At 39.8% G+C, this 215,642-nt stretch overlaps 1 protein-coding gene and 1 non-coding gene across 6 annotated transcripts; both read left to right on the top strand.

The window, feature by feature from the left end:
* Nucleotides 1-31,582: 31,582 nt before the first annotated feature.
* Nucleotides 31,583-176,921, top strand: LOC121877503 (fibrillin-3-like). Of its 5 annotated transcripts, none has more exons than XM_042383283.1 (39): nt 31,583-31,794; nt 74,779-74,878; nt 80,476-80,842; nt 82,866-83,108; nt 83,343-83,541; nt 83,654-84,494; nt 84,729-84,851; nt 85,003-85,151; nt 94,190-94,324; nt 98,021-98,143; nt 101,310-101,408; nt 103,365-103,523; nt 103,662-103,823; nt 107,911-108,033; nt 108,766-108,867; nt 111,323-111,442; nt 112,908-113,027; nt 117,606-117,725; nt 119,324-119,484; nt 122,376-122,577; nt 123,242-123,361; nt 126,607-126,770; nt 128,889-130,747; nt 130,921-131,049; nt 131,490-131,636; nt 133,613-133,755; nt 135,719-135,916; nt 137,695-137,892; nt 140,483-140,597; nt 144,720-144,776; nt 152,758-152,894; nt 153,103-153,242; nt 157,431-157,533; nt 162,043-162,065; nt 164,614-164,688; nt 166,606-166,693; nt 169,884-170,004; nt 171,459-171,509; nt 175,434-176,921. In XM_042383283.1, exons 3-39 carry the CDS (start codon nt 80,747-80,749, stop codon nt 175,630-175,632), a joined length of 7,344 nt encoding a protein of 2,447 aa, XP_042239217.1. In that variant the 5' UTR covers nt 31,583-31,794; nt 74,779-74,878; nt 80,476-80,746; the 3' UTR covers nt 175,633-176,921. The 5 variants fall into 5 exon arrangements, with proteins under 5 accessions (XP_042239217.1, XP_042239212.1, XP_042239227.1 ...); XM_042383278.1 differs by having other exon boundaries at nt 108,748-108,867; XM_042383293.1 differs by lacking the exon at nt 144,720-144,776 and having other exon boundaries at nt 108,748-108,867.
* On the top strand, nt 95,538-95,610 carry Trnar-ccu. The gene has a single exon. It is a non-coding gene; the product is annotated as a tRNA-Arg (tRNA).
* Nucleotides 176,922-215,642: the final 38,721 nt, after the last annotated feature.

Below are 215,642 nucleotides of genomic sequence, written 5' to 3'. Positions count from 1 at the left end.
GGTAAAAACAAGCCACGTAGATGAACCTCACCAACTGCTCCTGAATATGGTGGGAGGACTAGCCACGACCTATACGCTTAAGAATGTGTAACTATGAATCAACACCTCCTTCCTATAATAATAATAACTACAATAATCCCCAGCAGATTTGTGGTACACGATTCAGAATATTACAATCTTATTTCATAAGAACTTCTTTAACATAACAATCGTATTTGGGTATAAATTGAGGAAATCCAACACTTTTTAGTATTAAAAAGCTCACGAACAATGGGTAGCGTTGGCGGAGTTCCTGAATATGGCGAGGGAAGGTTGGTCCCGCGACCTTGGGAGTTCTGAATCATAGAGAGGTGCAAGATTCGCAGTGAAGATAACCTGATAATGTTCACAATTATACGTCTAAGGAGCTTGGGAATGTTCCATGTACCTTATAGGAGAATACAAGACAATTACATAATTAGATCCATAACTTTATCTCCACGCTATCTGCCACATAGTGAGAGCGAACCTCTAATTTGTGCCGTTTAGGCTTCGCGCCATTTCAAAGACGCGCAATAGTACAACCAGAAAAGGTATAAGCGACTATTGTTCTTATTTCGATTTGTCTGGTTTGCGTATCGTTGCTTCCATCTGTTTGTCCATCCGCTTATTACTTGCAAAATGCTTGTTTGGATAATGATGGCGGCGGTGCAGGACCACGTCTGGCGTAGCGAGTCCTAATTATGAAGCATCTTACGGGAGGGGGTGTCGACAGCCACCACTACCAATGCTACATTTGTCGTGGTCTCTTCATTAGGCTCGGATCCTTCATAATGGCCAAGACATCTTTATTACGGTTGCCCTTAAACTCTAATGAGTAGATTCTAACCTGCTATAAAGAATTCACAGCTTCACACTCGTAACGTATATACAGGTATATATATTTTTGGTTTTCCCGGTGCTGTATAAATCAGTCTTAAAGGAAGCAAAATCTCGATAAAGACCTTGCATCAGAAGGTTGGATTCTGTCACTGGTCACAGAATCGAATCATCGCTGAAACTGACCTCAGTCCTTTATTTATAATTTAGTTTGTGTATATTTACCTCTTCCTTTTTTTAATTATTTTCATTCAAAAAAAATTACATTGACAAACAAAACTAACGTAAAAGGATATGAAAGTTTTGTTGATAAAAGCAAGATAACTGTGGAACTAAAGATTTGCTTGAGACTCACCCAGGCTGTGTGTGTTAGAGATGTAGCCACGGAAATGTCTTGTACTTGGATGTGACACGTGAAGTGTGTGGCAGATGAGAGGAAGGTTGTCTCCTTAACACTGACACTTACCTTCATTAATTGTGTAAGTTATAAGTTTTGTCTTTACAGTTTAGAAATGAGTTACTGGACTTAAATATGATTCTTATTAACTAAATATTAGCGAATTATAGAAGCTGAATTATGCACAAAACGACTCGTGCAGTGTAATATAATATTTAACTTCGCGCACTTGACGAGCTGCCCAGGAGTAGAGGAGAAAATCATAATATATATTTATTATTTTACTCATATGAATACCTATAGTCATCTTACCCAGAACTCCAGATAATAACGTGTCTAGTTCTCCAGTGTCTGATAAGCGAATACTTGTGTCCTTGTAGGAATACAGTTGGAGGCTATGTTAACAGAAAAATAAATATATTTTATTTTTAAATATGCGTTTTAAAAATATAAATAGTTTTATTCGATACACGGAAAACTTAAGACTGCTACACAACCCAGGACACGGCCCGCATTCTCAAGAGGTTCAGGTTGCAGTATTTATTTGTTCTAACTGAAGACACGAGAGCGCATTAATTCACTCACGTCAAGTTACAACACGAAGACAGAAACGAAAATGACGTCGGAATTCAGTAGAGACGCTACCGTAATTAGAATGTTTTTCAGAGTGGATTACAGAAAGAGATTACTGAGTTCACAGTCGGGTGACGAGGCGGCCACGCTCGGGCAGACGGTTCGCTAATTACAGACAGGTGGGACAAGATGGCTGGCGTGAACCCAGTTTTCCCGCTGTTACTTATTGGTTCTGGATGGCGCCAAAGTTCCAAATTTGGCGGGAAACTATTCGATTGTTGGGATAAGATACAGGAACTCGTCGTCTTCAAGCTGGCCGGGTGTGTGTGTGTGTGTTTTCTCGGTCTTCTATGTTTTTATGTCATCTCACCTCCTGTTGGGCAGTTTTATCATGATACATTTACAATCGTCTTATAAAACACTGTCTGTAGCGCTCTTAGGATTATGACCCACAATAAAACTGTACACGGAGCACAAACAAGGGTGAATTAATAAAGCCTGTCTTCCTTTAGGCCGGTGGATCATGATCTGTTTGCTTCCTTGATGGAGGCGGGACGAGTGAGGGCTGGAGATCGGGTGCTGATATGCCATTTGTGACCCTGACCAGTGAATAGAATTGATTACCTACAGTGATCGCATGTTTTGAACAGCTGTGAGATAATCTGCCTGGGGTCCGTTGCTTGTAGTGTCCAGTAGATGTTTGTCAGTCTCGTGGTATTTATGGTTCAGCGATAAGCTACTCCAAGATACAAACCCCATGTGTTACTCTATCAACGCGATGCCTAACTTAAGTATGAGTCTTGAATGAGTGTAAATGATTTTGACGTGGTATAGCGAAGCTGAATTACACAAATCTTCTATATAATTACGTTTTTGCTTTAATCTAGTTTATTATAAATGTCACCAGATCTTGGCTGGATTACAAGTGATTAACTAACATAATTTATTGTTGGATTTTGTGTACATCAGGGTACTGTTAAGTTAATATTTATGGTGGAAACTGCGAGCTTTAAAATGATATACAAATCACACGAACGATTTTTTGTTAGAGTGGACGACCAGAAAAGTTTTAAAGTACTTGACTGAACTTAAAACTCGTCTGCTTGTGACCCAGAAGTAAACAAGAACAGGTTTTTGTGTCTTAAGTTTTTTTCTGGTTGACAGAATTGAGGTTATATCTGACGTCAGGTGTTTAACCCGCGTAAGGGATTCCCAGGGATTATTTACACCACCATAATAACCCCCTCCCCTCCTCTCCCATCTCCTCCACTCCCTTCCATCCTCTCCACTCCCCTCCTCTTCCCTCCTCTCCCTTCCCTTTCTCCTCCCTTCCTTTCCTCTCTCCCCCTTCTTCCCTTCCCTCCCCTTCCTCCTTCCCCCTTCCTCTCCCATACTTACCTTCCCTTCTCCATCCCTGTAAATGGTAAATCTAGTCAATGTTGGTAATTAAACTTTAATAGAGAAAAAATAAAGCTGTAGTGTTTTAATGTAAGTTTTCTGATGTATTTTAATAACCACAGTTAACATTACCAATATTTTGTTTTTAAGTATCTAATGCAGTATAAGGCTCAGCGCACCTCCACCTCCAGCCTAGTCTAGCAACCACTACCATCACCACCCTCACCCTACGTAAACACCCCCCCGCCCCCATACAGACTCCACTACTCCACTATCTCACCTTCCCCCCCTCCTTCCCCCTCTAACCCCACCCCCAGGTAAAAGAGGACCGTCCGTCTGAACATCTTATTTTATCCAGGATCTAGAAAGTTGTTGGTGTTAGTAAGAAGAGTCCGCGTGAGCCAGACCTTCACCACGATACACTGCTTACATACACTCTCTCTCCCCTCTCTCCTTCCTCCCCCTCTCCTTCCCTTCCCTTCTCTCCCTTCCCCTTTCTTCCCTTCCCCTTCTCTCTTCCCTTCCCCTTCTCTCTTCCCCTTCCCCCTCTCCTTCCCTTCCCCTCTCCTTCCCTTCCCCCTCTCTCTTCCCCTCCCCCAACAAATATCAACACTGTCAACACTTTTTATTCACTCATTGATGTTTTTTTTAGATGGAATTTTTAGTTTTTTCTTTCATCGTAAGAACTCAGATTTTCCGATTGGCGTTTGGGTATTATTTTCGTATTTTATTTATTTTTTATTTTTTTATGTAGGTGATGTGAGGTAACAGCTGATGTGTAATTATCTTGTTTCGTGTTCCTTGTGTCCTCATCACTGCCTCCTCTTGCCTCGCCCGGTTGTCCTGACGCATCACTCAGGAGAGGAATGGATGTACCGTAGAGTGTACAAGAGAATCACCTTGCTACTGTTACTTTTACACTGTATCCACCATGTCTTATTAACCACACACACACACACACACACACACACACACACACACACACACACACACACACACACACACACACACACACACCTTTCCACAGCTTCCAACAGCCTATCACATTAATATACAGTTCAATAACCATAATATATTACACAGTTTACATACTTTCAGTCATAATCTTTCCTAAAACAGTATACACTCTCTCTCTCCTTCCCAGACACGGAGCCAGGACGAGAGAGACGGGAGGGAGGGAGGAGGAGGAGGGCGGGCGGAGCGGAGGAGGCGGGCGGGCGGAGGAGAGGAAAAAAGTTATATTTTAAATTAGTATATTTATTGGTAAAGTGACTCTAGTCATAGGAATAAACAACGGAACACAACCCTTGCTGACCGGAAATATAATGGGATATACAGTCTGTCTACCTGCCAGTATAGTGCCAGGCTACGTAAACAGTACTACTCCTGGGACGACATCATCCTTCCACAGTGAGAGAGACGTACATACTAATAAAACATATATACAGCCTTGTTTAGCTATTAACTCTGATTACTGATAATTTACATCCATCCTTCAAAACATCGTCTAGTTTTGCCTCTCCAAAAGTTACTTACCTTCTAAACAAAACTGGCCCGCTCCCTACTGTCACCTCTGCCCCTCTGCTCCCACTGCCTGCCCTAGTGTCCCCTTGCCCCCCCCCTGCCCCCACTACCCGCCTTACTGTCCTCTCGCCCCCTCCAGTTCCCCTGTACCACTGCCTCCCCGCCCCCTCTGTTCTGCCCTTCCTCCTCTTCGCCCTCCCAGCCCCTGTCCCACTTCCCACTTGCCCATTTTGGTTATACTCCTCCAGTGATTTCGCCTGTAGGGAGGAAGGAGGTGGAGGTGGACGTGTCAACAGGTGAATTTATTAGGCGGGTAATGGCTCCACCGTGTTATCCCTAACTATTCAGACAACCCTCAGATACATTTATACATATGATACATTTCCTATATTTAGAACTCACCTGTTGTGCCCAAGAAAGTCAAGAGAGGAAAAAACAAAATAAAGTATTGGAAATATATAGAGAAACATTTGGGTGTCGTGGGCTGGTGTGTTAGCGGGTGACGCCTCTTTAACAATGTTTTTGAATCCTTATATAGTGTTCTCGTCTGAGTAATTCTGTAGTCCTGTTTTAGATGACGTACACTGAGCAGTATGTGATGGAGATGATACTGTGTTCTGTTTGGTTCACTTACTTGTGGTTAACCTGCTTCACTTATCCCCTCAGTTGCGAACCTAAGGGATATTATCGTAACTTAGTCTAACCTAACAACACTCAACAACAACCTAACCGTAACTCAACTCAACCTAACCTAACCTAACCTAACCTAACCGTAACCAACCTAACCTAACCTAACCGTAACTCAATCTAACCTAATCAACCTAACCTAACCTAACCGAACCGTAACTCAGTCTATGAATTTTCCTTAACTTTTTATCTCTAATTTCTCTTAAATGAAGACGCATCACCCAGACAGCCATATTATACAGCGTGTTCTAACCTCAAGATGTGTAGATGTCGGTCAGCTGGTGAAATAAGTATAAGGTGTTCTAATTTGTATAATTTATTTGTTTTACAGATACTGGTGCTTGGTGTGTCTGTCCTGAATGTTTATCTTCTTAAATGATTACACAAGTTATAGTTTAAATCATTAGATAACACCAAGAAACCACCATATTTTCTGTTCTTCTTAAATATTGTGTTCTCTTAATTCCTCTTCAATAGAGATAGAGAACCCAGGGAAACACTGACCGACACTTTGTGAATATGATACTGATAATAAATAATAAAGTGACCTAAAGCGCAGTTCATCACTCAACCGTAACGAGGTAAAGACAGGTTAGGTTAATACTGCACTCACGGTTAACTAGTTTATCAGTGAAGGTAACATTGTGTATATGTGCGTATTACTTACAATTAATCAGTTTGAAGTTAAAGTGAAATTTAATTTAGTAATAGATGAACCCGCTAGGAGGCACTTTTTGTGAGTAACATTGTCTGTCCTTCAGTTGACCCGGTCTTCGATAGACGGCTTTCACAAAGTTGACAATGAACCATAGACTAGAATCTTTATTGTTAACAGAAACATCAAGGCCAGGCTTGTGTGTGTGTGTAATAATAAATAAATAAATATAAACGGTTTATTAATAGAGTAGCAGCCGGTGGCTGAAAAATACAGACTTACATTTGATTTAGACATAATGATATAATATGCATTGAATACATTTACAGGGCTGTACAGTACATAAATCAGAGTTGTTTATTATTTTAACAATAGATGGGATGGTGCTGTTCTTATATCTATCGGTGCGGGCTCTTATGGGCTGAATTTTGTTGTAGTGGCGGACTGCGCCAGTTGGGTGGGGGCTGCAGGTGGCAGGAGGTTGGGTGGCAGGGAGGTGGTAGTAGTCCACGGCCAAACCTTTCCAGTGCTTGGTGGTGGAGGTCACTGAGGGATGGCATTTCCGGGTGGAGAGAGCGTTGGGCTGAGTATTCTGCGCCGAGCATCATTCTGCAGGCCCTTTTCTGTACCTTCTCTAGCTGACGTTGTTGGGTGGAGTTGAGAGAAGACGACCAGGCTGGTGACGCATACGTTAGTTTGGGGAGAATAGGCGTTGTAGATAGTCCTCAGCTCTGGCGTGTGTCCCAAGTGACCTAAGTCTTCGCATGTAGAGCCGGTACGAGGCTGCCTTGACTGTGTTATTTACATGGGCCTTCCAGTCAAGTTTGTTGTCTATAGTTACACCCAGGAGTTTGGCAGACTGCACCAGCTGGAGAGGATGGGCACCCACTGTGACTGCTGGGGCTTGCACTGGAGTGGTGGTGTGTCAGGTTAGAGTATACGTATAATGTTTTAGAGAGTCGGTGAACAAGTAGAGATCTCCATAATGGGTGAATAGCATTAGACGTAAAGATACTCTTAATTGCTCCTCCAAGAAACTTTTAAAGGTGGCGATAAAGTGTAGGTTAGGGTACCATCATTGTGCGTGTTGGGAACCAGTAGGTGACCGACGTGAGGGCAGTATCAAGGTCTCCAGCACCACGCACACACTACCTAACTATTACTCTTCTGAAATCAGCATAGTTACAGATGTTCATTGGGTGATCACTGTTCCAGCTTTCAGCAGTTTTTCATAATGTTGATGAAGGATTAGGGCTGACCGTGACTATATCTATCAGCTACCCGCCCACTGCATTATCATTTTTAGTGGTACCTTCATGTCAAATTTCAGCTCGATCTTAAAACTGTAGCCGGAGACCACGAACAAACATATAAAAAACCACACACACACACACACACACACACACACACACACACACACACACACACACACACACACACACGCGCGCGCGCTTCCTGTACTCTCTCTCTTCTCTCTCTATATATATATATATATATATATATATATATATATATATATATATATATATATATATATATATATATATATATAATGAGAGGAACTGTGTTAGGCGGGAGGATGGCTGTCCTGGCACCCAGACAGGCTGGACAGTCCTCACAGCTGCCGTTAACTCAAATCAACTAATTTATTTGCTCGTCTTCTCCCGCCAGGAATATTATGCCCAACATCTTTGGATACTATCGTGTTATTACCACACGACGTCTTGAAGTACAGGTTTGTCAAGACCCAGACCGCGGTGAGCTTGACCGTGTGTAATAAATTTCAGAGCGATGGAACGAGCCAAGATGCGCCGCCAAAGGCCTAGCTCATCTGGTAACAGTCCTCAAGACTACACAGTACAGTACAGTGTATTTGGTTCCGGTGACGACTCTCAAAGATCCTGACCCTTAAGTTATCTATAAATTTTCCCCTGTTGACGAAGGTACAAGTCCTACTACTCTGGTAGCGTCTTGTCAGATGTACTGTGCTATACAGCTGGGTGTGGGGCATCAGGGCACCAGATTACCATATTGCTTGCTCTCTTGTGCCACGACATGAAAGTTGGCGGCCAAATGTCGAAATTACAGAGTGTCTTTACCGTGATTAAAATGCGTTCTGTCATCGCCAGTTTGAAAGAAAAATTAACTTGAAGATACACGACTGTGAGGCTGGAGCAACACAAAGGAATTTCACGTTGCTCTTATATCTCTGCAAAAATAACGTTATCCATGAAATAGTGTTCTTAAGCTTACCATGGTATGCTCCACCTGAGAAAAAAATAATAATTTAAATGAGAAAAATACTTACAGTACTATTCGTGTCAGAGACCCTCTGAATGGAGGCGCCAATTAAAATAGCCCTGATCAACTGTACTTACCAGTAATGACTATAACTTATTCCTTGTTGCTATATTCACCAGGAAATATTGTAGTCAGAGGCCGTCACGCAGTGTGCTATCAATTAACCCCATGACGATTACCATGGACAGGCCGTCACTAATGCTTGACCCTTGTTAACCCTGTTTACCACGCTCCAGATGCCTGCGCACACCCTAGCCTCTTTGTATCTGTATATCATTTTCCCCACCCATCTTGAAACCAAATTAACCTTAAATTTTAACAGACGAAATGGGAGAAAAAGTAAGGCTTTATCTAGAGCGAGACTCACCCTCTGGGGACGGTCATAATGGCACTAACAAAAACAGTTTTTGTAATATAGTTGGCAGGTGTGGCGCGCACTCACCCGTGGCGGACGAGAAGTTGTCGTACCGGGACACGTAGGTGTGGCCAAACCCGGAGAGAAAGGCGCTGGAATGTGAGGATACCGACACAAAGAAATAAAAGAAATCTCAAGACGACAAATATGTAGTGAGGGCCACGAAGGGTCACGGTTGTACATTAAACAGTAGGTGTGATGGAAAGCAAACATTGTTCAAGCAATAAATGCCCGACGTATCGTATAAATCATCTAGTGCATGAACGAAAGTATATGTTAAAATCGTCAGGATACAAAAATCTACTTTACTGTATATATCCGTCATTAACCGAACGTAAACAAAGAAAGTAGTATTGTATTATGATTAAAAATCAGTGCAGCATACGAAAGAATCTTTGTACCATTTTAGTTACACATTACGTATAATTTAATTAATTATAAACCTGACTAAAATGAAAAATATTTATTGCCAACGAAAATTGTTTAAGATAGCTGTCCTAATGCGGTTGAAGGATTAACGCCCGATCACGAAGAAACCTGCACACTTGGTTACACCTGGGCTGAGAAAATCATGTTACTGCTATTGTATTTTAACCAATTATACGGTTATATTTTGAGAGCCACAGGTAGGAAGTGCAGAAAACATGAAAAAAATTGGTTCATATTTTGTGAGGGTAGACGGTAAGTCCGCAGTGCAGACGGGTTGAGGGAGAGGAAATACTGGTCCTCGAACCAGTCATTGGGATACTGCTCTCCACAATTAAAATTTGAACACTGTCCGTCTTGTAGCGTCAGCCAGCCTCCTTATTCTTATTACGCAGATATCTTACGTCTCACCTCAGCATACTTGTCACCTTAATACATGAAACAACTAGTTCTGGCCATTACACTGTCACCTTAACTGTATGGTTGGCTGTGTAAACTGGTGCCGCTGGGTAGAAGATGGTGAAACAGAAACGTAGACATCTTCCATAATTCACAGAAGAACAAATGACATGAACTGATTTTTTCTTTGTCTTGTACAGTAATATAATTCAATCCTCCGTGTTACCATGATCACTGCTTGATGCTTAGTCAGCACACAGCCGTAGGATCTCAGTATGCTAAAGGAAAAGTAATTTAGGAAATTATCAATATAAATAATATACTACTAATAGATTTATGTACTATATTACGTACTTAGAAATGTTTATATTATGACATCAACACCATATTTTGTCAGATATCACCGTTGGGTGCGTGCGACTGACAGCCAACCGGTGGAGGGACAAAATCCAACCAAAGCTGACCTAACAGGGTGTCAGGACTTACAACAACAAAAAATAGTGGTATTTGTCCGTTTTACCCCTCGTCCAGGGTGACGGAGTGTAGTGGTCGTCACCCAAGAGGTTGTTGTGGTGTGGACTTATTTAGTGTTTTCGAATCGTAACGTTATCGAGTTTCCTGGTCTATAAACTTGTTCCTGCGTGGAGGAGAACAAGTGTCTTACTGATTTTGCAGGAGTCTCCAGGTCAGATGTCAAGGTAATTCTACTGAAATTAGCATTTTATTGTCGTCCATGCACCGATGAATACAGTATAAGCCTTTGATGGATTTCTTGACCCAGGGGAGCACCTTTTATAGTGAATTTGAGATCGAAGGTTTTATAGGTAGCTAAGAGGTTTGATTTAATTGTGGTGTTAATTTGCCCAGTCAAACTCTGGTATGGGATTTTGTATTTATTACAGTGTGCCGCCACTTTGTTGACGTGCACTTATCTATGTTGTGAAGGTGTAAGGAACCGTAAGTCAGGGTGACCAAATTATTCTTGTTAATACAACGAGGAAGCGTGGGGTCTGGAGGAAGCTGTGCGTGCGTGTGTGTGTGTAGGAGGATGTTGGTCGCAGAAGTATATTTCCCAAGGGATAAAATTATACCTAATGAGAAGACCCTGCCAGGTGAATGTCTCTCTCTCTCTCTCTCTCTCTCTCTCTCTCTCTCTCTCTCTCTCTCTCTCTCTCTCTCTCTCTCTCTCTCTCTCTTTTCTCTCTCTCTCTCTCTCTCACTACAATGTATGATGTATAACAGTAATCAACAGACGTAGTACTCCCAACACAACACAGGCTGGTCAGCGATGTTCTTGCCTGAAAACATTACTCTTTGCCCTCATTTTACCATGACCTCAGCGTTTACAGTTTTCTTCAGATGTTTTTCCTCCCATAACCTAAGCATGACCTGCTGCCTCTGACCTCTTAACTTGTGCCACCATAAACATTCTAAAATTATATATTATAACTTACTATTTTACCGCTTTACGCTTCCTTGAATTTGTTTCTCGTTTACATCTGATAATGATACAAGTTTTCTCTTTCATACATTCGGTCGCCCAGATGACTATGATAGATTATTTCTGCTTGTTTTATATTGATTTTATTATACTCGGTACCTTAACTGTCTAGCCATCATCATACGTATAAGATCATGACCTCTTATGGAGATGACCATCACGTTGTTGTTATGGTCAGGTAGTGTATACCGGGCGGACAAAACTAACACTGTGGTTGTCGTACTGATGACTTGATTTTAGTTTAACACTTGTGTTCAGATTAAATTTGTCCCTTTATGATATTTAGATATTTATTGGTATACAGTCTAATATATATATATATATATATATATATATATATATATATATATATATATATATATATATATATATATATATATATATATATATATATTGATGAAAAGTTTGATAAATCACTTGTTCCATTTTTGTTTTATATATATATATATATATATATATATATATATATATATATATATATATATATATATATATATATACACCTTTACCACACCCCTACTATCACCACATCCTCCTCACCTTCCCCTCACCACACCCTCTACCCTCACCACATCCTCCCCTCACCCACCCTCCCTCACCACAACCCTCACAACCCTCCCCTCACCACAACCCCCTCCCCACCCTCACCACACCCTCCCCTCACCACACCCCTCCACCCCCTCACCACAACCCTCACCACACCCCTCACCACACCCCTCACCACACCCTCACCCACCCCTCACCACACCCTCCCCTCCACAGCTCTGAAAGCGTTCATCTCCCCACACTTACTTGAACGGACATTGTGTTGAGGCTCAGCAAACCTGATACAAGCGACCTTGAATATTTTGTTGTCGCTTCTCCTAGGGTACGTTTACTCCCTCTCTATTCCTTCTCCACGGTAAACAACACAACAGTACATTACTCTCTTGATACAGAAATTAACGCAAGATAATTTATATAAAAAATAAGATAAATAATTTCTGTCATTATTTCTTTGCTTAATAGATCAGTCGCCTTACAAGTTCATGACTTTTCTGTGTGTGTTTGTGGTATGAGCAAGTGTGAGAGCTGTGGTGTATGTGTAGGTGTATGTATGTGTGTGTGTAGGTGTATGTGTGTAGGTGTATGTGTGTGTGTGTAGGTGTATGTGTGTGTAGGTGTATAGTTGTATATATGTATATGTTAGTATTGTTTAACACATGCTCAAGTGAGTGTAGATGATAGTGTTAAATTTGAGTAATAATATAATAGATAGATAGATAGATAGATAGATAGATACGAACTAATAAGTGAAAGTATTTAAATAAAAGACGTCGACGGTTTTTTTCATAAATTGTCTTTTTTCAATTAAGATTTATGAGAATTACCCTTTTTTTGTCTGTTTGTTTTGTTTGTTTGCTTGTTTGTTGGTTGTTTGATTGTTTGTTTGTTTGTTTGTTTGTTAGTTTATTTGTTTGTTGGTTTGTTTTTGTTTGTTTGTTTGTTTGTTGGTTTGTTTGTTTGTTTGTTTATGTGTTGGTTTGTTTGTTGGTTTGTTTGTTTGTTGTGTGTTTGTTTATGTTGGTTTGTTTGTTGGTTTGTTTGTTGGTTTGTTTCACTGGTGATGGCTCTTCATTCACCACTAGATGGTCTGTTTGTTCATTCTTCTTCTTTCTTTTTTTACTTTATCGTGCCTTTCATTTTTCTATCATTTTTTTTCATTCATAGATTTCGTGCCTTTATTCACTCTTCATCGTCTCTTCATTCACCACTATACCGCCCCTTCATTCACCACTGTACCGCCCCATCATTCACCACTATACCGCCCTTCATTCACCACTGTACCGCCCCATCATTCACCACTATACCGCCCCTTCATTCACCACTATACCGCCCCTTCATTCACCACTATACCGCCCTTCATTCACCACTATACCGCCCCTTCATTCACCACTATACCGCCCCTTCATTCACCACTATACCGCCCTTCATTCACCACTATACCGCCCTTCATTCACCACTATACGCCCCTTCATTCACCACTATACCGCCCTTCATTCACCACTTCCCCTTCATTCACCACTATACGCCCCTTCATTCACCATTATACCGCCCCTTCATTCACCACTATACCGCCCTTCATTCACCACTATACCGCCCCTTCATTCACCACTTATACCGCCCCTTCATTCACCACTATACCGCCCTTCATTCACCACTTATACCGCCCTTCATTCACCACTATACCGCCCCTTCATTCACCACTATACCGCCCCTTCATTCACCACTATTACCGCCCCTTCATTCACCACTATACCGCCCTCATTCACCACTATACCGCCCCCATTCACCATATACCGCCCTTCATTCACCACTATACCGTCCTCATTCACCACTATACCGCCTTCATTCACCACTATACCGCCCCTTCATTCACCACTATACCGCCCCTTCATTCACCACTATACCGCCCTTCATTCACCACTATACCGCCCCTTCATTCACCACTATACTGCCCTTCATTCTATACCGCCCTCTCACTAGCCCCTTCATTCACCACTATACCGCCCTTCATTCACCACTATACCGCCCTTCATTCACCACTATACCACCCCTTCATTCACCACTATACCGCCCTTTCATTCACCACTATACAGCCCCCATTCACCACTATACCGCCCCTTCATTCACCACTATACAGCCCTTCATTCACCACTATACGCCCTTCATTCACCACGCTCTTGGGGACCTAAAGTGTTGCCACGACTCCTACCTTCCTGCCTACCAATATACCACCTACGCCAACACACCTCGCACCAACACCACCTGCACCTTTATATCATCTATACCACATGCACCACCTTCACCAGTATACTCCCTACACCAGTACACCAACGCAGGTCGCGCCAACACCTGAGTAACATTCACCGAGATGTTATCAGACGTGGTGAATGTTCTGTACAACTATTAAAATTATTATTTGTTTCATAAAAAAAGATGAGCTAAAGGCAGTCATTTGTGTACCTGTGTCCAAGTCTCTAGAATTTATTTAGTCCTCCACAACTACGAATGGATCATTGGAGTTGACAACATGACCACTGGGCTGAGACAACTCTAGTTGGTCAGGAACCAAATATACAGCAGTCATGATCCAATCAAAATTTTTCACCCGCTGTATACATTGATGGATCACGACTCTCCTCGCTAGTTATGGTCCCGGCTTTTGTACTCGTCATATATATATATATATATATATATATATATATATATATATATATATATATATATATATATATATATATATATATATATATATATATATATATATATCGATTGTCTTCAGAGTTGGGCTAAATATCTTTCCCTATGTACTGTACTGCTATTTTTAAAGGACCGAAATGCTTTTACGTTTCGGTGGTCTAATCTGTTGTGAAGAGGAGCTCCTTACTGTCCTGATATTGATCTTAAATGTTGTTATAAACCCCAATAGTCTGTACGTGTAAATATTTTACTCTAATGTAGGAACTTGTTGAGTCGTGAGTGAGGGACTCCTTTTTTTTTTTTTTTTTTTTTTTTTGTAGGAAAGGAGGAATGAAGGAAGATTAGAGGTAGGGGAAGAAGTTATAGTTCGGAAATTGAAGAAATTCAGGATGAGGTTAGAGGGCGGCTGACCGCCTAGCTGCTAATAGTGTGTTAGGGTTGTATCATGGGTTGTTATTGTCTGCCGGTACAGCACTAGACAGCCTACCCTGTCCCATTTATGGGTGATTTAAGGGCCTTTATTTCATATTCCGCCCCCCCAGTGATGACGGTGGAGGTGGCGGGGGGTGGGGTGTAAGGGCCTTCATTAAACAACGACAGTGTGAGCTGAAGGTTTCCCAGTGATCAGGTTCACACCACAGCCGCCGTAACTTACGTGATTAACATGTATTTAGGCCCCCACGATACACTAAGCCCCAAGTAAGCCACCACCCCCAGGTTACAGTAAATCTCCCAAGGTTACAGTAAGTCCCCAGGTTGTTACAGCGCCCTGTAGATTTTTTTAAATATTGTATATAACTTGCCGGGAGCTGCACTGTTGTCTAACCTAACCTAACTAATCCAATCAAAAGAAGACCTAGTACTGTAACCAACCCAACTTAAATGAACCTAACTTACCCTCATTTAACCTAACCGAATTAAATCACTTAACATGGTGGCTGGCTGATGCCTTCTTGTCCTCTCCCCCACCTGATCTGTCCCCAATTCTACCCCTTCCTTCCCTCATTCTTTATCCCCCTCCTTCCCTCACTCCCCTCTCTCCTTTCCCCTCACCCCGTTTATCCTCCTCTATCCCTTATCACCCTTTTTATCTTCCTCCCTCCTTCCCTGGTGTTATTGTAGGTTTAGTGTTTAATTCAGAGTGTTAGTGGGTGACATAGCCAGTGGGTAGGTATACAGACCCCCCTCCCACCTTCCATCTTACACCTTCACTGACTTCTTCATTCGTTGCTTCTTATTGTTCCTTCATTTCTTTCTTGTCTCTTATTCTCTTTTCGCTATCTCTTCATCATCTTCCTACTTTTTCTATTCTCCCTCCTCTCCCTCATTCCTCCCTCTTGCCTTCCTCTATCCCTCTTTTCCTGCATTACTTCCTTCCTGACTTCATCCCTCCCTTTCTCCCTGCTTGACACATCCTTGCTGTCTGCTTGCCACTTGCTTGACACCACGTGCAGGTTATTGGACCATACCTGCTGTCTGCTTACCGCTTGCTAGCTGTTACGCATGAGTGCACAGGTACAAGCTCCGGGAGGGGGGTGACGGAAGGGCAAGGTCACCATCACAGAACCAGTAGTGGAGGGGAGATAGGATGGATGGGAGGGGGAGGAAACAGAGGATGGGTGGAGGTTAGATGGAGGGGGAGGGTAGAGGATGGTGGAGCAAGGTGGAGGGAGGGCGGAGGATGGGTAGAGGGAAGGGCTGAGGATGAGGAGGTAGATAGAGAGAAGAGAGAGAGGGCAGAGGGTGTGAGGGGGGGGGATGAGGGCATATCTGGAGGGGTTGTATACAAGATGCATGACTGACGGTAGTATACACACACACACACACCACACACACACACTGAATTACCAAGAAGAGAACGAGTAATGTGGTGTGTCAGTGAAGATTTGACGGAAATATTTCTCAGTCAGTGAACCACTCAGTAAGTCATTCACCCAGTCACTCAATCACTTAAACATTCAGGTATTAGTCATTCAGTTCACGTATCAGTCAAGATTAACACCCATAGAGATCTCTGACACAACAAAAAGATGGACTTAGCGACAAGAGTAAGAACTAGGTACCAGGACGACTAGAGAAAGTGGTAGCAGGTGATAAGAGTTAATTGAAAGAAGGTGTACGGAGACCAAACTACAATAATGATGATGATAATAAAAGCTTGAAGTGGTAGGGCAGCACATCCTCAGTGCCGCCTTAAAGGAGAGTGAGTGATGGTCGGGTGTCAAGTACTGAGACGCCCACCCTGCCTACATCCTGCTCTGGTCGCTATATTAAAAAATTATATGTGATGGGTTCAGCTTACCGTGAGGGCCCCACCCTCCATGATGCTGTTGCTGGCTGGCATCCCCATACACACACACACACACACACACACCACACACACACTGCAACATTATTTACGGAACCCTAACCTAACCTAACTTAACCTAACCTTAACCTAACCTAACCTAACCTAACTCCTAACCTTAACCAACCTAACCTAACCTAACTAACTACTTAACCTAACCTGATACTCACCCCAATGTTATTTATGGTTTCCTGCACTTAACCTAACCTAGCCTTAACTTAACCTAGCAAGCCATACCAAACAAACCTAACCTATGCTAGCATGTGCAGGTGTGATTATGTCCATAGGGATTTTGTCCGGGTGTGATTATGTCCATAGATTTTGTCCGGGTGATTATGTCCATAGGGATTTTTGTCCGGGTGGATTATGCTTGGGGATTTCTTCTGGATGGGATTTTTTGGACGATTATGCCCTGTACACCGCCCAACATACCAACATCTCAATTATCCACTAATGGTCCTCCTCCTCCTCCTCCTTTCCCCCTCCCTCCCCCCCCGCCTACTACCTCAAATGATCATGACACCCCGAGTACAGCAGCCACACACGACCTTTCATAGAGGCGAGGAACAGGATCCCCTAGGCTGGGATTTCCACCCTGGCATGGGGAGGTATAGTGGTCTGTCGAGAAAGTTGGTTTTGATAATGCAAATATCAGGTTCCAGAAGTAGAGTTGGATGAGGACCGTGTGGGTGTGGGGAGTGGATGTGTGTGTGTGTGGGTGGGTGTGATTAAAAGTATCTTTCAGGATGGGTCCGATGAGTCTGTAACTGAACAATCCTGTTGTCTCGCTAGGGTTGGTAGGCGTGATTGTGAGCCAATTCCAGCCTATTATTGTATTATTTTAGTTATTTCATTTGATTTATAAAATTATTTCGTTGTAATATATGATTAGTGAATAACAGTATGACTCCTGAGCCTTTATAAAAAAATCTTTATTCGTGGTGTTATTTTGTATCGCACAAGAATTGTAAAGGTAGTTTTATTTACCGAGTGTACGAGTACATCTGTCAAACCGGTCCCCTCACACACACACACACAATATTGTCAGTACACGTTGTTAACTACAGTATATGAGTTGAGAAATAAATAGTCTGAAGAAAATCATACATGATACTATCAGAGTCTCTACTGTCCACACGGCAATATTTACTGCGGTAAATTGTATTTTTCCAGACTGTATATTAAGCTTCACCATCATCTTATATCTCTTTTACCCAACGATCGACTGACAGCTGAGGCTCACTGATGCACACAAACACTGCTTAATACTGAGAAGAAAAAATTAAAGTTACGAAGAAATATAACAGGTATGTGTGTATGTGTGAACGTGGGTGATGGAACATGTCGTGACGTGGGTGATAGGGACGAATGGTACCTCCCTCACCCTTACAGTGACGTGTGACTGAGGCATGTAGGAGATATGTTACACGGACGTTTAGGAATGGTATGGTATAACAAAGAGTGTGACATGACCAATGGCAGGGCGTGTGACAGGTATGCCATGTGACATTTAAGACGGGTATAATAATATATGATAGTAGCGAGAGACTTGACCTATGGCAGGGCGTGTGATATTTGGCATTGTCCGCATGTGAGATAGAATGCGGTGATCGTTGTGTGTGTGTGTGTGTGTGTGTGGCGTTAACTGTGAATGCGGGGAGACAAGACCACACCGACAAGAAGAATGATAGGGAACAAGAGACAGAATTTTTTTAATAAGAGCGAGGAGATGAGATACGAAAGAAAATGAAAGGAAACAGTGACGAATGCTGTAAAAAAAATAAAAAGTGTGCTTATAAATAGTTATGTTTCGTCCTGGCAGGTGTGGGTTTCTTCTGAGTGTGATAATTGGTATCACACTTGTCCTCCCTCACACTCCTTTACTGTAATATTTTCCCCTAACAGCATGAGGACATTTAGTTAAGGTCGAGTCTTGGTTTAATTTAAAGGGTATTTAGAAAGTTATATTCTTGTCATAACTGAGGTGAATCAGTTAGAAGCATTCTCACATCCTTAGCTATGGGGAGCAAGCGTTATCACGTTCTAATTTAAGGAGGGGCAGCGTTCTACATCCTCAGGTCAGGGGGCAGCGTTCTCACATCCTGAGTTAAGGGAGAGGAGAGGCAGTCTGAAGTCTCCACCGCCGCCATGTTAGCTGTCTTAGTCGTCACTGTGTAAACAAAGTAAAATATGTAAAAGTATAGCCCGTGCTGTACAACGCTGACTGATTCTTATAAATTAACAGCTGTCAGTGGTGCGATATCCATCTTAGTCACTGTTATACTGAACAATAGACCATGCTTGATAATGCTAATAAAATAGTATATAGATAAGTTGGTTCAGTTTGTTTTGTCAACGCCCTCCTGGCTTACACTGGAGGGCTCTGAGGCAGCAGTTTTATGTGACATTAAAAGTATTCGCTGTTCAAGTTTATGGCGGCACGAGAGAGAGATAGAGAGACTGTATAGAAGAGAATTGAAGAGTCTGGAGGTGTCACGGTAGATAATGCCTGAAGAGTTATTATGGGTCGTGAACAGTAGTGTATTGAGACCAAACAAGAAAAGTCAAATGAGAGTCTTTTTTTTGTTTCCTTTATTTGAGTTACGTTAGTTTTCTTATTCCTTGTTTATCTGTTGAAGCCTTGAGAATCTGGCGACTGGCTGATGTTGATGCGTGTCGTGTTACTGTTGCAGTCATAAGTTCACACACCCTTTGGCGCGCGTCTAGTGCACCCTAACCCTCTTGAACCTACAGGAGAGTTTGATTTTTACTCTATAAAAGTTCTGATCCTCATTTATGATCTGATTGTTCAATATTTAGGATTGGCTTTTATTGTTATTGTATTTATTTCTTACACTTTCTCCGTCTTTAAATTATTGCCTACACTTACTTGTTATGACCCCCTGGTGAAGACTGTGTTCCTCTCAATCATTATTTACTTCACTTTGTCTTATAACACAGAGGTGATGGTGGCGTGTGTTCTGGTGGCCTTCACTTCTTTTAATCTTATGAGTTTAATTATAGTGAATGTGTGATATTTTCCTCCATCATCACTTTACGGTTTATCACTCGACCACATCAACACTCGAGTTTACTGGATGATTTCCTTGTTCACGGTATAATGTTATTATTGTTCTGCGCTCTAACAACTATTAAGGTCTTTATGCGCGTAAATTGTTCAGTAATTACACTAGTTCATCGATAGTTAAAGACACTACGTAATATAACCGATAAACACTAATTCTTAGACATAAAAGCGATGATATAATATTTTAACAGCGAATGGACGCCTACGAGTTGTGGCTTCTGTGTAAAACATAAATATTGGTTAATACAAAATACACCAAAAATTAATTGATTTAAAATATTTTTGAGAAGAATCGTAAAATATTAAATACATTGTTCTAGGTTACGTGTACTAATTGACTTGGGTAAAAAATAATTCAAAGTAAACTGATTATTTTCATCAATTTTGTTGATATTAACATTTCTACTTTCCTCAAGTTAGTATTTATTACCACTATTGTTTTTGGGTTTTTTCAGTTTGTTTATTAACCTTCTCAAGCACCTTGTGTTCTACTGTTGCCAGACGAGACACTTACAGATGTTGTAACTCTTGAGCATCAGCGTTGCTTCATATAGGAACAAACTAATCATAGACCTTGTGAGATATTAATATACCACCAGATAATGCTGGTATCTGCTGCACCACGTGATAAAGCTGGTAACTGCTGCCCACGTGATATGCTGGTATCACAAATCGCTGCCCATCGGTGGCTCACTGGCTCCATCATCCTGGCCGGCACCAGATAGATGGCATCAGGCTCCCCGCGTTGTGTGTCCCGGTGGCGGTGTCCGATATCAATCAGCTTCTGTTCCAAAACCAATCACCGTCCCGCAGTTCTTACTTTGGTAACGTGTGGTAGGAACTAGTTTACTTTGCTAACTGCTTGAAGTTGCGATGAGAGCACGTACTCAGGCGCTCGATTCTGAAGACAAAAAACTTGACAGAAAGATTAGGAATCATGATTGGATTAAAATGAGTTGTATCACGATATGGAGTCGTGATGAGTCTATGGATTTTTTAAGATTATAATATTTGTCTTCATCAAACATGGTTCACGCCCCAAGTTCATACAGCGCCTGTGTTTACAATGGGTGGGTTATCAGTTAGGCATTATATGGGTGAACTACGTTGATTTGGAACCTGGTTCATCCCTCTATTACGTTGTCTATTTTTTTTTTTTTTTATAAAAACAGTTATCTCTTCCGTAGTTTGAAAAGCTGTTAAGGTAACTAGTTTCAAGTTCTCCCCAGCAGTATGTATCATCACAGTATATGTCAGGTTAATGTCAGTGATGCAGGTCAGAGGTCAAAACTTTCTCCAGAGATAAACTATTATGTAAAGTATTTTGATGAAAGTTTAGAATAATTTTCATCGCTTATCAGTGAAAGTAAAAGTTAGTCGTGTGTATGTAGATAGAGCACTGTACCAACCCTAGTTTACAGCTCAGTGAGGAGTGTCTCAGAATCAGCCAAGTGACCCATAGGACGGGATATAGGTGCTGTATCCACTCGGCAACACAACCAATACTAAACAAAATTGAACATTTCTGCTAAAGAGTTCTGGCTAACATACCAGCTGTTCTACTCTAATGCCTCAACCGTAATACCGTTAATTGCGGGTCGACCTGTTCTACCTCTGTTGAAATTACTACACCTACCTCTTTATCTCTGCTCCTGCTTACCTTATTTACCGTTTCTCCATCTGCTGTGCCTTCGTCTGTACTAGGTAGTAGGCAGCTATCAAACGGGGGGTACTACCACCTGGGAAGATATTGGAAGCATAATGTGTTGTCTAATAGGCAGTTCTTGCTATATGGCATCACAAATGGGACCAAGTCCCAGGTTGTTCATCTGTCTTTCTGCCTCATTTACACAATTATGGGGTCTCAATTGTTTTTTACTACTAACAACACAATACATACAGTATATCGTTTGACTATTAATCATTTTTATAGTTCTTTATTATAATTACTTTTTATTGAATCTGATTAAGTAATATTATTATTTATTATTTTTTTTTTTTTATTATTATTATTATTATTATTATTATTATTATTATTATATTATTATTATTATTATTATTATTATTATTATTATTATTATTATTATTATTATTAGTTATTATTATTATTATTATTATTATTATAGTAGTAGTAGTAGTAGTAGTAGTAGTAGTAGTAGTATAGTAGTAATAGTAGTAGTAGTAGTAAGTAGTAGTAGTAGTAGTAGTAGTAATAGTAGTAGTAGTAGTAGTGTTAGTAAGTGGATACCAGTGAAGTAAACAAGATTCGAAGGTCCATTTCGACAGAACGACCTTTGACCAAAGTGATAAGCTGCAGCAACTGCTGCTGCAAGTACCAATTTGAAGAAAAAAAGTAGCTATAGCGCAGGGTGGGCGCTTCAAACTGGTTAACTACGTTACCGATAAGAAATGGTTTCGGTCTCAATAAACAAGAATTTACAGATGTTCTAAGGTCACGGTAGGCCAGTAGGGTTCCCCAATGCGCGTGTGGCTCTTCCTATGACGTCGATCACTCCATGGGATGCAAGAAAGGGGCTTCATATGCATTAGGCATAGCAAAGTAAGGATCTCACAGCAAATATGAATGGAAAATCTGCCGATGATGTCATGGTAGAACCGACCCTTCTTCCATTGGACGGTGAGATCCTCCAACATAGGACTTCAAACACATCCGACAAAGCGTGTTGACGATGTGCTCGAAGGATTTGGACTCCGGGACAGCGAGCCTTCTTCGACATCAGGATCCATGGCCGCATGTCACTGTAACTTAGCTCTCGATGATGCACCAGGAGGAACGAGAACGATAAGACAGGGCATGGGGAGAGGCAGCTTTGTTCACCACCTCTGGTGGGATGGGATCAAGTGCAAGATGTTTTCGCCATACTCCTCAGACTCGCCAGACTCGCGGAGGTGATCTCCGAACAAACAGCCCAGAAGTTATGTTACAGCCTGGATGAGATGTCGATTATATCTTCTCTCTCTCCTTCGGTCGGGCGCCTCAGGGAACAGGCTTCGGCCCCAAGCCAACGGCAGATATTGACTTTGAGTACAGTCACTGAATCGCATAGACCTGCTGCTCAACTAATTCAACACAGCTAGGTTAGCTACTTATGTATTAAGATACTTAATATTATAAGGTAATAAAATGGCAGCGAAGGTGGCTATTGGGGGAGGCTGGACCACTTTTGAAAAAAAAGTAGTAGTAGTAGTTGTAGTAGTTATTTTGGGCTGAGGTGGGTCAGACCTGCTATGCCCCGCTAGGTAATCCGTAAAAAGGACATGCTCAACAGCCTCTTTCCCAACATCCACTTTATCTCTACTAAAAGGACTCCTTTTCCTCCTGCTGCGCACCTTACATGCTTACTTTCGGCACTGCTGCTGTGCCTTCTGCTGCTATCTTGCTGTTTCTCCTTCATCTGCTTTAGGTGCATCAGCAGGAGGGAGGATCTGGGGTGGAGGTCAAGTCTTTGACCTCTGACCTTTGGTGTGGTGACTCCTTGTAACATATATGTCTCTTGTCATTATAGTTCTAGGGACACTTGTCTTGTCACTGTCACAGTTTGTTGACATTTTTTACTTCCTCCTCCTCCTCCTCCTTCTTCCTCTTCCCTTTACTTCCCTTTCTTCTCTTAATCCCTCTTTTTCCTTCCTACTCCCTTCCCTTCCTCTTCTTTCCCTCACCTTCCTCACACTGTCCTCCTTCCTCTTTCTCTCCCTCCCTCCTCCCTCTGCCCTCCCTCCTTCTTCTACCTCCAGTCCCTTCCCTCTCTGCCCTCCCTTCCTTCCACCTCCTTTTCCCTCTTCCATCTCCCTCCATCCCTCTGCCTTCCTCCTCTCACCCCTCCTCCACCTCCCCTGCCCTCTCTTTCTTCCCTCCTCCTTCACCTACTCTCCTGCTCCTCCGCCCTCCTCCTTCCACATCCCCTCACCTCTACCTTCCCCACCCTCCCCCTCATCCCCAGCGTAGGTTAGGTTAGGTTATGAAGATGAATTATTTCCCTTTATCTCCTTTTGGATATATAGGCTATCTTGTTGGGACACTCGGTACACTATGTTTACTCCTTTGAGGACTTCAGATGAGAATACAAATACTACTACTACTATGTCCATCCTCCCCAATAGCCACACCTTCGCCGCCATTTTAATTGCTGTTGTTAATAATAATAATAACAATAAAAAATAGTAGTATAATAATAATAATAATAATAATAATAATAATAATAATAATAATAATAATAATGATAATGATGATAATGACACGCCAAACGCATTTTTTTCACGTCACTGATTCTCAAAAAACCTTCATTAAGAATTTACTTCTCACCCAACTTGGACTTAAAAACTCAGCCAAACAGCCGCTACAATAGAGCACTAACATAATATCGGCACCACAGTTGACATCATTCTTGAGTGGTAGCTAGGAACTGATGAATCTCGAGGTTTAGAGAGTACGGCAGGTTAGGTGTTATGAATCTCTGAAAGAATTCCTACTGATAATGGTCTTAGGAGCAGTCAAAATGACGTCGATCCTGCGCTGAGACTCGACCGTAACTAAATACTTTCTGTTGGTGTGACGGAAAAATAAAGGTACAAAGCCATGAGGATCGAGGTTCAAGTCTTAATGTAGGTGGAGGAGGCGGTGATGGGCGGTAAGTAAGGGGCGTGGTGGGTAATGGGCGTGACACGGTGACCTTAGTAGTTGTGCGCCACGCTAATGCCCTTTAATTAAGGTCTTATCTACTTCTGATGAGGTGGGTGGTAGTGAGGGGGGGGATGGTGTGTGTGTGTAGGTGGGGTACGTGTGTGTGAGGGGGGTGCTGTGTGTGTGTGTGGGGAGTGCTGGTGTGTGTGGGGAGTGTGTGTGTGGGAGGGTGCTGTTGTGTGTGTGTGTGTGTGTGTGTGGGAGGGTGTTGTCTGTGTTGTGTGTGTGTGGGGCTGTGTGTGTGTGGGTGGGTGCTGTGTGTGTGTGTGTGTGTGTGTGTGTGTGTGTGTGTGTGTGTGTGTGTGTGTGGGAGGGTGCTGTGTGTTTGTGTGTGGGAGGGTTGTGTGTGTGTGTGTGTGTGTGTGTGTGTGTGTGTGTGTGTGTGTGTGTGTGTGTGTGTGGGGGGTGCTGTGTGTGTGTGTGTGTGTGTGTGTGTGTGTGTGTGTGTGGGAGGGTGGGTGCTGTGTGTGTGTGTGTGTGTGTGTGTGTGTGTTTGTGTGTGTGTGGGAGGGTGCTGTGTGTGTTTGTTGTGGGAGGGTGCTTGTGTGTGGGGAGGTGTGTGTGTGTGTGTGGGGGGAGGGTGCTGTGTGTGTTTGTGTGTGGGAGGGTGCTGTGTGTGTGTGGGGGGGTGCTGTGTGTGTGTGTGTGTGTGGGGAGGTGCTGTGTGTGTGTGGGAGGAGGGTGCTGTGTGTGTTTGTGGAGGGGTGTGTGTGGGGGAGGTGTGTGTGTGTGTGTGTGTGGGGGAGGTGTTGTGTGTTGTGTGTGGGAGGGTGTGTGTGTGTGTGGGGGGAGGTGCTGTGTGTGTGTGTGTGTGTGGGGGGTGTGTGTGTGTGGGAGGAGGTGCTGTGTGTGTTTGTTTGTGGGAGGGAGGGTGCTGTGTGTGGGGGGAGGGTGCTGTGTGTGTGTGTGTGTGGAGGGTGCTGTGTGTGTGTGGGGGAGGTGCTGTGTGTGTGTGTGTGTGTGTGTGTGGGAGGGAGGGTGCTGTGTGTGGGGGGAGGGTGTGTGTGTGTGTGTGTGGGAGGGTGCTGTGTGTGTGGGGGGAGGGTGCTGTGTGTGTGTGTGTGTGTGGGAGGGTGCTGTGTGTGTGGGGAGGGTGCTGTGTGTGTGTGTGTGTGTGTGTGTGTGTGTGTGTGGGGGAGGGTGCTGTGTGTGTTTGTTTGTGGGAGGTGTGTGTGTGTGTGTGGGGAGGTGTGTGTGTGTGTGTGTGTGTGTGTGTGGGTGTGGGAGGGTGCTGTGTGTGTTTGTGTGTGGGAGGGTGCTGTGTGTGTGTGGGGGGGGTGATGTGTGTGTGTGTGTGGGGGGTGGTGTTTGTGTGTGTGGGAGGGTGTTGTGTGTGGGGGGTGCTGTGTGTGTTTGTTTGTGGGAGGGTGTGTGTGTGTGTGTGTGTGTGTGTGTGTGTGTGTGTGTGTGTGTGTGTGTGTGTGTGTGTGTGTGTGGGGTGCTGTGTGTGTGTTGTCTGTGGGAGGGTGCTGTGTGTGTGTTGTGGGAGGGTGTTGTGTGTGTGTGTGTGAGGTGTGTGGTTGTGTGGGAGGGTGCTGTGTGTGTGTGTCTGTGTGTTGGTCTGTGTGTGTGGTGTGTGTGGATTGTGCTGTGTGTGTGTGTGTGTGGAAGGTGCTGTGTGTGTGTGTGTGGGAGGGTGCTGTGTGTGTTTGTGTGGGTACTGTGTGGGTGCTGTGCGTATGGGTGCTGTGCGTGTGTGTGTGTGTGTGTGCTGTGTAGTGTACTGTAGTGTAACTGTGCGTATATATATATAGATATGTAGTGTGTGTGTGTGTGTGTGTTTGTGTGTATGTATGTGTGTGTGTGTGTGTGTGTGTGTGTGTGTGTGTGTGTGTGTGTGTGTGTGTGTGTGTGTAACTGTGTGGGGGGGTATGTGTGTTTGTGAGATAGGTGTAGGTTGTAGCATAAGTTGTAAGCGTAGGAGGGGTGTAGTGTGGTAGAAACAGCAGAAGTAGGTCGTGGATGTAGGTGTAAGAGCCGCAGAAGAACAGGGTATCGGTGTAGGAGGACAGGAGGGGGTGAAGGTCTGGGTGGTCGTGTGATGGTATCAGTAAGCAGGCAGCATCTTATTACTTTGCCCCAGCACCTGTCTCCCTCTCACTCACCTGATACAATAACTTATACATCTCTACTGAATGTATTAAAATACTCCACTGAAAGTTTGGACTTCAGTTACAGGGAAGTATTTAATAATTTGATCCGAGAACAAACTTAAGAATAAGAAGTGTGTCAAGGAAGACCTCCTCCACGTGACTACACCTTGGTGAGAGAAACAATCCCGTCAACAACAAACTGAGCAAAGTTATATGGCGGAAACTCACATAGTTGTCAGTGAAGAAGATGGGGATGATGATAAGAAAAAACTAAGGGGCGTCACCGAGGAGTTGTGTACAGGATGGTTGAGGACGACCTGACGACTAGGTGATGGTCGCCCACACGAGGCAGGTCATAAAAGATGAGAAGATGATCTTACAAGACGTATCGTGCAGTTATTCACCAAATGTATTAAAAGTAAACTTGTTCAGAACTGAGATTAATGTTACTGTTATACGTCCTGCTTAAAACAAGTGGTAATTCATAAAACTAAAGAACCTACACACTAATTATACTTCAACCAGTTGTGTGTAAAATGGTTACAAAAAACGCTGACCACCAGACTGCTGCAATATAAGGTTTCTGTCAACGGAGAGCCAGAACGGGTTAAGAAGTAGTTACTGTAATACACATCTTGTACAGAAAGTGTTCCTGCTGTGTAATGAAGCCAATTACCATTATGTTTATGGTGTATCGACTGTGAATATTTTTAATCTTCTCATCGACTGGAATATATTGATAAAGAATGAGAACATTATTTTCGAACCTTTGAGGGTGTTTACAAGTTATTGAATTGAGTTAAACTATATTAAGATCACACTATGTGCTCCTTCTGTTGATGACTTCTGGGATATGGTTCAAACTGTCTGAAAATACAAAGGTTAAATACGAGAACTGTAGGAAGTTAAGAAAATAGTGAGACTTAGTTAACTGGATTAATGTAATGGTTAACACAGTCTTACATTCCTCTTACAGATGGTCAACAATGTAAATATTTTAAATAATAATAAAATGTATCTATATAAAGAAATTATTTGGATCACCAGATGAAAACGTTGGAGAGATTTTCAGACTTACTCGATATACAAAAACAACTACTGTACTTCCTTTATTTAAATAGATAAGCATTTGACCAGTGACTAATGCCAACAATAATTTATGGATATCAGACAATGCGAGTCAATGAGAAAATACCAATAAAATCCCTTCTACTCAAATAAACTTAGAAATATGTTTATTCAACACTAAAGCAGAGTGAGACGATGCATCAAGCACGAGATGTTAATACTAATAAGTCGGAATTGAAATGGCGGAGGTCAAGTTACACGACAAGAACAGATCAACAAGGTATAAGAAGAGCCTCGAGTGTATTTCAAAAGATAATAAAAGACTCGGATAAGATCAGCTGTCAGATGGATAGATTAGGTCAGGAAACTTGGAGGTGACCAGCGTACAGGGGGAGGTCAGGAGGGTGGATGGTGGAGCATACCGGGAAGACCTTCCTCACCACTGGTTATATATACAGTCACCAGGGTGCTCCAGTGTGTGTGTGTGTCAGGGCCCGAAACACTTGAATGTTTGCCGACGTGGTTATGTTTTGTCCCGGAATGTTAGAAAATTCTATTACTTGAATCCATTATTTTAAAGCAATGCTCACCCAGCAGACATTGACCTTGAGAACATGTCTGTTGCTGGCAGCTTCGTAACTAAGAGTAAACTTTGCCACACACACACACACACACATATCTACAGTATACCTATATACAGTATATACAATGACATTACTTGTGGAATTGAGAAACAAATATTCTGTATCGTAACACACAAGTCTGTTTCCTGTAAGATTTTTGTAAAACCATATATTACAACATTTACCAAAGTAACCTACAACACCATGACTCTCCTGACCCAGCTGACGACATAAAGATGCTGTGGTAATTACATCAGAGCACAGTGATAGTTTGTGTTCAATGTTGACCTATTACCGGCCAGGTCAGTGTGTTATTACCTCGTGGCTACAGAACACAGACAGTGGGGTACTTTTGTGTCATAATAGAAAGCTGTGGATATTTTGGTGCTGTAATACAGGAAATGGGATTTTTTTTTGTTTTGATAGCGAACATTGGATACTTTTTGCTCATAAGAACAAATAGGATATATTAGTCCTACGATGGGGAATTGAACGTTTTTCTTGCTATAAATGTAAATATTGGATATTTCTTTGCTACTACAAAATGCTTTTCCCTCAAAAATGGAGGAAATTATTTTGTTTTTCTCTCAAACAGAAACAAAATTGCTCATAGAAAAAATATTGAATAACTTTTGGTCTTTCTGGATAAATGACTTTTTGACCCCAATTAAAAAAGAAGAAGAGTTTTCACATTTTGTTAAAGACAATGGGGCCAGTGGTCAGCTTGATACAAGAGGAGGAGGAGAAGAATACAGTGGGTGATACAGGAGGAGAGTACAGTGGGTGATATTGGGGGAGGAGGAGAGTACAGTGGGTGATACAGGGGGAGGAGGAGAGAGTACAGTGGGTGATATTGGGGAGGAGGAGGAGAGTACAGTGGGTGATACAGGAGGAGGAGGAGTGCAGTGGGTAAGTGCGATACAGGATGAAGAGGCGGAGGTACAGTGGGGTGGGTACATAAACAGGTCCCACATACTGGATAAGAAACTGGGAGGTGGTCAACAGGACCTTGTAAACCGGTAGTCGTAGATAAGTTGTTGAGGCAAACGACCTGCCCACTGTAAGCCTCGGTCGTTATTGTCGCGTACTGGTGAGTGAGGAACCTGTCGTGTGTTGGTGAGTGAGTGAATCTGTCGGTACTGGTGAGTGTGTGAACCTGTCGTGTGCCGGTGAGTGAGCGAACCTGTCGTGTACGTGAGTGAGTGAACCCTGTCACTGGGAGTGTGTGAACCTGTCGTATACTGTGAGTGAGTGAATGAATCTGTCGTGTACTGGTGAGTGAGTGAACCTGTCGAACTGGTGAGTGTGTGAACCTGTCGGTACTGGTGAGTGAGTGAACGAACCTGTTGTGTACTGGTGAGTGTGTGAACCTGTCGTGTACTAGTGAGTGAGTGAACCTGTCGTACTGATGAGCGTGAATCTGTCGTGTACTGGTGAGTGAGTGAGTGAAGTGAGTGTGTGAACCTGTCGTACTGGTGAGTGAGTGAACCTGTCGTGAACTGGTAAGTGTGAACCTGTCGGCAAGTCTGGTGTGTTGGTGAGGAGGAGTGAATCTGTCGGTACTGGTGAGTGAGTGAACCTGTCGTGTACTGGTGAGGAGTGAGTGAATCTGTCGTGTACTGGTGAGTGAGTGAGTGAATCTGTCGTGTACTGGTGAGTGTGTGAACCTGTCGTACTGGTGAGTGAGTGAACCTGTCGTGTGTTGGTGAGTGAGTGAGTGAATCTGTCGTGTACTGGTGGAGTGAGTGAACCTGTGTACTGATGAGTGTGTGAATCTGTCGTACTGGTGAGTGAGTGAGTGAACCTGTCGTGAACTGGTAAGTGTGTGAACCTGTCGTGTACTGGTGAGTGAGTGAGTGAATCTGTCGTGTACTGGTGAGTGAGTGAGTGAATCTGTCGTGTACTGGTGGGTGAGTGAACCTGTCTGTACTGGTCTAGTGTGTGTTGTAAGGTGACCTGTTACAAGTACTCTGACCTGTTACTAGTACTCTGACCTGTTACTAGTACTCTGACCTGTTACTAGTCCTCTGACCTCTTACCAGTACTCATATATATTTTATTAGTACCCTGACCTCTAATAATACTCTGACCTGTTACTAGTACTCTGTGACCTTTTACTAGTACTCAGATTTGTTTTTAGTACTCACTGACAATACATTATTCACTTTCTGCATTATCACTTCAGTTCACTTCAGGTTTAGGTGTACAAATTTCCCTTTAAAAATCACACTCTTCATTATTGTACGCCATTCTTGTCAGAGTCTTCGTTTCCCGCCACCTTGAACACTTTCTTGGCCAGTGAGACGTCGGTGGGCAGATCTGGAGCTACGAGTGACCATTGGAATCGAGATTTATTCGTTTGGAAAGATTCACCGTTATGTGGATCCTGAGAATGTAAACAAACCCCACACTGAAAAGATTCACTGGTATGAGGATCCTGAGAGTGTAAATAAACCCCACACTGGAAAGATTCACTGGTATGAGGATCCTGAGAGTGTAAATAAACCCCACACTGGAAAGATTCACTGGTATGAGGATCCTGAGAGTGTAAATAAACTCCACACTGAAAAGATTCACTGGTATGAGGATCCTGAGAGTGTAAATAAACCCCACACTGAAAAGATTCACTGGTATGAGGATCCTGAGAGTGTAAATAAACCCCACACTGGAAAATAATTCACTGCTTAATGGATTTCACGTATATAAGCAAATAATACATTGACGAACGTGGATCTGTCAGAGTTTTAACCAATAAATTCCTAAAACATTTTCCTTTTCACAATTTCTCAAAGGTGTATAATTTAAGGCCATAATGGAGTTTAAAGATCTATTAAGGTCATTATATCAGCTGGTAGGAACATTTACCCGGGCCACTGAGTAAGCTTAGTCACTCTTGTTGACGTAAGTTACCTTTTCTGAGTGTTTGCACCACCGTGTGTTGACTCCCGCCACAGTTGTTTCACTTATGTGTATTATTACGTCTTGTCAACCCTGAAATATTGAGAACTCTTTGGTTAGGTAAGTTTTGTTTTTCAAGATTTTCATTTTTTGAATGTCAGTTTACATACATACATTCATACATACATAGGTATACTAAATGTATCGCTGAATTCCTCATTACAAGTTTATTGTGTCTTTGAAGTAGATTCTCTTAATTATGATGTGTATTGTTGTTCTAACCCCGGGAGTGATTGTTGGCCATAGTTCACCTTAACACTGGAGAGAGAGAGAGAGAGAGAGAGAGAGAGAGAGAGAGAGAGCGCACCTCCACTAACACGTCTTGTATCTCCCACAGTGTTGACGGTGAGCCTGGTGGGGCTGAGTACTGGCCGTTGTATCCCGCCCTCAGCGATCTCCCAAGGGCGTGTCTCCCTGGGCAGGGGCGGTTTTGTGGTCTCCTACTCCTGCAACGACGGCTACACCTTGGAAGGCACGCCCATCGCTGTGTGTGTTGGCGGCAGGTGGTCTTCTGCATCACCCACTTGTCTCCCTGAAGGTAAGGCACTCAACCATTTGTAAAATAGGGCAATGATTCTCAGAAAATTTTTACTTAAATGTTTTTACTTACTTAGAGACGTGAGAATGCAATCTTAATGAATTGCACGAATTATGAGATGATGATGGTAGCTGAAATAACGTCGACATCGATGTGCCTCGCCAGTTGTGTTTCTTCAGTCTCTGTCGCGGGAGAAATATAAGTACAAGTCTTGGAAACCACCTGGCCTGGCCATGAGCATGATGGTGTATTATGTGTTTGTTATTTTTAAAATAAACGAGTTTCTAAGATACAATTCTTAATAATGAAGGAAGCAAAAATAACTTTATCTATACCGGGCCAGACGGAGGAGTGGCTGGCAGGGCAGCCGGGAGAGTTAACTTCATCCCCAACCCAATATGCAAACAATTTGGTGAATCAAGGTGTTCTGTGGAGACGCCCCGATCTCCTGGCGATATCTGTCTGAGTCGCGGATGTATGAGAGGCGCTGGGAGATACAGGGAGACGGGGTGAGTGTTAGGGTGGCCAGGAGGCCTAATGCTCCACAACCCCGAGCACGAATTGCTTAATTACGTGAATTGTACATAAATTAGGGAGCTTCTACTCCGGCAAGCGACGTCTACAAGGCTCAGGTCGACGGTGTGTTGGTGTACAACAGTGTATAGTGGTGGTGTGTGGGTGTACACCAGTTTGTGTTGTGGCAGTCGTAGCCTCACTCAGATCTGGTCAACCCTCCCCCCAATCCCCTCTCCTCCCCTCCCCTCCCCTCCCCTCTCTTCCCTCTCCAGTGTGTCAATTCTGGTTTATTATGTCTGATAAATACAGTACACCATCGTGACGCTGTGTACGGACAACATCTTCCTCGTATATAATTAACTCACCTTAAGTCTACTTGCGGTCCTAACAACTAAGAGAAAACCCGAGGAATTAGTCTTGTCTTGACCATATTGACGTCCTTAATCTTCGGCTGATAGCGAGGTAGCAGGTGTGTGGTGGAGGTTTGTGGAGGTAGCAGGTGTGTGGTGGAAGATTTGTGAAGGTAGCAGGTGTGTGGTGGAAGATTTGTGGAGGTAGCAGGTGTGTGGTGGAAGATTTGTGGAGGTAGCAGGTGTGTGGCGGAAGAGATTTGTGGAGGTAGCAGGTGTGTGGTGAAGAGTCAGGTATGTAATGGGTCATATTGTATGGCTGGACAGATGTGTAGCAGGGAGAAACAGGTCTGTCGTATCCTTGTGACAAGTGTGTGGCAGAGTAGATGTGAAGGAGGACAGGAATTAATTTGGTCGATTGCTCGGTAGAACAAGTGTGTTGAGGCAGGTGTGAAGGATATAAGTTTTACAGGACAGGTATGTAGCGAAGACCTTTAGTAGCGCAGGTGTTTTATGGGTGAGATTTTTAGTGGCACACGTGTATGGTGGAACAGGTGTGGGACGGGAATGTAGCGGAACAGGTGTGAGACGGGAGAGTAGCGGAACAGGTGTGGGACGGGCGTGTAGAAGAACAGGTGTGAGACGGGCGTGTAGCGGAACAGGTGTGGGACGGGCGTGTAGCGGAACAGGTGTGGGACGGGCGTGTAGCGGAACAGGTGTGGGGCGGGTGTGTAGCGGAACAGGTGTGGGACGGGCGTGTGTGTGAGACGGAACAGGTGTGGGACGGGCGTGTAGCGGAACAGGAGTGGGACGGGCGTGTAGCGGAACAGGTGTGGGGCGGGTGTGTAGCTGAACAGGTGTGGGACGGGCTTGTGGTGGGGAGGAATAGCGACGTGGGTGGGCACCGATAACTCTTGGCCTCAACCAGCCATTAACGCTGGAGGTGGACCTCACATGACACGACACACAGCTCACTCACCCACCACGAATATGTCACTTCTGATACCTGGGCCTCAAACGACGTATTTTCCTGATAACTAAACACAAGAGGAAAACTGTAGAATATGACGATTTACACAGTATTTTAAATTTGGTCATTATTGTATAGAAGAAAATACCAAATATAAAACAGTTAAAAGTGTGAAGGTATTTTTAAGTAAACATTTGTTGGGTATTTGTAAGGGAGTATTAATTATGGTCATGGTGTCTGGTAATGAAAGTGAGGCGAGGAGGGCCGCGTCTGTAGGGATGGTTACTGACCCTGGACAGATGTTCAATCTAACAAGGGGGTGGGAGGGAGGGGGTGGGGGAGGAAGATGGGGTCAGGGAGGGGTTGTGGGGAAGCGAGAGGGGGTGAGGTTGGCTACTTACACAACCTATGTTTTTTTTGTTTTTTGTTTTTTTACGGGATTAGCCCACCAGGGCACAGGTCAATGACCCACATCGGGGTCTGGGGGCGAAAATATAATAATAATAATAATAATAATAATAATAATAATAATAATAATAATAATAATAATAATAATAATAATAATAATAATAATTGATAAAAAATAATAAATGAAAATATATAATAAAAATATAATAATAATGATAATAATAATAATAACAGTAAATAATCATAAAAAAACAATAGTGAGAAACGATATATGTATGTTGAGTTGTCAAAGTAAGAGAAACAATTGAGACCCTGTACCAAGTTGAGGTCTACCTATCCTGACCACTAGCCGAGAGCATCGTTAATACTAAGAGTTCTCGGTAATTTCAAACTCTAATTTTAACAGACAAAGGTCACTTTACAATACCTGGACAAATAAAAATTATTATTATTCAAAAACTGGCTTTTACAGCAAACGGATGCTGCAAATTGGGTGTTGAGCATCACAAACACCCTCCGTTTGTATCCTGGGGCAGTGTTCTCTCGTTCAGACTTTTATTTAAGGGACAACAGAACAGGCAATGGTCCCTATACCACCAGAGACAGACGCCGCCACCTTAGTCCGTTCACTAATCCTGCCAAGACCTGGACGTCGCTCATCACAACCAGTCAGATCTGAAGGTGAAAATTACACTTCACTTGACACCAAAGGTTTATATGTAAAGTGATCCGTGCACAATCAAACAACTTGAACAAAGCTTTTCCCATATTCAGGGCTGTGTTTGGGTGAGTCCTCAGCTCACTCACCACAGCTTGGCCTACTCGATGGAGCAATAGCACGATGTGTTTTCCTGGACTTGACTAAAGAGACGACAGGCTTCCTGCATAAACATATAAACATGTAAACAACTGTGCACCTCGCCCCAGAAGCAGACAAAGGCATCTAGACAGACCTGAGCTGATATGCCAAGGGGGCCGTCGTCGTGAGCCGTTTGATGAGAGATTAAGGGTGGGTGTTTACAGGCTGGTCCTGCCACACATGGTCTCCGTCCTGGACACAGGTTTTAGGTATGGCAGATTTAGTACGACAGGCCCAGTGTGATAGAGCAAGTGTGACAGACCACATGCGACAGTGTAAGTACGACAGACGAGATGCAACAGATAGGTACTGTACAATAGGCCAGGTGCGACTGAGGAGGTGGGTTAGCAGGGTAAACACACTGACCCGGCCAACCTACCTCACACATCTTACCTAAGGTGTTTTCCCCTTATAACAGACAAGAGAACACAGTTACTGTACAGTCTGGGTGTAATGTCAACTTCATGTGGGAAAAACAAACAACGTGATAATCGAAACGTTTTATTGTAGTTATCATCGCCCATATATGGTAAAACAAAGTCCTAATATGGCTTTTGTTGAATTACATTAACTTAAAATGTTTACTTAATATAAATGGAAAATCATAGAATACAATGCTAAAATCTGGCAATGTTCCTCATATTTGTGGAATTGTTTAAGTGCGAGATATAAAATAATACTTCAACAGTATAAATAATTGTAGTGAAGTATCTGTGTGTGCTTCGTTTTATTCTTTATCAATTCTTATCCACATATGTATTGTCTTATAACAATATTTCTCCATTTTCTTAAGTTTGGGTAATTGCGTGAATCTTTTAACTGTCCAGGTATGTTAATCTTGTGCCTCTCCTCCCGTCTGTAGTCAAGTAACATCACCTGTGTTTGATAGACGTGAGGGCTGCCTGACACTTGTACAACCAGATCGATCTTTCCTTAACCCTTTAAGTACAATGACTTAACGTCTTGAGTACAATGTTTTAGTCCTTTGAATATGATGACTTTTTCCTTCGAATACGGTGACAATGTATTCATGGGTTGTCACCGTACTGAATGGGTTAAGTCACTGTTTGAGCCAGTCATGTGTACGTCAGAACCCTCACTCATGCTGTGTGGTGTGGCGAGGTACGGTAGGTGGTGTGGTGTGGCGTGGCGAGGTAGGTGGTGTGTTGTGACGATGTACAGGAGGTAGTTTAGTAACTAATTCCAATATTATAAATTAATTTTATTGTTATTAGTTAATTTTACCGCCACACCGCCCCGTTAAGTACTGTACTGTGGTGTCCCTCAGGACTCATTTAGTTTAAAACTTGGGTTGAAACACGACGATCCTCTTCAAGGGAAGATGTTGTTTAATAATACGGGCGTAAGGCTCCTGACCACCATCTCCTCCCATCCCCCCATCTCCCCCCACCCCATCTCCTACCCACCCTACCCACCATCACCCCCCTCTTCACCACCCACTGACCTACCGTCACCCCACCCCACCTCAAAACCCACCTTACCTTACCACCCACAGTCCTACTCAGCCAACAAGGACAGTGACAGTTGTCTTGCCTTATACAGAGACAAGGAGGACTAGGGCACAAGATGAGAGGGAAGAAGTTAGTGACACAAAATTCCACAAAACTAAATCCAGCAACCAAGAAATTTCAAATTGACCTTACCTTACCACCTACTAGGCTACACCTGTCAATTATATGCCGTCACCACTGTAAGTTAATACCTAACTGGATGGCTTATGATGTGTAGGGTACAGAAACCTTTAATTTATATTTCCAACGTTAATAATATCATTGTTGACGATTATAATTTTTCACGTTGATATTATCACTACTAATATTTATACCATTAAATGATTAATTAAACGTCCCTTGCTACCTGTAACTGTACCAACACTAATGCATTACTTCCTTTATAGTTGTTCCGGGTTAGTTATAAGAATCCTGAATTGTAAAACTCTTCGTGTCAGGTCGTGGCTGATCTTAAGATAGCCATAAACCCGCACCATACAACACTCCCCGCGGCGCCCCTGAACAGTAATTCCCCGCCTAACGTGTTCAAGTTCGGTGTATACAGGACCCCACAGTTATCGTCTATTGTCTCGAAAACTTGTAGTGTTTACCCATATTTATTCACTATTTCCTCTTCGGATTATAAGCAGAAATGTGTTAAAAGTTAGGTATAATGATAATGATGATAACATTGAACTACAAGTTTAAAAATGTTCACAAACTTCTATAGGTTCTCACCAAAATCAAAGGTATTGCCAGATGCCCATCAACCTTCAAGTCGTAAATGATTGTGGCTGGTAACTGCTGTACCCCGCTTGTTTTGGACGGCCAAGTGGTGTCGAAATTGAAATTAATTCCCTGGTTAAGTCATAAATAGTCCTTACGTGATAAGCGTTGAGATTAATACAATGGTCGCGTCGTATAAGGACATAAATGTCAGCTGCTATGTCACGCCCACATCGTTTTACGGTAATTCTCTTTCATGATTGGCTTAGAAACTTTACCTTTTGACGCCAGTAATGTTTGATGCGAGCGATGCTCTCTCGATGTTTCTGAGATACTGATATCTTCACGTTGATTGTAAGGTTCGGGACAACTGCAGATTATTTAAAGTTTTGTTGTTTCATTCTTTTATTAGTGGTTTATCTTCTTTGAACAACGTCTGTTTCGGAAAATGACAAAGTAATATATTTTTTCATTGTTTTCTTTATAAAAAAAGAATACAACTATTGTGTCTGTACATACAAAATAAGAGAGGCAGTTGAAAAAGATGAAATATCGACTTTGAACTCGGCAGGATCTCATGATTATTCTCCATGAAGAGCAAGCGGGTGGGTGTAAACACAAGACACAGCGTGAAAACGTGTCTAACGACCGAAGAGAATACAAGTACAGGCTGCTCTGTACAGCCATAACTAACCCAACCTTACACCCAGTTGCCTTGCAAGACCACGGCCAATGGGAGGGGGGAGGTATACCCGGGCTCCCGCTCAGTATAATAAGGCGTCGTCCGCAGCGTTTTCTGAGAAGTTTTTATTCAAAATTCGCTTTGTTTTACCAAATGGGATGGTCACTGTTGATATTAGCAAGTAGAGTGGCGGAGGAGGGTGGGTGTGGCTTTGACAGGTCACGTATGTCAGATCTTATTAGGTCTGTTTACGTTAAGTTAGTATGGATCATTCAAGGTTTTCTCCTCTCACTGTTAACATAACCTAACTTTCCCAACCTAACCTTGCCAAATTTACCCAATTTAATGTATGCTACTCATACCTAACCTATCACTTAAGGTACTGTACCTCAGTGATGATTTTTTGTCTATTTTTTTCAATGTTGTAAATTTGTCGATCGAGGTGGGAGGTGCGTGAGAGCCTCAGTACTGACGTGAACCTGAAGACACCCTCGATGTAACTGAGTTTCGTTATCAGTTCCTATTTATGTGTGTGTGTGTGTGTGTGTGTGTGTGCACTCAACCCTTCAAAAATATATCCTTGGATCCTTCCTCGTGCCTTCAGCAGAACCCATGTGTGTCTGACACGCTGTTTGGTCCACTTTTTCATAATGGTGTCCACAGCTAGTCTAGTATCATACCTAACTCACCACTTCAACCGACAGTTAGTTTGTTCTGTCCTAAACCGTAGCCAAAGCACACATAATTCTACTTAACTTAAGATATAGGCGAACGTCAGATTGCAAAGACTACAAATTTCATCTGTTAAAACTATGGACAAGAGCGCGGAAAAACTTGAAAACAGCACCCTTTTCCACTACCTCCTAAGATGTCCCCACACACAACGCTTCCGTGACGCCTGCTGGACCACCACTCCACGACCCCCTGACGGAGACACGATGATCCTCCCCATGCTGGCCAGATATTTTGTAAATAACATTGATTATGTGTTAAAGGAATATCCTTCCTTCCTTAGGCTTTAGTAAGCCCCTTTATAATATTTATACTGTATATACTTGTCACACTTGCCAGATGCTTCTGGTGTCATTGTACAGGGGTACCTAGTGACAGCACTAGGATCCCGCTTCCTCTATCAAGGAATAAACAATTGAAATTGAAATTGAACTGTCAGTCGAATATAAACTTCCTCAGTGTGGACCTTAAGCTTCCCGCTCCACTCCATCCACCACTATGGTATAATATCTGGCAGAAGGGGCGCCTATTTAGTGTAGAATTTCCATGTGGGGGAGTATCAGAGAGGCCGCTATCAGCTAGGGCCAGGTGGGGTGTGGGTCTGCGACTCGCCTTACCGTCCTCCACCGCCAGGTTTCTGACGGCGGCTGTAAGACGACGTTTAAGGCTGTTCTAGTTTTATTTTATATATTTTTTATTCACATTATTGATAAAGGTGTTTGTTGTGATTCTTATATTGAAAAGTGGTGTTGTAGGGTCGAATATTATCTTAATTTATTTAGCGTTTGTGTTTTGTTTGAAGTTCGTGTTAAAGATACGCATACTGTACTGTATACGAAAACGAAGACGTCAACAAACATACAGACTCATTCGCTATAGTATACAATAAACTTGATTCATTGAGGTTTTCTATCCGTTGATCTTGGAGACATCTTTAAGACATAGTATCGTCACTGGTCTGGATACCTTAACTACCAAATGTAGAAATATTTAGCAGACTGTCTAGATACCCATAGGTAGACCAGGATAGGAAGTATATACTGTATATGGAAAGGCTTACAGGACCTTAACCTTGTAACACCTGCCTTCAGTAACTCGTATTAACCGGACTTATATTAGATGGTGTCTTCGGTATTCTAAGACTTTAAGATTCATGTCATGTGTTCAAACGTGTCGAGGTGAATAATTATTTTAACTGGATAGGAAACATTAAAGTGTGACTACGTGACCTAAAAATAAGTATAAACTGATAAATTTGTATTTATTGTTTAGTATATAATTATGAGCCACGGGGGGGGGGGGCACTAAACGTTTTCTGTATACTCTTAGGTCCAAAAATTTATTGTATTATCTTCGAAATCCCGAAATACCCTAAATTTAGTTCATGGTGAAATTATTTTTGGAAAAGATACATTAATTTAAAATTTAGTTGTTTGTTCCCTATTAAAATCAATTCACTGGCTCCCGTGGAGTGAGCAGCTGGTGTCAGGAGTGTAGTCAACACAACAACAAACATTATTCTTTGTACTTAGACGATCATCAATATCCTGGGCTTAGCTGTTGGTAAATCATGGTAAGCAGACGTAAATAGCACCAACCATAAATCACAGGGAAATAGAAGAGACTTATAAATCAAACGGAAATAAAAGACTTAAGTTTATCCTATTACCAAACCTGTTCGGGCCTCTTATGATTTGAGGCGAGAATAGTCATATCATGGTCATTATCCGCGCGAGGCTACTTCAGCCCTTACCCACAGTTCTGAATTTTGTACAATGAATAAAAATGGCTGCTTCGTTTTAGTTAGTTTTAAATTGTCACAGGTGAAGATCCCGTATTCAGTAATATTTACTTGTAAAAGAAGTGAAATAAGTTCCTGTATGTCCGCAGAGTTTGGTATTTTATCGTAATTCAGTAGTTTTACTTACTGAAAGTTAACAGGGCAGGAAGGAGAGTTAGCAGGAGCGGTTCGGGTTAGTGTGGATAGCGCCTCGGTCGAGTGCAGTTAAGCCCTGCGTTCTGCATAAGCTTACGTACATATATAAACAGTGATTTATAGTTCATTACATGGCAACAGTTACATATATATATATATAGTTAGTTTTATTAAATACTTACAGATGATGCTCTTAAGAAATATGTTGAGTAAAGTGTATATGTAAATAAATGGCTTTCATAATAAAAGTGCCTTTAAAAGTCTTTCATATGTGCTCACAGGTGGCGGTCATGTTACTTAGTGTCTTCACCAGTTTTGTTTGTTTATAGTAATTATGTAAGATCTTGTATGTTAATTATCTTTGTACTGCTACACTGCCGTGCACTGTACACTACCGTGTACTGTACACTGTCGTACAGTATACACTACCTTGTACTGCTACACTGCCGTCCACTGTACACTGTCGTGCACTATACACAGCAGGAGGTATATGGACGCAATTCTTGGAAATAAACCGTGTACATTACTATATTTTATTAGGAGTAGTAGCAATAGTTTTAAATATTAAGAACACAATAATTTTATTTAAGCGAGGCGATAATTTATACGTCTATTTGCGCTTTATTAACACACCAGAATTAATTACAAATGTTACTCACAGTTTATGAGTTTATTGCCTTTATATATTGAATAATGCAAGCCCTCCACCAGATATAAGTGTGTTGCACTATACTGTCAAGACAACTTTCTCTTGTAAATATGCATTAACCACTTCTCCCCCCTCCTTGGCTCTTCACCAAGCGACCCATCAACACATTTCATAAGAAGAGATAAACCCACGAACGACCTAAGTACACGAGAGAGAGCAACAAGATAACACCAAAATACCACCACTTAGGACAATTATTATAATCCGTTCGTTAATTTATTTACGTTTCATTATTTATTTTGGTTTGTACTAAATAAATGAAAATGTCATATATTGTGAATGCTGACCAGGTAGAGAAAGGACACGTTTATATAGAGAAACACTGGAGGTGTCAACAGGCCACCCACCCACTTCCTACATAAAGATGCGCATCAGCTGGGCGACAAAAACACTTTACCTCGTGATAGAAGGCCGAATGATTGACGTAATGAACATGAGCTGTCAGCACTGTACAGTATGGCAGACAATTGTTGTAGAATTAAACAGGAGCTTCCTCCTTAAATTAAGGCCAACCTGCCCTTACTGTAGAGCAGTGGTCCCCAATCATTTGTAGGCTCTGGGCCACATTTATCATTGTAAATATAGTGGAGGGCGCCAAAACTTTGGGTCTACATTCAAGAAAAAAATTTCACATATACTGTACAGTCATTTGCAGTTTTACACGTCTAGCTGTTACCAGTTGCATAGTTTTTACATTTACTCTTGGACAGTGAGAAGGCTGGCTCTCTCTCTGGGCCCGGTCTGGGGTAAATACATACGCCCTGTACACGACAGTTGTATCAAGTTATTACATATTTTTATTAATTTCAGTCTGACAAAGAATCCCCAATATTTCAAAATTTTCTAATAAACCTTTGCGGGCTCCATAATATGGTTCCGCGGGCGCCATGGTGCCCTCGAACTACAGGTTGGGGACCACAGAGCACCAGGAGGAAGATGTATGAGATTAAAAGGCCACAGGTACCGTTTCCTCCCAGATGGGCTCAAACTCTTGTGTTCGTGAATGTCCTGCGATCCTAGCTAATTGAAATCACCAGAACGTCGAGGAGAGTTTGAGAGAGAGAGCTTTGTGTTTTTCTTGATATTTTTGTACATTAAAGAAAGTCTAACAAGAAACAAGTTAAAGGTAAAGTTGTTTTAGATTTCAGAAGTCAGGGTCGTCTAGGGTTAATAATGTGGTCGACAAATTTATGTGGTGAGTTACGTGAGTGGTGTGCTGCCGCGCCAGTACCTGTCACTCCCACGTGCTGAGTGAACAATGCTTGTTCCTATAACTGACCTTCAGCCCACCTCTGCCACAAACAATGGCTTTGAAAGAAGTATCATAGAAACTTGATATATGGATTTGGGAGTCATGACTTAAAACGTCTAACGGTTAGAGAGCCCCCACCCTCCCACACACACACACACACACACACACACACACTGAGGCATACACTCCCACACGAGAACAAACACAAACATACACAGGTACAAATACACACTAAAAAAATAGATGAGGGGGGGAATTTCCCCGGCAAGTAATCAAACAATAACCTTCAGTGGATGTATTGTGAGAGCATGACACTGTTCTTACCCTCACTCACCCCAGACGACCAACACAGACTGAAGAGTATCATGTAACAGTAAGGAACCTCTCAATCATCATGTCTTATAATTCATGCACACATCATCATTTGTTTACCCAAACTTTTTTCCACTTTTCATCACCTGTCAATGTTGTTTACACGGGAGTCAGCTGATGTGCTGCCCCGGGATGACAGCGGCCTCCTTGGGGTAAGTAATGGGCAGCAGCGTGGGGCAGTCGTTTATTTTGTCAGGGTTGGGTATAATGTGTACAGCCTCTGTCTTTGTCCCTAGGAGGGGGCTGGGGGGGAGGTAAGTGTGTATCGAACATAGATTTATAACAATCTTTCATATATCTTTCAGTCTTTCACAAGGAGACGCCTCGGAGAATAGATTAGTCAACGATTTTTTTATTGTACTTATAATTTGATAAAAGTAATAATAATAATAATAATAATAATAATAATAATAATAATAATAATAATAATAATAATAATAATAATAATAATAATAATAATAATAATAATAATAATAATAATAAGAAAAAGAAGAAATTAAAGAGTATTCAAGATTTCACTTCGTGTTTTCTCTTATTGAAGTTAGTTTTATAAATATTGTATGTAGATGTTTTCTTTCTGCATCCGCTAGCTTTAACAATGTCACTCCTGTTCCCTGACTCGCGCCTGAGTGACCAACCAGCCCCGCGCCCACACGTTGTATTATCCATCTTGGTCACTACTGTTATTATGTGGTTCGTATATTGATGCATAAATGTAGTCAAGTTTTTGTTAATGTTTCTTTGGGGACTGTGAGGATCAGTAGGAGGAGGAGGAGGAGGAGGGAGAGGAGGAAGAAAAGGAGGACGAGAAGGAGGTGGAGGGGGGAAAGGGAAGACGAGAAGGAAAAGGAGGAGGAAAGGAGGTTGAGGAAAAGGAGAACGAGAAGGAAGAGGAAAAGAAGGAGAAGAAGCTCTTCGATCTGAAAAAATGGTCGATGAAGACAGTATATCTAACTTAAATATGGAAAAATACCATTAAAGCCTTCAGTAAGAACATCAAAGAATTAGTTGTGTTGTCTCCACACACACACACACACACACACACACACGCGCTAAAAATATGTATCCCCGAAAAAACTAATCTGATAATAACTAAGAGCTACAGAGACAAGTTTATCATTAGTATTGCGACACAACCACCTGCCTGCCCTTCTTGTGTGGCGCCAGGTAACTATTGACTGAGCAGCCCACCACTACTAGCGTCATGGGTGGGCGTCTGACTGGTAAGGGGGGTGGTCAGGGGGTGGATGGAGAGGGTAGGTGGTCAGGGGGTGATGGAGAGGGAGGGGTCAGGGGTTTGATGGATGGTGAGGGAGGGTTCAGGGGGTGTTGGGGGGAGGAGGGAGGGAGGGATGGGTGATGAGGCAGGGTCAAGGGGGTGTGGGGAGAGGGAGGGAGGGGGGGTGATGGGTGGTGAGGGAGGGTCAGGGGGTGATGGGGAGGGGACGAGGGGTCAAGGGATGATGGGTGGGTAAGGGAGGGAGGGGTCAGGGGGGTGATCGTGGTGAGGAGGTCAGGAGAGGGGTGATGGGTGATGGTGGGAGGTCAGGGGGTGATCGGTGGTGAGGAGGGGTCAGGGGTGGTGGGTGGTGAGGAAGGTCAGGGGGGGGGGTGATGGGTGGTAAGGAAGTGAGGGTCAGTGATGGGTGGTGAGGGAGTGGTCAGGGGGGAGGGGGGAAGGGGAGGAGGGTCAGGGGTGATGGGTGGTGAGGGAGGGGTCAGGGGGGATGATGGGTGGTGAGGTAGAGGTCAGGGGTTGATGGGTGATGAGGGAGGGGTCAGGGGGTGATGGTTGGTAAGGAAGGGAGAGGTTAGGGGGTGATGGGTGGTGAGGGAGGGGTCAGAGTGGTGGTAAATCTTCCAATAATCATTTCTATAAACGCTTGAACTATATACAAGTACCTGGTGGTCCATGTAACCATAAAAAAAAATAAAGCAAAACAAAAGAGTAGAAATACACGTAACTTATTAACTGATCCCGTGTACAGTATTGAAGGTCTCCGCTTCACTTGGCCAACTTTTCAAAGTCATGGGTTTATTTTCACAGTAGTTCCGGGATATTAAGTCTGGGTAAATAATAATCTATCAGTAATATATCTTCATGTTCTCGTTTCTAATGGAGCAAATATTTTCACCCCCCCCCCCCGACACACTCACACACATTCAGATGTCACGATCACTAGGACCAGGTCATTGGATATTGTTTTCTTTTCATAAACCATCCTTGGATCTAGTAATCAGAGAAATGACAGTCCATCCACCATGATAACGCAGCCCATGTGTGTGTTGCATCAGGGTTGGGTTCCTGACAGGTTAATCCCTACGCCGACGTGGCTGCCAGACGCTCCCTAGTTGTCGGTTGTTGAAGACATGGGCGTGTTGTGTTGGAGGATCCAGTAACCAGAATCATAAAATGTCTCAGTTTGAATTTTTTCCCCCATTAGTTGAGGGTAATATAGTACTTCTAGTAACAGTTAGATTTAAATGTGAGTTTGACGCTCTCTGATACTACTAAAGTGAGTCAGTTTGATGGTGTCCTCACGTCACTCGCCACGGGGGGTGGGGGGGATTCAGCGTTCAAGTCTTTGAGGATGTGAGTCCGAGGCCCAACTCTGCATCACAATAGACTCGCAGTGTTTTGATTCGCCATTGTTTTGGTTGGTTGAATAGAGTTGGAATGTATTTACCGTCTGTTTTGGTTATCTCAATAGGCCGTTCTGCTGCTCTATCGTCTGTGGTAGTTGAAGAGGCTCTTAGTGACTTGATTATCAGCGTCTTGGATTGTCAGGCTACTCAATTTCGTTGCCTCTTGATCGTGTGGGCGTTTATCTGCCAGATCCTCTATTGTTAAGAGGATCGTGTGTTAAATTCCCTGTCTGTCCGGAGATGTGAGGAGTGAGGACGCTTCTAACAGGCTCACTCATACTAAGGCAGGATATGGCGTCGATGTTGCTCTAAAACTCAACCATAACTGTGTGGGTTTTGTCTTTGGGATGAAAAAATAACTCGCCTACCTTCGAGGATTCAGACCTACAGGTTGAGCCCCAAGATTGACGTTTGATTGTATATTCAGTTGGACTTTTTATTTATATATATATTTATTCCTTTTGTCACCATTTATCATATTTCTTCACTATTATGTTTTCATTGTATTCACTTAATGTTCCGTATTTTTTCATTATATTTAAATTTTGATTATTATTTTATTATATTGTTTTGTTTTTCGCTTAGTCTTCTTTCACTGATTTTCTCTTATGTTGTATTCATTATAATTTTTTTTTTCATTTTGTTTATCATTTGACCTAGAGGTTTACAAGGCACTACTACCTCGAGGAATATTACCGTTGAAGAAGACTTGTAACTATCTGCCGTATGTACTGTATATGTTGAAGAAGCGGAATTATTAGGTACACTGTACGTATTGCCTAACACACGTCCACACTCATGTTAAATACACACACACATACGTACACTCACATACACACGTACACTCACGTAGACATACACACACGTACACTCACGTAGGTATACACACATACACTCACGTAAACACAGACACACACACACACACACAAAGGTCATCGAGATAAGGGTCTTATGGGACAATGAGCGTGATGAACAACCTGGCTTCGCCCACCCCGGCGCAGTGTCGGGCGATCATCTGCCTGGCGATCACTCGAGGTCAACCCTTTATTGTTTACCTTATCCTTAGTGATCCATCCCTGGTTGATCCATCTCTGGTTGATCCATCCCTGGTTGATCCATCCCTGGTTGATCCATCTCTGGTTGATCCATCTCTGGTTGATCCATCCCTGGTTGATCCATCTCTGGTTGATCCATCCCTGGTTGATCCATCTCTAGTTGATGATCCATCTGGTTGATCTGGTTGATCCATCTCTGATCCATCCCTGGTTGATCCACATCCTGCTGATCCATCTCTGGTTGATCCATCTCTGGTTGATCCATCCCTGGTTGATCCATCCCTGGTTGATCCATCTCTGGTTGATCCATCTGGTTGATCCATCCTGGTTGATCCATCCCTGGTTGATCCATCTCTGGTTGATCCATCCCTGGTTGATCCATCTCTGGATTTGATCCATCTCTCGGTTGATCCATCTCTGTTTAGTCCATCCCTGGTTGATCCATCCTGGTTGATCCATCCTGGTTGATCCATCTCTGGTTGATCCATCTCTGGTTGATCCATCCTGGTTGATCCATCCCTGGTTGATCCATCTCGGATTTGATCCATCCTGGTTGATCCATCTCTGGTTGATCCATCTGGATTTGATCCATCTCTGTTTTGATCCATCCTGGTTGATCCATCCTGGTTGATCCATCCTGGTTGATCCATCTCCTGGTTGATCCATCTCTGGTTGATCCATCCCTGGTGATCCATCCCTGGTTGATCCATCCCTGGTTGATCCATCCTGGTTGATCCATCCCTGGTTGATCCATCTCTGGTTGATCCATCCCTGGTTGATCCATCCCTGGTTGATCCATCTCTGGTTGATCCATCCTGAAATTTGATCCATCCTGGTTGATCATCTCTGGTTGATCCATCCCTGGTTGATCCATCTCTGGTTGATCCATCCACAGTTGATCCATCTCTGGTTGATCCATCCTCTGGTTGATCCATCCCTGGTTGATCCATCTCTGTTGATCCATCCCTGGTTGATCCATCTCTGGAATCCATCCCTGGTTGATCCATCCCTGGTTGATCCATCCTGGTTGATCCATCCTGGTTGATCCATCCTGGTTGATCCATCTCTGGTTGATCAACCCTGGTTGATCCTCTGTTTGATCCATCCTGGTTGATCCATCTTAGTTGATCCATCCTGGTTGATCCATCCCTGGTTGATCCATCTCTGGTTGATCCATCCCTGGTTGATCCATCCCTGGTTGATCCATCTCTGGTTGATCCATCTCTGGTTGATCCATCCCTGGTTGATCCATCTCTGGTTGATCCATCCCTGGTTGATCCATCTCTAGTTGATCCATCCCGGACACTTACTTTAATTCCCTATTGCCGCATTCCTGACTGATGGATTCCCAGTTGAAGTTACTGCATTCCCATTCACCATAATAAAATTGACGCATTCCCACTTCATGCATTCCTGTTCGTCAACTTTGCTATCGACGTATTTCCGGCCGACACATTCTTTGGTACGCATTCCCAGTTGACACATTGCCAATTGACGCATTGCCAGTTGACGCATTCCCAGTTGACACATTCCCAGTTGACACATTGCCAGTTGACACATTGCCAGTTGACACATTGCCAGTTGACACATTGCCAGTTGACACATTCTCAGTCGACGCACAAACCATCGTTGATTTATTCAGTCTTGATCTACAGATAACAGATTGCCCCGGAGGGGGCTAGTTTATTGGGCACCCCCTTACATCCTGTGCTAGTCACTGTCGGTCTATTCATCCCGGTCTATCCAGCTGACCTTACTTATCCTCAACTTATCTATCCTCATCCCAGCCCTCCGTAACCTATCATGGTGTGGAAGGTGTGGAGCAACAGACCTCCACCTCACCCATTCCAGGAAAGACTGTACACCTCCTTCTTCTGAATCATCTCTTAGAAATAGATCTCATCTCCATGACGTAATTCTGACTGTGACTATGTTATTGTTTCTATTTAACATAACCCATAGAGGTTGTATTGCTCTACCCACTTCCTTCAGACAGGTGTGTGTGTGTGTGTGTGTGTGTGTGTGTGTGTGTGTGTGTGTGTGTGTGTGTGTGTGTGTGTGTGTGTGTGTGTGTGTGTGTGTAAATAGGCTGTATTTTCTCTTAGCTCATTTATACTGTCGCTGGCGTCGTCACTAGATGCCGTATAACAATACTCATAGTTGATAATAAATATGTTTTCAGCAACATGCACCACCACTTTTAATAACGACACCCCCAACACCTGGACACACACACACACACACACACACACACTGTATGGCAACACAGTAACATCACCAGTACAGCAGCAGTACACCTGGCCGCTCGACCCATCCTATAATGTGGTGGAATACCTCTTACGTCTCGCCCCGCCTCAGGTGTTGGCTCTTTATGGCCACCATCTCCACAAGACTCATTTGTGTAGCCTTGAGTGGACGTGACACACTGCCGCCAAGAGCTTCATGTCTTAAAGATACGCTTGTTAAGTTATTCCCCTTCACTAGAGTCGAGGAGGTTCAGACTTATGTAGTGTCAGCAAAGTTTTACACGTTATTTGGGTCACTTCCTGCGCGCCGAAAGTTAAATAACCCACCTAGAGGCTTTCTGAGATCTCCATTTAGGGAAAAATTAATGTACGAACCCCTGAGAATCTTCGCCAGTACTGTCGTGCCAAACATGTCTCATAGTAGCGAGACATTGGACGCTCCCGAGCCTCGGGCTGCAACACCAGTGAAGGTCCCTCATGGTGGCGATACAAAGAACAAGAAAAAATTATGTTCTTTACCCTGAAGATTTAAGTGTGTGTCCGCGGCGAGTGACTCTAGCCTTGTTAGTGGTGTGGGGCAGTTGACGGTCGACACGCTGTCTGCACGGGATGGGAACGAATGAGGTGGCTGCCTTTGTTGACAATAACGAATGCCAACCTGCCCTTGCTCGAGTTCACTATTTAACGTGAACATGTTGGTTAATATAAAATGCTTGTCTTCGTGTGTGTTTTATTAGTACTGCTTTGTCTGTTGTGAAGGACGGTCCGACTGTACACAGATGCAGACGGTTGATATGAAATTGTGGACCCTGTGAATGTTTCCAACTGATGCAGAACACTGGTGCATTTGGTATTAGTATTTCCTCAGCTATAATTCCATCCCACACAAAAATTATACACTATTTCTGTATGTAGTTCTCGCCGGTGACCATATGTGTTGTAGGTTGGTGTTTGTTACTCCGTGGGCCTGAGGTGTGTCAAGGTGCGTGAAGGTATGAAGACGCCCACACCTGTGATCTTCGCCCCCCTCCCCCAGAGAGAAAATGAACCCGGGAATAACTCTAGAGAGAACACAAAGAACATTCCACTTGGCCACCCGACAACTTTCTTTTCATATTGATATAGAGTGTCGGAGAGAATCTTGTAAGGTGTCTTGCCCTCTTTTCATTTGAACCAAGCTCACCAACATTTCATCCACAGACAAATGTCTCTTATACGTACGTTTGAATATTTATTGATTCTGAAGACATTGTCATGGGCAATTGAAGTGTCATGCGTACACTACAGTCAAACTCGCCGTAAGTTCTTTTAGTTCTAATCTTGAGGGCACTACTTGGTCAAGCGCACTCTTCTTTACAAGGTCTTCTCAACATATTTTTTAGTAAATACGCTCATTATACAGAAACTAGACTTAAATGAACACTGAATGTTTTAACGATTACTTTTATTGCATATAAACGCTGAATAAAAACAGTACTTAATCCTTTAACAATAAGATTTATGTAAGCACGAGGCTAAATGTGGAGAGTGAAGATTTGATGCTGACACCCGCCTCTTATCCCCTCCATATATGACCGCCGGCCCCGCCTCTCCTCTACTTCCCACAGTCAGGACACCAACTGTACCACGCAGAAGGTATAGATCTGGAGCACCACCAACATGTGTGCTGACGACCCTCTCCTCATTGTCCTTCATACAGATTGGGATTCCTGTTTTCTGTGATGTTGGTTAGAATTAACAAAGACCACTTGTCCACGTCACAGTGAGGCCCAACACATCAGTCTCCTGTTGGCCTGGTAGAGTAAATCTTCCGCCCCCATTCGATTTTACCCCAGTCCCGGCCCACCCCACCCCATCCACCCCACCCTATCCACCCCACACCATCCACCCCACACCATCCACCTTCCCCCGTCAAGCTTGCTGTTGTGTAAGACATGTTATCGCAATGTTGGTAAGTTATTTTTTCCGGCTAAGGAGATCCAACAGCACCACAACAACCCTCGCGTGATGTTCAGCCGACGCTTAAGGTTGTATCTGAAAAAGTGACCATCGTTTTCAGATGATATTAAGCACGTTCCATCACACCTGTCCCTTCTAATCATCATTTTTACTACAGTCTAAAATCACAGTGAAATATGAAACTTACGAACTAAATTACGATGAAATATGATTTGGGTTGTGAAGATCACATCTGTTTCACTTGATAGATCCTATTTTGCATCTTAAAACTGTTTATAATCGCTTACAACCTTTAGTCCTATTATGGGTTTCTCCTGCCAGCACTGCACCACCTTCCTCTCCTACACACACACACGAGGGGATCCAGGTGTACTTATATGGCTGTGTGGTAAGACCTCACACACTGACATTACCTGTAAGAAACAACACGTCGTGGCTTATGTAACATCTTATTACTTTCAATCATCCAAAGTGTATGTGTGTTGACTGCTGCCTCTCTATCTGTTGACCAATCACTTTGTCTGTCTGTCTGTCTGTCTGCCTGTCTGTCTGTTTTTTATGTTATGTTAAAGGTTACCTGTGTTAGTAGACCACATGAAAAAGTGTATGTACTGAACGTGAACAGAATTAAGGTGTAGGTTTAAGTCCACGAGCCGATTTAATTCACACACCTGAGTCGATAGTGTGTGTGTGAAGTAGTCGAAAATATGTGTGTGTGTGTGAACGAGTGACTCAAAACTACCTGTGTCTTGTTCGGATCAACTGAAGAATCTCCACCCTAGCTTATTTCACCTAAAGATTAACCACCCTAACGATATTTGGAAAGAAGGGTGAGGATAGGTTAGGATAGGTTGGGTTAGGTTAGGTTAGCATTACAATGGTTAATCTTGAGGTTAAATAAGCTGGGATGGAGATTTCTTCAGGTGATCCATTTGTTCTATTTCAGATTTTATCATTGGTGTTAATGATAATATTCCAACACGTATTTTACTTGAAGAAATTATAAATCTCCTCATTAACCCCACCTCACACCCCACCCTCACCCCCCACGCCCCACCCCCCATCCCCACGCCCCATCCCCACGCCCCATCCCCACGCCCCACCCCCCCCCCCCACGCCCCACCCCCACTTTCGTCCCCATTAAGCTAGCGCCTTCATTCTCAGACACTCCCAGGCCAAAGTTATGTCTCATCGTAACTAGAAACAAGAAAATCGATCCTGCTGTTACGATGGAATCTTAGTACTGTATAATATATTTTTCGAAGCCATATCGATAAACATCTTCAAGCTGTGCCCTAAGTTAACGAAGTAGCTGCTACGTCTTCATAGCTCCAGGCGAAAGAGAGAAAAAACTAAATATAACAGACGATTATTAGACATTCCGGACCCAGTACCATCCAGCACCTGTGTTTCCCTGACGAGGCTCACCACCCACCCTGTACTGCCTGGTGTCTGGGCGAATCAGGGCGCACATCTCTGACCACACACACAGACACATACGCACGCACATACACGCACACACATGCACACACACACTCTCTCTCTCTCTCTCTCTCTCTCACAAAAGCCAGGGGAAGATGTGGGGGCGATTATCATGCGGTGCGTGGAGAGGTGATAACATCAACACGGGTTATCATGGCAGCGTCCCGGATAATTATGTTATCTTGGTTCATCTGACGGAGTTAGGAGCCGTTTATGGCGACTGAAGTACCGTCTCTCCTCCTCCTCCTCCAGATGTTCACCTCCCTCTCCTACTCCTCCTCCTCCTCCTCCTCCTCCTCCTCCCATATGTTCACCTCCCTCTCCTCCTCCTCCTCCTCCTCCTCCTCCTCCTCCTATATGTCTCACTCCCTCTCCCTCCTCCTCCTCCATATTCACCTCCCTCTCCTCCTCCTCCTCCTCCTCTCCTTCCACCTCCCTCTCATATGTTCCCCCCCTCCCTCCTCCTCCTCCTCCTCCACTGTTCTCCCCTCTCCCTCCTCCTCCCTCCTCTCCTCCTCCTCCTCCTCCCTCCCTCCTCCTCCCCTCCTCCATGTTTCCTCCCTCTCTCCTCTCCTCCCCTCCTCCCTCCCTCCTCCTCCTCCTCCTCCTCCTCCTCCATATGTTCCCTCCCTCTCCTCCCTCCCTCCTCCTCCCTCCTCCTCCTCCTCCTCCTCCTCCTCCCTCCTCCCCTCCCCTCCTCCTCCCCTCTCCTCCTCCTCCTCCCATGTTCACCTCCCCTCTCTCCTCTCCTCCTCCAAATATTCCCCCTCTCCTCCTCTCCTCCTCCTCCCTCCTCCTCCCCTCCCTCCCCCTCCCTCCTCCTCCTCCTCCTCCTCTCCTCCTCCTCTCCCTCCTCCTCCTCCGCCTCCTCTCCCCTCCTCCTCCTCCCCTCCTCTTCCTCCCCTCCCTCCTCCCCTCCTCCTCCTCCTCCCTCCCTCTCCTCCTCCTCCTCCTCCACCTCCCGTCCCTCCTCTCCTCCTCCTCCTCCTCCTCCCCTCCCTCCTCCTCCCTCCTCCCTCCTCTCCTCCCCTCCTCCCCTCCATGTTCCCTCCCTCTCCCCTCCTCCTCCTCCTCCTCCTCTCTCCTCCCTCCTCCTCCTCCTCCTCCCTCCTCCTCCTCCCTTATGTTCACCTCCTCCTCCTCCCTCCCCCTCCTCCTCCTCCCTCCTCCTCCCCTCCATGTTCACCTCCCTCTCCTCCTCCCTCCTCCCTCCTCCTCCTCCTCCTCCCTCCTCCTCCTCCTCCTCCTCCTCCTCCTCTTCCCTCCTCCTCCAAATCTCCTCCTCCTCCTCCATATGTTCACCTCCCTCTCCTCCCCCTCCTCCTCCACCCGTTCACCTTTCGTCTCCTTCAACTCACCTTCACCATCCGTACTCCATCTTCCTTTTTTTCATCCTCCTCCTTTTGTCTACCTCCTCCTACTGTCTTCCTCCTCCTCCTCCTGTCTTCTTCCTCCTCCTCTTGTCTCCTTCCTCCTCCTCCCGTCTTCCTCCTCCTCCTTTTGTCTTCTTCCTTTAGTTCACTTCCGACAGTTAAGAATAACCTCCCTCACTGCTCCTCCTCCAACCCCTCATTACCTCCCTTACCCTCCCTTAACACCGCCCCTTCTCCCTTACCTTCCCTTCTAACTGTATGGAATTACCTAAAGCTGGATACATACATACATACATACATACATACATACATACATACACAGAACTCCTTTAGATCAACCTTGACGATTTTAATTAACGCTTCCCTCCCACAGCGTCTACCTGTACTGTACCTGGACGTCAGTGTACATGTTTGAGGGGGAGGGGGAGTGGGCGGACATGTCATCAGACCACCCGCAATATTGGTGTCGCGTTGCCTGATGGCGTGAGAGTGTGTGGGCGCAATGGATAAACTGAAATGGGTAAGTGTGGGCGTGGTGGGTGTATTGACGTAGGTGAGTGTAGGCGTGGTAGGTGTCCGAAAGAGGCAGGTGTGTTGACGTGGGTGAGTGTTAAAGCAGCAAATGCCCCTTATGTATGATTAAACAGCTATATTTATGTTATTTGAGGCAGTCGTACTCGAACTTATCTAGTAAACAAAATTCTAAAGAGTGTCTGAAGTTAATTTTGAATGTAATGTAATGTTGGTGTGGTATGACTCTCGCTGTGTTGGGCAGGACACCTGTAGCCCCGTGTGTACCTGTGTCTTGGGAAGGTGGGTTAGACACCACATGATCTGTTATTAAGTTTTTATTTACGTCGAAGCTGCTGGAGAGAGAGAGAGAGAGAGAGAGAGAGAGAGAGAGAGAGAGAGAGTATGGGTGTGTGGGGGGGGTCTGTCTGTTTGTAAGGTGGGCTGAGCTATTTTCCCCAAAACTAGACTCGGGGATAGAGAGAGGAAGGGGGTGGTAGGGGGAGGGAAAGGATGGTAGAGGTAGGGAGGCAATAGATGGTAATATGAGGGAGGGAGGAGATGGTAGTGGGATGGAACGAGGATCTGGAGATAGAAGTGGGAAGGAGGGAAGCAATAGAGGACAGTGTGAGGGAGGCGGAAGCGGCGCCAAGCCACGTCCCCACAGACCCCGTCAGGAGGCCCCCGCGGCTCACCTACTGATCCACCTCAACACTACCAGCACTCCTCCTGCCTCATTATCCTCTCCCCTTGGCTCTACACTCTCTCACAGGGCGCCATAAACATTGCCTTATAATAAAGGCGGGTTTAGTGACCGCTGGTATCAATCTATAGCCACAGTTGACTGCCAGAGCGTCCAGGTGGCTGATTCTGGCGTAGCTCCGTCAACATTACCTGCTGCCCGGGACTTACGCAGCGAAAACTGATCTTGTTTTTGTTCCTGCCATTGTCGAGTGGAGTCAGTGTTTCGTAAGGATTGTGCTAATTACGCTGATATATTATAATGATGTAGACTATAAACGTTTATTCAAATTCATTGTGTTGGTGTGGCAGAAAAAAACTATTTGTCTCCCTCCCTTCCTCCCTCCCCCCTCCCTTATTTAGACTCAGTTCCTTTCTAAATCATTCCCTCAGTCCCTTCCCTTATCATTCCCTCCACTTTACTCCTTCACTCCTGTACTGCCTCGGTCAGCCCCTCCATCCCACCCCTTCATCAAGTTACACTCCATCCTTTCCTTACTCCCTCACTCATTCAGTCCTCAGCCCTCCCTCCCTCCCTCTCTCCGATACCTCAACTCCCCTCTCCATACTCCCTCCTTCTCTCCACCACTTACCTCCCATCTTCACCACTTGCCTCCCAATCTACCTTCACCTGGTCTTACCCACAAATTCTTACCCCAACTTTCTCTCTCAATCCTCACCCTTTACTGTAACCTCACCCTTCACTCCAACCTCACCCTTCACTCCAACCTCACCCTTTACTTAGGCCTTTCCTTTCACTAGTTATGTGTATAAAATGAACGAAATTTTAGAGTAAATTCTCAAGGGATTGTAAACATAAACATCAAGGGACTTTAGAAACACCCTGTATTTGTTTTTATTTACCACCTTACCCGTGGCTTGTTTAACCCCCCATTGTTCCTGATGAGTTTATCCCTCATGGTCCAGTGTTAGTGCAGGAGGACACTGGACTACACCTGTGACTCTTCTCGCATCTGACTCGAGCTGGGAATCAAACCCAGGGCATCGGTAGGGATAGGTACGCACATTACCGCTGTACCACCACCATCTCTTATTTTATATGTGACCAAACTGATTGAAGACTTTAAATTTAACACTTTATAACGAGAGTGAGGACAGGTTCACACATACTGACAAAGATGGCTGCTATGTAGCGGTAGTTCCCGCGGACGATAATCACAGCAGAGGCAGTAGCTACCCACACTGGCCTTTAGAACTGGTTCATACAAATCAATGGAGGGCGCTGCCGTGTGGTCATCTCTGCCCCGGGTCATAGTGTAGTAACCTGACGAAGGTGGTGAACCCGGCCCGCCCAAGTAGGTATGTTAGAGGGGGAACAGAGGGTTCGTTCTCCAGGTAGTGAGTCGAGGACAAGTAACACACAAGAAGCAAGACGCCAGGAAGTGAGGTGTCCGTCGTCGACATCCTTTACATAGCAGACACCATTCCTTGTAACACGACACCGCTGGTTAACGAGGCAAACTCTATTTTTACGGCGGAGGCTGTCGTAGCGGCAGTTCTCACCACTATCACGCTTCATAATAAACTAAGCCAGAATTTTCAAGACTTGTACGTTGAAGTTTTCCCTGAACTGGTTATATGAGAACGTGTCTAACTAAAGCTCACGTCAGCAACAAAACCAATCATGTGGTCAGCTAACTATATGTCTTCCTTAGTCTTCAGAAGAAACTACTGTACGAAACTTTCGGAATCAGGAACCGAGACCCAGACACTGAAACATTTCACGGTGTTCTTTTATTCGTACAAAAAAAAAACTAGCGTGATGAACTAGTGCTTGCTTGTTTAGTAGACTTTCAGTGCTATTTCTCGCCAATTCCGCCTCAAGCGTTGTGTCATCATTTAAATGAGTCAGTCAGGATCGTTCTCACATTTCTATTTATGGGAAAAAATAATGTAAGAACCTTTGAACCACATGAACAATGAACACCCCCGCGCCGCTCCTCGGGTTGCCTGGGTGAGGCAAGGCGGAGGGCGAGCAACTTCTAGTGTTTCTGCCCACCCCCGCCACACTACAGTTTTACTGACTGATAAGGCGTGTGGGAGGTGCTGAGCCCCTGGGCTCCACTGCTATTACGGTCAGCTTCACGGTCACTCTGTGTTAGAAAGATCTCCATCATCCAGTGTTCAACACCGGCCATGTCACTGGTCCTAACACAATGAAGTTATCCTACGAGAATGTGTCTGGCGTCGTCCGGAAGTGTGGAACGTGTGGGTCTGTCTGTCAATGGACATATTATCTTTTATGTTTAGTTTTGATGAAACTTGCTAGGAATACTATCCTGGGTACTAAGGAAACTCTTCGGTAAGACTTCATATGAATTATCGGTAACCTTGAATGACTTCGGAATTACTTATTCTTTTTGCCAATTAGTGACTTAATAGTCGGTCAGGTGGCAAATGCTGCACTGTACAGTACTGTACGGGCTGTTGAATATAATAACCTGATCTAGCCCAGAGTTAAGGGAGCTCACCATTGCTGCCGTCACAACATTTTCTGGCAGGTTATTCCAAGATATCACCATTCTTACGCCAAAGTTAGCTCTGACAGTTTTTTTGTGTTGACTGCTTTAACTTGAGGCTGTGGCCTCGAGTGGGGCGGCCATCCACTGACTCCAGATATGTATTTTTTGATCGAGTAGCGCCCTTTGAGGTGCTTATACGCTTCGATTAATCACCTTTTGCGCTGCCTTAGTATAAACTGGGCAACTGTAAACATTCTATTCTCTTTTGGTACGAGTAAGTGAGGGGTGTGAGTGTCGGCACCAGTCGTGTAGCCCTTCTTTGGACCTCCTCAGTCAATTTGCAGGCATTGGCACAGCTCTAACACCCAAACATTATTACAACACTCCGAGTATGGTTGCACAACACCTTCAAAACTCATTATTAGAGACGGAAAATGTATAGGTACATATAAGACCATCGTGTTGAAGCAGCGAGTTTATTATCAGAGATCACCTTCTGTCAATGATCTGAGAACTTCAGTGTATTGTCGCCATAAACACCGAGTAATTTCTTACATCTAGTTCGAATTAAGACAATTTCTTCACTATACTGGGTGATGAGGTCCACTTCTTTACTATTAACCCCTTCATCACGATGACTTAACCCCTTCATCACGATGACTTAACCCCTTCAATACGATGACTTAACCCCTTCAATACGATGACTTAACCCCTTCAATACGATGACTTAACCCCTTCAATACGATGACTTAACCCCTTCAATACCATGACTTCTCCCCTTCAACACGATGACTTAACCCCTTCAATGATGACTTAACCCCTTCAATACGATGACTTAACCCCTTCAACACGATGACTTAACCCCTTCAATGACTTAACCCCTTCACGATGACTTAACCCCTTCAATACGATGACTTAACCCCTTCAATACGATGACTTAACCCTTCAATACGATGACTTAACCCTTCAATACGATGACTTAACCCCTTCAATACGATGACTTAACCCCTTCAATACCATGACTTCTCCCCTTCAACACGATGACTTAACCCCTTCAATACGATGACTTAACCCCTTCAATACGATGACTTAACCCCTTCAACACGATGACTTAACCCCTTCAATACGATGACTTAACCCCTTCAATACGATGACTTAACCCCTTCAATACGATGACTTAACCCCTTCAATACGATGACTTAACCCTTTCAATACGATGACTTAACCCCTTCAATACGATGACTTCTCCCCTTCAGCACGATGACTTAATCCCTTCAATACGATGACTTAACACCTACAGTACGATGACAAACCCTTAAGTACGATGATCCAATCCCATTTGAGTACAAGACTTATTCACATGAGTACGATGTCTCTAGCCTTAAAATTACCACGACCTCACCACTCAAATACGATGATATTGTATACCTAGGGGGTTAATTCATCGTACTCATGGGATCAAGTCATCGTACTCAAGGGGATAAACGATTGAGGTGCGTTCTCTTATATTTTTTTTTCTCAACGTCGAGTCATAACAGCCTGTGTAGCCAGTTAACTCGTTTCAATTAAATGAATAAAACTTGATAATTTACTCATGAGGCGCTATTACCATTTTACGGGACAACGAGTGTGAATCCTACAGACAATCATGCATTGTGGTTCCTGGTTGGCTAAGCACAGTGGAAGCCTCATTAAGGATAGCGTTTGGGGGGATTTTCATGAATCTCCACTTTAGAGGTTTCTCAGGTTTCTCTTAAGAGGTTTGCGTGATGGGTTGCCAGGGTCTCCTAAGCTTCTGCTACTCTTCACAGTTGTCCTCACCGTTACTCCTCACTGTTGTCCTCACCGTTACTCCTCATAGTTGTCCTCACCGTCATTCACTATAAAATTATATAAAAATGTTTTTGTGTGTGAAAGTGATACTTGGAGGCCAAAATCTTTTTATTAAGTTGGATCGCGTTGATCTTTTGAGCTCGTGTTTATTTGCTTCCATTAATCATCAGTTTTTTGTTTTCACCATCTACGTTATCGTCTTCTTTCTTCACCTTCTCTGTTTTCCCTTGTTTATGTTCTCTGCTGGTCCTCTCTCTCTCTCTCTCTCTCTCTCTCTCTCTCTCTCTCTCTCTCTCTCTCTCTCTCTCACTGATGATTGGGGAAGCGTTTGGGCGTGGTGATGAGGATGTTGGGAGCATGTGTGGGCGCGAGTAAAGTCGTGGGGGTCGTGTGTGGGCTTGGGTTAAAGGGGGGTCGTATTTGTGACTTGGGTAAAGGAAGGTCGTAGGGGTCGTGTGTAGTCGTGGGAGGTCGGAATCAACAAGGCCCACCTCCCCGCCGCCGCTTCCCCAACATTCTGCTACTACCCGCTGTACACCACGACTGTCTGGCGTTAAGTAAGGAGAACCCAGGCAGGAAGAGCTTGGTGGTGGTGGTATTTGAATTTTGTTAGTAGAGGTCACAAAAGGTATGTACAACAGACTCCAGTGGTCAGGATACTGTGGCATTAAATGTTTTAGAGTATTTCCAGGACATTGTTTGTTTAGTTCTGTACACAGAGGTTGACTTATTCACACCCGCGAAAGTGGCAGACTGCAGTGTGAGGCCATATGTTTGTTTGGCTGCACATCTGCACGAGAGGTATTAGGTACATTGTGTTTTTAGTTTTATACATAATAATTAGTGACGATGGTGGTGATGGTGGTGGTAGTGGTGATCATGATGGTGGTAGTGGTGGTGGACCAGCACTCAGACACAAGGGTCACTCTGTGTCGGTTCCTTTAATGTAAATGTCCCCGCTCACACCCCGTCGTGCATCTTGGCCGCCGTCATCCTGATCTTTAGTCTCGGCCAAATTAAGGTACATGTATATGGTATAGTAACTTATTGGCTTCCTGGATTGGTAAGATTTTTAACTATTGGAGGTCTGAGTAGATGTGTGTGGCATGAACCATTTTAAAATATTTAAAAAAATTTCAAAATAGAACAAAGTTGTACCTGCCAGATAAGTTAGGTCGTCAAGGGTCGCATTTTGGACATTTGTCGTTCACGACACAGATCTGCTCAAAACAGATTTGTGTCGTGAGCAAATAATTTACTTGTTTTCGAAGTCTTACGCTTAATTAATGGGTACATCAGTCAACCTTTTCACTTCTCCCCGATGTGCTACAAAAGTTTACCTCCAGTTGTCTTATCTCTGGCAGGTGTTTAATTCGGTACATCAGTTGCATCATGCTAAGAGATACAGTCTTGTGTAACGTAAAAAAATACTTATATTCCTTACCTTATTCTCTTCACTGCTTGACAGTTTATTAGCTAGTCAGTCAGTCGGTCGGTCGGTCTGTTCTCTGCTACACAATATTGGCAAGCGTTGGGCGTGTACGGTCTCTTAGATGTGTGTGAGCATGTGCCAGTGTTGGTCAAGCCTTAAGTTAACGAAGCTCACACTATATGTCACAACCTTCACTCGCACTTTATTACACGATTTCATAACTCTTTGCCCGAAGAAGTTAACTCTGACAGTTTTTGTCCTGACTATTTCTTTAACTTGAGGCTGTGACCTCTAGCGGGGCGGCCATCAGCTAAATCCAAATAAGCACATCTGACAGAGTAGTGACCATTGAGGTGTTTATATATTTCTATTAAATCACCTCTTGCTCATCTCTTGTATAAACTGGGCAACTATAAACGTTCTCGCCTCTCTTGGTAAGTGAGGTGTTGAAGGCCGGCATCAGTTTGGTGTTCCCTCTGTAGGTTCTCTATCAATTGACAATCATTGGCACATCTGAGAGACAAGCAGAAATACAGGATTCCAAGTGAGGTAACAAGACACCTTTTTGGACGGGTTTGATTAGAGACTGACCATCTGAGTACCTGTATGTATATTCTCACAGTGTCTGAGAACTTCAATTCGTTATCATCATAAACGCTCACATTTATCTCTCATTTAGTTTCAAAAAGGGAGAATATTTCCATTATGTTGGGAGATGTGGTATGCTTACTTACCATCATTATCACTAAGGTACAGTCCCCTCAAAATGTACAGGGTGGATTGTTACCCCATGCGGTGGATGTGGTTCTTGGGTTTGTAGTCCGCTATTTTCGGAACGGTTGGTACAGTCGATCACAGGTATTGGAATACACCATTATCTACTATGTTGAAAATGATCAGTTATATACGTTTTATTCCTGCACATGTTTTATAAATACATATTCTGTGTAATATTTGAATACTGTTGCCGATATGGGGAGCAGACATATCAACACCCAACAATGTACTGGCAAATATATCAATGCATTTCGTTCAACAATTCAAACTACAAAGACGGGAAAAATAACGATACTTTTGTTCCCCATCGTTGTCACTCAGCCTCCACTCTCATGAATACACCCGAGGCTGTCTGAGTCCACTCTGTGAGTCTTCATAGTCCATTAAATTTCCATCATATCTGAATAACTTTCCATCATCTATAAACATTGTTATGGATGAAAATGAATCAATATCGTTTTGTATGGATTTTGACACAACTGATCATTAGTGACTTTATATACTTTGGGTTAAATGACTAAAGTTCTCTGTTCTCGTGGATTGTTGTGTAACTAAAATATATTACGTATAAAGGTAAATATTGCCATTAGCAGAATGTGAACGCAGCGTGTAATAAACTATGCTTTATTTGGGCACTCCGGGTCATGGAATATCACCTGTTAAACGAATTCAAAACTCATTCGACTTACCCAACCAACCCGACTAACCCGACTAACCCGACCAACCCGACCAGCCCTATACCGATACGGATGAGTGATTACGTCTCTCCGATTTCAAATGATCCCTAAAATGTGAGAGTTCTAAAATTGTGAACGAAAATTGTACAGTATCAATTTTTAGAGCTCTTTGTGGGCGTGGAAGAGGGCAGCTTTAATTTGAGAGCTTGGAATTCACATGTAACGAACAATATTAAAACCACGAGTGATTGTAAAGACGTACTGTATGTTTTTACAGTTTAGAAATAGGAAGTGGTGATGGTGGCGGAGGAGGAGGATGATGTTGTAGTGGAGGATGTGGTTGTGGTGGAGGAGGCTGTGGTGAGAGTAGTGGTGATGATGGTAGTGATAGTGGTGGCAGCAGGTAGAACACCCCGGAGCGACAGCAATATGTAGACGTCTTCATCCTGAGATAGATCACCGTAAACAGCCCCCCCCACCCCCCGTATATGTCTCACGCCTTCACCTGTCTCACGCCCTCACCCCTCGCCTTCACCTGTCTCACCCCCTCGCCTTCACCTGTTCACCTGTCTCCCACGCCGTCGCCTTCACTCCGTCTCACGCCGTCGCCTTCACCCTCACGCCCTCACCTGCGCCTCACGCACCTGTCACGCCCCTCACCTGTGCCTCACGCCCTCACCTGTACTACCTCACGCCCTCACCTGTCTCACGCCTTCGCCTGTCCACGCCGTCGCCCACCACGCCCCCACCTGTCTCACGCCTTCACCTGTCTCACGCCGTCGCCCACCCACGCCCTCACCTGTCTCACGCCTTCGCCTGTCACGCGTCAACCTTACGCCTTCGCCTGTCTCACGCCTTCGCCTGTCCTCACGCCGTCGCCTACCTTACGCCCTCACCTGTCTCACGCCTTCACCTGTCCACGCCGTCGCCTACCCACGCCTTCACCTGTCTCACGCCTTCGCCTGTCACGCCGTCACCTACCTTACGCCCTCACCTGTCTCACGCCTTCGCCTGTCTCACGCCGTCGCCTACCCCACGCCCCTCACCTGTCTCACGCCTTCACCTGTCTCACGCCGTCGCCTGCCTTACGCCTCACCTGTCCCCACGCCTTCGCCTGTCACGCCGTCACCCACCTTACGCCCTCACCTGTCTCACGCCTTCGCCTGTCACGCCGTCACCTACCTTACGCCCTCACCTGCCCCACGCCTTCACCTATCTCACACCTTCACCTGTCTCACGCCCTCACCTTTCTCACGCTCTCACCTGTCTCACGCTCTCACCTGTCTCACGCCTTCACCTATCTCACACCTTCACCTGTCTCACGCCCTCACCTTTCTCACGCTCTCACCTGCCTCACGCCTTCACCTATCTCACACCTTCACCTGTCTCACGCCCTCACCTTTCTCACGCTCTCACCTGTCTCACGCCTTCGCCTGTCTCACGCCGTTGTCTACCTCACGCCTTCACCTACCTCACGCCTCCCGCCTCACGCTAGGTTAGTGTAGGTTAGGTTAATTAGGTTAAATAAGGGTATAAGTTAGGTTAGGTAAGGTTAAGTTGGGTTAGGTAAAATTAGGTTAGGTCAGGTCAGGTCAGGTCAGGTCAGGTCAGGTCAAGGTATCTGTGCCTCAATAGTTTAGATTCAGATTCGTTCACTAACTAATATTGTGAGAAGATGTGGGATATGTAGGTAGTCCACACACGACGGTGATAAAAGCTGACCTGAGACAGTACCGTAGCTATATTTCTTGTTTTATCAGTGAACAGAAAATAATAATATGTACATTTGAGAGAGAGAGAGAGAGAGAGAGAGAGAGAGAGAGAGATTTTAACCGCCACACTAAACACTGTCTCACTCCCCTTTTAGTATTCACTCGGCGTCCGCTGACTTACAATTTACTGTGTATTTAGTAGTGCTGTCAGGTTTATTAAAGAAATATCTTGAAAGTGTGTATGAGTCATTAGGTTTATTGATGTGTATGTGTGGGGGAGGGGAGGGGAGGGGGGGTGTGTATATAATCCTCAGGGAGATATTAAACTTTGACGTCTTATGAACTACAACAAGCACTTATGAATAATTCAGGAGATTGAGAAGGTTTAATTTTATTTAGAAGATGTACGGCGCGTTAGACACTTTTTATAGGTGATCGAGTGGTGCCTGATACATTATGCATGTAGTTAACTTTTTACCCACGTTCAGATCAGGCATAAGTTGGTGCTGTCTGGGTGTCTGTACTTCATCGCTGCTACCGTCAAAACTATTGTAGTACAAACTGAGATAATAGTTATATTTATTAGAAAACTCTCCTAAGTATTGAGTGGTGCTGTAAATTGTGTGAATACTGTATTCTTTTACCACTTTTTCTTGCGCCTCGAATGTTCAACAAAACAAGAGAGGCGCGCCACTCTGTCAGGCGTAAGACAATACATGATTGGAGAGGTTGAGTATTGCCCTTCTGCCACCATCAGTACAGTGTAAAGAACCCAAAGCAAAAAGTAGATTAGTTAAGCCATTAAAATACAGAATATCAATAGGCTTGACAGACCGACAGCATGAGCAAAAGCAAATGTTCTTACCACCAACCTTATTTTTGTTAGGTTGTTTGATGTATAAAGCTTTAAGGAAAACTCTTACTCCAAATACTGGTTTAACAATCGGAGAATACTGTGCAGTCTGTGTACAGTTGCAGCGTGTATTCATGTTCGTCTCATCTCGATTTCCATAAAAATTAAACAAAACGTTAAAGAACACCCAAAAAGACCTTAAGGTAAACGCGTTTAGAACCCTGATTAAAAATTTCTTGCATCCCACTGACTTTTCAAATGTACCTGGAGTTCGACTTAAAAAATCAGGTCTGTCATGTTTCCACTTTAAAATAAAGTTAATATTACTACACAGAACGTGATAATAATATTTTACAGTTATTCAGCTTCTAGTTAAATGGTCACCTGGCTGTATGTTGGTGCAACAGATCAAGATAATGGCAGACCATCAGGTGAAGCGGTGACAGGCTGTCACCCTCAGTGACAACCTCCTCCTCACACCATTTGTCTCGCACTTCACTTGAACTACTCGAGCCAAGTGTTCCATATTGAGCTGACATGACCTACCATACTGTGTGTGGTAGTGACCACTTTGCTGTCAAATAAATCGGCACTTTTGACACCTCTATTTTAAAATGACCTTAATTATAGTATTGTAGGGAAATTACCGAATTTGACCACTTTTGTTCCTCTCCTCGACGGTGAGGTTCATCATACTGAACGCTGGGACTCCAGTGTTCCGAGCCTCCCTCAGCAAAGTTTTAACTCATGTCAGACGCTCTGGGATTTCTACCATATTTCCCAGCTCAAATTTTGTCAGGTCCATTAAATCCATGAATCCTCAAGTTACCGAATACCCCGTATATATATATATATATATATATATATATATATATATATATATATATATATATATATATATATATATATATATATATATATATATATATATATATATATATATATATATATATATATATAATCCTAAGGCTTTTACTAGGTGTCTGAAGCTGTACTCAAATGAATTACTCAAAATAGGAAAATGGCCCATAAATTATTAATTATACTCAAATGAAAAACTTGTATAACAAAGAGAAATGATACTTGTAATGCTAGATTAACGTACAGTCCCTCAAGTTTAAAAAATATAGGTTCAGTAATACAAGTGTGACGCCCAACTGTACTTTGTGAGAGAAAAGAAACCTGCAACAAAATTCTACATCTCTTCCTGCATAAACAGGAATGAAAATACGAATACTGTATAAGGAATAATGATATACTCTTAGATAAAAAAAGAGAAAAAAGAAAACCGAGATAAGATTTTGGTGATAAGATAAACGATAAACTTTAAGATAAATTATATTATTCACTTATACCAGGGAGATAAACCAGAGATACACAGATAAAATAATAATAAAACATGTTTTTGTGAATCTTGTGACTTGGAGGAACCAGTTGGCAAGGAATTCAAGGGGAAATAAGAAACCAAAGGACAGTAAGACGAAACGTGAGGAAGAGAGGAAGAGGTCAGCTTGGCCACCTACACGACAAGTCTGGACTCCTCCACAGACTACGCGAGACAGCGTCTGAATGTCGAGAATGTGCCCCAGGATTTTACGACTGTTCCTTTCCTTCTTTCTTCCTATACGTGGTGTTAAATAGGCTTATATTTCACCACTTTAATCAGTCTCGTTAATTTAAATTGGCCTATTTATCGAGTATCTAATTGCAACAAAAAAGATTCGTTGCGTTTCTATCTTCTGTGTGGTGTTATGATGTTCCGTGGACCGTGGTGGGTGGGCAAGGATCTAGATGGCGCTGGCACAAATCATTTGCAAGTGACAGTATCTTAATGGTTCTGTTTTCATTAAGCCTTCTTCCAATTATGGCTTGATAGAATGGCCTTGTACTGACACTAGCAGTCTTTGGGCAAGACAATTAAGAATTCAGGGGCAGTTCTCGGAAAGGTTGAGAACCAATATCTCGTTCAGTGAGGTGGTCGAAGTGTTTGTACCAGAGTCCACCAACCAACATCTCTGGGAAGGTACAGTTTGTTCTTGGCGCCATATTCTTTTTTTTAGTGTTTTATTCATTTATGAGGTTTATTTCTATAAGAAGAAATAATTTATCACATTCTATAAGTAACACCTAATTATGTATATGTGATTTGAAGATATATAATATTAGTAATATCTAATATACTTTAGGACTAGGCGTGTGTCTGTCTGTCTGTCTGTTTGTGTGTGTGTGTGTGTGTGTCTGTTCTGGGCAGCCGAAACGGCACAATCGTTTTTCATCAAACTTGGTGGAAAAATCGCAAAAAATTCGTAGAGTGGAACAAACCTGGTGCCATATCGATGGTTTCTTTAGGAAGCCATTAATTAACCATTTTATTTAAGCTGGAAAACGATGCAAGCCTACGGACTTGGCTCACCCTCATTCGCTGTACGCGGTCAGCCCACGATTGCAGTTATCATACTGCCCTCCTTCCCCCCACTTTTTTCTTAGCCTACTTTTTTTTAATATTGTTTGGATTAGTAAAGGAAGGAAGATGAGTAAATAGAAGAATAAAGAAGGGGAAACAGAAAATAGTTAGAGATAACAGGTGGGGGGGAGCTGAGTTTCATCATGAGTCTGGATGCGCAGTTTCAACGTTACCAGACGACCTTACAGCTACAGTGTATACTTATTCCTGTGGCTCATGGAAAAGGAGAAGAGATAAAAAGATAATAACAGGAATGCATGGAGAAGATGACTACAATAGACACAGGGTGAATATAAACAGTGAAACAGACAGGAGGTTGACAAAAATAGACAGATTCATACATGCACAAATAGACAATATGGCAACTAACATGACAGACAGACAGACAGCTGACTGACTGGTTCACATTAGACAAACAGGCAGACACACGCCAACAACGGATAAGACAGACAGATTTGACGACACAAAGAGTACAGACGGGTTTACATTCAAACACCACGAAGACGAACAGACAGTTGTGATGGCAATCGACAGGACGGATAGACTTGAGACAGATTAGAAGGCATTTATAAACAAGAATAACACCAAATTGACCATAGCTGCGTCAGTGAGGGTAGGAGGTCTTACATCCACCAGCGTAAATAATAAGACGCATTGAAAACTAACACCCTCGCGTGGAAAGATCATCCATGGTCGGTCAGTCATGTGAGATGGGCCTAAAACTGACTAACGTAGATGATGACTATGATGACTTAACACAGGTGATGACTTAAGCAGATGGTGACTAATCTAACCCGAATCAAGGTCACTTCTCTTCATAATATAATTTATCTCGGAATGATCATCGGTGATTCATAATATATTTTTTTATGATTTTAACCTCTCCTTTTGGCGAATATTTCTTAAACTAATTATTCTAAACTTTATTTTATTCCTTCTTATAGTATATTAGATACTTTAAATATCACGGACACGACCATGATTATAACAACCACGACCATGATTATAACAACCACGACTATGATCATAGCAACCATGATCTTGATTATAACAACCACGACCATGATTATAACAACCACGACCATGATTATAACAACCACGACCATGATTATAACAACCACGACCATGATTATAACAACCACGACTATGATCATAACCACGACCATGATTATAACAACCAAGACCATGATCATAACCATGACCATGATTATAACAACCACAACCATGATTATAACAACCACGGCCATGATTATAACAACCGCGACCATGATTATAACAACCACGACCATGATTATAACAACCACGACCATGATTATAACAACCACGACCATGATTATAACAACCACGACTATGATTATAACAACCACGAACATGATTATAACAACCACGACCATGATTATAACAACCTCGGTAAACTGTACCACCGGACTCGCCACCGGGCACGAAGGGCCCACGATCACTTGTTATTATTTAATTATCATCCAGTAAGTCCACTGCTGGAAAATAGACCTTCTGCATACCCGAACTCTTCCACAAGTTACGTATGTTAGTGAATGATGCTGGAAGAGTGTGACTAAGAGAAAGATGATGTTGAAGTGATGAAAATAGATAAAATGAGTCAAGAAGAAAGAAATATAAGCTTGGATAGAGATAGAGTGGAGGGAGTAGAATATTTCAGAACTCTAGAAGTGAACGTGTCGGCAAACGGACCAATGAGTAACAAACGGGAAAGTATAGTAACAGGGAGAACCGAGACGTGTACAAGGAGAGAGATCTGTATGAAGAGAAGGGAAGCTGGGGACGTACAGGGGAAGTGTTCAGCTGATATGGGTGAGACGGGGACACTGGATGGAAGAGGAAGGAAGGAACGAACATAATGAGAGTGACGTGTTAGAGAACAGTGTGGGGAGTAAATAGGACGCAGTTAATGATAAATGTAGAAATAAAGAGAGGACGCCTGAGTGACAAAATAGAAAGTAGGAAACAGGTGATGGTTCCAAAGCCGGAGAAAATGGTGAGGGAATTGCACCTTCACTACTGTTATGAGATGGTTAAGAATTTACTCCTTGTATTTTATGTGCTGGACTTGCTTTCTGTTAGAAATCGGTAGTTTAAATATCTCAGCAGTAACAATTGGAGTTAGAATTTAACCGGTTATTTTGAAATGTATAAACATGCTTAGGTTGACCAACTTGGTTTAGGACCACAGGTTGGTGTCAAGACACAGGGCCTCCCCGGGTGATCACAGGTGCGTTCTACCTGTGTGAGTGTTATCTCCCAGCATGCTCGCCTCGCAACCGAGCGGACCCGTGATCGATCCCTGGCAGGGTGAAACTATGGGCAAGTTTCTTTACTCCATTTGTCTCTGTCTACCGAGCAATAAGTGGGAACCAGGATGTTAATCGATTTGCAGATCGTATTCCTGGGTAATGGTTAGCCAGTAGGCGAGTTGTTCGAGTTGTTCGGTCTTCTCGGACTATTCCTTGACACTGGGTCACTCAGCTCGTTAACTTAGGGTGTGGTTGTTGTGTTGGCGACAGCTTCTACACCTTAAACAAATTCACGCCTAGGTGGCCCTAAGGACGGCCATCCTCGTTACACGAAGGGCAACTATTATTATTATTTTTATACAAGCTTCGTCATGGTATGGTACGGGGGTGTCCTGACAGGTGCTGATTTCCTCATTCACATTATGCAGCACCAAGTGGTTGTTCCACCCTCAACAAAAACAGTAATTTATCACTGCGTGCAAGATCCTAGTGTATACGACCCAATCCACCATTCACGCCACTTTCCGTACATTTCATTCTAGAACACTGGATGAAATGTTTAGAAAACCCGGGTACGTCCACCCAACACATACCATGAGTGACGGGTATTTGCTCATTCCCAGTTCCAACGGACCCCAGGGGCGCGATGATTTTTTGGTTGACGGTACAAACAGAAACATGTATATAAAGTTAAATATAAACTTCTTCATGCCAGTAACAGAAACCAAGAATATACTATACACAGAAATATATATATATATATATATATATATATATATATATATATATATATATATATATATATATATATATATATATATATATATATATATATATATATAAAATTTACAGAAACGTTCACACAAGTACACACATGCAGTGATAATACATATTTTTTAATATAACATACCTTTACAATGTATACATGATGGCACATACAAACACCCGTCCTTTGTCGGTGGGGAATTATTACATGGTTCTGAGACAGTTATTGCACATACCCACATAGCACCTTATGACCGTCACCGTCTGAGTTTACAGCCTCCACCCCTCACTGAGCGTACTGGGGGTGAGAGCTTAACTCCTCACCCCTACCTGGTCCAAGCGACCGGTGATAGTACTTACTGCACCCCCTCACCCCACTAAGTCACAGCACAAACCCTCACCCCGCCCCCTACCACCTACCCTCACAACATCCCACTTTCTCCAGCGTCATGCCACCCAAACATACCCTATCGCTCTTCACTCCACCCTGACACCGTTTCGTATCCAACCACATCTATGCAACAGGTGTGTGGGTTTGAGCAGGTGTGTGGGCGTGAGTAGGTATTTGATTGAGCATGTGTGTGGGTCTGAGGATATATAGGTGTAAGCAGGTATGTAGGTATGAAGAGGTTTTTTTGTTGTATACAGATGTGTGGATGTGAGCATGTGTGTGAGGATGTGAACATGTGTGTGTGTGTGGATGTGAGTGTGTGGCTGTGAACAAGTGTGTAAGGATGAGCAGGTATAAGCGACTGGTTTAAAGGTCGCTGGATATCGAATCATTTAATTATACCGTGAGAGTGAGTGTGTTGGCAAGTGGCGGGGAACAGTGTACACTATCATTTGTTGTGGCTTCCTCTACTAGACGATATAAAGAACTACAGTGTTAAAGTTACCCATGAAAGTAGTTTAGTGAAATTCGTTTTCTTTCTTTTCCCTATTAAAGTAATAATATCGACCATTTGTAATGCAAAGGGGTTTTATAGTTGAGAGAGAGAGAGAGAAAGAGAGAGAGAGAGAGAGAGAGAGAGAGAGAGAGGGGGGGGGGCAGGTGTACCGTAGGTGTGAGTGACAGGTGGCGGAGTTGTCTTACCAAATCATACGAGACACTTTTTTTTCAGACTTTTGGGAATAATATTTAATACCAAAAACTAGTACCAAGGTCCTAATTGATACCAACTCGAGGGAGGTGTGACATAGTGCTTATTGGAGTCGTATTTGTACAAGAGCTTCAGTAACAAGGTAATGCTTTTTCTTTTTTTTCCTTCTTCACCACTGATCGGCTCGTTTGCCGCTTGGGCGGTCGGTCACGTCTCTGTTACGCACTGTTTGCAACTACTGGGCATGCACTGGCTCCTGAATGCATCTGAACCTACTCAAGTGTTGGTCAAGTCTGGTCTTGAAACAGCTCACACTCGGCGCTGGCTCAACACTCTCTGGCAGGTTTTTCCAAGAGTTCACAACTTTCACTCCGAAAAAGTTTGCCATCACAATTTTCTGGACTTGTCGCTTCTTCAACCTTGAGCTGTGACCCCTTGTGGGGCGGGTGTCCGCCAGCTCCAGGTATGGACACTTGACTGAGTAGTGCCCTTTGAGATGTTTATACACCTCAATTAGATCGCCCCTTGCCCGTCTGTAGTATAAGCTAGGCAGTTGCAAGCGCTCTAACCTCTGGTTAACTGAGGTGCCAAAGTGCAGGCACCGGTCTGGTGGCCCTCCTTTGGACATTTTCAATCAACTGACAGTCCCTAGCATATCTCGGGGACCAGCGGGGTGACAGTATTCCAAATGAGGAAGCACTTCACTCTTGAAGATCGTTACGAGGGACGGACCGTCTAGGCGTCTGAACAACCTTCTTATTTGACCTACTAGTTACTTTATTCACCTTTTTTCTCACAATGGTCCGAGAACTTCAGTTCATTGTCAACCTACACACCCAGATCCTTTTCGCTTTCGGTCTCTATTAATGCAGTTTCTTCATCCCGTTGGGACATAATATTATGATACGCCTCCTTACCGTTGGTGCGACCCAGGTGCATCCTCTTCCACTTCGTGACATCAAATATTAGCAGCCATTTCTTCGACCATTCTTGAAGCTCGCAGAGATCTTTCTGCAGCTCTCTGCAGTCTGTTTGGTTCTTAATTTCCCTAGATAAATTGGTATCGTTCGCAAACATTTGTATGAATCAGTTATATGTATTCTTGTATTTCCCTTTAGAAGGAAAATTGACGTAAGATTTTGAGACTCCTGACCCGTGTGTGTGTGTACACTGACAGACGACCGAGGGTTGAGTGGCACAAACACACACACACACACACACACACACACACACACACACACACACACACACACACACACATCATCCCTGACAGGTTCGTATCACCTAATGTGTTGACAGTCGCCGTTACGGAAGATAAATCAAGCATTATGTGTCGGCTGTGACGGTGAGGAGTGAGTGTTGGCTGGCAGGTGATAAGGTCCTATGAGGCCAGGTGCCCCCCGCCACCACCCATGGGCCAGGTTCTCAGTGATACTTAGGTCGATTTTTTCCCTCTTGGCAATCGAAAAACGCATCGAGTTGCGGTAGAAAGGGTGTTAATTATTTGTTTGTTTTATTTAGTTGCTGGTTTAATGTTATAAATTAAGTTGGCAAGTTGCGTGCGTTTTTCTATCTTTCCAGGGTAAAATTCACAAACGTGTACGCGTGTTTGAGAATCCAAGGTTAGACGTCTAAGCAATGGCCACTATCGCGCCCAACACGTCCAGCTGCCCTCATTATGATGTGGTGGTCGTGTGGGCCAAGATTTAACGCGTCGTTCTCTTGAGAACTTGACGCTGACTGATCCCAGCGACCACGACCACAGCTACTAGCACCTTATACATCTCGTGCCAGGTAGATGGCGGGTTGAAGCTCTTGTCTGGTCGACGATGCCTGGTTAGAGCTCGGCAAGACTGTCCCTGTACTAGATATATAGATAGACTGTTACCTACATACACTCCACCTACAGATTATATTAAATACAGCTTTGGGCTTGTAGGCTCTTAGTTATGGAATTCACTTTCTGGATGTTGTGTTGTAGTACTCACACACACACACACACATAAGAATTGTGTCGATAGCTTAAGAACTCTGCTTATTCCTTTCATCAGTTCTATGTGTCCATGTCCACTTCTTTGCTTATAATTTATTTTCTTGTTTCGTTCATTCAATGCACAACCGAGATGATGGTGCATATTAATTTACCGCTTACTCTATGACGTAAAGTTGAATTTCATCGAATTAAATTCCGCTTCATGATGTGAGGAGCAACAGAGCAAAAGAACACGCGAGATAGAGAGAGAGAGAGAGAGAGAGTTCGTGGCGTTGTCTGTGCCGACGGGGTACTGACTGATAGGCAAGATCAAATTTTGTAAGATCTATACATAATAATTCCTCCGTTACTGGTCTAGTGAGAACACATCTACCTTTTTAACTTAAAGGACACCTCCTCGGGAAAGTGACTATTCTAAATAACTCCTAAAATTTCAAGTTTTATATTAATGACAAGTTATCCGACTCCCAAATCAGGGAAAACGTACAGTAGATCAATGTTTCAAAATTAAATTGTAAACTTCAAAAAATCTGGCAACACACTTCACAACAGAAGATTGGAGTGACGTCAGCATAGGCATGATCAGTATTGATAATCATTGCCGAAATCATGGACAATCATCTCAGTATCACTTTTTAGGCGAGGTAGCAAAAAAATTTTGACACAATAGTGACCAAATACTTTGATAAGATAATTTTATACTTATGTTCCGTTTATGGCGAGGGGGGGGGGGTACATTGAAGGTACCACAACTTGTGTAGTGTTGATGCGAAAACACCTGATTGAAAAACAGAAAAGAATGAATAAATCAGTATTTTTTTTATATTACTTTCAGATGATAATGGAGGAAATGCTTATAACATCTGGTACAACATATGTAAAAAAAATGGCTTCAATATTATCTTATATCAAATAATTTTCAAGACAATGACAAAAGATATGTCGAAAACGCCCAAGAAATTTAGATAGTAGTATTCAGCAAGAACAAGATTGATTAATAATTATTAATCAATCTTGTTCTTGCTGAATGATAAATTATAATTTATCATAAACTACCTCATTGGGGCTGATCATAACGGTTTGTTAATAAATAAGTCACTCGGTCAGTCATCCAGTCAACCAGTATTGATATTCACAGTTAACTGACGCCACTAAAAATAGTCTGACTGGTAGGTGTTGTGACGCCCGACAGTGTAGACGACGCACTACAAAAACAATACTACCAAGTTTTTCTAAAATTCATGGGCCGCGATTCTCAGAGGTTCGTGTGTTAATGTTTCCTTTAAACTAGTGCAGTGAAAACCTGTCTAATACGACCACTTGAGCTACGACACAAATATGACGCACAAAATGATATAGTAATTTCACTGAGACTCAGCCATTAGAAGATACTGACCCTCAACACCAGTTAGTGAGCAATCCGGTTCGTGGACAGCATTAACCCCCGCGACAGACAAACACACCTGACAGATTAATGATACTCTGATGTGATGTAGCAACGATAAGATGCATTGAGATGTGATATGTGGATGTTGTATGAAGATGTGACAATTATGATGATTTGACCAGAGTTTATTCTTTTGCCAACAGAGACAGCGGAGCCGACCAGACCGCCCAGACGACAGCGAGGACGTGGCCGACCCCGTCCCGCCCACAAGCGTGGTCGATCCCGTGGGCGGCGACCTGACAGGTGAGGCAGTGTTTGGTCCCACTGAAGATAACGTTGTTTACTCTCAGTTGTGTCTGGTCCCTGTGAATATGGTGCTGTTTGCTCTCAGTTGTGTCTGGTCCCTGTGAAGATGGTGCTGTTTGCTCTCAGTTGTGTCTGGTCCCTGTGAAGATGGTGCTGTTTGCTCTCAGTTGTGTCTGGTCCCTGTGAAGATGGTGCTGTTTGCTCTCAGTTGTGTCTGGTCCCTGTGAAGATGGTGCTGTTTGCTCTCAGTTGTGTCTGGTCCCTGTGAAGATGGTGCTGTTTGCTCTCAGTTGTGTCTGGTCCCTGTGAAGATGGTGCTGTTTGCTCTCAGTTGTGTCTGGTCCCTGTGAAGATGGTGCTGTTTGCTCTCAGTTGTGTCTGGTCCTGTGAAGATAGTGTTGTTTGCTCTCAGTTGTGTCTGGTCCTGTGAAGATGGTGCTGATTGCTCTCAGTTGTGTCTGGTCCCTGTGAAGATGGTGCTGTTTGCTCTCAGTTGTGTCTGGTCCTGCTCAGTTGTGTCTGGTCCTGTATGTGCTGTTGCTCTCAGTTGTGTCTGGTGAAGATAGTGCTGTTTGCTCTCAGTTGTGTCTGGTCCTGTGAAGATAGTGCTGTTTGCTCTCAGTTGTGTCTGGTCCCTGTGAAGATGGTGCTGTTTGCTCTCAGTTGTGTCTGGTCCCTGTGAAGATGGTGCTGTTTGCTCTCAGTTGTGTCTGGTCCCTGTGAAGATAGTGCTGTTTGCTCTCAGTTGTGTCTGGTCCCTGTGAAGATAGTGCTGTTTGCTCTCAGTTGTGTCTGGTCCCTGTGAAGATAGTGCTGTTTGCTCTCAGTTGTGTCTGGTCCCTGTGAAGATGGTGCTGTTTGCTCTCAGTTGTGTCTGGTCCTGTGAAGATAGTGCTGTTTGCTCTCAGTTGTGTCTGGTCCCTGTGAAGATAGTGCTGTTTGCTCTCAGTTGTGTCTGGTCCCTGTGAAGATAGTGCTGTTTGCTCTCAGTTGTGTCTGGTCCTGTAGATGGTGCTGTTTGCTCTCAGTTGTGTCTGGTCCCTGTGAAGATAGTGCTGTTTGCTCTCAGTTGTGTCTGGTCCCTGTGAAGATAGTGCTGTTTGCTCTCAGTTGTGTCTGGTCCCTGTGAAGATGGTGCTGTTTGCTCTCAGTTGTGTCTGGTCCCTGTAAAGATAGTGCTGTTTGCTCTCAGTTGTGTCTGGTCCCTGTGAAGATAGTGCTGTTTGCTCTCAGTTGTGTCTGGTCCCTGTGAAGATGGTGCTGTTTGCTCTCAGTTGTGTCTGATCCCTGTGAAAATGGTGCTGTTTACTCTTAGATGTGTCTGGTCCCTGTGACGTAACTATTTTTTTTACTATAAACTTTGTCATATCCCTGTGAAGATAACATTCTATTCTCAGTTGTGTCTCGTCCCTTCAACTTAAGGCAGCGGTTTTCAGTGCCTGTAGTTTTCATCTCTCTCCATCTCATACACAATAGAGCCATTCCCTCTCCTCTCCCTCACGGCGCTCACGATACATTTACATGTTGATGGCTCTTACACCCACGACTGTAGCTACCTGCGATAAGCGGGTATTGTCCTGCCTCGACACTCTCATATCCCTGGTGTCTCCGGGATGCCCTTCACACACACAATATATGACGGACTAGAGGTTAAACATCTTCTAAGTTTTAGAAAGTTTATTACCTATCAGGAAGAGCTGGAACTATATTTACAGTGGGTGCGTATTGAAGGTGAAGCTGGATGGGTCGAGGCCACGACATCGCTGAGAGGTAATTTTACAAGTCAAATCTACATGAAATTTGAAAGTTAAGTGGCGTTTAGCGTCGCGGATCTGATGTTAAGAGAAGTTTGTGGAAGACTTCAAACTGGAAGTTGTGAAAGGCAATTCAAGGAATGTTATATTTTACATAATTTCTGATCCGTTATAACCAGTTTGAGGCTTTAACGTGAAAATATAACGTTGGTAATCTGTGGATATTAGGAATTTGATCTTAACTCACATAATCGAATTATTAAGGTGACTTAAAGGAAATACAGTACCCAGTGAAGATTTTGATGAGAATTCTCTTAAAGTAGTAATCCTGCTGTGATTTATTACCAGGTGAAGGTTATTGACTGGCTGGATATTACTATAAACGCCACCACCGGTAACATACGGCCGTTTCCACTTACATGTGTTCCTTGTTGGGGGTGTTGGCCGCCTGCCGCTGCTCTCCTGCCTCTTATATCGACGGCCAGTATGTGTTGTGATCACTGGCGGGGCCGAGCGTGTTTATAGCTTTTATTTTTATAATCTTTTTATGGGTCATTATCTTCTGGTTTCATTTTAACTGCTGCCCCGTGATTCTTAATATCTTGCAATGGTCAACAGTGAATCTTGTACACGTGTGTATGTGTGTGTGTGTGTGTGAGCGCTCTGTGTATGTGTGTGCGTGCATGTGTACGTGCTTGCTTGTGTGTGTACGTGTGTACGTGTGTGTGTGTACGTGTGTGTGTGTGTGTGTGTGTGTGCTACAAATGATATTCCTAATTATAAATACACAAAAGTCACAACTCCATCATATACAGTACATTCAGATTACCACCATATGTAAATGATCTTATTCCAATGAATATAGATGTGGGAGACTCTCAGTCCTGCCAGGCGTAGGGCGGAGGGCACTTGTTCAACCCTCGCCCTCAGGAGGTCTTCTGAGGGCTGTGGCGGCTCCTGGAAGATATCAAAAGGAGGCATAAAAAACTGGGAGGGGATGGGGGTGGCATATGGTAACTAGGAGGAAGAGAGGTGGTGGAGAGGCAGTGAGGGAGAGAGGTGGTAGAAAGGCAGTGAAGGAGAGAGGTGGTGGAGAGGTAATGAGGGAGAGAAGTGGTGGTGTGAGGGAAAAGTGGGGGAGCCGGTATTGTAGTTACGGCCTGAAACGCCCTTTGGTCAACATATGACTTTTATTAAAGATACTACAGTGCTTACGAGTTCTCACATCTGACCAAATACCTCCAGGGGCCGCACGTGACTCGGGAATCTGGGGCCAGAAATATTTTGTTACATTTGTAGTTTAGTGAATGAATTAGTCAGATTAGAATTTTTCCCAGAGAGAGGCCCAGGGCGAGTTGACTAAAGTGCCTCATCCCGGTCTTACAACACAAGAAGCTCCGGAAGACAGATCGTTACCACATGATATATAATTTATAAGAAAAGTCTGGCCACATGAACTATTGATATTAATGTAGTATATTTTTTAGTGTACGCTGAGGTAAGAAATATTAAGCTTCGGCTATTTAATACAGTGAGTGATAGGAGAATGATTCTTTTGAGTGGCTTCTAATATCTGCCTCTCACTCCTTCCCGAGGTCTCTTGGTGGCTCCTAACTGTCGTAGTCCCGGGTTTTAATTGATCCTTAACGTGAAAATCTAATTGGTAATGAGATGACGTCGAGAAAACTGCTTAGATTGTCTTGAAATCGCATTGAGTTCCTGTTGTAACTAAATGAAGTGTCTCATATCAGTTTACAGAGGAAAATTAATTTATATACCTTGAGACTCCGGGCTAGTGTACATAGGAGGAAGACTAGAGAGAGTAGGTGGTGGCGGCGGCACACGTCACCCTGTAATTTTGGCGGGGCCCACACCGCCCACCCCCACGCGCTAGACGCACTCATGGTCCTCACTCCCAAGGTTCATAAAATAATTTTTCCAAACAACACACGAGCTGTAGAACACATTGAACTGGGTCCCAAAAATGTCAACTCAAAGGTGGCGACCAAATTAACTGCGAATTTGCACCGAGACAGTACCGCACCTTAATGCTTTTATCTTTAGCGAAGGAAAAAAAATTAAATATTTATAAGTCTTGTGTAATTCACATCCCTAAATATTGTCTACCTCTTAAATATCGTTTACGGATCTTGACAAACAGATTCATAATCACTATTTATCCATCTACTTACGTAACCCTTTTCCTGCCTTACTTAATATTGAGGAGTATATCTGCCGTGTAATAGTGAAATGAACTGGGCCACTCAGTGCAGGTTGAGCGCCTCACTACCTCCAGCCTCCGTGTCCCCTTTACGTCAACTGTGTCGACCTTACAATATTATTCCTAGCTGATTAAGTGTTACTTTATTATGTTTAAAAATGTGTTCCACCTAAATTACTTTGTGTTTAAGAGGAATTAATTATATCATTATTTGATTACGAACTAAAACGAAGTGACACACTATATATATATATATATATATATATATATATATATATATATATATATATATATATATATATATATATATATATATATATATATATATATATATATATATATATATGTGTGTGTGTGTGTGTGTGTATGTGTGTGTGTCCCCATAAACCAATCATAACCTCTCTTTCTCGTCAGGCACACACGCTGCTTCCTCACTGCCCCGTCTCCTCTTATCGGCCTATCCAGTACTTCCTCTCATCCTTCATTCGACACACACTCTCTCTCTCTCTCTCTCTCTCTCTCTCTCTCTCTCTCTCTCTCTCTCTAAAGCTTGTTTACTTCCACATCATATTATTTCTATGTTCAGTATTCATTTATTTACAGCCTATTCATCCTTATTCACTTTACATGTCAATTTCAAGCACTCCTTCCTCAAGTCTGACAACCGCATAGTAATGTTACCACAATTGTTACCTTATACATCCTTGTCCTGGAGTCTTTCAACATAGTTCTCTCTCGTCATACAGTACAGTGTTTACATGCTGTTACTTTCTATCAGTAACTATATGTGTTTGTGTATCAGTGGCGACTTGAAGACACAATAGGCAAGTTCTTTACGTCATTTGTCTCTTTACCCATTGCTAATTAGGAACGTGGATGTTAATCGATAGTGGATCATATTCCAGAGTAATAGTTAAGCAGTGCAGTTGGTATTCCGGGGTTATGCCTTGACATTGGGTCATACAACTTTTAAGAAATTTACGCCTAGGTGGCCTTAGGCCACGTTTTCTTGCTACAACATAACTGTACATGGAAAGTGAGGAACATATTTTATTTATTTATTTATTTATTTTATTTATTTATGTATTTATTTATTTATTATTTTTGGCCAAAACCTAAAGCAATGTAGCATAACCAAAATTAAGAGGCTAACGCGGGTGTTTGGTTAAACTTTTGGTAGCTCCGGGTCGAGCAACGACACTCGTTTCATTTTACAGGCTTTTGTTTACACCAGTTTCTCGCATATACTTAGTTTGTGGTGTTTTGCCGTTTCATTACTGACCATTATTTCTTCCTTGACATTATTATAACATCTACAACATTGGTGTTTTTTTGCCAAAAAAAAAAATTTGATACGACTAAACTATCATCAATAACACAATATATATATATATATATATATATATATATATATATATATATATATATATATATATATATATATATATATATATATATATATATATATATATATATATATATATATATATATATATGGATCTAGAGTTGTTCTTCAGAAGTCTTTATTTTCTCTTTACCAATAATTACGTCCTCGGGGTCTCCACTTTCTGGGGGGTTTTTTCTCAAATTTTAGTAATTATTGGTTTATTTTTTTGCAGGGAGGAGAAGGCGCAGGAGAAGGAAGAGGTGCCAGTGGAGGAGGAAGAGGTGCCAGCGGAGGAGCAGGAGCAGCACGACCAACAGATCGTCACTGCCTACAACATTGTCGAGTCCTCCTCCACCATCATTGACAACCTCAAGGAAGCGAGGGTGAAGGGTGAGACTAAGAATCCCCAAAGAGAAGAAACTAAGGTTGAGGAAGAGACCAACAACACCCTGGAAGAGAACACCGAGGATGAGAGAGAAGAGGAAAGATTGAGGAGACTACAGATGATAAGAGAGAGAAAGAGAAGAAGACAGGCGAGGAAACAAAAGAAGAAGGATAAAAAGGGACGCAAAGGAAGAGGAAGAAAGTCGAAAAATCAGGTTAGTGTTTAAAAAAAATAGTTAAAAAAAATCATGACGACGATACTTATTACGGAACACTTACTGCCTATAACCCCTATTACCTACACATCCCTATTCTTAACTATAGGGGGTACTACAGTTGAGACTCTTAAGTTTCATTATCAATAGTGTAGTTGAATAATGTGTGGAAAGCTGTGCAGTTAATCATCTTCAGATATAAACACACACACATATCTCTCATAATATTCTCCAAGTTACTTAAGAAACCGATGTACTAGACCATTTATCCAGCAAGCTTGGGACCGGAGATGAGCCGGATTTCTGGTTTAGCAGATTTTTAGTTTGGGCAGATTTCTGGTGTTAGGTCTAGTATGTACCTAAGATATAAAGTAAACTATGAAAATTAAAGAATGAAAAGATGTTTAGTACTTACCTAATCATCGTTCATTAATTCACTCCCAAAGCAGATCTTGTTTGGTAATTATCCATCTACGAAATCTCATCTGAAGACGATACAGCATCTGAGGTGACAGGCACAGGCTGTGGAGGTCGAAGGTTGACTCTGGATGATGTTCACTGAAAATTTTCTTGTTGATCTTTTTAAACATGTCCTACAGATTCAGTTGTTTCATGTACTTGGCCTTTTTTTAATGAAAACCTTTTGTATTTTGTTCATTCACATAATTTGTTGCTCATTAATGAAGCTCTTTTGTTCCATCCTCCGAATTAGTTCCTCTTTCTCTGTTCTTTCAATATACAGACATCACCATTGTTATCATCATTCTCATTTGATCTGTTCTTTCCATCATTCATTACCATATCCACAAGTTCACTATCATTAGGTTGGAGCACAACTGTACAGCCTTTCCATCCAAAGACTGGGGCTACTACTTCACATGACATACTTTATGCATATTCCAATAAATTCTTCACTATTTCTCTATCTCCATTAGCAAGTGGACATCCTGCTAGTCTTTTGAACACGTTAATAATTTATACTGATAATAAATTGGGGTAAATAACCACAAACAGTAGAGAGAGACAAGTATACACAGATGCCATTTTGTTAAAACTGAGGCACAAGCCACGTGGCGCCACCACAAGTAAAACAAAGTGGCCAGCCAGCAAACTACAGAACCTGCTATTTGAAAAAATCTCCGGTTTTCTAGTAATTCTGGTTTCTGGAAGCCGGATAAATGATCTGGCACACGTATTTTCTTTCTCCTGTGTTACTCTAAATGCAGTCCTCACACCTGTATCGTGACATCCTTCCTTACCTCACACCTGTATCGTGACATCCTTCCTTCACCTCACACCTGTATCGTGACATCCTTCCTTACCTTACACCTGTATCGTGACATCCGTCCTTCACCTCACACCTGTATCGTGACATCCTTCCTTCACCACCAAATTATTCTCGCTTCATCACCACCACTACCACCACCACCTTATTTTCACATCACCAACAACACTACATCTTCGCTACCACCACACTTTGCTACCACCAAAATCACCACACTTTACCACCAAAATCACCATACCTCACCACCACCACACCTCACCACCACCACCACACCTCACCACCACCACACCCCACCACCACCACCACACCTCACCACCACCACCACACCTCACCACCACCACCACCACCTCACCACCACCACACCTCACCACCACACCTCACCATCACCCACCACACCCTCACCACCACACCTCCCACCACCACACCACCACACCTCACCACACCACCACCACACCTCACCACCACACCACCACCACACCACCACCACACCACACCCCACCACCACCACCACACCCCACCACCACCACCACCACACCCACCACCACCACCACACCACCTCACCACCACCACCACACCTCACCACCACCACCACACCTCACCACCACCACCACACCTCACCACCACCACCACCACACCTCACCACCACCACCACACCTCACCACCACCACCACCCACCACCACCACCACACCTCACCACCACCACCACACCTCACCACCACCCCTGCCCTCTACCTACAGCAAGAGTCACCAGGTTCAAGAGACGAGGACGGGGCTGACAACTCCACGTCCTCGACCACCCGGGAAGACGTGGACGGTGCCCCAGGCGAGACAGTCACTGTGACCACCAACGAGGATGACGATTCGGAGAGATTAGACAGAATCCAAAGAAGGAGAGAGAGGAAGAGGAGGAGGAAGGAGAGAAGACAAAGGAAAAAGGATCGGAATGGACATAGAGGAAGAAGAAGGAAGACAGAAGAAGAGGTATTGTGATTTGTGCCTTGACATTACTGATGGTTTTATTACAATTTTTTTCTAATTCTTTTCCAACTGTTTTTTTTTTTAGATGTACATTTTATTCTGCAGTCATCCAGTATCCATCTTAAAACTCGATCCTCCTATTAATGGCTTTTTTTATCTTATATTTTCTTCGTGCATTGGAAAAATAAATAAGTAGATATTACTCATTAATATTACCTGAGGCACTTTTCACTTCAGCAAGAGTCCACAAGTGTTGACAACTTGGACCGTTCAGTCAATGAGGTGAACCAGGGTGATGGTGCCACGGACATCGCTGTCACGGTGGAGGAGCGACGGGTAGAGTTGGCCAGGATCCTACAAGAGAGGAGGAAGAAGAGGAGAAGGAAGGATCGAGGAAACAGGGATCGTAAACAAGGAAGGAAAGGCGATCGACAAGGTTTATATAGAAGCTCTTTTTCGTAATCTAAATAAGCACAGTGTTTCTTGTTCACTTTACACTATTTTATCCTAATATTTTTTTGAGAAACTTTCATATTTTATCACCACAGGGAAAAAGAGAAGAAAGGGCAGAAAAGACAAGAAAAAGAATAACAGAAGTGAAGAAAACAGTCGCTTAGACAACGACCTGGATATATGGAGCAATAACACCGACAGGCCTGCCACTGTTGCCGATCAAGAAGACGATGATAATGAGATCGCCAACGAGGTCCTTCCAAACCTGCACGAGGGACAAAAGAAAAAGAGAAAAAGAAAAGGAGGAAGAAAGCGTAGGCCAACTAGCAGTTCTGGCGAGAATGAATTTGGGTCATCGGATAACAACGATGATGAAACAATTTCAGAGACCTCTTCTACATCACCACCTACAACCACCACCACCACCACCACCACCACCACCACCACCACCACTACGACAGACACACCTCAGGTATCTACCGGCTATCCCAAAGACTCGTCCTACAGCGCCGTCGAGTCTCGGTATACCATATATGGACGTGAAGCGGAAGACACAATTGTAAACTTCGTCCCTGAGTCACCGACTTCTGTTTACAGAGGAGGCGACCTCTTAAGCACTGCAGAAGAAGATTTCCTCACAGATTTCGAGAGGAGTGTAGAAGCCATGTCGAGCGAACGAAAGAAGAAAAAGAAAAGTAAGAAGAAAGATAAAGTTGTTAAAAATACTGTGGAGCGCAGGGAAGACGCGGCTACAGAATATCCTACCTCGGACGACGACTATACCTACCTGGACGAAGACACCTACATTGAGAACCCCGAAAGTTACTCGAACGAGATAAAAGACAAGAACGAGAAGGGTGAACTTCCCGAGGGCCTCCCTGAAGGTTATCCAACAGACAGGTTCTTGGGCGATGGAAAAATATCTCCGAATACCAGGTGAGACGCCAGTTTCCTTATGCCATTTCTCTTATCTTAAACCTTGCATGTTCTGTGCACCATTCCAAAGAATAAGGCCCACACATCTCGCTGTTAACTATCCTTATGTAGTCCAACACATTTCTCTGTCTCTTTCAGTATATCAAAACACTGCTTTTATAACCTTAAAACTCTCGACTGTTAAGATAGTATGTTGTCGTTGACCAGGTGAGCAATTCATATTCCACCCGCCAGGTTTATTGAGACGGAGGACATCAACTTCAACGAGCTGGACCAGTCCTGCGTTATCTCTGAGACTGATGCCCTCTATCTCCAGCCTCCTAGGGTCAAGAACGCCCGCGTCACGGCTTTCCACGCGTAAGTTCTTTGTCACGCCTGCATGTTATCCCGGACTTGACATTATCCAAATTAATAATAAACCCTTTCTCCATTTATCTATAATCGTTTATTATCTAATATCATCATCGCCAACATTTTCCTGAATTGTCTATTACGGGTTTCTCCACAGTGTTACCAACCCAGCGCCTCCAAACAACAAATATGTGGAGGCGGTGTATGAATGCGAGTTCGGCTACAGACTGGGCGAGGATTTCAGCAACAGAGTCTTCTGTAAGAGGGATAAATGGCTGGGAGTTCTCCCTACCTGTGTCGCTTACGGTAAGTCCTTGTCCCTCACACTTTCCACAGCCTTGTGTTTATTTCCTAGGACGAGTTCCAAAGTGTCCTCCTATATTATTTTGATGTAAATTTATTCTCATAAAAACGTACTTCAGAAGTATAGTTCCAAAATTCATACATTAAAAATATAATATCCTTTTCCCTGCTGTACAGTATAATTCATGGAAATAGCTATACAACAAATATTTTGTATATTATCCTAAAGAAAAGCATTATTATGTACTGTACATGGTCAAGCTAGGCTCTCCCACTAGCAATGACCCGTAAATGATTTGTTAACGTAAATTGATTCCTTCACTAATCAGCTCTTTTGCCGTATAAAAGTACCCCCAAGCCTCGCCCTAACCCAAGCTTATCATTTAGATACCTTCTTTAGTATATAAACATATAATTTAAACTGCAGGAGACTGGTTATTAAATTATCCTGACTGACAAGCGTCTAATCAGCCGTCAACTTGTAGCTCCAGACCTGCTCATATTTTAAGTAAATTTCGTGGAGGATGCCTATTAAATCTTTATGAATATTATTAACCCTTGAATTATCGTATTAACTCATTATCGACCTTATCTGATGGACGAAAAATTAAGGGATCCTGAAGGTGACCAGTTGGCAGCCTCGCACTCACGCCTCTGGGATATTTCACATATTTCATCAGAGACCCGCGGGATATTTCGATCTGTAATTATGGATAATAATGGCTCGTCATCTACATCAAATATGCTTTTATGCAGAATTCACCATAGAGGTTACATAGAGAATGTTTGGTTACCGACCAAATGCACAACAACTTTGGGAACATTTGCTGAAGACTTGTTTCTCCTCCCACGTGTGAGGAGTGGACCACTTACTGCCACTAAGAGATAAGATGGTGTAAATAAAACGCCTGTTGACTTGCCAAGTTTGCATAACATAAAATATTGAAGCGAGAAAATCTTTAATTTTATACAAGGAGTTAGCAAGAGACAACAATTATATTGCAGTTAGCATTTATTTTTCCTGAGTACTTGTGCTGCTATGGAATAAAGATGGTTAGTTGTGTTAGTACGTTCCTTACTTCTCCAGAAATTGATTTACTTGATAATATTTGATAAATACAGTATTTGAGTTTTATCACCATTGATGAACTCGGGCTAAAAAAAGTTTAAGCTGGTTTCGAGATGATCTTAACAGCATTAAGTTGTAGCAAATTTTATTACTCAGGTCATAAGGGTGACCCACAGATGGTGTACATTACAATGCTTTCCTGTAACTATATGGGAGTTTCTTAGTCGCTTACAGGAGGCGCGTAACCTCACTTTTGCCACTGTACTCCACATACAAATACTGTAATTGTATTTGCATTTCGGAAGATGAATATATTGTCAGTCACAAGTCGACATCATTTCTGGATATACTGTATACGTTTTGTCGTTCTAGACTTTGTAGGAGCATTTTTTTATTTTTTAAGATTAATATTTTAAATTTACTTCTCTGACTAGGTTAAGTTAATATTAGTGATGATTATTATCTTACTGTTCGTAGCAAATCAGGGCAATAATCTGAACCCACCCATGTTTTGACTTGGGGCCATTAATTATCTTGTTCCACCCTTGTTGTGCCACACAACTTTGACACAAGTGCCTGTTACCTTGATCTTCCTCGCCTCTAGCTTTCACATTTAAAAAAAATTCCCTTTTGACAGAGTGATTGTAGTTATTGGTTCTCTGTGACAATAAGATATTTTAATCATTTAAATACCACATGACGCCTGGTGCATTTACAAACACTGTATCCTATTTCATGTTACTTTTTCTAGGATTAATAATACCTGTACAGTGCATTTTATTAGTAACTAAATGATGTTGGTGGCTAAGACGACATAATTATAAGCAATTTGTGTTCCGAGCTCTTGTGTTTCCTGGCTGAGAAATTTGATAAGTTGTTTTTTCCACAATGAAAATGTATAGCAGGATATTGTCACGATTCAGATTATGAAGAGAACCATTATAAATTTCCTGCCAACTATTTTGTCAGTTTATTGTTGTGTTTTACTAATAGTGCACTTAAGATAAATAAAAATGATTTATTAGTTCGCTATATCTTTATTTTTTTATAATTCATAACAAGTGCGTAACGTAACAATCGGTACACTCTCGAATACTTTTGTTGATAAAGCGTGATGATACGTTATAACATCAGTAAGTTTTAAATTACTTACACATTTGCATATAAAAATGTCTTACACTTACAGTATGTGACGGTCAGTTTATCTTCAACATGGAGAGGCACCTACACGCTTTAACTCCACCTCCTTATGAAAAAAGGAAACTTGGTCACCACACTCCATAAACCACTCGTTGACTGTCTCTTTAATTCATCGCCGTTCTCTTTTACCTCTTCTGGGTATAATTATTGTTTTTCTCCCATACAAATTACACTTGACTCAATATACACCTGAAAAATACAGGTTAATCACAAATGTCCTCGAAGCTTCTGTTTAAAATCCCTTGAAAAATTTGCACATCTAAAACATCAATATGTACGCCATCAATTTATACTGTCTTATAATCACACCTGCTAGTCTGAGTCACTGCAAATGTGGCGAAGAATACAGTCCCGTGAAGAAAATAGGAATGTAAATACAAACATTGAGGGAGTTTGTACAGTGGTGGGTCCACATGCCCGGAACAATGTCCGATGATAAGGGAAGCTGACACTCTTTTTGTGATAGTATTCCAACACTGCAACAAAGTGATTAACATCTTTGTCTATTGAAAAAAAAGGTCGTTATTGCGAATGAACAAAACACCTCTAGAAACTCGTTAGTCCTAGTTTTTTGCAATGGATCCGCCCCTGTAGTATACTATAGTTTCATTTGCTTAATTTGGATTATAACGGCAGTAATTAGTGTAACTCGCAGAACTGAACGTGGTCCATGTTTTATATGTACTAGTTATATATGGTCAAAGTATGACGATTATTGAAAACACTAAAGTAAATAAGCGGAAAAGAAATACCTGTACACTCTTTCAAAGGACAGATTAACACACTCGTAAGAAACCATGATCAAAAGGTAACATGACCAGGTTGTTGTGATAAACGATAAAGACGCCCACTGGGCCATCGTCGCTCCCCTGGCACGGCCGCTGTGGTCAACAAGTTTGTATCTCCCAGCCGTGCTCAATATTTTTGTACCCTGTACTGTATTTGGCGCAGTCTTTTCTGAGAGGATTTTAAACCATTTGTACTACATATCCTGTGAAAATGTTCGTAACCTGCAATATGGCCATATTTTACCTGTGGGGTTTCATTTATAATTATACAAATCAGATTAACTATGACCACCTGATAGTGAGTGTGAAGCCATTGAGGTGGCTCAGAGCTTTACGAGATTTTTTATGTACGTTTTACGCCCGGTTTCCCTTAAAAGGCCTTGCCTCGAAACCTTCTCGAGTGAGTAACTTTATTTAAAAATAGCCGCAGTTGAGTCTCCCAAGGATGATTTATGTGTAGTTGGATAGGCAACGGTTCAGCTGTACTTATGAAGTTAAATAACGCCAGAATGACAACGGACATCTCACTTCACTTGGCGCAGGATCTAAAGCGTACTTTACGGTAGTAGCCATCTCAAAATTGAACCACTTCCATTTTATAATAAAATCACACAATAATGATTAGGATTTGTCAAAAGTGCATTATTAGTGGGAAGAGAGCGAGTGAGACTACTCTCAGGTGGATGTGAAATTTAATCCCATGAGTACGATAACATCCCCTCGAGTACGATGATTTAACCCCTCGAGGTCGATGATTAAACCCCTTGAGTACGGTTACTTAAGCCCTTGAGTACCATGAGTACAATGACTTAACCTCTTGATTTCGATGACTTAACCCCTCGAGCATGATAACTTGTTGACTTAAGAGATTATGTGATTGTACTCGAGGGGTTAAGGTGTTTCAGGTTACTAATGGAGAGAGAATCGGGAAGGACAGTAGCGAGGGATAGTTTAATGAGCATTACTACAGGAGTTTGGAGAAGTAATACAGGAAGGGAAATTAATGGGAAACCGAATGGATGAAAGTGCATTAGGGTGAAATGAACGAGAGGTGAGTTTAGTTAAAACAATATTTCTACCTGTTATCTTATCCCTTTTTATGTTATTTCCCCCCACAAGTTTTACATTTACTCTCCCAGTTATTTTCCCTCCTTTGAAGTTTCTGTAAGGGAGACCTGAAGATAGTGGAGAGACACCTATAGATGGATAAAGGAGAGAAAAAGAAATCTATAGAGAATATTTCATGAAGGACGAAAATTAGCTGCTTGAGTTAATGAGGATAGAGAAGAAGAACGTGAGAATAAAAGCTGACAGTAAATTGACGTTTCAAGATCATGTAAACGATAAAAGTTAATAAGACGAGACAGAAGATGGGGGTTTGACCCAGCCCAACCGGATGTAAATAAAACATATGATTGTGTGAGGTCCTGGTGAGAGCACATTGAGAGTTAAGTACTGCAGTATGGCATTACCACAAAGTAAAACACGTCTTCGTAATTGAGGATGTTCAGACGTGTACGAAGCCATTAATACCTGGTCTGAAAAAAAATGAGTTATGGAGATATTCTGAGGCTGAAGATTTCAACATCGTGCAGTAAGACACCCGGGGACATGATCGAGACCTTCAACATGTTATAGCGTGAGGCTGCCCTGTCCGCCACTGATACTAATAATTTTAATACCAGAGGTTTCGGTTTTAAACTTCACAAGACTCGTTCTCACACCAGGTTGAGACGAAACAACTTCTCAATGCTCATTATGGACACATATTCTGCTATCGTGCCTTATATATCAGCCATTCACTCGTCCAAAATACTACAGATAAACTGAGTACAGTTTATGTAGACAAATATAACCTCACTTACAGTGTATTGGCTCCTGTCATTAGCTTATACTTACTGTTATTTGTGTATCCTTATAAGCAACGTTCATATATCATTAGCTGACACCAACATGCCTTCCCCCTTAATGCCGTGACATAAGATTGTTTTTCTTGTAAGTCACTGGCCGTTTTCTTAACCTGGCAGGTAATTATCACCCCTGTTCAAGCCTAGCGACATTTTGCAGTTGAAAATCCATCATTTTATCCCTTAGTAATAATTTTGCGAATTGTGGTCTTTATTGGATAATTGTACACAAGTCCTCTCTCTCTCTCTCTCTCTCTCTCTCTCTCCGCACAAAATATAAAGGTTAAGTTGCACTGAGAAAATTCAGTAAAGTTAAACAATGTACAAAGGTCAGAGGAGAGCAGTGACACAGTACCGGGAGATGTGATCAACACATAAGTTGTCTGGTGGTATTAGTCGTAGTTATCTTAACAGTTGTCTCTGTCGTGGTAGCTCTTGTAATAATATGTCTATGTAGCAGTTGTTATTATACTTGTCGTAACTATCATCTCCGTGGTGGGAGTTGTCGTAACAGTTATTTCTGTAAGGTTGAAGCAGTGTGACAGATGAATCACCTTGGTACAGTAATTGTTTCGTATATTCCGGACGCCATAGGAGATACTAGAAATGACTTGTCTTTGTAACCGTATTTGCACTTGACTGGGTTTTTTTTTTTACAATAATTGGCCTATTTTCTCCATGAAGACTCTGTATTACGGTTTACCATAACAGTAGCATTAGAATAAAGTATGTATCTTACGATTATGAAGTATATCCTAAAATAAGACAAAACCGCAGAAAAATGTGAATATGTCTTAGTCCTACCCATTTCTCATTGACAAATCAAAGCTGGCTGGCGGGGTGAGGCGCCACCGGCTGACGTCACGCCTACATGTGATCTTTATATACCTTGGGCCAGACCAGCAGTGTTTGGTCAATACGAGACATGCCAACGTAAAGTTCACAGGATCCTGTTAACAAAGTATCTTTCCGTTCCATGTACAATTCTCCTGTTTTGTAGCCAACAGCCACCCACTGTGTTACGATCTGGGTCAGTTCAAGAGTCAACTTCAATTTGTTACACTCTTAAAATGACTTAGTTGTTTAAGTGCATTCTTTCTGGCAGTTAAAAATATAATTAATATTTTAAGTTTTGCTCATTCGAGGAGATGTGAGTTTTATGAGCAACACTGCTTGAATAATTTGTAACACTAAGAAGAGTTGTTACATCTGTGATAGTTTAATATTATCATGATGTCGTAATTAAGTAATGAAATGCAAATACAGTCAAGAAAATATTATCTCTCCAAATGTTAAAATGGCACCTTAAGTCGTCCAAAAATAGTTTCTAGCACTGTACATCAACTGAACAAATATTCATTTTCTTAGACACGCGAGGACTCAGTGGTTCCTAAACCTTTCTACCAACCCCCCCCCCCTTTTTTTAGATAAATTTAATGAACTTTCAATCACTTTTATACTTGTTCTCGTATTTATATTACTTTCAAAATCATCTAGCTCGTAATTAAAACTACCCATGTATCTCGTGTGGTTCCATGACAAAACCCCAACGGACAAAACCCCAACGGGGTTGTCATTTATCAACACTAATCTAACCTAACCTAACCTAATCTAACCTAACCTAACCTAGCCTAACCTAAACATAAAAGTGTTTTATTTTATATATGAGACTGGGGTTTTGTCCGTTGGGGTTTTATCCGGTCACCATCTCGTGCATATGGGGGAAGATTGAAATATACTAAAAAAAAAATAATGTTAAACAATTTTATTGAAAATTTCCTAATAAAGAAAAAAATCAATACAGAGTACGTATACAGGTACAGGTATATGTTTTTTTTCTCATGGCTTCACCCTCCCCCCCAACATTAACCATGCGCCATCCCCCTCGTGCAGATACAGGTGGGAGATGTACAGTACCCTAATATGAGTGGGAGGTGTACAGTACCCTAATATGAGTGGGAGGTGTACAGTACCCTAATATGAGTGGGAGGTGTACAGTACCCTAATATGAGTGGGAGATGTACAGTACCCTAATATGAGTGTGAGATGTACAGTACCCTAATATGAGTGGGAGGTGTACAGTACCCTAATATGAGTGGGAGGTGTACAGTACCCTAATATGAGTGGGAGATGTACAGTACCCTAATATGAGTGTGAGATGTACAGTACCATAATATGAGTGTGAGATGTACAGTACCCTAATATGAGTGTGAGATGTACAGTACCCTAATATGAGTGTGAGATGTACAGTACCATAATAGGAGTGTGAGAGAAGCGGTAACCCTGCCGTGCACACTGACCCCTCGTAAATCGTACGTGTGGCTATACAAGGTGTGATGGCGCCCAGTACTGATCTCCCCTTCTCGCCCCTCCTCTCCTGTCCTGCCTCCTCCCCTACCCACTCTGTATATGCGAATGAAAGCCAGGATAATATTTATGTTTCGAGATAAAATCGTCAGAGGCTTAGAAAATTCAGCTTTGTGTAGGCGATAGACTTATTATCTTTCTTTATAAATCATGCACCATAATAATATTTTTCACGAATTAAACTGAAGTGAAATGATTAGACTTGGCTTCAGACAGAACTCAGGTTGAATTATCAGGGATTAGTAGAGTTAAAGGGATGAAGTTACTTGGGTAGGCTTAACCTCTGTGTTTGTTTCTGAGTTGATAACGCGCCACAAACATGGCTCAACTCAACTATCACACACAATCTTAAATATCATATTAACCAAGGTAAATCACACAACATGACCCATAACAAACTTAGAATTAATTGTACATAAGTCGCTTAAGTTTATAGTCTTTTACACATATTCATAGTGAATAGAGCTGAGACGTAATTCCTTGATAATAACGTTGTTGTGGGTTTGAATCACTTTTGTACAGCCAGTCACATACGTAATAGATTGTTGTGATCGAGACCGCTGACAGACAGGCATGTATGGAACTGCGACTTAAGACAGGATGGAAGCAAAACATGTCATCTTACTTCTCATGGAACTTAACTCTTCCCCACAGTTACAACAAACCTAGTGTCACATGAGTAGGCATCGAGCATTAATCTACGGCCACAGCGGCTCCTGGCGTTCCGCAAACGTGTCCGTTCATACAATATTCATGATGCAATATGACTCACATCTCGTGGCTACCAATTCTTGGGATACATTTCTCACAAGACGACCGCGTTACCAATTTTGGTTAACTTCTCTTCTCACCTCAGGTTATGAATGGTTTTTGTTGTTGGTGTTACTGTTTATGTAAGATAGGTGTTCATATGGTTATCACTGTTGTTGAACATGTTATTAGAGCCACGAGTTCTACCGAGAGAACAAGAGTGAACACCACATGTAAGACACGGCGTTTGATGTTCTTTGTATCATACGCACAAACATATACTGTATATATATATATATATATTTATATATATATATATATATATATATATATATATATATATATATATATATATATATCCTAAATCACTGTAGGTGCGCGTGATCAGGTATACTGATAACCACAAGGAAAAAAGAAAAACACGAAGTTCTTTTTTCCTTAAGGGATTTATTCAGATAATGTTATAGACTATTTAATCTCAAGATATGTATATTATTCAACAGACTATATTATTAGTGTGTATAACTTACTCTGCTGCAGCCTACAGGACGTCTGAACAAGCTGATGTAGATTTTTTTTTTACCCTAAGGCACGTGGAAAATTATATTTTAGTTTAGCATTAAATGTAATTAATTAATTATAAAGTACCTATACCTATAAGTGAACAGATAATCTTGCTTTCCCTTTCCGTTGACAAATGAAAGGGAAAATGTATTCCACTGAGACCATACCTGTTATGTATCATGGGGACCAGTTTACTCTACGAGGCCTTTTAAGATTGATGTTGATTATATTCTATTGCATTTTATTTTAGTCTATAATCATTGGGTTGTTTTTTTCTCTGGCTTGGGTGTCTTTTAACCTCCCTCCATTATTCTTTCTTTTGTTTCTTCCCTCCCTCTTTTATCTTCCCTACCTTACCCTGTCCATCCACCACCACCAACTATCATCCCGCCACAGCTCACCAGGCGACCAGCGGGGAGTGTGGCGCCGACAACGGTGGCTGTCAACAGATCTGTGAGCCCACCAGCAACGGTAGTCAGTGCCTCTGTTACAAGGGCTTCACGCTCGCTGAAGACGGCTTTAACTGTCAAGGTAAGTCTCTTGAGCGAGAGAAATGCGTTTGTATGCTCTGCCAAATAAATAATGTAGAATTTAATAACCTGCTCAACATAGTCCAATTAGTGTCAGTTTAATGACTATACTTTATGACCCTCCACAAAAAGATAATCATTATTATTTTTAAAGGTTTTTTATTAAAATTTTTAGCAAACCGATATTGTAATTATTATACCATTATACCATACGTAGACAAGTTTGGAGCAAAGCGGTTCCAGGGGGTGTGGGGGGGGGGATCCTGGGGTCCGGACCCGTCCCCCTTTTTATAGGAAAAATTTCAATATTTTTTCTTTAATGCGATATTGTACTGAGGCGTTTTTTGTATAGTAAAATGTAATTACTTCAGAATATCTCCTAATATCAGGTGCATATGGCCACAAAATGGGCTTAAAATGCCCATGATATATTGGTCAGATTTCACAAAAATTCTGGGGAGCCAACAGTGACCCCCCCCGCCCCCCAAAAGAAAAACAGCAAGGTGGGCTCGCTGTGCTCTCCATGTTTCCTCACCCACAACTTCTTGGATACCCCCGCCCCCCTATCCCTACAACTTCCCGGACCACTCTCTTTTGATATTCCTGGATCAGCCCGTGAAGCCTTGATGAATAAGTGCAATCTGAAACTGTGTAGCGCTATTATGTAATCCAGGGGGTAATGTGTGGAATTTTTAATAAGTAAGCTTTGTAATACGTTTTTCCTATTTCTCACATACAATTCTTGGTTTGTGCCCAGTCTTTAGGTAAGACAAATTTGTTGTTGGGTTCTACCAGGAACACACTTCACCATTCATCAGCTCACTAGCCGGTTGGGCGGTCGGTCTGAAGAGTTCTGGTCCAAGATAATATTTTATCTTCCCTACGAAGCTATTGCCTAGTCCCAGTTAATCAGCTCCTATTATTAAGTTATAATTTTTTTCACAGTTTGGTTACATAGATTTTAAGAATAATAATAAATGTTATCCTTTAAGCCGGATGGTGCTAATGATCATGATGAGCACTAATACAGTACTGTACAGTCTTCCTTAAGTTAACCGTAGGTGCACGTGGAGGCTGAGTCCACGACCTCATAACATGTAATGCTGACTGCCAGGTTTGCCCACCACCAATCTAAATTACATCTTACTTAACTTTACCTATTACACGTTGTGTACGCCATACATATATTGAATAACACAATAAATCTAACATATGCCCCTGTGGCCCAATGGATAAGGCATTGGCCTCCTAAGCCAAGGATTGTGGGTTCGAGTCCCACCAGGGGTTGCTTAGTGTTTTATGGGGTGTTAATAATATAGACCGTAACAGCTGTCCAGTGAGTGGATGCAGTGCTCCTCACCTGTTACATGGGTCGGTGGTTTGATCCTCGGGAATTTCCAGCTTGCAACTAAAGTTTTGTATACAGTGTGCTGTATTCACACTGTCCCGAACGGGCAGTCATGCCTATGGGACACACTTTCACTTTTTCAGTGATACAGCGGGAGCACTTGCCTATCGACATTGCATCCCATGTTCAATCCCCGGGTCAGATGTGATAAGAGTTAGCCAGTGTGACACACAAGCATTGTTGGTTTCTCTTCGGGTACTCCGGTTTCCTATTGTACAGTTTCAGGGCTGAACTTATTATAAAAAAGGGCCTAGGGCAAGGGTTTATTTAATGGGCCCTTTTGATAGATTTTATACGTTTAGTATGCTACTACCCATTCGATCTACTTTGCCTAAACACCGTAATGGAGTCAGGAGAACATAAGAATATAAGAAAATAAGGAGTCTGCAATAGGCCGGTTGGCCTGTGCATGGCAGCTCCTGTCGAGAGCTACTACCACTCTCTATCATCCATGAATCTATCTAGCCTCCTTTTGAAACTTTCCAGAGTTCCCGCACTTACTACAAAGTTGCTAAGCTTGTTCCACTCGTCCACCACCCTATTTGTGAACCAGTTTCTTCCTATCTCCCTCCTAAACCTAAACTTATCCAACTTGAATCCGTGCTGCCTGCTTGTTGGAGCTCCTGTAACAATGTTGCTAATCGGACGACGTTGCCTAAAGGGCATCCATAATCCATCATTTAATACTTTTAGATTGAAAGAAAAAATGTTTTATTTTGTATTTTACTCTACCTCTTTATCAAATTTATATTTATGTAACATCTTAGAGACCCTGCCTGTACAAATTCATCAGGAACAATAGGGAAATTAAACAAGCCACCGGCTTCTTCCCTCGTTAAAAGTTAAACAAAATAAAACAGAGTTGATACTGTGGTGACCGTGTTTTTACCGTCTGTGAGCCTTACGGCTCTGCGAGCACTTGTGATTCAGGTTTCTTCCCTTAAAAGTACTGTCAACATTTCTTCGTTCAACTCGGGTGGATTTGTTTTTATTTTATGGCCAATTTAAAAGTTATTTCATTTCGTTTCTACTTTTTAGGATAAGAAAATGTTAGTTGCAATATATATATATATATATATATATATATATATATATATATATATATATATATATATATATATATATATATATATATATATATATATATATTGCAACTAACATTTTCTTATATATATATATACAGTATATGCAAGTAAATCACTGTAGGTGCGCATGATCCAGGTATATGCTGATAACCACAAGGAAAAAAGAAAACTGTATTTATAAAGTTCCTTGCAAGGAATGTAATATGTTTTACTTAGGCCAGACAGGTAAAGATCTTGTAACTAGACTTAAACAACATAAATATAGTGTTAGGACAGGCCAGGAAACTAATGCTCTGTTTGTTCATTTGAGGGATAATAAACATTGCATTGACTGGGATAATGCCTCCTCAATATTACCTTGTAATTCAATTGACAGTAGGAACATTATAGAATCTAGTCTCATTAAACATACCGAATCCGTCAACATGAATTTAAGCAATGGTATGTGCAAATTGGATAATTTCGTAATTAAGAAGATTTGTAACCAGGTAAGAACCAGGATCTAGAAGTAGGATAGTTATTTAGTGGGTCCCTTATTTGTGACCTGACCTGACTAGTCACGTCGCCCCCTTCTCTTAAGCTCCTCTACGTGTGTGTTGGTGTGGGGATTAGTGGATGACATCATTATGACCTGACCTCATGTTTTTAAGGTCACCCTGTATATTTAAGCCTCTCTCTGTCCATGTAATACAGTTACCTCTGAAGATGTCTTGAATAAAGACGAAAGCTAAGGTACTCCGTTGTTTCCGTTTTCCCGTGTGATTTTATCAAGATACATTGAATACAAACCAAACTCCATATTTTTCTTCATGCAAGTAAATCACTGTGGGTGCGCGTGATCTAGGTATATGCTGATAACCACAAGGAAAGAAGAAAACACGAAGTTCCCAAGCGCTTTCGTGTAATTCACATCTTCAGGGGTGAGTACAGACTAAGGGGAGGTACAAAACAAGGCGTATATATAGAGAGGAGGGTGAGATCAGGTCCACAATGGTCAGGTATTAGGTAATGACCCTACTAATCTTTGAAAAGCACAGCAACGGTCGGTAGTCAGGTCAGAAGGTAAGGTGACCCAACCTTCTTACCTGGTTACAAATCTTCTTAATTACAAAATTGTCCAGCTTGTACATGCCATTACTCAAATTCATGTTGACTGCTTTGGTATTTTTCTTCATATTCTTTACTGAATCTATATTGTGTGTAGACATAGACGAGTGTGAGGTGAACAATGGAGGCTGTGTGGGCACCTGCGTCAACAAGTTGGGTTCTCGCCAGTGCCGCTGCGGCAAGGGCTACAGCCTTGCTACTAATGGCAAGACCTGTATAGGTGAGTATTCACTTATGTTGTGAGCCATTTATTGTATTGTAATTATTCCCCCCCTGGAAATATCGCCATGAATGTTCTATTATTATTAACCATTGATGGTTAGAATTTGTAAATTGAATAAGAGCTTTTTAATTAACTTGTGTTTATTTACACCATATATCATTTTAAATTGTTTAGAAGTGAATGAATATTTAATTGTCAATCATATGTAATTGGAACCGCTTTTGTGGCAATTTTTCTATTAAATAAAAACAATTGAATTGAGTCATATTGTGCAACACGTGTTGGGCATTACAGTATTTTCCAACGTACCCTTTCTTATTTTGAGCTTGGAATGTGGTCGACGTCCATTATTTTGGGAATTATTCCATAAACGCTTGGTGTCAGGTTCACGATGGTAAATTTATAGTAGTTCACACAACTGTTAGAAAGTCAAAACTATGTTTTCTCGTGTGTATTTGTGTGTTTTGATTGGTTCTGACCTTGATTTCCGTCGGAAATTGCCTGTTTTTTTTTAGTTATCGCTCCTTTCTACCCCCAACAAGACAGGGGATCCTGTTGGGCAATGAGGTTTTGGGTGTGGCGTTTTCCGACAAAAATCATGGCCAGATAATTAAAAAAATAAAAAAAAAACAAGAAAAACACACAACCCAAACCTGACCTAACCTTACCTAACCTAACCTGACTTAACAACCTGTATTATTTTACTTTCGGACATGGGGCCCCGAAATTTATAAACTACTGAAACATTTAGATCTCGCAATTCTAAGCATTTTGAACCCCATATATACATAAGAACATAAGAAAATAAGGAGTCTGCAATAGGCCGGTTGGCCTGTGCATGGCAGCTCCTGTCTAGAGTTACTACCACTCTCTATCATCCATGGATCTATCCAGTCTCCTTTTGCAACTTTCCAGCGTTCCAGCACTTACTACATAGTTGCTAAGCTTGTTCCACTGGTCCACCACCCTATTTGTGAACCAGTTCCTTCCTATCTCCTTCCTAAACCTAAACTTTCCAACTTGAATCCGTTGCTCCGAGTTCTATCCTGCTCGGATATTATAAGAACTTTATCTATATCCCCTTTATTGATTCCTTTCACCCACTTGAATACTTCTATCATATCTCCCCGCACTCTTCGTCTTTCTAGGGAATGCAAGTTTAGTTTCTTTAACCTATCCTGATATGGAAGGTTTCTAAGTCCCGGAATCATTTTCGTCATTCTTCGCTGCACCGTCTCTAGTGAATTGATATCCATTCTATAATAGGGGCACCAGAGCTGAACCGCATTATCGAGGTGCGGCCTGACTAGCGCAAGATACAATTGCAATCAGACCTCTGCACTCTTATTACTTACACTTCTAGAGATAAAACCCAATACTCTGTTTGCCTTATTTCGAACATTAACGCACTGTTTTCTAAGCCGTAGGTCCGGGCTTACAAGTACCCCTAGGTCTCTTTCACAAGTCGACTTCTCTAGGTTGAAGTTGTTAAGGCTGTATACATTGACAGTATTTGTTCTTCCAATGGCGGAAATAGATAATAGCGACATCATTGAATTTAATTGATTTTAAGTAGTTTTCAGTCTTCACTGTGAGATGTTATCTGCGCCTCACTCATGCGCCCTGTTGACTGACGTCATCCAGTCGTGACATTTGATTTTTCTGAAAGGAAGCAGCCTGGGTATGATTTTAATTTCATTGACCTGTTTCACAATGACCGTGGTGGAGGTTGGTTGTCGTTTGTGATCCTACGATTATTTTAAGTTTATTTCCGAGTTTTACGAGAAAGACGATTATTCTATCCAATTCTTACGTATCCCTGCTCCTTCCACTTCTAATTAAGGTATTGTACTTTCGGACATGACGCCCAAAGTTTTCAACTACTGAAACATTTAGGTTAGTTTAAGCTAGGCTTACCGGGGGTCCGCCCCCGGCTAGGGGTCAGATTAGGCCTGCAGGGGGTCTGGGGTCAGAGCCCCATGCAAGGAGTTAGGTTAGTTAGGTTTTGTTAGGTCAGATGACTCGTCTTCTCCCCCACCCAAAAACCCCGATTTCCCAGGCTCTCCCCTCATTATTGTTGGGGGGGTGGGGTGAAACTAGCAATTTCCGCCAAAACTGAAGGTCAGATTCCTTTAAAACACACCAAAATACACTGGAAAAACATATTGGTCAACCCCTAGAGACTCGTGTCCTAACGTAAAAATTTACCACCTAACTCTCGTGGTGATTTTTTCTTAACCAAACTCTCACCGGTAAATTAACTCCATATAATTGAAGTGACACCCATCGCTGACTTCCATGGTCGGAAATGAATTTGAATTTCAAAATATGAGACCCAAAATCACAATCGAATCTGATTGGGCAAAAATTACTGCAAATTGTAAATGCAGAAACCACAATTCATTTTAAATTGTGGCAAAAAAAAATATCTTTTGATTGGCCGCATGACGTGTATGGGAAACGCATATGCATGGCGATTTATGAAGGGAACACGCTGAGTGGGAGGTCGGGTAGGCAGTAATGGCAGAAGATAAATGGAAGAAAATAGAGAATGATTTGGCATGCGTTATCTCCGTTATTAGGGTATACGTTTGCGACGGTAATGTAATAGAAGAAAATTATCTTAAAATTAGATGTCTTTTTTTTAATATGATAAAAGATTTGGGGTAGGAAAGTCGTGTGAACTACTATAAAAATGCCAAAAACATTTTTAATGCAGTTTTTCATGCTGGGCCTCTTATAGTACTCACCTACTGGGTAAATTATTCTGCAAACACTGGCATACGATTTAGGGCCCGCTCACACTGAGGCCGGAAGCGGACATATCCTGACGCAACTAATAATTTAGAAAATTCCAAGACACTTTCTTCAATGATGATTCCCTCGCAAACTACAGTATACCCTGTACTGTACATATATATGCCAGGGTTCCAGGGAGGTTAGGTCAGGTCGTTTGTGAGAGAAATGTTATAGAAGAAAAGTGTCTTGGAATTGTCTAAACTTTAACTGTTGATTGCAACCACAAAATTCTCAAAATTTTTGGAGTGAAAACAAGTGAAATTTTACTGATTTGTATTACAGGTAAACTTAAACAACACAATATTTTATCTTTTTTATTTCAAATACCCTGTACACCAATTTTACTGTGAATTTTGACTTTTAGATAAGAACGAGTGTCTGTTGAGGAATGGCCATGGACCCTGTCAAGACTCCTGCTATAATACAGACGGTGGTTACCTTTGCACCTGCGATAACTTACCAGGTAACTGACTGAGATACTGATGCTACTTGTTAAGGTGAAGTATGCCAGGTAAAAACAATAAAGTATCAAAGTACAGAGGTAATGATAAAAGTGTCCCATATAATACTTATTGACCTGTTTTGTTTGTCAAGATCATGTATGGCAGGTTGTGCAGATTAGCGGTGCCCGGCAGCCTAGGTGTACCCACACTAAGGGCTGGACAAGTGATTTTTCATGTCCTTGTGCCTGACTGACAAGTTAATATTTTGAGAGGGAATTTGGCAGGTGCTGTGTGACCCCACCTCCCCATACATATTTAATCAGAGGGTGTGTAGGGGGGAGGAGGGGGGGGTTGTATGTCTGTGCTTGACCTCATATGATATTGTGATGTCACAGTTGATACTTTTGATCCCTGACTTCTTGTGCCCACAATGACTTGACATGAAACCCCAGGTACACGTACAGCCTCAATGGTGTTGCAGCTTATCCCTTCTATTTCTGTTGACCTAAGGGTGGTTATTGTAAGGTGCTTCAGATGCACGGATTAGCTAATGTGTTAGCTATTATGTATGCACAGATGCTGTTTTTAACCTGTGCGCATGACACATTCAAAGGGAAAAGCTAACACCTCGATAAGGAGTTAGCCTTAAGCGGCCTAAATAACTAACAACCAATCAGTGATTTCTCCCACTCAGAATACGCGGATCATGGTCGCTTATGGAGAATATTTTGATTAATATTGAAGAGTTGGGGACATGTAAGGCAATAAAAAACTGTGATATAATAATAAAAGTAATTCTATATATGGTAGTATATTCGATAGGACTTAAAGCAAAGTGTATGGCATGAAAGAATTGAAAAGGATCGTGCCTAGTTGAAACTGTTTTGGCTCTGCCCATTTATAAGTGGGCGCTGTCCGATTTCATTAGCCGTTGGTGACTTTGGTGTAACAATATTGATAATCACTCAAAAGATGATTGAAACATTAATATCATTACTCATAAGATAGAGTACTTTAAATTAGGGTGAACAAGTTGATTACAGTTCTATAAGTGCAAAAATTAAGACTAAAACGAACCTGAAATTCTTCGTATTTCCTGTACAAATATGCGAACTTACCCATGAGAGAAGAAGTTTGGGCCCGATTATTTGTGTTATTCTTATTTATTGTTGATTGATGGAATTTTCCTTTTTTGTATTTCCATAATTTTATATACCAGTATATTTTCTTCAGTATTTCTTTCTGTATTGTGTCCAAATAACAGTTCTCCTATTTTTAATGTTTTCTGATGACTATGTTGTACAACAGTTATTCCCAAGACGCGGTACAGTGTCGAATTTTTAAACGACAGTCCGGGAAAGCTTAAAACACCTTACAATAAACGTCTCTATTCTTAACAGAATTGTTATTTTTGACTACACTTAACATAAACTACAGTATCTCCCTATTGATTTCCTCCCTCTTACATTTTGGATTATTGTATAAATAATATTGCCATAATACAAACTTATGAAAATTTACAGTCCTAATCATCTTTTAATTCCTCACGTAAATGATAACTATTGAACTTGAAAGTGTCAGCAGCAAATAATTGTACCTAATGTTAAGCAACTTGGTACAGTAGTTGAGTGAGAGATGCTCTAATTAAACCCAGTGTTTGTTACAAAATATTTTTCACCTGTCAAAAACACCTGGAGTTGGGTGAGAGATGCTCTAATTACACCCAGTGTTTGTTCCAAAATATTTTTCACCTGTCAAAAACACCTGGCAGGCTGTCATACATGATTTATCATAAATAAGTTCTCATATATAATCATGTACTGGTCATTATCTCACTCTAATAGGTAGCACAGTTACCACTTGTAAAGAACCCAAAAGGATACCACTTATGAAGCTGTTGTTTACATCAGTGACCAGCTTGACACTACTATTGCCTATGTTTGAGCCACCATCTCCTTAACTCTTGTCTGTTACAGGGACACACCTGGGTATTGACAACCACACCTGTGATGATGAAGATGAGTGTGCTATTAACAATGGAGGCTGCTCACACATCTGCCTCAACACCTTTGGTCAAATTTTCTGCACTTGTCCAGAAGGCTTCATGATGGCCATGGACTGGAAAACTTGTGATGGTGAGGTCTATTTCTGTCCATTCTGTATTGCTAAATACTGTACATTTTATTGAATTAGAATGAATGATCAATATCCTATTCTGTATACATGACCTTTGTAATGCATTAATGATATTCTAAATTCAATATTTGTGACAGACATCAATGAGTGCCATTATGAAAATGTGGCGAGCAAGTGTGAGTTCGGGTGCATCAACACACCAGGTAGCTACTACTGTGCTGCGGCTGAGGAGCTGGTCCAAACTCCCCTCGAGTGTATTTCTGGTTTCATGCCGACTGAGGATAACCTTAGCTGTAACGGTCTGTGTCCACTCACTGTACTGTTCATCCATCACCCTCCAACTTGACCCATCATCCTCTACTGTACCTTCACCCAGCATGCTTTGCCACTCACCTCTCATTCATCACTCGCATTCATCTACATTAATCTTATTAATAACTCACATTCATCTACATTAATATATTATTCATCACTCACATTCATCTACATTACATTAATATATTATTCATCACTCACATTCATCTACATTAATATATTCATCACTCACATTCATCTACATTAATCTATCATTCATCACTCACATTCATCTACATTAATCTATCATTCATCACCTACAGTGGTGTTGTGAAAGTGAAAGTAGGTTCCATTGGCATGGCTGTCCATTAGGGACAGTGTGAATGCAGCACAACTGTTTTTAAACCTTTGGTACACAAGGAGGTAGCATGGCTGGTACTGCACCCAGCCACAATCACTTCCCAAAGTTGGAAATTTAGGTACAGTACCCATTTACAGCCCGAGAATCGAACCATCGACTCCTGGAACATAGGCAAGCACTGTATCCACTCGACCACTGCACTCGGCGGTGTTGTAGATAATATTAAATACAGTACTAGTTTTTTAGTGATAATTTTGTTATGTTTTACTAATTTTATAATGATCATGCCATTTGATTTTGAGGCTTATCTGCAGTTATATAATGTACCTCAAACATATACAGTACAGGTAAACCTCGAGAAACGATGTCTCGAGGTGCGATATTCCGCTTTAACGATGGTCGTGGCCAACACGCGCACTACAGCCCTGCGTTTGGTTCTTTGTTAATCATAAACCTGCCATCGCATGGCTCCATGATTATCTGTTAACATTGTACTTATCATTGGTGTTTTTTTCTTATATAGTGAGAGGACAGCACTAACATTTAGATTGACCGGTGTTATGGTGACTGTGGTGATATCTTCTGTGTTTTTGTGACTGTAAGGTCCAATGACTGTTATTTTGAAAATGTGAGCAGTGTTGGCTGCTGTCACTGTTTTTGTTATCATCGTTTGCTCTGTTTTTGAGATTGAAGTGAGCAGTGTAATTTCGAAAATGTCTGGGATGGCCAAGGCATCAAGACAACCGTGTCTCGGAGGTGAAGCTTGACATAGTTAGGATAGTTAAGTAGCATGAGACTCTCCAGAGGCTGTGTGGGAGTCAGCGTGACATCACTCCACCTACAAGAGTCCCCTTAGCCTAGAAGGGGACATGTGATAATGACCAGGCTTATTCTTCAAAATGTGGCGAGTGTTGTTTAATTGTTTTGTACTGAGAGTAGTATTGTAGGAATTGTTTTGTTGATAATATGTGTGTGTTTGGGGACTGGCTGGGAACGTATCCCATTGGACCCCATGTTGTAATGCTCCCTATTTACTATAATTTACCAAGTGATGGATTTTTCAGGAACCTAACCCCATCATATCTCGAGGTTTACCTGTACTGTACTCAAGTTAAATGTACTGTCACTCATTATTACATTGAGAAAAAACTCACCAAGATGTATGGTACAGTAATTGGTTTCAATTCAGTGAAAAGAGTGAGACATCTTTTACAAAAAAAATCATGTCTTGTTAACAAAACCATGAATACGTTAATAATGTGCTCCGAGGAGCTGTTGTATTACTGAATTTCACTGTTTATGAAGTTTACCTTGACTGTTGAGCATATGATCAGCAGAGCCCCAAATTATGTGAATTTCCAGCAGAACATCACTATAGCACACTCCAGGGACTGACAGCAAAGCAAAGTTAACTACAGTATATACAAATGGTCAGGAGCTTTTTGCACTGCTAAATAGGACCCAAGTACTATCACCCCAAGATTAAAAGTTCATGTCACATACAGTACAATAAGCTAAAAATCACTTTAATCTGAACTTATTAACCCCAAGTATACAGAGTAGTTCAGAAAAGTTTATAAGTTAACCTGGCAGCAATATTCCTTTATAATCAAGCAGTTTTGCTCTAACCATGTAACAAGAGATTATTATTAATTAAGAACTATTACTGTATATCTCGGTCACTCATTGGACATGCTGAGGGATGATGATGAGTTGTGGGGCTTGTGTGTTGTTGATAATATACTACTTACTTTCAGTCCTTTGCCAGAAAGTGTTTACAGTGTTATTAGTTGGCTGAGAACTGTCATACACTGAGATCCTGTTGTTGTTTGACCAAGAACTTATTATTGTTACACCAAAAACTTGTCATAGGCTGAAAACTTGCTATACAGTTAGCCCAAAAATATGGTTTGTGCACTGTTAGTCATTATTCATGGCTCTGCAGCATAGGTTGTTAAGGAGTGTTCTCGACTGTCTTGTCTTAAATTAGACTCCGATCCATATCTGAGACTCTACCATCTAGTCCGGTTTGAGACAAAAATTTTATATGAGGGGTTTTAGTGTTTTAATTGATTGGTTGAATTATTTTTTGGGGAATTCGTGTCATGTATACAATAAAATACAATACCCTGTACTGTATAGGTGAGAAAAACAATCCCAGGTAAACAATAATCCAAGGACAACACAAAAAGTCTGAAGATATATTTTCTTTATGGTCTTTACTTATATTATTCATTTGCAGTATATTCTTGACTAAGGCCTCTGGCTTATGCATTAAAATCTTCATCCACTTAATAGACAAGAGCACTGGGCCCCTGGGGATGTTCTCATAAAAAAACAAGTGGAGGATTTGGATATATTAGCATAGAAAATTCATCTTTATTCTAAAAAATATACCTTTTTAATTAAAAATATTGTAATTGGTACTGAATGAAATTGACGCATGCATCGCGTATATGAGTACGGTACAGTACTTGGTATTCAATTGATGATGCTTTCCTTTATTCTTAAATCAGGTAAATGCCACATGTAGTCACAGAAAAAAGTCGTTATGTTCCGAATCCCATGACAAAGAATTAGGGTAAAGTAACAGCAAAGCTTCAAGGTTAGAATTTGAACGGGGAAGTTTACCCAAATTCCTATCAAGGGTTTCAGAACATAAGACACTTTGTAAATTAGACGATCTCCCACCAATTACATTTCAGGACGCAATCATCCTCCCAAATTCTGAAATAAATATGTTAGGCCGCACCATTTCCTCCAATATGTCCTGGAAATCACACATCCTTAATATACACTAAAGATACCTCCTGAAAGTTGGGAATGCTGTACAGATGCCGCAGCTACTTCACTCCTGAGCAGTTGCTCCAAGTATATAAGGGATTCATTCGTCCTAACTTGGAGTACTGCTCTCATATCTGGTGTGGCTCTTCTTCTGTCCAACTATTAGATAGGGTGGAATCAAAGGCATTTCGTCTTATTAACTCTCCTCCTTTAGTCGACAATCTCTCTTCCCTTTCTCTTCGCCGCAATGTTGCTTCACTCTCTCTCTTTTACAGGTACTTTAACGGGCAATGTTCGGTGGACTTGGCATCCTGTGTACCGCTGGCAAGGCCGTGAGTTCGCAACACACGTCTTGCCCGCGGTGCCCACTGTTTCTCTGTGGATGTCGATCACACAAGAATAACCCGTTTTAGTACCTCCTTCTTTCCTCACACAGCCAAACTGTGGAATGCTCTGCCTTCTTCTGTGTTTCCATGCTCTTACAATCTGTCTCACTTTAAAAAGCTGGTTTTCCGGCTTCTTTGTGGTGTAGATTAATACAGTACCATAACCTTTTTTTTTCTATATTTACAATTTCTTTCGTTCCTTTCCCCCCCGGCTCTGTTGTGGGTCGTTTGACCTGTGCCCGGGTGGGCTAATTCCCATAAAAAAAATTGATAACGTGACTTTTTCTTTGGTTATACATTTACATAAAGTCACTCACTTGGTCTGTTCCTGAACACTTATACAGTACTGTAATCCCCGGTTAACAAAAACAAACCTTTCCTGTTAAAAGAAAATCTTTCCTTTCTTTTAAAGTTATGATGCTCACATTATGATAAGTCATAGATGTGATAAGAGTGAACCTGCTATATGAAGTGGCATGAAGGAACCTAATGTAACTGTGTCTTTTAATCTTAATTTTGTATTTAATGGTACAATTAATATTTATCCTGTGATTCTATCAGATGTGAACGAATGTGAAAATGATAACTTCGGGTGTTCTGACATCTGTGTCAACACCCTTGGTAAAGCCTACTGTTCCTGCCCTCCTGGCTTTGACCTCGCCCAAGACAAGAAGACATGCAATGGTTAGTATTTAGTTCTAATGATCTCAGTCCTTTCCACAGTTTTTATCATTCAAAATACTGTAATTTAATATATAATTTTCTGTTCCTTTTCATCACAGCTTATTCATTTCCAAACAGTTTGTTGTAAGAGACAGCAGTGGTGTAGGAGTGCAATAAGTTTACTCGTACAAAGGAGTTCTTCTCAGTTTTATGGCAATTATTCATAAGGAACTGTTTCTCTAGTATGAAAGTTTTTTCTTCAACAGCTGAGGTAAACAAAAAAGGGAAAAGTAACAGTAAAAAGATGTAATAGCAAAAAAACTATGTAGATGCTGTACAGTATATGGTAATATACTGTACAGTAATTGGAACACTTTTGTATTTTAAAATATGACAATGTGAATTTATTTTTGTTCATTTATTCTAAACATACCTACAGTAATTCTGATTTGTGCCCATAGTTCAAGTAATTACTCTACCATTTACCACACCTTTTTACTCAATAAAAGTTTGACATATTCATTCACAATTTTTTCTTTAGCCCTTAAGCCCCTGTTATCATTTTTTTTATTGCATCATGGATTCCTTGTTTTCCATCTTCCATCATCTACCATCAACTTTCAAGAGTTTAAGCCAATCTTCATTTTAGCATTATTAAAATTTTCTTTGTATTCCAATGATCACCTGCTTCTAACCTTTTAACATTTGATATGCTCTTTACGATGTTGTATATAGATATTGATGAGTGTTCAGAGGACCACCAGTGCTCCCATGGCTGTGACAACACGGAGGGCTCCTTCATCTGTACCTGTCCTGGTGGTTTCAGCCTGGCATCTGATTTAATTACTTGTGTAGGTAAGCAACTTGCAATTTAATCCTAAAGCTTTGTAATTATTCCTTATCCTTTATAGTATATCAAAATAATTTTCATTCCTTCCTCCTTGTTACTCTGATACTGTATAAGTAAAATTATTAACCCTCTCAGCCTCGGAGCCTGAGACACATATGTGCATGAAAACTTATGCTTAGTCTCGGAGGTTTTTGTCGAAAATCGTTAAAAAAAAATAAAAAAAATTGGGGGCTCATTTCGCTGCCATAGAATTGTTTTATTAATTGTAATTGGGTCTAATCCAGCATTAATTTGAAAATATAGCCAATTGGACGCCACATTGGCGTCGCGAGGCTGAGCATAAGTTTCTTCGCCTTTTATGTTCGACACCACAATGGCGTCATGCGAGGCTGGGAGGGTTAAAGTACTGTATGAAACTCAGCACTTAATTAGCAATACCACAGTATGGTCTCTTAGGGGTTAATATGTCTTACAGCCTACCATCCTCAAGGAGTGACTCATGATATCTGAGCATGATGAATACCATGTGACAGAGCTTACTAGAGTCAAAACAAGATGCATTTTTCAGATGAACATCAAAATTGGTGCCGATGCAGCTTTTTACCCATACGTAGATTGTTTTATTGACACTGAGGTGTCTTAAATAAATTGCTGATTGCAGTCAACTAGTCAAGCTGACTCAGCCTCCTTGCTGAAAGCACAACCTTTCTAGACAAGTCAGTAGTGATATCCCCGTTAGCCGGAACAATTGGTGCAGAGCACTTCTGGGATTGAGAGATTTCCAGGTAACGAGACGACTCTTTCAAAGCCGGAAAAAAAATCCTTCGTCCCAGGAATTTTCCGGGTAACGGAAAAATTTTCACGGAAGTTCCAGAAATTGCCCATTACGTCATTTCTTGAACCCAGAAAAATATCCCTCGCCCCTTGAATTTTCCAGAATTTTCCGGGCAACAGAAAATTTTCTCAGAATTTCCAGAAAGTGCGCCTGATTTTCATTTCTAAAGCCCGGAAAAAAAACTCCCCCATCCCTGGAATTTTTTGGGCATCGGGAAAATTTTCTCAGAATTTTCTGGAAAGTGTGCCCCTCGGAAAATTATTCCCAAAGCCGGAATTTTCCAGAAAATTCCGGCTGTGGGCACGATTTTCTGAGAAAATTTCAATTCCGGCTATCGGAGAGTTCTGGGTTTGAGGGATTCCGGCTAACGGAGATTTTACTGTTACTCTATTGAATGTTGTTGAAATAAGAGACCGTGACTTAATAAATTAAAAAAAATTAGTGAGTTGGGATAAAGTCGTACTTGTGATTCCTTCATTTTGGTATTAGAAACATGCACATCCTTCAGGGGAACCCAAACTCACAGATATTGCTTAAGATTATCTTAAGAGCTACTCTGGCAGTCACTGGTAATGCAGTTACTCTCAAAGTCTGAGTTATTCTCCCAAATTAGAGAGCCAATTTAATTATTTCTGTCTTCATCTTGGGATTTCTAATTGTGCAATAAAAACAGGTAGCCCTCATAGTACAAGCTCTTGCTGGGGCTTTTCAGTTTCACATTACCTCCTATAGAGTGAAGCAGAAATTGAGTTATTAAGCAAAATGGGGAAGATTTGGTACAACATTTGTCCCCAAGTGGCAGAAAATTTAATAGACCTAAGTGTGTGACCAGCACTCTTGACACTTATGGTTATGTCCGCCATCTTCAAATTTCACATCCAACTCATCATTCACATCAGTTCCATGCTGACTGCCATTGAAAATGGAGCTTCAGACAACTCTTCCCCTGCACAATAAGTACAATATTTGCTGTGAACACTGCAATATGACTTATGGTTATTGGTTACAATAAACTTTGTTTGCTGGTATAGCAGTAGCACATTTACCTGTCACCACTGATTCCCAGGTACAGTCCCCAGGTTGGATGAGACCCTACCAAGTCTCAAATTTTTCTCCAGGTAATCCAGTTTCCTACTGTATTAACAGTGGACAGTGATGGTTATAACAGAGAACAGTGTGCTTAACAGAAAACGACTGACCACCTAACTTATAAGTGGTAAAAATTATCCAATGAAATTTTATTGTTTGAATTGAACAATTCTGTATAGCCAAAAGAAAAAAAAAAGAGCACATCATCTCTCTCTCTCTCTCTCTCTCTCTCTGATTCTTGAGAGTATGGTATCTTCTAACCATTTACAGTATCTTCTCTGGCTATATAAACCAATCACTACATTGCTGGATAAGCAAAAGTTTCTTGGTGTTACTTTGTAAATACTGTAGCTCTACTACAACTTATATGTTGTGCCTGAATACAATACATGTATATTCTACACACATTGTCTCTTTGCATGCATTATTTAATAGTCCTTCCTTCTCCTACTTTTATTGTATACATTATATTATTTTTTTTTACCAAATTCCATAACATTGCATTGAAATATTTGTTTGTGTATTCATTGGGCTAGACATTGACGAGTGTTCAGCAGACCATGATTGCACTCACGGATGTGAAAACACTCTGGGGTCCTTCGACTGTACCTGTCCTGATGGCCATATACTCGCCCCTGATATGATCACTTGTTTAGGTAAGCAGGAATGAAGTGTGTTGCCTTTCTCCCCTATCCAAAGTTAGAAGTAAGAGGTACTGTATAAGGATTTAAGTAAATAATGGTTACTGTATGCTGTAGTACAAGTTAGTGTAGGGAAGACAAGTCAAGAAGATAGTCAGTATACAACTAGATTCAATAAGTTAATTTTATAACCAAAATAGGCCATGACCAAAGAAAACATTTAAAACCTAACCCAACTCAACCCAATCCAACCTAACCTAACCTAACATTTTATCTGTGAATGTTTCGAGGCCAAAATTGTGATATTATTAATGTGCCTTTATTTCCGTTCATTGTACTGTACAAGCATCCCACACTGCAGATTTGTGTCAACAAAAAGCTTCACCCAGATTTCTTGTCAAATTCTGTGGTCATTATATTTCTCATTAGGTACAGGGTTGCCAAGGGCAAATTTCATGTGAGTGGGTGTGGACCCATATAAGGCTTATGTTGAGTAGCTACATACATGTAAGATTTAAAAAATAGCTGTGACTGTTCAGAGTTCCAAGACTGGGATGAAATGCAGTACTGTACAGTACTGTGCTAAGATTTATCCTCTTCGCTGGTATAATGTACCCTTTCCTTTTTCTTCCTCCTCTTCACGAATTGTAAATTTTTCTAGCTCGCCTCGCTCAGATGAAAGGTATCTTTTCTGCCTGACTGGTTTGTGCCAATTTCTGTGGTCAAGTCAAGATCTATACTCCACAATGAGGATACGGTATTTATATAAAATAAATATCAATCCACGTAAAATAACTCAATTTGATTTTAAAAGTATTCAATATCACATTTTTAATAAATTGCTTAAGTATAATTTTTTTATTGATTTTGATATTTGTAAATACATCTGATATGTTTGTTTGCATTGAGCCATGTGTTCAACTTCTTCACGACCTCTCTATCTATTCCTGTGTGGACACGCCTGTCCGAAGAGTACAGCCCCATCTTCTTTGTTTACAATTGTCAAACGCGGAAAGACTGGCGCGCTAGTTCTCTTTGCGTGTGTGACGGCGCGCTCAGAAAATTGATACAATAAAATGTCTAGTGCTCGTGTGACTCTGCCTTAAGTATATCCAACTTTCTTAATTTTTATCTTGTGACTTGTGCAGAAAACTTAAAATTTCATTAAGAAGACATTTGTTTAGCAGGCAGTTTGTGAGAAAATACTGCATGTACTTTGTAATATTTGTATATCCCTCCATAATGAGGTTATCTCTGTACTTCAACATTCTACTACCAGCTTCAGTTGCTTGTAACTGTTTTTTTGTTAATTTTTATCCCAAAGTACTCTACAATTGGTAGCAATAATTTTGAAAATCAATTATTTAATTCTGTACCTGTATTATCACTGTTCTTTGGCCTCCTTACATTAATTTATACTTATTACTTTATATCCATCCCCAAACCATTTAAAATACCTACTTCATCACCTTGTTTATAGATGCTGATGAGTGTTCAGAGGACCATGGGTGCTCCCATGGTTGTGTTAACACTGAAGGTTCCTTCATCTGTACCTGCCCTAAAGGCTTAATGCTGGCACCTGATCAAGTCTCCTGTGTTGGTAAGCAGATATAAGGTGTGCATTTTTACTTATAATTGCAGTAGGTTTGCACCATAAAATTTTTGGTTATTGTTTTGTTCATCATTCTATTGTCTTCTCTCTGTCTGAATCTCAAGCAACTTTACGTGATCTTTTAATTAAAGAAAACAATAAATGTTCTCTTTAATTGAGTTCGCTGCCACCAGACCACAGGACAGTATGTGTAGTGTCCTTTAGGTAGCTGGCAGAGCAATCCAGGCACTGTGAGTTCGTGTTTTTCATTAATTAAGTTGGGGTGGAAGGAAGGGTGAAACACCAACCAAGAATTTAACTACACTTTATTTCCAAATAAAAAAAAAATTGCATTCAGTCACAATACAAAAATAGTTGAACTTTCCCGAGCAATTATTAATGTCTCTCAACCACACAAAAATACCCGACCTTCTCCAAATAATTAATTAAGGTCATCTCTCTCCATACAAAATCATTGACTTCCTTACCAAGGTCATTCCTTCCCCAATATCACCTGGAATATTCAATAGCACCAACATCCTCAACATCACCTGAATAAGGAACATTCAATAATATACACAATGCAGACAGGCACTGCAGCTCATTCTTAGCACCAAGGTGCACACAGTAGGTACCTGTCTCACACTCTACTCTTATTAGGTAGATGAGATCCTTCCCAGGCATTCAGACCAGGACTATTTCTGCGTCCAGTATCATTAGGTCATTTAAAAAAGTGACCGTGAGCACCTCAAGTAGCACCAACATTTCTTCACATCCAGGGTGTTGAAAAGTGAGATGTCCATAGATCCATAGTAGAGGTTGCATAGCGGCCATAAGCATTACCCACAACACCAGTGGGTTCCTTAAAGTAGAACAGTGGTTGCTGGGCCAAGCATTCTCTCCGACCTCACTGATCTCCCTCCGCCCACAGGCGTGTACACCTGCGTGTATGAGATGTGGAGTGTCACTGAGGACGAGCCTCTGTATCTCACACTGAATAGGCCTAAGGGTGCCAATGCTTAAATTTCACCTTGTCTTTATTCGTTTCCACACATACACCTTCTTATATAGTGTGACTTTATGCCTTATACTGTAGTTACATACCTTAATTCTAAATTACATACTTCAGTAAGTGTCCGGTTCGTCATATTTGGGTAAATTACTTCATCCATCTTATTACCTAGAAACTGTAGCTGTAGGCAGTTTAGGTGCCAGGTGAACAAAAGCCTTGGTTCTTGGCTTGGGTATATCCACTTCACTTTATTCTGTATGTATGGTTCATTCCCCCACACTTTGCAATTGTTTAACACATTCATAAGATTCTCGAACCATTGCTCTGTTCGTGGCTATTCATCACATGGGGTAACGATGTGTATTAAGCTCACACCGAGGTACATGAGATGTTTTCCTTGGAGTATAGTATATGGGTCAATTCCAACACTTGACATATGTGTGATACATTTATCCTTTTCCCAGATCATTGTTCTCATATATTTTCATTTGATACCTGAGGTAGCTATGTTTACTAAGTGTACAAAGATGTAAATACCATAGCCTTCAGACACTGTCACACTTATTCACTATAGTACATTAGTCTGCATCAATTGGGCCTTCCCAATCATCATATAGGTATCTTGAGTTCTTCCTTAATACTATCAGTATACATACTTAAGATTATATACATGGACACTGGTACAATTCATATAAAATATATACAGCATACAAATTATCCCTTCCAAATGTTTGCTGTTTTCTGTGACACTTGTCTCTAGTGCAGTGAGTTTGAATGTTATGCAGCTGTAATATGATTCAGAAGAGGAGATAGAGACCAGTACTAATGTATGCAGTATACATCAGAACTTCTAAAATTGGTTGATCATTTGATCATTACTTCACAAAACACCTCAGTTTGTACTGACTTTATTTACAAATACTGTGTGTGTGTGCGTAGATGGGTGCGAGTGTATATTTTTGTATTCATTGTTCTGTATTTTGGGTTTTATCTTTTGCCAGTTATATACAGTACTGTAATTTGAATCTGAAAATTTTCAAATTAAATGATCTGAATAATTTGTTCCATTCTTGCATTCTTGTTTCTGTTGCATGAGAGATAAGCTCTGGGGATAAGTATCCATTTTTTATTGATCAATTAACTGCAGCGTGTATCAAAAAACAATGTTCATCAAGGTATATTTTCTTATGGGAAAGTTGAAATAAGGTTTGATGTTCAGATGTGAATCATATGTGATACCACAATTTATTGCTATTGCGACGTCTAGCTTTATACCTACATATGTATATGCCTTGCATTAACTCGCCAGGCCTACACACAGGCAATTAAAACATCTAATAATTATTTAAATACGTAATATTAGGAGGACACATTGCTACCGGGCATTTAATTGCAATATTCAAAACCCCCTCCCGCACCCTCCATCACACGCATTGCTACCTTCATCTTCTTGCCTGGCGAATCAGTTGTAAACGTGCACAATGAAACCATGTTGATGCAAAAAGGCCCATGTAAAAAGTCTTGAATTCCATTGTCTTATTGATGCCAATCACATTACCTCAAACCACATACAGTACAAAAGTAATGAAGGTTTACTCCATCATCAATCATGGTTCTAAAATGTGCCCCTAGAACATTATGTGCATTGGGGAAGCATTATTGAGTGTCAAGGGACACCATAGAAGCATCGGGCAAGATTTATTTTTCCCATAACCAGCAATCCTAAGCTGCCTGCCCCTCCTGTTCTCTGTCACAATTTTTTTTATCTTTGAGTTATTTCTAATGAGGGTCTACTGCATTACTATGCCTGTACTGTATAAACAGGAAACCTTTGTTGTTGTTATAATGTTATTACGGCCCCTCAACTAAGGTCTTTAAGTATGTAACAAGGTTTGTAATTACACTACAGTATTATATTAACAAATAATTTTTTTGGGAGAAAACTCTCTGGTTAAAACCTTTGATTTACAAAATTTCAATACAGTATAATGCATCACATACTTTTAGATTAATTTTTTTAATAAGTGACCTCCTTTCTGTGTAACATAAATTGTTACTATAAATTAAAAAAGGCATTCCATAAATTACTGGGTAGGAAATAAATTCAGCCCTTGTAATAAAATGAGAAAAATGGAATTTAATGAGATTTTCTGTACTGGTATTGTCTAATTTTCAAATAATTTTACAGTACCATGCGATGTAGTGTTAGAACAGTACAGTACTGTACTCAACACCATATCTCGCATTATCTGTAACTGTTTGACTGTATATATAGTACTGCACTGGATTGCATTTACATCCACTATCTGGGTAGGAAACCTTCCCAGCTTATTACATCTACTTCTCAAACCAAGTGGAAGCATTCCATTTACTGTACACTATCATAAAAAAAGTGTAAATTCAGTATCCCCAAAACTGACGTTCCATTAACTGCTGATTCGCCTAACCGACTATTACATATAAAGGAAATACCTTGCAAGTTTCGTTGATACCCCGGAGATCTGATCTGAATTTGGCGGGTGGTGGAATGGTGCAAATTCTTGCCACAAGAGAGCTCTGCGCACTGCCTTCAACTCATTCCTGCCTTTCTGCATTTGTTTACACTATGTATCTCCAACTTCATGTTTTTTCATTATTTCCGACTGTGTGTTACACAATCATGCCTAAACACCCCAGTGATAGTTCCTCTTGTGCTGCTCCTAAGAGGGGCAGCTTGATGTGATGTAATAAGACGTAGGGTAATAAGGTGTAACGAGAGTGGTGATAGACCAGTAAAAATTGGTAGAGACTTGAACTTGCCATTCTAGACCGTCTTTACCATCCTCAATACCTACAGGTAAATAACAGTCTCAATTTATGCTTTACATTCCTTATTTAATGCTTATCATGCTTGTTTTATATGTTTGCTTTACAGTATTTTCTTGCTTGACAGTGTACAAGACAGAGATATATCAAGGATAGATGGGAGTTTTTGGGAGGTGACTGGTCTCTATCCTCCTGAATTTGTTATATTCTTATGGGATTAATTGCTTCAATAACCGTTGATTCACTAACCAACGACTTTTCACAGTCCCTATATGCATCAGTTATTGGGGTATGCCTGTACAAGTTAAAGGCATAAAGGCATGACAGACCAGTGAGTAGGGATGTTCTACAAAAGTTCATTTCATGTAACCTGAAATTCAGGAATGCAGCTTCTATTTCTCCAAGAGAAGAGAAGTTCTATTTGCACTAATTCATTCTACTGGGGTACCTAAAGTTTTCCTTAATTCCTGGACTTTCTGTGTACTCTCCATATATTTTTATAATCCAGGTATTAACTGTATGATAGTCCTTATATAAAGATGTTACAGTACCTGTACTATGAGGCAATAATAAATGCATTGAAGTAATTGATGCCTTACAAAAATCATATTTTTACTCCAAATATTTTATTTTTACTGTATGATGATATCCATAATCCACACATGAGCACATTACAGTATTCCCACTATGCTCCAAATTTGGTCTTGACATTAAAGATCTTCTGCTATTCCTATTGCACTAAGATATATTCTTTATGACTTGGTGTGTAGATACTGATGAGTGTTCAGAAGATGTCAAGTGTTCCCATGGATGTAACAACACAGATGGATCCTTCACTTGCACTTGCCCAAGTGGCTTGATGTTGGCACCTGATCGCATCACTTGTATTGGTAAGCAGACATTATGGTTGCCAATCTTTTCTGTTATGCTGTTATGTAAGATATTTATTCTATATTGTTTCATACATTAAAGTAGGTAGTTTTGAAAGTTTTTTATTTGAGAGTTTATTGCAAAATTGGGTTAACCATTGTTTGATACTTGACTCGGAGATGGTGGCCAACATGTCACCAAAGAATGACCAATGAGAAATTCCCAACTAAATCACCCCCTAGCAGAGCCTGCCATTGCTAGGGGCTGGACTGTCTAGTACAGTGGCTCTCAACCTTGTTTGCCCCATGCACCCCTTTCACCATATGTCAGAATGTCATTCCCCCCTCCTTTCCAAGATTGTCTGCCTCAAAAAGTGCATTCCAAATAATATGCATATAATACTGAAAATCCTTTATTTTTTCCATATTAGTATCAGTTTTCCCCTCCCCTGAAAACCTGAGGGGGGAAATTCCCCCCTGGTTGAGAACCCCTGGTCTAGTACATGTAGCAAATTACATTGCTCTTACAGATTAATGCAATCATTGCACAGCATATCTTCATCCATCATACCAAGGTCGAATCAATAATTCATACCCAGAGCCCATTGGTTAGATTGAAAGCCAGCGAGGCTTTAGGTACATACAGACAAACACTACCTGTACAGTATCTAAAAAACAATAGCATAACAAATATCTTGAGTTTTGGGCATAAGTCATGATGTCGTCACAGATTTCTCACCAGTAATTTAAACTGAGGTCCACAGGATAATTTCCTTCAATATTTTGTTGCAACAAATTAACAGGATCTAGTTTCTAGGGAAATTAAGCAGTGCATTACACTTCAAAAATAATAAGTGAAAGAAATCCAGCTGAAATGGTACTTGACTACACATACAATGATCCCAGACACCCAAGGTGCCTTTTCTGGCCATTGCCCTTTTACCAGACAACTCGACTAATACAGGGCAGAGACCTTAGCACCACTATTGAAAAGCCTATACAGCACAGTACAGTACTGTACTGTATTACTGCCAGAAAAAGGGATTTCAGGATCAATATCCTCTGTATAACTGAAAGGAAGTGACAAGTGACCTGGTCTCTGTCCCCTTCCTTGATGTGGTTCCTAATCAGCTGAAAAGTATAATGTTTCAAACAGGGAAACCCTATTTATGGCAAATACGGATTCAAGATGGAAGTGAGTTGACCAAGTTGTGTTTTTCCCACTGAACTTGAAGCCGTAAAGGCTTTCAAAGTAACCAGTGGGGTTGGGAGTTTGAATCACTAATTCAAATCTGACTTGATGTATGAAGAGCTCCTCTGTGGTAGAATAATTACACTGATTTTCAAGGACAGTGTAATATTGCCACTTGACTGCCCAGACTCCATGCAATGGAGGCCTCTGGACTCTGTACCAGTGGGTAATCTAGGTGGAATTTCAAGTCATTCATTTCCTGTCATTTACTATGATATAAAATTTCCTTCTTTAATCCCCCAATACTTTAAGATAGTGAAACTTTCTCTTAGATTTTTTGTAAAATTCCTATCTTGCTAGAGCCAACTATTTAAAAGTTTACTTTTCTCTGTCAGTAAACATCCTCACTCATCATTTTTCATGCCAGATATAGATGAATGTGAGAAAAATAATGGTGGATGTGAGCAGATCTGTGAGAACCTTGAAGGATCATACTGGTGCAACTGTGACGAGGGTTACATCATGTCTACTAATGACAGCTGCATTGATGAAGATGAGTGTGCTGAGGACAATGGTGGATGCCAGCAGGTAAGCATCTGCTTGTATCATTTTTCAGTTCAGTATTCATTTGCTTTTTGAAAAATATTGAAAACAAAACTTCCTTTACTTCTATTACTCAGCCTTGCAAGTACAGGGGGTATTTTACCATGATAATTCAGGGTTTCCAGAATCAGGTTTAAAACAATTTTTCTACATTCACTGTCATCTATTCACATTAACTGCTTTGGTGCTCCCTTAAACCACTTGATGTTATACTTTCCTGTCAGTCATATACACTGCTGCTCCCTGGAAGTCTAATAGAGGCAACTCATTTGCCTACCATTTACATCCTGTATCATTATTCACCAAGTTTCAGGGGTGAACCCAGAAATTAGGTAGGAGTAGTGTTTCCAAATATTTGAACTGGGTGTGGAGTTGACACGGCAAAGCTACAGAGCACTAATGCTAAAGGCACAAAGTGTAACCTCAACATTTTTGCAACTATTCCAGAGTTTTTATAATAAAATTTTTTCCCTACATCACCTCAGTATGATTTACTATACATCAGAATAGTTCTTTTATCACCTGTTTCCATTCAGTTCAACATTTGACTTCCTAACTCTAGAAACATCTCATGAGCAAATGTCCCTGACTTCAATTCTTGAATTTTACATTTTCTGTTGTACTGTTTCCTTGTGATACTCTGTCTACCCTTGTGACCTCAATACCTTATGAGAGATCATTGCTCTTTGTTCATTTCTTGAACTGTGAAATATAGATATACTGTATATTGAGTAAAATCATCATACAAATTTGCATTGCTTCATCATATACTTAAGAAGTGAAGGTATGCGATGTACACAAACAGTGCATACAGTATATGGAAACAATGTACAGTACATTAATAGTGCAGGTATACAAACAATGTCCATTGAGCAACAAAACTATCCTCCCAGTTTTGTCTGACAATATTTTAAACCTGGCGAAACATAGTCTAAGGTTAATCTCGACTACGTTTGATTAGTTGGTATGCCTGACGGGGTAGCATGATTCATCTGAAATGAGAAGACCTCTCTATACAGAACATGAAGGATATCATGGTTAAAAATTCCTAAGTGGTTAATGTGGTAAATGGTGTTCTGTATTTCATAGTCATGATAATGAACAACAGGATACCCTGGAAACTCAGGATCAATCCACTCCACGCCCTCCAACTGTTCACAAGTTTCCTAAAGAGCGTGTTGGAAGGCTCGAGTATTCCACAATACGTACAGTACAGTACATTAATTCAAAATTGGGAAGATTCGCTCATTGTCCCATATTAGACAGTACAGGTATACAAACAATGTACAGCCTCTTCCACTTCCAACCTTTACAGTCAGTGTTGTCAATCCACCTTCTCCAGAGAGGGGGCCGGTGTGTGAGTAGGTGGTGGGGTAATACTGGGGTCGAAGGGGGTCAGAGTGGAGGGGAGCTAGATGGGTGGAAGAGGGTTAAGCAGTTACCTGTGCAGTTACGACACAGGATATATTAAGCAAGGATATAAATACATAGGACAACACACAAATAATGAGTAGAATGTGTTACCACACATCATGGTGGTATTCCCAGCTTGTGCAACAGGTCAGAACCATCTTATGCATATTTACTATCCAAAATTTATTATACAATAGGCCACTTTGATAACAAAACATCCCCCCCCCCAAATCGCATACATATGCACCAATCATGCTGTATTCCTCTTTGTCCCTCCCTCCTCTTGCTGAAGCCTAAGCAACTGTCACTTACTCCAAGGGTGATAGGGGGGTGGACTGAGGCCTCTACATATGGTCTGTTTATGATGAGGTTGCATTTATGACCCAATGAATAATGGATGCATTGTAATTTAATTACATAAGCATCATCATAGTAATAGTGTAATGAACAGTAAAAACATACCTAGAAAGTTGTTAAACACAATTATTTTAAATAACAATACCATGGAAATAATATGTCTGTATTGAAACTGTAAAAAAAAGTAAAATAAACAAGAAATTCCGGTGGTACTCTTTCCAACTGTATTTCACGTTTAATTTTTTTTTCAATACATTTTACTATCTATCAGTTGTCTACTGGATAAAGAGATGAGGTGAGGGCGGGAGAAGGGGGTAGAGGGGGTGTCAGCGCTGGGGACAGGTACACCATGTTTAGTAAGCAATCCTCATTATGTGAATACAGAAACTTTATAATTTGTGGTGTTGGTTTAAGTTGGGAAACACCAATAACTTGTCATTGTCTGCTGTATTATGTGGACATACAACACTTGCTTGTTAACTTTTAGCAATACCTGGAGCATGATGATGTGTGCTGCTGTATGGGAAGAAATGTTATTTGTATGAGTATGTTGTATGCTAGAATACAATATTATATCATCTGATAGATTAAATGATGTGAGAGTATTGATAAGAGATTGTGTAATAGCATTGTGGAAGTCATATATGGTAAAATGATGAAAAAAGAAAAAGAAATGGCTGCCCACACTATGAACATTGTAGGTGGGTAAAACGACAAAGTAAATTCCATATGTTATGCCTAAGCCCATCAGGCAACCTAATAGAAAAGGTATTTATAATCTTATTGACTAATACAAAGTTTGATATCTGTGTGAATGACACCTGATGGCTCTGAAGTATTATGGTTGACAGTGGCAGAAATCTACAGATCTACTATATGCTGACAGACAGTGTATTTTGCACAGTTTAACAGAAGATATATTTCAATCATTGCTTTCCCCACTTCACATATTGCTAGATAGTCACTAAGAATCTTCATTTTAATCTCTTTGAAGGGCTGCTCTAACAGATGATAAGTCTGCTGTAACATAGATAATAACTTTAATTATAATTTTTGGTAGCAGCCATTTAAATCCAGCATCCTGAATGATTTTTCTCATATTACAGATATGCACAAATGAGCAAGGGTCTTACTCATGCTCATGTTCACTGGGATTTGTACTTGAACACATATATGACTGCAATGACATAGATGAATGCAAGGACGACAACTTTGGATGCTCTGATATCTGTATCAATACTTATGGTGGTGCTTATTGCTCCTGTCCCACTGGCTTCGTCCTCTCCCAAGACAACAAGACATGCCATGGTCAGTTTTATTTTATGTGTTTTCATGACTCATTCCTCAGTAATTGTATTCTATCATTCTCTTTTCATCCCATTATTATCACCACTTTTTAAATTTTGTATAAATTGATTTCATTTATAGTAACTTATTTTTGTGTTGTAACATTTTTAGTATACCAGTTTTATCAGTCATATAAAGTCAGTGATTCTAATATTGGTGTTATCCCCTATTGCTATTGTATTACTGCTTGTTATTACTCTTCTCTTATTGTCACCTTTGTCCTGTGTTATCCCTGTAGTCTCCTGTTATCAGTGATGTGTCATTTTGTCACTGTTGTCACATAATATCACATGTATCATGATTTAAGCGTTGCTTCATATTTGCTTTAACATGTGCAATTTCTCTGGGCATTATTTTGACACCTGTCCCATTTTATCACTTTTGCTCCCAATTGTAACTGTTGAGTAGCTTACAGATGGACAGATAATAATACTGTACTCCTATAACTGGGCTAACAATGCAGTGATTTAGGCTGTGCTCATCACGTTAGTCATCGGCAAATGTCACCATAAATCTGATGCTCAAAATAATTAAAGGATTCACCATTTAATTTCCTCACAACAAAAATAGAATGCTGGCAGAGTAATTATCAGGAGTTTTTAAAGTGCTGCACTTGTCTCTCCAGATATTGATGAGTGTTTAGATGGCATCAGGTGTTCCCATGGTTGTGAGAATATGAATGGCTCTTTCACCTGCACCTGTCCCAAGGGCTTCACACTTTCACCTGATAAAACATCTTGTCTTGGTAATGTACAGTACATCATTTTTTAATTATTTTGCTTTATGTAAATTATATCATGTCATGTTTTACTTGAATTACTATTTGACAAATTTAATAATCTTCAGCGCATAAGCAAAGAATTATGGTCAGCACAGTACTATACTTTAGATATAACTATGATAAAAGTTTCCATTATAGTACTCACAAAATGGATGTCAACTATTTGCTTAATTGTTCAGCTCTGTAAATTTGTTTACTGACTGGTTTACTTGCTGAAATGATATTTATCTCGTGTGATGTATGAGTTGCTGCCAGGCATTTGATTATTACTGCAGTAATATTCAAAGTTTCGGTTGTAAATTTAAACCGCCATGATTGAGAAATAGACTTCATGATATTACGTAATCTTACTCACATTATCGTAATAGCTGTAGATAATAAAGTATTCATTGACCATTGTAATATCTTGAATGATCAAATTTATTACAACTTGGTCCTTAGGATTTGTGCTTAGAAGACATTAAGTGGAAAAATTCACAGACTAGCCCATGCAGATGCAGTTAATGACCAAATTCTCAGTTATTATCCATAACTAACTATACTGGGCAACATGCTATTACTGCTGGTAGGAGTGTTGGCGGTATAACAGTAATGCGTGTATCTCTCACTAATGTCAAGGGTTTGAGTCCTGCTTAGCCCGGACACACACGAGAAGGATGTTATCCAGTGTGACTACTAAACATCACAGGTTTCCTGGTCTCCGGTTTCCAACTGTACTAACACTGGATAGACCAACCGCCCAGACAGCTAGTAAGCTGATAAGTGGCAAAAATTAAAAAATAAATAAAATAAATAAATAAATAAATATATAATTAAATCAATATGGGGTTGAAACCTTTGAAACTCTTTGACAATAGCAACTGGGACTAATCTAAGATTCATTGGATTGCTTTCTGCTATAATGAGAGGCCTTAAAAGGTGTCTTAGAAATAGGTGTTGCCATGAGTCATGATATCACATTACCTGTCGGTGGACAGAATTTAGAACTGGAGAAAGCGATAGCTCATTGGCTCAAGGCATGTCACTCATTGGAAATGGTGCATTTCTTTTGTGATTTATGCATATTTATCACTTGTAACATTTGACGTACATAGTGAATTTTCATGTCTCATTTCTTCACGGGTATTTTTTTTTTTACGGAGATTAGGCACAGGTCACTGACCCACATCAGGGCCTGGGAGGTGAAAATACAATAATAATAATAGGGCCACCCAGGCGTGACTTTGTTTAAGGTATAGAAGCTGTCGCCAGCACAACAACCATTCCCTAAGTTAACGAGTTATTTCGGGAAATCAAGAACCAAGCGGACTGTGAAGAGCTGCAGAAGGACCTCTGTGGGCTCCAAGAATGGTCGAAGAAATGGCTGCTGAGATTCAATGTCATGAAGTGTAAGAGGATGCACCTGGGGCATACCAATGGTAAGGAGGCGTATCATATGTCCCAACGGGATGAAGAAATTGCACTATTTGAGACTGAATGTGAGAAGGACCTGGGTGTGTATGTTGACAATGAGCTGACGTTCTCGGGCCATTGCGAGAAGAAGGTAAATCAGGCAAATAAATTATTGGGTCTTATAAGAAGGTCGTTCAGATATCTAGACAGTCCGTCCCTCGTAACGATCTTCAAGAGTGAAGTGCTTCCCCATCTGGAGTACTGTCACCCCATCTGGTCCCCGAGATATGCTAGGGACTGTCAGTTGGTTGAAAATGTTCAAAAGAGGGCCACTAGACTGGTGCCTGCACTTCGGCACCTCAGCTACCCTGAGAGATTGGAGCGCCTGAACTTGCCTAGCTTATACAACAGACGGGCAAGGGGTGACCTAATTGAGGTGTATAAGCATCTCGAGGGGCACTACTACTCAGTCATGTGTCCTTACTTGGAGCTCGCGGACGCTCGCCTCACAAGGGGTTACAGCTCAAGAGTGAAGAAGCCGCAAGTCCAGAGAACTGTGAGGGCAAACTTTTTCGGAGTGAGAGTTGTGAACTCTTGGAACAATCTACCAGAAAGTGTTGTGACGGCACCGAGTGTGAGCTCTTTCAAGACATGACTTGACCAACACTGGAGCAGGTTCAGATACATTCAGGAGCCAACAGTGCGTAACAGAGACGTGACCGATCGCCCAAGCGGCTAACGATCCGATCTTTTGGTGAAGAGGATAAAAGAAAAGGAAAAGTAATGAGAGACGTGACCGATCGCCCAAGCGGCTAACGAGCCGATCAGTGGTAAAGAGGATAAAAGTAAAAAAAGTAAAGTCGAAGACCGGACAACCCGCCAACTGTACTGGCTAACCATTACCCCGGAATACTATCCACAAATCGATTAACATCAGGTTCCCAATTACTGCTGGGTAGACAGAGGCAAATGGCGTAAAGAAACTTGCCCATAGTTTCGCCCTGCCAGGGGATCGAACCCATTTGGCATATGGCAGCAGGGTTAACCATTAGACAATACATTATGCTTTCTTCCCAGGCATTAGTACCTTCCTGTTTGATAGCTACCTACTATTTTTCTTATGCTTGGTGTTGTTTTGTCCATTGCAAATTTACTGATCATGTTTCTCTGAAGCTATCATCATCTGGGTCATGCTTTTTCTTAATTTTTCATGTAATATTTTTTTTTGCAGAGATCCATCTGCTCTGAGTTAATCTTTTTTATATGTTTATTGTTATTATTACAGTACTGTATTATTATTATTATTATTGTTGTTATTTTTATTATTATTATTATTGTTATTATTATTATATTATTGTTATTATTATTGTGATTGTTGTTATTATACGATAATACAGTATTGGGTTTTCTCCACTCCAGCCAATAGTGGTTGCAAGGAATAGGAGGCCCATGGCATAGAGGTACTACTGTGGACAAGTGCTGATCTCTGTATTGTAGATGCATTGTATACAACATTTACAGTATTAGGTTGCCCCCATCTCTTTGGCAGTTTGTTAGTTATCAAAACTTTTTTCCAGCATTAGCAAATGTACCTGATGTTGTATGTACAGTATTTATTTATTGCTGGGTGCACAAGGACTATTGTACAAAGAGGTAACCCAATCCTCCACTCTTTTGGGGATTCAAACTTGTAACCAACTGCTTGCGAAGTGAATTTTCTATCAATATTATTGAGTTAAAATTTAAAAATGTTTAAAGCTTACTGATCAGTTTTTTCGTAGGCTCAATAGTCATGTATGTGCTATTCTCTTTTCTAGATGTGAATGAATGTGCAACAGATAATGGTGGTTGTGAGCAGATATGTGAAAATATAGAAGGATCATTCTTCTGTGACTGTGAAGAAGGATATATAATTTCCACTAATGGTATGAAGTGTACAGAAGTTGACGAGTGTGCCGAGGACAATGGTGGATGTCAACAGGTACAACTGTACAGTACAGTATTAGACCTCATTATCAGCTAATTTGCTATATCAGTAAAGGTAGATAGTGTATCGATAGAGCATCATATTTCCAGTTTTTAACAGAGTTGTACACATGATCAAAAAATTTTCTTTAGAAATTTTTGTTGGACAATATGACAATGGATAAAGGATTTTGACAACCTTACTGAGACAACAGGGGTTACAGTGTTCATTTTGGAAATCATTGGACTCTTCCCAAAAGATACTTTTTACCGTGTACAATATACCGGTAATACACAAAATTATAATCTTTAGTGTACAGTGTTTACTCTGGTCTTTGGTTGCCTATATTTTTGAGTCTGATAGGTTTTCATTTGATCAAAATCCTCTAATTCTTGATAAGCTTACGCATTATAGTATATGCTAAAAATCATCTTTACATGTATCCCTCGATATACGAATGGGTTAGGTAAAAAAAGGATTTGTTAAGTGAATTTTCGTATCTCAAATAAAAGAACGTATAGTATAGGAAAAATGAGGTTCGATTCCCCAATGACAAAAATGCCCCAATATCATAGTCTAAAAACACGAAATCAGTTCACAAACAATAGCCAAACTTGCCTAACTAATGATAAATAGTAAACAACTACAGTGAACCCTCACTTTACGCGGTCAATTGAACCCACGGAGGCCCGCGTAAAGCGAGAAACGCGTAAAGTGAACAACATAACATATGGGATTAAATGAAATAGAGACCGGCTGACCCCCAAACTCCACTTTTTCCGACACAATACCTATGTTCTAGTAAAAATAACATCTTAATTTTATGATGGTACATGCACACAATTAATATTTAAGAGAAATACAGTTGCCAAGTTAATGTCCATTCAAATAATGGACTCAACTCCCACCCCCTCTTCTCACACTCCTGGCTCTTCCCTCTCTGAAAAGTGTTTGGGGGAAAACCACTAGATTTAAGGTATAGTAATAAATAATACCTCAAACTAAAGCTAGGATAATATAATTGACATTGCTGGATTCCTTGTAAGACCAGGAATATTTTGAATATAAATGTTATATATTTTGCACAAAAGATAACATATTTACTCAGAGTAAACAAAATACTTAAAGTAGATCTAAAATTTGTATGTCTAATGCAAAATCTATGATTTTTATATTCAAAATGGTCATCAAATTGTAAGAATTCCAGCAATGTAAATTATATTTTGGCCTGGTAATTTATATGAATTTCATGAGCTAAAACAAATATCTTCAATAAATAAACAAAATATACTTACCGAAATACTATCTGTCAATCAAAATACCCCACCTCCCCCCCTCTTCCCATCTGCTCCCTGGGTCCCTCCCTCCCTCCCTACCCCTCACCCCCACCTTCCCTCCCTACCCCTCACCCCCACCTTCCCTCCCTACCAGAGAAATGATTGGGTTATAACAGTATATTTACATTTTTAGTAATAAATAATACCTCAGACTAAAGTTAGGATAATATAATTGACATTGCTGGATTCCTTGCAAGACCAGGAATATTTTGAATATACACTTCATATATTTTGCACAAAAGATAACATACTTGCTCTGAGTAAACAAAATACTTGCATTAGATCTAAAATTTGTTTGTCTAATGCAAAATCTATGATGCTTATATTCAAAATGATCATCAAATTGTAAGAATTCCAGCAATGTAAATTATATTCTGGCCGGATAATTTGTATGAATTTTATGAGCTAAATAAAAAAATTATACTTCACCCGCGTATATGAGTAGATGCACCGCGTAAAGTGGGAATTCCGGTTCTGGCAGGGTACTGCGTAAATGTAAAAACGCGTAAAGTGAAACCGCGTAAAGCGAGGATTCACTGTACTCTAATTTACTATGAAAACCAGTTTTTGTGATATAGCTCGGAATGCGATGCTTCAGCATGTTACTTAAAATGTTAATTCCTAGAATGTTTGGATATGATGAAAATGCCTAAGAATTTTAAAAGGACAGTTTTAGCTAAATTTAATTTTACCTTGGATATAGTGCAAATGACCAAAAAAGATTATAAATTGGAAAGTTTCCTTTAGTAGATAAGCTGAGACAAGTGTAGATAATGCTATTTTTCCTTCCTTGCAGGAGTGTATAAATGAAAAAGGATCATTCTCATGTTCCTGCTTTTCTGGTTATGAGTTGGAGGATGACTTCCATTGCAGTGACATTGACGAATGTCACCTCCAGCTGTCTGAGTGCCAGCATGAATGTCTCAACCTTCCTGGCAGTTACGACTGCCTCTGTCATGATGGTTTTGAGCTAGCTTTAGACAATCGCACATGTATTGACATTGATGAGTGTGGAGCTGACAATGGATGCTCACATTTCTGTACTAACTACAATGGGTCATATGTTTGTCATTGTCCACCTGGGTTAACACTTCATGCTGATGAACATGCTTGCACAGATAATGATGAGTGTCAAAATGAAAATGGTGGCTGTACACATATATGCTCAAATTTTGATGGTGGATATGACTGCCTTTGCCCTGAAGGACTACAGCTTTTGAAAGAAGGAAGTGCCTTTGAGAAGCTGCATGTTTGTGTAGATGTAGATGACTGTCTAAATGACAATGGGAATTGCAGTCACCAGTGCCACAACTTTGAGGGTGGATATGAGTGCAAATGCCCTGCAGGCTTTAATTTCAAAGAAAATGATGATGGATCAGTAAATCACTTTGAATGTGTTGATGTTGATGAGTGCTCATTGAATAATGGGGAGTGTAGCCATTTGTGTGTTAATATTGAAGGTGGAGTAGAGTGTCAGTGTCCTAATGGCATGACTCTTCCAGAAACAGCAGATAACTACACCAAGGGATCTCAATGTCAAGATATAGATGAATGCCTCAAAGACAATGGTGGGTGCAGTCATTTATGCATCAACCTTCCAGGTTCATACGAATGTAAGTGCCCTGATGGCTGGCAACTTGATACCCCTGATGATTATTTTGACTATAACAACGATGATATAACCAACTTTGAAATCTTCAATGATGTGATTTGGAGGAAATGTGTTGATGTAAATGAGTGTGGTGAGGACAATGGAGGTTGTAGTCATATTTGTTATAATGACAATGGAGGACACAAGTGCTCTTGTCCTCCAGGGTATTGGCTAGGAAAAGATAATCTTACATGTTGGGATATTAATGAGTGTGATGTTCAACTTGGTGGTTGTTCACATGAATGCATTAACATAGATGGATCATTTAAATGCTCTTGTCCCACTGGGTTTAAGTTGTTGGACATCACAAGATGCCTTGATGTAGATGAATGTTTGAGTAATAATGGTGGATGCTCACATAATTGTGTAAATCAAATAGGAAGTCATCACTGTTCTTGTCCTCAAGGGCTGCTGCTAGAAGATGATAATGTTACTTGTGTAGACTTCAATGAATGTGGTGAGGACAATGGTGGTTGTTCACATGACTGCCATAATCTCCATGGCAGGTACATATGCAGCTGCCCCTCTGGCTTTGAACTTACACAAGATGGCCATAGCTGTAAGGATGAGAATGAGTGCAAGATGGATAAAGGTGGATGTTCTCACAAATGTGTAAATAGAAAAGGTTCACACAGGTGCAAGTGTCCATCTGGTCTCGTGTTGGCTGTAGACGGTCGTACTTGCCTCGACGTAGATGAATGTGGCACGAAGAATGGTGGCTGCTCTCACCAGTGTGCCAACCATGAAGGCCATTATACCTGTCTGTGTCCTACTGGTTTTATCCTCGACTCAGATCAGCACACTTGTATAGACTTAAATGAATGTGATAATGATAATGGTGGCTGCAATTACAAGTGTGTTAACTTGGAGGGAGGATATGAGTGCCACTGTTCACTGGGCATGGAGCTTGGGAAGGATGGGCACACTTGCCGTGACATTGATGAGTGCGCCGACAACAATGGTGGCTGTAGAGGTCATTGTCATAACACAAGAGGCTCTTACAGGTAATCTCATGAATGATTTTATTTTTTTCAGTATGCTGGTTACCCAGAGTATTTACAATTTAAAAATTTCTAGGCTTCATTAATCAGTACATCACATGTCTTTATCATGAATATTTTTGACATTGTATATCCTCATCCTAATTTTGCCATAATAAATTTCCTTACTTTTTCAGGTGTGAGTGTCAGATTGGTTATCGGCTGGGGATGGATGGGATCACTTGTGAGGACATTGATGAGTGTTCCCTTGCTAATGCTGGCTGTTCTCATGGCTGCACCAACACAGAAGGATCCTTTATTTGCATGCAAGTTCTCTCCATTAAGTAGCTTTTAGTAAAAAATTAGAAATTTAATTGGTATTCAATAAAACCTCAAATGTAATATCAGTAATACAGTATGGTAAGTACAGTATACCTTAGACAAGAATGTTAAAAAAAATCAGTCTGCATGTAAATTTTTATTAAAGTTTTTGTTAGTGTTTTAATTTTCCAGATCTGATAATTTAAGGTCAAAGTTACGTCCATACATTTCTTAATTTTTCTATTTTTAATAAGTAACACATTTGATAATTGATTACACACTGACTCTCAATTTCTTCTTTCCTGTGATAAATAACTTTTGGGCTCTTAGTGTAATTCTCAATGTGGTTTTTTTTCTAGACATTTCTTGAATTATTAATGGCTTCAGTTTTATATTTCCATTATTAGATCACTAACTTTGTATATGTTTTCTGTTAATTTTGCAGGTGCCCAGAAGGATATCAGATTTCAGAAGATGCTTATCGCTGTCTGGATATAAATGAATGCCTCAATTCACCTTGTCAGCATGAGTGCTTCAATACCCCTGGGTCATTCTACTGCTCTTGTAGACCTGGCTACAAACCAAGACCTGAGTGAGTCATATCACTGACACAAGTCTTAAATTAACATATTTGTGAAATTTCCTCAAGCTGTTTGGGATCTGATACAGTCAGTGAGATGAATCCAACTGGTGTCAGTTGACTGAGAGCCTCTAAAGTATGATTGGTAGCTGTACAAAATATTATACTCCTGGGGATATCTTTCCACTTGAACATACATTGCTGTCTCTAGAATTTTAGATACAATATACAAGATACTGACTGGCCTCTAATTACGTACATCAGTCCTGTCGCCTTTCAAATAGATAGGTGATACTCTGGCAAACTTATACTCATCTGGTACAGTATTGGTGCTAATGGAGAGATTATTTAGAAGAGTTATTGGTGTCTTGAATATAGTGTCACCGTCCCTCAAAAACCTGGCTGAAATGCTATCAATACCTGTGTTCTTGTAGGGGCCCAGTATATCTAACTTCTTTAGAACAAAGTCCTCTGTCACTTGTAGATTTAAATACTATCTGGAGTGATACCTTTCTTTTTGTAGTGGGATATAAAGGCTTCTGATTTCACACTGTATTTGTTTGAGGCTATCAGCAGTTTTTCAACTAAAGATGAGGCAACTGTTGTTTAAAAGGAATTAAAGTGGTATGCAACTTCTGATGCATCATGGCAGAGCTCATCATTGATGTTTAATATTACATTGGATTGTTCATTTGGTTTGTTGTATGTCCAATGGTTTTTAGTTGCATCCATAGCTTCTAGGGCTTATTTTTATTTTCCTCAATCTTTTTGTTAAAGTATTCCTTTTTTTGCCCATTTTACATCTCTCTGTACAGTATTTTGTTTCTTATTAAAAAAAATTCTTTGTGTGACTCATCATCTTGTCTGTTTCTTTTAAACTTATGAGTGAGGTGATCACTGTGCCTGAGTGACTCCAATATCTCACTAGTCATGTTCTGTTATCAAGAACGCCTTTAAAAGTAGTTTTGAACTTCCCCGAGACCTCTTTCACCTCCATGTAATTTGTCACATGCGACCAATCAATATTCTGTAGTTTATTTTGGAACTCTTCTTTATTATAAATTTTCATTGACCATATTTTGATTACTTTGTGCTGTCCTGTCTTACCCCTGACCTTTTTCCTGCTGCAGTAGGTGATAAAATGGTCACTAAGGTCAACAGGAATGATCCCTACCTGACTGATTTTGTCTTGGCTATTACATATATGATCTGGTACTGTACGGTGGGGTGAGGACTTTGTTATTTGGGTTGATGAATTATCTAGTTGTTTAAAGCTGTACTGTATATATCTAAGATTTGTTTATATTTCTTATACATACTGTTTTCTTCTTGCTTAAAACAGATATTAAAGTCATCCTGTACAACATGCCCTTCAAATTTGTGAATTTTTAATTCCTGTACCTTGATTATTCGAGGATGACACCCTGGATGTACCCAAGAATGTCAAAGGGTAGGTTTAAATTTGCTGGCATTTTCGTGACCGGGACAGGGAGCCATTCGTTCTAGAGACAGTAATTTCCTTTACCTGTATTTTGTGTGTGTGTAATAATAATAATAATAATAATTAACGGTTTATAGAAAAAGACCTGCAGCCCGAAGGCTGAAAATATACATTGGACATAAATGACTTATTACATACATTGACATTGGTGTGTGTGTGCGTGCGTGCATGCGCAACACATACAAATAAATAATAATGGGAAAATCCTCACAAATAATCAGAAACAAATGTATTAAAAATGTTGAGTCTATTCTCAATTCTACACCATGCTTTATTAATAACAAAGCACAATTTTCGTGATTCCATATGGCAGCAGGGTCTACCATTAGACAATACATTATGCTTCCAGCTGTCATTATGAAGGGTTAACCTGGGTTGTAACTCATACATTAGATGTGTAAAAAATTTAATATCCCATCTGCAATAAAATGGGATTTTAAGACTATCCTTAATTTATGCCTGTTGTGTTTTTGTTTTGTTTTTTCAGTGCTGCTCACCAATGCTGGGACATTAATGAGTGTGATGAAGGCAATGCTGGCTGTGCCCAGGACTGTTTCAACACTGTTGGGTCTTACTACTGCAGCTGTTCAAAAGACTATGTCCTTAATGATGATCAACACTCTTGTGACCGTGAGTTAATAATACAGTAGAGGTCTTTTTTTTTATCCCTTCAAGAATTGTGGAATTTTACAATAAACACATTTTAAAATTTTTAACCAGCTATCTTTTCAAAAAAGTTTGGTCAGCCTCTCTTGTTAACACCTTGTATCATAGTGGTCTATCAATTCTATACATGGCTAATTGTATGGGCCACTTTGCTCCATTACTGCATGCCTGAGCAATGTTCTTAAAGCCTCTGCATTCCCCTTGTATTTAAAATGCAGTATCTAAATTCTTATAAATTGACAAGGTTTAAAAATTAATGAAGGAAATTTACTATTTAGAAAAAATTTACAAATAATGATAAATTTCAAATAATTATTGGGTATACCAGGTAAGTGGAATACTGAACAGACTGACCTTGATTTACAAAAACTTGTAGTTACCAAAAAGAAAAAAAAAGAAAGGAAAGATGTCCCACACATTAATTTACAAACAAAAACTCCAAAGTTATGAAACTTTTTTGTTTAATAATATTGAAAATACTGTATTAGGTTTTTTAACACTTACATTAGTAGGCAGGGGGCAGATTATTGGCCCTCATATGTATCACTTGTATCAATTGTATCACTATCCACCACAGAGGCTTGCAGGGCCTCTTTGTCAAACCCCTCAAAGTCCATATAAGTCGATATCCTCACTATCACTGACTTGGGCCGGCTGTGGTGGGTGGTGGGTGAAGAACTCGGTAATGTTTTGATGACTGGGCGACCTTGTGCGCATCCTACCTGCGTCGCTTCCCGCGTATATGAGTAGATGCACCGCGTAAAATGAAATTCCGGTTCTGGCGAGGTACCGCGTAAATGTAGAATCGTGTAAATCAGGGTATTACTGTTCATTAAGCTTTAAATGTATCACCATTCTCTTAAAATCAATAAATAACTTACTCTTCAAACTCACATGAAGACAAGTGACTCATCACTCCCACTACCACACACACAGTCACTGAGCCAGTTGCTTGATTGTTCAATTTCTCCTCATTTACTCCCACATAATATGTAAAAATTAAGTAAAAGAATATTACAGTATTTTGTGCTCTTAATTTTCAAATGATATTAATGTACAATAAAGTTGTAGACTTGTAAGTGAAGGTGTGGAATTTGTATTTAAAGAAATGTTTGGAGGTGTGGAGAATGGTGCCTACACACTAGTGGTAATGAGTTGAATGTTAGCTGATGCTTGAGAAGGTGTTCATGCCACTGTAAACAAAGCTGCAGGAATTTAGGATAACCCTTTTTAATTGATTTTTCATAAATTGGAACACTTTTTCCCATAGTCTCCCAATATAAAAAAGTGAGATACGTTCCTATAAATAAATCCTTCTCCAAAACATCTTAAATTGCTAGAAAATATGTTATCAAAAATTTTGTTTTAATGATTGTAAGTCAATGATAAACTTAAAAATTAAGTGCTAGTAGTGGAGGACATGTAAGTCACTGAGAAACTGCCACTGGTTGTGATGCAGTGTGAGACAATGAGGCCCAGCCAAGACATATGGTTTTAATATGGTAGTGACCACCAACAGTAAGTCTACTGCACTGTATGTAGTACAGTACAGTATATACATTTGGATATGTTTTTTTTCCACAGGATTTGATATTTGATGAGTTTTTATATGAAGAAGAAATGCTAAACTTATCCATTTAACATTTATTCTTTCCTTGGACATCAGATCAAACTCTGGGATAATAAACACATCATAGTTCCTACAGTCTAATAGTGATCCTGTGAGCCTCATTAACTAAAACAATGTATGTTTTCATACACCGGATCTTCACAAATTGGGGACTGCCTGTACACAGTAGAAGGTACATTGCTTACACAGTATACAGTATTGTTAGTTATTACCACTGAAGGTACCCTTTTTTATTTAATATACATTTATGGTAGTCCTAATTCTAGAAGACTTAATTTGGGTTGACAATTTCCACAGACAAACCAGTGTTTTGCCCAGTAATAGTTGCACCATTACATGGTGATATGATGTGCTCAAGGAACTTGGTGGGAGGGGCATATCCTATGGGCACCACATGCACCTTCACCTGCTCCAAGGGTGCAGCTCTCCATGGCAATGCCAATACAACTTGTCTTCATACTGGTGCATGGTCCACTAATCCTGTTACATGTCAGGGTAAGTCTGCAGCTAAAAATTATTTTTCACTAATCCTTTGTATTTGATACTTACGTGGTTTTGATTTGTGTACTATCAATTACCAATACTTGATTTTATTGTTAATTCATTGGCTAGTTTTAATTTTAAATCATTTTTTTTTAATTTTATTTGTATCCTAATCCTGCCTAAAATAATCTTCATGAATATGTCTGCTTAAAACTTAGTGTTTATTACCCTTGGATACCCTGACCTATTGGGAGCTCTATTCCACAAGCAACTCCATCTCTTAGGAATGGCTATGAAAGAAACTGTAGTTCTGGGAGTTAGGAACTCGGACATTGCGCAGCATATGTGGGATCTGTTATATTTCAACTCTGCCATAAACAGACCAAACAGCCACCACCTTTTTAGCTACTATCTCATTGAAAGAACAACTGGTCTCTGCTTATTCAGAGATAAGTGTTGGCTTCTTTAATGCATTTCAGGCTTCTTTGTCTTAGGATAGGTAATTCTAAATACATTGTGCTGCTTTTTAGGTAAATTTGTATTTTACCCTTTATTTTTGCAAGTATTTTCGTGGCTTTGCAACCTCCCTTGAACATTATATCCAGTTGGGCAAATCTCACTCTCTTGGTGGCTAACAGTGCAGCCTATGTCATCCATAGTTTACGGGTTTCTCGATAAATATTGAAATGGTCTTTTGATATGAAATAGGAGATGTCTACAAATACAGGTATTCCTCGCTCTACGAATGGGTTAGGTTGCTGAAAAATCATTCATTAAGTGAATTTTCATATAGCAAATAAGGGAACATAGGGGAAAAATAGGGCTCAGTTTCTAATGACAAGAAAACCACAATATCATATCCCCAAAACAGGGAAATCAGTTCACGAACAACAAAAAACCTAACTAATAATAAAGAGTACACAACTACTGTCATTTATTTCCAAACACATTAAAAACACAAATAGAATACTATCTAGATGAAGATCTGCAACTAAAACCATTAACGAAAATCTAATTGAAAGTTTAACACAACTGCCATTTGCATAAAACGCAGCCACGTGACCTCAAGCCTTGTCATAGCAACCAGCCTGGCTGGGGAAGCTGCCACTGCCGACCCTTAGCAACGATCCCCCCTTCTGTTCTCACACACAAAGAAATATTTCTTCCCTCTATTTTTTTGACCTGATGATATTTGTTTATTTTACTTTTTTTGCACATTATTTTTGTAGGATTGTGTTTGAATGTAAATGAATAAAAAAATATGAAGTTATGTTTATGTACCCAAAATTACGAGTTGAAAAATAACTAACATAACTCACACCTCAGCCTGGTAGGTAGAGGGTTTGAGAAGGGTGTGGCCATCCCAACCAACTCCTGAGAGCGTGCAAATTGAAATTTTGCTAAGACCCAAATTTGTATAAGTGGGGAAAGCATTTGTAATATGAGAAAGAGGTGGTAATTTAGGACGTTTGTAAAAGTGAATTTTTGTATCTCAAACGTTCATATAGCGAGGGACACCTGTATTGTATTTTAAACCATGTATTATTTTTAGAACATAATTTATTTACAAATTTATTTTAAAATTATCCATTACTAATGTAATAAAATGCATGTAACTGTACATAGCTTATATTTGTAAAGGGAAATAGATAAACCAGGGTTGTCTACTGTATATGACCTTCCAAAACAGATTGGGACTTCTCAGGGGCACCTTGGTTAAGGACTCAAATAGAAAATAAGAACTCAGGATCAATCCTCCATTTTCTTTTGTTCTTTTGTGTGCGGTGTAGCGGTGAAGTGCTCAATGTTAGCAGAGGTTGAACATGGTAGGGTGTCACCAAAGAGATGTATTCGACGCACATCAGGCGTGGGCCAACACTGTTACCTATCATGCTCAACTGGTTATCGTGTGGTCGGCAACCCTGTTCGTACTTGTCAGCCCAGCGGCTCATGGTCACCAGAAGCTCCCAGCCCATACTGTGAAAAAGGTAAGTACTAATTTGAATTATGAATGAAAAGAATGTAAAATTTTCCTAATTGTAAGTAACATTGAGAGATCAGTGCAAATATTGTAATTTAACAGTGCATTAAATTTACAGTAGGATTGAAAATTTGTTTCAGTTGAGAAGGTAGTGTGAAGTGATTACTATAAACACCAAATAATTGTAACCCACCCCACTATAGTTAAATTGTGCTTTGATCCAGTTGATAGGTAAAATTTATCTTAATGTAATATAGAACAATGAATAATGTGGTATAAAACATTCTCTGATTTTTTAGTAAATTCAAAAGTGGTATATGGGAAGTAGGTGTGGTTTTGTTCACTGAAATTGACTTGTCATTACTTAACAGAGTTCAAGCGAGCATATAGTGTTGGTGTCCTGAGCCTTGCTCATCATTTATTGTGAAGATATTCATTCTGTATAGTATTTCTAGTCAACCAACGAAAGAAGTACTAACTTCTTAAAGTGCAGTATTTTAAGAGGCTGTTTTTTTATATTTATTGATTTTTTAATGTCAAAATATAGAATTCAGCTCACGCAATACAGTATAGAGGTTAATTTTATAATAAGATTTACCTTAATGTTATACAAAATAATTAAATCTGGATATTACAGGGTGGCAATATTGATAATATATGTCTGGATTTTGCAAAGGCTTTTGACAGTGTACTCCATGAAAGGTTGAGAATTCAACTGAAATGGTACGGGATTCGGGGAAGTGTCCTAGCGTGGATCGGAGACTTACGTCATGACCACAAGCGGTTTGTGGTGATTAATGGCACGAAATTGTCTTGTGTTCCCGTGACAATAGGCGTACCACAGGGCATTATACTGGTCACATAATTGTTTGTTTGTTTCATAAATGACATGCCAGAAGCTATACACTCCTCCATGCAAATGTTTGTGGACGATGCCAAATTATTCAGGGAAACTAAGAGCCAAACAGACTGTGAAGAACTACAGAAGGATCTGTGTCAGCTTCAAGAGTGGTCAAAGAAATGGCTGTTAAGATTTAATGTCACGAAGTGTGAGAGGATGCACCTAGATTGTACCAACAGTAAGGAGGCATACCACATGTCCCAACAGGATGAAGAAACCGCATTAATAAGGACTGAATGTGAAAAGGATCGGGGTGTGTGTTGACAATGAACTGAAGTTCTTGTGCCATTGTGAGAAGAAGGTGAATCAAGCAACTAAACTAGTAGATCTTAAAAGAAGGTCGTTCAGATATCTTAGACAGTCTGTTCCTCAAAACTCAATGTAAGAGTGACATGCTTCCTCGTCTGGTCCCTGAGGGCCACCAGACTGGCAGACTGGTGCCTACGCTTCGGCTTCTCAGTTATCCAGAGAGATTAGAATGCCTGCAACTGTCTAGTTTATACTATAGATGGGCAAGGGGTGACCTAATTGTAGTGTATAAACATCTCAGAGGGTACTTCTCAGTCGAGTGTCCATACCTGGAGCTGGCAGGTGTTTGCCCCACAAGGGGTCACAGCTCAAGGTTGAAGAAGCCACAAGTCCAGAAAACTGTGAGGGCAAACATTTTTGGAGTGAGAATTGTAAACTCTTGGAACAATCTGCCAGAGAGTGTTGTGACAGACTTGACCAACACTGCCACAGGTACAGATACATTCAGGAACCATTACATGCTCAGTACTTGCCAACAGTGCATAACCAAGATGTGACCGACCGCTCAAGCGGTGAAGAGGATAAAAGTAAATGTTAATATTCTCTGATTTTCAATTCAATTTGAAAGTGGTATTTGGGAAGTGAATGTGGTTTTACCATCTATGTACTGTTATACAGTAATAAATTAATTTTCATTGATTATGATATTTTTCTTGTTTTAAGGCAACAGTTTTTCTCCCAAGTGAATAAAAAATCATGTCTTCTTGTTACTAAGAGAAAGGCTGTTAATTTAGAGGTGATTGATATTGCTTTATGAAAGTTTGAGTATCTGATTAATATTGTAAAACGTCTTTTTAAAGTGTATGTCCAAAAAGATTCCAGTCAAGAACACATCCCCCTTATTAAATACTGTACATTAATCTGTTTTTTAGCTCAGTATAATTTAGCACGTGTTTTTCAGGAACACATTAACCATACTAAATGAAGGATGTATATGTTCCAATGATGGCTGAGACTAGAACTAGGCAATTTAGAGACCCTTTCTCCTCCCATTGGATAGTGTGGAAGTGAGCTGGAACTGAATGGTTTTGACACATGAAATCCCACAATGGCTGAGCTAAATGGAGGTCGAGTTGTGTGTCTGTTGATATAACACTCCTGACTTGTTGCATCCTAATTCATATTGGGATATAATGCTTCTAAAGATCTATTTCATGACATGGTTGTGGTGAGGAAGTGCACTTTGCAATGTCTCAGGATTAAGCGCAGAACCCATAGCTGTAATGCATGAGTTGAATACTGTAGTTAAAGCCTCAACCTTGAAAGGGAATGCAGTACTGTACTAGAATTTTTTTTTTACAGTATTGCACAGAATGACAATTCAGTTTTAATCAGTTATATATATATATATATATATATATATTTTTGTCTTCAATTCTTTTCTTAGATACACTGAAGCCATTTATTCAGTGTCCAAGTGATGTGACAGTGGATCTTTCCCCTCACCAGAGCTTTGCCCATGTCAGGCTCCCTCAACCCAAAGCCAACGTTGACTGGTTCAGGTCAGTACTTAGAGTAGCACCATAAATCTACATGTCATATGTGTATTTATGTATATATAGTTTACAGAGTTGGCATGATTTAAATAAAATTATTTACAACACTGATTTAAAACATGATTTAATTCAGCATTTTTTTCCAGTAAAGTGTCATTAATGTTAAAAATTTATGTTTTCATTTTACTATTGTTCTGTACATACATTTGTAGCTCCTCTTCAGCCTTTATAGTAACAAATCAGTGACTAAAAATACCAACTGTGACTTGAAAATTAATAAGAACTTATTTTGAAATAAGGCAAATTTAGCAATGAAGTGATTTGATTGTTTCTTGTTTTATCAATTTATCTAAAGGAGCAGATTAATTCCTGTCAGCTTATAAGTTTTAGTGTTATTAAAGCAAATTCAAGTGCAGTAACTTTATTTTAATTTTATTTTTCCATATCTGACCTAAATACAGTGCTGCTTGAGAAAATTTTTTATTCATTGATATTTTTGTTCAATCCAGAATGCGACGTCTAGCTTATACCTAGGTATGTTAATGCCTAGCATGAACTTGCCAGGCCAACATACAGGCAATTAAAACATCTAATAATTACTTAATATGTTAACCGAAACCATTGTTTCAATGGGTTTTTGGGTAATTGGTTCCAGCTCACCGAAAATTTCCTAAATTCAACAAAAATGGTAGAAAAGTTCACTTACTTTGAGGTGTGTATGTAGAAGGCTCCTGGATGATGATGATGATGATGGGATTTAGAATGGGGGTGGAGGAGAAGGAAGAAGAGAAGGCATTGGGGTGGAAGAGAAGTCACCCCATGGTGCCATTTCACCCATAAGATTTTAGTTCTCTTGGTGTAATTCAAGATTATTTTCTTTAAATCAACACTGCACTGCATTATATATTGTCAATATGTAAAATATATTTCAAAATGACCAATAATTTGCTTGGAATCACAGAAAAAAAGCGTTTAGTTGAAGAGAGTCTCAAGCAAGATGTGACCTCCAGTGAATACAGAGAGAGACTAACGCCTGTTTGCTGTGTTAAGAGGCTGGATGCTGCGCATTAAACTAGTCACTTTACCTTCAATTATGTTCAATAATTGTTAAAATGACTAAAAAATTGAATATTAAACTTCTAAAATTATTGAATAGTATAAACTAATTGATAATTACTAAAATAGTAAGGAATTTAAGCCCTAGAACCGATTAATGTATTGGCAGACTGATACTAAAGCTGGTTGCCCGGTCAGTGCAAGCGAAAACATGTTGAGGTCGGTTCGTAAGAAATTCGTTAACCGAATTTTTGTTCGTTAACCGAATTGAAGATCCTTATGGAAGGCAGTTCGTTAACCGAGGCGTTCGTTAAACGAGGGGTCACTGTACTAAACTGTACAGTCTATCTTAAAATCATTTTGTATTGATATTGTCTTTCTCATTACCATTGTTCATTGAAATGTGTAGATAAATGCTTTAGGAATGTTATGGTGTAAGCATTATTCTGATGTACATACAGTACAGCTAGACCCCGACTTACGACGGGGTTAGGGACCCAAATCCAGGTCGTAAGTCCGAATGGTCGTAAGTCCAACATAGATAAAAAAAATTAAATAAAAAATCTACAATGAAATACAGTACAGTAAAAGTAATAAATAATGAGGAATGGATACAGTACAGTGAAAGTAATAAATAATAAGGAATAGATACAGTGTGACTGAGCACTTACCTTTAATGTAGTCAGCTGAATGCACATGGGACCCCCATAATTTTCTAATTATACATGGAGACTACATTAACTGGAAACGTTTCGGTATAGAAAATGCGTGTGTCATTTGAAAAAAAAAATGAAAAAAAAAAATGGTCACAACTGCGGCGGTCGTAAGTCCCGACGGTCGTAAGTCGAAGCAGTCGTAAGTCGGGGTCTAGCTGTATATCATTACATATTTTATAAGAACAGTAATAAACTTACGTTTGAGTGTGGAATGACCGCACTTGGTAGGTTGGCAGTCACACCTTCTAATGCGGCTTGACAGTGCCATTATGCTTTGAACTACTCATTTTTTCCCAATTGATGTTCTACTGTTATTTCGTGTTTAACATGTAAGCATTGCCAAGGAACAAATTTCATTTGCTTAGCACATATAATACTGTAATACTGTACCTCTGTACTGGTAAAGTGTCATGTATAAAAAATAATATTACGCGTACAGCATGCCCTTTAAATTCGCGGGGCCTAGGTTCTCAAAACGGCTGCGAATCGCCAAATCCGCAAATGACATTTGCTGACAGGGTGGGGGGGGGGTTACAGTTTTATTTGTGTACAAAGAAATGTATATTCCCTTTATGTTTGCCCTCAGGACAATTATTTCTTTTACCTGTACTTTTTATATGTGTTTGTGTGTAGACACACACACACACACACACAAAATGCATACAAATAAATAATAATGGGAAAAATCCTTTCACAATTAATAAAAAAAATATTAAAAATGTTGAGTCTCTTAAGTCTACTCCGTGCTCTATAAATATGAATTTAATTTAGTTTTCTTGGGGGCAATAAAATTTATCCAGCAGCAGGTTTATTGAACATGTGGTGTTTGAGAACCAGTTTCTTTTACTTGGTCTTACACTGAAGGACTGTACTGTAACTGTGAGGGAGATTTATAGAATCAACATTCTTTCCATATTCTTCCCATTCCTTTGGTAGTTGGTTTAATTCCATGAGTGCATGTATGTTTAGTTAGTGAACCATATACTGTATAGTATATGCCCTCAAACTATTGTAGATGTCCTTCAGTAACAGTCACCTGGCAGAGGGCATCTTGCCAGAAATTGGGGATTGACCCCGAAATCTTATTTCTGGCAGAGCCTATGGCCAGGTGACTCAGATTCCATCTCTCCTCCCGTGGGTTCATGGTTAATCAGCTGGAAATTAAAGCAAAAGGACAAATGTCTTGAAATCAAGATGATAACGTGTTGTTGTCAAGGTCTGTTTACTGACTAGATTAGAACTGCTGCCTCAACAGGACAACCTTTGCATGTACCGGTAATCTCTCATTTGAAGGCATTGGGTGCGCGGGAGGGATGTACAGCTAAAGATCCCTTAACAGCTGGCATGGGGGGAAGGCTATAGACTGCACCTTAAAATATGGCTCATGCAATAACAAAAGCCACTTTGCTAAGAGCCATGCTCGAAGATAGGATTTCTGAATCAATCCTTATTTTTCATTACCACCTGTCATATGTTCTTGTATATCACATGATACCATTACACACTTTATTAATATTTGCACCAGTAGATTAGATGATGCACCTTATGATCTGTATAGTTTTGGAATGTTACAAGCTAATATCATCATTTAGTATACTGTACATACAGTATGTGCTTTATGTGTAGTTTGTGTATAGTGTCTCTATAGTTTCTAGTTAGCTTGTATAGTTGCTAGTTAGCTTGAAAATTTCCAACTTAGTTTTTTGTACTGTATTTATAGAACCTAGTATGATATGACATATATTTATTTCATGAAAAATTACTGTACTACAGTATCATATATCTTCTATCACATACAAATAAAGAGTGACCTTACTAAATAGTAAGATACTAATTTATATCTGGTATTCACAGCATTCAGGATACCAGTTTTTCATGGATCTGTTGACAGTGTTAATCTTACTTCAGTTGAAAAATCATTGAGAATTAAATTAATATTGATTTTGATGGAGCATACCAGGTCTCTGTAATTGGTTAGTGGTTGCATGGAATCAGACAGCCCAGAGGTCCTTTTTTCTTATCATTATAGAAAGGACTCCACACAAAATGGAGTTTTCTGTCTCTTGTTTTTTCCAAAATACTTTTAAGTAATAATGCATTTAAAGAAACAATTTTAAAGATTATCATAGTTAAATTATTTCTTGAAAGGTTTAAAGAATACTGTGTTGCTGTATTCATAATTACTGTGTCTATACAGGTGCTTTGATTTACAAAAATATCATAATCCTGTTAATACTTATAATTACAGTCCCTGTATTTGACCAATTAAGTTTAGCAATAAATAGTGATAGGGAGATCAAAGGACCTTAGGGTTGGTCACCTCCTCACTGGAGTTTTGATGGAGGTGGTCTTGTAGATATGTCTCAGGAGTCGAGCAGAAGAGAGGGCAGGCCCAGGACATCACAGAACCAAGGTAAAGCACCATTCATCCCCCTTTGCTCCTCTCCCAAATTTATTGCCCGGTCTCCTAGCTTCGACTTCCTTTGATTCAATCGTTATACTACAGCATTTATAATATTTTAATTATTTTTAATGAGCCTTTTAGTAATTTCTTCATTTTTCTTTCATTGCTTGTTTTAAACAAATAGCATGTCCGTGTGCATTATTTCTAAACTATATGGACTCTGGTGTATAAATATCTGTTTCAGATTCAAATATTAATCAAACTGTATCTTCATATTACTAATAAGTGAACCTTTTCTTGCAACATAATATACTAAAATGCATAGGGATAATGAACTGCAAATAGTGAATTACATGTAATAGCTATTATCACATCAAGTTATTTATAAGTAAATTTATACAATGGTTTAGATGTCCTAATATTATGAATTTTCCAAAAAACAATTGATGAGTGAAGATTAGTTTCTATATTTGGGACTTAGAAGGGACTTCAGCAACTATGGCCATATTGCATCCAGAGTCTAAAAATTTTAGTCCAAAGTACTGAACTACCCTGTATATTGTAATGTTAATCTAGATATGTAATTAGAATTTTCAAACTACAGTACAGTACACTACAGTATTATATTTACAGTTTATGAAACCTATAAAAACTGGAATATACAGTGGTCCCTCGGTTAACGAACACAATCCGTTCCAGCAGGTTGTTCGTTAACCGAAAAATTCGTTAACCGAAACCATTGTTTCAATGGGTTTTTGGGTAATTGGTTCCAGCTCACCGAAAATTGCCTAAATTCAACAAAAATGGTAGAAAAGTTCACTTACTTTGAGGTGTGTATGTAGAAGGCTCCTGGATGATGATGATGATGATGATGGGAATTAGAATGGGGGTGGAGGAGAAGGAAGAAGAGAAGGCATTGGGGTGGAAGAGAAGTCACCCCATGGCACCATTTCACCCATAAAATTTTAGTTCTCTTGGTGTATTTCAAGATTATTTTCTTTAAATCAACACTGCACTGCATTATATATTGTCAATATGTAAAATATATTTCAAAATGACCAATAATTTGCTTGGAAACACAGAAAAAAAGCGTTTAGTTGAAGAGAGTCTCAAGCAAGATGTTACCTCCAGTGAAAACAGAGAGAGACTAACGCCTGTTTGCTGTGTTAAGAGGCTGGATGCCGCGCATTAAACTAGTCTCTTTACCTTCAATTATGTTCAATAATTGTTAAAATGACTAAAAAATTGAATATTAAACTTTTAAAATTATTGAATAGTATAAACTTCTTGATATTTACTAAAATAGTAAGGAATTTAAGCCCTAGAACCGATTAATGTATTGGCGGACTAATACTAAAGCTGGTTGACCGGCCAGTGCAAGTGAAAACATGTTGAGGTCGGTTCGTAAGAAATCCGTTAACCGAATTTTTGTTCGTTAACCGAATTTAAGAATCTTATGGGAGGCAGTTCGTTCACCGAAATTTCGTTAACCGAGGCGTTCGTTAACTGAGGGACCACTGTATATATTTTTTAAATAAAACAACTGAAAGTAAAACTAAATCATATTTTTTTATTAAAATTTAGTACAGTACAGGTATAGGTATCCACATTGGAAACACCACTTCATGTCCAATCAGCAAAGTTAAGCAACCTTGGGTCAGTTAGTACTTGGATGGGTGACTGCCTGGCCCTTATAGCAGCAGATGCTGTCCTTGGTCAAATTGATTGAATATCAATTATTATTTTTAAAGTACTGTACTGTACAGTCATGCTGCAATTAAAATGCATATCACATTAAATGGATTAAAAGCACTACAGTAATATACAGGTCATATAGAAATATGTAGACTTATCAAATCTGATTCATGAAATGCTGCACTTATTAAATAGGAGTCCTCCAATAAATTAAGGGTCTGAACTATAATTTTATAAAAAAATCAACAATATATCACAAATACTGTGTATTGGTGTTTGGCCAATGAGTACTACCATCTGAGGACTGGATGACCACTGCTCTATATAACATCTCTTGGTGGAATAGAGTTGCTTGGGGACAGTTATTCGTAATGTGTGTTTGTGTCATGGAGAATATTAGATTAAAGTGCTCATAAATGGGGGATTTTCTCTTCTCAGTAGGTGGTCATAAGTGACCTACAGGTGACTTACCTGCAAGAGACATAAGGACTTCTTTTGTCTTTGTTCACTACTATGTTGGTCACTGTGACTGCTGAGGTTTAATTTCTTGCTGCTTATTTCCACTGCAAGAATTTGACCTTTGCTGCTACTTTTGTTTTATAAATAACTCAAAAGTACAGGATAGGTCTCCTGGAGGAATTGGAACATGATGGACTCTAGGCAGGGTACTCAAGAGAAGATAATTTTTTAATCTTTATTCTTAGTTTTCACAAGATGCCACATACTGTACTCCCATAATGCAACACGTCTATACCTACAAGATGGTGGACCGCGCAAAGGATTATAGGAGTTGTGACGTCAATGCAAACTAAGAATATAGTATTTGTATATTGTTTTGTGATTTCTTTATTGACTATTCGTTTTATTAATTTGATTCCAAATAATATTAACAATGTAGAAACAAAAAATAAGTGGCTAATACCATGAATATAATGTTAAAAATATTATACAAAGCAAGTTGGTAGGGTCTGTTTACATTTTTGTCAGGGATTACATGACTAAATGATTTCTGTGGTTAGCCTCGAGCTCAAACATTCTTTAACTATGATGGAGGTTTTAATTTATTGTTATTTTAGTTTCATTTTTTCCTAATCTCATATCGGGTGTCTGTTCTATCCACTCATTCTTAGTTCGCATTGACGTCACAACTCCCAAATCCCCCATCTTGTAGGTATAGACCGTTACATTATGGGAGTTGTGACGTCATTGCAAACTAAGAATAAGTTTGGGAAGCAAGAATTTATTTTTTATTTTTAATTGGCTGACTACAATGTCAGGAAGGAATTGTGTTAGAACTGGTACAGGTTGGACCTCGCTAATCCAGGAAGCTTGGGACCACACCGGTTCCGGATTAACGAAAATTCTGAACCACCGAAGCCGAGGTTAAAAAAATGCAAAATAATGCATAAAGTGTACTATTACTGTCTAATAGTTAATGTCACATGCTTACATTTTGCCACATTACAACCACTTCCACTGCTTTCTGGTCTCTTAGGAGGCATATTTAAGGGTAAATTATAAGTATTTAAAGGTAAAATAGTGACAATAGCCAATAGAAGTGAGCTATGACAGATGTCTTGAACCATCGAACTGCTGGACTATTGGGTCCCGGATTAATGGGTTCCAACTTGTACCAGTCATTTAAACACTGATGTGTGAGAACATAAGCAGGTCCTCTTATAATTGGCTTTTGCACAAGACTAAGAACTTAAACTACGATTTTACATGCAGTCAGAATTTGCCATTTTAGTACACCCAGACAGACCATTTTAAACCATAATTACCTTTTGTTTTACTATATGTTGCCTGGTGTTAAGGTCAGAATACTGTTCATAATACCATACAGGAGATTTAATTTCCCTAGGAAAAGTCTGTGTACTGTACTTTGTAGGTACAGTATCATGAATATCAGAAGACAAACTGAAATGTTACTCTAGTTCATCTTCATGTTTTATAGATTACAATGATTGCTTCTCATGCATGAAGATGGCTGCCTCTAAGGCCACCTACATATGACATTTTTTATGGTGTGGAAGCTGTTGCCAATAAAACAACAACTGCTTGAGTTAATGAGATGTATGACCCAGTGTCAAGGATTAGCCTTTAAAGACCAGACACTTGTTAGTTGCACTGGCTAACCGTTATGCAATCAGTTTAACATCCAGGTTCCCAAATATTGCTGGGTAAACAGAGGTAAATGGCTTAATAAAGTCTTGCCCATTTGGAGCTGCTCACTTGTAAGGCGAATACACCTACTACTACATACTGGTCACCATTAATATATGAGTAGATTATAGACTAACCCTGTTACCAATATTTTTCCCCTCCTGGAATGAAGTGAAGTGAGACAGTGTGTGGAGAAAGTGTTGGCTACCTAAACTGGGTGGTGTGATTCAGCCGAGGCCACTAATTGGTTCTCTTGCCAGTGTGGTCTGTGTGGAAGTAAGGGGTTTCTTCCTCCACCTCCATAGATGTTTGTTTTTTGAGTCCTTAACAGAGCCATAATTCTTTCTATGTCCACTTTTAGAGACCATTATAATGATGTTACAGTTACAGCTCAAATACTAGGAAATAAAAGTGAAAATGTGACACAGGCATGTGAGAGCATGTGCTACATAACAAGGTTTACTGTATGTGTGACAGCATTGTACAAATTTCATAACCAATCATCATTACTGGACAGTTATAACCATTAGTTTGCTATAAAATTTAATTATTATAGTGCTGTATATTTTTTCATCTCATCCAAAGAAGTAAAAGATTATGTAAATAGAACATGCCAATCTTTTATTTATTTTCATATACTGTATGTGTATTTTGATGGTATTGTATGTAAATTCTCTTCATTTTGTATATGTTTTTTTAAATAATAGAACTTTACATCTGTGTATGTACTGTTTTAAGAAAAAAAATTTTGTCAATGTGAACAAAGGTATAGAAATAGAAGCAATAGTGAGGAGGGTCAGGGAAAAATAATTATCTTGAACAATGATAAAACCACATCACAAAATGCAAATGCACTTATGTAGTACCAATAGTAAGGAGGTGTATCACATGCCCCATTGTGATGAAGAGGCATCATTAACGGAGACCAAATTTTAAAAGGACCTGGTGTGTATGCCTATAATGAACTGAAGTTCTTGTACCAATTGTGAAAGGGTAAATCAAGCAGATACCCGTTAAGCTAATGGGTTTTATAAAACAATTTGTTCACATACTTAGATGGTCCATCCCTCATAATGCTCTTCAAAAGTGAGATGCTTCACCCTTTGGAGTACTGTCATCCCATCTGGACCTGAAATATGCTGTGACCCCACCGTGTATGAGTTTATTCAGGACCAGGCTTGACCAACACTGGCACAAGTTCAAGTACATTTGGAAGCCAATACCTGCAAACTGTGCATAACAGAGACGTGACCGACTGCCGAAACGACTAACAGGTTGATCAGTTGGTGAAGATGATTAAGTAAAACAAAATAGAGAAAGTAGAGTGTTTCAGATAATTGGTAGTGGATGTGACTGAAAATGCTATGGTATGAATGGAACCGCAGAGTAGCAGCAGCAGAGAATATAAAAGATGGATTGAGAAATTACAGGGATGTACAGAGGAATTGTTGAGTTAACATTATTATGTGGGTGTGATGCATTGACTGTATGTTAGAGGAAGGAGCAAACTAGAAGAGAGATAAATGAGGTGTTTTAGAGCAATACATGGAATAAATAGGATGTAAAGGAAATACAGAAATAAGGAGAAGATCTGGAAGTGAAAGAAATGTTAAGATTGGAGCAGTTCAGGATCTGGTCAGGTGGTATGGACATTTTGAGTGAATGTGAAATGAAAGATAAGTAAAAAGTCTGTATGATTCATAGGTAGATGGTAAGACAAGAAGATGGAAGGATGGGGTTCTTATGTATGTGAGGAGTGATTTTAGGTACTATATGTGCTGTTGATGGGGAATGGTGGCTTGTGGTACGTGAAGGGATCAGCCAGATTTGGAGCCTCGTTGGCAACGGTTGTGCTAGAGCAGAATACATCTTTAACAGCAGTAAGAATGGTTGGTTAACAATAAAGGAAGTGAAATTTTTTGTGATTTATTTTATCTTGTTTCCAGCCACCCTGTGTGGAAAATGGCATGATTGAAAGTTTAAAAAAAAATGTATAGGTCTATTATGTTATTGGATTACAGGCTGGCAGTTATCATTTGTATCCATAATGACTTTCCCTGCTTCTTTGCAACACAATACATTCCCATTTAGGGCATCTGCATCCATATCTTATGAACTTTGATTAACTCCATTATTCTTCCTTTGAGTTTTGTGGGGGCAGATGCAGGGAGACATCAAATTTGTCATTCAGCAGCGTAAGAAGTATGGAAAGTAGGTTTTTGCAAGCACTAGTTAGTCCATACAGTATTTAATAAAATGAGAACTTGGGATGCTATGGGAAAATCAGTCCCATTTAGTGAGAATTTACATAAAAAAAAATTCAAGTGCACATGTTGTTCATTGAACAGGACCTTGCTGTACAGTACTGTATTGAATTTTAAAATGTTAGAAAAGGGTTGGGTCAGACTTGTTATCATAAGACAGTGTTCTGTCAATTCATTTATTTTTGAATTGGGACATGAATCTGTCAAAGTTAAGAGCATAGAAAATTAATAAAATGAATAATTATGAACCACAGTACAGAGGTTGCAGCACATATTGCCTATTTTTATTTGTTCAATATACTGTACTTCACTGAACTAAAATCCGCAAGTAGTGTATTTAAGTTAGCTTATGAATATTAGTTATTTGTTGTACAATATCTCAAAAAAGTATCTGTCCGTTCTGTGTGTGAAACATTACGAGACCATGGATGATAGATAGATATATACCGGTACTTTGATATACCGTATATAGTTTAACAAAAATAATGCAATGTGTATTTATTTTGGCATAATTATTATGATGTTCGGTTACCAAATGTAGTGGGATCAGTATACCACAGAGCCATGCATGTAGCATTTTGGACTCACTGGACCTCCCATCCTGGCAGATACTTTTTTGAGATACTGTGCTCTACATATTTATGCATGATGGCTGACACACTTGCTTGGCTTTGTTTGCTTTGCATTGTTTTTATGCTCCCCTAAAATGTGGTGATTACTTTGTCCACCCATCAACCAGTACAAATGTAAATGTGCATTGCTCTGTTGTTATGAGCACATTACTTTCCATGTTTTTGTTTTTTTTACTGGTCCAGGGCATAGAGTACACACAACAGCTGATTATAAGATGCGTAATAATGGCATTATTTGTGAGATAACAATTTCTCTGGTTATTTGAATGGTTGAATCTCTCTTGAGGTCACCAGTGAGTTTTCTCACAAAGAAAGATGGCTGAATTTAATAATCAGCAGTTTTTTTTATCATGGTACTGTAGATTTTACATATTACTGTACAAATTTATTTATACTGTATTTCCTTGCTTCCAAATTTTAACATTTTGTTTTATTATGCTTTGTTTTATATTATGAACTACTACTTTTTTTTGGCATAATACCCTTCATCAGATGACTCTTGTAATACTATAAGGTAACTCATCAGGAGGCCCTTAGGCCTTTTGATTGGGTTTCTAGTGTCTATCATGGCTGATATGCAAATTATTATCTAAGTGATCTTCACCCCTCTTACCCTACACAGACAGCCTCAAGTGAGGAAGAATAGGCAATGCATCATCACTTTGGATGGTTGTGTACCCTGTTGTCTATGAGCTTTTGTAGTACCTCTTCTTCCTTCTATTTCTAGTTGGCACAAGATGATGAGAACTGGTCGACAAAGGATATTAAGCCAGAAATAGAGTGATCCTGAATTTTTTGTTATGAGTAGAGCTTGTAGCCCGGCAACTTAGATACCTTCCCACCTCCTTTTGAATTAATGTCGAGTAAGCTGAAACTTATGTGTTTTCAGTGTGGAAACCCAATTTTCTGTTGACTCTTAGAGGGAAGGGCCAACATATAGCATAGTGGTCCCTCATTGGTCAGACACTAGCTCCAATCTGTCTTCCAGTCTTCACCCCAACTACAGTCAGGATGGAAGAAAGGAACTCTTGCACTTGCCTCCTCACTTTAGGCTGATTGTGGAGGAGTGAAGGAAGGGTGATCAATTCGATAATAAAAAAAAGAGCAACCCTGATAAACACTAGGGGCCTATTTAAAGAGCTAAAGGATTTCAGGATCAATCCTCAATTTACAAAGACACTGTATATCTTCAGTACATGTTGAGGGAATTTATCACATTCTGTTCATATTTAGGTATGTAGATGCAACTCCTGACTGGGCAAAGGAACTAGAGGAAGATTTGCCCTCGGGAAAGACTACAGTGACATTTGTTGCACGTTCTCCAGTCTCAGATGAGTCTGCAACGTGCTCTTTCACAGTGGAAGTTATAGGTCAGTTACATTGTTATTAACTGGTTTAGTAATGCTAGTAAATGCCTTTCTTTCAGCAAGTTCATATTGTCCTTAAGATCATACAGTTTTACTGAGTAAACAGTTTCTAGAATGACTTAGATTAATATAGTTTCTGATGACCTATACATTGTCTGACTGCATTCTGTTTCGATAGTGAGTGTGGTTCATAAATCTTTCATTTCCATAGATAAGGAGGATCCACAAGTATTTGGTTGCCCCAAATCATTCACCGCTCATATAGCTGAAGGGGAAGTGAGCACAGAAGTTTCATGGAAGGAGCCAGTCTTTAAGGATAATGTAGAAATTGCTCATCTCTGGAAATCATTGGTTTGTATAATAAACATATTTTTTATTACATCTGGGTCTTAGTGAGTAACTTGTGAGAACACTACTGCTAACAACCCTCTCTTCACTCTTCAGAGAGAGCATATAGTTTAATGGCAAAGGCTGGACAATGAAAACCTTCTATGTGTAACACTTCTCACCCATTAGATTCCAGATCTTCACACACTATGAACCAAATGGGTCATCTTTGATTTATTAATGCTTGTTTTTTTAAACTTTCTTTAGCCATAAAAGAAAGTTCATACTCTTACTTTCATTTACCTGTCAGATTTCAAACTAACAAGAAGCCAGTACAGTACCTCTCTTAAGGTCCCACTAAGCTCTAGTAATTACTGTAAACAGATATACATTGTTAGTATAAAGTTGCCTGAGTATTTTAAAGGATTACCTTAATCCCTTCACAACTACACATCTCCACTTGGAGGGGAGAACCTTACCCACACCAGACTCAAGGCCCCATTAGCCTACTGTACATACTGGCACACAAGATGAACTTTGCAGCTTAAAAATTTAGCCCCAAACTATGGGTTGTTTTATACTCCAAGTATAAAATGTGAACTTTAAATCACCGTAAGTGATGGAGATTGACAACAATGCTGTATTTTATTTAATAAATTCTATATGATGACAGACAGGTGACAGCATTGCTCACAGTTTGTATAAAATACATACCAAAATTATAATAGAGGTACTGGGTAATAATAATATCATATCATTAATGAATCATAGGACATTGTCAAAATTATGAATGGTCTCATTCGTGGTTTTGGTCTCAGTGTCGACCAGATCACTGGTTTTAACACAAGAGATTAAGTTTGGGTTATGGTGTAATTCAGCCATGGAAGTAATACTTTATTTTGCTTTACTTTATCCTCTTTGCCACTAAATGGCTTGTTAGCTACTTGGGCAGTTGGTCATGTCTCTGTTACACACAATTGGTAAGTACTGTTTCCAGAATGTATCTGTACCTGCACAAATGTTGACCAAGTCTGGTCTTGAATGAGCTCACACTTGGTGCCATCAAAATGCTCTCTGGCAGATTTTTCCAAGAGTTCACAACCCTCCAAAAAAATTGGCCCTGACAGTTTTCTGAATAATGTCATCTGAGGTGTTTATAAACTTTTATTAAGTCACCCCTTGCCCACCTATAGTAACCTAGGCAACTGCAGGCATTCTAGTGTATATATATATATATATATATATATATATATATATATATATATATATATATATATATATATATATATATATATATATATATATATATATATATATATATATATATATATATATATATGTGTGTGTGTGTGTTTCTGTGTGTATGCATGTGCATACATGTATGTGTGTATGTGTGTTCATGTTTGTGTGTATGTGTAGTGGGAATATAATCACATAAGTAAGATATACCTGTATAGTATACGTATATGTACTGTATATCATGTAAAACAAAAAAAACAGTGACAAACTGCTTTCATATGTACAGTATTTGCAAAGAACCAGGCAACAAAGAGTTGCTAAGATGTTCTGAAACACAACTGCATTTTCAGCACTGTGCATTTGAATGTGAATCTCTGTTAGCCAGAATAATTGGTGCAGAGCTCTTCTGGGGATGAAAGATATCTGGTAATGAGACGACACTCTCAAACCCGGAAAAATTCCACGTCCCTGGAATTTTTCCGGGTACTGGGAAAAGTTTCCAAGAGTCTAAACTACACTGTACATATCATGCATGGACAGATACTATTGCACAACCCGGGAATGTTTCGGGGTTCTGAAGAAAGTTTTCCGAGATACTGTACTTTACATCACTGACTGTCTGACTACACGTGTCATTGCTTGCCAAATCTTAATAATATCAATTACATAGACTTTGTGATATACAATAATAATGTACCTACCAAGTGTCGCTGTGATAATTGCAATTTACCATTATGTGTTGTGGGCTAAAAATAGATCCTATAGTGTTGCTGAGAGTATATACAATACAAAGAAGGTACAGTTCCGTTCAGAAGTTCGTGGTACACTGGCGGTGAAGGGTGCATAGCCTGTTGTACCCTTCCTGGACGACAGGTCACTACGCCGACCCTCCCATCAACACACACAGTGGAACTGGCAATGGAGCAGTGTGATCCGAACGAATACTCATAAAAAAAGAGATTGGAAGGATATTGATGTGAATATCAGCCAACTTTACTGCTGATGGATGATGAAGATGTGTTAATGTCTTGTTTACGAGAGCAGAAATCTATAGTGACAGGAGTATCCATTCGAATATCGGAATACAATAGGGAAATTAGTTTCGAATGAACACTATAAGAAATAGTTGAACAGAGCTCATACTCTGTATATCAAATATATCAAGAGTCTTCAATGTATTCATTACTTGATGTTTTCCATATAATAATCTTTCTCTTTCTCTCATATATATATATATACTGTATATATATATATATATATATATATATATATATATATATATATATATATATATATATATATATATATATATATATATATATATATATATATATATATATATATATATATATATATATTCAGAATGATTTTGACACCCTAGGTTACCTAAATTGTAAATTTACATTTCAAATATGAACATGGTTAGAAATTATATGCCAGCTTCCATAACTCTACTACATAATCTACACAATAGTTTCAATATGAGAAGAAGGTTACAACAGTGATTATTATTTCCAGTTAGATCACCAATTTCAATAATGTCAAAATTTAGCCTTACCCATACATAACTACCCACAAATAGTGATGCTGAATTTGGCTGTTAATAAACCTAAGTTAGGATTCCTCTATCTACCTATACTGTATAAATATTAATGTGAAGTTCCGTGGTCGAGCTTTTCTGAATCTTTACCTAAACATTGAATATGATGCAGGTCTGTCATTCTCTATCCTTCATTCATCAATGCTTCTATGGTCCGCTCCTTTGCTGAGACAGTTATAACTTACCTAAATCGCTTTCCTCCCATCTTCTTATCCACTGCATCACAGCTGTGGGGGACAGGCCAAATTCATGTGCGATACCCCGTATGGAGAGATCATTATCACGGAGAGTAATAATGCGGGATCTGAACACCAACTTCTCGTCTCTACGATTCTTGTTGGCTTGGTGGAGCTTCTGATCACTCTCATCAGCGGCAAATAACAACGACACCTCGGTGAAACACACACACACACAGCCCGCTTGTGTCCGTCTGTTTCAGTGTGTGTGTTGAAGATGTGATACAAATGAAGTCATGCTATTTAACACTTAATCGGCAATTATCACTATTTAGCGTAACACACACACACACACATATACACACACACACATACTGTATATATAGCTAGAGTATTATACAAAAAACTTCAAGTATTGAATACATTGAAGACTCTTGATATATGAGCTCTGTTCACCTATTTCTTAGGGTGTTCATTTGAAACCAATTTCCCTATTGTATTATGATATTCGAATGGATACTCTTATCACTACAGTTTTCTTCTCTTGTCAGCAGGATATTCATATCAATATCCTTCCCATCTCCTTTTGATGAGTATTCGTTTGAATCACACTGCTCCATTGCCAGTTCCACTGTGTGTGTTGGTAGGAGGTTCGGCGCAGTGACCTGTCGTCCAGGAAGGGTACAACAGTCTATGCACTGTTAACCACCAGTGTACCATGAACTTCTGAACAGAACTGTACATGATGTGGCACAGTGCATTGAGTAGTACTGTACTAGAGACTCAGTGTGAGCCATTCCTATGGTGATGGACCAAGGCCACACAAGAGGCTCCTTTATTTTGATTGCTAGAGCTCAGCAAGTAGACAGTTTGTTTTGCATAGGTTTTTGACCATTCTGAGTTGATTTCTGCAAGACATTTTTGCGGGGCTGGCGTGTCATTTAATTATAATATCTTGTGGCAACATACAAGTTAAGAAATCTTCGGTTTTATAACTAGAAACATTTAACCTAAAAATGTTTTTAACAAAAAAACTTTGTTAGCAAAATTATGTACTGTACAAGTATTTGGTTTCGAAATAAGATCAATTAAGTCTTGCTCTTCTTTATACACAGATTTGAAAGGTCAGTCAGTTTTTCTACTAATTCTGAGCTAGATTATAAAAAGGTAATATCTTAAATCATTTATCATGTGCAGGAACCAGGTCGACATCTGACATCAGGGACATATCCAGTTCATTATGTTGCTATGGATCCTTACAGAAATCGGGCCAAGTGTTCTTTTACCGTCACAGTTCAACGTAAGTACATTAGGTTGTAGGGGTGTCTTGGTTAAGCTTTCCAATTAGGTTTTATAGTCTTATAATTATGTAACTGTAAAAGCTAGTGTAAAATAAATTAAATTTTTTGGTGTTTTTCAATATAGTAGTTTTTAATTTTATTCGAATTATTATTGGACATATTAGATTTCATATGTAATAAGTTTGATGCTTACATAAACATTTTTTAATTAGATTTTTATTGTACCAAGTAATAATTGCATATATGCCTGACTGAATGATAATTTACGTCTTTAGTGGAAAAGATAACCTGCTCCAGATTTTATGCTTGCATGTGTAGTCTGACTCAGCCTCCAGGCCACACATTGTGCCCCATGCCCACCAGCTCAACCGTGGGGTGTTGTGACCATTGCCCGCACCCCACTTTTGCCCAAATGCTCACTGCCACCTCTACCACCAACTGCCACCTACATGACCAGTATGGCACCATTATGCAGCTACCACCACATGAATTAGCTGAGTTCTTGATGAAAATGTAGTTTAATGCAACATTAACATTCTTCCACATTTTACTATATTCCAATGTAGGAGACCTTTCTATTATTTTCTTATACTTTTTGTACAGTATTTAATTATTTCTTTACTATAATTACTTCACAGAATTTCTTTACTGTAGTTTATTTCACATTCATATGGTATACAGTAAAGTATATAGTAACTCTTCTTTTACATTGTGCATCCCATTCAAATGCTCCTTCCTCCACCTCTCTTATCAATGTCATAGACATGGTGTAGTGTCATCTGATAGCTATGTCTGTTTCTTTTGTTATTTACAGTTTTAGTGAACCCCTTTTGTGACTGATTGACTGACTGACTAACCGATCCATTTAGGGAATCTCTCATCCACTTGGTTTGCCCACTCCCATTACCTCTTTTATTTACCATTGTTAACAATTACTCTATTGTACAACCTTTTCATGCCTTCACACACTGTACTTTATGCTCCCCAAATTATTCTTCCTTAAAAAGTTTTGTGTACTTTTCCTTCATTTATTGTTCTATTTTTCATTAATATAATGTATCTTGTTCTTTTGGAGTTTGTGGCTTAAATAGGATACCATTTTTAATAGATTGTATATTGTACTATATATAGTATACAGTATGTTTCTTTGTTTTAAAAATTTCAACAGTAATTTTGACCATTATTGTAGTTTACAAAGATCACTGACATGGACCACTCAGTTGTCTAGACTCTGTCCTGCTTAGCATCCAAAAGATTTTAAAATACTGTAAATTGTATGTACATTTTTAACATAGACACAGATTTCCTTTCCTACCTCTCATACCTGCATCTCATTACCTGTCAGTGCAGTAAAATACCTCTTGCAGTACTGTACTGACCAATAAATTTACCATTAACCTGCAAACCAGTTGTACAGAAACCTAATTTTGCGCTGATAACTAAATTTACAAATACTGTACAGAATTTAAATATATCGGTGAAATACTTTTGTATCATTTTCTTACAAATACCATTTTATGGCCAATGGATCATAAATTAAGTGACCTGTGAGATTCCTTTATTCAGATCACACTCTGGCAAAGTCTCTTGTTCAGGTGGCTGATGCTTTTTATGGTAGGGACACTGTCTTAAACAGATCAGTGCTAAAGCTGCAAAACAGCTCCTCACCAGCAAATCAGTGGTTAACAATGGGTGTCGTGAACTTCAACGATGATCCAGTAGGGCTTAAAAAGGCATGAAAGTCTAAAGGCCATCAAGATTATTTTGTGTGCCAGTTCATTTGACTTGAACTCTTTGTTGTAAACTTGGATCTGAAGTTAAATCCTCACAAGTTGCGCCTTATTCTCCAGTATTTGTGATGGATTTTTTTTAAGGGAGGCATTCCTTACCCTTTGTCTTTTTACTCACTAAGATAGTAGTGTTTGTCCCAATGTCATTTGTTAGTTTAGTCTGTTCTGAGTTAATTTTGTTCTTGTTTGTGTTTTTTTTTCTTCTTCTTTTCAGTGACACTAATGGGTACCTGATGAGGAGCAAGTAGTGAGAGTGGTACTGTATCTTTTGCAGTTTTACACACCCTGTGGTAGTTCAAGCAAAATTTTAGGACAAATAATCGTAAAATTTATATGAATGAATCGTAGGTTTACTGACTGAGCAGTTCCTTCAACACACACCTCTAACTCTTATGTTCCTTATACTCCATCATTTAGAGGAAATCCTCAACAAACATTTTGTCTAGTATCAGTTGGACTTCCTATACATACACTCCCTGGGTTACTGATGGGTTCCGTTCCTGAAGACTATCCATAAGCAGAATTATCCATAAACCGGAAGTGACCCTTCCTTAGGTAATCACTGAAAACGTAGTTCACATAATGTACTGTATATAGTATTAACAATTGCTATACCTACACGATACAATACAGTACATTTGTATTAATTAAAAAGAAGCATCGGAAAGAAAAACAAGTACACAAGTACTGTACAATGAAGTACAGTAGTAACTACAAAACTAGTGTATATAATAATTCCATTTACCTTTAATCCTGGTGCTGATCTGCTCATCAACACTGTAAGTAAGTTTTCCATATATATATATATATATATATATATATATATATATATATATATATATATATATATATATATATATATATATATATATATATATATATATATATATATATATATATATATATATATATATATATATATATATATATATATATATATATATATATATATATGCGTGGGTGCAAGAGCGACTGGAATTAGTGACAGTATTGGGACTGAGTATGTTTGGCAGTATACTGCACCAGCCCAGGATTTAACTGCCATGCAGCACTTTTAAATGAGGCGAGTTGCCACTTTTACGAGTATTTTTTGTTTTCTCAGGAATATATTTATCGATTGAATGGTTAACTTTACTAGCTATGATACTCAGCGTAGCATCTGCGTTCTTATTCCTTAGTAAGTCAGGTCAGTGTATACTCCATATCACTTCCTTCATCCTGTTGTAATTTCCTTAGTAATATTTGAACCTGGACCTGGTTTTGTCATGAACCAAGTACAGGGGGGACCCCCAAGTTCGCAGATTTTTACGTCGCGCTTCTTGGTTATTCGCGGATGACACCCTGGATGTACCCAAGAATGTCTGTGGGTAGTTTTAAAGTTGCCGGCATTTTCGCGGCTTGGACAGGGAGCCATTCGTACTTTTCATTATTAGTGAGGGTTTTATGTTGCTGTTTATGGACCGGTTTAATGTTTTTGCTGTATGATATTGGGATTTTCTTGTCATTTTTCCCATATGTTCTTTTATTCGCAATATGAAAATTCACTTAGCGAATAGTTTTCAGGAACCTAAACTATTTGTACGGTGAGGGATACCTGTATGAAGTACTATACAGTATAGGTAAAAAAGGACCACACTCTCCTTAGCCATGGTGAGACAAAGGGTGTGGCCAACTATCTGTTGTTCTGCCAGAGGAATTTGTTAATGTTTGGAATCTTTTTATTGTACATTTGTATATACAGTACAGTATTTCTTTAATGGAAGTGGTAATATCTTAGAATTGGAATCCAGATTTGAGTGATGTTGTTAAAGTGATTTAGTAGTATAAACTTGAAATTTCAAATAAAAATCTTGCAAGTTGTCTGAGATTTTCATATACTCAGAGAATGAATAAGCAGAAGTGTACTGTATTATACATATTTAGTTATTTGATAAGAGGTGGTCCTATGCCTCAGATTTAATGAACTGTAGATTGATGAAAAGCTGTGAGAATAAACGTGAGGCAAATAATCAAGAGGTTCTACTAAAGGAAACTTGCACAGGATTTTATGATATGTATTTCATTTTGGGTTGAAAAGATAAGAGGATGATGGGCTTGATTTCATTGACTCTCTTCACAAGGATATATCAGTTGTAAAGAGAAAATGAACTAGTGGAACATGATAGGTAAGGGAGGTAGAAGGAAGTGAGACACTATTGTTCTTAAACCAGCTTATCTATTTAACATGTCGCGTGCAACAACATTTACATTTAATGACACATTATACTTACATTACTGTATCTTAATATGTAAAATAAGATTTTTTAATAAAATCTGTAATATAGTTTCTTATAGAAGGATTTTCCTAATCACTTTTATGTTATTGCTGAAACTACTCAAGTTATAAGTACAGTACTGTACTGTAGTTATAACTTATCTATAAAGGTTAAAATCCTCTTTCTCGCTAGCCATTATATACTTAGCTGCAGAAATATGTGGTACCAATTTTTAAACTATGATCTAAACCAACATGGTGGGCTGTAAACACACAGCAGCCCTGATGGTTGAAGGTGTGAGGTGCAGTGAGCCCGGGCTGTTGGTGGGCGGGCTGTGGGTGTGTACTAAGTTGGCGTGGGGTCAGATGTGTCGGCCTGAGTGCCGACCAGGCTACATCATGATCAAGGACCCCCCTTCTCCACTTTACATATGCGGTACTTCAAATGGTCGATGGTACCCTAGCTCGGAACTCCCAGTCTGCACACGTAAGTATCTTTTAAAGGGTACTTCCTTACTGTATTTTGTCTTTGTATCCTAAATACGTACTGTATAGAAATAGTGTCTCTCTCTTTAGTCATTTTCCAGTCACGAATAAGAGATATACAGTATATCCACCTTTAGTAGACCCCCATTTAAACATGAGGTTGTGTCTGTAAGGAGTTCCTGTAAACACAAAATTGTTTATATGTGAATATGTTAACTAACAGAAAATTTGGTTGTTTCATACCCCTCCACAACTATCCATTGCTGAAATTTTAACTGTCTCTGAAACTTATTACAGCCTTCATATACTAAAGCTAAGTTAAACATGAACAGTCTTTACTAGTCAACAGGTTGTTTACTTATTGGATTTTAGATACCCTTTTTCCCAGTAGGGCTCACCATCATAAATGTCTGTCAGCATTCCACCACCACACATTTTCTTTACTTACGCTTTCCAGTTTTCTTTTTCAGAGTGTGTTCTCAGTGTTGTTTATTTTAAATTTATTATGTAAAAGATTGCAAGGAAAGTAAAATATTATTAAACACACATCCACACAAAATCTTGTACAGTTGCCTACACTTCCACTTCGTACAGTTATTGTTGCCAATCCTCTCTCTCCATTATGTGTTCACCCAAGGAGCATCACAGCATAATTCTGAATCTCTCAAGTGAGGGGGAGAGAGGGTCCAGGGGATGGTGGAATACAGGGGTTGAGGAGGGTTAGGGTATGGGGGTAAGAGGGATGGAGGGGATTGGCAACAACTGTACCAAGTGGAAGTGTGGTCAATTTTACATGAGCCTCTCGTGTGTTGTTCTTTCCTCTTAAAACCTTCAAAGTCACGAACTCCTCTTCAACTTTCCCATAGTTCATACTACTGTGTATTAAAAGAAAAAGTGATATTTTTAAAATATATGTGGTAAACAGCTGAAAATGGGGAAAATTTATGAAACAAAAGTGTAATGTCATGCTCTTAAAAGCTCTTCGTTATTTGCTGTTTACTCCACAAGGTATTATCAATACAGTAGTAGTAGTAATAGTACAGGTTGCACTTCAATAAATAAAAAAAATCAGTTATCCAAAAACTTCGAAAATCCCTTCATGCTCTTATTAGTTCGCTGAGCTGCCTAGCGATGACATTGTAGCAAGACTCAGCTGTCTGCAGAGGTACACAAACAAAGCCTTCTTCACTGTGCATGCACAGCCATACACTTACAAATGTTTAATTGTAGGTACATAAATAAATAACTGTGCTGTATACTTGTTTTTGTATTATTATTAACTTTAGTTGATATTTTATGTTGCTTAGTTTAATATCAGTTATACATATTATACACTACAGTAGCTTAAAATTAACACACAGTATAGTAATTAATTCGTGCTTAGTGAAATACTTTATTAGGGATTTTTCTAATGACCTACTGTTAACTAAAAAATTCAGTTACAGTATCTGAAATGGCCTTGGTCCCAAGCATTTCAGATTTTTTTTAAGTGCAACCTGTAGTAACAGTAGTAGTAGTGTACCAGTGTGACCCAATTTGATCACACCAGTCTTGCCACCATTGTTATCTCTATATCACACCAGTATACAGCACCAGTTCTTATTTTTACTGCTCTGCTGTTATCAGTGTATGTCACTGGACGTACATTGGTGATATACTGTAGAGATAACACTGCTTCAGTGGTGGCAAGCTGATGTGATCAAACTGGCTCACACTGGTACATTAGTTGCAGCTTTAGCATTAACTTTATTATTATTATTACTGTATTATTATTACATAGGATATACAGTAATACATATGGCATATAAACTTAAAAGAGTTACCTGTTTAAAAATGCTGAAATGCAAAACTAAATATAAAATATATACATATAGATGAAGTTATACTATACTTAAAAGATTAAGAAAACATTGTTTTTGTTCAATCCAGAACGCGACGTCTTGCTTTGTACCTGCATATGTAAATGCCTTGCATAACTAACTCGCCAGGCTTTTTTGTATGCTGGAGTAGGCCAGCCAAATAGGTGTAATGTTTCAGGGTTAATGAATGGGTACTGTAGATTTTCCTGGGCTTTCTTTTGATGATGAGTTTTAAAATGGTGTTTGTTAAGTGATAGTGTGGTGTTTGTGGTGGGTCTGGTTCTACTGCATAAAAAATAGTGTAGGTAGCTTTGAGACCAGTCCTCTGCAGCTACAAGGGGCAAACCATTAATGTTTCTATTTTTGCCTGTATCATTCAAGTGAGGCTGTTGGGTTTTCCTTTGTCTTATTTCCATAAAACTTGGAGAATTTTATATTATTATTATTATCATCAGCTGTACAGGGTATATAAAACATTACAGTATTTATGTGCATAAGTCGCTGGGAAGCAAAACAAAAATGAATACCATATAGTGTATTGAGGGATGCACAGTGAATATGCATTGAAACATATTCATGTAAGATTAATGGCATTTTTTGTATTGATTTGTGGTAAATAAGCAATACTGTACAAATGTTTGTTAACTTTAGGCATCTGTGATATTAACATTTCAACATCTCTCTCCCCAGCCACCATTCCAGTCCAGCCAAGTTATGGCTGTTTGCCCGGGTTTGAATGGAGGGAAACCCATTCTCATGTATGCTGTGAGTACTGAGTATTCTCATTCATATTTTTTAAGGGAGCTGCTTAATGTCTGTGAAATGGAAGAAAGTATTTTGACACGTTAAGAGGGTGGCAGGTTAGTTACTGTGGGGAGAGGAGACTTTTTTTTTAATTAATTTCTCTTCTGTATACTGTCCAAAGCTTCAGTAATTTAAAAAAATAAAAGCATTTCATTTGTCCAGGAGTGGACAAAGTACAGACCAAGGTGATCAAAGAAGTAGCAAATGAGATATGTACACTCAGTAAAAAATCTACTGTACAAGCTGAGGCATTGAACAGCTTCTTTTCCTCGGTGTTCACAAGAGAGGATGCGATTAGCCTTCCTGCATTTGAGGACAGATGGTTCGACACAGCAATGACCCACATTGTGTTCACAGAAGAGGGTATTAGAAATAATCTGTCAAAGCTAAAGGTCTATAAGAGTCCTGGCCCTGACATGGTGCATCCTAGAGTGCTAAGAGAGTTGTGCAACGAGCTTGCTGAGCCCCTGAAGATCCTGTTTTGTAAATGCCTGGAGGAACAAAAGGTCCCCAGTGATTGGAAAGTGACTTATGTGAGTCCTATCTTCAAGAAGGGCTATCGTCACTCCATGAACAACTATAGACAGGTGATCCTGACCAGCATAATATGTAAAGTACTTTGAGTATTATCAGAGATGCCGCGATGGAACATCTACTACGAAACAACCTTGTAAGGGATTGCCAACACGGTTTTATGCCAGGCCGCTCCTGTTTTTTCGCTATTTCCGACTTCGTGTGTTACAAAGTCACGCCTAAACGCCCCAGTGATAGTTTTCTTGTGCTGCCCCTAAGAGGGCACATAAGTTTATGAGTTACTGTTACGCTTTATGTAATAAGGCTTAATAATAGTGGTGAATGACCAGCAAAGATTGGTAGATATGAACTTGCCTCACTTGACTGTCTTTACCATCCTCAACACAGATAAATAACAGTCTCAATTTATGCTTACATTCCATATTTAATGCTTATTATGCGTGGTTTATATGTTCGTTTTATTTTCTTGCTTAACAGTGTACACAACAGTGATAATATCATCTACTCTTGATATATTATATCAAGAGTAGATGGGAGTTTTTGGTAGGTGGCAGATCCCTAACCTTTCGAATTTGTTATATTCTTATGGGATTAATTGCTTCAATAACCGTTGCTTCACTAACCAATGACTTTGTTTAACGTCCACTTATGCGTCGGTTATCGAAGTATACCTGTATATAAATCTAGGGAGAACACTAGCGTCTACCGCACATAACGCAAGAGAAGTGAACTACAGGGTGTATCAGACATACAGGCAGCCATGCTTGAATTTTAACCCCTCAAAAATATTATGTGTATATAATTCGACCCTCTACTTTTTGCATTAAAATTTGATAATAAAAACTTGAATTATACCTGAGTACAGTATACTGTATATGGTATTAGTTTAGTTCTATGCAAATGTATTGGACAAAATATAGCATGTTATACTGTACTGTATTTACGTTGTGGTCTTTGATAGCAGTGACATTACTGAACTGTATTTTTTATTATAATGTTATGCAAAAGATAAGGTTTTAATATGTAAATATAGTAAACTCCCATAAGTTGTAATCATTCTTTTCTTCAGTAAATCTGTGGAGTATTAGTAAAACAAATGGTATGATTTTCAGCATAAGGGTATTAAATTGGAAGAAATAAGGTGGGAGAGGGAAGAAATGAGCAGTGACGCAGTCACTTGTGTATGAACCTTGGCCCAGTTTAAACAAAATTTGGCTGATAAAAAGCAAATTGCAGAGATGTGAATTTGGTTCTTATGAAGTGATATAAATGAAGGTAACCCATGTGTGTGTTTCTGTTGTGTAAAAATTATGTTGTAAAGCAACCATGTTTTTACTTCAACAGTGGCGTGTACCCCAGGGATGTACCGTAGTGAGCAGCAACGGCAATGTTCGCCATGCCCAGTGGGAACATACTCTTACAAATACTCAAGGTAAAGAGCACACCTTATTTATGGATACTGCCTACTCCATAAGTATTTGTAATTTAGGTGTCTATTATTCAAATTATTGTATATACTGTAGTCATATATCTTTATTATTAGCAGAAAGTAGTTGGCAGCTATCAAACAGGGAGGTACTACAGGTTGTACCTCTGTAGTCCGGCATTCTGTGGTCCGGAAACTCCCGTGGTCCGGAACGATTTTAGTTTGTCCAATAGGTAGATAGGCAGCTTTTTTTTTTTTACACTTATCTGAATTATTATTATTATTACAGGGGTATTCAATTTTTGCCCCTCAGGCCCCAATGTGGGTCAGTGACCTATGCCCGGGTGGGCTAGCCCCCTTAAAAAAAAACAGCAAAGCCGCGGGAAATTAAGGTTTGCTTACATCCGGCAGTTCGGCTGCTCTCTCTCTCTCTCTCTCTCTGCTTGTCTATACAGAGTACAACATTTAACCATCAATATATATGAACAGTAAATAAGTGTTGCTTTCATATTCTTATGTAGAGTAATGACGATATGTTTTCACATGTGCGCACTTACATACGTGCAGTTTCACTTTTTTTTTTACCATTAATGGTTAGCTACTTATATTTTTCCATTTATTAACATTAACATTACAGGTACTTCAAACAACCATATTAATTTTTTTTACATTAATTTTGCTACAGCTACAATCAGGGTCTTATTTTCTTCAGTCTTATATGTAGAACCAATCAGTCACTGGTTTTGTAAGCTTTAACAAAAACAATGCCGGCAGCCGTCTCGTCTCCTCGTGTGTTTTAATATTCCACGTATTATTAATAAATTGTATTGTTAATTTTGCACACACAAACATTAATTCAATAAAAACAAATTCAGAAACATTAATTAAAATATATATGAACAGTAAATAAGTGTTGCTTTCATATTCTTATGTAAAGTAATGACGATATGTTTTCACGTGTGCGCACTTACATACGCGATCTCTCTTTTTTCTTTACCATTATCGTTAGCTCCTTCTATTGTTCCATTTATTAACATTAAATAACATTACTTAAAACAACCATATTAATTTTACTACAGCTACAACCAGGGTCTTATTTTCTTTAGTTTTATACGTAGAACCAGTCAGTCACTGGTTTTGTAATCAACGAAAACAGTGCTGTTTCATTTCCTCGTGTTTTAATATTCTACGTATTATTAATGAATTGTATTGCTCATTTTGCACACACAAACATTAATTCAATCAAAAAGACTTTCAGTAATAAACAATAATGAATCTTTTGTACATAAGAGAAATGACGCTGTTTACACGATTGTGCACATCGTCTGAACGTTGGTGGGCCGTTCAAACCTGTCGAAATTCGAATTTCCGCCGTCAAAATTTTTAAATGTATTTTTTTTTTTGTGTGTTCAACTAGAAAACGTTGAATTAAAAACTCGCGAAATTTGAGAAGCTACTGTACGACATTTAACCCTTCAATATGTCTTCAAAGAGACCATGAAGCAGAGAAAGTGGTGCTAGTGCTTCCAAGCATAAGCACAAGTCACTATCTATCCAGGAAAAGGGTGAATTTCCATGGTCCGGCACCGGTCAGGTCCCGAGGTTGCCGGAATAGAGAGGTACAACCTGTACCACCCTGCTGCCATATGGCCTCACAAATATTGTGACCAAGTCCCAGGTTGCTGATCTGACTTTCTGCCTCATTTACACACAATGCAGGGTCTCAATTGTTTTTCTTACTATTGACAACACAACACAACACAACATACATACTGTACAGTATATCGTTTCTTACTCTTGACTTTTTTTCATTTTGTATTTATTTATGGTTCTATATTTATTTATTTTTGTATTAATTAGTATTATTACTTTTATTGTTAGTAGTATTAGTTGTATATTTTCACCCCCAGGCCCTGATATGGATCTGTGCCTGGGTGGGCTAATCTCTGTAAAAAGAAGATAAAAAAATCCATTTTGTGGAAGTACATTGGATTGGTACATGTTGAATGACAGTTGCTGTTTTAGTGGTTTTATGGTTGCATGTCAATTTTTGTTCTTGTTCTGGCATTATTCCACCTAGACCATTGTATTTGTGGAATGTGGACCTAGTGGATTCTCTTCTATTTTTGGTGAATTCAAATTTTGCTACCCATCATGGCACAGTATATACTGTACCTGGATCATTACTTAGAGACATTTTAACCAGATTCTTCTCCATGGCAACATATTATTCTTAAATGTAATTATTAGGGCTCTAGATACTGGCAGTTCTTTTTCCCTGTAGGTTTCTGAATGAAATTGAAGAATGGTATACAGTAGTAATGGAGTCATGAAATCAAGACTTTCTGAGATTAAAAAATTGCATAGAAAGGTCAGCTTTCCCAGGGATGCATGCCTGTCTAATCCTTGGAGCTTTTGGTAACAAGAGTCACCTGACTAGAGAAATCACACTAAGAGTGGGGGATTAATCCTGAAAGTCCATTTTCTAGTTTTGTCAATACAGTGGCCAGGTGGCTTGGATATCCTCCTCCTTCCTGATTCATGCTTACTCAGCTGGAACTGAATTCAAAGCAGTAGATTCAACTGAAACCTAAGAGGGCAGACTTCTGGCTCTAAACCATCCCCTTCCTTATAAGGGCACCCTCCACACCTGATCTCCCTGAATTGAGATGGTGGATGTAACATGGAGTGTTGGGTTACTGTCTTTTTGAAAATACAGTATATTAATAAATCAATGTACTGCCACAGAAGGGTGCTGGTCAAACAACCAAACCACCTAGTTCTGCACAACAAGCAATGTAATATGAGCTGCCTGGATACAATCATGCTAGAAAATGGAATTCATGAATGAATCCCACTTTTACAACCAAACATGGATTGGGTGACTTTGGTCTCTCCCTCCTCCCTTTGGAATAAAGAGGTAATTTGGAACTGAAGTCTGTTTTGTCTCCAATGCCAAATTAGAATTACAGAATGCATGCGTGTTAGTAGGTGGCAAAGACACTTTTTGGGAATTAAGGTTTGTTGAGAAAGACTGAATATTTTTCAGATTATTTCTGAAATGTAGCCTCAGTCATATTGTTAGGGGTCCTGGGAGCCCTGGCTTATCAAACTGATTCATACTCTGGTACAAAATAGGATTTTAGGATCATTGTTCACTTTTTTTAGTGTTCAAACTAAGTGTTTTTCCATGTAGTAAATGGTGTGAACAGTGTGGTGATGGGGGTACGACAGCCGAACCCGGGACCAACTCGCGCTCCCTCTGTCTTTACCCCGTTGGCCGTGCAACAAAATCAACATCAACATTCTTCACACAGGTAAGTATTTTATTTAGCTTTGGTTTTCTTTCAGATATTTAAATTCTTCTTAACTAAATGTGCCAAATAAATCTTAATAATGTGCTACTAAAATCTAAATTTGACCTATTATATTAGTACCTGTACTACACCTGGCATGTCATTTAAATGTTTGTGTAGCCTGTACAATTTAAATAAATTCTTACTGTATGACTTCAGGGTCACATAAATATCAATTGCTTTTTGATCTGTGGCTAGGCAGTTAACAGGTAGTTATAGTTCAGAAGAAAAAGAAAGTACAGTAGAAAGAGCATCAGAGTGACTGAGGTGAAGAAGTGAGTACTGTACAATATTTACATTAAAAGCTAGGTCATTACCCAACATTCTGCAGTACTATATATGAACTTGTGTGCAATAGTTGAAATATTTATACACCTTTATTCTGGTACTGAGGACTGGAGTATATCTCTGTGTGAGACAGAGTTATTTATGCTTATCTCCCCTATTTTGTGACAACTCATTAAGTCTACCAAGGTTCCTTTTCATGCTTATTTCTAACCAGCCTGAGCTGATCACCAAATCACTGATGCAAAAGAGATTAAAGATATTACTGGTACTTAATATGTATAGTCGCCCATATCTCCACCTGTTACAGTGGATGGCACATTTTGTGAGATGTGGCAGATCTGTGTTTGTTTACATCATAGTAAAACTCCCGGAATGGCCCTAAGGGACCTCACAAGAGTAGCCAGGCTAACGGTGCTAAATAAGCACTTCAGTTCTATCTCTAACCATTTCTAGCATGGTTATAGTTTTAATACAGGTTACAAAATAGAATGTTATTGGCTTTTATCTGTTATCTGCTGAGATAGTTTGGGGATGTGGAGAGAATGCGGGAGACCAGTTGGCTTAAGAGGTGCACAAGTCTAAATGTGGAGGGGAGGAGAGCCAGGGGTAAGCCAAGAATTTCATGGGTGGAGAGAAATTTTGTCATTTAAAAACCTGACAAATGAGACACAGTAAGAGACTGCACAGCATGGAGCACTGCTATCAGATAAATCATGGCTAACCCATGCAAGTGTGGAAAATGCCTATACAACATTGATGATGAAGAAGTGTGACTGATTTTTAAATTTCTCTCTCTCTATGATGCCTAAGTTAACATCTCAGGACACATGGTCACAAGTCATGAGCTGCCTTGATTTAGACTCTTCCATAAAAATGGGATTTCAGCATCTGTTAATTTTTTGTATACAGTATTTGTAATTTTTTTTAGATAACTATTAACTACTCCTTATGTATCTAATAATATTTATTTTTGATGATGCTTATCTGATCAAATTAGACTTATTTTACAATCCTCATAGTAGTATTTTGGATGTTTCTTTCAATTTTCAAGTCCCATTAACTATTCTGTGATTGCTGTTGTCACCCTTCAATTTCTTTAATTACTCTACAATGAATTTTTTACATAGATTGCACAACGAAAGAAAGCATGGAAATCGCGGGAAACATTTTCGTGGACGGTAGGTTACTTTGATAATGGTATTTGTCCATTCTCTGTACTGGATATTGTTTTGTCCTTTCTCTGTATATAGTGTCTGGTCCTTTCTTTGTACTGTATATAGTGTCTGATCCTTTCTTTATACTGTATATAGTGCTTTGTCCTTTCTCTGTATAAGGTGTTTTGTCCTTTCTCTGTATATAGTGTTTTGTCCCTACTCTGTATGTGGTGCTTTGTCCCTACTCTGTATGTGGTGTTTTGTCCCTACTCTGTATATAGTGTTTTGTCCCTACTCTATATGTGGTGCTTTGTCCCTACTCTGAGTAAAGTTTTGTTGTTTCTCCATGTACAGTACTTTCTGTGCGTGCTGTGTCTCCTGATGAGTTATAACTGCAGGAAAAAATGAAAAAGAGAAATAAGGAAAATTGCCAAAATTACCTATTTCCTCATGTCAGCAGTGAGAGTGTGTATGGTACTACAATATTTAAATTTATGTTAGCAAGGTGTTAAATGATAGGAAAACATACTTTGCTAACTATAAAATTAATGCAGTAGGGGAAATTAAAATGCAAGGGAAATTTTTAACAAAAATAAGGATTAAAGCATTTAACTGTTGATGTTTGTGATCACATACCCTGTTTAATTTCTTTTCATCATCTCCTTGTAAAATATTAAAAGATAGACAGGGCCAAACTTCATTACCATAGGGTCACTATCAATAAATAATATCTTTATTAAGACTTACGTAATCAGGGGTTGGTGATATTGCCATTCTGAGAAGCAGTTTCATCTTTAGTCATGATAATAGTTTAGTTACTGCCAAGAAGTAACTACTACAGTAATATCTCCATTAGCCGGAATCCCTCAAACCCAGAACTCTCCTATAGCCGGAATTGAAATTTTCCGAGGGGCACATTTTCTGGAAAATTCCCAAAAAAAATTTCCGATACCCGGAAAATTCCGGGAATGGGGTTTTTTCCAGGTTTGAGAGATAAAAGTTAGGTGCGTTTTCTGGAAATTCCAAGAAAAACTTTCCGTTACCCGGAAAATTCTGGGGTTGAGGGATATTTTTCCGGGGTCGAGAGATGATGAAATGGGCAATTTCTGGAACTTCTGAGAACATTTTTCCGTTAACCGGAAAATTCCTGGGATGAGGGATTTTTTCCGGCTTTGAGAGAGTCGTCTCGTTACCCGGAAATCTCTCATTCCTGGAAGTGCTCTGCACCAATTGTTCTAGCTAATGGGGATATCACTGTACAAGGATATATAATTTTCTCTGTGGTCAAAAGGAATGTGTATGTACTGGTAAATAAAATAATAAAATCGCTCTTTTCCATTTCAACAGATTCAGAGAATGTTGAAAATAAAAATAGACATGTTGCAGTAGTCAAAAATTGCCTTTGTGATAGTGAAGAGCATGAGACCTAGGAATGATTAATTAATGTACAAATACTTAATGCCAAAGATCTCTCCGTTTCATTCTTTATTAAGAAGTTTTGATAGCTTGCATATCTGCTGCTTCACATTGACTTTTGTGAAACTAATTGTAAGCTGCTGGGTAGTTTATACAGCATAGAAATTTTTTGAATGATCCTAAATTGATTTTCTTAAGTCTTTCACCTTTCCTAATAACATAATTACGAACCAAAACACCAACTGCTTTTAACCCATTCTTTCCTAGAAAGCTTCCTGTGCATAGTGCCAAAGTGACGCCTGCCATTACATACATCTATTGGCCACCGTCCATATACTGTATGTAAGGTGCTGTATCAATCAATCAATCAGAGTACAGTACTGTCTTCATATCTGAAGGTCGCTGAATGGCAACGGCAATTTTCATGGGTTTTTATGGCACCTTACACAATTTTTTCCCTCCTAAAAACTCATGCACATGTCGTACTAGTAGCCTTATCTTGTTATATACTGTATGTTGGATCACATGATGAATTTGTGTTGGAGTTTCAGAACTTCCATCAAAATTTCATATGCACCCATTGTTCACTGTTAATCCATGATGAAAAGTCTTTATCACCTTCTAGGGATTCTCTACTGAACTAAGACAGGCTCTAACTTGTCCTGTCACACTTTTTCTTCTAACAGTAACAAATTTTCAGTTACGGACCGAGTCTCGTTGCATTTTGAACAACTATCTTAAAATATTTTCTAGATCACTGATTGGTATCTATAAGAAAATCACCCAGATTACATGAAGTGCATTAAGGACAGGTTAATTGTCCAGATAGTGTATTTTGCTTATACAAATAAATAAAATATGACGAAAGTATTGGGCTATTTATCCAATCGGACAATAATTATGAATTCTTTACTTCTCTCAAATCATCTGAAGCTGCTGGGTTATAAGCAGACTTATTGAATTCACTTTAGAAAGCTCTCAACTTCTAAACAGACTGTATTAAATGTATGTTTTTAATTAAATTATTCATACAATGATATTTTCTTAATTTGTCAATTAAAAAATAAAACAAGCATGAACTAGGTTTATGTGAGTGTCTGTAAACAAAACTTGATGTACGGAAGTAACATTTGGATGTCCACAGGGGAAAAAAATATGATCTAATCTAGGAACTGAAAAATCCTCAAAAATGGTTCAGTCTTGATCCCAAGGTTTCCCGATTTGAGGGTCTACCGGTATATGTCACTCTAAAAATGCTAAACTTTCAAATGTACAGATAATAACCTCTCCAAGCTCAGTGGTAGTGATATACTGTATACTTATCCAATCACAGCTAAAGCAGTACTGAAGAGATTGTGTTTTAACATCCATTTTAAACAAGGCAGCTAAAGAAGGTTTATTTACCATATTTGCCTAAAGGCCACCAACGAGAGGTGGCCTGTGACTGACGAAATTTTCAGTGAGTTTGAGGTAAATTTTCCTATTAACACATCATGTTTGAGACATATGGTTGATGATATTAACACATTAGCTGATATTAAAAGTTTTGGAGCTCTTCAGATGAAAGAGAATGTTTTCTATATACTCGTACAGTAGCACAATATTAAGGTTATACTGTACCTGTACCAGAAAACCATTACTGAATAAAGGAAATTTTTTGATTGTTCTACATACAGTACCAGTATTATTTTTTAACCAAATTCAAAATGGTTTTGACAAAAGTTTATTAGTGTTAGTTAATTTCATTCAAATATTTTTGTTTACATATAAGAAATTTTCAAACCACATTTAACAATTTTTCCACAAATTTGTACGCACTTATAACTATTTACCATGTACAGCATAGGTATGTATAAAGGCTGGGCTGTGTGGAATGGCAGGTGTTGATTTTGACCAGTATAGAAACAACTTGTTGGTACAGGTGATTTATTATTTGGAAATTTATCCTTTATATTATTAGACTTAACTGCTTACCTTGTACAGTATTACTAATTTTTGTACCTGTTCCTCCAGATCACCAATGTATTATACTGCATTACAGGATTTTCTTTTTTTAATACATTGCCTCTTGTTTGAGATGCGGTGATTAAGATAGATAAAATAATATTAACCCTTTCTTCTATCATCCACTTGAGAATAACAGTATACTTTTTCATTTACTAATCTTTCAGGTACCATTCTGTAGATAAGTTGGTAACACCTGAGTAAGCAAACCCTAACCTGGTACTCCTTTCAAATGTCCTTCTGGTTATATATACAGCACAGTATATAAACAAGTTCATGTTGTTCAATTTTAAGAGTTTTGCATAATTCTTTCAATATAATACAAACATACATACTGTATCTTGTATTAGTACTCTGTACAGTAAATATAATTTAAAGATTTTTCAAATACAGTATCTGGTGCATTATTTCTAACAACAGCTGTAGTACATGTATTATTTTGTGAAGTACAGTACATTATTTAGTATTTTTCTCAGTACAGTACAGTATCTGCTTTTAATTTGCTTCCTTTTACATTATTTTTTTCAGTAATCCTGTACGAGGAGACATGGCTTCCAGTACCTATCAGGACAGAACACCCAGTAGAACATTGGGAAGTTTCTTTGAGCATTTCCCAGTCTCTGCTCTCCGCCCAGGAACCACATTAGCTATTGCTCATGCACATGCACGAGGTCCTAATGCTCATGCGCAAGCTCATGCACAGGCTAGATTTCATAACTTTGGATGATAAATTTATACCTGTATTTTAATATATTGATTTGGGTTGTAATCCTAGGAGGTTCAGATACTATTTTATGAATGTAAATATTAAGAAAATAGTAGTGATTTGAATTAATAGAAATTGAGAATGGAAAGATTTGCCATTCTCAGTAAAGGCTGTTAACATTTTTATTTTTATATATATTTGTGAAAGATTCCTTTTTCATATAAGTTACTTGATTCCTTTCTGTAGTTTTAAAAGAATTGAGTAATTATAGTCATAGCTATAAGGTTTTGCTAACACTTGTGTTTCTTGTATCTAACACATGAATCAGAGAAGTTTGAATTTTGTATGGAAAGTCTTGGCGAGTTCTGTGCTGTGGCAAAACTGTGAATAAGTAATTTTTCTTGTTAACTCTTGTACGTTTATGAAACTAGTTCCCTAAGTTATTTTAAAAGATAACAATTTCTTACACTGAAAGATACTACGCTACATGTTTTCTCAAGTGCCCTCTTACTGAGTAGAAATTATTATCCTATTAGTATCAGAATGACTTCCTTACAATTCCTCTGTACTGTACTGTACTAAGATATTTGGCTCGATATCTGGGCCAGAGTTTGTTGCCCCTTTGGTGTGCAAGATAAAACGAGGTTTTAATGATGAAGTTTAGATTATGAAAAATTTCACTTGATGTATTACTTTAAAGTATATTTATCACAAGCATTTTTGCACAGGTTTCCAACCAAAAGATCGTTTTACACAAATTTAGTTTAGATGCAGGGGGTAAAAGCTCCCCCATCATAGTTCTTATGTTTAAGTTCCTCCTTCACATTCTCTATTTTACTGTAAAAGGACTCTCATTGGTTAGTCAATTAGACCTTGTAGTTCATCAGTGACTGCCAATATAACCCAGGCCCCAGGGTGTTATGTATGGTTTACTGGTCCCCCACACCTCAGTTACCCTCCCCTCCTGCCTCTGGGGGGGGCCACCTGCCACCCCCATCTCACTCCCCTGTCCTCAATATTTATATATTTTCTCCATGAAATACAATATAATTAGACTAAATTCTACAAGTTTTAACACATGTACCTGCACCAATGCAATTTGTGGATCCACCTCTGGAATTAGTAAAAACAATCACAGACAACCATTTTATAGTGTTGTATGCAGTCATTAGTCCAAATAGCTGTTATGAATACAGTAGAACGTCGATTTAAAGCGATTCAATTTAAGATTATTGATTTAAAGCAACACCCACAATTAAGGACAATGTTTTAATTTAAAGTGAATCTTTCCTAGTTTGCACGAGTCAATCTGGCGCATCATATTTAAAATTTTGCGCCTAATGTTTTCGGGGCATGCTACACTGTCCTAAGGGTAAAGCTGTACTGTACATGTACTCAAAATACTGTACTGTAATGTGCTAAATGATTACTAAAACTTTTGTCTAGTGCAAACTATAGCATGTTTATATTCAAATTAATCAATATCTTATAAGAATTATAGCAATGTAAATAATATTCTCCCTAAAGGACATAAATAAACAAATAATACTTCACGAGACCTTCCATGCCAACTGTCAAACATGTTACTGTCACTTCCCTCCCTCCCTCTCCCCCCCCACCCCCATCTTCCCAGCCAGGGTTTGGTGTTTTAGGCGTAAAGTTTTTATCTTATATAATGTCACAGACTAAAGTTAGGAGAATATAATTTGTATTGCGTGAATCCTTGCAAGACAGCAAATAATTTGAATATAAATGTCATATATTTTGCACAAGAGATAAAAATGTTTGCTCTCTGTAATAAACTTCTTTAAACTTCTTAAATTAGAACTAAAATTTGTATGTCTAATGCAAGCTATAGCATGTTTATATTCAAATTTATCACTATCTTATAAGAATTCCAGCAATGGTAATTATATTTTCCCATGTCAGTTCAGTGACATTTTATAAGATAAAAACTTAGTTACTCTTAAGGACAGATAAATAAATAAGCACTAGACCTTGGCATCAACTGTCAAACATATCACCTCACCCCCCCCTCACCCCATCATCCCAGCCGGTAAACAGACCATTTTGCATCCCTTAATTTTAGCTGTGTTAATTTATGAGTGTTTGTTTTAACATAATATTACAAAAAACAATGTTTTGTTTATTCTAGGAGATGGGCTGAGGTGCATCTGGGTAGACTCTCAGGTTTTTTAGTATTTTGTGTTTCTCTCAAGTACCAAACTAAATTTTTCCACTGAAACAACACTTCAATTTAGTGCGAATTCGGTTTAAAGCAACCTCTCTTTTAACCTATTTCCTGTTATATCGACGTTCTACTGTATGTAATGTAAGTGTAAACTGAAATCTTCCAATCAAACGTGGTACCCGTAATTCTAGTGACATCACATAATAAATTGAAAATAATATTAATACACACTTTTATAAGTTTCTTAATATGTTAATGTGACACGATATGAAATATGAGGTCTTCAAACCATAAAACAAGGCAAGGATAAAATTGACTGTATTTTTACACTAACTTTTCATCATTTAACCCGTTTAATACCATGCAATGTATGATATTAAAAGCCTTCAGTTTGCATCTAAAGGGGCTCTACAGGTCAATTGAACTCCCAATCCATAGGACTTGACAGGGTACATGGGATGTTGTTATATAATGTGTGCTAACCTGGCTACTTTCCATGTCAGTGCCTTGGGCTAAGTTAATCCTTGGGGTTGTCACCTCACATGCTGTAAGAAATAGTATAAAGAATGTTAGCTTTATTAGTTTGCATCTAAATCTTAAGTGGATAAAGGTAAATACTTGTACTTACTAGCACTGATGCTCAGTATGTATATATTTGTAAATTAAGGAAAATATTCCAAAATATTGCTGTGAAAGTTGCCTTTTGTCATCATAAACACTAGAATGATTGTTATAGATGGTCTTAGTTCCAATGTTTTGTACATGTGATGTGTCCATTCAATTACTTTCCATAGACTCAATGAATTTATATCAGTTTGGGTGGGAAGGTACATTATATCAGGTTCTTGCCTGGGGTCTTTAGGCATGGTGCTCGCTCAAGCAGTTTTAGAGTTTTTGTCATTTCCAATGGTTTTCATTAAAATCTGTTGCTCAAACTCATTACAGGTTAACAAAAGATCTTCTGATCCCTTAGCCCTCTGGTACTCCTGGCCATGGTAAAAATCTCGACACTTTGCGGTCTTTCGACGCAAATACAGTAGCTTCGTTTACAATTTCAGCCCTTCGCAATCTTTTGATGCAGGTTGCATCAGTAACAGGAATGGTTTTTCCATTTTAGTAAACGTTGTGTAGAGCAATCCAGACTCAAATTGCACCCTTAGTTAAGCATCTGTCAACCCACGAGGCTAGTGGGAGGAACTTATGTGGTTTTTAGGGCCAGTCCACTGTATTAGCATTTCTGCTTACGGGAGGGGTGCTGTCAGTGTGAGATATGGCTGAGATGTAGGGGTCGCTCCAGCACGAGAGCACTAAGCAGTTACTACACATAATTTATCATAGCAGAAAGAGACGGAAGACATTAGATAAAACAGGTTGAGCAAAGAATCGCATTAAATATTCTTTCAAAGCTAACAATTCTAAGTATTCTTGACTAATAACAGCCTGTGAGTCTACAGTACAGTATTAAGGCATTCATAAAAGATGACTTTTTTTTTTTTTTTTACTTTTATCCTCTTCACCACTGACCGGCTCGTTAGCCGTTTGGGCGATTGGTCACGTCTCTGTTACTTTTCCTTTTCTTTTATCCTCTTCACCAAATGATCGGCTCGTTAGCCGCTTGGGCGATCGGTCACGTCTCATTTACGCACTTTTGGCAAGTACTGGGCATGCACCGGCTCCTGAATATACCTGAACCTGCTCCAGTGTTGGTCAAGTCTGGTCTTGAAAGAGCTCACACTCGGTGCCGTCACAACACTTTCTGGTAGATTGTTCCAATAGTTCACAACTCTCACTCCGAGCCAACCAAACTATCTTGGGTGATTTTTAAGTTACTACTGTAACAGGTTAAGTTAGTTTGATTTTATGTTATCATTCATTATTGACTCAATGCTGTAGCTTTACAGATGTCATGTGTAAACAAGTAAATTCTTCTTATCATTTGGAAATTTAACACAATTCTAAATAGGTTCAAGAAATTTCTAATGTTCCTTCATGTGTCTGTAATAAGATATATTGTTTAGTAATTTTAATAAAAAATTGGCTGAAATTCACATTTACTGAATTTTTATGCAAATGACTGGATGGATATTCAGATTTGCATTTTTTCATTTATTCAAATAAACTCTAGAGAAAAAAATAAAGTTCACTGTTCTGCATTGAAAATTAAATAGTGTTTTGTATTTTTTGCTAGGTTGCTTCAATAGAAGGTCCAACTTCTGTATCATTGACTGATGCGGAACTGATAATACATTTTATATATGAGAGCAAGTATTTTACTTTGGATTAAAATGATATACTGTACTGTTTTAACCATTAAGTCCAAATTCCTTTTTACATGTGATTTTTCTTTATTTTTAAACAGCAGACCAATACTGTACATGTTTAACTAATTCCATACAAAACCAAAATTCAAATAGATTATGATAGAAATAAATTAAGCACCCACCCTTGAAATAAAGCTTGGAGTAAAGAAAGCCGTCTTTGTTAATAGTACAATAGAAGTGCACTTGCCTCTCACCACTGTGGAGGGATCCTACACAGGCCACTGGCCTTCCCTTAGCATGGTCACCTCTGGTTAGGTGACCATTTAGGTAAAGAAGAAGAGAGAAGGATGTTATCCAGTACAAGCATTCCAAACATCACAAGTTTTCTTCTTGTACTCTGGGGGCCCTCTTGTACTAACACTGGTCATATGATTGATGGACAAATTCATTAGAACAATGAGGGGATTAAAGAAGCCACTGGCTTCCTTCCCCCATCGTAATTGGTTCCAGCTCACCGAAAATTGCCTAAATTCAACAAAAAAGGTAGAAAAGTACACTTACTTTGAGGTGTGTATGTAGAAGGCTCCTGGATGATGATGATGGGAATTAGAATGGGGGTGGAGGAGAAGGAAGAAGAGAAGGCATTGGGGTGGAAGAGAAGTCACCCCATGGCACTATTTCACCCATAAAATTTTAGTTCTCTTGGTGTATTTCAAGATTATTTTCTTTAAATCAACACTGCACTGCATTATATATTGTCAATATGTAAAATATATTTCAAAATGACCAATAATTTGCTTGGAAACACAGAAAAAAAGCGTTTAGTTGAAGAGAGTCTCAAGCAAGATGTTACCTCCACTGAAAACAGAGAGAGACTAACGCCCCTCTGGTGTGTTAACAGGCTGGATGGCACGCCAGAAACTAGTTTCTTTACCTTCAATTATGTTCAATAATTGTTAAAATGACTAAAAAAGTTAATATTAAACTTTTAAAATTATCGAATAGTATAAACTTCTTGATATTTACTAAAATAGTAAGGAATTTAAGCCCTGAAACCGATTACTGTATTGGCGGACTAATACTACAGCTGGTGGACCGCCAAATGCAAGCGAAAACATGTTGAAGTCGGCTCGTAAAAAACTCGTTAATCGAGGGATTGCTCGTTAACCGAAGTTAAGAATCTTATGGAAGGTAAATCGTTAACCGAAATCTCGTTAACCGAGGCGCTCGTTAACCGAGGGACCACTGTACTGACAGAAGTTGACATAAGTTGAATTGAGTATGACATGCCCAGAGTAAATATTTAAGATTTTCCATGAGTTTAATATTAGAAAGTCAAATTATGAGTAATATATTATGGCAAAAAAAATGATCTGTTTAAGTTTTATTCTACTATCAAAAGTGAGAAAGATATTAGTGAACAAAATTGCTTAGCTAAAACTTATTAATACAGTGGTCCCTCGATTAACTAATGGTCCAATTAATGAAATTTCGGTTAACGAGTTAGCTCCCACAAGGATTTTCAATTCCATTAACGAACAAAACTTCGATTAATGAAAGCCTTGCGAGAAACACGCTTTGTTGTGCGCATCAACTGATCGGCTAGTCCGCCAATACAGTAATTGGTTCTATGTTTACATTCGTCTCCAGTGGAGTAAATATCAAGAAAGTTATGCTCTTGAATATTTTTGCATTGTTTTGTTAAAATTATTGGTCATTCTAATTTAGTTAACATATTGATAATATATATAGTACTGTACAGGGAACAGTTTTTGTTTGCCAATCAGCTGATCGAATCACCCACCAACGTTTTTCAGTTTAACTTTGTTTACAGTGGAGTGAACATCCAGTTTGTTGGTCTCTTGAATATTTTTGCATTTTTACATTAAAATTATTGGTCATTCTGAAATTTAGTTCACATATTGATAATATACAGTGCATAAATTATTATGAAACATGAAGAAGGCATTAGAACCAATGCACTCTGTAAAGAATATGGTATGTCATCATCGACTGCCTCAAAGTAAGTTAAAATATAGTATTCTATTGTTTTTTATTATTATACAGTATACTGTACAGTACATTACTGTATTTAGTTTATATTTAATGTTTTGTTAATTCTATTACTGTACAGGTATACAGTACTTTGTATGTACTTTTTCTGTGAGTTGGAACCAATTACCCAATATTCCATTGAAATAATAGATTCAGTTCATGAAATTTTTGGTTAACGAACGACTCTGTGGAACCAATTGTGTTAGTTAATCGAGGGACCACTTACTGTATTGCTCTCTATCTCCTATAATAATATAATGTACGATCAGTAGAAGAGGCACTGCTGCATTTTTCTAAGTGAATACTGTACAGTACATATTGCAAAATCAATATGCTATTTTATTTAGTCAAAGTCGTTTTTTTTTTACATCTGCTCTGTACTCGACCTGTAGGCCATTCTGTTGTCTTTCTATTTTTTACATCTCCAAGTCTGAAGGTATTCAGATACAATGCTATTGACTGTACAGAGGTAACTGACCATTCATTCTTAAGAGATATTAAATACATAACAAAGAATTAGGTTTTATTCTATCTACAGAAAATGTTTCTGAAGCATCAGTACATTTTATGACACTATTTATAGAGCTTTTTCCCAACATATACTTTAAAGGACACAATGTAGAATAGAAGTTAGATACAAGTTTACTGAACTTAATGTATCTTGATTGATATTGTAAATGTAGTTTCTTACAATCAGGTAAGCTTAACCTTCCAACTAAAGATGACACAGTAGTTGGTTTCAGCTGTTCATGGAAGTGTAACACTGGGCACAAGGAACTGCCACCACTCCCATGTAAAGTTAAAACATATTCAGAGTTACTTCTTATATAATACAGTACTATATATACTGTACTTTCTTGGTCACCCTTTTTGTTTTCAGGCATTTTGTTTGTTAGTTATTGTGGAAAAGTAGACAAACACTATTTATTCAAGCCAACTTATTTTCAACTCCACTTTACCCATTAATGGTGGTAATTTCTCATCCCCCTATGTTATTTTTATTTTTATTTATTTGTTTTTACATTCTCCCAATGTATATACTGTATTTAACTATGCATTCTACTCCTACATTCGAAATAGCTTGAGTATCATGTATGTACCGGTAAATCAAACTCACATTTAAGGTTAGATAATTATAAAATTTTCAACCTTTGGTTTACAACATTGATAAACTTCTAAATTTATGTGACAGTCAAACCAGCTCACAGAATTCCTCATTTGACTTTGAATTATAGCAATGGGTAACATTATGACAATTTGTCTGGACATTATTACAGTTACTGAATTTTGTTAATAGGCAAAAAGACAAGGGCAGTAAAGGCTGTTATTCACATAACACTACTGTACTTTGTTGAAACTATTAGAAATGCTTGAGCAGTGTTAGGGGTGTTTGAGCTGTGTGACTAATATTAAGTTGGAAATGTTTAATTGTGGGAGAAATGTTGAGTGCTGGAGCATAATAGAGGTGCTGAAGGGGTGATATTTATTCAGTCTTTTAACATATAAAACTGAAAAGATGCCTGGCATGTTAAATATTTGAGAAGTTTTTACTTGCTACATGTGGGAATGCAATGATTGATGTAGATAAATGTACAGAAAATATATGATGAAAATATTACTCAGAAACAAATTTGTGGCACTAGTGCTGTAATATATTCTTATTATTTTTTAAATGTAACTAGGTAACTTTAACAGTTCTGTAGTTTTTGCCTTATTCTGAGAACTTTTCCTGAACCAAATTTCATGAAGTTTTGTATATGTTTATCAGATCTCTTGATATAATATTATCATATGCAGTAATCATATTTTAATGAAAACTGCTATTGATAAAGTTTGCAATCCTGTGTTTAATATGCATCAGCTAAATATTCTTGACAGAAATATGAAAGTTACATGTTATAACCTATGCATATATAGTGGCATGGCAAGATGCACTATCCAGATAGACAGGGAGTATTAATGTTTTCATCCAGGCAAACCAGGCTTGAATTGTTTATTTAAGTCCCATTTGGTTCAGTGGTTAACTTAAGGTCCAGTAAGGATACAGGTCAGGGGTTGACACCCAAAGAAGAACTTGTATGACTTGAACTCCTTTGGTCATAAAGGGTAGCTGCCTTCACAATTCCTGCCATGTCACCAATCTGGTAAAGTTCCCTTTGATTTTAGAGGCAGAACTGCTACCAATATCATGTTGGTAAATTCGAAAAATAAGCATTATTCCTACCTTCTATTGTACCGTATTTAATCTTTGCTTTTGGCTTGGTGTTTGCCATGCAGTCAGTTTGACTTTTAAGTATTTAGATTAAGACAAGTGGTTTTTCTTATGATCTTCGTGCACATGTGAATTGATTTATACCATACTGTACTGTATTGTATAACTTAGTGGATTCTAATGGTGGTCACATATCCTAGGGCTACAGATCCTAAGAGATTTTTACCTGAATAGCTTGGCCTTTTAATTTACAGCTGGAAGGAATTATTTGAGTGTCTCGATGGCTTTGCCTTCCTTCTTATGAAGCGAAAACCTCTCATTTCAGTTCATACCAAAGCCAGTCAAATTGTGTGTAAACTTAAGACTAAGGGATTTCAAATTTCCCCATTGAATTTTTTGCCTGATAATATTTTTATCCTTTTATCTTGTACAGTATTTGGAAACTACAAATATTACTGTATCTGTTTCTCTTGGTAAGCAAAACTTAGGATATCTATAGAGGAAGTTGCCTTAAAAATCAATAGGGGTTACTGAATGACCACTAACCTGTAGTTACATCTTTGGAAAAAGTTAGCACTACAAGGCCCTGCTCTCTCCCCAGGAGAAAATAAATTTCCAATTTGTGGTACAGTGCAGATATTTTTAAAATATTACAACTTGCTTAACATGCTCATACTCTTGTTTTGTAAGAATTTTTATAGTGAATCAGGCTATTGGTCCTTATATGTTTATGAATGACTTTATGATTAAAAAGTTATTCATGGAGTAATACAGTATCTGAATAACTAACTAGCCATGAGATCAATAAGTTCAAGGATTTCAGACAAAGCTCTTGCTCCCCTATAACCCTTATAGGAGGCCCCGTAGGTGACTGCAATGTCCCTCATGTGAGATCAGTCATTTTGTTTTAATTCCATTAAAATTTTAGCATTCACAAAGCACTTCATACATCCCAGTAGGCCTCCTCATGCTACACACCCATTTGTCATCATGGAAGATGCAAGTTTGTCACCATTAATGACAGGCTGCTCCCTGCCACCCCTAGCTCCTCCTTCCTCTACCTAGTCACCCAGTCCTCACTTAAACATGTATATCTTCAATTTTATAAGAACATAACAACAACTTTTTCAAGATTTTTTTTTCTACAGCCACAATCTAAGGGTTAATGAAACAGTGCAGCCAGTTCTCATGGTCTAGGTATATTATTGGCTAATGTTCATGGAAGAGTAAATTTGCAAAGAGTTACTTGGGAGATTGTTATAAGTACAATAGTAATATTAAATTTATGATCAAAGGTTGACTGACAGTGAGGATTTGATACTGGACGACTGCTTTGGGACTGGATCATTGAGGATCTGTATGTAACTTGCTGTACAATAAATGTGCAGCTCAATACTCGTCTGGCTCCTAACCATCATGACAGCTGCAGCTTTTAATTTCTCTTGTGGGTGATAATTGTGGTTGGGAGGATAGTAGGCTAATCTTCAGTACTTCACTTCCTTAGTTTAGAGTTCCATACACCAAATCTGGATGCTTTAATAGCACATTTTACATAAGTCATTCAACACCTGCTTAGTTATAAGTTGGGTTTATGGGATCAAACCTTCATTTGGTACCTACCTTGATATCAATTGGAGAACCACCAGACTTCGTCATATTTATCCAGTACTGTACAGTAAAAGATTGAATCCATATTATTCTGAGATGTTGAAAAAAAAAAGCTAATCAGATTTCTTTCTTGGTTATACAAGAGAATACAGGTACTAGGATAGATTCTCATCAGTTCCCCCAAAATTCAAACTCTACATTTGTAATGTTTGATAAAGGTACACAGCCCTATTGTTACTCAGGAATATTTTTACTCCTACAGTAGTTGGTCTTCACCAGGCCCCTATTGGACAAAGGCTTCAATGCAACATTACCAGTATTAATTTTAGAAAATAAATTAATGAAGTTCATACTCATTGTCTGGTGTTTACAACTATACTGTAGTCTTAAATTCCTTTTAAAGGTAAAATCCTAAGCATACACAAATTTTGACGGCGAAAGAGGTGATGAATAACACATCCAACATTGGCCAATAAACTCATAAATGCTGTACTATACTTCTAGGTGACAAAGAAATCTACTGTCTTACATCATTCTTGTATAAATTTTAGTTGTGATGTAAATTTCATAATACTGTACTGTATAGGATTTTTAAAATTTTACCTCAGCCATAACCTTTACAAAAGTAATATTAATATATCTCTGTTAGCCAGATATCAAATATGATTGCGGGGAATTTTCAGTATCAGAATGTTTTTCACAGCATATTAAAAAGATCTGAATCTTATTTACATAAATTTGGGAAAAAGTGGGTTAATTTGATATTACTTAATAGTTTTCATATTACGTCTGGCAGTGGCTACTGCAAATCGAATGTTTTGTTGCATATTTGAGGGACAGATTTTCAAGTGGCAAATGCTCCTGTCTTGCAAGTTTCAAAATTCTTAAGTCCTATTACAGCAAGTTTAAATTCTCTGAGACTTAACACTTAAATACTATGTTACTAAACAAAGAGATATTTTCATTTTAAAGGGAATAATTTTTATAGGGTAAACAATCCTTACCTTGCTGCTTAGGAATAGATGCCATGACTGGTTTCCCTCTTCTCATAGTAGATTAGGAGCTGAGAAGGCAATAATATGATTTCCTTTTTTTGTTTAAAGGGGTTTGAATCTCTTAAGCTCTACTGGGGAATTCCTACCCACCGCTGTCTTGAACCCTCACTGGAACCTGAATCGATCACTGATCAAATGGGACTGGTTGATTCAACTGGGTGAGAAAGTGCTGTTTCCTGCATATACTTTATCAACTTGATTGTTTGGATATTTTGCTTTTAAACCAGTCTAGACCCTCTGGCATTTAACTGGCTAGGCCATAGGGTAATTTGACAGAATAAATATTCCAGGTCACTCAACTCTTTTCCTTGGTCATGAAATGGATTTTTTACTTTAATCCTTCAATTTTAAGACCACCATTGGAATCCGTAAAACACAAAACAAACATTTTCCCAACAAGTAATATATGCATTAGGTTACTTTTTTCGCCAAGCAAAAATATACCTGTAGGCCAAAGCTGGGATCTCATTACAGTTTTAATATTTCACTGCCAACAATGGGCATTTGGTAGACCATAACAGGTGCTCAGATGTTTATTTTATTTTTACTTGAAACTGCAATCCTTCAAAATATCTAAAGAAAGAACAATGGTAATGTTCATTCTGAGAAATCTATACTGAATACTTTATTAATGATTATCACTGCCATTTTTAAGACAATTATCTTTTGACTTAATGCCTTTGGTTTGAGGGAGTCCGGCTAGCGGAGATATTGCTTTACCATGAAACAGAATGGGTTCCATAATATTTATTACTTAGATTGTTGTATAATTGTGGTGAAAGAAATATTGAAAAACAGTACTAGAAATTTGAAAAGTGAATGAAAAATACTGAAAGGACAGCAATCAGGATAGAAGCAGAAGAACCTACAGGTGTGACAGCATTTCAGAATAGTAAAGGGTATACATAATGTATGTGAAGCTATTTAATGTATGAGAGTGAGATACTGTTATCTTATTAAAAAAAAATCAATGTGAAAAACAAAGATTAATTAACCCTCAAGCATTTTGACACGAATCACATCAAATCATTGGGTAACATTTCTGCATTATTGATGCTAATTGCATCATTAAAACTTTTAAAAATGCTAAAATAATAATAATTTTGTCAATTTTTCATGCTTAATAGATAACTGCATGATCTTGGGAGGAAAGCTAACAGAAAATATCAAAATGTGGGTGGGGTTCCACTGTCCATCAGCTGTCCTGGTAGGTCATGTTTGTCCCTTTAACTCCCTTCCCATCCTCCCCACTACAGTATTACTCATATCAAAATTCCAAAGCCACCATTGGAAAGTTCATAAAATTCTGCTTCTATAACTGTGATAATACCTTGTTAGGCGTGTGAGAAAATATCAGAGATATGGTGTTGGAACACGAGATTTTTCTTTACTTTATTCAGAGTAAAAGAATATACTATAGTTTCTCTTAATTTTTTCTGCTTATGTTAAAGCCAAAACAATAACGAAGCCAGTGATGTATAAATTATGCAAAAAAAAAAATACTGTATTAATATTCTTGAATGATAAATTGGCGGCAAAACAAAGATGCCCAGACCGCACATGAGTGGTCCCATATGGTTTTCGTTATGGTCATGGAAACAAAAAATTTTTTTGCGTGTGTGAGAGGGTTAAGATATGACGCGACATAAAGAGTGAATAGAATCGGAAATACCCGGTATGTTGAGAAACGAATGTAATACTGAACCAGTGATTTAGAATTTAAACAATGGTGTACTGTACAGGTATCTATGTTCAAACATTTATGTACAGTACTGTACTTGAACAACAATTCAATTGTACTAGAAAATAAAAATTCATATACAGTAAAACCTTTCCAACTCGGAGTGATTGGGGGAAAGGCCAATTTTAACCTAGAGAAATAATTACTTATACATATAGAAATAATGAATTGTTTATGGAAAAAGGTGTAAGATAATTAATGAAAAAACTAAGCTTAGAGTTTGATGTGCAAATACAATTAGGGTGATGATGGAATGACTTACTTGACCTTGACTACATATTCACAACAGAACTTCATCATCTCCACAAAATATCCATGTCATCCTCACTAAAGATCCGCTACACACCCACAGAATCTTCACTACGCACCCACATAATCTTCACTACACATCCACTTCATTTCACACTACACATCATTTCAGAACAGGGGGTACTCTGTATTGTCAGAGAATCATGGGGTCTGAGATAAAAGGTTCCAAGTTGGCAAAGGTTTACTGTATGTCTGAATTACACACGTTTTACAGTAATGTAAAACGTGTGTATAAGTTTCCTCTGCAATTATGAGTACAGTGAGTTCTGCTATAACGCGTGTTTTGATAACGCGAATTTGCTCTAACGCGATTTATGAATTAGGAATGATATTTGTATAACGCGAACGCTTGTTTGCTATAATGCGATTTTTGCTTACTATTTCTCCAATTTTGTCGTATTAATTGTGAATATGGTAAAGAAGAATATCTCCAAGAAGTGTTCTGGTGATAGAATTCCCGGTGATGATCGTAAAAGAAAGGATACGGTATAGCACTTGAAGAGAAGCTCGATGTTATCAACCTCAAAATCACCCTTCTCCCCCATCAAGTTACATTCATATTTTTTCAAGGTAAAGTGTTACATTTACTGTATGATTTCATTATTAGATATGAATGTAACATTTATTTAGACTGTGCTATCCTTTGTGTTAGGCTAACTACTAAATTTTTTTGATTTTGAGTAATCTGCACCTAACCCTATTTTCTCCATAAGCCCTGTTATTTCTATTACGCGATTTTCTATAACACGATATTTTACAAGAACACAATTATCGCGTTATAGCAGAACTACCTATATGTCGTGTTACGGTATGCACTAATAGTATGATCAACCATGTTTGTGGAAATGAGTACTGTATTTAGTTTTTCTATTCATTTCTTCCATTTGTAAGATGATGAAGTACATACTTTAAAAGGCTTTTGATCACAGCACTAAAAGTTATTATACTTACATACTACATATGCTAATGTATTGGCTAAATTCACAAGTTACATTTTAATGTTTCTTGTACATATTCATTGATGAGCAGAGAATGAGTGTAACAAAAATTTTTTTTAATATAATATTAGATCAAACTTTGGGATTTATGCATGGTAAATATTTTCTTGCAGCTTGCAGTAGGTAGCTGTTGTATGTGTAAATTGTATCTATGTATATGTAATGTGTTCTGATTAAAATGTCCTCTATGGATTGTAATTTTTATGCTTACATTTCTCATTGAGGATATCTGATAACATCACTGTATTCAGTGAGCAGATTTTGTCCTTTTCTTAAGAACATTTTATAATTTTGCCCATTTTTTAAAACCATCTTTCCCCACTAGAGCAAATAGTCTACATAAAAAGTTCACCATCATTTAATGGTTAAGGGTAAGAACACAAAGAAAGTGGATTACCAATGCTGACCAGCACTGTCAAGCTAGGCCGCACATAGTAGTAGCATGTTCAATCAAGCCTGTCGGCACTGGTTGCCCACACCGACAAGTTTACTGGAATGAACAAAACTCTCTTTTCTCGCTTGTCCGTGCTGGTGGACGTGTTGTTGAGGGAGTGCTAGTTGTGCAAGGTGTTTTATTAATATTTTGTCATTCAACCTTCAAAATGTAGTTGAAAGTTTCTCGAGATATTCTCATATAATGAAAAAACCTCCTTAAGACTGTAGCGTACTGTATGTGGCCAGTTGTCAATTCTCTTTAGTTGTCTATTATCTCTTTGTATGGGCACACAAACGTACATATATGTAGATGTCTCAATCAGGAATGAGGTAGGACAGAAACTCACAATGCGCTTTCTGTATATATATTGTTGTACAGCGCAGTGCTTAGGAGTGACTAGGTGAGGAGCTGTGAGAGATGTTGCTGGTCCAGTAGCTGAGTGTAGAATGTTCTCCATGGAATGGAATGGTGTTGGGGATTACTGGCCTCTTCGCCGTTAGGCTATTTCGGCCGAAGCTGATTGGTTGGACTTCTTTCTTTTCTTGTTTCTTCTTTTGCTTTTCAGTTTCCATTCTTCTTCCTGGTCTTCTTCTGGGATATTCTCATACACGTCAATAAACGATGTTAAAGATAGTGTAATGTAATCGGGTTTCTTGATCTTGTTCTTGTCTTGCTTGTTCTTTTCTTGGTTTTCCACTACAAGGAGGGCCTCCTTGTAGCTCAATCTTTCCTTAGTCCGCAGCTTGGCCACCCTGCACTCCTCCCTCCACTTGGGACACTCCCGGTCGGAGGAGGAGTGAGGGCCACCACAAGCTGCGCACTTCTTCGCGGCCGCCAAGCAGTTAGCGTACTGGTGCCCGGGTGTCCCGCAGCTTGAACACACCTCCCGAGCACGACACTTCCGCGCCAGATGGCCGTACTTCTGGCATTTGTAGCAACGAGTCAGCTTCCGAATTATTGAGAGCTGATCTCCGATCAGCTCGGCAAGTTCTTGTTTTTCGAGATGTTCGATTTCTGTGTGGGAGATGACTCCCAAAACCAAGTTGTCCTGTAGGCAGGCTTCAACTTGGATCTCGATTCCATTGATTTGTCTTATGTTTTCTAATTGCGAGGCCTCTCCCCACTCCGTGAAGGTGACGATAAGGTCACCGCTGTCACTGCGGACGACCCCTGTCACCCCCGTGATTCCCGAGGAGCCAAAAAACTTCCTCAGGACAAGGAGGTTGAGTTCCTTGCGCGAAGGGCGCTTGACTAGATACAGTCTAACGACCTTTGCCTGGTCGCAGGTGAACATGGTCACACGGTACCTCGGGAGCAGAGAGAACCTACCTCGCCGAGGTTCAGTTCTCGATGTCTCCATGGGCAGGCGTAGCGAGAGGACCAATCACAGCAGCTCAAGCGTAAGGTGTGAAACGCTCTGATCCTGAACTGGAGGTTGATGGTCGAGACTAGGTCGGCGATCGTACCCCTACATCCTCTGCATAGACCTAGTCTCTCGGCGTAGCTGGCTGTCTCTCCTCCTAAAATTCACTTCAATCCTCCCTTTATTCTTCCCCTGAACCTCCTTCCCCCCTGTCACTAGCAATTTTCTGATTCTGATTCTGGCTGTACGCCCGAACCCTCTCTCACCATGAACGGTTACGAGTTTGATAACGTGGCGCGGATACGTCCGGATACGCCGACCTGCCTCAAGAAATTAAACCTCCTAGTTCTCCAGAAGTTCTTTGAAACTAATGGGATCGTGGGGGTCACCAAGGTGGAACGTCTAAAGCTCCATGGTGACATCAAGATCACCTTCGCCGAGAAGGGCATGCCCGTACAGCTCGCGGAGATCCCAGACATCAACGGCATTCCATTTAAAATGATTGCCTACATGTGGGGCAACCTGAAGCTGGGAGTAATCTCCCACGCCGAAATTGCCCACATGGACCAAGCAGAGCTGAGTGAGCTCCTCAAGGGGCAACTTCAAGTTGTGAAGAAGCTGTCCGACACCACTGCCCTCATCGGACACCACTCCACCTTACCCAAGGAGGCTCAACTGGCGTGGGTAACTGTGCCAGTCAAGCCCTACTGCAGACCGAAACGGTGTTACAAATGCTACCACTATGGACACACTGTAAACAAGTGTGAGGCGCAGGAGGACACCTGCTCCATGTGTAGCAGCCCCGGACACCGCTACACCGTCTGCCCCAACAAAGTAAAAAAATGCGCTGCTTGTGGTGTCCCACACTCCTCCGCCGATCGGACCTGCCTGAAATGGAAGGAGGAATGCAGGATAGCCAAGGCTCGTCTCGAGAAGAAACTGAGCTACAAAGAGGCCCTCCTTGCTGTACGCTCCCAAGAAAAGAAAAAACCAGCAGAAAAGAAAAACCAAGAAAAGAAAACTCAAGAGAAGACGCCCACCACACAGAACCAAGTACAACACGTGCCCCGTGGAGCTGAAGCCCACGTGGTCAACCTTACCGTCTCCGACTTGTTCCACACCTATGAGGACTTAAAACACGAGGAAGACGAACAACAAGACCCAAACACAAACGAATGGACACTTCAAGAGAGCAAGAAGAGGAGGAGAGTGAGAAGAAAATCGACATCAAGCTAAGAAGGCCAAGACATTTCCTCCACACAAGAAACCAACACACACAATCAAGCCGACCAAGCACTGAATATCCATTGCCCAACCTAACATGCACCTGACGCTAGCTTGGCTCTGTCTTGTCGCCTGCTGGCCGCGTCCGGGCGAGTTGCTGCTGCCCCCATCTTATACTCCTTCACGCAAGCGGTGTTTAGCCACTGCATCTATTCTCTCCTCTTAAAATTCACTTCAATCCTCCCTTTATTCTTCCCCTGAACCTCCTTCCCCCCTGTCACTAACTGAGTTAAGAGACTTGCAGTGTTGTGTAGGAGTGAGGGACGGACTTATAGTGTTGTGTAGGAGTGAGAGAAGGACTTCTAGTATTGTGTAGGAGTGTGGGAAGGACTTATAGTGTTGTGTAGGAGTGAAAGAAGGACTTACAGGGTTGTGTGGGAGTGAGGGAAGGACTTGCAGTGTTGTGTAAGAGTGAGGGAAGGACTTCTAGTGTTGTGTAGGAGTGAGGGAAGGACTTGCAGTGTTGTGTAGGAGTGAAAGAAGGACTGGCAAGGTTGTGTAAGAGTGAGGGAAGGACTTCTAGTATTGTGTAGGAGTGAAAGAAGGTTTTGTAGTATTCTTTAGGAGTGAGGGAAGTGCTTCTAGTATTGTGTAGGAGTGAGGGAAGGGCTTCTAGTATTGTGTAGGAGTGAGGGAAGGACTTGCAGGGTTGTATAAGAGTGAGGGAAGTACTTGTAGTAATGTATAGGACTGAAAGGACTTGCAGTATTGTGTAGAAGTGAGGGAAGGACTTCTAGTACTGTGTAGGCGTGAGGGAAGTACTTGTAGTGTATTGTATGAGTGAGGGAAGGACTTGTAGTGTGGTGTATGAGTGAGGGAAGTACTTGTAGTTATGTGTAGGACTGAGGGAAGGACTTGCAGGGTTGTGTAGGAGTGAGGGAAGGACTTGCGCTGTTGTGTAGGAGTGAGCGAAGGACTTGCGCTGTTGTGTAGGAGTGAGGAAAGGACTTGTAGTGTGGTGTAGGAGTGAGGGAAGGACTTGTAGTGTGGTGTAGGAGTAAGGGAAGGACTTGGTATGTTGTGTAGGAGTGAGGGAAGGACTTGGTATTTTGTGTAGGAGTGAGTGAAGGACTTGGTATTTTGTGTAGGAGTGAGGGAAGGACTTTGTATGTTGTTTAAGAGTGAGGGAAGGACTTTGTATGTTGTGTAAGAGTGAGGGAAGGACTTTGTATGTTGTGTAAGAGTAAGGGAAAGACTTGGTATGTTGTGTAGGAGTGAGGGAAGGACTTGGTATGTTGTGTAAGAGTGAGGGATGGACTTGGTATGTTGTGTAAGAGTGAGGGATGGACTTGGTATGTTTTGTAGGAGTGAGGGAAGGACTTGTAGTATTGTGTAGGAGTGTAGGACTTGGTACGTTGTGTAGGAGTGAGAGAATTTCGTTGCAAATGCTCTATCTCGTTCACCAGACTGAAAATAAAACACAAGTGTTTTGTCTTTGGGGAGGGAGTTTTATAAGGCACTGAATATATTTGATTGAAAGGTAATTACACTGCTTCTTCAGTAGGTATGGCTATTTTATGTTCCTGTATGTCTACATTGTCTAGTATGTTATATATATATTAATTTATATTAAGTATGTAATAAGTAAATCAGCTTAACGTTGTGCATTTGTTAGGTAAAATAGTATGGTAATTGGCGGCATGGTATCCACATTGTACGGGTCACGGCAAGTGCAGAGAGGTAGGCGAGCCTGGCTGGTGATAGTGTGTGGTGCAAGTTTAGTACAATTGGTCATTATATATTTATATGGAGTTAAGTTGTGTATACTTTTGTACTTTTCTAGTGTATGGTGAGGCTGAGGTTCGGGTTTGGGTTAATTTAGGCTGTGGTCATCTGTACTGTACTTAAATTGCTCCTTTACTTGACCTTTGTTTGTAGTCTATTAACTTTATAATGCTAAGTTGTGCATTTCATGATTCATCTTCAACATGATACCTATATTTTGTGTTAATGTGAGGGTTATTATTGAGAATGTGGTAGAGATAATATACGAGTCATTATAGTGTTTAACCCTGCTTCTTGTTCTGACCACTCGTGTGACTTGACTAGTGGTAAATTTTTGATAAAGAGGAGTGCTGGCATAACAGTATGAAGAAAGAGTGATTTTAATTCTTGTCGCCCTGCAATATAAAAAAAAAATATTTTGGGTTAATAAAATTTTAATTTCACAGGTATTAACAGAAAATACTACTCCAGGGAGGATGAGGACCAAACTTTGTGTAGAGATGACGAGGCAACATCAGGATGGACAAGAGAAACGATCAAGAGTACAGTAAAGGATGAACATTCTCTAAATAACTCAGTCTACCAAACATGACATAAAGTTGTATTGTATATATTTAAGTGTTGGTTAAGTACGTCCACGTAAATACTAAAACAGATTATAACAGTGTGTTGAAATCATATCTACTGACTACTGTAGAGATACTGTAGCACTGTAGGAGTGAGGAAAGAACAAGCAATATTATGTAAGAGTGAGGAAAGGACATGCGGTGATGTGGAGGAGTGAGGAAAGGTTATGTGGTATGTAGGAGTGAAGGAAGGACATGCTGTGTTGTGTAGGAGTGTGGGAAGGACTTGCAGGGTTGTGTAGACGAGGGAAGGACTTCTAGTATTGTGTAGGATTGAGGGATGGACTTGCAGAGTTGTGTTGAAGTGAGGGAAGGATTTCTAGTATTGTGTAGGAGTGAGGGAAGGACTTCCAGTGTTGTGTAGAAATGAGGGAAAGAATTCTAGTATTGTGTAGGAGTGAGGGAAGGACTTGCAGTGTTGTGTAGAAGTGAGGGAAGGACTTGCAGTGTTGTGTAGAAATGAGGGAAGGACTTCTAGTATTGTGTAGGAGTGAGGGAAGAACTTGCAGTGTTGTGTAGGAGTGAAAGAAGGTTTTGTAGTATTGTGTAGGAGCGAGGGAAGTGCTTCTAGTATTGTGTAGGAGTGAGGGAAGGACTTGCAATATTGTGTAGGAGTGTGGGAAGGACTTGCAGGGTTGTATAAGTGTGAGGGAACTGCTTGTAGTAATGTGTAGGACTGAGGGAAGGACTTGCAGGGTTGTGTAGGAGTGAAGGAAGGGCTTCTAGTATTGTGTAGGAGTGAGAGAAGAACTTGCAGTGTTGTGTAGGAGTGAAAGAAGGACTTGCAGGATTGTGTAGGAGTGAGGGAAGGACTTGCAGGGTTGTATAAGTGTGAGGGAACTGCTTGTAGTAATGTGTAGGACTGAGGGAAGGACTTGCAGGATTGTGTAGAAGTGAGAGAAGAACTTCTAGAATTGTGTAGGAGTGAAAGAAGGACTTGCAGGATTGTGTAGGAGTGAGGGAAGGACTTGCAGGGTTGTGTAGGAGTGAAGAAAGGACCTGCAGGGTTGTGTAGGAGTTAAGGAAGGACATGCAGTGTTATTTAGGAGTTAAGGAAGGACTTGCAGGGTTGTGTAGGGGTAAAGGAAGGACTTGCAAGGTTGTGTAGGAGTGAGGGAAAGACTTGCAGGTTTGTGTAGGAGTGAGGGAAGGACTTGCAGTGTTGTGTAAGAGTGAAAGAAAGACTTGTAGTATTGTGTAGGAGTGAGGGAAGGACTTCTAGTACTGTGTAGGAGTGAGGGAGGTACTTGTAGTGTATTGTATGAGTGAGGGAAGGACTTGTAGTGTGGTGTAGGTGTCAGGGAAGGACTTGTAGTGTGGTGTAGGAGTCACGGAAGGAATTGTAGTGTTGTGTTTTAGTGAGGGAAGGACTTGTAGTGTGGTGTAAGAGTGAGGGAAGGACTTGTAAATGTGGTGTAGGAGTGAGAGAAGGACTTGTAGTGTGGTGTAGGAGTGAATGGAAGGACTTGGCATGTGTATTCTTATGGGTGTGGTGTGGGAAGGGAAGGACTTGTAGTGTGGTGTAGGTGTGAGGGAAGGACTTGTAGTGTGTGTGTATGTATAGGTGAAGTGGGGCTTATGGTGTATGTATGAGTGGGGAAGGACTTGTAGTGTGTGTAGGGGGGGAAGGACTTGCAGGGTTGTGAAGGGTGAGGAAGGTGCAGGGTTTGTGAAGGAGTGAGGGAAGGAATTGCAGTGTTGTGTAGAAGTATGGGAAGGACTTGCAGTGTGGTGTAGGATTGAGGGAAGGACTTGTAGTGTGGGGTAAGAGTGAGGGAAGGACTTGTAAATGTGGTGTAGGAGTGAGAGAAGGACTTGTAGTGTGGTGTAGGAGTGAGGGAAGGACTTGTAGTGCGGTGTAGGAGTGAGGGAACGATTTGTAGTGTATTGTATGAGTGAGGGAAGGACTTGTAGTGTTGTGTATAAGTGAGGGAAGGACTTGTGGTGTTGTGTAGAAGTGAGAGAAGGACTTGCAGTGTTGTGTAGGAGTGAGGGAAGGACTTGCAGTATTGTGTAGGGGTGAGAGAAGGACTTGCAGGGTTGTGTAGAAGTGAGGGAAGGTCTTGCAGGGTTGTGTAGGAGAGAGAAATGGACTTGTAGTGTGGTGTATGAGTGAGGGATGGACTTGTAGTGCTGCGTATGAGTGTGGGAAGGACTTGTAGTGTGGTGAAGGAGTGAGGGAAGGACTTGTAGTGTGGTGTATGAGTGAGGGAAGGACTCGCTGTTATGTGTAGGAGTGTGGGAAGGACTCACTGTGATGTGCAGGACTGTGGGAAGGACTCGCTGTGATGTGTAGGAGTGAGGGAAGGATTCACTGTTATGTGTAGGAGTGTGGATAGAACTCACTATGATGTGTAGGGGTGAGGGAAGGACTCACTGTGATGTGTAGGAGTGTGGGAAGGACTCACTGAGGTGTAGGGGTGAGGAAAGGACTCGCTGTGAGATGTAGGAGTGAGAAGGACTCGCTGTGATGTGGTGGGGTGGGGAGGGAGGACTCACTATGATGTGTAGGAGTGAGGGAAGGGCTCACTGTGATGTGTACGCGTGTGGGAAGGACTCATTGTGATGTATAGGAGTGAGGAAGGACTCGCTGTGATGTGTAGGAGTGAGGAAGGATCACTTGAGGTGTTGGGGTGAGGGAAGGACTCGCTGTGAGGTGTAGGAGTAAGTGAAGGACTCCTGTGATGTGTAGGAGTGAGGGAAGGACTCGCTGTGATGTGTAGGAGTGAGTGAAAGACTCAGTGTGATGTGTAGGAGTGAGGGAAGGACTCACTGTGATGTGTAGGAGTGTGGGAAGGACTCACTGAGGCGGTAGGTGTGAGGAAAAGACTCGCTGTGAAGTGTAGGAGTGAGGGAAGGACTCGCTGTGATATGTAGGAGTGATGGAAGGACTCGCTGTGATGTATAGGAGTGTGGGAAGGACGCACTGTGATGTGTAGTAGTGTGGGAAGGACTCACTGTGATGTGTAGGAGTGAGGGAAGGACTTGCTGTGATGTGTAGGAGTGAAGGAAGGACTCGCTGTGATGTGTAGGAGTGAGGGAAGGACTCCCTGAGGTGTAGGAGTGAGGTAAGGACCGACTGTGAGGTGTAAAGTGAAGGGCTTCTGTCTCGCCAATGAGGCAGACTACTGGTAATGACGTCATTGCTCTTCTCGTCTGTTCCACCATTGACGTAGACTACTAGTGGTGACTTCACTGCTGTGGTCCACCAATGGAATTCCTAAGGTTATTTCAGCTCACTTAAAATGCAGAGAACTTGTGACAAAATGTTACAAGCAAGTTGTAATGATTTAATAAGAACTGAAAATTACAGTAAATTCTTGAAGTAGCATCTTGTAATCCAGTGCCAGCAAGAGTAAAATAGTTCGTTATACAAGTGGAAATAAAACTGAAGTACAAAATAAGTCAACAATGTCATAACATTGTTGAAGTTACTATATTTTGTACAGTATTTTCATCTTCATTTGTATAACACAATGTTTTACTTTAGCTGGCACAGCACTGAAATAAAAAATGCCAGTTTAAGAATTTACCTTAATTATCAGTTATTTATTTATTACGTGTTCACAACTTTGTAACCAATGAATTTTTCCTCTGGACAAACTTTTGTAATTGCATTTTGTTTGTTTTTTAAATGTTACACATTAAAAATTAATTACAAGGCAGTGTATCTTCAAGGGAATAAGTGATGTTTGTGGCAACTTGGGGATGTGTGAGGCTCTTAAGAGCTGTCTGTGTCTCTGTGGAGGCTGATTGATTCTCCCCTAAGATCTACATGATGCTTCTAGGGGGCTTATAAGTAGCTAGTTGTGTACAGCTAGTAAGGGCTATGTGATGACACTAAAGGCTGTCTATCACTGCTAGGGACAGTGATGCTGCCAAGGGCTGGGTGCCGAGGCTTGTCTGAGCCCCCTACTGTAGAGATAGGGGAGACACGTCGACCAAGGTACACTGGTAACCTTGCATGATCCAGGTTGGGTCGCCTTTCTGGGACCCTGTGTACACAGGTTGTAGTACCATAAGGGCAACTTAACCTAGCAGTAATCTGGTGTCAATCATTACAATAAATATTTGTAGAGTAACTTAATGTGTCGTATAAATAAAAAAAAAATACTTCTTTTCTTTGTTTATAATAATCCTAATAAAAAAGTTGAAAACAAAAGGGTTCCAAATGCAAAAATGAAAAGAGCCAAATATTATACTTTCCCGAAAAGTAGAAAATCTACGTCACCGATAAGTAGATACTTACGATGTTTTGAGATTCCGAATTTACGATCTTTTTAATTATTGTAAGCTTGAACTTAAGAGAAAAAAATGACATAAAAGTAGATACTTAAGAGAAAACATAACTTACGATTTTTCTAATTCTCAAAAGATCGTAAGTATCTACTTTTAAGTAGATTATCATAGAAAATGGGAAATTTGCATCATAGAAAATGGGAAATATCTACTTTCTGCGAAAGTTGGTTATCTACTTTCCCGGAAAGTAGATTATCTACTTTTCGGGAGAGTAGATTATCGACTTTTCGGGGAAGTAGATTTTCGAATTTTGGGGGAAATATTACCTAATTTTCCGAAGTAGATTATCATAGAAAACGGGAAATTTGTATCATAAAAATGGGAAATATCTACTTTCCGGGAAAGTTGGTTATCTACTTAACCGAAAAGTAGATAGATTTTCTACTTTTCGTGAAAGTAGATTATCGACTTTTTGGGGAAGTAGATTTTCGAATTTTGGGGGAAATATTACCTAATTTTGCCAAGTAGATTATCATAGAAAACGGGAAATTTGTATCATAAAAAATGGGAAATATCTACTTTCCGGGAAAGTTGGTTATCTACTTTCCTGGAAAGTAGATTATCTACTTTTCGGGAAAGTAGATTATCGACTTTTCCGGGAAGTAGATTTTCGAATTTTGGGGGAAATATTACCTAATTTTGCCAAGTAGATTATCATAGAAAACGGGAAATTTGTATCATAAAACATGGGAAATATCTACTTTCCGGGAAAGTTGGTTATCTACTTTCCCGAAAAGTAGATAGATTTTCTACTTTTCGGGAAAGTAGATTATCGACTTTTTCGAAGTAGATTTTCGAATTTTGAGGAAATATTACCTAATTTTGCGAAGTAGATTATCATAGAAAACGTGAAATTTGTATCACAGAAAATGGGAAATATCGCCTTTCCGAAAAGTTGGTTATCTACTTTCCCGAAAAGTAGATAGATTTTCTACTTTTCGGGAAAGTAGATTATCGACTTTTCGGGGAAGTAGATTTTCGAATTTTGGAGGAAATATTACCTAATTTTGCGAAGTAGATTATCATAGAAAACGGGAAATTTGTATCATAAAAAATGGGAAATATCTACTTTCCGGGAAAGTTGGTTATCTACTTTCCCGAAAAGTAGATAGATTTTCTACTTTTCGGGAAAGTAGGTAACCAACTTTTCGGGGAAGTAGATTTTCGAATTTAGGGGGAAATATTACCTAATTTTGCCAAGTAGATTATCATAGAAAACGGGAAATTTGTATCATAAAAAATGGGAAATATCTACTTTCCGGGAAAGTTGGTTATCTACTTTCCCGAAAAGTAGATAGATTTTCTACTTTTCGGGAAAGTAGATTATCGACTTTTTGGTGAAGTAGATTTTCGAATTTTGGGGAAAATATTACCTAATTTTGCGAAGTAGATTATCATAGAAAACCGGAAATTTGTATCATAAAAAATGGGAAATATCTACTTTCCGGGAAAGTTGGTTATCTACTTTCCCGAAAAGTAGATAGATTTTCTACTTTTCGGGAAAGTAGATTATCGACTTTTCGGGGAAGTAGATTCAAAAACTCAAAAAAAAATATTACTCAATTTTATGGAAGCAGATTATCATAGAAAAATTTGAAATTTGCAGTGTATCATAAAAAATGGGAAATATTCATTTCCGGGATATGTTGGTTAGTCAATTTTCCCGAAAGTAGATTATCTACTTCGAAAGAGATTATTGACTTTTCCGGAAGCAGATTGAATTTTTGGGGGCAATATTACCCAATTTTGCCAAGTAGATTATCATAGAAAACGGGAAATTTGTATCATAAAAATGGGGAAATATCTACTCTTCCGAAAGTTGGTTATCTTACTTCCGAAAAGTAGATAGATTTTCAATTTTTCGAAAGTAGATTATCGGACTTTCGGGGAAGTAGATTTTCGAATTTTGGGGAAAAAATATTACCCAATTTTGGCGAAGAGATTATCATAGAAAACGAAATTTGTATCATAAAAATGGGAAATATCTACTTTCCGAAAGTTGGTTATCTATTTCTTTCCTCGAAAAAGTAGACAGATTTTCTACTTTTCGGAAAGTAGATTATCGACTTTGGGGAACTAGATTTTGATTTTGGGAAATATTACCTGACTTCTTGCCAAGTAGATTATCATAGAAAACGGGAAATTTGTATCATACAAAATGGGAAATATTCACTTCTTTCCGGGGAAAGATGGTTATTTACTTTCCCGAAAAGCAGATAGATTTTTCTACTTTTCGAAAGCAGATTATCGACTTCGGGGAAGCAGATTTTCGAATTTTTTGGGGAAAAAAGTACCTAATTTTGCAAAGTAGATTATCATAGAAACGGAAATTTGTATCATAAAAAAAATGGGAAATATTCACTTTCCGAAAGTTGGTTATTTGATTTTCCGAAAAGTAGATAGATTTTCTACTTTTCGGGAAAGTAGATTATCGACTTTTCGGGGAAGCAGATTTCGAATTTTTTGGGGAAATATTACCTAATTTTGCCAAGCAGATTATCATAGAAAACGAAATGGTATCATAAAAATGTGGGAAATATTTACTCGAAAGCGGTTATCACTTCCTGAAAAGTGAGATAGATTTCTACTTTTTCGGGAAAGTAGACAAACTGGGGTTTTTCGGGGAAGTAAGATTTTCGAATTTTGGGGAAAATATTACCCAATTTTGCGAAGTAGATTATCAGAAACGGAAAATTTGTATCATAAAAATGGGAAATATCTACTTTCCGGAAAGTTGGTTATCTACTTTCCCGAAAAGTAGATAGATTTTTCTATTTGGGAAAGTAGATTATCAACTTTCGGGAAGTAGATTTTCGAATTTTGAGGAAATATTACCTAATTTTGTGAAGTAGATTATCAAGAAAACGGAAATTTGTATCATAAAAAATGGGAACATCTACTTTCCGAAAGTTGGTATCTTCCCGAAAAGATGATTTTTCACTTTTCGAAAGATTATCGATCTTCGATTTTGGGGAAATATTACCCAATTTTGCGAAGTAGATTATCATAGAACACGAAAATTTAAATGAAATTCACTATCTGGGAAAGTTGTTATCTTTTATCATAGAAATGGAAATTCTTATCACAGAAAATGGAATTGAAAGTTGGTTATCTACTTTCCGAAAGTAGATTATCTACTTTTCGGGAAAGTAGATTATCGATTTTTGGAGGAAGAGATAATCATCTTTGTAAATATTACTCTTTCTGAAGCAGATTATCGCAGAAAACGGAAATTTGTATCATAAAAATGGGAAATATCTACTTTCCGGGAAAGTTGGTTATCATTTCCCGAAAAGTAGATAGATTTTCACTTTTCGGAAAGAGATTATCGACTTCGGGGAAGTAGATTTTCGAATTTTGGGGAATATTACTTTTTTTAAAGTAGAAAATCGATCTACTTTTCGGGAAAGTAGATAACCAACTTTCCCGGAAAGTAGATATTTCCCATTTTTTATGATACAAATTTCCCGTTTTCTATGATAATCTACTTCGCAAAATTAATTAATATTTCCTCCAAAATTCGAAAATCTACTTCCCCGAAAAGTCGATAATCTACTTTCCCGAAAAGTAGAAAATCTATCTACTTTTCGGGAAAGTAGATAACCAACTTTCCCGGAAAGTAGATATTTCCCATTTTTATGATACAAATTTCCCGTTTTCTATGATAATCTACTTCGCAAAATTTGGTAATATTTCCCCCAAAATTCGAAAATCTACTTCCCCGAAAAGTCGATAATCTACTTTCCCGAAAAGAAGAAAATCTATCTACTTTTCGGGAAAGTAGATAACCAACTTTCCCGGAAAGTAGATATTTCCCATTTTTTATGATACAAATTTCCCGTTTTCTATGATAATCTACTTCGCAAAATTAGGTAATATTTCCACCAAAATTCGAAAATCTACTTCCCCGAAAAGTCAATAATCTACTTTCCCGAAAAGTAGAAAATCTATCTACTTTCGGGAAAGTAGATAACTTTCGGGAAAGTAGATATTTCCCATTATGATACAAATTTCCCATTTTCTATGATAATCTACTTCGAAAAATTAAGTAATATTTCACAAAAAAGTCGATATTCTACTTCCCCGAAAAGTCGATAATCTACTTTTCCGAATAGTAGAAAATCTATCTACTTTTCGGGAAAGTAGATAACCAACTTTCCCGGAAAGTAGATATTTCCCATTTTTTATGATACAAATTTCCCGTTTTCTATGATAATCTACTTCGCAAAATTAGGTAATATTTCCTCCAAAATTCGAAAATCTACTTCCCCGAAAAGTCGATAATCTACTTTCCCGAAAAGTAGATAATCTACTTTCCAGGAAAGTAGATAACCAACTTTCGCGGAAAGTAGATATTTCCCATTTTCTGTGATACAAATTTTCCGTTTTCTATGATAATATACTTGGCAAAATTAGGTAATATTTCCCCCTATATTCGAAAATCTACTTCCCCGAAAAGTCGATAATCTACTTTCCCGAAAAGTAGAAAATCTATCTACTTTTCGGGAAAGTAGATAACCAACTTTCCCGGAAAGTAGATATTTCCCATTTTTTGATACAAATTTCCCGTTTTCTATGATAATCTACTTGGCAAAATTAGGTAATATTTCCCCCAAAATTCGAAAATCTACTTCCCCGAAAATTCGATAATCTACTTGCCCGAAAAGTAGATAATCTACTTTCCGGGAAAGTAGATAACCAACTTTCCCGGAAAGTAGATATTTCCCATTTTTTATGATACAAATTTCCCGTTTTCTATGATAATCTACTTCGGAATATTAGGTAATATTTCCCCCAAAATTCGAAAATCTACTTCCCCGAAAAGTCGATAATCTACTTTCTCGAAAAGTAGATAATCTACTTTCCGGGAAAGTAGATAACCAACTTTCGCGGAAAGTAGATATTTCCCATTTTCTATGATGCAAATTTCCCATTTTCTATGATAATCTACTTAAAAGTAGATACTTACGATCTTTTGAGAATTAGAAAAATCGTAAGTTATGTTTTCTCTTAAGTATCAACTTTTAAGTCATTTTTTTCTCTTAAGTTCGAGCTTACAATAATTAAAAAGATCGTAAATTCGGATTCTCAAAACATCGTAAGTATCTACTTATCGGTGACGTAGATTTTCTACCTTTCGGGAAAGTATAATATTTGGCTCTTTTCATTTTTGCATTTGGAACCCTTTTGTTTTCAACTTTTTTATTAGGATTATTATAAACAAAGAAAAAGAAGTATTTTTTATTTTTTATTTATACGACACATTAAGTTACTCTACAAATATTTATTGTAATGATTGACACCAGATTACTGCTAGGTTAAGTTGCCCTTATGGTACTACAACCTGTGTACACAGGGTCCCATAAAGGCGACCCAACCTGGATCATGCAAGGTTACCAGTGTACCTTGGTCGACGTGTCTCCCCTATCTCTACAGTAGGGGGCTCAGACAAGCCTCGGCACCCAGCCCTTGGCAGCATCACTGTCCCTAGCAGTGATAGACAGCCTTTAGTGTCATCACATAGCCCTTACTAGCTGTACACAACTAGCTACTTATAAGCCCCCTAGAAGCATCATGTAGATCTTAGGGGAGAATCAATCAGCCTTCCCAGAGACACAGATAGCTCTTAAGAGCCTCACACATCCCCAAGTTGTCACAAACATCACTTATCCCCTTGAAGACACACTGCCTTGTAATTAATTTTTAATATGTGTAACTTTTAAAAAACAAACAAAATGCAATTACAAAAGTTTGTCCAGAGGAAAAATTCATTGGTTACAAAGTTGTGAACACGTAATAAATAAATAACTGATAATTAAGGTAAATTCTTAAACTGGCATTTTTTATTTCAGTGCTGTGCCAGCGAGAGTAAAACATTGTGTTATACAAATGAAGATGAAACTACTGTACAAAATATCATAACTTCAACAATGTTATGACATTGTTGACTTATTTTGTACTTCAGTTTTATTTCCACTTGTATAACGAACTATTTTACTCTTGCTGGCACTGGATTAAAAGATGCTACTTCAAGAATTTACTGTAATTTTCAGTTCTTATTAAATCATTACAACTTGCTTGTAACATTATGTCACACGTTCTCTGCATTTTAAGTTAAGTGAACTGAAGTCACTTCAGGCATTCCATTGGTGGACCACAGCAGTGACGTCACCACTAGTAGCCTACGTCAATGGTGGAACAGACCACAAGAACAATGACGTCATCACCAGTAGTCTGCCTCCTTGGTGAGACAGAAGCCCTTCATTTTACACCTCACACTCAGTCCTTCCCTCACTCCTACACCTCAGTAAATCCTTCCCTCACTCCTACACCTCATAGTGAGTCCTTCACTCATTCCTACACCTCACAGTGAGTCCTTCACTCACTCCTACACCTCACAGAGAGTCCTTCCCTCACTCCTACACCTCAGTGAGTCCTTCCCTCACTCCTAAGCATCAACGTGACTCCTTCCCACACTCCTACACATCACAGTGAGTCCTTCCCTCACTCCTATACATCACAGCGAGTCCTTCCCTCACTCTTACACATCACAGCGAGTCCTTCCCTCACTCCTACACATCACAGAGAGTCCTTCCCTAACTTCTACACCTCACAGTGTGTCCTTTCCTCAACCCTACATCTCAGTGAGTCCTTCCCTCACTCCTACACATCACAGTGAGTCCTTCCCTCACTCCTACACCACACTACAAGTCGTTCCCTCATTCATACACAGCCCTGCAAGTCCTTCCCTCACTAATTCACAACCCTATATGTCCTTCCCTCACTCCTACACAACACTGCAAGTCCATCCCTCACTTCTACACAATACTACAAGTCCTTCCCTCACTCATACAATCAAGTCCTTCCCTTACTTCTACACCATACTACAAGTCCTTCTCTCACTCCTACACAACCTTGCAAGTCCTTCCCTCACTCATACATAACACTACAAGTCCTTCTCTCACGCCTACACCACACTACAAGTCCTTCACTCACTCATACATAACACTACAAGTCCTTCTCTCACTCCTTCACGACCCTATATATCCTTCCCTTACTCCTACACCACACTATAAGTCCTTCTCTCACTCCTACACCACACTACAAGTCCTTCCCTCACCCCTACACGTCACAGCGAGTCCTTCCCACACTCCTACACATCACAGTGAGTCCTTCCCTCACCCCTACACATCACAGTGAGTCCTTCCCTCATTCCTACACAATACTGAAGTCCTTCCCTCAATATTACACAATACTGCATGTCCTTCCCTCAGTCCCACAGTGATCAGTAGATAAACTTTCAATACACCGTTATAATCTATTTTAGCATTTATAAAGACTTGTCGAACCAACAGTAAATATTATACACAATACAACTTCCTGTCATGTCGGGTAGACTGACTTATTTAGGATATATTCATCTTTTTCTGTACACAGACATTAGGAGCATCAATTAATCCCCTCAGTCACAAGTACAGTAGCTCTCTAAGAGCCTCACACATCTCCAAGTTGATATTCACAATATAGACGCAAACAGCCTCTGGTTGGATCAAACTACCCCTGACAATCTTACATAGTCCTTAAATCAATTATACAACCACCTATGATCATCACACAGCCCTAATTAGCCAAACAGTCCGTGGCGGCGGCATATAAGCCCTGGGGGCCTCACATACTGCCTCAGAACATTTACAACAAATACAATCTTTTTTGTTTACAATTTCAAAAGTTTGTCCATAGGAAATGCTCATTGGTTATAAGTAAGTTGTAAAGCTGTAATAATTACTTAATTTTACAGTAAAATCTTAAACTAACATCTTGTATTTCACTGCCAGGAAGAATAAAATATTTTCTTTTGCAAATGAAGATGAAACTAAAGTCCAAAATAATTAAGTTGAATAAAATACTTCCTGACTGTCTAGTTACAAATCCACATAAAAGATTACAACAGTGTATTAGAAGTTATAAGCTTCGCAACGCCACAAGTCAATATGGTCACTCCTATACAAGTCCTTCCCTCACTCCTACACCACACTACAAGTCCTTCCCTCACTCCTACACCACACTACAAGTCCTTCCCTCACTCATACAATACACTACAAGTCCTCCCCTCACTCCTACACAACACTACAAGTCCTTCCCTCACACATACACCACAAGTCCTTTTCTCTCTCCTACACAACCCTGCAAGTCCTTCCTTCACCCCTACACAATAATGCAAGTCCTTCCTTCACTCCTACACAACACTACAATTCCTTCCCTCACTCCTACACCACACTACAAGTCCTTCCCTCATTCCAACACAAAACTACAAGTCCTTTCCACACTCATACACAAGACTACAAGTCATTCCCTCACTCCTACACAACACTACAAGTCCTTCCCTTACTCCTACACAACACTACAAGTCCTTCCCTCACTCATACACCACAAGTCCTTGTCACTCTCTCCTACACAACCATGCAAGTCCTTCCCTCACTCCAACACAAAACTACAAGTCTTTCCCTTACTCCTACACCACACTACAAGTCCTTCCCTTATTCCTACACCACACTACAAGTCCTTCCATCACTCATACACCACACTACAAGTCCTTCCCTCATTCATACAATACACAACAAGTCCTTCCCTCACTCCTACACCACACTACAAGTCCTTTCCTCATTCATACATAGCCCTGCAAGTCCTTCCCTCACTAATTCACAACCCTATATGTCCTTCCCTTACTCCTACACCACACTACAAGTCCTTCCCTCATTCCAACACAAAACTACAAGTCCTTTCCACACTCATACACAAGACTACAATTCCTTCCCTCACTCCTACACCACACTACAAGTCCTTCCCTCATTCCAACACAAAACTACAAGTCCTTTCCACACTCATACACAAGACTACAAGTCCTTCCCTCACCCCACACTACAAGTCCCCCACCATGTCAATCATACCACAAGTCCTTCCCTATCCATACAATACACAACAAGTCCTTCCCCCACTCATACATAACACCACAAGTCCTTCTTCACGTCACACCACACCACAAGTCCTTCACCACCATACATAACACTACAAGTCCCTTCTCTCTCACACCTACACCACACTCATAAGTCCTTCTCCTCACTCCCACACCACACTAAGTCCCTCTCCACCCTTCACGACCCCTATATATCCTTCCCCACCTTCACGACCCTGTATGTCAACTCTTACCCTAAGCACCACACTACAAGTCCCTCACTCACTCCTTCACGACCCTGTGAAGGTTCTTTCCTCTCGCCCCTATGTTCCAATGGTGTCCCCTCTCTCACCACACAACCTGCAAGAGTTTCTTCACTCCTTCATTAAACTGTGTGTAAGTCCTTCCCCACTCTCACAAATGTCCTTCTCTCTACCTCACACACAACCCCTGTATATGTCCTTTTTCCTCTCTGCACATTCCCCACAACCCTACAGTCCCTTCCCTTACTCCTACATAACACTGCATGTCCCTTCCTTCCACTCCCTATACACACACATGTCCATCCCCACCTGCATAAAACCCGTTATTCTCCTTCTACTTCACAGACAACCCTGGGTAAGTCCTTCCCCCCTCACTTTACATTAAACCTGCTGCTAGTCTTTTCCTTTTCCATTCCTACATTACCCTGCAAGTCCTTCCCCACTCCCAACCCTTGTAAGTCCTTCCTTTTCCACTCCTTATTAATAACCCTGTAAGTCCTTCCCTCAGTCCTGTGATGGACATATAAGTGGCTTCCTCTGCCATTAACCCTGTAAGTCCTTCCTCACCTTTACACACAACCCTGTAGTCTTTCCCTTAACTCCACACAACCCAAAGTCCTTTTCTTTCACTCCTAGCCAACACTGCAAGTCCTTCCTCACTCCTACACAATACTTAGAAGCCCTTCCCTCACCCCACACAATACTAGAAGCACTTCCTGACTCCTACATTAACATCACAAACCTTTTTTCACCTCATTAATACTATAGTCCTTCCTCACTCCTGCACAGCCCTGGTAGTTCTTTTTGAACCAAGAGATTTGTGGGTGTCTTTTCCCCACCCTCAGATGCACATCAGAACCTTCTGTCATTTCTTGCACACAACACTGTGCAGCCCTTCCCCCACTCCTACACAGACTAGAAATCCTTCCCCTCATCACTCTATAATAAAGTCTCTTCCTTTGTCTATATATTAACCTGCTGCAACGTTCTTCCATTACTCCTATACATCACTTCTGCGTCCTTTCTCTTCTACCTCCCACATCACCGCATGTCCTTCCCCTCTACTCTTTACATAAATATTGCGTGTTCTTCTCACTCCTACAGTAAGCAATAGCATTCTGTCAATAGCTCAGTAGATAAGATTTCTAAACATCGCTGTTATAATTGTTTTAGTATTTATGTGGACGTATTTAACCAACACACTTACACACACATACTGTATGAAGGCCAAGTAAACTTCCTGCCGCGTTTGCAGACTGAGTTATTTATAATGTTCATCCTTACCGTTCCTTTGATCAGTTTTCTCTGTCCATCTTGATGTTGCCTCGTCATCTGCACCGTTATGGTCCTCATCCTCCCGAGTAAATTTAATACCTGTGAAATTAAATTTTATTAATGCAGAAGTGGTCCATACGAACGGCGAACAAGAATTAAATCACCTTTTTCGTAATGGCACAGCACCAATCTTTATCAAGGAAATTACGATCAGGTCAAGCCATTGAGGGCATAAATAAATAAGCAGGGTAAACACTATAATGACTCTTATATTATCTCCCACCTAGGTTTTAAGATACTTTTGATGAACCCAGCAGAATGTGTTGAAAATGAATCATGAAATGCATAACTTAGCATTATAAAGTTAAGAGACCACAAAATGTCAAGAAGGAACAATTTAAGTACAGCAGATGACTCACAGCCTAATTAACCAAACCCGAACCTATATCCTACTTGCACACTGTGACCTATACTATATACTAGAGGAACATAATTTCTGTTCAGTGCCTTATAAAACTCCCACCAGATAAAACATTTTTTTCACAGGAATGAAAGGAGTATTTGCCATGAAATTCTCTCACTCTTGCACAACATACCAGGTCCAATTCTACTCCTATAGAATACTACATAAATACATCACACTGCACTCCAACACATCATACCAATTCCATCCCCACTCCTACACAATAATACTAAAGTCCTTCACATCATATACCTAGTCCATCCTTAACTCCTACATAATACTACAAGTCCCTTTATCAAGAAGAAGAGGGCTTAAGTTCATCCTCTGTTACTCTGTCAAATACATACAATTGGGTCCATCCTTTCACCCTATTATACACAACAGGACTAATTCTTCCCCACTCCTTACACACACTGTAAAGTCCTTCCTCACTTTCTCATATTGTTAATTTCCTGCAAGTCCTTCCTCACTCCTTCTCATAACCCTGTAAGTCTTTTTCCTTTACTCCTACACAAACTGCAGTCCTCATTACTCATACACAATACTACAAGTCCTTCCATTTTCACTCATGAAGAGACAGGGTCCTTTTTCATTTTAGTGACGTAAGTCCTTTTCTCTCACTCCTACACCACATTTATGAAGTCCTTCCCCACTTACACCACACTACAAGTCCTTCCATCACTGTACAAAATTCATGTCTGTCACCCTACACATACAAGTCCTTCCTTTCCACTCATACATACATACACTAAAAGTACTTCTCTACTCCTACACCACCACAAGTCCTTCTCACACCTATACAACACACTACAAGTCCTTCCCCACTACTACACCACACTCCTACAAGTCCTTTCACACCCATATACAACATACACTATAAGTCCTTCCCTCACTACTTTCTTCACACAGCCATATTAATGCCTCACAGAACTGAAACACCTCACTCCTACACACACAACCCCTGCATATCCTCCCCCACTCCTTGCACACAAAATTGCAAGTCCTTCCCCATCTTATCCTGGGTGTGTTTTTTGCACTTCCAAAAGAATGATGGGGCCCTTCCCCACTCCTTATTACTGTTTTCAGAAGTCCTTCCCTCACTGATACACACAACACCAGTCCTTCTCTCTCACTCTCTCATACACAACCCTGTATCACGTCTTTCCCCACTCCAACATAGGTATTCATGTCTTTTCCTCACTCCACACAACACTGCAAGTCCATCCCTAGATCCCACATACACAATACTAAAAAGTCCTTCCTGTCTAAACATCCCTGCAAGTCCTTCCTTCACTCCTACACATCACTTCATGTTCCTTCCCCTACGCTTCACACCACACTACAAGTCCTTTCCACTCTCCTACACAACACTACAAGTCCTTCCCTCACTCATACACCACACTACAAGTTCTTCCCTCACTCCTACACTACAAGTTCTTTTCTCTCTCCTACACAACCCTGCAAATCCTTCCCTCACTTCTACACAACCCTGCAAGTCCTTCCCTCACTCCTACACAATACTAGAAGTCCTTCCCTCATTTCTACACAACAGTGCAAGTACTTCCCTCACTCCTACACAATACTAGGAGTCTTTCCCTCACTTCTACACAACACTGCAAGTCCTTCCCTCACTCCTGCACAACCCTGTAAGTCCTTCCCTCACTCCTACACAACAGTAGAAGTCCTTCCCTCATTTCTACACAACACTGTAAGTCCTTCCTTCACTCCAACACAACATTTCATGTCCTTCCCTCACTTCTACACAACCCTGCAAGTCCTTCCCTCACTCCTACACAACACCGCATAACCTTCCCTCACTCCTACACAACACCGCATGTCCTTCCCTCACTCTTACATAATATTGCTTGTTCTTTCCTCACTCCTACAGTGCTACAGTATCTCTACAGTAGTCAGTAGATAAGATTTCAACACACTGTTATAATCTGTTTTAGTATTTATGTGGACGTATTTAACCAACACTTACATATATACAACACAACTTCCTGTCATGTTTGGTAGACTGAGTTATTTAGAGAATGTTCATCCTTTACTGTACTCTTGATCGATTCTCTTGTCCATCTTGATGTTGCCTCGTCATCTGCACACCAAGTTATGGTCCTCATCCTCCCTGGAGTTGTATTTTCTGCTAATACCTGTGAAATTAAAACTTTATTAACCAAAAATATATTTCTTTTATATATTGCAGGGCGACAGGAATTAAAATCACTCTTTCTTCATACTGTTATGCCAGCACTCCTCTTTATCAAGAATTTACCACTAGTCAAGTCACAAGTCACACGAGTGGTCACAACAAGAAGCAGGGTAAACACTATAATGACTCTTATATTATCTCCACCAGATTCTCAATAATAACGCTCAGATTACCTCAAAATTTAGGTATCATGTTGAAGATGAATCATGAAATGCATAACTTAGCATTATAAAGTTAAGAGACCACAAACAAAGGTCAAGTAAAGGAACAATTTAAGTACAGTACAGATGACCACAGCCTAAATTAACCCAAACCCGAACCTCAGCCTCACCATACACTAGAAAAGCACAAAAGTATACATCACTTATCTCCATATAAATATATCCTGAGTCCAGACCAATTGTACCACACTTGCACCACACACTATCACCAACCAGGCTCGTCTACCTCTCTGCACTTGCCGTGGTGGTGGTTGTTGGGGATTACTGGCCTCTTCGCCATTAGGCTATTTCGGCCGAAGCTGATGTCTTCTTTCTTCTTCTAATCTTGGTCTTCTTTCTTGCTACAACTAATCTGATGTTCTTGTTTCTTCTTTTCTTTCTTTTGTTCTTGCATGAGAGTTAGTGACAGACCAGATGTTCTTGGTCAGGACTGGTGATTTTATATATTTTTATTTTGTAGCCTGTGTCTTTTTGTTTGAATATGTGTTGGTGGGTGTCAGTTTAACTTGCTAAATGTGAGTGTTGTATGTAATGATAAGGTTGGTGGTGTGTTTCTCATGTTGTATGTTTTAATTTTTGTTCCACACAATGTGGATACCATGTCGCCAATTTCCATACTATTTTACCTCACAAATGCACAACGTTAAGTTGATTTAATTATTACATACTTATTATAAATTAATATATATATAACATACCAGACAATGTTTACATACAGGAACATATATAAAATATAGTCTTCCCTACTGAAGAAGCAGTGTAATTTCCTCCCAATCAAATATATTCAGTGCCTTATAAAACTCCCTCCCCAAAGATAAAACACTTGTGTTTTTTCCAGTCTGGTAAATGAGATAGAGCATTTGCTACGAAATTCTCTCACTCCTACAGAACATACTGCAAGTCCTTCCCCCACTCCTACACGATACTACAAGTCCTTCCCTCACTCCTACACAAAACTACAAGTCCTTCCCTTACGCCTACACCACACTGCAAGTCCTTCCCTCACTCCTACACAATACTACAAGTCCTTCCCTCACTCCTATACAAAACTACAAGTCCTTCCGTTACTCCTACACCACACTGCAAGTCCTTCCCTCACTCCTACACAATACTACAAGTCCTTCCCTTACTCCTACACCACACTGCAAGTCCTTCCCTCCCGCCTACACAATACTACAAGTCCTTCCCTCACTCCTATACAAAACTACAAGTCCTTCCCTTACTTCTACACCACACTGCAAGTCCTTCCCTCACTCTACACAATACTACAAGTCGCTTCTCCTACACCACACACCAAGTCCTTCCCTCCGCCTACACAATACTACAAGTCCTTCCCTCACTCCTACACAATACTACAAGTCCTTCCCTTACTCCTACACCACACTGCAAGTCCTTCCCTCACTCTACACAAAACTAAAGTCCATCCCTTACTCTACACCACACTGCAAGTCCTTCCCTCACTCCTACACAAAACTACAAGTCCATCCCTACTCCTACACCACACTGCAAGTCCTTCCCTCCCGCCTACACAATACTACAAGTCCTTCCCTCACTCCCTACACAATACTACAAGTCCTTCCTTACTCCTACACCACACTGCAAGTCCTTCCCTCACTCCTACACAATACTACAAGTCCTTCCATACTCCTACACCACACTGCAAGTCCTTCCCTCTCTCCTACACAAAACTACAAGTCCATCCCTTACTCCTACACCACACTGCAAGTCCTTCCCTCACTCCTACACAATACTACAAGTCCTTCCCTTACTCCTACACCACACTGCAAGTCCTTCCCTCCTGCCTACACAATACTACAAGTCCTTCCCTTACTCCTACACCACACTGCAAGTCCTTCCTTCACTCCTACACAGCATGCTAAGTCCATCCCTCACTCTTACACAATACTACAAGTCCTTCCCTCACTCCTACACAATATTACAAGTCCTTCCCTCACTCCTACACAGTTCAACAAGTCCATCCCTCACCCCTACACAACATACCAAGTCCATCCCACTCCTACACAACACCGCATAACCTTCCTCATTCCTCCACACATTCTGCATGTCCTTCCTCCTACACATGTCCCTCCTCCTCACTCCTACACAGTCCAGCAAGTCCATCCTCACCCCCACAACATACCAAGTCCTTCCCTCATTCCCACACAACATACGAAGTCCTTCCCTCACTCCTACACAACATACCAAGTCCTCTCACCCTACACAACATACCAAGTCCTTCCCTCACTCCTTACACAACATACCAAGTCCATCCCTCACCCTCACACAACATACCAAGTCCTCTCACCCTACACAACACCACATAACCTTTCCTCATTCTCCCACATTACTCATGTCCTTCCCTCTCCTACACACATTACAAGTCCTTCCTCACCTACACAGTTTAAAGCAAGTCCATCCTCACCCCTACACAGCATACCAAGCCCCTTCCCTCACGCTCCTCAACATACCACCTCACTTCTT

Source organism: Homarus americanus, unplaced genomic scaffold, assembly GCF_018991925.1.
Source record: "Homarus americanus isolate GMGI-L3 unplaced genomic scaffold, GMGI_Hamer_2.0 scaffold33468, whole genome shotgun sequence".
Taxonomy (NCBI): domain Eukaryota; kingdom Metazoa; phylum Arthropoda; class Malacostraca; order Decapoda; family Nephropidae; genus Homarus; species Homarus americanus.
Note: the sequence above shows the minus strand (reverse complement) of the source record. Positions and strands in the feature narration are given on the sequence as shown.

What these genes read in the sequence shown, in the direction of transcription:
- LOC121877503 (XM_042383278.1), top strand. Translation starts at nt 80,747, where the DNA reads ATGATAAGAGAGAGAAAGAGAAGAAGACAGGCGAGGAAACAAAAGAAG. An exon ending in TACTCTTACAAATACTCAAG is followed by an intron (nt 166,694 to 169,883) that starts GTAAAGAGCACA and finishes TTTTCCATGTAG; the next exon opens with TAAATGGTGTGAACAGTGTG. An exon ending in CATCAACATTCTTCACACAG is followed by an intron (nt 170,005 to 171,458) that starts GTAAGTATTTTA and finishes TTTTTTACATAG; the next exon opens with ATTGCACAACGAAAGAAAGC.